We start from the raw sequence: 218,449 nt of genomic DNA, 5'->3' as shown, positions 1-218,449 counted from the left end.
TATAACAACGCTGTCACTCATTGCTGTGCTTGAACAGCAATTTATGTATTGAAAAGGCTGTTTCAGATCTGAGTTGCACAGCCTTGACTGAGGAAGAGAGAGCATACATGCATACTCCTTATCCCGAAATCCTGGATAAGCAAACAAGGAATGATGAGATTTGGTCTTTCTGCTTACTATTAATATATCTGTGTTCTTCTCTACCTTTCAGCATGCGGCTTCACAGGCTGTCTTTAGAATCCCATCTCCCAATTAAACAACTCCGCACTCTCTTAACAGAATAGATAATACAGCTACTGCTGCTATCAGACTGCCTCTCTACATGATCATGCCTCGGCTATGGGGTAGGCTTTCAATGCTCAGCGCTGCAGCGATTTAGAAAAAGTCTTCCATAGTAAGAGGAAGCTCAGTCCCCGGTTCTGTGCTGCTACTTTGCAATCAGCAGCCCAAAGTGTGGCGAGAACCTTCTGTGACCAGGCCTCTGCCTCACAGTGGAACAGTTGGAGTGCTAGGGTATTTACTAGCCTGGCTGTTGATTCATGGGCAAAAGCACAGTGTGTGTTCATGAAATTCTAATATTCCTCCTAATGGGTACAGACTGGATGGACATGGCTCTGGCATTCCTTCATGGAGATGCTCCTCTCTTGTCACACCACCCTTCATTCCTTTTGCTTAGCCGGTACTCTTCATGTCCCTCCATTCAGGACCTCAAATACTCCAGAAACTCATCTCGAACCTGCTTCTAACACTGGCCTTGCTGACTAAGTACCCTTTGGCTGCAGGGAAGCCCTAACCATCCCTACAGCATTTTTCCTGCCTTTGTCTGTCCCTTAAATCAGATCACCAACTACTGTGTGAACACTCGCTCTCTCCTTCTGCTCACCTTCATTAGCCCTGGCTCCACACACATCTGCTTTGCTGTATTTGACTATGAGAACCTCATCCATCCCTCAGATCATAAATTCAGTTTGAAGTTGTTACCTGCCTGGAAGTGAATCCTATTTCCACATTAGCATGGTCACTTTTAAGAGGTGTCACAAAAGGTACTGCTTGGATATTGGAACACTTGCCCTCCAACAAGCACTTGGGAAGTTCATGGGAATGAAGACTTGTTAAAAGATCGTTGAGTGCAGTAGCAGAAAGCTTCTTCTCTAAAATAAAATTGACAACCTTGTATAGCAGCCATATTCTACCTGTTAGTGTCTGAAATAGTTCTGACGACAAACTAGAGAATAAGCAAGCAGCTTTTAACTCTGTGGCCGTGTAATGCCCATGCACAACTGCTGCCAGCAGCTCAGGGCAACCTGAAGCTGTGGACAGCATTTGGAAGCCAGTGGCTAAGCCACAGGAACAGAGAGAGAATTAGTTTTAGGGCAGGAATATACCAAAATTGGCTTTTTGACTGCCCAAGTCAAGGAATCCATCTTCAAGGGGGAAAGGTCCCTCTGCAGGTTCACCTACATTAGACCCATTCCGTGACTGAGTTGCAAAGAGCTAAGAGTCCCCACTCACTGAGAAGCCACTGCCGAGGGGGAGGACACAACTGGGAAATTTCAGATGGGCCACACTAACAGGTCCTGGATCATGACAAGCACAGATGGTCAGTGTCTAGGACCCACCAGCAGACATACTTGTGCATCAGGAGCTCGTGTTCCTTGGTGATCACACTACAGAGCTGAAAGACTGGCTGCTTGCAAAGGCCCCTCAAAGTGATCATTGTTATGGTGTCTGCCCTGAGGGAAGAAGGCCTCCGGTCATGGAGGCAACAGAGGAAAATGGTTCTGGAGGTCCTCCGCCCCCAGCTGGGATGCAGCAAAGAGCAGTAAATGAACAACAGTTTGTCCATCAGGTTCTGCTCATAGAGCAGGAGATGTATGCATGGCTCCAGGCTACCTCTGATTGCACTTGACAGGACTGGAGTTGTAGCCAGTTTTGTAAAGAACTGATGAGATGGAAGGATGCCCTTGTGCAGATACTGCTTCCCTGCCCTCCTGGTTCACTCATCCCCTTTCACAGTGTCATTGACAGTTCCTAGAAGCAGTCACTCCCCTGATCCCAGCTGGCAAAAATCAGAGCACCTCGCTCCTGCACATTGCTGCCATTTTCCTTGCCAGGCCACTGAGGATGGCTGCACAGGCAAAAAGCCACCTTTGGGTTCAACCTGCCTTTCCCTGCACTAGACTGCAGGACACGATAGCCTTCTTAAGGTTATTCCAATAACAATGGGGAGAAGAAGAAAAATTGTTACTTAAAAAAAAGTAAAACAGATCATTCCCAGTGTCATCATGGCTCAAGACATCACAGGAGGATGGGAAGGGGCAGTATACTCAAAGGACTTGGTCTGTACTTCTGGGCTCCACTACTCCAAGGCATTTTGGGATTGTTCTGACATTTGTATAAGACATCCTATTTGTCTTTCAGCATACTGTGTCTATATTGTTCTCTGCTGGGCTTATGAACAGATTAAGCTCCTTGTTTCTAGCACTTCATTTTACTTTCGAGCTGATCTGTGGACCCTAGCACAACACTTTGCTCATTCAGCTTCTCTGTACCATACTTAAGGCTAGGATCTACACTGTCACATGGCAAATTACCAGGTAGCTACAACAATACACAGGGTTGTACACAGCACACTCTCTTGGGGCAGTCACAACACTGAAGCAAGGACCCAGCAAAACAAGGTCACAGAGGTCAGCACAGGTCACCAGAGGTGAGTAGGATGGACACCGTCTCTGGAAATGCAGTGCCCTGTTGGAGCAAATCACACACCCCAGTGAGCACTACACTGGATTATAACAAATTTTCTGGAACGCTCTCTGCACAGTGGAGAGGATGTTTGTGTCGCACACAAACACACACTTCTACAAGCATTTACATCCTATTTTCATGGCCTTTTAGGGTAACAAAAGGCAGCACTCTTGTTCAGATAGGATAGAAGTAGTCTGGCCCTTCTCTAACAGTGCTCCCACATGCACTGCTCCAGATACATTTTTATATGACGGATCGGACCCTGCCTCTTTCAGAGGTCTCTCTTCAGAGCTTTCCACAGTTGTAAGTGGATGCGGAACTGAACAAAATAAAATACAAATAATGTATCTATTAGCAATATCAGTCTGCATATGTTGCAGTTGCCTACCCTCTCTGCCTATAAAATCTTGATACAGCTGATCCTATAAGAATAGCCTCTGTTCACAAGGCCAGACAAGAGAGTCAAACTTTCTCTTATTGCCTTGTACTCCTCATGCCTTCTAGTAATAAGTTTTAGCACAGATCTATGAATTATTTATATTAGCTTTGTGTCACCAAAGACAGTCCTGTTAGATATTGGTGGTTCTGGGGCCCTTTCAGGTTTCAGTGTCATCCTTCTGGATATGGCTTGGTGTGAATCACTCTCACTTATTTTAGAGAGCTGAAGTATGTCTTCTACTCTGGCATTGATCATTTTTAGCAATTCCAGTGGATCTTCCAGGTTAATCAGATTCAGCTAGAGCTCACCGGTCTCGCCAGATGATCTTCCGTATGCTTTTATTTTCCTACCTGTTTTTTTTCCTGTCACCACCTTCCAGCTAGAATTTATCAGATTTCATGTTTCCTTGAGCAACTTGCACTGAAGGGCCATGAAGATGATTAAGGGATTGGAGCATCTGTCATATGAGGAGAGGCTGAGAGAGCTAGGACTCTTTAGCCTGGAGAAGAAAAGGCATAGAGGGGATCTTATCAATGTGTATAAACATCTGATAAGATGGTGTAAAGAAGATGGAGCCAGACTCTTCACAGTGGTATCCAGTGAACGAACAAGAGGCAACTGGCACAGATTGAAATACACGAAATTCCATTTAAACTTTTTTACAGTGAAGGTGGTTGAACACTGGAACAGATTGCCCAGAGACTTTGGAGAGTCTCCATCCTTGGAGACATTCAAAATCTAAATGGACAAGGCCCTGAGCAACCTGCTCTAGTTGACCCTGCTGTAAGCAGGGGGTTGAACTAGGTGAAAGTCACTGGCATCTGTAACTTCCGAGCCCTAGTATCTGTCCTCTTTGGCTTACCTGCAGTAGTAGCCCAAGTAATCACTTGCAGAGAACGTTTGAAAAGGGCAACAGGATACACCAACTACATTTCTCCTTTACAGACTCCTTGCTTGATTTTTTTTCCTCCACTGCATTTGTACCTTTAAGACAGCTCTGCCTCTGTAAGGATGGTCTCTTCTTACACTGCAGCACTTGAGCCACCTCACGTGCTTTTTCTAGAGTGGCTTATTGTCAGGGAGCTCATTTTGCTGGTTGCTTCCTGTTGTTTGTACCCCTGTGCTTTACAATGTCCTCTCATTCTTTCCTAAGCCTTAGCTTTGTTTGCTGTTACTTAGGTTTGCTTGGAGAGAGAACCACAGCCTTCTTCCCACACATCCAAAAGAGATTTCCTGTGGCTAGTTTATTTTCTCTCTAACCAGCTATTCCTAATGCAATAGCAAGGTGAGAGCTTGAACACTGACACTTGTAGAAAGATCCATTCTGTTTGGAGAGTAACAAAACCAAGTCAGTATACCTACTAATAATATCGCAATATCTTAAATATGTGGGCATGAAAGCAATTGCTTGGCTTTCAAGTTTAGCATCCTGCTCTTGCCAGAAATGTGTCCTATTACAAGCATGCCCTGTCTTAAGACTTTAGGTCTTTCTGACTGCTATTCAGGCAGAAAGACAGTTACCCAGTCCTATTACTCTGACAAGCGAAAAGATTCAGCCATCATTCTTCTTGGACAATTCATAGTGATTTGCTCTGTACTTACACTGCTCCTTAGTCTAAGCCTTCTCCCAAAATGTTGCCACCTTCACCTGTATAGAGACACACAGTGAAAAACATCAGAATAGTCCATAAATCCATGTTGCATTTTATCCTATTCTCCAAATAACTATATAACATTTTTTCTCTTGAATGTGTACTTTCGAGTTTGAAGAGCCAATACTAGACCAAATCATTTTTCTTTCCTTAAGTATAGGTAGTACATTCACTATTCTCCAGTCATACCCAGCTGGAGAGATTCATTAGTATAACACTCATTCGAGTAACATGTACTGTTTTGTATTCATCCCTATATATAACCCAAGGACCTAAGAGCCACTGCACAGGTTAGACCAAAAGGCTCTCTTCCCCAGTGTCATCTCTAGGAGCAGATGCCTATTCAGAAGTGTAAGGACATGAACGCTTTTCCCAGCCTCAGGCAATCTGTAGTTCGTACTGATTGATTGAGTTAATTAAGCAGTCTATTAATATTCACCATGCTGTGGCTCAGTAGGGTTCAGCTGGCAGAACAGATTCTACAGCAGGTAAGTTATGTTAAACAGAGGGTCCTGATTCATGTTGTTCCTAGAATCACAGAATAATTGAGGTTGGAAAGGGCCTCTGGAGGTCATCTGGTCAAATCCCTTTTATCAGATAGTCTTCTAGTAAGACAAACTAATTAATAAAATTTGTGTAGCAAAAACTAAACCATGTAATGCTATAAAAAAATCTAACAACAAACAAAACAAAAACAGAGAAGTCATGCCAACGACTTGCACTGGAGTTACTTGCAGATCCACACTATAAAACCTGAGGAGTTTTCTTCTCCCAGAAGCACTGTACTGGAGGATCATCTGGGTATAGGCTAAACATGCTGCAGAAGCTTGACTTAAATTTGCATTATTGGATAAAGAAGATAAATGGTAAAGTTTCCATGACGCTATTATGGAGGGTCCTTTACTGTATGTGCTTAGATTTACATACATTGCCAATTCATTTTTCAGACTTCTCACAGATTTTTATTATGTGTAATTACAATCAAAACCAATAATTTAATCATACATTTTATGACCTCATGGTTTACCCTTTCATACTGTCAATAATAATACTCTTTCATTAGGTGAAAAATTTCTGCAAAATGAGTCCACCAACCCTTCTGGTTTATGACTTAAAACATAATAGAACTATAGATTTAGGCAACTGTCAACTTTGAGTTTATCTTTATATTCATTATTAGCATCATCTTTACTGAAAATTCAGTCACAAGGGTTTGGGCCATATCCTAGATTGCAATTAATCCCTTCGCTAGTCTTCCTACATGAATGCCTGCTTCCTCGCTCTTGTTCTGTATTCATTTATACACCTAATTCCCTTTCCACAGTTCAATTCAACTTGACTGGTAATTTTCACACTAAATTTACAATCTTTGACTCCCAAGGTGAAACTGCCCTTGGAGCCCCTTTTCCATTTCTTACGTTCATGTGTTCCTACAGGTGATTACTTATTCACCTTAATCTGGAACCCTCCTGGGCATCTTCTCCCCCCTGGAACTGTGACAGGCAAAAAAGTGTCCAACAAGTAGAAGGGCTATAGAAAAGAAATGGACAACCTGGAAAGCAAGCGGACTTAAGACAGAACACTGGAGAGAACTGCTGGATGTTGCATTTGAATTTACAGCTCAATAAGACAAGCAGTTTTCTCTCTAGTCCAAACCTCAAACTCCTAGGAAAAGACAACTTGAACACCTATTGCAAACTTCTGGTAGCCAGAGCCCTGCTACCAAGGCACCAGGCCCTTCCACAGCTAGGCCAGAGGTGGAACTGAAGCTTGTGCTCCCGCTCTGACCTTGCAGCAAGAGGAAAACACAATCCTGCCAAGCTGGAACTCCATCTTATGTCTCGTTTGAATACCCATTGTTAAGCTTAGTATGGGCATGGCACATGAGCAGACAAAGAAAACACTCTTATTCCCATACCACGAGCAGATCACGAAGCTGCAGCTCTCCCTAGGGCCCTACTGCTACTCCCACAGGTGGAAGACTGACACCAGGAGATCCTGAAGGACTCCAGACCAGGATACATGAGGACAGAATGTGCATTGATTTACCAAAGTACCACACTGAGATGCAAACTAGATCGCAGCTGTGAAGAGTACATTTTCTCAATGTTCTGAAGAGTGTTATATCAAAGCCTTGCTGGAAGTGGGTTTTGATCAGATCCCCATGTTTTGTGTTAATATTCAGAGATACATTACCATCCCAGGGAGATGAATAACAGGAGCTATTTCATTTCTCTGACAATATTAAACATAAAGAATAGTCTTGCTATCATCTCACATTCTTCTCCATGAATTTTGACCACAGAGAGATCTCCTGTTGGTAATGGAAATGTCAGTTTGATTCATCTGCTCACCAATAAACCTTACCAAATAATTTCCAGCATAAAGTAAGCCATCCAAAAACAGTAAGTAATAAAGTAAGCCATCCAAAAAATTTGAAAACAAGTCAGAATCAACATTTTGACAGATAAGTTTTTACCATTGTTTAGGTTTATACCATTTTCGCAAGCTTTTCTAGTTATTTTCTTTTTAGGAATGACTCCAGCAGAGCAGGAGAGTAAATCAGATCGTATGACTTCTGCTAATCTGCAAATCTGAAATTATAGTTAGCAGACTCAATTTATTATTATACAACTGGATGACAACAGCAAAGGTGCCCTTTCTGCAGCACCAGAAGTTTTATCCTTGCTGATCTAGGCCTTTAATCAGTGCAGGAGAGAACAGATTATAATGTAGAAAGGAAAAACTCTTTCACTATTAGGAGAGTCAAGTATCGGAACAGGTTGCTCAGAGACATTGTGCAGTCTCCATCTTCGGAGGTTTTCAAGACCAGCCTAGATGAAGCCCTGAGCAACCTGGTCTGATCTCCTAGCTGCCCATGCTTTGAGCAGTGGATTGGACTAGAGACCTCCTGAGGTCCCCTCCAATCTCAGTAACCCTGATTTTGTGATTCTATCGTATGTTGTACCGACTTGAGCTTGGTTCACTTTTCCAAAAGCTCATTTTTACACCAACCCTAGCATGATGTGTAGCTTCTTATGAGTTTAAATGTTGAATGCGTTAGTGTTGATATATTTTGCATTAATTTTTCATTTGAATTCTTTATACTATCAAAAAAAAAAACTTCTCACTCTGAACTATTTTGGATAACAAAGATACTCTGTTGCTACTATGCAACAAGCTAGAAGGACTCATATTCAGCTTGATGTATATTAAATGGTTTAAAACTGAATACTTGGCAAATTTCAGAAAGTATATGTATTTGTGGCTCCCACTCAGATATGATTTTGCCTACGCTACGTAATAGTGTGATAAAAATATACAAAATAATCATCAATGAATTTATACAGATCTTGGGGGACAGGTAAATAAATAACAGAAAATAAAAAGCACTCTGGATTACACAGAAAGCTTTGCACCAGCAAACAGGGAATACCAGTACGACTACATATAAAGTAAGATTTCTAAGAGCTAAAGATGCAGAATGGCAACAAGGGACTTGGAAAGGAGCGGCTCTGAGAAATTTTTAATGATGTAACAGCAGACAGCTGGCTAAACATGAGTTCCCTGCTCAGCATTGTCTCATTTTAGCCTTTGTTGCACGAACAAGGTAACTCAGCTAAGAGGACAGAGATATACTGTATTTACACGGCAGCAGTGTCCACAACTAGATCGCGTTCAGTTCTGACATCCACAAATCAAGAATAGAAGACTCAGGGAAGAGGGATGCAAATCACCAAAGGATTGGCAAGAGCACACTACAGCTGAGTCTACACTATTGGAAAGGGATGCTTCACAGTTCCTTGGTGCTGGTCAACAAGCACTGCGGTCACACCTGGTGCAGCATCACAAGCTCAGCTTTTCTAAGAGCACACAAAGCCAAGGAAGCTTTTCTAAGAGCACACAAAACCCAGGAAGCCCAGGAACACATCAGGTGATGTGTTTTCCTCCCATCAAGCAGTAATGCTCCTAAACCAAAGGAATGAGACAACATAGTAATAACAGCATATTTCAGCATCTTCCCCTCCCCACATTGACTCAATGTTTATTAACACTTAGCATGAAACTCCCCTTTGGCACCCTAAGTATACCAAACACAATTATATGCATGTTCGCTGAAAGCCTTCTGTCTGAGACGTCAGATATACACACACACGAACTCCTACCCAGTAGCCTAACAGTAAGAACACAACAGTAGTTGCACTGGGTCACATAAAGAGTCCACCTAGCCCAGGATTCTGCCTCTAGGTGGGGACAAAAGCCACATGTTTAGAAGAAAGCACAAGAATTAGGAAACACGTGATATTTCCCACTAGGACTCATCCTTCTCTCAAATATTTTTGGCTTATGGACTACCTAAGCCAGATTTTTTACAGATTTAGTGATTTTTCAGTAGATCTCTCTTTTTGTTGGGTCTCCTCATGAAGCTGAGTAACTTTCAGCAACCCTGAACATCTTGTGGCAAATGTGCCCACTGCTCAGCTACCTGCTATTTAAATAGCCAACTCTTATGTTTTGAATCTGTTTCCCAACACCGTGGTGTTAGGTGTCCACTACTCCCCCTATTGGAAGAGAGAGCAAACCAACCAATACCTCTCCACCCTCTCCAGGCCAGTCATGAATTTATAGATTGTTCGTTATCCCCTCCTCCCCTTAAAAATAGTTTTTGCTAGACTGAAGAATGCAGACTTACTTACTCTCTTCTCACCTGGGAATAGTTTATGTTTTTGGTCATCCCTGTTTCCCTTCCTTGAACCTTCTCCAGCTCTCCTGTATCCTTTCCGAGTGAAGGAGATCAGACCAAGACATGGTGGGTAAGCAGCCAGTGAGCCACAGGTGTACAGAGGGCCACCATGGTGTTCTCTGTCGTATTCTCCTGGCCTTCCCTAATGACTCCTGATGTTGTTTACTCTTTGGCCACTCCTGAGCACTGAGTAGATGTTTTCATGGAACTGCCCAGCAATAGCTCAAAGCTGGGTAGAAACAGTCAGCTCAGAGCGCAGTGTTTCACATGCAAAGCTAGGACTGTTTTTCCCCACAAGCATCACTCTTCATTTATCTACAGTGAATTTCACTGGCCCATTTATTGCCCAGTCCCTCTGCCTCTTGTGGTCCTTCTGCAGTTCTTCACAGCTGACCCCATCCTTCAACCCTAAGCAGCTTTGTATCACCAACAAACTTTCTCACCTCCTTCTCTCACCTCGTCCCAGGGCACTCACAAACATGTTGAACAGGGCCTGTTAATGTGCTGTCCCCAAGTTCCTCCAAGTCAGCTGTTCTGAACTCAAGAGTCTGAGAACACCAATTTGCCTCTGTAGGTTTGTGCGCTGTGAGCACCATTGACAATCTACAACTTACAGGTGATGTCGGAGACAATCAGAAGGCTCATCATGGCAAAAGATAATCACCAAATGCTGTAATGATGTCAAGCTAGGGGAACTAAGTGCCTTTTGTAAGGTAAAAAAAAGGTGTGTGTTTGCAGGAGGAGGCCAGAAAAATCTTTGACGAATGGGGCATACAGCCATGAATAACAAGGACAAAGAGCATGATCAGTGTTTTACACTCGCTAAGTCATGCTTGAAAGCAAGCAGGGATGACAGTCCTCAATGTCTCCTCTCATTTCAGTGTACTGACTGTCTCATTTTCCTGCCAACCACTCTGTACGCTCCATAAGGCTGCTGTACTAGTGCTGCCTGAATCCTCATTCTCTTTGAACATGCTCCTTGCTCAAGATGAAGGTTCTTTCCCTAGCTTGTTACAGACAGAAGAGCCTATTCTGGCTGCTGCTTAATGAACATCTCTGCTGTCAGGCAGAAAAGGAGAAGTCTTAGAGACCAGAATAAAAGGGCCCAAATATTCCCAGTCCGTTGTCTTTACCACAAGGGTCGTCTCCCAGGTATTCAAGCACTCCCCTTGCAGAGCATCAGTATCCTGAGAAACCTTCACAGTCAGAGGAGCTTCTTGTCGTCCCCTACTCCTTATTTCTACCATGCTTGCTTTCTATATCAGCCTGTAATCAACTCCTGTTTCAGCTCTACCTATACTGATTGGGATACAATGTGGAGATCAGTCCAAGCCAAAGGGCTCAGCTGGGCTTACACGTTCAGGAGGCAGCAGCTGAGCACTGGGCTGCTCCTGGCCCTTACAATGGCTCCAAATTTAAAACTTGAAATGAAGAAGTCCTGTTTAGCACTTTATCTGCCTGCCTCCTCCAAGACCAGGAGACTTCAAAATAGTAACTGGCTTCTTTGCTGAGCAGACAGAGACCTGGCTATTTCTGAGTTTCTCTAACGTTCTCTGACATTCACCTCCTAAATATGCTTCCTCCAGCATGATGGACTTTTAAAAAAACACCAGGAAACTCCTTTTCCAGTAAGATACAAGCCAGCTAATGAACACAGGCAACCGAGCAGATACAGGCAACAACAGGTCAGATATGAGTAGGAGGAAACAGTTGAATACAAGTCAATTTTATGTTTGAGGTCTCACCCTAGGTTTATAGTTCACCAGAATGCCCTTCCTCTTGGCAAAACTGCACAGAATCTATGCACACTGACATTTTTGGGAGTCCAAAAAGCAATAGAGCAGTGACACACTAAGAATTTATGAGACTAATTAACTTTAGTTACACAGCATAAACGGACCTTGAAGGAGTGAGAAGCTAAGGGCAGGACCTTACTGTGCTCTTGCCATGCAAGTAGGACCTTCCAGAAAAAAACAGCATAGTTGGGGAAAGCTGCTAGCAGATCATGAGGTGGTGATTTTCCTCTCTTAGTAAGAGCCAAAGCAGTGAGCTGTAGGTGGAGGACTGTGCAGTGTTGGAAGTTATAGCCCAGGGTGGGAAGCTCCTATCTTATGGACCATTGGAATGATCAGTCCTCTCCTTCAACAGGAAGTTAAGAAAGGAAATAGCGAGATCGGACAGAAGGTCTGTAACCTTGGTTTCCCATTTTCCAGTAATTTCTAGGTCAATAACAAAGAAGTTGCAATTTTCAAATTATTCCTTTTATGCCTAGATCTCAACACTCCAGCATTTCACAGGATCCTGAGCCAGGGTGACTGGAGCTGATGCTGTTAGGAAAGGAAAATTGATCTCTTCCCAGTAAGATTTAGAGGCCAGTGAGACAGGAAATTACTCCAGCTGGGCACTCTGTCCCCATCTCTCAGCTCTTCCTGCAGCTAGGAGATTCACTCTATAATTGCTTTCTTAGTCCACATTTTATCCTCAGCTGACAGAATTCCATTAGGGTGATACAAGCTGTGTGATAAAGGGATGTTTGTGTCTCACATGGGCTGTAAGTCATTTCTCGGCAAACAAGAATCCAGCAAATAGTCACAGAAATAGGCAAAGACACCCCTGAGCCAGGAGCCCTCCTCCTCTTGCTCTGAACAGAATTAGCTTCCATTTCTGCAGCATTTTTGAATGTATGTTAATCAAATGGACAGATGTGCAGCTCTAGCGCCCCGAGGAATGAGGGCCCAATGCAAAAAGGAACCACTGTGTTGTGATCAAGGCTAAGGAGCTGGTGAACAGTGACAGCACAGGTCACACAGCAGGTGGGGTTGGTACGGGTAACAAGATGAAAAGAATCTTGTGTTTTAATACATCTATTCACATATAGCTAAAGAGCAAAACTGGCTAGTCACACCTGCAAGACAAGGGACAATGAGCCTGAACAGGACTTAGAACCATTTTAGAAGACAAGAGAAGTGGCTTTCTAAGCAGAATGATGCAGCTAAAAGAGACATGACGAAAAAAGCTAAGAAAGTTTAAAAGAAAGGCACACCAAATACAGTGGTGTGCTTATTAACAGTATGTCTAGCACTAGTGATGCCATTTCAGGGCAGTGTGTTAAGCTCTGGAGTACGTATTTTTTAAAGAATATTGGAAAGGATTCACTTCAGTGTCTCTTATCAGCAGAGCGTCTCCTACAGTCTCTTGTATCAGCAGCCAAGAACATGGAGGCCAGCCCAAGGCATCCATATACAGTGTGTCTGCTCACACCAGCACTGGCTTGGATTCAAGCCACCTGCTCTGTTCCTCAGGCCAGCACAAAGTTGCACCCAACAGTGAGGTTAGCTCTCTAGCTAAAAACACAGTTGACAGCCTAAGAGCAATGGAAAGCTACTTCCCCACCACAGCAATCATGTATCATCTCCAGGTGGAGTGGCTCCCGGTTTCAGTTTGGGCCAGAAAAAGCAGACTAGCAACATGTCTAGAAGTAGCAGTGGGAAGGAATTTTGGATAGGGACTTCTCCATTCCGGGTCTCCTTAGGTGGATGGGGTACATGTGTCTCACAATAACCTCTAAAGTTGCAGATGCTCTTGCAAGAGCTTAAGCTTCTCCTTATTCCCAGGTCCAAACTACAAGAGCAATCAACAACATAAATGGAGCAGATGTTGCTCCCACCACCCATTCCTACTCCAGGGAGAAGATCAAAGAATGAAAAATGGGAAGCTGAGCAAAACATAGGCTGTTACTAATGGCAAATCCACCTCATTTCACCACAAAATTTTTCATGGCATATAACCACTTGTCTTCTCTTTCTCAGTTGGTCTATACCCCAGAGCAGGAAGACAAATGTTTCTGGATTCCCTGAGATGCTTCTCTCTTGCAGAGGTAGAAGCAATTGTCTAAATCAAAGGGAAAGCAGATTTCCTCCCCTGCACGAGCCAGAACTGAGATATCAATACAGCACTTTACATTTGCTCCTACCTGATTTAGGCTGCGCAGTGAGCTTTTCCTGTTGCTGTAAAAGAGTTTAAAGACTCAACATTCAACCTCCCTCATCCATTACGCTCATTCTCATAGCATCACTGGCAGTGGCCACTATCTCTGGTCATTCCAGTGTAGCCAGAGCAGGTGGTGTTCAGAATGCATTGTTACCTCGTACTCCAAGACTGTGTCCGATCTCACAAGGCCCAGGCATCCGTTTGCACTGCCTGGTTCCTGCAATTGTTACAAATCTGGCATGCATCCCTGAACTGATAGGATTGAACACCACTGTGGGGAATGACTAACACCCCAGGATCCTGGCAAAAGCCCAGCAGGACTAGGAAATTTTGTAGAAAAGAGCATCAACTAAGCAGGATGCTGAAGTGCAATTTAATGTCCAAGTTCTTACAGCCTGAGCCCTGAGAACAGGTGAAAACTGAGTCAGTTTAACTTAGCCACCTTATGTAGCTCCTCAGCAAAACAGCTATCTTACGGGTTCGTCTTCAAAGAGCAGTAGGGTTCAGGCTTAGGATATTCCCTAAGGAGAAAGCAGCACAGAGGAAGTACAGAAGCATGTGACACAAGATCTAATTGACATCACAGACCTTAGAGTTCTGCATATCCTCTCTGGGCTCATTAATAGAGAAATTTCCACGTTTTTCTATGCTGCACTGTTACACTGTCTTCATCACTTTCTTTGTCCACCAAGTGGTGCTTCTCACCAGGAAGTGCTATTTAAATTCTACTGGATTAAGCCACAGAAAGGCAGAAATTGAAAACTGACACACTCTGGTCCTCAGATTCCATGTGAAGATAGATAAAAATACCTTTATAAAAATCTCTTCTTTTAAACATCAAAAGTATGCAGCATGAGATGCGGTCCTTCGCAGATTATTTCTTTATCCTCTGCCCTTCTTGCTATTGCAGCGGGATAAACAAATTCACTTCTTTTATCTTGATCTCATCCCTTTAAAGTAAGGCACTACCAGTAAAGGTGAGCAACTACGTGAAAGTTGTTGAGTGGCCCAGAAATTGAACTGGGCTAAATCTAAAATTTAATCATTTACATTAAAGGCTTAAGTAAGAACTCATATTAATCCTTCTTTTCCTTTGTCATGCTTTTGGCAATGTCAAACAACATGTGACTGCCGCCTGAGGATTTTCTTACCGAAGCAGTGCCTGACATCAACTGGATTGCACTATGGGAATTTTTCTTGATTGCGTGTTTACTTTTCCTCTATTTCCTCCTGTAAGTACTAGTCTGACATGAATGTAGGTGTGATAAAGTGAAAAATGAAATAGAACTTGATTTTTCCCCTGATTCACTAGGGAAATAAGTCTAGCATCCACAGAGTACTATGTTTGAGTATACAGGGATGAGTAGGACACTTAATTGCCTGTGGTTACATAAAGGGTATACACATTCCCTTTATCACATTTCAGATCTGATTAGGACGGCAGAAGCTGACATCTCCTACCCTGCAGAGATTAATGAAGTATTTTCCAAACATCATGCCACTCTCAGCGTATGACTGACTAGAGTCAAGGACTTCATTAGGCCTTGCCTTGGTGACATGTCATCCCAGAGCAGATTGAAGGCTGGCAAATTCTCAGAAACACTACAGGGAAGTATGTTCCACAACTTAACCATTCTTGATAGCATTTTAAAAAGACTTTCAGAGTCTCTCCACAGTATGGCAATTGTGGGGAGTCTCTTGAACGGGTAAAAGGAGCTGCTGTTCCTCTGAGCCCCAGAAGTTGTGAGAAGGTACAAGCCAGCACACTGCATGCCAGGCAGAAGGCATGAAGCTGGCTACAGTTACCAAGCAACAAGAGAAGAAACATTAGTGGCAAAGAGTCAGACAAAAAGAGAGTTGTATCCTGTGACTAACTAGATGGTGTGGTGCACATAAGGAAGTGACCAGCCACCTCCCTCCAACCGTTAGTTCAGAGCTCCTGAGTGAATTAGCCTGGGTAGTAAAAGCTGCCCTAGTCTCTACTTCTGCCAGGTCTTTCAGTCACAGTTCATGACAGCTGGACCACGAACATACCTTGACAAGGTCACCTGTTAATTCTTTCTAAAGACCATCCCCATTATCCTCTATTGAAGATAGGGCTTGATAGTGATATAGCAGAGTCAGCCAGAGGAGGAGCCTTAAAATACTTCTCATATGAAGGTCACAGCCTTGTTTAGGACCCATTTGAGAACCATCATGTATTTTGCATCAGTTTACAAAACCTGGGCATGACTCACAGCACTAGGGCTGGAAAAACATTAGGAGTCTATCCTGTAGGATGTGAGATGCTCTGGAATCAACCAGATGTAGAGAGTAGAGAAAGTCCTCTCTTCCCCTTACACCTTTTCTGGATCCATAAGGGTGCTGCTCTGCACTGGGATGGACATGATGGGTTTCCCCAGACCCATTTCTCTCCAGGTTCAATACAATTTTCTCAGAAAAACAGACAACATGGAAGACCTCTCATCTACAGATGGTGTATTCTGCAAACCTGTGATCGTGCCTTAAGTTTTAAAAGCCTTTCTATAGCCTCTCTTCTTCTAAGCACATTTATATCTGTTGTTAGCCCTTTCAATAGGAGGAGGAGCTGAATGGAAAGCTTTTCTCTTCGGAGCTGTATCTACCAGACAGTTCTAAGAACAGCAGAAGGGTTCTTTTTGCCATTGCTGTCTGGGAAGAGGCTTTAAACAGAGTAAGATATACTCACATTCACTCGGGATTTCTTGCTGGCTGTTGGGTAACCTCAGAACAAAAATTTTTTGCCTGCCTGGAATATGACAATCCTTATTTTGATTCATCCAACCTCTGCCAATGTTCTTCAGAGAAGTCTTGCACATGCGTTATTCCAATTTCACCTTATCATGATGGGTTGCACTTCCTATTCTAGAAAGCCTGGCAATGAAAGGAAATACTGCTAGTTCAAGAGGTTCCACATATTTAATAATTACTACAAATGCCCCCTATGGCCAAGAGGCATTTTCATTCAGCTAACAATTTATAGAAAACCAAGCTCTTAACCAACCTTTGTAAAAGTTTTTTTTATTTATATATTTCAGTTTAACAGAACAGCATTTATCATACTAATAACTAGAATACCAAGAATTCAATTCTGTAACTTTTATTGACATTATAAAGAAATATACATCGACATTTAGAAGTAAAAAGTGTTTTGCATTTAGTACAAAATATATTTTGCTGCTTCATCAATGCACAGGAATCTGGGAAATGCATTGCTATTTTGCTTAAAAGGCAACAGCTACAAAGTACACTTTTTAAAGCATATATACAAGATATCGCACTCCTGATGTAGTATAGAAAGAAAAGCAGTACTTTTGGCTGCTCTGTCAGGAGCTGCAATAGTGTCTCTCTTTCACATCTAAAAGCATTCACTGATTTCAGAGTTTTCACTTCTCTGAAAACTGGGGACTCTAAATGGGAAAGGAAGAATTTTTTCTAATGAAGAGATTGATAGGTTATCACTGATAAGTTTTCAGTGAGAAGTACATTTGCGTAGCTATAAATCCTGCAACCTGATTATTTGATAAGAGTTTTCAGTTATCTGTCTACACATTCAGGGTATTGTGTGCTTTCAAAATGCAGTTAACCCATCACCACCTACTAGCTAACATGCCTTTGGTGTTTCTCAAAGGGGATGATCTGTTGTTGGCAACAGATCTTGTTGATGCAGCACAGTGGTATGTCCTCGTTGTTCACATAACCAAGTGCAGGTAAAGTAGGAGAAGAGAGTATTGCTCTATAGCAGTAGGACTCTGAAGGAATCGTAGAGCGCCAGTGGATAGGACTTCAGACAAAGCACATTTTTGCTTTTTTCAGGATAGTGAAATAATGGAAGAAATCCTTATTTCACTGTAAAAAGTAACAGAAGTGACAGCTGAAACTTACTTATCAAACCTTGATAAACCCATTTCCTGGTCTCCATTTTCTAAAGGCAATTACCACACTTCTGCTGCCCAAGGGAAACTCTTCCAATGTCAGTTCATGGATAGAGCCAGGGCATGAAAAGGTAGAGTGGCAGCCCAGACAGAGATAGAGAATATTTATCCTAATAAGTGCATTTTCCAAAGAACTGTTTACAGGCTGCTTGAACAGAAACACAGCAGAAGCTTCCGTCTAGTAGGGAGCTTTGTGATCAGCCAGCTAGCATTTAAGAATTAAAGCCTGAAAGATGCTCTGTAAAACTTCTTGCTATGACCATCCTTGCTTCACCCAAATTCTTGGTCCTTGGCAGGAACAGGCATCAACTAGCAATAAGGTTTGTATTCATTTACATTCCTTCCTCCCTGGATTTTCAATCAAGAGGGGAAACAATTCAGACAGTAGATATGATGACAATAAAAATAAAAAAACAAAAAATAAAAAAACCCAGAAAACTAAGTCCATACTTCAAAATTCATTACTGAACAACATTTCCTGTAGTGAATAAAACTTCCTCTCACAAGACAAGAGGAGGCTCAGCAGTATCACGCAGGAAATATCTTCTATTCAGATGATGCATATCCTGGAGAACTAGATGGCAAATATCTAGGACTGGATATATTCAGGACTTTCCAAACGCAATCCCTTGTTATCTTTTCCTCCTCAGTAGTCCTTTATCGCATATGCAGGTTTTTGGACGTAAAGCTGTTAAGGAAAATTAAGTGCTGTTTTAAGACTGTTTCTGTATTAAACAGTGAAGTCACAAACTAAAAAGAGAAAGAAACATGCCCATTTCTCTTTCCACCTCAGAGAGAAGGAGAGAGATTACTCTTCTCAGTAATGAGTCTCAGTAAAAGTGAGTGATACCAAATTCTCCCTGACAGATGGAGGAATCCAAGAGCCAGGATATGGAACAGCATCCAGCTGAATCAGGATAAGGAGGTAATTTCATAATTTTTTATTCCATTTCTAATTGGAGGCTGAAAAGCATTTGTGGACATTACATACCAGTTTCTGTCCTGCAATGGACAGCACAGAGGCTAAGAACGGAGGCAGAAGTCAAATCAGACAGATCACACGGAAAGCAACTGTGGCAGAACAACACTGTGGTTCCCTTTTAAATCAGAGCACGCTATCACTCACTGTTTCTTGTGGACCACCTTCTCAGCAACATTTTGATTAAAAATTTGACATTAGTGATTTGCCTTCAGAGACCAGATGTGGCTAATTTATCATGGGTTTGGGATTATTTTTTAGGGAATAGGATGGATATGGAAAAAAAAATAAAATAAAGGAAGATAAAGGATGTGGCAACAGGGTAAGGAGAATCCTTTTCAAAAAAAGAGGATGATCAGACTGAGAAGAAAAATATGCAAAATCTTTTTCCCTATGAGAACAGTCTCATGGAACCTCTCCTATTGAATCCAGTCTGAATTCAATGTTGACCCTGCTCAGAGCAGGAGGTTGGACCAGAAACTTCCTGAGGTTCCCTTCAATCCAAATCATCCTATGATCCTGTATTAACCACTCTAGCAGTGGTATCAGCAAGTGCTACAGAGGAGACATTGGACAGACGAAAACAGATAATCCTCATCTGACGACTTTAAAGTGACAAATGAGGCCTGACCCACTTTTAAGTGAGGAAAAAGGTATTCTGTCTCCTTAATGCTTGGACTAGAGATGTGACAGCAATGACAACTACTCTTTACTGGATGTCTGCAGGGTATGTCTACACTGCAACTCAAGATGTCATTACAGCACGCACAGAGCTGCTTTTAGGAGAGTTTTAACAGAGCTAGTACTAATGTACCAATAACTTTGAAGCTATATTTGCACAGGCAATGGCATTTCAAATCTTTCTCCTACAGCACTGTTATTAAAAGCCATTGAATAATTTCTCTAACACTTTCTAGAGAAACTAATTGGAGAAAGTGTCACACTCAAGGAAGAAAACCAATCATGATTATACTGGCTTGGCTGAGAATTCGTAATGTAAATTACTCAGAATAGCTCCCCTAAATACTATGAATGACTGCGATTCTTCAGGCTATAAATAAAACCTAGTATTCCCCACAGTGTGGAGGGCTGGGGAAAAACACTCTCTTCTCAATTATCACTTTGTAAGGGAAAGGACCAACCAGGGATAACGTCAATGTTTTGCTTTCCCTAGTTTCGCTTACTGTGATTTTGAGTTTGCTTGAGAAGGAGCAACCAGCTAATTAGTGATGCACTGAGCCTATTAACTGGAAAGCTGTCTTTGAACCTGTACAATTTTACCAGTTTTCAGTTTCCCTTAAGTCAGTTTCTATCCCAAGGACATCTTTGTATGTGCTGACAGAAGCTACCTCTACATTCCATAGAGGTCCCACTTTCAGATTTAGATACAGGAAAAAAAGAAATTATCCATCCAATTATGATAGTCCAGGTTTGCCCTCCTACGACAGAAAAAGTACAGCTGAAAATATAAAGGAGGTTCAGTTCTCCCCATTTTTCACAGTTCAGCTCCCTAACAATGCCTGTTATCCATACTGTCTCTGCAGAAAATGAGCAAAAGAAAATTGCAAAAAACAGAACGAACCTGGATCAGCCATAACCTGCTTCTTTTTGGTGTTTGTGACAATTTGATTTTCATTCATCATTCGTACATCCTGATCCCCCACATGATTGCTGAAAAGATTGAAATCAGTTCAATGGCCAAAATTCAATATCATGAGAAGTCATGACAGTCATGGGAAAGGTTACCAAACATGTTATTTAGGTCCATGAAGCTAAACAAATTTACAAAGCACAACCACATTACACGAGACTATCTAAAAAGGTAAGGCATTCTATCCACATCTTCTTGAAGTATTTATTCACAATCTTAATTAGTGTCATAGGTACACATTCAAATATAAACATTGCATTCACTCTACAGTATTCTTGCCTGCACACACAGCTTGAGCCCCATTAACCTAAGTGAGATTTTAAATCAATGCTGTACAATGAGAGCGCAAATCCCTGTGTGGAACTTAATGCTGTTTTGTAATGTTGATATAGCATTATTTCAGAATTTTCCAAACTAAACAAAATTCATTCACCATGACTACTTTTGTTTGCAGGCTGTTGCAGAATCTTAATTTCTTTCTGGGAAGGAAGCAATAGCTTTAAAATTCAGTTAAACAAATTACAGAATAAATGTCAGCTGAACTGAAAGCTAAAGAAAACATCACTAATAGCATCTACCTTTCACACAGACAAAAACAGAGTAGCCATGCCTTCAGAAAATAACAAGTGTATTTTTCTTTCCTCTATAAATACTGCATGCGCTAGCTTTCTATTCTCGGAGAAGAATGTAGTGCATCTCAAAATGTCAAACTGAACCTGGAGAATTGATACTGAAGTAAATCAAAATTTACTCCATTGATGATAGTATCAGACTGAAGTCCAGGGGTCACTAAATATTGCATAATGACATGCTAAAGAGAATATGCCAAAATCAGAAGTAATCGTGTATGAAAAAAGCAAGAACATCCCCCAGCAAGTAGAAAGAGATTCGTCTTCTATTGCCAAATTAACTCTATACCTTAGCTGGGTACTATAGGAAGAAAAGGAGGAGAAGATTAAAATTAGGCTAACTGAGAAGACAGACCAAGAAAACTCCTGCACAGGAAGTCTGGAAGGGAAGAGACTCAGCGTATTCTTGACTGGAAAACAGATTGTGCAACATGGGTGATCCAAAAAGGATATACTTCTTACAACTAAATCCAAGAATGTGTGTCTTATAAATACATCCAAAGGAAGTTGTGATTGCTTTGCATTTATACAAAAGAGATCTACAAGATCTACAATTACAGCCGGAGCTTATCTCCTTCCAATAAAACAGCTTCAACACATATAAAGGTGTTAAAGCTGAAGAAATAAACATTTATTTCTCCTCCTCACTTTTGTCTCCCAGTGGACATTTTCTCAAAACACTGATATTTTTTTCAAGACGTTTTCATTTCAGTAACTTTTTCATTTGAAAAACTGATTACTTGCAAAATTCACCAGGACAACACAGCCATTTGTACGAAAACCATGAGTCTAACACAATACATCCAAACAATAATCATTTATTACAGCATCTGACCATACCAGGGCCAACAGCCAATGTTTTTGAAAAATAAAGGAAACACCAGAGTAGGCGGATGCGAACCTCTGTTCTGAATCAGCTTACATTCCCTCCAGGATTCTTAACTTGTTTCTAAATATTTTAATATGCTTGTGAATGAAACATATGCCCCTTTTGAATGCAAAGTTGTAATTTTTTTTTAAATGATGTATGTGCACAATGTTGTTCTTGTTAACTGTTCTCTATATGAGAAAGTATTTATTTTTATAAGTCTTCAATTTTTCACTTTTTAATCTCATTCAAAATAAATTCTTCTTTCAATTTTTATTTTCCTTCCTAGGGACTGTTTTTTTGACTCTTATCAGTCCTGATGTTCTAAATGTTTTGTGATTGTATTTTTCACCGTATTTCATCATATTTTCTATGAATGTATAAGATCGCCAACTTAGTGGTTTGAAAGGGTCATTCCACAGAACCCAACTCATTTCTTATTCAAAATGTTCATTATTTTAGAACGTTTCTAAACTAATAGAATTTTGATTCCTTTCCTTAACTAGTACCTATGCCAAATCAGAAGACTATTTTTGATGTTTGGTTCCTTTTCATTAACTTCCTAATTTTTTTATAATGTAGAATCATTGGGGTTTATTCTTTCTTCTCTAAGGAAGCTTAACTTCTTTATTTTGTATTTATTATCATAGGCTGCCATGAAAGCATATGTAAACATGCATCAAGAATCCTAATAAACAGTAAAAATAAAGCTGGTTACTTGGTCCCAATGATTAAAAATGATTGACTATTTGCCGTAAGTGAGATGGAGTATAGTTTAGAAGAGAATTTTCTATAGCAATACACATATTGCTGATTTTAGTCACAGAAAAACATTTTTTGGAAAATGAGATAGTTTATTAGAATAAAGATCCACTTCCATACCTAATAATAGTCCTCTTCTCTTGATGGCAAATCTTCTCATCATCTGTAAAGAGAATGGTATGATACGGGACCACCGGATCACAGGTGGGTAGGATGCCTGATACTACATGGTTCACCATATCCAGGATTCCATTGTACACAAGCAAGTCATCCACAAGAAGCTAAAGATATTAAACAGATTAAAAAAAAAAAAAAATCTAGGAATCAATTTGTTCAAGGAAATAAAAAATCACTAGGGAAAAAACAGTATCTGAACGAGCCAGCATTGCTTTCAGCACTCTTCTCGATCAATTAACTAGAAATCATTTTGCTCAACTTGTTTTACAAGTTCAGTCATTAGTTTAGCTTTTTTTCTTTAAAACTGCTATCTGTCTCCACTAGCCAGTCGGGTGCTTTCTCTCTTTTTCTGCAGTTTTTGTCTCCTCCCTGACTGTTTCTAATGAAGTATCCAAGTAGGGAATTAAAATATATTTCATTGTTTTACAAAAATGGCATTTTCTCGACTAGAATGAATCACTTAAATCTTGGAATGAATGAATTTCACCTTACTTCAGCTGTCTACAAGCTAGGAATGTAGTCTAAACTAGTCTTCTAGGCCTGTTCTATAGCCAATGCAGAAAGGAAAGCACTATCCTAAGACAATTTTCTAAGAAAGATCAGATAAATCATTCTCTCCTTGAACAAGAAAGGCAGCGCAGAAGGCCAGCATAAGCTAGTCATTTTAGTATTAAAACGTAGAGCTGGGCGAGATGAATCCCATTGTTAGAGATTATACAGAATCACACTTTAGTGGTCTGTGAAAATAAATATAAAACTCACAGCAAGCTCAGTCACCAAAACTGCATACAAAATTACTTACACCAAATTCCTTCACACCTCTCTGCGGTGTTTTGGCATAATTCCATAACTTGATCATTGACACAGTAGTAGGCACATCAAAAATAACATATACCCTATTCACCTGTAAAAGAAGAATTCATTTACATTTAAGAGCACAAATCCCCAAAAGAAATGAAATTCTAACATATGAGCTATCAAAAGTAGACTGTATTTAAATAGATATAGCTAGAGGACAGCTAACTGAGGCTAAGGATTTAAGTTCAGTTATTATCTGTTGATAATTCTCAGGCGTTGTTTCTAACCCGCACCTGTCCTCTCAAAAGTACGTATAGCCCATCAGAGACAGAAATCTACATCTGAGCTTGTCATCCTGGACTCCTAGTCAGTTGGGGAAAGAGATGCTTTTAATGATCATTTCATCAACCAAATACAGACAATGTGCATCAGGATGAGATAAACTGGTGCATGCATGTGTGCACGTGTGTACATGCATCTACATACATATAGATATATACATACCGGGAATCCATCTTTCTATAACCCCTGAGCTTTAAAGCTCTTAGGAGAACTTCTGCAACCTTGGTCCAAGGTACACAAATAGCAATGTAGAGACAATTCTCATGAGCCTTGCCAAACAATTATGGCTTGAGATACGGTTTCATTTTGCTTTCAGGGAAATTATCAAGAACAAATTTGAGGATATGGGAAACCAATCTTAGCTGTTACTGTGAATTCCACGATTTAATCTTTTGATTCTTCAAAGACAACACTGTATTTGTATTAAACCATGATGCATTTTCTGCACTGAGAATTGGGTGGGATTAATAAAGTGTTTATTATCTGTGATTCTCCAGAAGATGTGGGTTCAGATCTCAGTAGCAACTGTTATTAGTCTCACAGAAAACGCTGATGGAAAATACAATCAAACAAACAAACAAACAAACAGGCAATCGGAAACAGGATAACAAGGAATTCAAAACATATAACGGTCATAAATTCGCAAAAGACAGAAACACTGAGAATTGGAAATGAAAAGAAAGGTTTTTATATAAAATTTTCTTAAAGCTTTTTTAGCTTCCCAACATAGCAAATGGTAACTTTGTTTTCTAGGCCACTGGAATGTTTCAAAGCAGCGTAGTAACGAGGACTTAAGTACACACAAGATTTCCTCCAGCATCCTAACTACAGAGGATAACAGTTAATACGCTGCTTGCTTAGGCCATTTGTACTTCCTGGCTTTACAATCAAGTCATGAAAGATGGCACAGAGAAAATCATTATGTGGATCTACAAATGGTATCACTTGCTAGAGTTTAAAGCCAGAAAGGACCATTTAATCGCTTACTCTTCCCTCATGCCTATCACATTTTATCCATTCACCCTTTTAACACTAATATTTTGTGCTCATCTCTTGTGCTTTGGTGTTAGATATAATGCCACCTTCTACAAAACAGCATGCGTCTACGCAAGAACTCCAGTTACTGGGTTTTGTTTTTTTTTTTGCCAAAATGAAATAAAATATAAAATATATAAAATACAGTGATTAGCACATAGCAGATGTACAAACTCAGATGCTTGTCAGGGCAATCATTCACAACGTTACAATGGACACCTGAGCATCCTATCAAGCTGTTTACCAGCATTCAAGATGTAAGATTTAGACACTAGGAGCCTCAAGCATTACAAAAAGTATTACCTTCTGCTTCCCTAAGAAATGCATTTGGTCACTAGTCTCAAGTATGCATAAAGGCTTTATCTCATCTATATCCACTGTACTAGAGCATCTAACGGTATTTGAATTAATTTTCAAATTTGAATTACTTAGATTATCAGAAGCAAAGAACTAAGAACTGTAACTTCTGAAGTAGAGATATTCCCAACACAGTAAGTTATATTATATCACACCTTAGATTTGCATTTTGTTACCTTTGAAATCCGTCTTCTTCTAGGAAATAAATACTTGTTAATAACGTCCAACATAAGTTAGCACAAAAGTGTCTTCTCCCAGAACTTAAACTTAGATGAGTTCTGACTTTATCTACTTTTCCTTATTTGATGTCTGGTGCCCCATATTTTAAACACGCTGCTTCTAAAAAGGCCGAATTGCTTGGGGCCTTAGGATATGAAACACTGTCATCTCTCATTTATGAATTAGAATTCAAGCCAGATAATGAGATTAAAAAAAAAAAAAAAAGTTCACTGTTGGAACCTTTGTTGCTTTCTTAAAAAGCAATTCAAGAGCTCAGCCCAATCCCATTTAAACAGGCATCTATTGCACAAAACATCCATATTAAACTTCTTTGCCAGTAACTATCAAAGCAACTGAAAACACACTGACTCTATCACTAGAAATTATTCTGCTGTGGCAATATGGAGATACAAGGAGGTTATAAAGCTGGAAGTCTGAACAGCTGCTCTCTGTGCCATGGACAGAAACTGGAACAGAGAGAATCTCTGAGAGGCATTCAGCATCTTTTACTAATATCAAATTTGCCTAAAAATTATAAATGCCTTCCCTTACCTTTATATTTCTAGCTACCTCTATGCACATCACTAAAATGAAATGAAAAAGGAAAATGTAGGTAGACAAGCATACCACACCAGGAAGAATTGGTGCAAGCCACATATGTCTGCCATCAGTTGCGTCATTTACTCCGTCAATGAGTTTGTCTGGAGTTCGGATGTCTCCAGACACATCCTCTAAAATGTTGACGCTATCTGGAAAAGCAGCAATATCTGAAACAAAACCTTAAGCTCAAATAACTGCAAAGGTCATTTCAGAAATATCATATTTTAAAGTTTGTGTTTGCTCTTCTAGATTCCATGAGCAAGTATTCTCCACCTGAGTAGTACAAATGGTAAAATTCTTCACACTACTTTACTTCAGTGGTCAAGAATTTTGGGAATCCATTTCCATAAGCAGGACAATGCTGCTTATAATTGACTAAGTCACGTTTAACATATTTCTGGGCAAGATGCAATGGCACTCAATATTATTTTTAAAATGCTAAGAAATTAAGTAGATACTTACTTTAAAATAAATTAAATGTATCTATGACTTTATCAATAAAGTTCCCTTATCAAGGATGAGAACTTCCTATTATTTTTTTTTGTGACAAAAGCCCATTTTTTAGCATGAACTAGTGAAAACTCTTCCTATGAAATATATCTCAAGGAGAATATTGCTGCAGGAAATAGGCATCAGTCTGACTAGGTTTTGCTGAGTTCCTTGAGATTTGTGATATTAAAAAAAAAAAAAGTGCAATAACTGCCTAGCTACTTTTTTTGAAGGGTAGTAAGGCCTTCAATCAGTTTAGAGGGAAAGAATAAACCTTCTACTGAACAGGCTTTCTAGATAATTAGACTTTCTACTGATGAGGCACATCTTATGTTAAAAAAACATCCATGTTAAAGACACACAGAGGAATGTAGATGGATGGCAATATCTTCAGCATTATAAACCCCTAGCAACCCAGTTTGAGGGACATTAATTTCCTCTTGTCCTGCTTTCTAAAAGGCCTGAGCCTGTAGGTATTTCTAAAGAATGTAAGGGATGATGCAGCGATGCCTCAACTGTCTAAGAAAAGCTTGCTCCAGACTCAGTAGCGGAATTATCACATTTAGCATTGCATGAATACAGATGTGCTCTTTCTGGGACCCTAACATATCCAAGCAGTGTTACTGTAGATACAGAAACAGAAGATCATTCAAAATTAGCTGAGGTACCTTTACTTGGCAATTGCATTATGCTGTAAAGATATACCATTTAAGTTGAAGAACCCCTGCTCCCTAAAGACAATCTACTGCCACTTTTCAATTTCAAAATACTACTTCTCCATCACAGCTCTATTTTTTCCAAGTTCATCATGCATCAAGGAACATATAAATAAAAACAATGCTCAGACAAGAGTCTTTACCTTTTTCGTTGTAGCTTGTATACACTTTTTATTCTTTCTAGTTGGCTAAGAAACTGTTTCTTCCATGTGATCAAACTATCTAACTATATTCTTGGACATGAAGCTTTCAGCTCTTAAGAAACTTTAGCTGGTATAGAGCACTGCAGTATAACTCTTCAGTAACCCTGATTATTATGAGTCTTTCAGATACGTCCTTCATTCCCTCCATTGGTTTCCCAGGGAACCCAGAATCAAATTCAGTCTCAGCCCTTATCTTTATGACTTGGGCCAGGTGCCTAGAATAGCCTAAAGCTCCAGAACAAGAGTTATGAAAAATTCGTTTCCTGTGGTACAATGAAAGATCCCATGAAAGAGAGAAACCTCATTTCTGTTGAAAATAATGTTTCGTCAGGTGAGCCCGAGACTCCCATAGTGAGTCAAGGACCACAGATTCATCATCACCTGCTAAATGTAAGGTGAGAATTTTCTTTTTGCCTGGCATAAGACGAGTACATAGGAATACCTATTAGCACACATGAATTCCAAAATAAAAATACCTTGCTATATATACTTTCCTCTCTGGAATGAAGGAAATGCAAGAATTATTATTAGCGCTGCTTAACAATCAAATGAAAGACATCATGTAATGCCTGTATAAGAACCTAAAAATAAGAGATGGTGGAAACTCAGCAGTTTTTCTTGATTCAAATGTACTAAGAGATGTCTCTCAGTCTCACAGCTGGTTTCTTAGAGTGGATTCTCTATTACAAACTGGTAGTGTCACATTGCATTTTCTACTAAGTCCACCATGAGGTGGCGGGATGTACCTCCCTTAGCAGTATTAATCTGGTAAACTTGCTTTGGTAAAAGACTAACTTTTTGCTAATCAGTGCTGAAGAGTAATCTTGAGATAAGCCCAGTTTACTTTGTTGATAGCATGAGGACTACACAGAATAGATTAAAATGCATGAAAATAAATATCATCACTGAAATACAGAGAAATCCAAGCAAAGTAACCAGGCAGGGTTTCATTGGCAATTTTGAGTACGTAGCAAGTGATTATCATGACAGTCTGCCAGAGAGCAAACTGCATATCTGAAAGGGATCGAGGCTCCGTCTGTAGAAGGATACTGTTTTCAGTTAGCAAGATTTGGTCTCCATGTTCATTAAAAAACTCTAGTCCATTCAAGCCAATGTAGTATGGATCACCCCAACTCGTCAGAAGCTGAAACTGGAAAATAACTAACAACAAACAGCTATTAAGGAAAATGTTGATACTGATATTTTATCCTAATATAATATTTAATTTGCAGTTTCCAAAATTATTCTATAGCCTATTTTATGTATACATTGTGATTACTGGGTTTAGCTGGCTGTAAACTCACACTCTAGCACATCATACATATTTCTAAAATCTGGATTAATGGATAGAGCCTTGCTGTGTTCTTCTGATATCCCCTCCTCTCAATGTCTGATTATTTTTCTTAATGACTTAGCAACCTAAGTACACGCCTTAGGGAAAAAAGAACTTACCAAATAAACTATTTCCAATCACATAGTCTACAAGTTCATCTCCTCAGTCATTCTTTTGCTACAGTTTACACAAAGCAATCAACTATGTCACTAAAGTAGTTATTCAGAAAGACATAGCACAGACATTCTCATTTGCCATTTAGGAGAAGATTCTGACACTAGAAGGACTAGTTAGCTAAACACCTAGGGAGGCTACATATATTTTTAACAGAGATTCACAGCTTAAGAGGCCAGAGGAGTTTGAACGCGGTCACCTTGCATTGCAGAATAAAGGAGTTTAGCTGAATGGATCCAAGCTGTGGCACGCTTTTTGGCCTCAAGGTTAGAGAATGGCTGCCTGCCCATTTTCTTTACGGCTGCAGATACAGCCTGACAGATTAGTCAGATCTCCTTGACAGCCACAGAATTTTATCCAGTATTTCTTATTCAAATCCAACAATTTGTGACTAAACTGGGGAAAAAACATTTAGGGAAAAAATCCAATCAGTCTTCGTTTCCAGCAGTAGCCACTACCTAGCGCTTTCTTAAAAAGATATAAAAGAAACATTAGTAGAGCTAGATATGGTAGAGCATGTACCCATCAGGAATACTTTTAGGCCCTAAAAAAGGCAACTTAATCCCTGAAGGGGGGAAGTTTCCTTCTAATACTCGCAGTATTTAGTATTACAACTCTGAATGTTCTTAATATCCAATCAGTCTCAATCCTTCCTTGTTTGAAGTGACACCTTGTGGCAAAAAGTTCCATTATCTAATTATGCTGTGCTTGGAAAAAATAAAACGTTGTTCATGTCTGACCTTACTCTGTCTTAAAATTAATTGAATAAATTTTCTTTTGAGATGAGAACTCTGCCATTTCTATCACTGAGAATATACACACACGTCCCTTACATTCTTACCTAGCTGTGTCGACTGCATGTATGTTCTTCTGTAAGATGAAAGAATGAATGAATTTTACAGTTTTCTATCCTACCGCCTTATACAGTCCACTTACTAACATCATAGCCCCTACACTGCCTTCCTATGCTTCCTGTATACGCATTTGCCAGGTTTTGACTTCTCTGCGTGGTAGCTGGCCATCTAATATGTGTGAACTGAATGGCAGAAAACATAATGATGGAATCCGTGCTGCCGACTTTTCTCCAATGAGAGCATTCATTCACATCTCCTCTACCAAGCCAATGCTTTTCGTGAAACTGCCAGAAACCTCGCATCGCTGAGACCTCATTGTCTCCAAACTCACGGATTTAAAAGGGCTGTCAAAGAGATGGATGGCATGACAGTAAGTGCGATCAAAAAAGTTTGTGATTATTTAGGAAAACGTAAGTTTAAAAAGCCACAAGCAAAATGGCAAACATATTACACAGTTCCGGTCCACCCAACCTAAAAGATATTAAATGAGACAAATTGCAGAGAATGGCAAACCAGAAAGTTCAAAGGTATGCAAAAATACAAAGACTGCTTCTGGCTTAGACAGTCTCTGAACGGCACACTGCTGGGGACCAGCAAAGCATCCCGAGTGTTGCAACGTGGTTTTCATATTCTTGTATTCTTCTATAGTCATTAATTGCTAGGCACTGCTAGATACTACGCTAGTGGAACTCTAGCTCCTCCCTGGATGGATTATAAAAGGTAGAAAAGAAAGCTACTAGGCTATCTAAAGATAGGTCATACCTTCATATATTATATATTCCATTTATTTCTTCTTAATTGTATTAAATGATACCATCCTCATACTCGTGGTATCTTATTCACTTCCCTAAAACACCAGAAACTGTCAGATTCAAAAGGGTCAGGATTCACAACTGCAGTACATAATTCCAAGGTACTATGTATAATAAAACAAGGAAGAAAACAACAGAGAAGGATACAACCACATGGCATTAAGGGTGCTTCATAGTCCATACTAGCTTGTTCCATTCTCTTTGAACCAGTCCTGCAAAAATAACCAAGATAAAATCCAGTTTCTCGATGCACTCTTGGCTCCTTCAGAAAAGAGGAGAACAAAACCAGAGGAAAAAAACTAAACCACTCCACAACAAGCCCCCGATTACAGAAAAGGCTGTCCTCTGATCTCAGGAAGCCTTGGAAACAGCATGCAATTTAAAAATGCAATGCAACGTTTTGCTCTGAGTACTTCATGTTTTCTTCCAGGTGCTTCATATAGATGTGCTTCAGTGGAAAATACAAAAGAATACTAAATGATTCAGAGAAATTGTGTGGTTTTGATAGCAAAAGCATCCTACTTTACCTCCTATGTGCTCTAGTAATCAGCTGGGGCTGCAGGTAGTCAACAAAGAGAATTTCTTGAGCAAAATCAAAGTGGCAGTTGCCTGGTCCCTTGCGGATAAGAAAGCCCTCCGGCGGGGAGATGCTGCAACCATCCAGCGAAACGTGGACTACCTTAGCCTTATTAAAAAGAAAAAATGCAGCAGAATAAAATAGATCCAATGCAACCACATTCATTTCATAAGCTAGAAGAATTGTTTCAGTAATTTTGTTGCACTTATTTCATTCTTGTATTACACAACATCATTTGCAAAAGAATGCATAAACCAACAGATAATAATTGTAACCCACAGTGTGCAATTCAGAGCATCATAACTGACACTGACTGAAATGCTAGGATAAATGGAGACAGGAGTGGCTGGGATTGGGGTGGGAGGGAGGATTTCGAGAGCTCCTTTAATTATTGGAGCTTTACTAGATCCCCAAAAAACTGAAGCTCCCTGAGCCTGTAGAAGCACGCACATCAACAAAATGGAGGGATTCAGCTTTAAATTCAGCACGCGTCCCCAGGGTGTATTCGAGGAGATGGTTAGAGCTACTTTATCATGTACCTGAATGCATTGCTAGATCAGCTCAGATTGCTCAAGCACTTTAAGAAATCACATAACCTGGTGTTCTCTTTTGTGAGAGACGCTTTCGTGTCTTTACTGCCTTTGTAGAAAGTCTGCTATCAACCAGTTCCATTTGTCTTTGTGGCAGGTGGCACTTCGACTTTTCCAGGATCATGCAACCTCATCTACCAAGTGGCATTGGTATGTAACATAAGGGCATATGAATAAAGGAGAGGTACCCACTCCAGGCAAAAAGGATTGAGTCCATACCATAGATGCATGCATGTCTGAAGATTAAATAATTCAGGCACGCTTACTCAGAAGATGAAGGAGTCCTGACCCCTTCACCTTCCCCGATTAGCACCATCTGACGCTATATGCATGATCCCAGTCACATAACAGTCGCAATCATGCAGCAAAAGTTATCATTGCATCTTGCTCAGAAATATGTTAAATGTGACTTAGTTAATTATAAGCAGCATGTACTGCACTGGGTCCTTCAGGAACTACTGCTTAAGGGAAGAATATTACCCGTAAAATAAAACAAGATGCTATTATAATTATGATTAAAACTTGCTGATTAATGGATTGAATCAGAATAGATTCACTTAGTTAATAAAATTAACTTAGTCTTAATTTAGCCTAAAAGTAACGTGAGTCAGTTTTCTAATCTTTTGATTTTATACTGATACGTATATATGATAATTTGAGGTCAATTTAGTTTTGTACGCTAATATTTTACTTTCATCATTAATTGTTACAATTCCTATTAATAAAATATATGCAATAAGTATAGTTGAGTTAAAATTTCCATTTCAGATGTCAGTCTGGGAAGAACTCAAAAACTTCAGGGCTTTCTGTAAGGCACATATATCATCAGTTACCTGACAATCACAACAGTTTTCATATTTTTGCCATTTTAAAAATATTTTTTATTCAATTATAATTTCATTAAGTTACACAAGCAATATCCCAGAATCAAATCTAAGAGGGTGGGTTTTTTGTTTGTTTGTTTTTTAAGTATATATTTCTTGATTTGAAAAAAAGCATATACTGGAATAGAAGCAGCATCCATTCCAGTTCCATAACAGAATGAAGATTAATGAAGGGTTATTTCCCCCCAAGGAAGGGGAAATAACAATTTCTGGTTTCATCTTTAATAAGCTTGAAAGCAAGGAAAAGCAACATTTTTACACTAGAAACTGTTCTACATGCTGCTGTCCACTTGAAACAGGCTGCCAAGTTGGCACATGAAGTGCAAATCCACTGAAATGTGCTTTATTTTAGGGAACAGGTATTGAAGGGGAAGTCTAGAGACTTAAAGATGAAACCTTACCTATTATACCACAGCTGCTTACATTTGTGTGTGCCTTACAGCCCTCATTTCTAAGTAATTTTCATCAGCTGAGAAGGTGCTCAACCATCAAACATAGCATTTTACACAGCACATAACAAAGCTTTCTAAGGTAATTTTTCATATAGCTGGAAATAGCATATAAGCCTTCATTTTGACACTTCATTGCCATTACCCTCTCACACTAAACCTATAAATAGAATCCACCAATCTACAGCTGCCTAGCAAATCATTATACTATTACATCCGGGGACTGCTGCTTAGAAGAACAATACTTGAAGGAACAGCTGTCCTGACACCCTACAGTTTTCAGTCTAAGGCATCTTCGTTGTGACCCAGCAGAAATCTTGCCTTTCCCCTTTTCCAGAAAATGTATTTTATTCATGCTTTTATTGGGTTGCAGGTATGAGGCCCTCGTTTAAGCTGTACCCACTAACTGCTATGAGACTTACTGGTGTGCCTCCTGCATACTTACTTTAATTGACTCACGTCTTCTTGTTATTTGGCGAAGTACAACTGTGAAAATATACCTTTTTTCTTTTTGGTTTGGCCTCCAAAGACCAAATTCTACTTTAGATATTAGGGATGTGGTTATTTCTTTTCCTTCTCTAATAGCTGAGCCACATACAGGGAATTGATTTGCTTTGAATCGCACCAACTTTTAAAATTCATTTTCAAACTTTTCTCCCCTGCCCTGCCTCAGAGAGGCTTTGGCTCATAATGGTAGTGAAAATATTCTACATTGCCCCTCAAAAATGGTGCTTCATATTGCATTATTTTCACAGAATCACAGAGAGATTGAAATTCATATGTCAAAAACATTGGGTTAATGCAACGCATGATGAAATCTGGTGTCAAATTTGGAAGTCTATAGCTCAGTTGCAGCTTAAACGTGAGATCTCATACCCTAGCCCTCTGGGAGTCTTTGGCCAGTACTGTCACTCTGCAACACATCACGGTGACGTTAAAAGATGCCAGGGCTCAGTTTTGGAGAGGGAACACTTCCTGTTAGCATTCATATGAAAGTAATCTTGGAAGGCAAACTTACACAGAGAAGCAGTTCTACGATCTCTGCCATTATCTTGCCCAGTACTATGAAGGATCCAAGCCTCCAACTTCAGTTCTAGCGATTTTTTCAGAGCTCTACTAATTCTTTTTAGCTTGTCTTTCTCGAGCTTCATATGTATTAATATTTTTCTTCTTAACTACTGACTCAATTTGGAAGTCAAGAATGCATAGGTTATGTTTCCAACTCTTTCCCTTCGTATATGGATTCATAAGCTTTCTGTGCAGTGAACAGCAACAATTTTATCATTCTCATTACAACTGCATGTATATCTTCTGAGAAAAAAAAACAGGGAAATGGATGACGGTCAAGCTCGGAGCGCTAGCTGGATGTAGCATATGCTCTCTAACAGGCGTCAGTTGCCAGTTAACTCCAAGAATTCAGTATATGAAAAGAAAAAAAAATTTGACGCAAACAGTAAGGAAAAAGAAGGGAGGAGGTATGTTACACTGTTTTAGCCAAACAATTTTAGCTGAGTTGTTTGATGTCAACTTTTCCAGACAAACATAAGAGTTCTAGATGCTCTTTCTGCTTCTTCAAGGAGGCAGTACTGATTGACTGAGCTCAATACAATCCACATATGTCAACCAAGTATAACATTGCTAGCAGTAGCTATTTTCTGTTGAACTGGCTGGTGAGTTCATAAGTTTAAAATACCATAAACTCCATGCTGGAGCGTACTTAAAAACAGAAACTAAGTTTGAAAATTGTATGGCATGGCCATAAAAATAGAGCCTTAGATTTCATGATGCAAGTTTAGAGAAATTGCATTATACTCCTTGTTTAATAAAGATAGAGCAAATCTCTATTTAACATCTTACAGTTAACTAAACAGCTTTGCAACATTTATAGTCAGTGTCCTAAATAGGAAATTAAAGACATTATTCCTCCTTGCACAGTAAGATGAGGGTTGTAAGACTCATTTGGTCTACTTTAGGCTGAACATCTATATGAAGCAATGACCCAATATACTCGAGGCTTTCTTGAAAGGTAATGCTCACTGTCATTTTGTACAGTGACAGACTTAAGACAAGCAGGGTGCTCAGAAACAATTAAAAAGTCCCCAGGTCAAAGTTCATACACATACTGCTCTCTGTAACTTTTCTCCTGTAGAAAATGTTTAGGTATGTCCTCTGCTCGATCATGCCCTGTGCTGCAGGAAATCCTTACTGTAGGCCCAAATACTAGATACTGAAAGGATACCACTTTAGCATCATATATCTTGAAAATAATATGTGCTATTGTATGTGTCTCTTGGAAAAATCAGCTGTGAAAATTTCTTTAATCTCTGGCTCCCCACCCCGATATTTGCTGTTTGTGGAGACAGAAATGCATTACACCTGCCACAAAACTCAGAGTCAGACAATCTAGAAAGATTTATGGTGTTCCATTAAGATAGCTATATTCATTTATCACAGTACCAATTTTCCAAAGCACTGCTGTGTATTTTTGCTGGCTCCTTTTCTTTTACTTACCCCTCTGTAGGTATCCTCTGGAGATTTATTATAGTTCCAAAAGCGAAGCCCTGCAATACTTTCAATTTTATCAAAATAGATTGTGAACAGATGATCTTCTCCAAAAGAGAAGGGAATAAGCCACATATGGTCATCCTCAACCGTGATATTAGTCCCATCTATTAACCTGCAAAGAGACAAATCCATTAGCTGCAAAAAAGAAAAGATTGTTTTTCTCATGAAAAACAGGTGCTTTACTAGGTGCTAAAATTTTTCTAATTTCCACTTGCCGCCACAGGGCTTAATTATGTCTATGTGCACTCAATTAAAAAGCACAGTAAACATCAAAAGTAATATGTGATCATCTAATTAAAGATGGGGAGGGAGGAAAGAGACAGCATTTCCTTGAGTTGGATATGTTTCAGATAAAAAAAACAGAAAAATCCTCAGGTTTTGCTTACATGAACAGGGGCAGGCAGAGGAAAGCCCTGTCACATTTGCTTGACAGCTAAAGGTAAAAGGCTTAGGCTCAGAAGCCATACAACTTATCAATACAGCTCCACACCTGAGCTAACGTACCTGCCACTCTGCAGCATATTACTACACTAACACAACTATACTGATTCCAACAAGGAGCTGGATGGTAGCTGGAGAGCTCAGAGAAGAAGCAGAGTTTGCTCATATCTTTTTGCATGAGCATAGTTAGGTATATTCCTTTTTTAAAAAAAAGGGGAAACAGTATCACAATGCCTCCTTGGAAGGACACAGATTTCAGGATGACTAGAGAAATTTAATTACGTTATTTCCTCATTTTGGAATTCTGACCTCATATCTCCTACCACAAACTATTGACACGCAAACACAGGGTAAAGGAGAATATGAAGGCATTGCCTCACTGTACTTACTTTGTACGCTGCCTTATGTACTTTCACTTTTAAGTACAGTAGAAGAAAGAGTGCTAGATTTGGCAGCTCCTTAAAAAATAGATTTGATTAATGACTCTTTCACAGAGGAATTGATTAGGGAGCCCATGAGAGAACATATAATCCTTGACATGGTCCTGAATAGCATCCAGGATTTATTCAAAATGCTACAGTTAAAGAGCCCTGTAGAGTATTCAAACTTCAACACGCTTGCAGGAATAGCAAAAGCCAGAAAAGCCCCTACTGCTTCTGTTCAAAAAAGGGTCTTAGGCAAAAATAGTGATACGTGTTAAATGGAAGATACAATAAAATAAAATCCTTACACATAGCAAATAGAATATTAAGGGACATCATATTGCAAGCACAGAACAAATGTATACCGTTTACTAAGAAAGACTTTAGAAAGAGGGAGGACTTGAAAAAGAAAGAAGCCAGCCTAGCTTAGTGGCAGGATGAGGTTACTGTAGGTTATCTTTCAACAGAAGTCAACATCAAAGAAAATAAAAAGGATCACAAACTCGAAGCTAAATGCATACACAAAATAAGATAGGTCAAAAGAGAGCATGAGGGATAGCGAGCAAAAGGCATCAAAAGGAAAATTTTTCTAATAACATCAGGAGCAGAAAGGCTGTCAGAAATTCAGTCAGACCAGGCTATCTGGGTTCATTGTGGTGGAAACCGGAGAGACTCCATGAGTAGAACCTCTTCTTTGTAGGGGAACTCATGAGAAGATTTCTCGTAGATCTTTATGACTACGAAAAGAGATTTTCATACAAATTGGCAGAAGAAACAGGACTTGGTTCACCAGGATCAGCAAATATCACTTAGTTCTTTTAGAACTCCTAAGGGATGAAACAGCTGAACATTGTAATGGCAGTGCTGGGAAACCTTAAAACTGACTTCATAACAGAGGATGGGAAGGTGGCAAGCGTGATGATAATTTTTAGTAAGAATAATTTTTAATAAGATAATTTTTAATTTTCAGAAGAACTGGGGAACTACCGCCAAGTAAGTCTGACATCTGTATTAGTCAAATTAGCAGAAATTGTAATAAGGAACAGAGTTAGTGTGCATGGGGATAAACACAGTATTTTAAGGACGACTCAACAAAGAATGAAAAGAGAAGTCCTATATCACAAGCCTCGCATACAGCAGACCATAAACATGCTGGAAGACAAGATTAGAACTGAAAGTGCTCTTGCAAATAGAGATATGACCTGGAAACAACAGGATGCAACTACAATAACAATAAATGCCAAGTCTTCCCCAAAACTATATCATTCTACAATTTCTATACTGTTACCATTTAGTAACTACAAGGTAATTTGAGGAAACACACATGTCAATGAATAAAGCTTCAAAGAAAATAGCAAAAACAAAAGCTGCAGAACTGCCAAGAGTGAGAATGCCACCATGTAATTCCCTAAGAAGTTGTTGCCTTTTTCTAATTTGAAAATTTTCCTTGAAAGTTTCCAGAAATCCTGGACAAGTACCACTGCATATGCATAGACAGATGCTACAGCAGATACACATTTCTGCTTGGAAAGTCCTGAGCAGAGATACCCATCAGGCATGTTACCATCTCCTAATTCAAATATTGTCTTTTCCAAAAAAGACTGTATTTCTACAACAAGCTGCTCCTGGGTAGCTTGTGAAATCTAAGAGTGAGCAGCGATGGTATAAAAATCATGTTTGTATTAACATGTGTTAACCATAATGAAAAGTGTATATAATCTTATCACTATAAAATTTGATGTAAATTGTAAAATCTAAAATTGGTAAATTCTAAAACTCCTGGTTGATAAAAATATCTAGCAGATTGCCACTGAAACAGCAGGCACAAGGCAAAAAACAGCAGAAAATGCTTAGACATTCCAACTTTTGCTACTTACTTTTCTAATGTCCTGGAATCTCCCATACACTCTGGAAGATCATTTAAGTCTTGGGGTAAAGCAGAAATCTGTTCTGTAGTTATTTTTAATGCTTGACCATTCTTTCCTATCACTTCAAGTCCAGTCAGTCCTAGGTAATGAGAGTCTCCCCAGGTCATGGTAAAATTCAGCTGTAGGCCTATATAAAAGAATATATATACATACTGATCAGTTTAAAGTAAGGGGCCAAGACTTCAAACCTGAATAATCAGTGTGAAGCAGAAGACATTTCCATAGCTACAGAGCAGTCAAAAAACTCAAAGCCTGAACATGAAAGGTCTGAAATGTGTTAAAAATAACCTAAGATGGCAGGAAATCTGCACTCCTCAAAGACTTGAGTGCAAATGTTTTGCAAAACAGAACAGCAGTGTGAAATTGCTACTTACAAGTCCACGTACCCATCAAAATCACTTGGAATGCTGCTTCTCACATCAAAGGTCAAGAGTTCCATGTTCTCATGAATTGTTCTAAGTTGCTATTTTGCTGTTTGCTTAGTGATTACAGAAATAGGTTTGGTTTGGTTTGGTTTTTGAGAAAAAATAGCTTTGTTTGCCTTCTTCCAAGATGCAGCAGTTTCCAGAAGTCTCCCTGTTCATAGATGCTACAAACTCTTCCTCTAAAAGGAGCAGATATCTGGCTTAGACTCCTGCTTCATTCTCTTCCCTCTCTGACACAGCCAACTATCACCTTGCTCCTGGCTCACTAAATGCTTCCATCTAATCCTTTCCCACTGCCTCCAGACCTCCCTACGCACAGACGGCTCTGCCAAGCACCTGCCACTTTGCTCAGCCACTTCCATTGCCACAGGTTTGATTTTCTTCATCTCTAACAAATTCTTGCCCCCTTTCCTCTTCTTTCATACCTACTGCTCTTGCAGCCTTTGCCACTTTTCTGTGAGTTACCCGATAGTCGCACTCCTCTACCCTCATACCTAGCTTCCTGTTGCTTCCTCGTCTCCTCTGCTTTTTTCAAGAATTGTGCAGAAGTACACCCAAACAATCCCTTATACATCAAGTTGATTCTGTCCCCTTCTTCATTACGTGTATTATCTTAGGAGATTATTACGTGGTTTAATCATGCCTTTATGCTGCAACATTCTTGGTGCGACTTCTTAGCTTGCATCTCCGTCTTCTTTCTGTAGGGAGCTACTGTATCACCTACTCAATGAGGATGCTATTATCACTGCAGGATGCTCCCTTTCTCATTTGCAGAGCTAGCAAGAGCAAAGTAAGTGGGGCATGCTCCAGCCATCTGACACCGGCTTTAAAGGGAGATAGCTGCCAATTCCCTGTAATACTGCTTTAAAGAAAAGTTACAAGCTGAGAAAGGAAGAACTTTTCAGTGACAAGAACAACCCCCAACTCCAGCATAGGAAATGAAATTCTTTCCACTTCTTTGGGCATAAGACCACCTGACATTAAGTTTTTCCCTCTTTCCCTACTATATTTTGTATTAAGGTAGAATCTAGCATTCAGTTTATTTTCTTGCTGCACAGGAATTCACTACAGGGCACTTTTTTTCTATCCAGAAGTAGTCTTGTGGAAAATGCTCCTGAAGCCCTTCCACTTTCAGGCTACTATGGAGCAGAATGGTACAGTGAAGTTTTGTAAAAACAATTTTAGCAATGCATGCACTCTGCTCCCCTGCAGTCAGCAAGTGCTTAAAGACATGATCACAGAATGGTTTAGGTTGTTTGAAGGAACCTCTGGAGAATATCTAGTCCAACCTCCCTGCTCCAGCAGGGTCACGTAGAGCATATTGCCCAGGATCACATCCAGGCGGGTTTTGAATATCTCCAGGGAAGGAGACTCCACTACCCTCTCTGGGCAACCTGTTCCAGTGCTCTGTCACCCTCACAGTGAAGAAGTTTTTTCTCAGGTTCAGATGGAACTTCCTGTGGTTCAGTTTCTGCCCATTGCCTCTTGTCCTGTCGCTGGGCACCACAGAGAAGAGACTGGCCTCATTCTCTTGACACTCCCCCTTCAGATACTTGTACATGTTGATGAGATCACCTCTCAGTCTTCTCTTCTCAGGCCCAGCTCTCTCAGCCTTTCTTCAGAGGAGAGAGGCTCCAGTCCCCTCATCATCTTGGTAGCCCTCCGCTGGACTCTCTCCAGGAGTGCCATGTCTCTCTTGGACTGGGGAGCCCAGAACTGGACACAGTACTCCAGGGGAGGCCTCCCCAGGGCTGAGGAGAGGGGCAGGATCACCTCCCTCCACCTGCTGCCAACACTCTGCCTAATGCACCCCAGCATACCATTGGCCTTCTTGGCCACAAGGGCACACTGCTGCCTCATGCTTCACTTGTTGTCCACCAGCACTCCCAGGTCCTTCTCGGCAGAGCTGCCTTCCAGCAGGTCAGCCCCCAGCCTGTACTGGTGCATGGGATTATTCCTGCCTAGGTGCAGGACCCTACACTTGCCTTTGTTGAACTTCATGAGGTTCCTCTCCACCCATCTCTCCAGCCTGTCCAGGTCCCTCGGAATGGCAGCACAGTCTTCTGGTGTGTTAGCCTCTCCCCGCAGTTTAGTATCCTCAGCAAACTTGCTGAGGGTGCACTCTGTCCCTTCCTCCAGGTCACTGAGGAATACATTGAACAAGACTGGACCCAGCACTGACCCCTGGGGGACACCACTAGCCACAGGCCTCCAACTTGACTCTGCGCCATTTACCACAACCCTCTGAGCTCGGCCATCCAGCCAGTTCTCAAGCCACCTCACTGTCCACTCGTCTAGTCCACACTTCCTGAGCTTCCCTAGGAGGATGTGATGGGAGACAGTGTCCAAAGCCTGGCTGAAGTCCAGGGAGACAACATCCACTGCTCTCCCCTCAGCTACCCAGACAGTCATTCCGTCACAGAAGGCTATCAGCTTGGTCAAGCATGATTTCCCTTTGGTGAATCCATGCTGACTATTCCTGATCACCTTCTTGTCCTCCACATGCTTAGTGATGATCTCCAGGAGGAGCTGTTCCATCACCTTGCCAGGGATGGAGGTGAGGCTGACAGGCCTGTAGTTCCCTGGCTCCTCCTTCTTGCCCTTTTGGAAGACTGGCGTGACACTGGCTTTCTTCCAGTCCTCAGGCACCTCTCCTGATCTCCAGGACCTTTCCAAGACGATGGAGGGTGGCCTAGCGATAACATCCGCCAGCTCCCTCAGCACTCGTGGGTGCATCCCATAGGGGCCCATGGATTTAGGGATGTCCAGTTTGGACAAAAGATCTCTAACCTGATCCTCCTCCACCAAGGGAGAGTCTTCCTTTCTCCAGACTTCCTCTCTTGTCTCCAAGGCCTGGAATTCCTGAGGACTGGCCTTAGCAGTGAAGACTGAAGCAAAGGCAGCATTCAATAACTCTGCCTTCTCTGCATCCTTCGTTACCAAGGGACCCACCCCATTCAGCAGCGGGCCCACGTTTTCCCTAGTCTTCCTTTTGTTAATGCTGTATTTGAAGAAGCCCTTCTTGTTGTCCTTGACATCTCTGCCTTCCCTTCACAGAATCACAGAATGGTTGAGGTTGGAAGGGACCTCTGGAGAACATCTAGTCCAACCTCCCTGCTCAAGCAGGGTCTTCTAGAGCATATTGCCCAGGATCACATCCAGGCGGGTTTTGAATATCTCCAGCGAAGGAGACTCCGTTACCTTTCTGGGCAACCTGTTCCAGTGCTCAGTCACCCTGACAGGAAAGAAATATTTCCTCATGTTCAGATAGAATTTCCTGTGTTTCAGTTTCAGATATCAAATTCATTAATTTGCATATTTGTAACCAATTTGCACTAGAAATCACATTACAGCTACAGCTCTGATGTCAAGAAGAACGGCCAAAGCACAGTGAAATATCGTAGCATTTACCTGGCCTGTCACAGGAGGGTCTTCTACTGCCACTAGTGGCACTCCTGGAACTACTCACCCTACAGCCACTCCCCAGGCTTTGACCTACTAGTGCACTCCGAGTCTGACTGCTCACATCTTGACACAAATGACTGTTCCACAGTCTGTATCTGAACCCACCTCTTTCAAGGACTAGACTCTTTCCATGTTGGCCGGCCACACAGTCTCATGCTGGTTTCTTTATTTTGGATGATGTGATAGATAATATGTGCAACACCATTTTCTAGTGATCAAATATTATGCATACCTGCCAGCAGATTGATTCCAAGCCATTGATCCTTATTATACTGTACTACGTATTGTCCAACTGGTTAGAGTTTTCTATCATTCACTTTATAACCAGCTAAATAATTTTTCTGTATATAAGCATGCATGCAAGCTCCAACAATTAGCAGTATATGTATTTTGCTTAGATTCCCAGTACTTCCCAGTCTGTATGTCTACCTCCGTACAATACCATAGTATCTTCTGTAAATCTCTGTTAGACCTTTAGCGGGCTACTAACATCCTATTCATTTGTCACTATACAACTCTGGATCAAGCATATTATCAAGTGTCTCATTACTTAGCTTGTGCAATAACAGTAATTACAGAATACATTTGAGCAGTTACATGACAGATTTCAGGATTATGCAGAAACAGAGAAGACCTACTATATCTTAAGTTTAATTATTACCTTTTGCGAGCTAAGTCACTATACAGCCTCATCTAAATCCAGCCTCTCATAAATCCTAAATGATTAGATCTCTTAAAGAACACCAACTTATAGGTAAGCCAAAAAAGAAATGTGGTTTAGTAATGCATTTGACTTACTATCTTCATGTCAGAACTGGACACATGGAAGCATTTTAATGGGACAGTATTGCTTACGCTAGTGAAAAGCGGCAATGATGATTAGCCTGCATCTCCAGAAAATAAATAGGAAAGAAAAATTGTGCAGACTAAATAGTATAAGGGTATCTCTAGGTTCAGCTATTTCATGTCTTACTGAAAAAAATACAATTAACATTTACAGCGATGACAAGCAATATTCCAGACCAATCAGCTTTGATAAAAATCCATCATTGTTTCACTTCATACATTACAAAAACCCAGAAATAACCAGGTGTGAAAACCCCTAAAGAAGCACCAGTAGTCAGGCTGCACTGAAGACAAAAAAATGAAAACAAAAAAACAAAAAAACAAAAAACAAAACCCCACCCACAACATTAAATCTACTAAGCCATACAGGCCAATTACCTGTAAATACTGGTAGCAATTCATGCAAGACTAAGTGTTCATGTACACATAAATTCAGATGAATTTTAAGATCTCTTTAGCATTTACAAGGACACTAAGAAATATATAGTTCATTTAGCTGACAAGCCTGGAGCTACAGCTGCACTGATATTAGATGCTATTTCCAAGGCCATTGCTAAGTCTGCACTTGCTTACTCTGCAAATTGCAATCACGCAAGAGAGATCTTATTCAAAACCAGAGTATATTTTCAAACAGACTAAGGGAAAAGATAAGGTCAAACAGCTATCTGTGCAAGGCTTAGTGCTCATATCACCATGCCAAAGCCTTCACAGAATCACAGAATAATGTAGGGTGGAAGGGCTTTCTAGAGCACTCTACTCCAATGCCCTGCTCAGAGAGTCTCCTTTAGATTAGGTCACTCAGGAGCTTGCCCAGAACAGAATAACATCTCCAAGGATAGAAATCCCAAAAAATCTCTGGGCTCCTGTTCCAGTGTTTGAGAAATCTCATGGTGAAAAAGCTTTTTCTTGTGTCTCGTTGGAAAGTCTTGTGTTCCACCTTGTTGTGTCTATTGACTCTTGTCCTGTCCCTGCGCACCTCTGAGAGGAGTCTGGCTCCATATCCTCTCTACGTCCTCCTGTTAGGTAGCTGTAGACAGCAAGAAGATTTCTCCTTTCCTCTTCCCTTCTCCAGGATAAACTCAGCTCTCTCAAGCTCTACTCATACACCAGGTACTCCAGCTGCCTGACCATCTTGGTGACCCTCCACTGCCTTGCCCCAGTATGTCAATGTCTTTCTTGTCCCATGGCAGCCCCAAACTGGACACAGTATCCCAAATGCAGTCTCACAATAAGAGAAGGATTCCTCCCCTTGCCCTGCCCCCTTGTCCCAGGAGGCAACTAGCCTTCTTTACTGCAATGCCATACAGCTGACTCATCTTCAACTTGTGGTCCACCAGAGCCTCAAGCCCTTATCATCTGTTTATCCCATCCATCTCTCACCACTTTGGCTATAAGGAGACTATGGGAGACTGTCAAAGACCTGCTAAAGTCAAGGTAAACTGTTGGTCAGGTTGGGTTGGTCAGGCAAGAGTTCCCCTTGGCATCACGGCTGGCAGCAGAGTTAAAGATGAAAAGTACCTACAACAGGTCAAGGATACAAACCCTCAACGAATCCACACGCAATTTACCTGTGGTACAAAATCTGTGGAGGCACTGTCAACAGCAACACTCATGCGGCTCTAACACCCACAGCTGCTCAGATTGAAGATTATCATTTAGCTATCTCAGATCTTTTAGAAAAGCATCTCCACATCAGAAGTCCCACATGAAAACAGTTCTCAGTCATATTCCAAAAGAAGCAGCAGCAAGAGGACTCTCACTCCAGGTGTGTGCGCTCCTTCCCTTTCCCCCCAGCATAATAATGAGAACATCAAACAATATATGCAAGCAGGACAGGGTAAGTAGAAGTCAATGGGTGTGCCACAAAGACAAACTATAGATAATAGATAGCTTCTTGTTTTTGTGCAAGGTAATTTATAAAGGTAGTCTCTTGTAAGCAATTAATGGCATTATTGTCCTGTGTAAGAAACTAAATTGAAGTTCCTATTGTGTTTCATGAGACACGGAAAGCTTCCTCTATTTCTAGCTAGCTTCTTATACAGCTTTTTCTCAGCAAGAATCAGGACCTTGCTGTCTGGTAGAGATAATAAAGTCCAATCAGCTGATTAACAGTATCTTGTCAATACGTAAGACTGCATCTGCTAAGCTCTGAATCGTATCCTTACTTTCTTTTTCACCTACTTTTAAGAAATGGGAGAAAGGAGAAGCACCTTAGCAAGTTCATAGATATACTGAAAAAAACCACAGCATTTGTGTGTATTTTCAGCAGGCACACCACAGGTTGCTGAAGGCTTTATGCTACACCCATGAGCCCATTTTCTCCTACACTGGCATAAGGACCAAGAACTGGTACTGAAACTATTGGGCCATCCAGACCTTAACTGAAGCTTCCAATGGGGAAAGTCCTGAAAAGTAATTTGAAGGCACAGAGAGTTTTTTTGGTACAGGATATGTCCATATTAAGAGTACCTGACTGGTGTAACACTTTGGTGTACGTTTACCGGAGTGTTTCTAGTGTCAAACTAATTCGAGAAATTCAGTCTACATGAATACACAGAACATCGGATTAGGAAGGAATTACTAGGTAATGGACTACAGCTATTACAAATTCTATTCAGGGGCTAGGCAACTGACCAGTGTTAATTTTCTGAGCTTAAATGTCAACTGTTATGATATAATGTTCTGACTACCATAGTAAACAAAGCCTTTGCCTCAAAAGTTCAATTACTCTTTTTTTTTATTCCAGCCCTGACATCTGTCACTAAGTTGTACACAACTCTGACAAATCAGATACTCCTTGATAATGTCTGGGGTGGGGTGGGTTAGGGGAATCAAAGAACTTACACTTTCCAGTAAATATCCCTGGTTCCTTGGGTGTAAATTCAGAGAGAGGGTCTGACACAATTACCTGCTCTTGAACCTAAAAAGTAAACCAACAGGTGCAATGAATATGCATATCTTATATTAATATATACTTTATAGATACAAACTGTTTATAAAGGGCTATTAATATGCAGAAGGCTAAGACATGGAAAAAAAATAGTCTCCTCCTACCCTGCCACAGATTTTTCATGATTTTGTTTTGTTAGATTAAATAACAAAACAGGACTACTGCAGCAGACAAAGGCTGTCTTGGGAACAATGGAAAATAGCCTGAAAACGTAGAAGACCACATGGATCCACAGAGTCTCAAACTTTTTTTTTTTCTCTCTCCTGTTGGTGCATGTAGGAGGTTGCACTAACATCTAGGCGTGTAAGCCTTGGCTGCAGTGAGCATGAGATGGTGGAATTCCTGATCCTGAGAAGAGGGAGCAGGGCAAAAAGCAGGATCACAACCCTGGACTTTAAGAGAGTAAACTTTGGCCTCTTCAGAGATCTGCTCAAAAGAATCCCATGGAATTCGGCTCTAGAGGGAAGATGGGTCCAAGAAAGCTGGTTTATATTCAGGGATCACCTCCTCCAAGCTCAAGAATGGTCCACCCCAATGCACTCCAATGAGTGGGAAGCTGAGCAAAGGTAGTAGGATGTCTGCATGGATGAACAAGATGCTCCTGTCAAAACTCAGGCATAAAAACGAAGCACATAGCAGATAGAAGCAGGGACAGGTAACCTGGGAAGAATAGAGAGACACTGTCTGAGCACGCAAGGACAGAGCCAGGAAAGCCAAAGCCCACCTGGAGTTTAATCTGGTGAGGGACTTCAAGGACAAGAAGGGCTTCTATATCAGTAGCAAAACTAATACGAGGGAAAACGTGGGCCCTCTGCTGAATGGGGCAGGGCTGAGGTACCCAATGTCTTCTTCACCTCAGTCTTTACTGGTAAGACTGGCCTTGTGGAATCCCAAGGCCCAAAGACCAGGGAGAAAGTCTGGCGAGAGGTACACTTTCCCTTGGGGGAGGAGGAACAGGTTAGGGAATACTTGTGCAAACGGAACACAACTCCATGGGCTCTGATGGGATACACCCACAAGTGCTGAGGGAGCTGCCAATATCATTACAAGGCCACTCTCAATCATTTTTGAAAGGCCATGGCAGTCAGGAGAGGTGCTTGAGGGCTGGAAGAAAGCAAATTTCACTCCAATCTTCAAAAAGGGCAAGGAGGACCCAGGGAACTACAGGCCAGTCAGTCTCACACTGATCCCTGGAAAAGTGGTGGCACAACTAATCCTGGATACCATTTCACTCCCTAGTGTGGGCTGCCTATTCTTGAAGGGGCTCAGATTGTTAAGTCACTCTTATCTATCTGCAAACTGTCCTTAGCAAGTGATAACATGCCTGTATCAGCAACACATTGCAAATATGTTGCAGATCCAAAAAATTTGGAACCAAGGTAAGACCTCAATGTGCCACCATAAACTTTTCTCTAGATTCAAGGGCAAGCAGGGGCAGAAGAAATGAACAAATCTATGCAAGAGCTTGCACTTGTTTTTTCACAATACTAACTGATAATTAACTATGAAAATTATTAGGGCTGCCAAGGAACAACCTTTTGCCCTCATGGATGAAAAAACTGATGGTCCTCATCTTTGCCCAATTTGAAACAGTAATACTTTTGAGAAGCAGCCATAACAATGACTGACGACAGCACGGGACACAAAAATATAGCCTTCTGCCTCCAACAGCACTCCATATCTAATTCATCTCTGTTTTAATGCTTCTGAACAGAGCTGGATCCAAAATAATGCCTCAAAGATCTAGTAAAATTATCTAAATCAGTCAATACACAAGACAATAAGAGGGCTGCATTTCCAAAGACAAAGATTTCCTCAAAGCTCTTAAATAAGCTGCCATGGCATAAGAGGCAAGCTCCTTACTTGACTATATAATTGCTTAACAAATAGGAATAAACTGTTGGTTTTGACAGGTACCTGGTCTGGGGCCTATGCTATTCAACGTAACGATCCAGTAAGGGGATAAACAGACGGCAAAATTTACTGATCATACCAGGGTAATTAGAGTAGTAATGACAAAGGTCAACTGCAAAGGTTTGCCTGAGGATTTCATTTCACTGAGTGAGGGTGACAAAACAGCAAATTAAGTTCACTGAAGACAAATATAAAAATGCTGCACATGAGGAAAACAATCTTCATTTTACACATAGAGTAACAGGCAACAAACAAAGTAATAGATTAGAATGAAATCTCAGCATTATTATAGGTGGCTCTACAAAAGCATGAGCTCAATCTTCATTAGCAGTCAAAAAACCCCAAACAAATGGAAATTTAGGAATCTAGACTCATTCTCTATAGTTTTATTCATCATTAGAGGTGAACTCCCTGTGATTCAGAGCATACCAAAATGGATCTATGTCGTGCCTAAGAAATATAAAACTTATCAATACTTTTCTTTTACCACCTTATTAAAATCCCTGCAGCAGAACCACTGACATCCCCGGATCTTATGTGTTTAGTTCCCAGGCTGCAGCATACTTCATGCAGCAGAACAAACGTCCTTGTGATAATTACGTAGGTGAAACTGAACAAAAACTGTACACTGCAATAAACTCACACAGACAACACACAAAAGATGGAAAAACCCAACTGCTGTTGAGGGTACCTTTCTAACAGAACGTTGACCCCATCTTGGATCTCTCATTCTTTTTTCCTCAATCATTAATTAAAGAACAACTTCCAAAGACCAGCCTAGGAATTAAAAATTGTAACTCTAATGAATACCAAAACCCATGGATACAGCAAAGCTATTGGTTTTTATAGAGCATAGTATAATGCTCTCCCTGGCAGGCCATAAACCACCCGTGTCAAGCTACCTTATCACCTCTTTTCTCCTTCCTCTTCCTTTTTTGGCCAGTAAAAAACCTCCATTCCACTGGTACCCACTATTTTATTTCACTTTCAGAAGTGGCTTTGTTAGCAGCTGCTCCCAGTAAGAGTTACTACTTCTGCCTGCGAATATTGCCCTCTCTATGTGCTTAGATCCTTATGACTAGGACAGAATACTATCAGAGTTTAGGAGTTACTGGAAAAGAAATAAAGAGCAGAAAGTATTACTACGGCACTACCAGAGCACCTTCCATATGAGGAAGGACTAAAAAGTAGAACCGATCATTCTGGAAGAGAGAGATTTGGGGGAGATCGTAACAGAGGTGCGTAAACCTCTCGAGTGGCTTGAAGAAGGGAATAGGGAATAATTGTTCAGTCCCTTCCAACACAAAACCTGGAGGCCATTAAATGAACCCAGAGATATTAAATTCAGAACAGAAACATGTGCTTCTTCACTACCTGAGTTAAGTTAGGAAACTTACCACAGAGTACTGAAGGCCATAAAAATGCACATGGGTTGAAAATAAAAATCTATCAAGGAATATTAAACACAAAGGCTAAGTCAAAAAGTCTTGAGAGACAAAGTCCTAGTGGCTGGGAGAATCTTCCAGAGAAACACTGCTGCATGCTTGCCTTACTCTTACATTCTCCCCAGGCACTCCCTGTTGGCCACTGTCAGGGTTGGGAGAAGTGGATTAGTTATGGGCTTGGCATGGTATAGAAGTTGACACAAGAAAGATTACTGAAGACACAGGAAGGGAGATCAAAGAGAAAGGAGCAGTGATAATACTGAGAAGGATGTGAGGTGCTTCTTCAAGAGCTTTTCAAAAGTTCTGTAGTAACACACTATCTCATCCACTGAACACACTATGGGAAGAAAGGGTAAATGAACAACAGTCGAAGATTGTTCTATCCAAACCTAAGACCAGTGGTCTGAAAGACAATGAGGAAGGCAAACCATCTAGCATGTTTATGTCATTCTCATGGCATAAGCATCCACCTACAAAATCCTGATGGTACTAGCAAGTACAGAATGACAGGGAGAGCAATTGCTCAATCACAGCAACACTTTGTTATTCTGCTCCTGATATAGGAAGTTTCAGAGTTAGAAAAGGACAGACTCCCCTTTATGAATCACAGATGAACAGCAAAATAAAAGGCAGAGTCTCTGAGTAAAGACCAAACATTACAGGTCTAGGCTTCTGCAATGGATTAAGTATGGGTGAATGCTTGCAACAAACAAGTGATCAAAAATAGACAGGTGAACTTCAGTTTGTGTTCATGAGATCCTGAGCTGCACAGGGTGTCTGACCAGTCTAGGATACCGTGAGCAAAGGTAACACCAGAACTGTTGGTGCCAAAGTGTTAATTAGCACTGGAAAAATCAAAGGGTTAGAGTTATTGATTCATGATCTTAATAGGGATATCACATTTCAATGTCAGAATATTTCCCTTTGTCCTACAAGCCACCAGGAGTGGAGGATAAGACAGAACAGGCAAGCGTGGTGGCAGCACAAGGCTCATTAGGAACCATATATGACTGGGAACTCCTGAGCTGAACCACCCAGAATTTGTATTGATTCAACTTCGGATCTCCTCATAGATTTGCAAGTATGACTGCATCCCTTAGAAAAAGATGCCACCACTGAAGCAAGAGGAGCTGCTCAGTAAGATTCTGAGAAGACAAAAACTTTGATGGAGAGTGGACCAAAGACTGCCCCATATCTTTCTTGAGCAGAAAGTTTTGCAGAATCTTTGCTCTGATGCTGGACCTGCTCAACTGCTATGAGGTGACACTGCAGTGGCTAGAAATATGGCCTTCCTCTAGGTAGTAAAATACCTACTGTATGGGTAAGTAGGGAGGATTTTTATGCTGTAAAATGGACACAGACCTGTGGGAAGGCTAGTCAAAAAAGGAAAGCAAAAAAAAAAAAAAAGAGGGGCAGGGAACAGAAACGTACTACATCCCAGTGGATGTTGAGAAGCAAGATAACGCCTGATCCCTCCCTCTCACCTCAGATACTTAACTAGTGGGGGAAGGAATAAGCAAGATTATACCCTCTCTGTGGAAAACACAGAAAAACATTTGGTCTTGAGTGATAAGAGAGCACAGTTACTAGTACATGAATGGCTGTATAGTAGAAAGCAAAATTTTTGGTAAAATCACTGACAGCGGCATAAACTTTCAGGTTTATTAAAATCAAAAAGAAACCCCTCTATCTCTGTCCAATTAAGTAAAATATACATACACATACATATGTACGTGTATATATACATATACATGTGTCTGTGTGCATGCACATGCATGCGTATAAAATTCAGTGTAGTCTTCCATGTATTCTTATTAATTAACCAGAGAGAGCAAAATTTGGAAGATCATCTGAGCTTTAAAAAATTCCCTTAATTATTAATTTGATGAAAAAAAAACCTTCAAAATGGACAGATAGCTGTATCAGTTTCAGCTTTACTCCATTATGGGAATTGCCTCCTGCTTTCCTGATCTTACAGAAATACATGACAGAGATTTCTGAACACAGAAGTCCTACCTGTTGATCCTCTGTTCTTAACCCTGCTTGTGTAAAAGGTCTTTCATCTCCCTCCCCATCAGCAGTTGTTGGCCTCTTTAGCTCTTCTTCATATCTCAAGGAACAGGCATTTTCCATCTCTCCATCATATGTCTCATCATAGCAGTATATAGCTTCAAGAATATCATCATCAGTAGTGAACAATATAGTATCCCCAAAGTGCTCTGGAGCTGAAAACAACATACAAGATTAAATGTAGAAACTACATAAAGATTATATATATGTTACAGAAATCCAATCTGGTTGCTAAGACAGCGTTAACAGTAAAAATTAGCTCTTAATTTCACAATGTCATTACAGAATGCATTAGTGAATTTTGCATTACATTTTGAAATTAGAAGGATTAAAAAGCATCAGCTTGGTTTGAAGTAGAAAATGATAAAATACAAGCTAAATGTATTTGCTTATATCGTGCTGCTGCTTCCACAAAGAAAATGAGGAATGATATCATACCTCCAGACAAGGTTCCTGAAGCTTTTGCAATTTCTCCTTTAAAGATGCATTGTTCATCTAACTCCATTACAATGTCTTTCACACCTCTGAAAGAGTGTATGCGAGATTTATTATAATTCCAAATCCTAATCATAGCTACTTGACAGGGATTCACAAAGTCAATAAAGATAAAGTGACGTTTTCCAGGGGTAAATGGTGCTAGCCAGAGATGCATATCATCCTGCGTCCGATTTACCCCATCAATTAGGTTGGTTACTACTCTGGGATCTTTGCCATAAGCTGGTAAAATATTTATATCAGGCGGTTTAGCTGTTATTTTTGAAATTTGAACAGGCTCTCCTTTAGAGCTGAAAACTTCAATTCCATTAAGACCAACATAATGCCTGTCTCCCCATGTTGTTTGAATGTCTATCACTAAGTGCTGCCCATAAGGCAAAACAGGGATTTTGAAATCATTTCCATCATCCATCTCCATAGAATTTTCTTCTTCTTGCCTTTTTGGTAGTGTTTGTAGTTCGTCTTTTCTCATTAGCTGATATTCTCCAAGCCGGTTGATTTTCTGCTGATGGAGAAACTCATCAAAGATATCCCCTTGAAAATCCATGTTAGAGATTCGGCCACGATGGGAATAATTAAACTTTACCAAGGAGTTCCAGGACTCCTGAAGAGTATGCTCTTGTTCACTGTGCCATCTTGCTCTAGAGGTTGCTATGCCCTTGATAGAGAAGTCTTCATCTGAAAACATAACATAAATATTTAATGCTTAGAGAGGACTGGAAACAAACTTTCTAAAGTTATGTTTGTCACATCCACGTCCCGTAACTACTAAATTCTGTTATCACTTTTATACTGCTTCCCAATCATAACAGCTACACGTCACAATTTGCATCCCCCATTTAGACTTAAAGAAAACCATCACTTTCAAATACTGAAAAGAAGAGCACATCCCAATACAAACAATGAAACCAAATTTTAAGACTGAGAATCCTTGACTCCAGATATTCATCATTAGGGAACTTTGTAATTTAAGGTTTTGGGCAAACCTCAAAAAAATAAAAAAACAAACAAACAAAAACTAAAGCTTCTGCAGGAAAGGCTCATTGAGAACTACATCCTACCTACCTCTACTATAATCTGCATTCCACGTTTGGAAGATGACAATCTACTATTTTGCTTTTATGCCTACTTCCATCATTAGAAGTCACATGTTAAATACAGATCAAAAAAACTAAACATTGAAATTCACTTTTTCTCCACCGCTTTTACACATCCTTCCAGCTGTGGTAACTGTGGTCTTTTTTTCTTAAAATGGGTATTATCTTTTCCAGTATAAATATACAAAAACCAGCAGGGGATACAGTAAGCATTGTAATTGCGCAGACTGACAGAAGGCATAATTATTCAATAAGACAAAAGCTTATAGACAGCTTCACCTCATACTATCTCAGCAAGCAGAACTTCCATTCAACCTTTGTTGGGTGGTAGCATCTGGATGCCTAGCTTTTACTTTTTGCTAGCCATCTAATCTCTTAAAAATCTGCATTAATGAACAGATTATATTTGCATCAAGCAGTGGTCTAGCTGATCCAAAGATTTTGCCCAAACAACAACAGCTATTGGGTGGGTGTTGCATTAGACTAAACCTCCTGTTTGCATTTCTGCAGAAATCTCAAAGATCTGCATTTCTGCAGAGATCTCAAGATCTGCAGAAGATCTCAAGTTCTAATGGCTACAGAGACACAGTCAGAAAGAGCTGAACTGGCTAGGTTTCTAAAGCACTATGGAGAAAGGGTAGTCCTTCTTGTCAAAACAGGCTGAAACGAGATGATGAGAAATTCCAGTGGAAGGGGTTGGATAGGCTTGGTATAAACAGAAAGAGACAGACTTATTTGTACAGCTAGTGGACAAAGACTTAACTCCTCCGCCCAGCATATGTGGATGAAAATTGGAACGCTGTACATGCAACATTTTAAGATAAGCTCAAAATACTTTTCAAGTATCTTATGCTTGGCAGTATCAATCAGGTATTTTTTGTACAGCAGGTTAACATTTAAATTTAGAGACACTAACCATAAAATAAAATACATCTGCCTTCAAGTTAAAAAAAAAAAAAAGAAAAAAAGGAAGTTTAAGCTGTAATTAGTGTAATTAGCATTTACAGATGGAAGGAATTGACTTCTGACCCCAAGGAAGTCTTAAGATTTACATCGCAGTGTTACAAGTGCAATAGTTACCTCCCTCCAAAAACATCCTGCCAAAATGCCTCGTTACTGCATACGAACATGTAGGATACTGCTGAGTAACCTTGAAGAAACCACTTGAATGTCCAATTCCTCTTCCTACTCCGTATCTCTCCTGCCCATATCTTCAAAGCAGCTGTTGCCTTTCACCACCATCAGTGAAATAATCATGGTTGGGGCCCGGGGTTGGGGGGGAAGGGGGAGAAGGATATCTAGATAAGACTATGCAACGAATAATATCAATGAAGTAAAACAATTTTTTTTCATTGTATCTAAGAACTTTGCACTGTTTCCCTCCTCCGAATGCATGATTTCTGTGAAGTGCACTTTCTTACTTGTTTACAAAGCCCTACACACAAATATAGCACAGAAGAAGCGACAGTCTTAGTGAAAATCTGAAAATCTTCAGTTAGCTGAAGTTAAAGATTGTAACAACTTATCAGAAACTCGGATTCTTTTTCCCTTCACTGAGGTGTGGGATTTTTATGTTTGTTTGTTTGTTTACAATTTGGGTTGTCATCATGCTCCTGCACAGGATCTCTCGTTTTCATACAGGCTCCCTCAATCACAGCAGCCTAAGCCACTGCATCTGTTTTAGCAATCCTCTCAACTGCTGAGCACTACTCAACTAAAACTGGAGGTATGCAACGTAGAAGAGGAGGAGGAAGGGAAAGACATTCGTGAAAGAAAGGTAACAGCAGGAATGAAAGAGAGGTGAGATGAGGAAGAGAGAGGTGAGATGCAGGAGAGAGAGAAAGGAGGAAGAATTATTAGCTACTTTCCCTTTGCTTCTGTCACTTGCAGCAAGATGTCAACTCTGTATCCTGAATGCAGGAGTCCAGACTACCAAAATCCTAGCTTCCTGCTGATAAGCAGAGGGACTGGGGGAGGGACAGGATGATTTGGTCCGATTCTTATGAAATACATGAAATTAATTTTCACTCTATGTATACAAAATCAGTGTGCTACTCTAATCTCCTACCAATAGGTAGGACATGAATATGAGTATTAATAGATATAATTTAACAACCTAAAGATTTTGCCTCCATAATTCACGCTCCAGTATTCTGAAAGCATTGGCCTGGGACTAATCTGATTGCTCATGCTGATTTAAAAAAAAAAATCTCAAATTAGTGGAGAAGTTCCATAAAAGAGTATAATATTAGGATGATACCAAACATTGAAAAGAACTAAATAGGATAATTTTGCTGACTTCTGACACTAATCTCATACAAAAAACCCCACAGAATTGCTCAAGTAATAAGGGATATAATCATTACTAGCAAATGTAATTTTATGGGAAACAGGTCTTGTCAAATACTTTACTAGTTGTATTTCTTAGCCAAATGAGGCTTGCTGATTGTGCCATCTGTCAATCCTGATGGCTAGGCAGAAGAGAGACCTAAATCAGAACGCCTAGAGAAGGGAAGTCACAACTAGGAAGAAAATGCTAGGTGACTGCTGGACAAAGTTTGTAGATGAGGCAAAGACTGGTAGCATAAGAACAACATAAGTACTGGCCGATTCTACAGACTGGTCTGGATCATTTTGTAAACGGGCTCAGGCAAATAGGATCTGGCTCTTGCATTTCAGTGAAGCAGAAATAAAGGTTTGAAGGATACAGGCTTCCGTGGATTAATAAATCTCTCAGGGGTAATTCAGAGTAAACGAAGAATCTATAAGGATTAAGAAAAAGAATTGACAAGGAGAACTATGTCCAACATGTCAAAGCAAAGCGATAAACTGAGAATGCCCAAAGCAACTAAAAATAATTAGATAGGAAAAGGGAAAGGCTCTTAAAGAAAAGTGGTGAGAGGCCCAAATGTTTTCTCCACTTTTCAGCAAGAGTGATGATGTTCAAGGAAGATAATGGTAAAGCATCTAATGGGAACGCTGTGGGGGTAATGCCTTACAAGAGCACAGTCGGAGCAAAGTATGCTCTCCTTGTGATCACCCTGGGGAGGCTGCTTAATTTCTATCCCAAAACAATTAGGCAGCAGATGATAACTCTTCATATAAGTGAAAAAAAGTAAATGTAGTACTGAACAATTATAGACTCTTTGGCCAGATTTTACTTCCATATGATGTCCCTGAGTGGATATTAAAGCAAATGGTTATCAAGAATACAAATACCTGCCTATTGCAGTAAAATGCAAAATAATATTGTCCCAAAAGACTGCTTTACGATTAACTTTTAACATTGTTTTTGGAATCACTGGGAAAGATGCAATGCTCCTAATCTATCTACGACTAATAATCATTTAAAATGAAGGACAACTGAGACAAGAATACAAATTTTAAAGCAGATGGGCAACGACGTAAAAGAGGGATATGATTTGTACGCGTAGGCTAGAGATTAAAACCTGGCCATTCCCCACCCCCACACCCCTTCTCTGGGAACTGGGAATACAGATTGCAAAATACATGTCTATTTCAGAGAACTTCAGCCATTCATAAGTCACTTTCTTATTCAAATCATTGTCCATACGTATACTCACCGAGTATATTCACAGTACTTCCCAGATCCTCACAATTTACCTAGAGAAGGTGCTAAATAAATATTTAGCATTTTAAAATATCAAAGCTTGACAACTTGAGGATGAGCAAGTACAGGAAAGTATTTGACATCCATTGGCATTCCTTCTGTGTGTGTGTTTTGTTTTTTGGTTGTCGTTGTTGTTTTGGGGTTTTTTTTTAGTACTCCAAAAAGTACAAAGACTAGAGCTCCGAAGCACTTCAATAGGAATGATTTTCAATTGGAGGCTAACAGGTTTGTAACTTGCATAGGCTACGTTAAGGAGCGACAATAGGAAAAACAGAGCTCTGAAAGAAAAGTAGAAGGTACCTTGGCAGCAGAGGTCAACAGCAGAAGGCTGACAGATATGGCATTCCTTTCAGTGTCTAAAATTTGTTGTTTCTATTACAGCCATGTGAAGCAACAGGGATACGCCTGCAATAAACCCTGCATGCAATATAAAAACTATCCCACTTGTAGACATTACAGACACATTCCTAGCCTTCTACATGCCTGAAGGGACTGTATGAGGGATGCTATTCAGAGTCCAGAACTCATGACACCTCAGATGTGCACCCGCTGTGGGCCTAGGAGGGGTGCCTTGAATCACTAAGCTCCATGTCTTGCAAGCAACACACACTGAACGATCTCTTTTGTAGATCAGGATCATTCTAAGAACTCTCTTGTGTATCTGTTCCACTTCCTAATCAGCTCTCCTGAACATGGATGATCAGAACTGCAAACAGTTTTTCAGCTGAAGTCTCATGAGAGCCTGTGTTGAGATGTTAACATTTCCATAACTCTAGCAGAAATACCTCTGCTGATACACCCTCAAAGTGCATTGCCATATTCATGTCTGTGTGCCACTAGCATTTCATAGTCACTCTGTGATCAACTAATCAACTAAGAACCTTCTCTTCCTCAGTCATTTGCCACTGATTACTCAGCTTACAATTTCATTTTCTGTTATTAGTCCCCAAATGACCTTGCAACCAGTACTACCGAACTGCGTTCCATTTCTATTACTGCAGTCCTCAAGTACATCTTTCTGTGCAATTCTTCAGTCCTCTTAACTCATAGTATCCCAGTTTATGTTCTTTGCAAATTTTAATCAGCGTACTTCATCAGCATTTTCTTTGCACATCGAAGCAGTTATCAAAGAAAAAGCGTATGGTTTTTATAGCAACATTAACTCAAGTCAAGTAGGCACGTACACGCTATTTCTAATCTCCGTTTTTCTCGTTAGTCTTCATTTAAAGACCAAAGATGCGCTGTGAAGTTGTACGAGGGCCTGTGCAGCCTCCCCTTTGTCACATATTGCCATTAGGAAACTGCAGTTCCCTTAGCCCCATACCAATTAAAATCCACCATTCTTAGGGAAACACTTAAAACTGTTTCCCTGTTGCTAATGTTCACTCAGCTTCACTTTGGAGACAGCTTTACCCTGCACAGTACACTACAGAAAGAACAAAAAGCAGCTAGATGGCATGCTATTCTGCCAGGAACAAACATATATTGGGAGTTTTATTTTCAATTTTTCCATAAGAGTTTTAAGCACCAGATGACTAAGCCTGCTCCGAGCAAAAGTAGAGGAAGGACATCACAATTAGAACCATGATAACCCTCAGGCGATAGTTTACATTAATACTTTGAAATCATTACCATTTTAACACTGAATGGAAATCATTACAGTGAGATCTGTTCACAGTTTCCATAACACCAAAAAGTTTTTAAGCTACCAGAGGTAGCATAAAACGTGTGAAACGGCAAACATGGGTTTTGGTGAATGGATGGGTAAAGGCAAGATGGTATTTCCCCTAACTATTTAAGCAATTTTTTTGGTTCTTTGAGGTGTGATTTCTGATATACTTATAAAACGTTCTTTCCCCCCACAGAGAGGGGCAAGAGAAGGAAATTCAAATATTTTAAGCCTAGAAAGAACTATTCTCCTCACCTTTGTCCGATAACCTTATACAGCACCTGCCATAGAATTTCAACTACAAATCTACACCCAAAACTTCTGGCTGTTTTTCTGTAACCTCTTCTTCCAATTCTCTGGGCCTCGTTTTGCCTTTTTCTGCCAGACACTGTTCATTGAGACAAGTCATCCAATCCTGAAGAATTATAGGATGTCGAAGATTGCCTTAAATAGCCCCAAAAAGAGAGAGTGACGCATAGCTTGAAACTGAAAAATGGAGATTAAAAATATACTCTGATCAATGAAAATCCAAAAAAGTTTGGTTAAAGGCTAGAGAAAGTTCAATAACTCTAAATAACGCTAAAATAGAATTTGTTACCCACAAGTTGAACACAGAGCTATTACCCACACCCAGAAATTTCTTTGCCACAGATTGCTGGAGGTTGGGAGAAAGCAGCAAGTATCACCAGAACTTGCCCAGGTCTCCTGCTCTTCCCTAGGGAGACACTGTTGGACACTGCCAGAGGCAGAACACAGCTACACAAATCCAGGTCCCCCACCTCCAACAGGATTCAGCCAAACTCAAACTGGTTCGGAGAAGGACGATAATCAAAAGGGGGGAGCAGCTTCCACATGAATAATAATTACATTGTCTAGAACTCTTCATGGACATGGAGAGATGTCTGAGGGAGAGAGATGAAAAAGGTATATGAAGTCACGAATGGAAAAGGAAAAACAAGGCCAATTTTCCAATCACTGAGTAAGTATTAGGGCTATAGAATAAATCTCACAGGTGACAGGGCCACCACAAACCCAAGACAGTCTTCACACAACAGGTGGTTGAACGGGGAATTCTTTGGGTTCAAAAAATTGACTGCACTGTTTTGTGAAGGGGAAAAAAACCCCCCATCAGTCCAGGCCTATTGAATAGAAAGACCCTACCTCTGATTTAGGAAGTCCATGAGCCACATGTAGCGGTAGGCTGGGACAGTACTTTCTCCATATATTACTTGCTTGCCCTGTTCTTGTCCTGTTCCCCAGTCATTCCTTACTGACTACTTTCTGAAAAAGGATGCTGAGCTAATGGTATTTTAGCATTGGCTCATGACTGACACTGAGGGAGCTTTCCTCTCTCCCAGGAGGGCTATCCATATGAATATCATGAAATATAAAAAGAATTACATAAAATACACAGTAAAGGTAGCAAATTTAGTGTTGCTATAAGATCGCTTACTGTTTTGTTTCTAGTCCTTTATTTAATTTTAGCATGCATCAAAACAAAGGTTAAAAGAGAATATAATCCAGTAAGAGAAGCTTTACATGCCATATTGTGATTTGGTCAAATCTTCTCCTTTTCATGTAGGGAAATCACTTGCACTGCTTGTCACAGACCCTCAGTTAAATTATATTTTCTATGTGCTCTGATTACAAGTAGGTTTCAATTCCTTAACATAAGGCAAAATCTGATTAAAGGATTTATAAAATAAAATATATCCCAGAATTGGATGAATGGCATTGAAACAAAAAAATGAGAGATTTAGGTCTACCCAATATAGAGCTGTATGACATGGCTCAGGGACTGGCCTACAAACTTGCCCAAGCCACCTTTATCACAGGGAGAAGGCTGATAATAAGATAAGCTTGGTTAAAATGTTGAGATAAATGGCAAAAAATTGTGTCTTTTATTTGTTCTCTTCCATAAAGCATACATCAGAGCAAAACCGCAAACACCTGGGAAACTCTAGAGCTCTTTCTTTCACCTAGGCAGTCGAATTCTAAAAAAGAAACTAAAAAAACCACCCCACCTGTTTCTGCTTATAAAGCAAAACAAGGGATTAAAACTTCAAAAGTCAGATTTGAGAGTATACAACCTTTAACGGCTTTTATTATTCCCTCTTTTCTAGGTTTTATACCATGGAGAAAGCCACCACCACATTGCAAGAAACTTTTTGATGAAGTGAAAACGTTGCATGCTTTTGCCTTGCGTAGCTAGGGCCAGGGTAACAGACAAATCTCTCCTCAGTAGAGTTGCCTTTTTAGTCTCGTCTTTAAATATTACTAAACAAAATTCAAACCTGTGAGGTTAAGTCTCTTGCTCCTGCCAAGCTGCCTAGCCTAACATGCAGTCATTCAACACGCACCCTGTTACAGGCTTGTTTTCAAGTACAATGTGGTGTTCATCACCAGTGATATAGCAACACTCATCAGGATCATCAAGAGAGGCAGTCTTCTAAGGCAGCATTAAAAACAGGACCCACTGTGCTCAGACTCCATGAGCAAGACAATTTGAAGTAGCTTAGTCCTCAATAAAAGACAGCCAGAGAGATAAGGGCTACCCTTAGTACTTATGCTGCAACTGGTCTGCCATTAAAACACCAAAAAAACACCCAAACACATTTGCTTATTTTTAGCATAACCCTTCTCTGTTTATACCCTAAAATGTCTTTGTCCAGATTTTCTTATTCCAGGGTCCCCATAATGAAAGAGCACGTTATACTGCTTCCTGAACAAAGCTTGTACATTTGCGGCATACTAAGCCACACAATTTAAATTAAGGAATTCTTTAGCTTGGATATCTGTATCATATTTCCCTGTACTGTGCAGACAGAATTAAAGAGGGATGCACAAAAAAAGTGAAAGAAGAAAAACAAGAGTAGGAATTGCAGTAGGCAGCAAACGCTCCCATTGCAAAAGACACAAATGCACCACACAAGGAAAACGGTAAATTTACTCGCTACCTCAAGGCACGTTTTTCCTCAATGTTTTTTTGCAGATTTTCATCGATATAGCAAATGTTTTGTTGTCTACAGGATTATCACTTTATAGAATATAATTAAGAGTTAAATTCAGTCTTTAATCTTCCCCAAATAAATTTAAAACCACTCATTCAGAATGTAAATTTTTCAGGAAAAAAACAGTGCTTCACATCATGTGTAGGACACAGATAGAGACCCTGAGTATTGTAGTATAAATGAGAACCACATAATCTCACTGTCTATACTTCCGGAAATGGAAAACTTGCAAATAGTTTGCAAGCACTAAGGTTGCTATCGTGAACTCTTACCTTTGAGTGCTGAATCACATTCTCCAACATTTATAGCGCTTAACCTTTCTTCCATATTTGACGCTTTCTTCCATATTTGATATTCTTCCATATCCTTTCTTCCATATTTGACGCTTCTCCTTCCACTTGTAGGATACTCTAAGTTGTAGCAATGTTTGTTAGAAAGCTGCTCCAAAATGTCCAAGCCAACACTGCCATCTTTTCTGGTTAGCATTTGTGACCTCTCATCTCTGTTTGCTAGATTTCTACTGCCGGATCTTCCCAATTCATTTTTCTGACATTTGACATCCTCATTAGTCAGACCTGAAAAGTTTCTCGTGATTCCATCTGACTGTGTTTGAAATCTCAAGCCTAAACAATGTTCTGTAGCAAGCCACAAAGGCTTCTGCTTACTGGAAATACCTTGATTATTCTCTGTTACCTGGGACGGGGACTGTAACCAAGAAGGAAGCGCACCAGCAGATTCAGACAGTTTTCTTCCTGTTAGTTTTTCCATTTCCTCACTCAAAGGAAGTTCATCAGATTGAATATGCTGTGTAACTGTTGGTACTGTTGCATCCTCTTTGGTATCTTTCATACAAACGTGAGATGGTAACTCTTTTAGATCATCCTCTAACTCAGTCAAGTTTTCCTTCACAAAGCTGATAGAGTTCATCTTATCCTCAAGATGATTTTCCTCTGGCAGAGACTTCCAGTATAGTGAAGTATTGCTTGGCTGTAGGTGTTTTAAATATAGGTCCTCTTTATTGTCTATGAGTGCTGCTGCATTTATTTCTTCCTCTTCATTTGAAGAATGTGCAGCGACACTTTGTCCATGATGTGCAAGGTCAATTGTAGTGCTACAGTCAGTGATGAGCTCTCCAGAGCCTCTCTCTAATTCACCATCAAATATCAGGTTCTCATCAACATATAACTTCACTTTCTTTGCTCCTACATCAAGGTCCTACAGAAATAAAAGTATTAAGATTTCCATTATGCTGTTCAAACTTTATATATCACTGTTCTGAAATTCTGACATCGGAGCATTTAATTAATATAGAGATGAAAGCCATTAAAAACCCATACCAATAACATGCTTTTATCTGCTTACTAATGAAAGGTTCAAAGAAGTGGAAAATACTATGGAATATTTAAGATTTTTAAGGAAGTAAAAGAACCTCCTAGACACTAGTGCGAACCATTTTGGCAGACACCTAGAAAATAAAGGTTAAAATACTTAGGAAAGCGTGAGCAAAGAAGCCAAGCTCAAATATAATGGCATTTCATCAGAAAGTATATTCCAGAGGCATAGTTTGCTAAAGCAAAGGACCTAATGAAAATCTCTTGCACTAAAATTCTGAGCACACTGAGGAAAAAATATGAATAGATCTCAGGGACTCCAAGAATGAAGAATGTGCAGACACAAACCTCTGAGAACTCTACTTTTTCATATCATCACTCCCGGTTCCAGACTTCCAGTTGCATAACGGTAAGATGTGATGGGGAAAGGCTGACAGAATAGCCTGTCGCAGTACCTCTTCCAGCACAGGGATGTTGGAAAAATCCCCTTCTTTGTAGGGCAGCTTCTTGATGAAACTATTCTGAAAAACTGCTCCAAGAGTTCTTCCATCAACTGCTCATGAGAGCAGTTCCACCAAGAAGCTTACTCTCATGAAGTAGCTTCATCAAAAAGCCACCCTACAAACAAGCGTTCCTCCCAGAACAGCAATTAGAACGACACGATTTCTCAGAAGCAGATATATCAATGGCAGTGAACACTGAAAGATTTTGTGAAAATAATTCTACAGTTTCTCTTGGCATTCCTTCTTGGCTTGCACCTTCAGCCCTCAAAGAGGACCTGCAGGGAAAGTGCTTTCCTATCAAGTGGCAGAGACAGCATTTCTTGTCACCCAACAGTGCTATTTAGTTTTGTGAATGAGGGGCAAAGCTTGAAACCAGAGGCACTTTTCCAAGAATTACACTTGGACAGAGGACTTGAAGTTTCCTCTGCCTCACTTCTCTTCACAGGAGATGGGAAAAGGGACAGAAAAAAGGTCAAAAGATAGGAAAAAAGTTCTTATATAAACTTAACTTAGCTGGAAATATGCTAGTGTGAACAAAGCTCCAGTTTAGCCAGGAACTGATAAATTGCTCCCCTACAGACAGGGCACCGTAGTGGTAGACTAAGGCTGAAAAAAAATTCTCCAACTCTAGTGAACAAACATGAACATACACACAGGATGAACAAGCACATGAGCAATAACTTGAAGGAGGAAATTATCCGACTAGACAGAAAGCATGACATTCATGCATTGAAGTATTAATTCCATTCACAGATTTGTGAAGACATACAACAGGCACTATGTTCGACCTTATGAAAAGGGTTTTAACAGCATCAAGTAATGATGCAACTTGGATGTAGCAAGTTTGTACAGAAACCCTAACTATTCCAGACAAACTTGTAAGAATGGGTACCCAATTCTTTTCTTCTCTTGATCTGTTCTTGCACACCAAAAATGACCTCCTTTTTCGCAAACCTCATCTGAGGCAAATAAAGACAACAAGATGAAGCACTCCGTGAGACCTTCCTCGTAATGCACTGAATCAATACATCCACGATAATGAGGAGAGCTGACTTCTACAGTTCCTTTCAGACATCGTTTTTCTACTTTGAGCCTCAAGTTCTGAAACTCAAGCATTTTCAACAGTCCAGAAGTATTGGCCTGAATTCGTTTTTTTGCATGCTTTTTGCAAAAAATCCTTAAGAATTACTTGGGCACCTCTTGCTTATGTTGCTTTTGAGGGAAAGGAAGAGGTTGCAATAATTAGAAAAGTTTTTAAAAATTCTTAAAGGAACATGAGTTTGGATTTTCATTAGCAGGGAAAGATAATTATATTTTTGGTTTTTTACATTTCTCAGGTAAAACTTCCTCATGACAAATTATAGAATTAGGCAGAACTGCTTTGTACTACTTTTTCACATTAAGGATAACGAGCCATTTATTTAATCAGCGTAGACTGCTGCACTACTACTGAAATCCACAGGATTATACTCCTAATGGATTGTTACAGCTTGTCTCATAGCAGTTTGTTTAAAAAAAATAGTGCTTTAAAACATGGAAATACATTTACCTATATTTCCTACATTACATACAATATATTTGCCAACAAATCATACCATTACCTCCAAAAACATCAGTCCCTTTCACATCCTCTAATCATGATGGAACATTCTGTAGCCCACAGTTTAACAGAAAAATGTTATTCAACTTCCAGGAAATAAATGTAAATCATGTTATAGTACATTTGCTTAAGCTGTTGCTTCCATAGCCCTTTCCATATGTATGAATTAACATACGTGCTTATATGAAAACATGGCTGAGAGCAAAATCAGGAGGATAAAGCTTCTTATCTGTAATCCAGAACAGAAAATCCTCTTTGATTCAGTGCCTGGGATTTTTTTTTTTTTTTATTAAACATCACAGTGTAGAAATGAGAATAATTTCCACAGTGAAATTCAAATATACAATTGAGTGACCATCTGCCATAAGATGTCTCTCTTGTAACACTGGATTATTTGTGTTATTATGCATTTGTAATGAGTATACTTTGGAATTAAAGCAACAAAACCAGAATCGAGTGACAGTCAAGCGTGTTTATACATATTTACACATACATACATTTATATGCAAATACATATAGATATATATATATATTTATGAGAAATCAAACAAGTATTTCTTCATATTCTGATAAAACATCCCAAAGAGTCCTGAATATTAAGATGCACTTACCTTTGTATCTTAATTTCTCACCACAGTAAAGGATTAATTGACACAATATGCAAGCCTTTCGTTATCTCTTTTGAGAACGGTAATAGCTCTAAAAGAGAACACTACCTGTGCCTGTGAAAACATTAACGCACTGCTACCACTTTTAATCAATAAAAAAGCAAAAATCCATAGTAGACAAGAAATGTCTCCTTGTCTACTATGTATATTACCTCCCCTTTTATTAGAGAAATGGTACCTAATTTTATTTCATACTTCTGGAAATAAGATCAAGCTGAATTTCCCTAGACAAGGCAGAGCATACATACAAAGGAGTGGAGAATAGACTACTTACACTAAGAGCTGTTGTGTTGTAATTCCAAATCTTGATCTTGGATATACCAAAGTCACGTGACCGAGTGGGATTGCGGATAACAAAGTAAAGCTGAATGGGCGGATAGAAAGGGCACATCCAAAGGAAGCTTTCCTTCGCGGTCTAAAAACACATACAAGTAGACTCACTTAATACTCTTCCTCCTAAAGCAAAATATTTTGATTAATTTATCCTCTTCGCCCCACCAAGTAAACCAATCAGAACAGTAACCCCTTGATAAAGCCTACTGAGTTAAAAGCAAAACCTTAGCCTCGTTTTCAAACAGTAAATCCAACTCTGCTGCCTGCCTGTAAGACAGCCCACAACAGCCGGACAATTAGATAGAGGTCAGCTGCTTGCTGTCCTAGTGAGATATCTGCACGCTCACCAATGACACAGTCTGCCACGCTTTGTAACTGCAGGGTCAAAGTAAGCCCAGTTTATTTTAATCATATTAATCAGCTTTGCAGGCTCTGACGGGGATCACTAAGCACAATGGACTTTTATAAATTGAAAAATGATTATATACAAAGTGGTTACACTTCTATTTTACCCTTTACAGATATGGGTACCTGTAGAATTTTATTTCATTGCCTCTATTTTAATTAGGCTTTGCACACAACTAATTTCAATTACAGACCTATTCCTTACAGGTACATAGAAGTTCATGCTAGAAATTTTCTAAGGCATGACACAAACTCCAGAAAGGAGGTTTACAGACAGTTCACAGTCAAGACCGTTTAAAGCACAAACACGTGCCTAATTCTTGGCATTGTTCTCAAGTGCTATCTTTACATGCTCAGAAACAGAGGGAAAAGATATGTTTTCACAACCACAAACTAAAAAAAAATCTCAAATATTGAAAGAGTATCCTTCTAGCAGCTGGGAAAGAAACAACTTGTCTCAAAATTAAAAAGGAAAAGGGTGAAGGTTCTTTTGGGAAACAGGTTGAGATTTGTGCAGATATACATGCAGATAAGTGATTGAAAGGGACAAGAATAGAAGTGACAGAAAAAAGTTCCGTGAAAGAGACAGGAGTCACCTACAGTATTAATTTTCTCAAAAACCCAGAAGGTTATTCCCCAGTAATTGCAGTGCTCTGAGGTTTGAGGACCACAGTTGTGCACACAAACGCACAGCCTTTAGTCATAGGACAGACCCACGTGTATATGCATGGGCAAGAGTTGCAACATCTACAGGATGTGTGATCACAGATTACTATCCCTCATGCTTGGTGGAGCATATGGTGGGCATTCAGAGTTTCCTCTTAAATGCTGAATATTAAAATTCTTGATTTAAAATGCTACCTCAAAACAGAGATAAAGGAGGGCATAAAACTTACACGCAGATAACATCTCAAAGATTTGACATTACCAAATAAATTACCTCCCCTTTTATTGTCAAGGGCAGACAGTACGTATATTCATACAGTGGGTATATAAAGTCAATATTTTTCTACATCATTTTGCTTGGCAGTTGGTCTTTCAGTTCTTCCTGAAAACAGCAACTGCGTAACTTTCTTATCAAGTACTTTAGATGTGTGCTTGATGATAGTAAGATAGTAAGGACAGAGCTCCACCTGTCTGCTTCAGAGATACCAGGAACAGAACAACTTCTCAGCAGGTAATTTATCTAGACCAAGCTCCTGATGACTGAGGATGTCTCTGCCCTAGAGGCCTCCTAAAAAGCTCTGGGAGATGGATGTTGCTTCGACTATCAGCTTGGGGCAGGAAAGTACCCAAAGGGCTTAGTCCTTTCTACATATACATACATACATATGCATACACACACACACACACACACACACAAAGAGAGAGCACATGAGAGAGAGAGCAAGCAGCTTCTTAACATCAAAGAAGTGACAGACAGCCCTCAAATCAGTGTGAATGCAACTTCCTGCTCAAAGCAGGGTCAACTTCAAAGCTAGATCTTGTTTCTCAAGTTATGTTATGAACAAGAACATTAAAAAAAATAATTTGTCAACAGCAGAAGATCATCTACTGAGTGATCCATCTCCAGACTTATCAAGTCAGGGCCTGATGCCCTAGAAAAGAACATGGAGGTTTTTGTTTGTCTGGAATCCAATCTCTCCAGATCATCTGAGACAGAGCCAGAGGTGCCTTCACAGAAGGGCAGAGTCAGTACCAAAATGGAGTCTGCAGTTCATGCTTCTGTCCAATATCTCTGTAAAGCTGCACATCCTCTTTCAAACAACAGAAGATGTATGAGTCCCAGGCTAATTCTTGTGATGAGAACACCTATGGAAATGGTCTTGTTTTATCAGTGAAAGTAGGTGCTTGGGACTTAAGATAATCAAACTCACAGGTATTACAGTCTCTGGCACCATTCCAAAGATCTGACACCAGAAATTCAAATCACTATCTACAAGGGAGGAAGCAATCTTCTTAAGAGTCTGCAAGGATGTAAAAAAACCTGATTTTCAATGAGAGTATGTCTACACTCAAGTACAAACATACATCTAAATGATCAAAGATGTGTTTCAACAATGGCCACGTGGGTTTTCCACAAAGCAAGGTTTTATGTAAATAGTGTCCCTTTTGCTGAAAATATTATTTGCTTGGAGATTCATCTATTTGTCGTTTTATCTACCCTACCCAAAAGCTTTCCTCTATAACCTGAAATGTATATAACCTGGAAACATTGCTTTAACTTCTGAAGAGAACTGTAGTACACTTATCACATGTCCGTATTGTTGTCTGAGACCACATTCTCTGTCCAAATTACATCTTCTCTGATGCAATACCTTTCCAGCTTCAAGATAAGAGACTACATTGCAGAAGATCAAAGGAATATATTAATCAATGAAATATAAAACCTCATTACTTTAAGAATAATGGGATATATGAGAAATGCTGTGGATAACGGTTTTATAATGGATTTATAATTATATTGCTATATAATTTATAGTTATCTAGAAAGTCTGTGAATCATTACTACTTCTCAGTAAAAATGTCATCCACCAGAAAGCATTGCCTATAAATAAGAATGGGTATTTATGACACCCAAACTACAATTTCCAGGGACAGTAAGATGTTTCAAGTCAAAAATATTTGTCTGGAAATAATATTGCATACTGAGTTTTAACTAAAATCTCAAAATATTCTGTACATGCCCTCTGTTTTCACTCACCCTACAAGATGGAAAAGTATCACCAGTGCAAAGTGAGTTATAATTTATGTTTTCAAAAGACTAAGTCATTTAGTATCCTCACCTACTAAGATTATACCCATTTTTACTAGGATTCAAGCTCTGAAATATGGAGACTTAAATACTCTGCGTTACTGATTGATTGAAGGACGTGCAGTGAATCTGTGGCACAGATAAAGACCTGGATGAAATCCTGGCTGAATGAAGGGCTATAGAAATTTACTAATGTCTTCAGTAGCATCAGGATTTCATCCCAGCTCTCCTAAGTCCAGGGTTTTTAGTATACAAGCACTTTATGTTTCCTCATCTTGCTGTCTCACTGAGAAGCCACACAGTCTTTTTCTTTTGGCATGCTACATGTTTTACTTAACCCCTTGTTCAAGAATATCCACACATCCATCCATCCTTATCCTTCCACAGTCCTTCCCAAGATAAAAGGGCAACAAGGGGATAAGGGAAAAGAAACAGAGTCCCCGTCTTAACATAGTTAAATTCATATTAAACAACCAGAACAAAAAGTTAACAATGAGGCTCCCATACCTTCAGCTCACAAGAATTACTGAAGTTTAGCAGCAGGCGTACTGTAAAAAGGGAAATCCCCTGCCCTTAACATTCCACTCCACGATCCTGTTCTACAGATATATTACAATCATATTGCAAAACTTTAAAAACTGAATGTGCTTCTTCAACAAAGATCGTATCAAAATGCATATGTATATAAAGGAGGCAGAGTTAAAGCTGCCTCCTTCCAGCTGCCCAGTTACATAAATTGGACCAGTTACTGAAATTAATCTAGTTCTGCTTTAAAACAGAATTATAACTGAATATAGTCATCTTGTCCAGGAAGTTTTGTTTGTATGAATAATAAATGTTTGTAATTTTTAAATTGTCAGATAATTGTCATGCAATTCATGCTCAAAATGCAATCATTTATAAAAAAGCATAGTGATGGAGCATTAAATAAATATTCTAACGAGATGTTTTCACATCCAGGAATAAACTAGCTTACACTTAATTTCTTATTGACCAAGCAGCACAAATCCCCTGGGTAGTCAGTATTTCGAATGTCCACATCATGAGGAGAGACAAATATCTTATCGTTATATAAATCGAAGAACTCCACCTCTCTCAAGCCCACATGTACTGGATTTCCCCAGTTAGAAAGAATTTCCATGGTCACATAGATGGCATCCCGAATTTCCATGCTGGTTGTCATCTGGACCTAAATGAAATATTATGATATACATAGAAACAACAAAACAAAACCTACAATTGCAATATTGAACAATCAGAAGCAAAAAACTTGCAGACTCAAGGACATCTTGATAACATTCACTTTGAATCATTCTACACTCCACGAGTTCTGCCCCATATCAACTAGGAAGCCTATGGCAGAGTAAGAGAACTGAACTTTTCACCCTCTTAGATTCCAGTCCACTCCAAAGCCTAAAGAAAGAACAGAGAGCTGTTCTTTGTCTTATTCATTTATCATTCTGATAAACAAAGGAAGCAGAATGTTCTGCTATACAAATGATGTGTGAACTCTAATTACTAGCTGCATCATAAAACTTAAGGGTATGAGTCAAAATAAGGAGGCACAAGCAATCTAAATTCTGGCATTTTCCAGCTTTTAAGTAATTGACTTCTCAAACAATGCTTATTAAATAAACATTTTTCTTGGCAATTCATGCATTTGCTTTTCCATTACAGAGACTATAGACTTCTAAGATATACCAGCCAAACAGTTTTGACTCTTAAATTCACGTAAAAATCCAAACAACTGTGTATTTTTTTTTTTAGGTCAGCACAGCTAACTCTATTTGATGTTTTGCCTCCCATAGCATCTGAGAGCATGAAGGGCCGAGACAGCTAGTCCTTTACATCTCTTGCAAATATGCAGTCTGATAGCACCAGACTACCAGCACAGCACAGTGGGAGAAGGAATTTGAGTAGACAAGATAACTCAGAGTAACTGCTGCTGATCTGTGCTTTCCTTTCCTCTTCAGATCACCCTGCTGTCTAACAAAGGACCTTACTCTTGCGGACCAACAAGTAGTAACCCGTTTGCTTTAAGATGCAACTAGGAGGTTTTACTGAAAGCATGAATTAACCAAGAGCCCTACACCAAAACAGACTTTAGAAACAGGTATATGAGACGTTTATGGTTAATTCAACCAAAATACATTAGAGCTCAGGCAATGTGGTAAACAGCAGTATGTTCTCATTCAAAATAGAAACAAACTTCTGAGACTGCTTTCTTGGAAGAGAGAGTCGAAGCTGTTGGAAAAGAGCTCAAATGCATTTCCGAGTAGTTTTTATGCTACGAGTACAAAGTGCTTTTGTACTATAACAGATGTGCAAAAATTTAGCTTCCCTGACTGTTAAGAATGAAAGTTAGGAAATTAAAACATTTAAATAGAATACAGAATAAATAGGATACACACATTTCTGCAGTAATTGTACAGAATAAAGCCTGAAAATGACCCTCTTAAAAATATTGTGTAACTGGGCCCTTATGGATCTAAATTTTTCACGACTTTCACCATGCCCCTGGGGGGGGGGGTGAAATTCACAGAAAGCATCAAAGGAGGGAGCCATCTGACACCAAACTGCAGTCCTCAAAAGAAGGAAGTACAACCTAGATGAGACCAAAAATTGAATGAGGTCTTCAAGAGACCCCAGTACTACAGGGGAGAAAAGTATTTGTTGTTATCAAAGAGGTTGTTATGCAGATAGAGTTGACAGTAACTGTGGACTACAGAGGTCCTTTATGTTCCCTTCTACCTTGAAAAGATCCTTTTATTAAGTAGCCCAGAGAGGTCCCTATTCATAAGGGAAATGATTACTCAATGTATTTTTGTTTTGATAAAATTGAGAAGTATCAGTTATCGTGCTCATTTACACAAACCCTCTCTCTCACTGTGGAACCTGCTTCAGATTTTTCCTCAGGTAAGAATATGTCCTTATCACAGGCAGAACGGCTCTCAATATCCTGAAGAACTTTCAGAAGTTTCTTCTGTTGCCTGAAACACACACATTCTTTTAAATGTTATTTCTTCATAACTCATTTACATTTAAGAAACAGTTTCGTCAGTGTGAAAGTAAAGAGAAGACAAGACGAACCTCCTCACACCAGGCATCCCCACACAGAACGGCAACTGTCTCAGCACCCCCTCTTAGATATATGCAGTCTGCTTAAGAGATTGGGCTCCAGTTCTCTGCTACCCCTGAGGTGGTCTAAGAAGGTAATGCAAAGGCATACATAGAGGGAGATGATGGCAGTTCCCCATTTCACAGCCACTGGCACAAGGCTGGGCCTTCTCCATATTTTTGCTACCGCTTGTGTGAAGTCTCCTACATCTGAAGACAATCAGGTGTAGCGGAGGTCAATATTGAAAAACCTCCCCCACAAAAGGAAGTTTCCTTGAAAATATATACCTGCTTCCAAAAAGACTTATCCTTTCAACAGCTTTTGCAACTGCAGTCGTCCGACTTTTTTCTGAAGGTTCAGCCATGGCAGAAACAAAACCAGACGAAACAGGAAGTATCTACATAAGAAAAATGAACATTGTTCATTCAATGTTTTTCCTCTACATACACAAAATGAGTATTAGTCTGCATTTCTGGAATCAATGAGAGTTCAGGCCCAGCTCTGATATCAGTTAACCATAGCTAACCTATAACTCTGTACTGATTTAAGCACTTTTCATAAAATTTGTCTTTGTTTGTAATGAGAGCCAAGACTGGAGTTTGAATTCCTACATGTAAGAAAAGTAACATAAAAGAATTCCCAATGACTGTGAAAAGTATATATGTATGTCTGAAGTCTCATTTTCTACGTGTGGTGGGACTCTCCACTCAGTTGGCCGAAGCTTTAGCAAGGGTCTGCCTAGGCTTTCTCCTTCCCCCTAAAAAAAAAAACCACCATAAAGACCTTTAAATCCTCACTCCCTCCAAAAAGCTGTTTTATCTAATAAAAATTTAGATTTATTGACATTAAGTAGAGAGCTGGCTTAGTGACTAGGTCAGACAAAACATTAAACGTCCACTTGCTCACCACATCCTTGCTGGAGAATCCCTGCCTTCAGATTTGGTCTCAATTTTATGAGCTGCAGTAAATTGTTCACAGTCCCCTCCAGCTGTTAAAAAGGCTTACTTTCCACCCTCGGAGAAACCAAGTTCTTGTGTTGTGCCTGCTCCTCTTATTAATCTTGTGGTTCTTACAATGCTATACGCTCTTTCTTTGCCTGCACCTCACCTTATATGTACACCCTGCTCCCTTTGCTACTTTTTCTAAATGAGACAGAAAACTTAATGCAGCAAACAACAGGTCAGACAAGGAATGCCAGACCTTCTGCTCCCTACAGCGTTTCCACTTCTATAGTTCTTGAAAATTAAGAGCACTTTACAATGCTTAGAAATGAACTACTTTTTAAAAACAGTCGTTGTGCATTGTTATACTTTTAAATATCAAAGGCCAGGTTTTCAATAGGCCTTAATTGTTAGTGAACAGAATTAAATTACTTCTGGCGGATTAGTTAGGTCAATTTTATGACTAAGAGCTCACTGTGGGCTTTTGAAACTCCATCTCAAGCCTCATGGTAACAAAAGTCTCTTTTAAATATTACTTAATTACTTTTCATTTAAGCACAACAGTATTAAAGTTAGTCACAATGTTAGCAGGAAATCACATTATTTGAGAACACTGCATGGAAATCGTTCTATCTCAATCATGAAACTATGGGTATCTCAAAAGTAAGAAGAATAGAATGAAGAAGTTCATCTAGAAGACGGTTACAGCAGCATATGCAAAGTATTACCTATAGTAAATACACCTTTTATGCTTGGGCCCTAACCAAAACTCACTAGAAACTCAATATCAGCTCAGAGACAAGAGTAGATACAAATTCATTAAAGCATCATCTCCCAAACTCAGGGAACATCATCTTAGATTAAAGAAGTCAGTTACTTGAATTCTGAGAGTTTCCAAAACAAGCAACTCGAAGATTGTCCCGGCATATCCCTTTTCCTTCCTATAAAAATGAGGCTCCCAAACATCATAGCAGAAAAAGACTTTTAATCCATGAACACTACCCAAAATAGAGAATCTAAAGCAGATTAGGCCAAAGAAGCTTCTTATGCTTCAGATTATACTTGAATTTCTTTATGTCTTTTCTTTCTGCTAAAAGAACTGAATTATTGGTGATACTCATAAAGTTTAGCCAGGATTGTCAGTACAAAGCTCCTCATTATTTGGCTTAACAGGTAAGAATGGTCTGCTCTAAATCCGAAGGGAATGAGAAGGTTTTTGCTGATTCTGTTGTTTGCTGGAGGAATTCCTAATTGCTTTTAAACGTGGGTATTGGAGATAACAGATGCATACGAAGAGTTAGATGAGACAACCTACGCTAGCTCCTCCTCACTAAAAGCCAGAAGTGTACATGACAGCTCTGCTCCAGAAGCAGAACATGTATTAACAGGGAACTGTGCCCATATTAATGAGTTCAGTAGGGAGGTAGAATTTATTGGCATGGGAATCACACATCATCTTAAGAAGCTTCCAGAAAGAAAAAAGCTAAAAGCACAGATAAGATTGGGCTTGCAGCTGTGCACTTGACTGTATAGACTTATCATGTGACTGGTCTGTCAGTTGTTCACTGATCCCTGAAATCAAGACAGTGCTGTGGGATGATATCTTGAGGAAGCAGATTAAGAAAAAAAAAAAAAAAAACACCCTGTGGAAGACTAATGCAAATTCAGCTAGAGTTAAGAGACATCACCATTCATTCTTACTAATTCATGTTTAAGAAAAAAGTCTTTTTTACTGCATGATCAAATACTCCTTTTCTGTATTTTGCCATACCTTCTCATGGCTTGCGGAAACTGATCGCCTTTGCAAATCTTTCTGCAATACTTCATTTTCAATTTGCATAGCTTTAATAACGGCAGAAACAGAGAGCTCAGGATCCTTCTCACACACGTTCTTCCGAGTGGCTGAAAGTGGTCTTTCTGGTCGACTTAGTGGTCCTGCCACCAAAAGAAGCAAAGAAAATTCATTATTCCTGACAGACAAGTACAGCATGTTACAACAGCGTACATTTGAAACCTACAGCTACTAATGGAGGCCTTAGCTAATAGTCTGTAAACAGCCCAAGCAAGGCTGAACTGCTGCAATTTGTTTTTACATTAGAATTCCAGGTCACATCTGCCCTAGGCAACAGCTGAAACAGCATCGAAGGAAAAGGAAACTAGCAACTGAAAAACATGGGATTTTTATACTTTAAATTGTTTATATATTTGTTTTGCTCAGGTATTTCATGGAAATGCCTTGTAAAAAAATTGTTGAAAAGTAGTATATACAGTTTCAGCACCCTAGGTTTTTTTCAATTAAACTACAGATATTCAGCTATTTTGGAGGAATCCCAAGAACTGCAAAACCAGAGTCAGCAGTTGCTATTCATAAGGCAAAACAGATGAACTTTATCACCTAAGCAGCCATCAAAATGTCCATATACATCCCAGTCTTCCCATATACATCCCATAGAAATAGAAACATCCCAGGCTGGAAACAAATGTTTAAAAGAAAGGAAAAAAAAAATTGAACAACAGAGGATCTAAGACTAAATTTAAAGAGAAGTGCAGCTGTATTCAAGGACTTCAAGTCAAGGAAATAAGAGAGACTCGCATTGTACAGATATTAAGAGAAAACATTAAACAGGTTGATATGAAAGCACACTCATGATGCTGCAGTGAGGTCAAGTAAGAAAGAGAGTAAACTGCTAGGGGATATAAACAACAGGAAGTCAGTTCAAACTGAACTGAGATTTGAGTGCATCCAGCCTCAGCCCTATGCCATCTTCAAGCATAAACAGACACTTCCAACAAGCATTAGTCATCTTTGCAAATCCAGGGATAGAACAAAATCCTTTTTATGTTTCTGTATAAACTACTCCCTGTAAAAGAAAATTAATTTAAGGATTTAAAGTGAAAGACGGACAGAAACAATTCTAATGAGCACTGTTATAATCTGAAAAAAATGCTACATACATCTTTGGAAAGTGGTCAAAGCAAGCACTTGCTCAGACAGTGGTGAGAGTCAGTCCCAGGAGCTAGAAAGTGATTTTTTTTCCTGAAGGCAAAGAGAATTAGCTTCTTTTCCTTAATTTGGTTGAGATTTTCTTTCAGTTAAGAAGCTATTATTTTGATCTTTTGAAATCACTAACATCTTGCTTTTGCAGGACATATCTGGGTTTTATTTTCTTGAAAACCATTTGTAAATCGTCAGGGTTACCATACTCTGCTGTTATCTCAGCCCTATCATAACTGAAGTTCACCATATTTGTTCAATTAAAGGCTATGCTAAATTAAAAACTGCAATCCTGATTTCAGCCCCTAAATTAGGTTGTTTTTTTTCATTTGTTTGTTTTAACCCAGGTAAAGCCCAAACCTTAGCAGCAAGTTTCTAGAATAAGTAGCAGTGCCTTCAAAACGTGTCTCCAGTTCAGAAAAACAACAACATTTACCAGTATGGTAACAGATATTGGCATATCTGCCCAGCACTGGAGATCAATCTGCTGTGTTCAAGGTGTAATTTAAGTATAGTCCCAGCCTGAAGCCCAATCAACTTCAGTAGTGCCGTAGGCAAATACAGCAAGCAGATCACTTTTCCAACTGAAGCAAAAAGACATCCATGCCAAATTAGCCTTGAGCACAGGCAATCTTGTGGGAAACAGCTGAGCACAAAGAATTGGACAGTTCAGCAGAGACACAGCATAGTACGCCACCCCTACTTCAGTATATATAAAAGATGACTCTAGCATCTAGCACCGTTTACTGCTCTGACCTAATGTGCTTCACAGTGTCTGTCTTTGCACTCATCTGTCATCCATCTCCTTAGAGTAGAAACAGAGGTAGTTTTTCTGTGCTGTGGAAAAATTGTATTCCTTTCTTGCTATAAATGTTTTGTGTTAAAATCTTCCACTTAAGTGGCAATTGTTGATTTTGAGAAGATAGACCTCTGTTAGTACCAACGAGAATAGGTCTCTCACAGGGAAGCAGAAAACAGAGCAAGCGTAAGACTGAAAGGGAGAAAAAAAGTCTTCTGCTGTGAATGCAAAAAGAGAAGGAAGATTAAGAGGTAGGAAGATTAAAACCTACAGGCTCTGGACTTTTGCACAGTGCTACCGAGCCAGAACTCTTGAGGTAGTACAGAAAAAAAGTGGACAACAAATCAGAAAAATCTCTTGATGACAAATGCATGCAGAAATTACACCTAAGCCAGAGGAGGGGGGGAAAAAAAAGAAAGAAAGAAAAAAGAAAACTCTCCTTATTGACATTACATATTCCTATTTCTTACTCAAGCAAGTTTTTTCCTGTCTTTCCTGCTGCAAAGACTCAGCAGAGAGCGGCCGAGGTATTTCATTTTTCACCACGACTGGTCTGACGGGAACGTATGTTTCAGCATTATCTTTTCTTTTTGCAGAGCAAACTCGTACCGGTTTCACATCTGCAAGGTAAGAAAGGAACAGAAATAATCAAATGCAGAAATATGTAGGAGCAGCCAGCTAGAGAAAACCTATTGGACCTTAAACACTAAAGTCTTCCTGCTTTAATTATACTGGCATAGTTAAAATGACAACCTCCACCTTCTTTTCCTTTTATTGGCACTTCTATTAATGTAGAATTACACATGCATGGCTTGCACTGACTTAGCAAAACAAAACATATCATTATAAAATACTTTACACCAATACATCTCTGTCTGCAGCACACATTTACCTGCATTACTGTCAATAAACATAGAAACAGAACAAGGAGCCCCGAGTCACTCATTAACATAGCTGAGCCCAAATAAATTCTTAAAACATGGACTAAAATTTAGTCTTACTTAAAGACGTCAAAGGATAGAGAGTTGTCTAGTGGAGTTTGCAATAGAGTACTCTTATTTGAGAATATTAATGCCTCCATTGCTTGCATCATAAGCTTTGAAACTTCCCTCTGGAGAAAAATCACTGTCTAAAGATCTTGGCCTATACTGCTGAAGTGATAGCAGACAATGCACTGGGAACATCTGAGAACTGCCAGAATAGACATGGGCACTGAATGAGAGCTTGCCACGTGGGATTCTCCCAATATCCTCCTCTTCACCATTGTCTGGTTCTGTGGCTCTTATCCTGTTACATGGATAGAAGCCCTCCAGCACTGAAGGTGACACAGAAAGGCTGAGCCAAACTTCACTCAAACCAGCTTGGACTGAGCACAGAGTCCAAGCAGACTGATACCCTTCTCAGTACAGTGACAGAAGGGGAACGAAATCAAACTTCTCTAACATCTCCCAGGACTAAGGATCTCCTCCCATTCTACACCAACAGATTTCAGCTGCTAGTTTATCTATACCAAAGTGAAGATATGCCCCTCCCTCTCCCAAGGGCATAAAACACCCTGGGGCAGGCTCAAGACTCACTACTACTAAGGACTCACTGGCAGGGCAACAGGATGTGGCCGCAACAGAACTGTGAATCGAGTTATGATGAGAAAAGCTCCCTCTGCTCTCCCCTTCTGCTGTCCTCAGCTGACATGGGGTATGCTCACTGCTGCTCCATCCCTTGTTTCTATCCCTGCTTCTGCCACCCCTCCACATTCGCACCCCACCTCTCCAAGGTTATGAGAACACTCCTCCACTCAGTTCATTCAGAGACCATTTCCTCTTAAGTTGAGCTATTAACTACGGATAGAGGGAGGAAAAAAAAAAAAATATATATATATATATGTATATATGCACACACACCTAAAAGGAGATAGGGAGGGAATTTTAAGAAACACTCAACATGGGTCAAGCCTCAGATCTGTCCTCTGATTGAGCTCTCTTATCTTTAATGAGCTAAACACCTTTGAGAACCAATGACTGATTCAGGGCCTAGACACTGAGGTCTCCAAAGGAGAATGCAGGCCCTAACAAAAAGTCTGGCTCATATAGCCCGATAGATATGCTTTCTCAAATTAGCATATCCTCAAACAAGGATGAATAGCACATGTCATGATAACAGGCAATCAGCATCCAGGATGTGAAATGGAGGAAGTTGAGACTGGGATGGTTCAGCTTCCTGGATTATTAATAAATAAATACAAATAATCTAAAAACACATATTAAGAACACTGTTGAAAAAAATCTCACAGACAGTCTGAAAAGATCCTGGTTCAAGAGTATCTAAGCCTGGTGATGCAAGCAGGTTAAATAAGGCTGTAAATGGTCTTACTTTTCAAAAAAAATCCTTAAAATACTGCTGAAAGGACATTAATTAGTCTCTCAAATCAGCAAATCAGAACAACAGATTTGCTGAAGAGTACGAAAACCTCAAGAGAGTATGAAGCAAACCATCATAAACAGTGAACTCCCTAGGCTATCTTCAGGAAAACATAAGACAAAGCGGTTGACACAAGGGGACAAAGTAGTCAATGAATGATACTTGATATATTTTTCTTTGCATCTCCCACACAGGCCAGAGCCAGCAGAGAGACTCTATTAGAGGATGGGCAAGACTGCACCAAACACCCCACAGCTACGAGGCAGTAAAGCAATGGCAAGACATAAGGAGGTCAGATCAAAAGATGAGCCCAAAATCCTGTCTCTGACAACAGCTAGAGGAGGATGCACGGAAAGCATACAGGAACAGAGTAACACTCCCCTTCACAAACACTGCCTAGCAGTGCTTTAGGGACTTCTTCAGCAGACAGACAGATGCAGGGAAGCAACTGTAATAGATAACAGCAGCCCTGTCTTCCATGAAGTTGTATAAAGCCTTTCTGAATGCATTGACAATTTAGCTTTCATTTCACTAGCATTAGGAACAACTTAATTATACATTACATAGAAAAGTATTACCTTTTGTGTGCTTTAGACCTGCTGCTGGAAAACATCACTGGTGTCCTTAGGTCTTGCCGTACAAGTGATTTAAAGTCTAGCGCCAAATGCTATTTTATAGAGCTTTATCTAATCCCCTCTATACTTTCACTCTCAAACATCTCTTTTCACACTAAAGTAGTCCTCGCCTACTTTGTCACTTTTTTCCTCTGTAGTTCAGATTACCATCATCATCCTTCACTGAACCTTCTACACTTAGAAAAATCCTGACTCTTATCAAGTCAGCATCCAAGTGGACTTGATTAATTGCAGATCTGGCATTTTCCTTACTGCTGCTGCTCAGTAAAGCAGAACACAGAGCTCGTTGGAAGAGTTACAACCCAGGGCCATCGCAACAGTGAACTGGATCTTTAGACTGGAAGCGTAGCCTATGCACTTCTCCATTAGGAAGGAAAAAAACCGACCAAGATATTTTTGGAGGCGTCATACTTCAGTACCTTAGAGAGGTACTCATCTGAAACTTGAGTCTTGTCTTGAGCCTATACAAGCACACAAACAGAACAGATTTTAAAAGGCCAGCAGTTTTTGTAACCCCATCTTGACGCAAAACATCTGGAAAACCTAGAAGCTTGTTTTGAAATGGATCCAAGACAATCCAAAAGTATTTCAGAAGGAAAATCGATCTGAGAAAAGGATAACAAATGAAGAGATACTGAAAAGAAAAATAGGTGAGACTGGAGGAACTGAAATGTCAGCAGAAGTTTTAGCTGTCATTGCCAGTGTGCTATTTTGTCTGTTGCAGCAGAAAGACATTTGTGCTAACAAAAAGAAAAAAGACTCTAAGAGAAACAAGGGAAGCTAATGAGGATGCTATAGAAGAGAAGACAAAAAAAGATTTTCTTAGTGGAAAGCCATGACTCTGAAGCACTGCAAAAAGCAGTTGAGGAGAACTGAGATACATATAGTGTGTGTGCACTCACTCTTACATAGTCCTGCAAGTAGTACACAAGGAGACAAAGCAGGAGCTGGACATATAGGTTCTACTAAAGTAAGAATTCTCTTATTCCACAAGGACATGCTCGTTTCATTGCATGTGCTACTAACACTTGAAAAAGAGCAGAAGTTCTCCTAAAGATATCCACAATTCATGGATGTGCCATGTCTTGTGTTGTACAAGGTAGCCAGTTCAGACTGGGTGATACAGCTATTCCTTCTGGCTTAGGTCACTGTATGGGAGCTAGAGATAAAGCCTGGGTGCCAGGAAGGTAGTCCACTCTAACGTTTCTCTGCCTTCTGTACTCACAGGCAGTGTTTATTTATCAAAACACCAAAGTACTTTCCTGTGTGTTACTTTCAATGCTATCATAATACTGATACCAGTTTCAACCCCCTCGAAAGGCCCTGGGAACGCAGGTTTCATGTCCAAGCCGGAAAGAAGCATGAACCTGGTGTTAGTGTAACCTTGAAACAAAGGCTGGTCTTCCTAGCCCTAACCGAAAAGCTGAAGTAACCGTCAGCACTGAGAAGCCATATATCCCTACAGCCTCAGTGGTCTTTCCTTTAGCAAACAGCATAGCAAAACCCAGAGTGCAGCTCTCACAAGGCAAAAGGGCATCCCTACCAGATCGGGCCAAATAATCATCTATGGCAAGTTTTCAGCTCTGAAAGCAGCCAGCAGTGGATGCACAGGGAGGAATATGGCATGTATGGTGCAACTCTTTGCCAGGTATAATCAGATTATGGCAGTCAGTAGTTAAGGAACATTTGAGCTAAGGTATGTATTTAGCCCATAATGTAAAATGAACCTGCTTCCTATTAATTTGTTTAATCTGTTAGTGAGCCCAGTAATACACTGACCTCCAGAATATTTCTCAACAGTGATTTTTACATTTATTTACACATTAAAAGACAAATTATATGATGTCTATACATATATGTACACACTGAAAGCAGTACCTGTGATTATAACTGCATACAGGCCTGACATAGGCCCTGAGACTATGAGAGGCAGGCTGATCCTACATAGTAACTTATAAATATACTTCAAAAAGAACTATTTCAGTAAGGACACACAATAAAATAACTCCTCCACGCACCCAAAAGCCTAGCCCAAGATATAACATGAACTCTGCCGGTTCTCTACACTATCTGGGAAGGAATGGAGGCAACCAGAGGCACGTACCCCTAAAAAAGAAGCAAGAGTATTACCCCTGTGGGAGATCTTTCCCACATCAGATTATGGATATCGCTTTTAAAGGAACTGCTACAGGTCTGTACCTTAATTCAAAACACTAGTGTTCTCAAAGAATTATTACAATACTGTAGAAAAAACTGCCTGATACATAGGGACTTACTACTTTGATCCTGCTTGAACTCCAACACAATAAGAGCACCAGAATCAAGGCTAGAGCGTCTCCCAGCCTCCTGATGTTCAGAAGTTTCTTTCTGCAATGATTTATTGCTATGCAACTGAAGGCCTCCAAAGCTTGCAATTGTTTCCTCAGTAGGAGATGATTCTGAAAACACATCCTCTTCAACAGAGTCATAATCATCACTAAAAGATTTCTCCTCCATCCTTTTCTCTTCTATACTGATCTGCAAGCTTCTTCTCAGATCCTGGTACAATTCAAACAGATTTGTCAGGAAAGCTCAAACATGCCTTTAAAATACAACAACACAGTTGCCTCTTCCTCCCCCAGGAGGAACAAGTATCTTCTCATAAACTTAGAGCCATAATCCAGCTAAAAATATTTATATTCCTTTGCCACGTCTTCAGCCCTCTGGTGAGGAGTTGTAAAAGAAAGTTATCCTGCATCTCCTTTGTTCCTTCTCAGAATCCTTGCAGAAAAAAAAATGTAGGTCAAGAAATTTGCATGTGCAAAACCAATTTTAGAAATAAGTTACAAATAGGAGGTAAGTAATGGAGATAGCGAGGATAGATATCTATCTTCCACCTTTACACAGTTAGCAAGCCAAAGGATTTGGTAGTCTATTTGAAGATTAATTGCAATCCAGATTTTCTAAACACCTTCCTCAGACAATAATGCTGATATATCGCAGCTTCTTAACAAGTAATTGAATAGATGCTCATACTTCTGTCTTGCACACATCCGCACCCGAAAAAGCAGTACAAGAGACTTGTGGTCTAATGGACTACCAGTTTCCACAAATTGGATACATTGTAACAGGTTTTTATGCGAAAGTTAATCTACTTTGAACTTTTGAAAAAACTGCCTTGCCTCTCTAAGCATATGCCAAAAACTGCATAAATGATGCTGGAGAGCCTTTTGGTTTTACGAATATAAAAGGAAAAGACCTTAGGTGGCTTATGGACCTTCTTTTGAACTTAAGTTTGCCTACTCTTTGTAATATGTTTCTGTCAATGAGGCTTTCCTAATCAGTGTAATCTGTACCAGGAGAGTAGTTTTAAGCTTTCATTGTGACCTGAACACACGCTGTCACAGTTAGTTTGTACCTAAGATAGCTTCAAGCTTTCATCTTACTCATAGAGTTTGCTTACCCTAATGCCAGTAAAGGTAAGAAAAAAAAATGCATTTAAGAAGCATAAGTCTTTATATTGAGCATGTCTTCCCATCAAGCAACACTAGTATTTCTGATTATTTGACACAGAATTGGACTTTCTCTTGCCTTGTCTTCCTTTACTTTGAAACCTGATGACATCTGTGCTGTAACAAGACATTCAAGAAAATACCTTATAGCTTCAGGAAAACTTAAAGTCTTTATCTGGGATACAAAGAAAAGTTTTGGTGGTTTAAAATTATTAGCTTACTACTTACACATAACTATAAATATCACTCAGTGTAAACAAGTTACTGTTTTGTAAAGGAAAAAAATCATAAGCTCAAAAGCAACATAGGAAAGGTAGAAAGAAGAAGCAAGAATGGACCGAGTCCGCTTTTTTTTTTACATCCCAGCTGAAAACAGAAAAGACATGTAGCATACATACACTCCAGCAATGCACTGAAATTGTATGCACCTGTGTAATTGGAAAATACAGATGTAAAGATACTGAGAAAAACCTTAAGTCACGTTTACCAAGAGATTCAAAAGCTTTCATAATGTGACTTCTTTACTCAAATCTTCTGTTACAGGAGATTTGAAGCCAAAATTCATATCAACTCTCATATCTTAACACTGTGTTACATTATCTCCTGCTGTGAACATAGTCAGCCTAGTAATATCTGTACTGAAAAAAGGCTGAAAACAGGGGAAGCACACAAAAGAGAGCCACAGTCATCATAGGTCTACTTGGTTGCCGTTTTAGGCAACAGTTAGTAGATAATACAAACATCTTTTAGATGTACCACCTCAAAAACATTCCTTCAGGCTCACACAACCCTGGAGGACTGGTGAAAACTGTTTCAAGATTTAAAGTGTCAATCCCCCTCAAACAGCTGGGTGGATGTTCCAAAAAAATAACAAAATAAAAATTATATAAAGATACATGCAAACAGAGACATTGAAGTCATGGTACTCAACTACAGGACAGGCTGTAGGAGAAATTAGCCAAATCTATAGTTAACCATGCTTATAAAAGCTTCATTTTCTCAGAAAGCCTGACAATTTGATGTTTTGTTTCAAATCACCATGCCAAGCTTCTACAAAGTTTGAGCAACAAATCACGTAGTAGGAAAAAAAAAAAAAAAAAAAAAGAATCCCCCCCACCCACACACAAACCAAAACACTGTCCCATACCTTTATGTCCTCAATACTTAATAATATTTTTTCCTTTTTACCGTCACTGCAAAGTTGTGTAATGGAGTTCAGGGTTGAGTCTTTAAAGTTACTGGATGGACTGCTACTGGAAGACATGAAATTCTGGAACAAAAACAATTAAGACGTTTACTGTAATTTTAATTGCAGATGATTTCCCAAGATCACCAACTGTAGAACTGAAAGGAGAAAAATAAAAAACAATAAAAAATTTACTTTTACACCTTCTAAAATACTATGTGGGTTTTACTTCAAAGAGAGAAAACACATCTAAAGTGATCAGAGAAAATTTCAGTTAAATACGAGACACTACAAAACAGAGTTTAAAAGGAAGCCAAATTTCAGATTATTTTCAGGTTATATATTCTACAAACAAGTGATTTTGTTTAGTGCCTTAAGAGTCTTCAAATCCCCATTTTGTTCTCTAACAAAGCAAGTACATACATACACGTATGTAGTGTACACACACTAGAATATATGAGGGGTAGTGATTATTCCACACCCAATAGTTGCTGTTATCCACCACACATAAGGTCCAGCTAAAGCTAGAAACATGCAGCATTCTTTATTATCCAAGAAATGATTCTATCTCATTAAGTCTTGGAAGTTTGTGTTTTCTACGGAAATAAGACTTGTATAGTCATGTTGGCTGTCCCTCTGTAAACCCATCCCTTCATCATAGCCTTCAAAATTGTAGGGCAGTTTCAGTCATATCTGACAGAGGGTAAAATCTGCAAAATTAAGAACACAAATAGCTCAAAATCATGCACATCTATCCCTTGGATTATGGCTGATGATGAATCTCTGAGGTTTTATTAGCTTTACAGAAGTGCAAACTAGGAAAATACGCTTGGCAGGTTTGCCTGACATAAGTGGTATCAGCCAGCTGTGGACAGTTTCATATATAGATAGAAAGGCTTTTTTGATGGCATTCATTCATTACACAGAAAAACAGCCAGAGGTTTTTTTTAATTATTCATTTTTTAAGGACAGGACATTTGCGAAGTATGCTAGAACCAACCGCAATTAGTAACCAAATGGAAGGCTAAATTGCCAAACAGTACAGTCATAACAATACAATAATAACCTTTGATGGAAAGCAACTACATTGCTTATAGTATTTAAAACTTTATTCTAACTTCTGTTAGGTAAAACCATGACATGCAGCAATTTCAGCCTAATCATTCAAAAAAAAAAAACAAAACCTAAGAATGGTAACCAGTGTTACTTAAGCTTTATCTAACCTGAGAGTCAACAGTGAAGTCCATGGGGACCATCGCTAAATGAACTGAAAAGACCCTCCCTTCAAGAGATAGCTTGGTTCTGTCCGAGAAAATATGCTCCTGCTATAAGCTAAAACTTTTGATGTTTTAGCGTTGCTGACTGAGATTAGATTTTTTTAAACCTCTACTTTCTTTTCATTTTGCTCCTTCTTTATGACATCTCATCAATGCCAAATCCTCTAGTGAAAGAACTATTATATATGGGGTTTGCATGCACTAGCCAAGACTGATAACTGAGCCCATTCAACGTTTCCATTGCCATTACTGTGAACAAGAGAAGGCAAGAGTGAGCTGTACCTGGGAGTAGCAGAGAGCATCATCATCATCATCATCTGTCTCCATGTTCACGCTTTCATAAGGTTCAAAATCCTCAGAGTACTCAGGAGGAGGTTTAATGCAGAGTTTAGATCCACTTTCTGTTTTAATCTCCACAGTTTTCTGTAAAAAGAAACATTTAAACAAGTTAGGCTTTGTTCTGTTAACAGTTTGATTATGTTTTACAGAACAATGCCTGTGTACTATAAAGGAACCAAAAAAACTACTTAAAGCAATTGCAATTTTTGGAAGATGTGTTAGTCTTGTGTAATGTATTGGGGGCACAGAGAAACGTTGTGCCACAAACATTCAAACTCAAAGATTTATTTTCCCTTGAGAATATCATAGACATGGCTATGAAGGTGGTTCAAATTACTGTTTTGCTTCATAACCAGGATGCAGGCAAAGCGTATGCACCACCAGTTACTGAAGCCTGGCTAATGAGGGATAACTCATGCACATCTGAGAAATCTCACCTTTCTATGCCACACTATTTCAGCAGTCAAAAAGAGAAACAGAAAGCAGGAAGTCCATATGCGTCTCCCAGGGAACAAACTTATCTGCAAGTAACCATTTTGCGAATTTTGAATTCCCGTACAAAGATATATATTCCATTCTAGGTAAGCCCTCTATAGGGATCACTTACAGGAAAACCTCAGAGCTGAATGATGGGAATACAGTTTTATGAAAAACAACTTATGATCTGGAAATTTCCACAATGACATCAAACTTAATTGGCTGTTCATATGCTCCTCTACCATTTTGTATCTGTCAGAGATGTCTCACAGAAGAGATGCTAAGGCAACTTGGTAGTAGAACGTGTTCTGTCAATAAGTCTACCTTCTGGCCTTGTAGCATACCTTAGCACAGCCTGAAATTAAGTTAGACAGTTTCAAAAATAATTTGCTGGGTCCTTTGGCTATCCAAAAAAAGCCACTGAGAAATTCCTGGGAAAGTTTTGTTTGTTACAGGGATCAATCAAGTCAAATGGATATAAGAACAGGGCTCTCCTCATTTCAAATGCATATAGCAGTACCTTTCATTTCAAGAGAGAGGAAAATCAGAACAGAACACAACAAGACAGCAGGGAGTCAATCTGGTGGTCAAGACAAATTCCATGGCAAACTCAAGCGGCAGTTTGGGGGTGAATTTACAAGGTGACCATGTACAGGTAAAGGCTCTCACGGGGGCACCACTATCGAGTTCTGGATCCCTTCTACCCTTGCTAGAACACCAGGAAGGCTCTGCTAATGAGTAGACAGCTCAAGCTATTACCTTAAATAACACACCTATGAAGGCAGTGAACACTAAGATCAAGTTCTAGCAAGAGGCAAGATCTCTCACTGAAAAGCCATCAGTATTGCTGGACAGAAATAGAAGGACCTTCCATAGGATGATGTTGAATATTAAATTACAACTGGATGTACCTCACTTGGACATTAAGGTTTACCATTAATCCAAACAGTTAAAGTTAGCTTTCTCTGTATTATCTCCAGTGGCAGTCCAGAATAGTTAGAATAGAAGCCTCATAGGAGCAGTAACACGTTGCAGAACACCACAGTCTATTTAGGTGGTAAATTTAGGCAGCCGAATTTCTCCAGTTGTGGATGAAAAACCTCCTGACAGGGAACTAGTAAATTCAGTTTGCTATCAAGAACTATTCTGAATCTATTGTGTGAAATGAAGGATTTGATGATCTGGATGGGAGAAAACATCCAGAAACAGCAAAGCATTCTATAGCACTCTGAGAAAAACGTGGATCTTACACCATGCTGAATATTTCTTGCACCCACAGTAGAATTAGCAAATACTGCATGGAAGCTACATAAAAACAAAACAAAAAACCCACTACAAACCATATACACAAACAAGAAAAATACAACTTGCTGTCTGGCACCACCTGCAGCTTACTCAGTGATTACACATTTTCTTAGCTAAATAATTCCAGCTGTACATCAGCTACTATAGCTCCACTCCCATCCAATTGGATTCAAGACTTAAAATATCACTCGAAGCTAGTTTCAAGTAGTACAGGTACTTATAGCTGGCTAACTTTCTAGTGCAGTCAGAGGAGAAACCTTCTTCTTTGCTTGGTTCTTGTGATTAGAATGACATAGCTTATGACTAGCCATAAATTTATCAAATTTAGCAAACGACATCTGATGGGCCAACATGTAAGCAGAAATCTACTGAGAGAAATGACAGCCTGAAAAATGAATCCAACTAAGCAGTAAAGGTTATTTATAAAGTAACACAGCCTAAAACCTTGAATTTCCAGTATTTGCTGAAATAAAAGAAAATCTGCGTGACCTTGATCTTCAGTCATCCAGGTACAGACTGGACATCCAGCCAAGACAATTGCTAATCAAGTAGGGTAATCGTTTCGGTGACAGATGTCTCAGTTGTTTAAAATACACACTACTTATTCTGTTAAATGAATCCTCTTCCCTGACTTGTTAGATCAGATCCTTCTTTAATTCAAAAGAAAAGATCACAGATTTATCCACTGATTCAAGAATTATGAAGCTAACGGCCTCAAATTTCCTGTAGACAGGAAATTTTGTACTACTTGTATGCATTTTCCTCTATTCTGATATACAATAATTTCTCACCAATTACAATTCAAGTTATGCAAATCACACCTATGTGTCTCTTCAATAATATGGCAGGGCAGAGAACTGCAGTGACAAGCAAGGATGGATCTCCAAGATGAGGTTTTCCATCCTTGCACTAGAGAGGTTAAGCATGCCAGCAGCTATGTCAAGCAGCAGCTTATTCTGCTTGAGAATAGCGAGCCAATCAGTTACTTCAAGGCTACAGAAGTTTCTGTAATGGATGCTATTGAATCCGGACCTTTACAAGGAGATTTTCTGCCTCTTTGCGCTTCAAAATAGATAAAAAACTGGTTGCGGTATTTATTCATGTTGCTACTTAGTACCCAAGACCAGATCAACACCAGGACTCCATGAGAAATCAGCCCAAGGCCTATGAACTGCCTGTTATGTACCACTTACAACCATTTCCCCCCAAATTATTTCCAACCTAAGGTTATTAGTTAAAGGATGCATACCTTCAAACAGTTTCTTACCTGAAGCCATCCTTTGCGCTTTGTTTTGCTTGGTGCAGTCTGTGTGCTCCGTTCTCGCAAGTCCCTCTCTTCTAGCTGGGCTGCTGTTCCAGAATTTCAAGACAAGAATTAGAAGACAGAAAACAGAAATAGAATATTTGACAATATACACCCTACTTACAGTTTTGTATACGTATACACTTTTAAATGATCCTCAGGTCCCCAGCTGAGGGGAGGAATGTCCACCATTCACATCTGAACAGCATTAACAAGTGAAAAGGCTCTCTGCTTCAATCACCAGCTAGTCCTGCGTTAGTAGCAGGATTTCTGAACCTCTTTGGGAATAGTCACCACCATGAGGGTTCATGAAAATAAACAGCTTAAAGCTACATTTGCATGAACAACATAGGAAGGCCCACATTCATTGATAGGAAAATACAGAAAGATGTTCTAGAACAGGCATGTACATCATTCTAATTCCTAGATGGGTAGAATTTAAGCTGTCTTAGAAAAACTGTTAAGAGTCCAGAATCCATACTACTGAAGGCAAACTGATAAAGCGAGCCCAAGATCATCCTATTGAACAACAGATGTTATGCTAGGTTTACAAAGGATTTGTGCATACTTACTCTTGAATTAGGAAAACATACTAGAGAAATAGCAGATTAAACAGAACGTATTTAGATGTTTAACATACTGTGCAGAGAAGTGTTCTTCGTGAAAAGTCATAAATGAAGAACAAGGAGTCATTTTCCTCCTTTTTAAGTCAAGGAACAGTTGGTGGCAGAAATGTGAAAATTCTCTCCGTGTTGATAAGCAGAACAGATGGCTCTTGTGCTGGCAATGGTCCCAACTTACAGTGGAGCAATGGATTTCCGAGATAATGCTTTGATTGAGAAACAGGCAAGTATCCTACAGGTCACAGGGCATGTACCATTTTTTCCCCCAGTGGAGCAAAGACTCCATCAGCAAAACTTTCAATATCATCCTAAATAAAGGTATGATTTCCTGCATCCAAGATAGATTTACAGCTTCCTTTTCAGTGGAGAAAAACAGCTGATGCAAAACCTTTTTTCTTTAAACCATAATTTAATGGTTACATTAAGCCGGTAGAAACTGGCACTGCCAATAAGAACGGCAGTCTTCCTACCAAGGTCATAAAATCACAGAAAGATTTAACCTGGAAGGGACCTCTGGAGGTCACATAGTCCAACAGCCCATTCAAAGCAGAGCTTACTTCAAAATTAGATCAGGCTGCTCATTCGAGCTCCTAGTACCACATTTTCTTTTTTTTTTGTTTTGGACAAGACTTGCACCCGTACAGTGAACTGTTCAGGGAATTGATATAGGCAAATTTTTACTGAGGGAAAAATAAAAAGAAAGATTACTTTTAATCCCAGTCAGATGTCCAACCTGGTTCACCATGTGAATGCACAAATGCTGGTACAAGCACTTGGGAGAGAGCAGGCAAAGGGTAGGATCATTGCTTACAGCAACAGTGCTAGCTTAATACCACTTTAGAGTTATGCTAAAACTACTGAGCGGATGAACAACTGCTTGTTCTATACCTTCAGCACAAAGTATCTTCCTCTTGCCCAAAGAGGTCTAAAACAGGACACAGAGAAGAGGGGAAGAGGGGACTGTGCCAGGGAAGAAAACGTCTGGTATCTTGCTTGATAAAACATACTCCTCCAAGTACAGCTGCTACTGCTCCATAGCCTACTCCTAATTAACTCCAAAATTGCAGTCATCAGCATTGGTGCCGAATGCTATGGGGCTCTTCTGGCACTGAGGGTGAGCTCTCCTGAAAATTACAGTGCTGTTGAAGCACAGTCTGATTCAGTTGGTGCTTTGGGGCAGAACTGGAAGCGTCTTTAAATTTCACTTCCTAAACAATCCCTCTCTTTAAACAACTGCCCAGAAGACCACTCATGGATGGTGTGAAGATAAGCAGAAAGGGACAGGGCAGGACTCAAATACTGTTGAGCATTTGGTTCTCAGAATTCTTTGAATATTTTGTTATGGATTCATGAGATCCTGTCACTCTAAGCTGCTCAGGACAGTAGTTTAAGCAAAGCAGATGCGACTGAGCTAATCATCTGTGCTGTAAACCTTACTTCAGAACAACAACATCCTTTCCATGGGATGGAAGGGCTGCGAATATCAGCCATGTCCTGTTTTGCTGCACAAACTAGGTCAACTGATGCTATTCCCTTCCAAACTTTAAAAGGTTTGAGCTGACAGCATCCATTCCCTTACCGAAGAACTAAGTCATCAAAATATTTGTCAAAATCAAGGAGACCCCATGCTACCCTTAAGCCACACCTTTGCAACCACACAAACATTCACTGGGAGTGCACAGTTGTTTGTGAAATTATTTCTTTGGGTGCATAAGCCAGACATCACAATATACCCACAGATCAGTAGCATCGCTTTACGTGTTATAAATCCATCATTTAATGTAATTCGTTTGTTAGGTCTAAGCATATTATAACTATCGTGGATTATTCCAAGAAGTTTGTCCATCATTTCATTTCATCTCACGTGAATTACTCCAATAACACATCTGATAGGGAATACAGACAAAATAGTATGGAAAAGATATTTATGATAATACTTTCAGGAACCACAAAGAGGGATTTGCACCCATGCTGCTTTATGAAGGTGGGCACACATTTCTAATTTTTTTTTTTAGACTAATCCTATAGATAGATGCTTTAGAAGTAATAAAATGATGTAATAACTCTCATAGGAGATAGAGAGGGAAGAAAATTCAGTGCTGTATCTCAGCTAGAAATCATTTCTGTAAGTAAAATCATTTTCTATCATTGAGAGAAAACGCCTAGAAATAAAATGGACTACAAAACTGCTAAAGTACTACATCCAGGCAAGCCATTTATCCAGATCACCAGTGACTCCCACTCTAGACTCCAGCAATAAAATAAAATGAAAGAAACAAAATAACACAATGAAGATTTGGTTGGTATCTTTCACTGCAGCTATACATACTTATAGACAGCTAAGATGCACCAAAACACTGGGTTCCCCTCCCCTGGAAATAATGCTACTGTCTAACTCCATGGAAGTAAGGAACGGATCACAGACTCCCACTGAAGTCATTAAAGGAACAGTAGCTCAGGTCTCAAACAGAAACTAAGTATTCTACCTGAACTGAATCAAGTAACAACAAGTGACCATAAAAACCTGGTCAAGCTTAGAGCTGGCAGCTGCATAGCAAAACTCGGAGAGGAAGTTACTCTTGACACCTCCTGCCACAATAGTCTTCCAAACTGTTTGGATCACAAAAGTCAAAAGTGTTGTTTTACACCCTCTTTAGCTACCTGAAGGTCTAGCATCCCAGTATGACAGAGGCACACAATTTCGTTCTTTTTCAATATTCAAGAATACCATCTTTTCTGCATCATGACACAAAAAGGATGTTTGCTGTGTTGCAATGGCTGGAAGCATGTGGAGGACTGGAGAGAAACTAAAAGAGATGGAAAAAGTAAGATCAATTTCAGAGTGCCCAATAGAACATGGCTAAGCCTGAACACGCTTAAACTTGAAAACAAGTAGCATGTGTCTAATGCAACATGGGGCGGGAAGGTTGCAGTTATGGTCCCAACATTGGCTGAAAGAAATTAGTACTGCTAAAATTGACTTACAGATTGTTGAGATTAATACGCTTTCAATCATATTAAACACTCATCTTATTTTTAAGATGTTTAACTCTTTGTCTTCATTTTTAAGTGAAGATAAAGCTCAAGTAGGTACTGTTCCCATGTAGATAGGGTCTGCTGAGAGGTTATAGCAAGTGTGCAGCAAGGTTGGTAACCTGCTTTACACAGATTCAACAAAATCAACTTTTCAATAAGCTAAATGATTAGAACGTCATTAAGATTACATTTTATAACTTCACAGAAGCAAAAATATTCCTGATACTACACTGCTCTCTATTGTGAGAGACAGACTTAAACTAGAAATAAGATACACATTTTAAATAAACTCAGCTAATCACCAGAAAAACATACAAGAGAAAAAGGTAGATTTTCCCTACTTCAAATATTTAAATACAGATTATGTGTCTTTTTAGGAGGACTAATATAGTTTAAACAAAACTTATGAGCCTAACGAAAGAGCCATTATTGAATATAATTTGGTCATAGTCTATGCCGTACGGGAGACCAGACTAGGTAACACTGTAGTCCTCCAGATCTTAAAAATCTATCAGCAGTGTTATGTCCCAAACAAAGCTGTCTCTCTGTTGAGAAAAATGTTTAAAACAGTTCTACACTACAATCTCTGTAAAACTCTGACGAAACTCACCACTTGTCCTGGCGGTCCTTGCTTCAGTTTTAGGGTAGCCTTGTGAGTTGAATTTTTTGGAATAATTTCTTGGCTCTGAATTAGCTCCATTCATATACAGACAAAATCCTTGTTCTAACCGCTCCAGTTTGATTTGTATAGGGTCTTTTCTTTTTAATTGTCTCAGTATCCTAGCATAAAAAGGATAACAACTCATCCATATGCATTGCTTATACAGATGGTCATATTAGCAATTATTACACAAACGCAGGGTCACAAAGCAGAAAAATATATTCATAGTTTGAATAATAAAAATGTTTCAGAACATAGCTTCCAGGACCTGTTCTTCATTTTAGAAGCTTTCGTAACATGTCAGTACTTAAATTTGACCAAGGCTTTCCCATCTATAAAGACTGTTTCTATGTTGCTTCTAAGTTGATATTATTTTTTCCATTTGAAATTTAGTACACAAACATTCTGCCTGAGAACTACTAATCTTTTTTTTTTAATTTTAAACAAAACTCTCAAAAATGGTTGAGCTTCTTTCAAGAATAAAGTGAAAAAGAAAAATATTGCTATTTGCCTTTTGAAATTTATGGGGAAAAACTCCCAATCAATAGTAGTATTAGAAATAAAAGTCCAGTAAAAAATAAAATGAACAAAGTTTTTTTTTTTTTTGAATAGTGCAGTAGAGATCAATCAATATTAAGCCAAGTTAAATACCTTTAAAATATTGTGATAGAAACTCATAAAAATCTGAACATAACACAAGTTACAGATATTCTCAACTATGCACGAACTTACGCTGCCACCGAGCAGTTTTTGGTTTTTCCAATAATTTTTTGGCACCAGAAAGACATTACATTTCACCGAACTACCAATTCTTAAAATAATTCAATTCTTGATTCTGTGTTATAGAGTAGATACTGCAATTAGTAAGCCAGCAATACCCCTAAGATTTACTGAATCCTCTAAAATTGGCTTGTTCCAGAGGCTGTGGTTGGATTTTTCCTTGTTTTCATTTTTGGTGAAAGAGATAAGTAACTACAAGACTGTAACATACAACTCTGGTTTAAAAGAAAAACAGGTAAAAAGGTCAGAAAATTCTGTGGAAAACACATGGGATTGGAATTTCATCTCTCTGCATTTTCTGATTAATGCTGCTCCAGCAGAGGAGGAAGCAACAGAACCGTACAATTCATCAGCTTTAGCTCATCTGAACGGACAGGCAGTTTCCACCAAAGATTCTTACTACTCCTTTGGATAAATGCACAGGCATTATCAGCAGAGCATCATATGTGGGCCAGGAACATGTTTTCTTCTGTTACCATTCATTATAAGCTGCAGTTATTTTCTCTCTGTGCATCGCTTTACCTTATTGTCAGTCATCGAATATTCCAAGGCCAGACCTGCCCATGAAGGTACTTAGGTAGAGGAATCAGCTGAGAGAATAGGCTTTTTCAGGTTTTCTCTCAGAGAAACAAGGCTGAAGCTCCTGCAACAACACTCTTTACCCAAGGCCTAACACACTATCCTAACCAGGAAAATGTTAACTGAAGTCTCCTAACTCATATTAGTAGTTCTTGGCCATTTATCGTTCTTATTCAAAATAATCTCAAATCCCAACAAACATTTACAAATGCTGAAAATAAAACCTAGCTTCCAGGTATGGAAGAGCCGCTTTTTCTCCTATATTACGTTGTCACAGGAAATGAGGTTACAGTGATCAACATTAGCAGAGTCTGAACTTTCATCTATTACAAACTCCACCCCTTGCCCCAGTGGACTCCATTACCAGAGTTAACATTGGATCAGTCTCAACATGTAATCACAACATTATAGTACAATCACACACCTCTGAGAACCAGACTATATTATCTGTGTTACATTTTAACAGTCTCAACCTATACTTACTACAACCTGCGCATGGTGTTCCTGCAAAACATAACCAAGAGGGTCACCACAGTTTTAAAATATATCACAAACTTCACCTTTGCTTCTGTGGACTAGATTATTTGGGTTATCATCGTCATAATCTGACTGCTTATTACAAACTTCAGGCATTGCCCTTACAAAACAAAATCAGCAATACAGTCGTCTGAATATATATCCTTTACAAATTCTGTCTCTCCAGGAAGGTACCTCATTTGTAGGGATAGGGTCGATCCACTGCTTAACAGATCCCTCCATCAGCTATCTGCATACCCACCTCTGTCACAGTGACTAGTGCTCACAAGTGGCACAGGCCTCGAGCTCCCTGGACAAACAAAGCTCCTAGGACAAGAGGATCCTCCATCCTGCTTGCGCGGGGACTGTAGGAGTTCTGTGTTTCTTTAATTTCCCTGAGCAAAGGGCCACCGAGCACTCACACGCTGGGGAGCAGTGCTCACCATCTTTGCAGGTCAGCTTAATTAGCTTAACTCATGCTGCACAGAAGGAGTTTTTGGCTCACCAGAGTCCACAGTTTTCCTGCTCCAGGCATCGAGATCCCACTCCGGAGCAGTCACTTTAAGCTCACCCACTACTTTGGCAGCCTCTGGGCTGGCTCGGCACACAGGCTTCAATTTGGATAGTTCAGCACCACCAGCTACTCATTTCCGACCAGAGCCTCCCTTTCAGGCCGAGCACTCCTTAACACCTCTGCTCTCAGCCCATCGCTCTGACAAAAATCGCCAGCTCGGCTCTCCAGCTCCGTTAAGCAGGCTGGTAATCCTGGAGCAACACCGGCAGCACAGGGTGAGCCCCTGCACAGCCCACCGCACAGCAGCACCTGCTCCCAGGCTACTGTTCTTGGATCCTGCACGTGAAGACGGCCCAAGCTCCAGGCCACCGGCGCAGGGGCTTGAAGCAGGTACCATCCCCTCTCTTCTCCGTTGCCTTCCCACCTGACAAGAGCTCTCTCGGGTCCCCTCAGCCTCTCCATTTCCCACTTTTTCACGCCTTGTTTGCAGTGCAAGTGGCGTGCCTATTGTATGGGGGAATGGGGTCAGTGCAACAACACAAATTCCCACATTGCCAATACCAGAATCACCAAGGCTTCTTCCAGAGTCTCAAATACATTCCAATTACTGCAGTCCCAGGCCACGCCAGATCCAAGTGCAGCTGCATTTTCTGCCAATTACTATCACTGACAAAATAATGCCAACTTTTTTTTTTTTTGATAAACTCAATTTAAATGTACTGCCCATTAACACCAACTTCTGATCACTGATTTGAGTACTGGGAAACACAATCCAATGCATAAGTAAACACCTTTCCTTCCCCAGGCTCAGCTTCAGCCCAACACCTACCCTCCCCGTTCCAAGTCTCAGCTTCCCTTGTTTTCACGACAGGTGACACTCACTCCGTCCCAATTTCTTTGGTGAGATGACGGGCAGCCCAAGAGGTTAGAGTTGCGTGGGTAACGATTTCTGTCTGCTTCTTCTCGGTTCTCCTCCGCTGTTCTGTGCTTCTCCTGGTTTCCCTCTGCTCCACTGTGGGTCACCAGTGGGGCCACAGTATCTTCAGGGCTGCACCTGCCCCAACATGGGTCACCCATGGGCCGCAAAGCTCCAGTGAACCACCTTTCCCCTAGCACGTGTCCAGCCGTGTCCTCAGCAGTCCCCTGGACTGCAAGTGCCCCCGAGGTCACCTCCTGCCCTTGGCAGCAGCCGCTCTTTCTGAACTCCCTCAGCTGAACACTGAGGGGAAGGGGGCCTCCTCTGATGCCCACTGCATGCCAAAATGCCAGCCGGTTTCAGCCAGTTCTGGAGCTGGTTGGAATAGGCTGTGACCGGCTCAGGGCAGTTGCCAGCCTGCTCCCACACAGGCATCTCCACACCGTGCTGCCCACGCTTGCTGTTTCTGCCCCAAACACAGATGCAGCCTGCCTCTTCTGAAAGGCACTTAGGTTCACAGAAATTGCCTGCTCTTTTAGCACAACCACGGCTGTTGTAGCATTATGGCTTGTGGTACAGGAGGGAACACAGACAGGAAGTTCTACAGAGCTTTCTGAATTAATCTATGAAATCTCACCTATCTAGGATACAATAGTTCTCACTTCCTCAAGCAGGAAAGTTGGTAGAAACATATAAAGAAGTCAGAGTAAAAGCTGACTCACAGGTTTGCAAGTGCAACCTAGGTGTCATTATCTCTCATCTTAGTAGAGCTTGACTTTGGAAATTTAATAGCTTTTGGATACAGTTTTCTGTATTTCTGAAAGCAAAAAAAACTTGCCTCACAGCAATATGCCCACGCACTGTGAGGTGCCAGTTACTTCTGACCTCAGAACCTCGTGCTCTGTAAACAAATGCCTTTTGAGTAATGGGAATAAGTAATTTTATTTCATTTTTTATGGTATACTGAAGAAATACTGTGCTCTTCTTTAAAAATAAAGACTTTGATAGTACCTTGGCAAATACAAGGAAGAAAAAAAAAATCAAGTCAAGTCAAACCAGACTTTGCATTACAACCAAGCTTTTAAACTAATAATTCACAACAGCTGATATTAGACACTATATTGCATAGCGTACAACAAATATTATACACTCAATGATGGCAGCAGTTCTGCATCTTACCGGTTTCTCTGCTGAAGGGATATTAAATACTCATCATGTTTTTCATCAAAATCAGTCACCATGTCCTTAATGTAAACCTGAAACAAGAGAATGTAATTGGCACACTGAAGTTCAGAAATGACTTACTAGAGTATATTAGCGAGTTTCCACCCAAGTAAGGAAGAATGCCATAGAACTGAAGAGAGTAACTCCTTCAACTAAGTGTAAAAAGGTCAGTGTAATGAAGAGTTTTCTTGAAAAATAGCGGCAGTGTTACTTACTTTTCAGAACCCTTCACAACACAACAAACAGCCTCAAAACAATAGAAAGGAAAGGCACACACTACGAGGAATTTATAAACCAAGGACTAACAAGAAATTTAGTTCTAGGGCACAACCCAAAAGGCTCAGTTAGGTGCTAAAGCATTAACATACTCCCTAAGAACATAATTTCAGATTACAGGCTGTGCCCAAAGCCCAGCTACAGGATGATTTTCCTGCACTACGACTGCCTACCCAGTCAGTTGAACGTAGCACTTTTTCACCTCAGAGCCTACGTACAATTAAAGCATTTCGTTAAAGAATTTACCTTGCTTGCCTTTCAGGAAACGTGTGCTCTTCCCAGCAATTCCCACCAAGCGCTCCCAAGTCGTTGCTGCAAGCTGTGGTTAACTAGGTCCCGTTTTATACCCTGGGGAGTTTAAACTAGTCCCAAAACATTTCTTCTAGTTCTGTAGCAACAGAAAAACAAAGAAAGAAAAAAGAAAAAAAGTATTTCGTCTACTACCAGTTGCAGAGCATCTCTACTGAAACGCTCCCTTCTCCCCCCTCTCTTCTCCTGCTTCGTGTTGGTCCCTCACCGAGGCAGCGCGGGGGGGGGACTCGCAGGTCCCCCCGCACGGCGGAGACCCGAGCGCCGCCGCGCTCTGCCCCGCTCCCCCGGCCGACACCGGGCTCAGCAGAAACTCCCGCAGGAGCCCTCGCCGCGGGCCCCGCGGGCGGGGACCCCCACGGCAACCCGGCGGGGGACCGCAGCGGCAGCAGGCCAGGCCAGGCCAGGCCGCGCCCCCGAAACCCACCGCCTGACCCGGCCCAGCCCCTCCCCCCCCCCAACCGCGGCCGCCCTGTTTGTGCGTTTCCTTGGTTACTGTCGCAGCTGCGGCGTCACTTCCGGCGCGCCGGGGCTCTGCCGGGAAGCGGCGGCCGGGATGGAGGCTCTCTGGGCGCTGCTGGACGAGGTGGCCCTGGAGGGCTTGGACGGCGTCACGCCGGGCGCGCTGTGGCAGCGCCTGGGCGCCCGCGCGCCGCCCTTCCCGCTGCCGCTGGAGCCCGCCACGCGGCAGCTCCTGTGGGCCGCGCTCAGCGCCCAGCCCGGCCTCAGCTTCTACCTGCTGCCGCGGGCCCGCCCGCCGCTCCGCCTGCACGACCGGTGAGGGCTGCGGCCGGGCCCCGCGCCGCCCCCCCCCCCCACCCCGGAGCGGCTGGCGCTCCTTCGCGTCGGGCCGGGCCGGGCAGCCCGCCCCGCCGCTCCCGCAGGAGGCTCGCCCCCTGGGAGCCGGGGTAGTCCAAGCCCGGGCCCCTGGGGAGCTCCTCCTCCTGGGGAGCTATTCAGGCTTCGCTGAAGGAACGCTTAAGTGGTCCCTGGGTGACAGGAGGCGAGACTGAGGGTAGTTTTCTGGTGTTGCTTGGGAGATCTGGGTGAGAGCCGCGCTTAGGTTGCTGCTCCAAAGACTGTGCTTTTGCCGCTCGGGTGCAAGCAGAATGTAGATGTCCAAATTTGCCAGAACAGACGTGCCTGTTGTTTTCCTTTTCCTAAGCTGGTATTTGTGTATGGTTTTCCTCAGCCACTTCAATATCCTTGAAGTTTAGAAGAGCAAATAATGTGCTTTCTCCTTCCTCCCCACCTCGTATGCTCTGCGTGCTGATAAGGTTCAATCTTGTTTGAAGGGTGTAACTCCAACTTCATGGTTTGCCAGTTTTGAGGTTTCAAAAGACTTTGATTTAGTTTTCTCCCAGATGCTTGATGGTGGCACCAGAATCATTTGTGACAAATTTCCGTTCCAAATTTTTGTTGCTTGGTTAAATGTTGCCTCTTTTTATTTCAGATATGAAGAAATAGACCTTGAAACAGGAATACTGGAAACAAAAAGAGATCCTGCTCCTTTAGATGATATTTATCCAGTCTACATGGTTTTGGATAATAAAGATGGCATCCAAGGTTCCTGCCAGTATTTTAAAGAGAGAGTAAATATTACTGATCAAATAAGGACGAAGGATTTGCAGCCTTGTTATACTTACGCAGAAGCTGTTGAAAAGTGAGTAAAATTTTGATAGACATTTAATGCCCTTCAATTAAATTTTTAAAATTCAGTCCTTTCACTGTTTTCAAATAACTGTCTTAGGGTCATCCTTCAGTCGTCTTTTAAATTACTGTAAACTTTTAAAAATATTTTGTCAGAAGACTGCAGATACTTAATGTTTCTCGTTGTTATGATGCTGCTAAAATGTAACTGCGGTCACATTTCACAGTTACATGAACTATTGGATGTTTACTTCAGAAGGGAGAAGATTTTCAGTAATAAAATTACATATTGGCAGAAAAACAAAATAAACAGGTTAAGGCTGTTGAGGTTAAACGTTCGCACACCTCTGTTGCTGGAAGTAGACACGTGATTTTTGACAAAGAAATAACTGCAGGGATCTGAAAGATGCTTGATGGTCTCTGAATACATTAATTCAATTGGTGAAGATGCCAGTTATGGAAAACCCTTAAGAACTTGAACTGCTGGTTGTTTAAATAGCCTGTGTTTGCATTAAACCAACTGCTTGGAGTAAAACAAATACTTAGTCTGACCTAGCATCTTTGCGGCTGTTTTTCATTTTAACAACTGAAAGCTCTAACTGGTATATATATTTTTAAATTTCAGCATTTCTCAAATCATTTTGAAGCTTAGATGCTACTCGTTTTCTTTCAGATTGTGTGTTGCCTTGATCCTGTCTGTACAATAATCTATGTGCTCGTGCAATGTATGCATTAATAAATAGGTTATTTGGAGTAGAATACTATTAAACAAGCTGCTTGAGAAACCTATCAACGCTTTCTACAAATGTGTCGCTTTTACAGCGTTTAGGGAGTTTGTAGGCTGAATTCTATGCAGTAGCTAAATGTATTCCTTTGCTCCCAGTTTTGTGTCACAAAGCAGCTTATTTATTTATTTTTTACTCAGTCCACTCAACCTTTTAAAGCAAAGGGTTGGTGCTGATGGAGAGAAATGGAATGAGAAATCGAAGCAGCTTTCACAGTACAAATCGTAAACCTTTAATCCTTAGTAGCAACTGATGTTTCCCATTTATTGATACTTCATTAAGATATGGTTGAAAACAGGAAGAAATCAGGAAAATTTTAGTTAGAGGTGAGTAGGCAATTTAACAAGTAATATCTTGTTTGAGTTCAGCATTAATAATCTATTTGCCTAGGTTGCGGTTAAACATTTGGGGTATTGGTGAATGCTGTGGGTAGTCGCTGAAAGAGAGCAGTTCTGACCTTTAGTTCAGTTTGTGCCGATTAAATCAAGAGTGGCTGGGGGGGAGCGAAAGAGGTTAATATCCCTGTGTTTGTGGATTTAACTGTATTTTCTTACTTTTCTTTGCGTTTCATAGATGGGGAGAGAAACTAGTCATCGTTGCTTCCCAAGACCAGCGTTACAGAGCTTTAATAGGCTGGGAGGGCGATCCTGACTTAAAACTCCCTGACTTTTCCTACTGCATATTGGAGCGTTTAGGTCGTGCTAGGTGGCAAGGAGAGCTTCAGAGGGACCTTCACAGCGGAGCTTTCAAGTAAGTTCAGGTTTTACTATGTAAACTAAAACTGGAGCTAAAAAGTTTCCATTGGTTACCTATAAAGTTCTGTCCAGTTAGGAATTCCCGTGTATTGAGAGAAACTCATGTCTGCATCAGGATTGTCTCATCCTTGCTGAAAGGAGCACTTTGGTTCTTGGAGCCTGTGTTACAGGAGGTATCGGTCTCTTCCCTGAGATCATAAAATTCCCCGATATTTTCTCATGAAACCACAGGTGGTGTATCAGGTCAATACACAGGTTTCTAATTTGGGGAAGTTCTTCTCTCTAAATCAGCGTCTTTAAATTTCAGCTGAAAGAGGGATTTTCATTTCCTTTTCTAAACTGCTGAGTAAGCATGTTATCCTGCCCAGGTTATGAAGAGATGCCTAGCTTTTGTCCCCTGTGTTCAGTTGTAGGCCAAAGGTATTCTGGCTAACAGTTGCCCTGTGGGACACTTTTCCCTGCATCACCTGCAGGAGAGCGTGGGTTACCAGCTCCAAAACTAGACATTGTATTTTGCTGTGGAGGGGGAACACACAGCCTCTTGGGGAACTTTTAGTTTCATATGGCAATGCTGGAGCGTATCAGCATCACTGTTAAGGATTCACTGCTTCTGCAGATGAAATATATGTGGCTTTTAAACTACACTGGCGTTATTATTGGCTATGGCTCAGCGTTTCTGGCCAAGGAGCTCAGCCACCGGAACCACTAAGAAGCACTCCTAGCCAAGTTCTTCTGGACCCCCACGCTGGCCCCAGCATGCCTATTCTAGCTGCACACCAACCACACCTCTGCGCTTCCTCTACCCAAATGGACACCCTTGGAAGGTTCTTAGCTAACTAAGTTGACAGGGAAAAAAAGTTTTTTGTGGATATTTTTCTGCCAATTCAGTGGCCTGATTTAGCTCACCAAGGAGTGAGATGAATATCTGAGCTGACACAAGGGGGACGGTGATTGTAGTGTAGCCAGGAGCTAGGAAGAGAGGAGGGTGAAGGAGGGCATGGAGGGACGATATTGGTTCAGTTGTCTCCTCAAACCATGTCATTAGGCTGTGGTTTTGCGTGGAGAGCATAGGTTAAGATCAGAGGCATATATCTCTGTTTATCTGGATTAAACAAATCTGAAAATGACAATTAGGACATAACCTCTGAGGATTCTGAGGAAGAACCTAGACCAGATAACACACTACAGTTCTCTTATCAGTCAGGAGCCATGGAGGGTATGTGGCATAGGAACTGAGAGCAAACCAGCAATATTTTCCTCTTACTAGAATCCAGATTATGTGGAGACAGAGGAGAAACTAGCTCATCTGGAAAACAAAAGAGCGAAAGAATGGGGGAAGTTAAAAACAGAAGACTCTAATCATCAGTGTTCTTCAGAATAGGAGTTTAATCCAAGATCTCTAAGTCCCAGCGTTCATATATATCAACTAGTCTCTTGAAACTGGGTATTAGCTGCCTCTCAGCACCAGTTCCAAGGAGATAACTGGTTTCTACTGTTGTTCACTGAAGTGGTAAAGACTTCTCTGTTCACCTACAAGTTCTTATCCTACTAATAAAATATGCTAGACTGTTTATTTTGCTTGCTCTTCTCCCTCTTTAGTTTTCAAATACGGGATTTGAATATAAGAATAGAAACACATGTATAAAAAGCAAGCAACAAGAAAACTGCAGAAGTTAGAAAACGTCAGAACAAATGTCACCCGTGCAACTATATTTTATCCCCCTTTAGCTGTGTATTTTTATATATTACTTAATAACACAATCACTTTAATTTTCTACAGGATCCCTGCTATATTCATAGAATCATAGAATCTTTGAGGTTGGAAGGAACTGCTGGAGACTGTCTAGTCCAACCTTCCCGCTCAGAGCAGCGTTGACTAGAGGAGGTAGCTCAGGACCTTGTCCGGTCGTGGTTTTAGTATCTCCAAGGATGGAGATTCCAGAACCACTCTGCACAACCTATTCCAGTGTTCATTCACCTTCATAGTAAAAAAGTTTTCTTTAAAAAAGTGGAATTTCCTGTATTTCAATTTATGTGCATCACCTCTCTTCTTTTCACTAAATAGCATGCAGAAGAGTTTGCCTCTGTCCTCTTTACGCTCTCCCATCAGGTGTTTATTCATGTTGATAAGATCCCCTCTGAGCCTTCTCTTCTCCAGGCTAAGCAATCCATCTCTCAGCTTCTCGTTGTATGTCAGATGCTCCCATCCCTTAATCATCTTAGGGGCCCTTTGCTGGACATTCAGTACACATACAAAGTGCTCACCAAATGGACAGTTATTCAACACAACTTGTTCTCATCATTGCTTATGTGGTTTGGGGTTTATTAGCTGCTACCAAAACACTTCACTTGTTCGCTTATTTTTATAGAAGTCAATTTGTTAAGAAGAGTCCTCTGTTTTATTTTTTTCATAGAGCTTAATGTAAAAAGTTACTGGTTCTGGCTGACTTTCTGAATACAATGCCATGCTCCTCTCTAAGAGGGGATCTTATATTCAACTACCTAATGGGAGGATGTAGAAGGGACAGAGCCAGACATTTCTCAGAGGTGCATAGGGACAGAATGAGAGGCAACAGACAGAATCTGGAACACAAGAAACTCTTAAATAGATAAAATGATTTTTTTTTCCCCCATGATGGTGGTCAGTTATTGGAACAGGGGCCCAGAGAGGTTGTGACATCCCCATCCTTGGGGATATTCAGACCTTAGCTGAACAAGACCCTGATCTTGCTCTACCTGGACCTGCTTTGAGCGGGGGGTTGGACTAGAGACCCCTGGAGATTCATTTTAACCAATGTGATTCTGTGATTCTAAGTCCAAGTGCTTTATAGAAGGCTAGAGGCTTTAGAGGATTTTAGGTCTCAGACAACTGAATACAATGAGGAGAACAGAAGGAATTAATCTACTACTTGTGCTCAATGTTGCTTGAATCGGAGGGGATTTACTATGCAAGTGATGCCCAGGTCATCACAGCCAGTGTTCTGAGTTTTCTATTTCAAAGGACAAGCGGCAAAATATCCAGATCATGCTGTTAATTCTCTGTAGAAATAGGCACTTCCTTAATGCTATGGGAAAATCGGAAATTGAGAGGCACTCGCTTCTCTGTCTTGAGTGACAAAGCAGTGATTGAATAAGCAGTGATTAAAATCACTGCCAAATCTCCTGTGTTGCGAAAGGAACAAATTTTTTCATACGTTGTATCCTAAAGCTTGTTTTCCAGCACATAGTCCAGAGGAAAGCTATAAAATTGTCTTTCTCTAGCGTTTTCCAGAGCACTGTATTGGGATCTATGTTGTTTGCAATCTTATCAATATTGTATGTACAGAGGTAAGTCACTTCCCTACTGTTGCTATGGCAGAAAACTGGGTCATGATGCCTTAAATTATGTGCCTTACAACAGAGTTCCTACTTAATAGCTGCTCTGAAAAGCTTGTTTTTAAGTGGCTTCTTTATCGTCGTATAAAAACTTATTTTGAAAGAAAGAATAGCTTTGAGTTTACAAGGCTGCGCCCAACTCTCTTGACTAGAAGACCTTTTACTGTTGTTCTGTAATTCTCATCCTCCATTCTGAAACAAATGAAGCTAAATTCATGAATGAATGAATTTGCTCTCTCTCTATAAAGGCATTTGTCTTGTTCAATGAGCAGGAAATAAATGAAAGTAATAGAAGAGGCTTTGAAGAGTGAATAAAGTTCACAGGCTGTCTCAGTTTTGGCACTCCCTAATTTTGAGAAAGTCATCTTGAAAGTTAAAAGAGCATGAGTCACTTAGACCATAGAGCATTTAGATAAAGGCTGTTTGAATACTAGGTATGTAAAATATTTTTGCAAAATCTCCCATTACTGTAGATATCTTGCCATCTTTTCTTTAGAGTGGATGCTGGAAAAATTCATTATCACAGAAGAGTATTGGACAGAAATGGTCTCATATCAATGCAATCCCATGTCATAAGGCTACCAAGTGGAGCACAGCAACACTCCATTCTTTTACTTCTGACTCGCTTTCACGTTGATAGGTATGTGCCGCTCAGATGTTTGTAATACCTCCAGCGTAGACTTGTGACCTTTTAGTATGATGAAAGTTTGCCCTCATTACCACAGAACCATTAAAATTCCCTGCTATTGACTCTTCTTGATTTCTGTATTAACTCCTCTTCCAGGTGCTGGATAATAAAAGCTTCCCTTTCTTTCAGCTGTGAATAATAGGGTATCCCAGTGCCTGTCACATGACTACATAAGCCTTACTCTGCTCATTGTAGCTTTAGTCGTTCTGTTACGTTTGAGTGTTCTTACTTCAAGCACATTTCTAATGCATTTTGCTTTCCTTTCTTGTGCGTGATTAGAACTTGTGCTCCTATGGCTTGCCGATGAAGTAACAGCCTGGATACTGTTCCCTCAGTCTGGTTCTCTTAGTGACAAATTCTCCTATCTGCTTTTGCACTCATTCTTAGATCATGTTTGAAGCCTATTCACAGCAAGAAAAAAATAAGTATAATTCCTAAAACAGTTTAAGAACACTTCTCAGTTTACATCTTCTAGTGACTATTATTTTATGAAGGTATACAACTCATGCTTATAAAGTTATCCCCATGCTTGTATGTCACATAATTTTATTTTCTTGGTTAGGAGGAGTAAATATGATATTCTGATGGAGAAGCTCTCAAGTATGCTGAGTGCTCGTTCAAACCACATGGAAACGTTAGGAAACTTGAGGGAAGAATTGGTAAGGCTCATGACTCTTTCAAATTCTCACTCATATTTTTATGCAATCTAGATAATTGCTATCAAAGGCAGTCATTCGTACTGCCTGTTTCTAACCTTGCACAATACTTTGGGGTAGAGTATCTTAAGATCCTGCTAGTCTACTGAATCTTTTTTAAAAATCTCTTTTGGGAAGACTGGTCTGTTGCTCTAGATCAAGTTATTCTCCCTGTCTGTCATAAGGAAGGCTTTCTATTCAGTTCACAGCTTCAGAGAAAAGCTTCCCCCCATGTCCAGGCAACAGATATCCGTGTATTTGATTGCTGCTGCTCCCTTGGAGTGCAGAGCTAGGAAGACTCAGATCACCCTGCAGAAGCACCTCTACCTCTGTCTGGTATCTGCACTAGCAGACTTTTAAGATCCACCTCTTGGTACACTGTCCCAAAATATTGTATTTGAAAACTGGCAGTATAAATGTCTCTGATATCAATCACATAAAGAATAGAGACTTGTTGTAGAAAAAGATCATGGAGTTAGAGAGCTCCTTGGTCCTGTGATATTTCTATTTGTTTCTTTGTGAAGATAAAAGTATAGTTCTGTGGATTTCTTGAAATACAGAGTTTTAGGCTACAGTAGTGACTTTTGTCGTTGCTCTTTGCATTAGGGTCTTTGTGAAAGAACTTTCAAACGCCTCTATCAATATATGATGAATGCAGGCCTAGCCAAGGTAATATCTGTCCCATTACAAGATATACACCCTGATGGAGGACCCTACAAGACAAAGAAAGGTAACTAGGACCGTATTTCTGCTTTTTGTGTAATTCTATTTATTCCATTTGATGTATAAACTTCAGATCTTGAATTATAACATGTTTGAGTGAAAGCCTGTCTTTGCAGTTATTTAGAGAACTGTATTAATAAACTAATAAACTTGTAACGCTGCAGACCACTTGAATTAAGTGCATGTTCCACGTTTTTGAGAAACTAGTACTTTACACGTGTTGGATACAGGCAGGTTTGTTGTATCTTAATGTAAGATGTTTCAGTAGATTGTGAGTCCTGGTAAGACTACTGAAGCCAATTCTGAGATTAGGGACAAGGAGCAGTCCGCTGACCTTTCAGGTGGGAAGCTGAAGGATAAATCAAAAAACTATTCTTACAAAAGATTATATAAATAAAAGAAGACCACCATCAGTAAACACCAAACTAAAGAAACAGGCCATTTTAGCAGTAACTGACTGTTGCTGAAAGTCATCAGAGTTTCCCTGGAAATTTCCGTGTCAGACTATGAATGTAAGCTTTGGCAATATTAGCATAATGGCTGTAGCAACAAAAGCCACAACTGGTACCTCTGAATTCTGTAAAGTAGCCAAGAGAGCCAAGAACTGCTATTCAAAGAGCCATGATCCCCTTACGAATGCAAGAAATTCTTTGCTGAGATAGAGGGGGAGACATTAGCTATGACCTTAAGTAATCGGATAACCAACAGGCAATGGAATTTGGTTACAATTGTTAGCAGTTTGAAACTGCAGTGAACAAGGAGTATGAGCCATGAGAGCATCCCCCTTCTTGGAGGTTTGGCTACCTGGGCTCTGGGCCCTTACACAAGTTCAAACGCTTTAGGATTTCGATTGATCACAAGAGGACAATGTCTGTGCATAACTTCTTTTGCATTCAAAGTTATAGGTTTATAGAAACTGTTGATAATTTACAGGCATGTAATGGAAAGATGAAGAGTAGAACTGCATTGAAGAGAGAGAATGAATGAAAGCAACTGCTTTTCAAAGAAGATGCAGATGAAACTTGTATGGGAAAAACTGCAGGAAGCAATTAAAGAAAGAATGAGGAGGACAGTATCACCAAAAGAGTTAATAAAATTGCTGAAACAAATCTGAATCACATTTTACTTAATCTCAGGAAACCCTAAATTGGCAGATTTGCCAGGATAAAAAAGAAAATAGTTCTAAAAGATGAACAAGGTGTTTTTCAGAAATGCAGTGAACTGTTTGTGTGAAAAATTATTAGTTCTCATCACAAATGAGATGGTCCCTACCAGTAAAATGATCATAAAGGAAGATTATTTGCATCATAAAGGAAGAAGTGAAAGAGCCAACAAAATGTGGGGATTTTGAAAAGAAAAAAGTGAATGTTATTACAGGGAGGATAGATTAAGGCCCTTGGTAAGACAATTCCTTCAAATCTCTTAAGCATAGGCGAAGAAAATGTCTCAGCAGGGAAGTTGTATTGTGAACAAAGAAAGCAATGACATAAAGTAGCTACAACATCTAGCAATGTGCTGTACTGAATATGTAAAGAAGTAGCTGAAGGAGTTCTATTAGGAGCAACTTTTGACTGGGAAGATCGTTTGTCATAAAATATATACCTCCGTCCCTTAAGAATATCAGAGGGAGATATACAGAGCAAAATTCAGTTAAGAAGTTCAGTTTCAAGAAGGCATTGCAGATCCTCAAAGATATTCCAGAATGGATCAGGATATGATAAGATCATCATCAAACTGTTGGAAAATGTGTGTTGTGTGTTAGTTATGTGTTATGTGTTTCTGGTTTCAGCAAGTTTCTCAACATACAGTGGCTTGTCATACCTTTAGCCACTTACACTGTTTATCATTGTCATTGATGAAAATCTAGATCCTCTGTTGCATTGTCCTTGAGTCGTATTGTACCAGGTTATGTTTGTTTATACTTCTTCTTACTGAAATCAATGTCAGAGCTGCTCTAATGAGCTCAAGACATTTGCAGGTAAAACCCAGAAGACTAGGCTGTATTGTAAAAAGATAGGGTTTATAATCAGTAATAAAAACAAATCTAACTTCCAGTTTAAGTGTCTACTTAGAAGACAAGGAAATGCAAGAAGTCTGTTTATAAACGTGGTGGCAACACGCAAGGCGCTAGATGCTTTAGTCGTTGGCACAATGGCAGCTGCATTTGCTGCTTAAAATTTTGCCATAAAAATACAAACTGATGAATCTTTAATTTGAATGATGATTCCATCTGAACTTATGGACGTAAAAGCTGAAAATCCACCAGATGCCTTAAAAACTCTAGGTATTAAACTAGGATGAATTAATAACGGCTGAGTTTCATCAGAGTTCAAGATTCTTTAATCTTTGGAGTTATGCAGGAAAGCAGATAGAAATATATGGGACCCACGGAGGATGAAGCCAGAGCATCTGCCATGGAAAGCACGTTACTGGAGCTAAAGTAAAAAGAAATGCTTTTTCAAATACTGCTTGAAGTGAAAACTAATGGGCTGTAGAAACACAGAGGACCTTGTAACAGTGCCTACAGCCCCTGCCAGAGTGTCAGAGCTTTATTACTACTCTAAACAGTGTCTGGCAGCAAAAGGATTCAAACTGGGGAAACAATAATAGGAGCATCTGGCCTGGAGTTTAGTCACATGATTAAGTTACTATGGATTAACTTCATGTCAGCTAGGCTTCAGTAACTGATCCTATACAGACATAGGATAAAATTCATTAACTGAGACCTTAATGAAAAAGATTTTCAACTAAAGTGTTTCTCCTGGCATTTATCACAGAGAACTCTGCCAGAGGAACAGAGATAGCTCTAGAGGTTCAGACCCACTGCTGCAGGATGAATTGGCTGCTCCTGCAGTAGCTGCTGAATTGCTGGACTGTACAAGCTGGCAATGTGCAGTAGCCTAGCATTAGTGTACCTTAAACACTGTGGCCTCTAAATTCTTCAGCAGCTGCTGAATGGCACTGATGATACCGACTCATTCTTGTATCAGGGAGGAGGATCACCGCAGCTATCCCAAGTCATCTGTCCCCACTCTTCTGTAAGATCCCAGAAGGACGAAGCAGGTGGGAGAGCACAGCTAGTGCATGGTAACTGGTTAAGATGTATAACTGAATCATGTTTATGAGTCTTGCGGCTCCCGAGCAGCACGGTTGTAATAACTGAATCATGTTTATGAGTCTTGCGGCTCACGAGCAGCACTGTTGTCTGTCTGTCTTTGTATGCAACAGCCTTAGATTTCTGAGTAGAAAGCTTTCTCTGTTTTCATTGCGTATAGTTATAGTACCTCATGTGTCAACAAACTTAGCCATTCCCTAGGTGCAGAAAGTAATTTGGGATTTGGAGCAAGAAATCTGTAAGTTTAGGTTCTCATACGTTTTTGCACAGAGAACTTCATTAATATAGCTGATCCCATGTGTTATGGAGTCTGCAGACAAAGGCTAAAACAAACCTGTTCTCCTGGTGATGTTGAAACTGTTCAAATAACTGTACGTTTCAGTTGTGCTGCCAGAGCCTACTGGGTGGGGTAGGACTGTTCTATTTGCTCCTTTTTTCAGGAGGCAGGGAATAGCTAGTTGCTCAGTGCATGCTTTCTTCTATATTTGCATACGTGTTGGAGAAGGCGCTAGGATATAAGATAAACTGAGAGTTCCCTTAGGACCCAGGACTTCTAAATGTTGGTAACTGTGGGCAGCACCCAACAGGGCCCACCAGCTGGTGTCTGCTTTAATCAGCTGCTGAGAAAAGGCAATCCTGCATTAAGGAACAAACTTCTGTTACTACCTTTATATCTTCAGAAGCGTGACTGCATTTCATTATGTGATTAGTGTTTGTTGAAAACCAAAAAGGCTTTGAATCTGCAGAATAAAAGGAGGTCTTATACCCTATACATGAGTGATCTCACAGTCAGATCGGTGTTCTGAAGATGTAACTCTGTGGCCCAGCCCTTGCTCATTTCATTGATTTATTTTTACTATTGAGATTTCTCTTCTTACAGCAGCATTTTCCATTCCACTCATAGATCTCTGTATTGGCCATTCTGAATATAGATACAGACATAAAGGTTTAGAGCATCTCAAAAATTCTACTAATTGATATTTTGACGGACTCTTCTAAAGGGAAAAACTGTTGCAATCCTTTCCTAGAAATCGTCAGTTGTCTTTCGTTCCCTACTGCGCTAGTTCTTTTTAGTGTGCTGCTTTTCAGTCCTGCTGAAAGAAATGAAATGGTTTGGAGTTCCTCCTCTCCTTCCCCTTCCCCCCGGTCCCCCCCTCCATTTTATTCAGAACTGTTGCTAATGTTAGTGTTCATATTTACAGGGACCGATGTCATGGTCCGTTGCCTTAAACTAATAAAGGAATTTCGAAAGAAAATGGAAGAGTATCATGATGATGATGAAGAGGAGATAATCACAAAAGCTGTTCAGCCTGTGGATATTGTTTGTGAAAGGGACATGCTCACCCAGGCTTATGAACTAAGTAGGTGATGCAGTAAGACTCTATCTGTGTGTGTGTGTGTTTATGTATAGGATGGTGTTTTTTTCAGCAAAAAGGTGAGTTTTATGTTCAGATTATACTGGGACTATTGGCTTCTGTAGGTGGTTGAGGCAGTCATTTAATCACTTTGTACCTTCGTTCTCTATGTGCAAGAAAGGGAAAATACTTTTCTCCTACCTTTTGGGGCAACCGTTTGGATAGTCAGAGTCTTTGAGGTATAGCATGCCAGTGTTGATCAGAGCTGGGCCTCCCTTGTCGCTGTTTTGGCTTGACGCCATGGCTGCGCTATGAAAGAGCTCAGTCGTGGTTATTAGGCTTTCCAGCATCTCCTCCGAGAAGAACATGATGCTAAATCTTTAACAAGATTTCCTTGATTCTAAACGTCAGTTAGTTATTGGAATTAAGAAAACAGGCAAATGTTAAAAACTTTTAGCATGAAGTATTTCCCCTACTAGTTCATCCTTTCATGTCTTGCTCCTTTATATGCGGGAAAGAACTAATACTTTTTAAATGCTTTGCAAGCTCATTTGTCTTTTAAGGGAGTTAAACACAGTTCACGCTGCTGGCGTTTTTTGTTTGTTTTTTTGATTCAGGCGAATGTATTTTTCATTGGGGCTTTTTTCATAGTTTAAACAAGAACTCAGAATCTGTTTTTCCATAATTGTGTATAGGGGAGGACTTCAGGCTTTTTCCCCTGTTCTGGGACAGTGGTGGTTGCTGACTTGTGACTGGACTTCCTTTCCAGTGCTGCCACTTGTTACCCCTCCCTGAATAATGGCTTACCAATTATTCAGAATCCCCAAAGAAAGGCATCATGGTTGAGAGAGGTAGAAACAGAAAGACCTTGTGCTGGGGATGAGAAAAGGAGAGGAAGGAAATAGTGTTTCCTCTTGTTTTCCCACCCTTTTTTCCTTTCACAATGGAAAAACAAGTATCTGACAGTAGAAAGTTGTCAGGGGAAAGTCCACTCCAGCCTTTAATCTTAAACTCTCACCTTTGAACCTTGTTCTGTCGGGACATTGTTTTGACTGCCCCTCATGTTCCACCAAAACAGCAAAGGCTCTTAAATTAGCATCTACCAGGTTTTAAATACAATGTAATAGACCTTTTTTCTTTCCCAGCGAAATAATCCTAAAGAGGTTCTCTGTGGCAGTATTTGATTGTATATTCTGCGTGCCTATGAAAATGTCTTTATTTGCCTTTTTGTAGTGGTGAATGTTAAGGTTCATATTCTGGCATATGTTTCCAAATTACATAGATTTTAAGACAAGTTTAACTTAATGACAGATATTCAGAGTAAAGTGAATGTATATACAAATGTATGCATCTGCATACATTTCTCTGCATATTATTTCTCTGAGATGTTATCTGATTTTCTTTTCTGAAATAGTTGAAAGCAGAGGAACCAAAGGTATTTCTCAGGCAGAAATTCGATTGGCTATGAATGTGGGGAAGCTAGAAGCACGAATGCTCTGTCGTCTTCTGGAGAGATACAAAGTTGTCAAGGTAATGTCAAAATAAAATAATTCAGGTACTTTTTTAAACTGGAGTTACAATTGTGATTACTGTGGTAATATGTTAAAACGTTGCTAGCCACATAAAGCAGAAATGGAAGGGATTTGACAATTGACGGTGAAAGAGTTTTGGTGAGATAGAAAAGATTTTGACTTCCATTGAGGAAAAGGGATGCAAGGGAAGTGTTCAGAAAGTATTCAGTTAAAATATGCAGAATTTTAACCTGCTATAACTAGCCTGAGGACTAAGCCTAGTTGGCAGAATCTAACATATCTGGTCTCCTAGCACGTTTTTGTTCTGGTTAGATGACCTGACGTTTAATAGTTCAATGACCTAGATGTACAAGCGTTTTTCATTTGGTTTTTCTTGCTATCTGTGATTGGGTGCTTAAGTAATTAAGATTGGGGAAAAAATGCACATTGTCTTATATCTGCTGACTGTATAGAATAAATATTCTGGTGATCCAGCCCAGCTAGTGGGATTCTACTAGGCACAGCTTCACCGCGTTCCATAGTAACGTTGTCCTCAGCACTATGAAGCAGGTTCACCCTCCAAAACAAGCCAGGGCAGAGAAATAGGCCTCAACACTGCCTCAGGTGGCCTCAACCACTTCCCACTGATAGCAGTAACTGATTTAGGTAACCTGAGTGAGGTAGGAAGTCTGCACCTCCTGTGGGCTGGTTCTTTATGCAGATGAGCTTAAGCGTGTCTCAACTCAAAATATCCGTTTTGGTTCATCTTTGACTATAAGACAACTTTTATTTTGCAACACTAATTACTCTCCTTAACGTCTCTACTGAAGGAGGCCTCTCTGTAGGTCTAGTTTTATGGCTCTACTTGCCCTTTGAAAGCGTCAATACGTTCTGAAAAATCAGATACTTTTATAGAGGTTATGGTAGTTAAGCTCTTTATTTCCGGGTATCTGATTATTTATTTCATTTTCACTCCAACAAGTTTGACCTACAGATAAACATACTTTAGCTGTCCTTTCTAACACATACCTCCTCCCCTCCCACAGAGATTCAGTAACTGCCATCTTCCTTCAGTAGAGCATTGTTTTAATAAGATTTTGTCATTTGGTAAAAAGTTTTGTAGAGCTAAAAAAAATGCATAAATCATTTGAGTATTTAAATATACTTTTATCTAAGTCAAATGCGAAGAAGAAACGTTTCTTCACTGATAGGCTAAGTGTTCAGGTTTCCAGATGCTTAAAAGCACCAGATGTAGTAGACAGGATAACAGCAGCGTCACCCAAGTCTGATTCAATTTGATAACCTTTATGTTGCAGTTATTTTGTAGAAAAGTTTTCTGAAAAAAAAAAAAAATTGATTTCCAGTCTCAATACTTATGGTTTGTTCTTGCTTAGGTGTTTCTACGTCCCACATACTGTGGTCATTTCATTTTAATATGCAGGGAATACCAATGTATTTGTTTTTCAGCTAGAATATTCTTTTGTTTTTCATATGCTGAGTTTGGTTAACGTTTTTGTTATTAAAAAAAAAAAAAAGGACAATAATATTTTGATATGAGCGGAGAACAGCTGGAAAATTTTCCCACTGCTGACACTGGAGGACAGACAGCGAGGATGGAGAAGTAAGGTAGTAAAATAATGTTCATACTATTTTTTAGGGTTTTATGGAGGATGAAGGTCGTCAGAGGACAACAAAGTATATTTCATACATTTTTGCAGAAGAGAGCGATTTAAACCGTCAGTTTGAGAGAGAGAAGGCTCGGAGTGAGCAGTTAGCTACAGTTACTTTGGGTCTAGTGCCGGAAGATTCCCCGCCTGTGGAAGATATGTCTCTTGGAGAAGAAGACACCTTTCTCTCAGAGTCTGACAATGAAGAGGAAGTGAAATACAGCAAGAAGAAAGGAAAAGGTCAGAAGGCCAACTCAAGTTCTCTGTTGAAATTAAGTTTCCAAGGTGGTCCCCATCAGTCAACACCAGTTAAAGGTAGATCATGGAGATTTGGAGAGAATCCTGCATTTTTCTGATGGCTCTTTTTATAAATTTCATATGCTATTAGCTTCGTTAAGTTTTAGTTTGATCTTAAATTTATTTTTACGTCTATTCCAGTATTTCCTTGCTTTTTTGATGTTTTCTTTTCCCAAATCTTGCTTTGTTTTGGAATACTGTAGATGTGATAAACTCTGGGGATTCTCAGGGCTGAAGTGTGTTCCAATGTCTCTGTGTGCCAGAGCAACCTTCTGGTTATCGCTCATCACTAGGAAAACACATCTGCCTCTCCTTAACCATAAGCCAGTTCTCCCCTTTGCCGCATGCAAATGAAATGGGCTCACACACCTTGCTTGCTCTTTGTATTTGCAGAATTTTTTCAGGTGGCTTGAAGAGCTGAGATGATTCAGCAGAGGGTCAGATGAATTTTCAAAACTCTTGCAAGGAAGCAGGCAGGACCATGTGGCTAGGAACAATCACAATGGGGAAATCATGACAGCTAGCAGCCAGTTTGGCGTAAGCTACTGGCAGGAGCCATAGCCTTGGATAAATTTATCTCCCTTAGTTGTTCTAGGAGGCACTGACAAGGTGTCTGTCATGGGCCCTGTTTTTCAAAATAACTTACAGCTCAGGTTATTTCCATTAGAGAGCACCCTCTTATGTTATGTCCACTAGAGAGCACTAGCTTTTAAAGTCCTCAAAGACTGCAGAAAGGGTCTGGACAGACTTTATAGTTCTTGAAACATGTTTTATTTCTCCTTCAATAAGGAGGTAGGTAAGCTGTGCCTCTCATTAAAATGCATTGTTTTATTCCATGCAAATATCTTAGATGCAGGAGATAACACAGGAGCTGACAAGACCAGCTAATTAACATTTTTTCAAATCAAAACAGATCTAAAATTGTTACCTCTTCAGCCGTATTTTTTCAGTTGGATGTGTATGGTATTGAGCCTTCTATTCTGCATCTGTACGTAGGCAAGTGTATTTGTCACAAAACTTTAAGTAGAATGAATGCGTGTAGCCCTATACTGTCTCCGTGACTTGAGACCAGGTAAGATGGCAACTAACGACCTGAGCAGTAGGCTTGGGATGACTGACCCTCAACCTCATTCACTTAAGCATATTGTAACACAATATGTCTCAAGAAGCAGATTGCTTCATCTTTCTCTTGAGAGATTTAGAGCCTCTTTAGGCAAAAGCTGTCTACTTCTTGAGGACAGAGTTTGGAGGGGATGGTGGTTTATTGTAACCCTTTGAACGTTCCTACCACTCCTCGAATGAACTCCAGGGAAGAGAGGAGAGCAGATCTCCATATCTGATGGAGTAATACCAAATCCTTGTTCTCATTCTGCTTTTAGTAAGAGTCCTTCCTATCAGGTTTCTGGCAGAACCTGAGAATCTGAGAGACAGAAACTCCCCTTTCTTCAGACAGCAGTTCCTGGATAAGCTAATCTGGCCCCTCATGGCCATAGAACAGTCTGCCTCTGGAAGAGGCTTCTGCCTGGAGAAGAGCGTAATTTGTAGAATGCACATTCAGAACTCACTCTTTTTTTTTTTTTTTTTTTTTTTTTTAAACTTTTAGAGACCAAGTGCAATCATTTTTGAGCAAATCCTTGCTTCCAGCAGGGAAGAAAGATATGTGAAAAATGGAGCGGTATGCTTTCAAGTACACTACCCTGTGTGGTCAATGGAAGACCTTTAATGTAGAGAGAGAAGCTGAACATTTGCAGGAATTTGTAAGAGCAGAACAGTTACAAGGCCCCCTTTCTGGCTTTTTACTCTTAAACCAGGCTCAAAGCCAGCAGCTGTGAAGTCTGTAGGGAAGAAGCTGCCTTCCCCTCGTATTCCTGAAGAGTATGAGGCACCAGACAACTTATCAGGGGAGAATTCTACTTTGGAAGCTCTGAAGCAGGAGGCCAGTCTTTCCACCTACGCTCATTCCACTGATGAAGATGGGGATGTGGCTGTGGTTGAGGAGGTCAGACTTGAAGACCCCAGGGTAAGATCACACATTTTGATATTTAACATGTTATTGTTGGTATTGCTCTCTGAGCTAACAGTTACGTACACCTACAGCAAGTTTTCAAGCTATTGTTTTTGTGCTCATTTATGGGATTGATTTTTTTTTTTAATTTCATTTTTTTCATCTTTCCATATTTCTGTGCACTCATGTGGTTCTATGCGTATTCATTGTTAGAATCTGTAATGATTCCGTTTTTCTTTTAGGCATGGAGATTTTTTTCCAATGCATGCAGTTTGTTAAAAATGGCTTTTTCTGCTAAAAATCCCGAACATGCCACGTTGGGTCTTGTGCTGCCTCAACTGTATTGTTAGTGGTGCTGCAGCTATATAAAGTTAAATTAGGAATTTCTTAAGGAAACCACATCCATAGTTTGGGTGCAGTGTAATTATAACCTAAAATCTAAAATATTTGAGTGGTTGGGAAGGTAGGTATCCAAACTGCAGTGCTGGGTTTAGTTCCTTCACACTCTACATATTCCTTATGTTGACTTAACGCATGTCATAGTTTTATGTTTGACTGTGCACACAAGTGCTGCCTTTCATCTGATCTGCCTTCTCTAAACTAGGTGGTGCAAATGGTCTTGGACATGTAAGCTGTGCAGCCTCGCTACCACTCACAGGACTGAGCCTGAGATAAGAAGCCTTTCTGAGGGGCAGGCTATGTTGACTTGGACTCAGTGCTATGTTAATGCAGTTAGCTTTCTTTGCCAAAACTCTCAAGTTCAACTGGCTAGGAACATGGGCAGACAGAATGCATAAACCTCTGCCTAAGACTAAGGCCGATGGCTAGGGTTTGTTACAAATAAATACATCAAAACACTGAATTGCTAAGGCAGTTGTGTGAGGAGCTAACATTAGGCTACTGACATTGGATAATTTGTGTAACATTTTTATTTTCTCCGTATTGTGTATGAAAAGACCTGTGGCCAAAAGAAGAAGGAAAAGCGATCCAGAGCAACAGTAGTGGAGCGATCTCATGAAACATACAGGCTGCTGAAGCGTCGAAATCTCATTGTGGAAGCTGTCCGAAACCTCCGGCTAATTGAAAGCTTGTTCACGTGAGTCTGTCTGAAAATCATGTAATAGGGGCTTTATGCATTGTGGTGGTATAATCACTGCTTTAGCAGTAATGATGTGTGTTTAGTCCATTGTTAGCTTTTCTTGTCCCTTATAGCAGTATTTTACATTCTATAAAGATGAAAAGGATAGCAGATGGGAGGGAGAAGGGCTGTAGTGTAGTTATACTGAAGCTTAAAAATGAATCAGCTGTTTGGAAGCAACAATAGTTTCTCTGCAGATGATTGTGCAAGTTGATTTTTATACATCATATGTCCTGTCAATAAAGATCAGAGAACTTTTTTTTCCCCTCACAGTATGCCAGTGCCTGGGGTTACATAGTAAGATGCAGCACTTCCCTGCATTCATCTGCATATGTTTTATTTGATTTCTGCTTTGTTTCAAATTTTATCTTTTGTTATTCTGTCATTGATGGTAGAGACTCTTATCTTCATGTCAATCAGTCATCACTGGCTTCCTGGATTCTAGTGGTGGCCCAAAAGATTACATTTTTTTTCCATTTTATGTGGGATGGTTATATGTCTTCTCATGGCTTGTCTTGTCTGGGCTAGAGAGATTTCCCTGAGTGTTATAACGTCTTTCAGCCTCTTAAGATGCCATTCAAAGAGAAATGAAAATTCTGGTGCTCTCCTGGAGTCCCAGCTTCCAGACTGACCAGACACTTTTGTGGCAGATCCGATTGTACCATCCCATCTTTCATGTCAGCATGTAAGATCCTGGCACATAAATACACACAGGGTTGCTTTCCAAAGGAATTTAGTAAGAAATCATGGCCTTATTCTCATCCAGTTTGATAATTTTGAGACTTTTGTCATCTAGCCCGCTTGCAAAGTGTTGTGAAACTGTAGTCTGGTGTATATGGCACGTGGCATCATCACAGGTCATCTAGCCAAAACCAGGAACAGGTTTAGAAGCTATTTCAAATTTTTGCTGTCTCCTTCAGTGCTGCCAACAGGTTCAGAACTGTTTTTCCAAGATTAAAAGAGTCAGAAACAGGGCCTGGGACACTTGTGCAAAAGTATATGAAAACAAGCATTAGAGATAGGCTGTAAGCATGTTTCTGCAGACTACTACAAGGGAAGAACTACTTGGAGTTTGGAGCATTGCTGGGCTTAAAATACAGGGTGCTTTTTTCATCTTCTAGGCTTCAAAAAATGGTCATGGATCAAGAGAAGCAAGAAGGCGTCTCTACCAAATGCTGCAAAAAGTCTATCATCCGATTGGTGCAGAAGCTTGCACGAGAAGGGCTCCTCAGACTCTATCGTACTACAGTCATTCAAGATGGCATTAGTAAAAAGGTGACTGCTCCAACTCTGGCAACAGAAGCAGCTTTTCTCCTAGTCTTTAGCAAAGCTCTAGCAAAGTGTTTTGAGCCTTTTTTCTGAAATATTTGGAGGACTTTACTTTTTGTAGGAGAGCTCACAGTTGAGCTGCCCACAAGCTACATGTCCTAAACCAAGCTACATGAAAACCAGATCAGTACTTTCAATTATCGTGCTCCAGATAGTTCCCAGACCCAGAAATGGTCTAGAGATAAAAATCTCTAAATCTCCCTTTTAAGAGGTTCAGCTGTTTGTCAAACACACAATTCATGGTTATCTCCCTGTGCTGTTCAAGCTGCAACACAATTTGTGTTTAATCCACTTCTGAAATCTAGGGGTATATGAGAAATCATTAGTTAACTTCTGAGTTGAAATTTATAGCATGTGATCTATTTTTTATATATATATATTTTTTTTTAAACAAAATCCATTATTTGCGTTTTATGGAAGCTTTATGGAAGCAAAATGTATGTAGTTTAATTTTGTTTTATAAAACAGACAGTTGTCATGTAACTTATTAGTGTGATATGTTCATAAGCAGGGATAGAAACAATCTATTGAAAATTACCTGCTGCACAATTACTGTAAAGCACATATGAAAACTTACTTACCTGAACCGTGTGTGTGTACACTTTCAGCAATAATGAATCAGTTTCATGTTATGAAGCATGGGATTTCATTCATATTTTTCAGCCTAATACTTGCAAGTTCAAATTTTTCTTCCCAAAATATTTCAGATAAAAAAGAAAAGGAAGCTTGAACATATGAGATGGCTGTTTATTCGTACAGAGACCATGCAACCCAGCCTCTTCATAGATAAACAATGGGATTTTTGCTCCAACAGCATTAGCATTCTGTGAACTATGAAAACTTTACAGGATGCATAGGACATCCATTGTGGCTACCCTTAACTAACTGGCTGTTAACCTTTGATAAATTATGCAGCTGATTAAGAGCCAATATCACCATAACTAGCTTTTGTTTTCTGCTACTCTAAACAGGTAGAGTTTGTTGTTCATCCTTCTGTGAGTCCTAGTGATCCCCTTGTAAAAAGTGCCATTGAGCAGGTGCGTTTCCGAATCTCCAATTCAAGCACAGCAAACAGGCAAGTTGCAACGATCTGTATGATTTGTGTGGAACTTGGCTTATTATGTCTAATACATGCAAAAACATATGGAGGAAATAAATACAACGTAAGCAAAAGAAAAATTAGCCTTATCTTTAGCAATAGAGAAATCAAAGTGCGAGGATAAAGCAACATCCTGAATGTCTCCCAAAATCGTGAGAGGAGAGCAACTGAATTCTGATCCCTTGAACTTTAAGCCTCAACTTCAAGGTTTAGTTTTCCCCATGCTCCTTTTGCTGTATGCATTTCAGAGAGGCTATCTTCTCTTGGTGTGTCACTAGCCCAGCTAGTCTGGAACAGCCCTATTTAAAAAGTCTTACCCATGCACAGAGAATGAGGCTTATCTATGGGCCAAACTAAGCTGCTTAATTTTTGGTCCTTTGGTTAGTAGTGGACTTATAGCCTGGGTTAGTCCAATAATCCTGGTGTGGTGTTCGGACAAAGTGTGCGATTCACTGTAGGTGCAGACAGAAATAGGAGAATGCTATGGTTGAATAAGGAATAAATTCCAGCTGTGTTTCTTTTGAGACTTAGGCATTTGCTTGCCTATGTGAAATGTGGGCAGATAAACAAATCCTCACAGAGAGACTACTAATTCCAGTATAGACATTAACTTACTAATTTGCTAAAGATTTAAACTTCAATTTTTGGCTCATTTGCAAGCCTTAGGTGCCTTTTGGAGAAAACTGGTTCACTCTTTTCCTTTAAAACATCCACCAAAGGAAGATGAGCTGGAGCTGATATCTGGTAGTTTGAGCACTTTCTTATGAGGAGGAGGATCTGAGGGGATTCCAGTTTGCATCTTCTACTTCTCAGCATGTTAGTCCTAAGTGTAGGCTGAGATCATTGTCCAAGCACCAGTCCCCTGGGCAGCAGAGTGTGTAAGATCCATGAGTTTGGAGACAAAGCATAATCAAGGAACGTGATTGTGTAGCCTCATAAGGCCACTTCCCTAAGAGGAGGTTTTGATCACTTCTTCAGGGACTATTTATGCATTCTCAAATGAAAATCACAAGCTTCTAGTTGTCCTCTATTAATCTTTCTAGACATAAGGCACAAGGAGTCTCCTATCAAGCTGTTTGTCTTTGAGAACAGAGTTGTGCATGATAAATTCCATTGCCTGGTTTATCTTTCCAAATAAACCCATAAAAGGACCTCTTCAGTCCTCGGAATCAATGCTACTCTTATTCAATATCATTTCATGGAAGCAAGTTCAAAGCCATCCTCCTTTTGCAAAGAGGAGATTTGCATTTCTTTTAGTCATCAGCCCCAGTGATGCCATCTCTGTTCGATTTAGATAAGACTTGAGTGTCTGCTTGAGTTCTACCAAAGTGCTGTGTGGTTTTAATACAGGATTAAAGTTCCCCAGACACCGACATCCCAGGAGCATGCTGAGGAAGAAAATCTGGGGCAAGAGGCTGTTCCTGATTCCGGAGAAACGGAGGAAAGCTCTTGTAAAGCTGAAAATAATAATCGGGCAAGGAAAAGTGATGAAAAAATGGGCATAACACAGTTAAAAAATTACCACCCTGTTACAGGTACGTTTAACTTTGTTCTTCTGACATCTTTCGCTTCCCCTTCTATTATTAATGACCACTCTCAGATGTGTTGTAAGATGTGTGTATTTTTTGTTTTTGTTCTTCTTTTGTAGAGATGTCTTATATTAGAGGCAGCCTCAGCTAGGGAGCACTGTCCAATGTCCTTTGACTTTTCTTTAGAATTGTGAAATGCAGCATTTTCATTTATTACTACTTCACTGCCATTCATAACTTAAATTTATCTTCATTTGCCCACCTTTCCTTCCAGTTTTCTTCACATCAGTTATGCAGAGTTAGCTATTTTACCTGTGTTAATCCATTTTTAATTTCTGTTTGGCACTTAATCTTTTCTCCCAGTTCCAGGGCTTGGGCGTTCTCTTGGCTTTCTTCCCAAAATGCCCCGTTTAAGAATGGTCCACATGTTCCTCTGGTACTTAATTTATGGTCACCCTTTAAATGGAACGCGACAAAAATTAGGTGCTGATGGTGAGAAAAAAGGCAACAAGCAAGGGCTGGATGTGAATGCTGCTGCACTTCAAGCCCGACCAGAGGAAACAGATGGGACTGTACAAAGTATGACAACTGTGGTGAATCCCGAAATCACTGCACAAGAGACTGAAGTAGAATTGTCTAATGAAACAGGTGAGAGGTGGCACATCCTAGCTTTACCACAAATTTTGCTCTGCTTCAGTATCATATTTCCGTAACTGAGAATATGATTTCAGTGAAAATGCTTTAAGGTAGGAACACAAAGGCTTGATGCTAGGAAAAAAGTATTCAGAGATTATTAATGGCTTGTTCTCAGGTTGAATGTCATATAGGGTCTTTGTTCTGGTTCCAATCCTAATTAATATTTTTCCTAATTACTTGGATAATGCAATAAAGTAGGTTCAAATTGTGGATGATAACAAGCTGGAGGTTTGCTAGTAATTTGGAGAGCAGGATTTGAATTCAGAATGATCTTAAATTAATTGGAGAGATGGTCTAGAGTGAAATTGAGTTTCAGTAGGGATAGGTCCACACTGAAACCATAGTTCCATAAGTACTATTAAGTTCATCTAAAAAATGTTGCCACCTTCTATTTCTTATACAAAAAGATGTAGTAAGGAGGAGAGGATACATGTCTGTCAAGGTGAAAAAGGATGTTAGAAGTAGTTGATAAATTGTTCTCCATGCTGTTGGGTGTAGAAAAAGAAATAATGGCATTGGGTATCCAGGAGATTTTTTCATATTGTAAGGATAGGTGAGCCATGGAACAGATTGTCTTGGGGGAAAAATAAGTTTTATGGGGGCGGTGTAGGTATCCTTTTCATATTTCAAAGCATGAGAATGCATTACATTGGTGGTTTTCAGCCATGCGCTAAAATATCTGTGTAAGCTAAGAAAGAAAAGCAAACTTATTGTCAGTAGGCTTAAACGTGCTTTTCAAGAGACTTCACGAACACTGAAAAAAACTGCAAAAGTCCTCTGCAAAAAAAGATTGAAAATCTGTGAGTTAGATGATTTTTAGGTCATTTTAGATTTTCAGATTTCTACTCTATGAACTGCCAAATGTGTTCTGCTTGAACATTCACAGTAAAATTCATTAAAAGGTAGACCTTGTTTTAGCCTTCTGTGTTTCCTTGTGTCCGATGTCCAAATGAAGTTTGCCATGGTTTGCCCTGTCTGAATCTAAGCCGGTCTTCTTGTTCTTAGTGTACGTGGATGATGCGTCATGGATGCGCTATGTCCCTCCTCTCCCAGTTCATAGAGAGTTTGGATTTGGATGGGCTCTTGTTAGTGACATTCTTCTCTGCTTGCCTCTCTCCATCTTTGTTCAGATAGTGCAAGTCAGCTACAAGGTATAGTGCTTTTTCTTTGTTTCACGTTTGGTTCAATGTAAAATCTAATAGTAGCTGCTGTACCTGTAAACAGTAACAGATATCCTATTAGTCTGTTTTAACAAAATTCACCAGTAGCGAGTAGAGACTTTAATTATTGATAGTTTCTTTTAAATAAAAATTAGTTGCTTTTATAGCCACACTGTAAAAGATGTATAGCCCTGTAATGCAGGAAATTCTTCAGGTAATATTTTGCAAAGAGCTTTTTGTAACCTGCCTAGTTGATTAACATGAGAATCACAGAATAACAGAACAGTTGAAGTTGGAAGGGACCTTTAGAGATCATCTAGTCCAAGCCCCCTGCTGAAGCAGGGTTACCTACAGCAGGTTGCCTAGGGCTCTGTCCAAACGACTCTTGAATATCTCCAAAGATGGAGACTCCACAACCTCTGTAGGCAACCTGTTCCAGTGCTCAGTCACCCTCACAGTAACAAAGTTTTTCCTTATGTTCAGAAGGGACTTCCTGTGTTTCGGTATGTGCCCGTTGCTTCTTGTCCTGTCACTGGGCACTACTGAAAAAAGTCTGGCTCTATCCTCTTTACACCCTCCCTTCAGATATTTATATGCATTTATAAGATCCCCCCTCAGTGTTCTCCCAGCCTTTCCTCATTTGAGATACACTCTAGTCCCTTAATCATCTTTAATCATCCCTTTAATCAGCCTTTTGCTGGCCTTGAATAATGTTTAACCATTTTACAAAAGCAGTAATACTTGCTCAAAAATACTTCTGTAGGCAGTTCTGATAAGAAAGCTTGATACTTTAAAGGATAATTATCTTTCCCTTTTTGATTAACTTATAAAATAATTTTAGGTGGATGGCCTTGAGGATTTTTTACATGATCCACAGAAAAAGCACACACTGATCAGATTTCTTCCAAGGTCAGTCCGACAACAGCTTCTCTATAAAAGGTAAGCAGATGAGTCAAAGTAAATGGCTGTAGGGAGGGAACAGCAGTGGTTGACTGTTTTCTCAGTTATTTCTATTTGTGTTAAAGAGAACTTTAATCTAAAACAAGGGTCATCAGTCTTCGAAGGATAGTCTGCAAAATTGTATTTTCCTCTCTCAAATAGAAGGTAATAAGAAATTAATGAACAATATTCATGCATGCTGACAGGCAGTCTTTGAGAGCTGGGAGACTCTGTCCTTCACAACTCACCAACAGGATGAACAGCTTCTGTTCAAAACACACTCCTGCTGCTAAATTCAGAATTTAATAGAGTCTAAATGTTGCTGTCCTTCATAAATCTCTCAGAAGATGCCACGTTTCCCAGTGCCAGCCTCTCATACATACCATTTAGATTCTACCCGCGTGCTCTCAGTGGCATGTCCGCCATTGTTTACCATTCCTCATCTAGAAGATTTAGAAACTGAGATTGGACTGAGGAAAAGGAAGGAAAGCAACATTAAAGCAAAGTGACTTGAATACGTGGAACTAGCAGCACTATTGTGAGCTCCATTACTGTTTGTAGTAATGCTGTTAGTTCCCCCAGGAAGTCATTGCCACAGGTATGGATTTGGTTGGTTGGAGGCTTTTACGACATTCTGCAAATCTGCAAACATGTCTTTGGCAAGAGAGCAGTGCTAGACAGTGTCAGCTGCGAAGACTTGTGGTCAGGTTAGTCTCTCTTATGGCACTGGTTTCTCTTCAGAAAAATCTGATCTAGTTGTCTCAGGTTTCCAGTTCCTAATGTATTACTTCCTAAATCTTAGTAACAAGCAACCTGGATTTCTGAAATTTTCTGAAACTGGCAAACTCCATCTGATAGCTGTGTGCAAATCAGTGTGATACATAGTCAAATTGCCTCTTTGCCCCTCCATTCATCAAAACTTCTGACTTTACCAAATTGGGTCGTTATTTGTGGGACTGCCAAATGATCTTTCTGAACCTTACAGAACATTCCTGCCAAAATACAAGTCCTATTTAACAGTATAGACAAACTTAGAGCTTAGTGAAGTTAAATGTGGACAAAATTGGATTTTTCCTAAACTCTGTCTCAGAAACTAGATCTTGCAAAAGCTTCCCAAAACTTCTAGAATTTTACAGTTTTCCTTTTAAAAAAAAAAAAAAAAGTAACAATAGGTAGATACACAGTGTGGAAAATGTGACATTTTTTGCTTTGCTGAAGCTTATAAGCAACTGAAAGCAGTGTCTTAGAGCAGGTAGTTCTAAACAACCTTAACTACAAATCTCAAAGGATTGTTGCCCGTTTCTTTGTATGGATATATGTGAAGTTCTGTCAGCCCATATTTACCATCATTTCCTCTCACTTGTTCTCACTTCTTTTCATAATACAAAATTGTCTACAGTTCTGCTTGTGTTCTGACCTTCTTTAACTCATTGGTACATTCAGTATCTCTGGCAAATTTTGTTCTTTGAAAACAAAATTTTGCCATTAATCAGCTAAAATAGTAGTGTTTCTGATTTGAGGAAAGGAAATTTGGGCTTTGGGGTTTCATATGTTTTCCACAGGCTGATGATTCAAAGAAAATATCACTCTAGAAATTCTGAAACCCAGTATTTTTCAAAAAGCAGCAAGTTTCCTGAAACTTGAGGCAGCTCCATAATAACGTTTGCTGGTATCGTTGTAATCACTGTACTCACGAGTACTAATTGTAATGCTTCTGCAGGAGGTACATCTTTTCAGTGGTAGAAAATCTTCAGAGATTGTGTTATATGGGACTAGTACAGTTTGGTCCAACAGAGAAGTTTCAAGACAAAGATCAGGTAATTTTTTGAGATCTTAATCGTTACTCTGCATGGTATTTGCTCAGTGAGACAAATGAGTTTTGGGGCTTGGGCTTGCCTTAAATAATTAAGTAAAAAGTTGATGTTTCAGATGTATATGCAAACCTCAAATTCCTGGTGACATACTGCAAGTTATGCAGATAACTTTAGCCTCTTTTTCTGGAAAGATGTCTCAAACCCATAATGCTGAAAGCACATAGCAATGACTTGGAAATTTCCAGTGTGGTAGCCTGCTATGAAGAATGTGTGTGTCGCATTCTCTTCCATCCCACTGAACTGGGATGCCATTTGAATCCTTGGGTGAAGAAAGCCCTGAAAGGGCCTCCAGGGACCCTACTATGAAATATGACCTTTGCGTTTAAACATATGTGCTACATTCTCCTACGTCCTTCCTTTATAAAGGAACTGAGGGTAATAGTTTTATTTTAGACTTTACTTCGGCTATGTAATGGCAGCATGAGGAACCTACTTGTAGGGATACCACAGACAAGTTAAATTCTCATTTAATTCAAGGAAACTAATGGTGTGTACTAGCTGAGGACAGGTGAGAACGATCTTTAAAATGGTGTTAGGCCTTGGGTGGCTAACACAGAGTAAAATGGGTGACATTGTTGCAGATCTTTTTGCAAATATGGAGCACATGCAAGAGAGAACACCATGCATATGCAGATATATATATATATATACACACCATATATATATGCTTTATAAGAATAAGAAAGCTAATTAGGCCCCAAATCAGATCAAATTCTGAATGAAAGCTTGTAGAAAATAATCATTCTCTCTGGAAACTTGGAATAGTCCTGGTGCGCAAGGAGAAAAAGAAACTGTCATTCTCAATCCAGAAATGAAATTTCTGGATTGTTGGCAAAGTAAGTTTAGGAATGCATTGCAGTGTGAGTGTATCTATCTATGTGTCTGTCTGTCTGTCTCTTATCAGAGTATTGGCTCAAAATAGCGAAGACTTAGCAAGTTTTAACTACTCCTGAACTAGTTTAAATTGCTTGTCCTGCCAACTATGCAATTCCAGTGATTTTTACCTACCATACTGTAGGTAAAACATACCGTACCTAACATACTGTATTTGACAGGTATTTGTGTATATGAAGAGAAATGCAGTGATTGTTGATACCACTATCTGCGACCCTCACTATAACCTGGCTCAAAGTAGCCGCCCATTTGAGAGACGCTTATATGTTCTGAGTACCATGCAAGACGTGGAAAACTTCTGGTTTGATTTGCAGTGTGTCTGCCTTAATACACCATTGGGTATGGTAAAACTGTACATCCTTACCACCTTTACCTTTTATTCCATTCATACCACAATTCCTCTTCCTCTCCCACAACATAAGGCAGGTTCTTTTTGGCACTTCCGCTGTCGTGCTCTCTTGACTGGTCTCCTTAGGGACCGAAAAAAGCTAGAACGTGGAGTTCTGCCCATGTAATTCTATGAAGCTGAGATCCAAGAATCAGAATTATACATTTCATATCCTCAGAGCAGCATTAAAGGGAAAACATTGCTATCCTGTCAGAAGTATTAAATTTGATCATGGCCATGTTAAAATTCAATCTAACCATGAAAAAGCTTTTTCAAAAATAGTTACCAGTAGTAACTATTTTCCAGTATTTTTTGCCATAGTTATCTTTATCGGTTGATATGGAGGTTCCTTTTTCTTAGAATTATGTTGCTGAACCTTCTAATAAATAGCCTGAAGTAGAAGTTAAGGGAGTTTATGAAACCCAGTATTTGGGAGTTTGTGTTTGGTCCTTTACTTTTTTAAATAGGGTATGCAGCCACAACATGTATACATTGATTTGAAAAGGCGGGGGGGGGGGGGGGGGGGGGGAGGAAGAAGCACCTGAAATGCCAGACAACACTTTTCTGTATTTCTGTAACGTAGTCACCCAAGGGAAAGAATCTATTCATAATTTTATTTTACTTTTGCATCAGAGCAGTTTTCTGCAAAAGCTCTTTACACATTTGTCATATTGTAGCATATTTTGTGATTGTTGCAGCTCTCGCAAGCTGATCAGACCTTGAATACTTTTGGCATCCAAAATGTGGGAATGATATTGTTTCACCAGCTCACTTATTTATAGAAGCTTTGTTGTGTTTCAGTAAAGTATTTTCTGTGAACCTTCTAGTGTCTCCTGTGCTATATCCCAAATATATCTCCAACATGAAGTGCTTACATCTCATTTTAAGGGCTCGCATCTTAAGGGTTGTGATCTATGTCTAGAATGTCACTGAACTGCTGCAATTTTCTACTTATAAACAGTACCAGCCCCCCTACTCTTCTGTCCTGAATACAGTTTGGGCAAGTTAGCACATTGTACAGGAGATTAACTGGAAGGCCATTAGCGTCTGTAAGGCAGTAGCGTCTTTTATAGAGAGGTGCTAAAAATATTAGCATCCTTCCCTAAGGAGAGGGTGCAGTGGTTTTCCGTAGTGGTGTGGATGGATTAAAATCTCGCTTCTCATCCTGATAGTCAAAACCATGTGTATGCCTAGGAGTTGTCCGCTATCCTCGCTCAAAGAGAAGTAATCTTCAAGGAGAGGAGACTGGCACTGCGCTAGATGTAGAAATGGAACAGGAGTCAGCAGTGGATAAGCACAATCTGGAACGAAAGTGTGCGATGTTGGAATACACCACGTATGTCTTTTTCCTGTTTATTTTGTTGCTTAAATAGAGTGGGTAAAAATAACCATTCTAGTTTTGAGAATGTTACTTAACAGCAAATGTGGTTGAGATGCTAGCATTTCAGTTGGTGTTTTTTTGCAATACAGAGGCTATCTAATTGAAAGGATGGGTAGTTATGTATCATGTTTACAGGTAAGTTATCTACCAAGCAGGTTTTTATGCTAGCTGAGTGGGAAAACCAGATTGAGATTTCCTTCCAAAGTAGCACAGACATGGGTTGCAAGAGTCTTCTGGGAAAGCAAAGTGGAGAGAAAAAGAATGGTAAGTATAGTTAATGCAAGGTAAAATTTTAAAGATTATCTGTTCCAATGCCTTACGGGTCCCAAGGAACACGTAGCTTCAGAAGCTCCCTAGAATCACATCCTAAAGTCTGCTTTGCAATTTGCTGCATATTGTTTACAGATTAATTCCTATTATGGTATTAGTGTAAACTGATGATATCTGGAAGTAGCCTCTGGAATGCTTCATCTTCTGCCTAATCACAGCCAGAAACTTGAGAAGACTGCAGCTTTGTGACCTATGTTGACCGTGCAGTTACACTTTTTATGTTGAGTGTTGTGTGGTGTGATTTGGTCTTGTTGTCAATACTCTATTCTGTTTTAATAAGCTATAAACAGTCTGTTTAAAAGTATTTTCAATTAGTTCAGTGTTACAGGCAGATATATCAAGTTAACCTTAAAAAAAAATTGAGGGGCCCTAATTCCACTGGTCCATGCTTGTAGATCAAATTCTGTTCAGTCCACTTGTCAACTTTTTCATATGGTCTCCATTATGAGCTACAAAGTCTTTTTAAATGGTTATGACTTGCATAATGGAGATGACTGCAACTTCTCTAAGATCAAGAAACAGTTTTTTAATGGAATTGGTGATGTAATGTTTCTATCAAAGAATTGTTAACTGAAAGCTTGGCTGAAATCCTTCTTTCATGGTAGCTCTCAACAAATCTTTCCTAAGGCGAAACAGGATTTCCAAAATATTTTTTTTGTGTTCGTACTAAACTGGCAGACCTATGCTACCTACTAGGCACGTAAAGGTCATTCACAGTTCCAGTTATTTGACAAAGCAGGTGTTGTCTCCATGATTTTTTTTTCTTTATAAATAGGACACTTAGCACTTATTTTTTTTGGTCCTGCACTATAACACCACCTTAACTGAGCCGCTTCCAGTCATGCAGGAAGGGCTCTGGTTCATCTGTTACATGCCATTCATTCTCAGTTTCATTATCTTTCCGGGGAATTAGATATACATTGTGGGTTTGGGTTTTTTATTTTTTTTTTGCTTATATGTGCATTTAAACAAAACTTTAATGTATTTGTTAGAAAACTGGAGAAAACTGTGCTTAACAGTATGTTTGAATGATCCATGGCATGTGATAACCTACAGTTTTCCTGTGAAAATTTTCCCCGCAGTTACCCTGAGAAAGTATTTCATCTGGGCAGGTATTTTCTCTAGTTCTGTGGCAGGAATAGTAACGAGAGCAGTGTTTAACATGGCAGTTGGAATTTAGTTAACAATAACGAAGTTGCTTTGTTTGTAATTTCAGAACTGAAAACTCAGTAATTACATACTGTCTATAAAAACATAATGGAAAAATCTGGTTGCCACACTATTTCTGGAGCAGAGTTAAGGGAGCGAGGATCTCTTTTTCCTGCTGTTATTTTCCAACCCTATCTAAATTGTGAGGGCAGGGGGGAGAGTTCTGCACGTTGCACACAGCTTTCAGGAAGTGTCTTCTCAGCTGCTCTTGCAAAATAACTTTTTTCTTAATATGTTTTGTTACTTTTTCCGTTAGAGGCAGTCGAGAGGTGGTCGATGATGGAACTATCCCTGGGGATGGGTTAGGAGCTGCAGGTCTGGATTCCAGCTTTTATGGGCATTTAAAACGCAATTGGATTTGGACAAGCTACATCATCAATAAGACTAGGAAGGTGAGTATTTTTAAATGAATTCATTGTGTAGTGCCTTTCTATATTTTAATATTCCTAAGAACTAATATAGCAAAATCTTGTTACTTGCGTGTCTTCTCATAAACACGCACCTCTGTAAGGCTTTGTATCATTGGAAAGACGTGAACGGCAAGCGTGGTAAATCTTGGCGCTGAAGTGAATGAAAAAATTTGAACGTAACCGAAGAAGAAAATATTTCATGAATAAGAAATTAAGATTGTTTACTGGTGTCTCTTGCCTTCCCAGAATGTAGAAGTTGTCGGATGAAAACTGAAATACGCAGAACAGGACACACAGTAAAAAACGCTAGGAAGTCTAACATAAGTAAATAGGAACGTCCATCCCAGGTCAGACCAATGTCTGGTGGTGGCCAATAAAAGATTTGCAGGAAAGGCTGTAAAAGCAAAGGAGATATATCGTGATGTGTTCACCTCGTGTATAGGAAGATGTATAGTGATGTTTTCCTCAAAACGTTCTTCCAGATATCTGCAGTTTTGGCTCAAGTTCTTTCTAAACCTGGATGGTAGTGATGTTTCATAGTTATCAATAGATTGTTGTTCTTTCATTAGTTTGTCTAATTGCTTTTTGGATACCTGAAAACCTTTGGTCTCCAAACTTCTTGTAACAAGGAGTTTCAAAGCCCTGCTACATGTTATCACTTCCTTTTGATAGTTTTAAGCTTGGCACCTCTGGTGTTTGTGATGCCCTCAATAGTTGTACTAAGGGAAACGGTGAAAAATACCCTTTTCCATTACTCTTTGTGCATCGCTTGTGCTTTTGTAAACCTTTCTCATGTTTGCTATTAGCATCTCTTTTTTTCCAGCCTGGGAAGTACTGGATTACTTACCTATTTGCAGCATGGAACCTTCCTGCCTTTGATTATTCTTGTTGCCTTTCTTTTAACCTGTTCTAGTTCTGCTATATCCTTTTTAAGATGGAAACAGAATCACATATTGTATTCGGGCTGTGGCCAGCCATGGATTTTTATAGCTGCATAGTGATGCTCTCCTTCCCTAAGAATTCTTAGCATTTGCTTTGCTTATTGACCATTACTGTGCATTGAACACATACTTTCACAGAACTGGCTATAACGCTAAGATCCCATTCCTGACGGTAATGGTCAAATTAGAGCCTATGCATGTATATGTAAATTTAAAATTGCATATTTTCCACTCAGGCAGTATCATTTCACTTTGAACCTGATTTACTATTTTGTCACACAGTTATTCAGCGCTAACAGGACCTCCTGCGCTTCTTTATTCTTGGCCTGCCTCTTTATTCCTTTGATCAACTTCTATCAGCAGTGAACTCCACGCAAGGGAGGTTTTTGCTGTGAATGGCAAAAGTTTTAATATCTTGCAATCAGTCTAGGCTCAGAGTTATGCTAGATAGAATATGGTATAAGAGGCATTTACTGAGGTCTGCGTTTGCATTTTGGTTGTGTGGTTTTTGAAGTTTATGTGGAGTGTAGACTGCTTTGGAAAAAAAAATAGCGTTCTACTCAGACTCCTTAACAAGAAAGGAAGTCAAATGTTTCTTTTCCAGTTATATTTTTTTAACTTGAATGGATTTGCTGAAATTCTAACCTTTGTAGTTGAGTGATGATTTTAGTAAGATTTAGGAAACACTCTAGAACCTTTGAAATATGTAGCAGTGATAAGAAAAATAAATGAATCCTCCATCATAGCCAGCAATCTTTCTAACATTTATGCTAAAAACATCCTTCTAAATTGATCATAACACTACCTAAAAGATAATCGTTTATAGTAATGTTAAAATCTGTGCACTCTTGGGCTTTTTGCATATCACCTCAGTGAAAGTTCTGTTGTTTTAGGAAAGTACGGTTTCTGAAAATGGACTGACAGTGAGACTCCAAACCTTCTTAACAAAACATCCCCTTCCACTCAGTACTGGAGGTAAGGTGATGATACTTGTTGTCTGTAACTGCGTTATCGGTGTTATCGTCTTTGTCAAACTCAGCAGTGATGACTTGGGTTATTCCTGTCTCCTTACAATAATCTAGGATACTTCTGGGGCAATAAAATAAATGAAAACTTCCTTTCCTATTTCTAGGTATATGGAACAATAATTTTATCCTTGGTTCTTTCTGATGCGCACTTTGCAGAAGTGCCAATATTATCTATTAATGGCATGTTATGTGCCATATCTTTCTGATAAGGCCTTAATCATATCAGAGATCTGGTTTGTACCCATGTAGTGTAGAACACTAACCTTATTTTCTAAAGCAATTTGTGAATGGGGTTTTTTTCTGCCGTCTTTTGGGTGGTTTGCCACTGGCTTAATTGGATCAGAATTTCACCCTCCAAAAGTGAAAAACTTTTAACTACTTTGGTTTTGGAACTTTCCTCAGTAACTTGGCGATGAGAAAAGAAAAATCTCTCATGTAAGAGAGTTCTAACACTTCAGACAGTGCTACATTTAAATGAACTGAAATTTGGCCTGTGCATACTTCTGCACCAAGATATCTGTTTTCAAAACAGCTGTAACACCTTTTAACTGAAGTTAAGAGTGTTCGTACTCTTGTACTCATTGCACGTTACGCTCTGGTTGCCCTACAGACAAGTTGTTGGGTGTGTGTTATATGTAGGTATGGCTAGACAAAGGCATCTGTTTTGAAACCGGTTTATTGCACTTTAAAACCTCTGATTTTCTTAATCCCTAGCTTGTTTTGTAGTGTCTGGTTGAAGTTACGATCAAAGGCCTTGTTGTACCTTGTCGTGGTTTTATAAACGCCATTTGACAAATTAAAAGGATTAAAGGATTAAATTAACAACCTTTTACTTAAATATTAACTTGAGAAGACTGTGCAACATAAACACTCATAACTCTGAAACTGCTAAACCATTTTTGTCAAGTCTGCCTTGGTTTATATTTCCAGTAAGTTTTAAAAAGTTCATTGTAATGAATATTCATTAAGGCACTGCTAAAATTGCATAGCCTAACATCTAAGCTAAGACGGAGGAAAAGCTTCTAGTTGAATAGTAAAACCTCAACTCAGCTCCCTTGGGTTAGTGTACTTTACTCCAGACTTAGTAATTACCTGACCATTCTTCATTTATGTGAGATGTTATTCTGTATAAGCTGCTGAGAAGTGACATGAAATTACGTCGTTAACAAAGGGCAGCTTTGAAAAGGCATCTTTTAATATACTGAAGCTTTGGCATTCACTCTTGATATTGTGCAGTGTAATTGCTATAGAATTGCACTAATGTAAACACATGTCATCTTAGGTAACAAAATTAACATTCTGGCAGAAGCAAAGGTAGGATCTGAGTCACTTCTCCAGAAAGAAGAATGTATTGAAATGAGCAAAGAAGCAACTCAGGATCGAACCAAACGAGTGAGAGGTGGAAAAAACCAAAAGAGGAAGAGGCTTAAGAAAGACATTGGGAAGAAGATGAGGAAGAAGAAGAAAGGTAAGTAACTAGCATGCATGTTATGAAAAGAAGCGTTCTTTTCAATGCATATGCCTGCTGTATGTTGCTTCAGAAAAGCTATGGGGACTGACGCACGGCATGGGAATTGGGACTGGCCATCTCTTTGGGTTGCCCTTCAAGTGAAAAGGGCTCAAATGTCACAGGGCTCTATACTAGCTCTAAAGAAAAACAGGAGCATGCTGTAACTATTATCTATGTTTGAGTCATGGTTGTACTAATGTACTGTGCAAACCAAAGAAGTCCCAGCTGTGTCTGGGCCAGATCAGCTCATTACAATGTCACGGTCATTTTCTGTTTGCTGGCTCAAAGCATCCTCCCATAGAGGATATTTTGTAGTCAGTTTGCTTGCTATAATGTGCTTGTTTCCTTATTCCTGGGCAAGGCATTAATGCATTTTACTTTCTCAGCTACCATTGCCTACTTCCTTCTTTGCTTTTCTTCTTTCATTCTTACAAACTCAACTTTGAGTACTGCTCCCAGCCCTGTACTCCTCTTCCTCCTGCTTTTAGTGATTCACATCCAGACATATAAGCTTTCTTTGATCCACTGCATGTCTGTGCATATCTGGACTTCTCCTCTTCGTGTCCGTGTTGTCTTACAGAATCAGCTATTTACATTTGAATGACATAACCAAGGGTGGAAAAGCAGCACAAAAGAGAAGAAAAAAAAAAAAGAAGATTGTAGTTAACAAACTTTCTTCCCGGCAGACTTTATCTCTTACTATAGTCTTTATGATATTGAGGTGATAAATCATACAGGAACAATAGAAAGGGGACTGTTATATTCTGAATTGGCTGGGAAGTTAGTGGTGGGAACTAAAACCCTAGTCCCCTCATCTCCCTAATTGCTTGTTCTTCCACTCTTGCGCTAGTCAAGGTGAACATCTTTCCCTTTTGTAATCTGAAATGTTTTGTTGCTTTGTGCTTTGATTCGCAAGAAACATCACTTTGACTTTCTTGTGTGCAAAATACAGTTGTGATGATTCAAGCTTGCCCTTCAGCTCTCTTTTGAAGGCAAGCTATTCCCTTTCCTGTTCTGATGCAGCACCTAGCCCTAAGGACAATTCAGTGTAAATTAAAGCATAAAAGGATTTGGGGAAAGAAGATAGTGATTTGAAAGCACTTGCTAATGTGTTACAGTATTCTCCAAATCATAAATCATAAGCCTTCATAGTGCATGCACCTTGTTGAATGCATAGTCCCTAGCAAGTTTTCAGTTTTTCCTACAGTTCAAGTATAACATCATTAAAATACATTTGACATATCTGGTATTTCAGTGTTTTTTTCATTGCACCTCCCTTATTGTGTGTCATAGTGAATAGTCTGACTCTATTACATCTTACAGAAACATAACACTGGAAAGGACTTGGGTTTTGCCCAGTCACCCTCTGCTTGTGGATTCCTTTAACCCGCTTCTTCTCTATTTAAGCCATGTTTTCCAAAGCTAGGACTGTGTATTTAGCCCAGTAAGTCTCCAGTTCTAGCTTTTGCTCCTCGGAGTTGCCTTAGCACAATTAGCACTGTTCATACCTGTGATAGGAGTTGGTATTCATCAGAATATATACTGCTGAGATTAACTGTCTTCTTCTGGATTTGTTAGAAGACAACACTGTAGAAAAAAGCAAAAGGCTCCGCTACCATGATGAAGCTGACCAAAGTGCCCTGCAGAGAATGACACGTCTGCGTGTCACTTGGACAGTGCAAGAAGACAGCTTGCTCATGCTGTGCCGAATTGCTAGTCATGTACTAAATGCAAAGGTATTTGAAAAGACCTCTATTTAATGGGTTTACATATTCAACACACTTTACATGGTCCTAGGAATTCATCCTGGTTCTAACCATCATTTGCGTACATAAAAGCTGAAGTTTAATTCAGAACATTTTTGTTCTTCACACAGGTAAAAGGGCCCTTTGTTCCATGGCAAGTAGTTCGAGATATCATGCACGCCAGCTTTGAAGAGTCCCTAGATAAAACTTCTCATTCTGTTGGACGAAGAGCTCGTTACATTGTCAGAAATCCCCAGACCTATCTTAATTATAAGTAAGAAGATTTCTGTCTATGTTCTAGGTATAAGCTAAATTCTTCTGAAATTAAATTAAGGGATTTACATTTCCCAGGTTTTTGTCGTCTTTCATGTGAATATAAATTTCTACTTCTCTGCTTCCGTAGTGCTACCAAATCTATCTTCCCATAGAAAAGGCAGGATCAGCAACAATGCCAGAGTCTAAGGTTGGGATGCTGAAGTCTGCCATCTTTCATCAGCTTTGGTACTTACACTGATGTAAGCAGCTCCTTTTATTGGCCTTGGCTGATGTTCTAGCATTTTACTCTGTTGTGCTGGCATAGCTGTTCTCGTGACTGTGCAATGAACAAGGCCAAGAGAGTGTTCTAACTTAAAAAGAGTTTTCATCCTCCCCACCCTCCAAATACATTGTTTCATCCCTATAAATTATCTAGTAACTTTCTGAACCCATGTAAACTTTGGTATCTGGAGCATCCTGTGGCAGTAGGAATGGGTGATGGCAGTAGGAATGGGTGACTATCAAAATAGCTTACAAAATACTCTCAAGTCAGTGAAGATCCAGCTGACAAATGTATTTAGAATCCCCAAAGGTTTTAGGCAAGTCCCTCGTGTAAGGCTTAGGCAACTCAAGCTGCCATAGAATAAAATGGAAGTGCCTCTTGTACCTGAAATAACTGGATTAAAGGTGAGAAACAAATAACAGGAGTAAATAATCAACTGAGGGAAGTCACTAGTGGACTCATACAGGCATTATGGGTAAGACACATGCCATTCAACATACTAATTGGTCTGGCAAAAGAGATGAATGCTAGGTGACGGCCTTTCTGTGATATTAAGTTAGGTCAGTGAAGATGAAGGCTGATTATAGGCAGTGCAGAAAGACCTCGTGATGTTACTGTGTGACTAAACAATAAAATGGCAGATGAAATTTTGTATAAAATGATTGAACTGAAAGGGGAACAACCGTAATTTTACATATACAATGGCTGATTTTGACAGATACAGTCTTGGGGCTCTACTATGCCATGAAAATGGCAAAAAAAAAAAAAAAAAAAAGTTTTTAAAAAAAGGAAACAATGTGGAGAATTACTATTAAAGGAATAAAGAGCAACACAAAAAATATGCCAGAATATAAATTCATGTTACAGCTACATCTTAAAGGCAGTGTAGTGTCCTCGCTGGTCCTAGCTGGTCTTCTGTCTACATATTCCCTCCCCTTCATAAAAAGATGCAGTACATTTTGTAAAGGTACAGAGATTATTGGCAAGGATAATCAGAGGTGTAAGGGAATACAAGGAATGGTTAAATAGACTTGCACTCTGCTGCCTCAGAAACAGAACTGAGAGGAGAGGTTAGAGAACTGTAAAATCATTCATCGTATTCATACTATTAAGAAGGAACAATTAGTCGTCGTCTCTACCAACACAAGAAGTAGGGACGTCGCATGAAGATCAAAGCTGTCCGTTTCAAAACGAACAGCAGTGGTTCTTCATACAGCACGCTCTAGAGCTGTAGAATTCCTTACCACAGGATGCTCCAGATACCAAAGTTTACATGGGTTCAGAAAGTTACTAGATAAATTAATGGAAGAAAAATCCATTGAGGGCTGTTGAATATTAAGACATTATCTTTGAGATGCAGGAATTTCCTGACAACTCCCTGAAGCAGGGAGATTACACCAAGAAAGTATCACTGTACGCACGGCCTCTTCTTAAGTCTTTCCGATCCATATCCTTTTGGCATCCGTCATAAGAGGATACTGATTGAAACTGAACTTTGGTCTGGTCCGTTATGATTATTCTTTTGCTCTTAAAATAAATGTTCTGCAAAACCGTGAGGGGAAAGATCAGATCATCAGTTATATAAGTCGTCTTAGATCATTAGTTATAAATGCCTATAATTGCCTCTTTTTCAAACCAGGAAACAAGTATTAACGTACTTAAAAGTTGCTGGCACTACTTCTTTATCTCTTCTTCAGCTAGAAAGAGGAGATAAACATACAGATGAACTAATCCAAGTTGAGCTATTAATGACAGAATTTAATGTTCAAATGGTTCTTAAAAGCCTAGAGATACAGGGATGTGCAAGAAGTACAGGCATCAGAACTTGATCCCTACTGTCCCAATGTTCCGACTAAAACAAGGACACATCAACAGGAAAACACCAGTGACTGGTAACTCCCTTACAAACTCTTTCTTGGCAACCTGTGTTTCAGAAGAAGCAAAATGCCCGTCTCCACATTTTTTTCAACTCCTCTCCCCTCCCTTCCAGAACACATCTGCTTCCTTTCCCCACCCACTTTCTCTCTTTCCTTATGAAATTTTGAGACCCTATTATGCTGACTGGCTTACATGGTGACTCCTCTTGCAATGTGTTTGCGCTGTGGAGCAACAGTTTTTCCAAAAGGAAAAAGCTTTATCATTTATTATCATGCATTTTCTTAGGAACAAATACAATACCAGGAGGATTTACATTTGGTTCTCAGTTTTGTCACAGTTCATATGAAGCGAGGAGATGGTGATGAGTTGGCTTGGTTGCATTGAAAATGTTGGTATGGGCATGATAACTTAGGCAGAATTTTTCCTCGAACCATGTTTTATAAATGCTGTGCTTTGGAAGGTACAGAAATGATGTTTCAACTGAAATAAGTGCATTAACTTATCTGAGCAGCGTTGAACTGAGAAAACTTCAGCTAGTTACAACACCTTCAATTCTATCTGTTGCAGAGTTTGCCTTGCTGAGGTTTACCAAGATAAAGCCCTCACTGAGGATTTCATGAACAGAGAAAATAACTATGAAGATCCACAGGTAGGAAGAGAAATACTCTAAAAGGTCATAGAGTACTTACAGTGTTTGGATTAGTGAATACTTACTCTGTTTGGATTACTGTGATTTCATTCCTTATCTCTTCCTTGTATTCTTAGCTATGTTAAAAATAGCATCGTTATAAAAATGCTACATCATTGCTATTTTGGGCACAAGATAAGAATAGGCAGCCTTCCAAAGGCACATAAACAGCTCTGCTGTGCAGCAAAAATTTGTTTTGTCAATGTATTTCTAAACAGCCATGACTGAGCATGCGTATGCACTGGGGTTTTTTTTCCCCAATCCTGTCAGCCTCCTTGTTATCTGAGCAAGAAAACAATTCTGCTCTGTCATTTCTCATTTTTTATTCCAGTTTCATATTTGAAATATTGCCTCAAATTTAGAGGGTGAGGGAGGGAATGTAAGCAAATCACCTGAGAGACACCCTCATTTGGTCAGTCAAAAGATTTAATTTGAGCTTTTTGTTACTTAAATTAGGCACAAGTTTTCAAAGTGAAAAGTTTGTTTGCCCTGCAAATGTAAACCTTCCATTTTGAATTTCAAAACTTTTTCAGAATTAGGACCTTGTCATGGCAAGGTTGTCTTTGTTTTTATCCAGGAACAACTACATTCATGTTAGAAAATCCCAGCCAGTTCTGTTGTTAGATTCACGTTTGCTGAAATAAAGAATAGTTGCTCCCTGGTGAGACATTACTGGAACAATTGTGTGTGTCTCTGCATTACCTTACAACTGATATTTCTGATGCCTTTTGCCTTTCTTCACGTTAATTTTCCTAAAGCACTGCATCTATAGTGATTTGCAGCTACAATTTTCATTCTCTGACCAGGAGGAATTTTGTGAAAACTGATCGCGGGAATCCCTACAAGACTGGCTGAGGTAGCAGTAACTGCTGTTCCTCAGTGCTTTCTCATGCTTGAATTTGAGATACTGAATGTATATGAAGCACAGGCAGTATAGTCTTTGGGATGTTTTGGACTGTCTTCACCAAAAGGCCTGACTTGTTAGTTGGAATATGGCCATAAACAGCACCCGAAGGACTGACTTTGGTCTTGCTGGACTGCTGCTGGGAATAAGCTGCATGCATTGTGCAATATACATGCTGCAGAGAACACTGGATGTTTTCCGCTTGGGTCTTCTGCCACACTTTCTTACTTTATAAGGAATTCAGAAAAAATACTAGAGGCATCTTCTCTCCTTGTTCACCTACTCTGCCCCAAGAGCTAAGGAAAGGAGGTCAGAATGGGATCTTACACTTCTGAGAAGAGGGCCTGAATGGAAAGAAGTGGCAAATAAAGGAGCTCTTACACAATTTTTATGTATCTCTTCTCCGGTTAGTTTTACAGTATAGGGGAGAATTTTTTCATTTGGTTTATCTTATCTCACTTTGTTAGTCTTTTCCTCCCTCATTTGTCCCCATCCCCAAAGTCTGTCTTTGGAGGCAAGCAAAAACGTATTTGCAGAGAGATACAGGACCCTTATTCTCGTGTTACAGGTCTCTTCCAAGTAGTGCTTGTACAGACAGACTTAAGAAAGAATATGATGCAGACTATGAAGAGTATGAGAGGGGGAAGAAAGACTTAAGCAGAAGCTTAAACAGAGCTTTTGCAAGAGACTTTATATGGTTAATCTAGTGTCATTGTTTTTTTAAAATATATATTCCTGGTTGGTTAACCAATTTGTAACTATCAGACAGCCTAATAACAAACAGATCTAGTAACCGTTAAGCAAATCAGCAAATACGACACTTACAGAGCTTTTTTGACGCATTCTTCTGATTTGTCTGTTGGGCTGTTTCTCCAGTTGGATCATTCACAACGTAGCCACGTCTAGTGGAATTTTTTTGAACACTTTGCAAGTACAGTTCTTCCACTCTAAGAAATTAAGCTTGATAACTTTCCTATCTCTTGTTTTCAAAGGTTTGTTCAAAAGAGTTTAAAGAGTTTGTGGAAAGACTGAAAGAGAAATTCAGTTCAACCCTGGGGAATCCCAAACTTGAGATTCCTGATACTTTGCAGGAACTATATTCCAGGTATTCTAGTTATGATGGTTTTTGAGTCTGTATGGGGGCTGGGACAGAGTGGGAGGAAGGCAGTTCAGATTTGATCTGTTCTCTGCTTTGCGTGACTTACACCTTCTGTTACCTGTTCTCCTGGTATCAAAATAAGTTTCTGTAAATACAACAGGCAACATTTCTTTCAAATCTATACTTCCTAAATGCATATAACTAATTACATATTATAACATATTTACATAAGCTTGCTTATTTTGATCCATTTTCATTTTACTAAATAATATTTTTTTAAAACCCAAAATTTACAGTATCAAATTTTCATACATGGTAAATTCCTCAGCTTTGCTATCAGAGATGTGGATACTCAGATGTAACACTTTAATGTAATAGAAGACTTCCCTTTACCATTTCCCAAATTATCTGGCCTCATTTTGTATCATAATTTGTAGCTGGTTACTCAGATAAATCATCTCAATACTGCATCTAAATCTGTTGATACAGAAAAGTGCTTAGCTTTGTATAAGCATTCTGCAGCCATAGATTGTCGAGCTCTTCAGCGATGAATAACTCTTGGAGATATGTGTGGAAACTTGGGCCTCAGTCATTCTCTGATAACAATTTAGCACCTTTGAAAATTTTCTTTCTTTGGGAAGAGCATTATAACAGTGCATTATAACAGAAGTGCTGGAGTTGGTAACTGGAAGCCCGAAAGCTCAATAAAATAGAAAATCCTTTCTGTCATGGAAAAAGGGAAGGAGAATTATGAGTTTCCTTGCCTGAATCCTGCTGTCAAAGGTGGTCTTACCCTATGCTTATGCTGATTCTGTACTGTCTTCTGTCTGGCGTGTCTCCCCTTGTGGACAGATATTTTAGTAGAATGAGGTAGATTGATCCAGACAGTTCATCTAATTTTTGACACTTCTGCTGAGGGCTGGCCTGGCGCTATTTTAACAGATGCCTTATTAGCAGCGGCATTTGTCAGCCTTTGGGTTTCACAGTTGATATAAAATCAAGCTCTCTGTACAGCACAGATTTAGTATAAGGCATGTTACTTTTGTTTCAATGTTTTCTTATCTCTTCCCCTAACTAGATTTCGAGTTTTGGCAATTGGAGATGACACAAATCAAAACACGAAAGAGGATAGTCTTACCAGGTGAGAAGTAATAATATCTTTTTTTTTTTTCCATTAGGACTCCCCAAGATCATATCAACCCTTGCATCAGTGAAAGTCATATGTATAGTCGTCTGATTTAGTATATTTCAGTATATTTAGTGTATTTTTCATCTTTTTGTTGAATGTGTAAAGTTGTTAATAGAAAAATACTCTCTCAAGCTGTAGGGACCTGTGACATCTATTATGGATTTGATGAATAAAATGAAAGCAGCAATGATCTGCTCAATATTTCCTCATCAAGAAAATTGTTTTTTCAGCATTTATGTAATTTTAACTCCTGTTTTTTGAATCAAAAGAAGTTTATTCCACTTGCTCTCTTCACCAGAACTTAGGAATTAATAAGATCATTCCTGAAATCCTTTGTAGTATTCTACAAATATCGGGCCTCTTTCTCCTTGTGAAGAGAAGCAAAAGAGGTGTCTGAGAATTGCAGAACATGAGAAAAGTGCTTTTGAGCTGAGATAAATATTTTTGTTTTCTCTCCAGGATCAGGCACAGATTGTCCATTAAACAACAGCATCTGCTCTTACATAGCAGTATTAGTCTTCCTCCCTCAGCTTCTCTCCAAAGAGTGAAATAGTTAGACCTGACTACAACAGTGGGAATTTGATATCTAAGAGACTTCCTCTATTTGAGCACTGTGATTCTCTGACCAGTGAGGTGGTTACTACTTGCATTGGCAAGAAAAAGGGAGTCCTCAAACTGAACTTCATCGATCAGAGAATTGTGTGACTTCTTGGAAGCTTATCATAAGATATGAGTAGAAGCTGCTAGATAAAATAGTCATAGGAGAAAAAAAATGTAATCACAGGTAGCTCTCACTGGCAACCAGTGGATCCTCTGCAGTTGGGACCCTGTTAGGTTGGGTACTTTACTTAGACAACACTGAAGTCCCAAGGTACTTTACTTCATAACTGCTTAAATAACTTCAGTATTGATTAAGACTCTGTTAGGGAAGCCTAAGTTGCTCTAGGAAAACTGGTTCCATCAGGGGTCATGTGCACACAGAGAGAGAGAGAGAGAGAGAGATTGGAATGTGGTCTTTGGCAGAAGGCTTCTGCACTTGGGAAGCACCTCCTCTGTGCTGTTAGACTATAACTGTCATGGGGAGTCTCAGGCTCTGGACAGGTAGAGATTAAAGTGGAAGTTTCACCTGCCAGTGAGGTGTTCTCCAAAACCTGTAATAAGAACTGGCTTTCCTATTTGAGTATTCTTAACTAAAATTAGGCAATAATCACTCATTCCAGTGATCTCTTATCGTTATGACAACGGCGTATGTTTCCCGTATGGGTACTTAAGAGGAGGAGATGTTATCAAAGAGAATGTAGTTTTATGTCTGGACTAATCCAAAAGTTCAGGGTGGAGAGACAAGAAAAAAGTAACAAGTTCCTTTATATCAACAGTTCTCAGCTGTAGTGATCTTATATCTTTATACATCTATTATAGAAGCAGTTGATTGAATTAGAAAATTTTTATGCCAGGTTATTAGCTAGGTATCTCATGCTCAAAAATCATCATGAATAACCCTCTCCCCGCCTTTTTTTTCTTTCAGCATCTATGATATTCATTTTCTAGTGCTACAGAATCTGATTCAGAGCACTTTGGCGCTCTCAGATAATCAGATGAAATCTTGCCAGTCATTTCAGGTACAGTGTCTAGACCAAACTTTACTGGACATACAACCCTGAAGAGCTTCTCCCTCCTACTTTGACATATGGGAGATAAATGGGAGATAAAAAACTCAGAAGCTTAGATCTGTGTCCATTCTGTGGGGACTGTTTCCTTCTGCTTGAAGGAAATTACATGTTCCAGGCTGACTTTCAATATGTTACTTTTCCCTGTGAGGATAAGATTGCAAGATGGGAGGTTGGAGCAATTCCTGAAAATCATATGAAATGAACTCCACATCCATTCTAATGGAGCAAACTATATCACGATTCAGTGCCTACTCAAGCAGTTGGAATTATGCTCTGGAAGAGATATCCCAAAGATAGTCCTAGGGTCCAGCTGACCCTGATGTTAAAGTTAGCCTCTCCTTCAACATTGGGGACCACAAAAAATATATAATCTATCAGTGTCAAGTACTTTTTTAAAAAGAAAAAACAAAAGTCAGAAGTTCAAAGGAATATTAACATCTTATCACACAAGCTCATGGAAGCAGACGTTCCTGGTAAAAGGATGGGAAGAGTTCATCCAGACATGGTGCAGAGGAGTGGTTTTTTTTTACATATATAATTCTAGCAGGAGCCTGATCCCATTTTGAATAGCAAGTGTTCTCTAATATTTAATTAATTGAAATGGCATTTGCTATGGAAAATCTGGAAGCCTATAAAAGCAATAGAATAGTGTAATTAAGTAAATTTATGTGTATCATTTAAGTTCTGGCTTGTAGTTCTATATTCATTTAGTCAAAGGAAATTTCAAGTAGGCAGGTCTAAAAGTGGATTTGGATCTAACGCTTCTTTGTGGGATTAAGGGTCTAGTTGGAGTTATAATGTCAACTACCAGCTAAGTGTTTACACTGAGTGGGGATTTTTTTTTGGCAGACTTTTCGTTTGTACCGGGAGTACCGGGATGACATTCTCGTGAAGGCTTTCGTAGAGTGTCAGAAGAGAAGCTTGGTTAATCGCCGTCGAGTAAACCACACGCTGGGTCCAAAGAAAAGCCGAGCTTTGCCCTTCGTGCCCATGTCATATCAGCTGTCTCAGAGTTACTACAGGTGGGTGTCAGAAAGTTCACTGTTTATGTGTGAGCCAGTGAAGGAAGGTAGCAAGGTATGCTTGGCTTGGAGGAGAGAATATGCGTGAAGTACCTAGAGCAAAGAACCTAACCATCACAGCTGAATTTGAAGAGGTGAAGGTAACATCTGTGTATGCTAGCCCTTTATTCAGTTAGCAATTAGGGCTGCACAGGGTGTAGAGCCAAGTTCACTGAGCAAGCCTTTACAAAGGCATACAGAGAGGGGAAGTAGCACCGAAGTTCTTGACACGATGGAAAGATTTCTTTAGTGCTCTTGTCGTTCTGATGGTTGCTTGCTTTTCCTCTACAGTTATTTTGTGCTGTTTTGTGCTGCACTGTACCTGGATGTTTGGCAGGGGGAGGGCATTAACTGTAAATGTATTTAATGCCAAAGCAGCAGAGGAGATCTTTGTTTTACATTTGCCATATAGCTATTTGGGCACCGCATAGCTGTGCAAGTAGGTGTAGAAAGTGCATAGTCACCAGCTTTAGCTTGGAACTTAAACTGTTGCATTCTTTTTGTGCTACCACTGGACTGAAATTCATAAACAGTAAGAACAGAATATGAACGTTGTATGCTTGTTTGAATTTGTTCTTTTGTGCAGAGTTTTTACCTGGCGGTTTCCCAGTACAATTTGTACAGAGTCCTTTCAATTTCTCGAGAAGCTGAAGGATGCTGAAAAATCAGATCAGCCAGATAACTTCTCATTTAAAGATCAAGAAATTAAAACATCAGAAGGCATGGTTGCATTTCCTATGGATGGACCTGGGGGCCACTGTGTGGCGATGCTTTCCCTATTTGCCTTGGGGCTTGTGTCTGTGAATGTGAGAATCCCGGAGCAGATAGTTGTAGTAGACAGCACTATGGTTGAGAATGAAGTGATCAAAAGGTAAGCACTGTTATTTCTGTTAGTAAATAAGATGTGAAGGTTGAATGAAATCTGTCGTGGCATGTTTTGCTGTGACGGTCTTTAGGTTTTTATTTTTCAGGGAGCATTCTGAAGATTTAATGGCACTTTATTAGTGTCTGTCATTATAGCCTTGGACTACATTTGTCATCACGTATGTGCCATTGAAATTGACAGGCACTTCACTGTCACCAGAGCTCATGTGATAAGGAGAATAGTGTGTGCTATATGAGCATTTTCATCACTATCTCGTTTCAAGGACTAACAAGGATTAATAACAAGGTTTCAGCTTTCAGTGAAACCTGCCTCCTCAGTATTTGTTCTGTGCGTTGTCTATTCTTTGCTGATTTTTTTTTAAGCTTCCAATAATTGAAATTCCACTCTCTCCCCAGGTAGTCCAATGCTATGAATAGCTATCCTTACAATCATTATGTTTTCCTAGTGAGCAGCTAAAATCTCTTGCTGCAGTTTAACCTGTTGCTTCCTGCTCTATTGCTGGTATAGATGGAAAACAGTACAATCTCTTCCTCTGTAGAGCAGCTTATTACATATTTGAAGATTGTTATCATAATCTTTCTTCCTTAGTCGGTTGTTCTTTAAAACAGGCAATCTCCACTGCTTTAGCTGTTTTGGTTTGGTTTGGTTTTTTGTATGTTATCCAGATCTCTGTCTTTCTCATTACTCTCCTCTGCACTGAACTGTGATGTCAAAAACCCAATGCTGTGTTCTTGCTGGCTGATATATACCAGTTACATCACGTGTTATATACATATGTCTGCTCATACATCCCAAAATGATGAGTGGCCACACTGTTAGGGAGGGGAAAAAAAAAAAAAAAGTGTGGTGATTGATGTTCAGCTTGTGATTCACTATAGTAAGATTCTCTTCTTTTACTTAGCCACTTGTTTCCCCTCCAGTATGGGCACAGGTGCGTAGTATGCATTTGTCCCTATTAAATTGTTTCCTGTTCTTTTCCAGGCCATTTCTCCCATTTTCTGGAAATGTTCTGAAATTAAATCCTGTCCTTCCACATACTTGCAGCCTCTCCAGTTTGGTATCCCCTCCAAACTTAATAAGCAAAGTCCCTCTTTTATCATGCAGGTCATTAGCAAAAATACACTCAAGGCTGAACGCTAGAAAAGTCCCAGTTTGGACTCAGGCATCTGAGTCCAGTTTTCCAACTGATTGTGCACTTGCACTAGTTTTTCCAAATTGTTTTTTCTTTTGGTTATAAAGAAGTTAGAAGAGAAGGTACTTAAGGTCTAAATAATCTTAGAAAAGGTTGGCAGGGACCTCTGGTTGTCTCTGGCCTAATCTTCTTAAAGCGGAGGCAACTTCAGAGTTAGATCAAGTTTCTCGGAGCCTTATCTGCCTCACCTTTATCCATTAGGGCTCATGTCCTGTCCTGAAAGGAAAGAGCGTTGATTTGATTAAAACTGTTCCTGGGAAATCCATCCAGGCTGCTACTACTATCCCCATGTTCCTTTGAGGTCTACAAACAGTTCGTTTCATTTTTTAAGCAACTGAAGTGCGAGGTCTGTAATTCTTACCTTTTTTCTCCCACCTTAAAAATAGTCTGCCCTACGCTGCAATATCCTTTATGGTCTCAGCCTTTGTGCTCTGACAGGTGTGCCCTCATGATGAAGTGCCTACTGAACCAGAGTCTCAGCAGTGTGAGCTGAAACATTTTGGGTTCCTTTCAAAATCCTCACAAAAAAGAGAGTTTCCTTTTCCAGGGACCTTCACTGCGTTATCCTTTCTTGTAGCTGCTTGTTCTCAGCACTTTAAATCAGCCTGCTGTTGACTTATCCACAGCTGTTTATGACTAAATTCTGGAACGCAGAAAAGCATGTGTTCTTGCTCCGCTCCGTGTAATAAGTCACTTAAGATCTTATTGGGAGGCTGGTGGGGGGAGAAAAACAAACAAACAAAACACTTCTGTTTGCTGTAGTTTGGGAAAAGAAGGACTCGAGGAGGATGACGATGACGACGAGGACTTAGACGACAGTTCTGGAGGCAAACGGAGAATAGAAGTAAAAGCTCGTCAAGCATCTCATACCAATTACTTACTGATGAGAGGCTACTACGCGCCTGGAATTGTCAGCACACGCAACCTGAGTCCCAGTGACAATATTGTGGTCAATTCCTGCCAAGTGAAGGTTAAGCTGCGATGTACACCAGTTCCAGGAAGACTCAGCTCTCCAGGTTGGTTTCTGTTTGGCCTAACTTGCACAGAATTAGGTTAGAATAGGCAAGATAGAAAACTGATGAGCTGAGGAACTGATTTGAACAAAGCCTCCTAATAGGAACATTCTTCTTCATACTCATTAGAACATGTGGTTTGCCTTGTAATGCTTTCTCTCCTGATTTAGCACTAACAGGTGGTTGGCTTACAGAGGGCCATTTTGTTGGTAATAAGTCCTTGGCTGCATTTCATGTTTTGTGAAACCATTAATCCAAAGAGGAAATTAGTCCTCTACTTTGTTATCCCTTTAGCAGGAAGTTTTTCCAGTCCCTCTTACAGCTTAAAACCCCCCATTATGTCATATTAAGACCTTCCCTTCCGTAAAGAGAAAAGAAAATCTTTTCCAAGCTCCTTTGACAGAAATTCACATTTACTTTGTCTCCTAGAAGTGTCTGGAATAGTGGTGTTTAATCTGTGGCATTGTAGGTACAGTAATTTAAACATTTTGATGATATTTACAGCTTGCATATTTGCAATTCTTTGTCAGCACTCTCCCTTCTTGAAGAGTGTCTTCCTTTCTGCTGTAATGCAAATGTATCCAGGACAGCTTTTAGTTGTAATGGAAGGGCTAGTGCTGTCCCTGCCCATTCCCATTGCTGTTGCGATAGAGGTAAAATAGGATTTCTTTCTCAGATCTCTGCTACCACACGTGCCCTCCAGGTCTGCTGAGCTGACAGCTCATTACAGTTGTTCTCATCTTTGTTGTGACTGTCAAAGCAGTGCAGCTGTCACGAGTGTCCCAAAAGGCACAGTGTAAAGGCAGCCTGCAGATAAAAGGGTGGGGAGCAAATAAGAACACTGCCAAAACTACTCTGTAATCATCCAAGACTGCAAAAAGATATTATATTGCTTCAACTTCATATAGTTGGGTAAATTTTGGTGCAGTGATAGACCTGTCCCCAAACACACTATGCTCAGACGCTCTGTTATATTGATGGTACTAAGACATTGGAAACTCGTGGGTTTTACCATATTTGGCCAACAGCGTTCTACCCTGCATCAGCTTCTTGAGATATTTTGATTAATGGCGTCCTCCGTAGCCTTTTCATGCCTTAGGCTCTTCACTTGACCTTCTTCAAGAAAAAAGATGATTTCCTCCTCAACTTAGAGTTTAGCTGAGTGTTAGAGACGATATCAGTAAGTCCACACTATCTTTCACTGATACTTCACTTTGATATGAGGGTAGGCCTGTGTAAACTGGCTTGCTCTTCTTCTGCAGGTCTTTTCAGAGACAGATATGTAAGGCAGAATGAGAAACTACAGTAATGAACATGAAAAACTGAGCTGTATTTTTAAATGAAATAGTCTAGAACACCTCTAATCTGTCTGTTTCAGATTTTTTTTTCTTTACATATTGTATAGCATAGTAACAGCTGCTTCACAGCATTTTTTTTTTAATTTACTTTGCAGTTTCTTCTGTGCTTGATAAGATGGTTGTGGGAGTCTCTTGCCTCCCTAAAACTTTCACCAGACTGATAAAAGTCCAAGAAGAAAATTATGAAGTTGATCGGTTTCTTCGTCAGTGTACAGAATGTTATGGTTATAATCCCAGAGATGTAGCTGCTGTTTTGGAGATCCGTAATGCAATAGAAGCAACTTCCCACTTTGGGATTGGCAAAGCTGAGCTGGGCAGACAGTTCTGCAACTATGAAGAAATGGAACCTGCACGCACCAGGAATTTGCAGCAGTACATTCAGGTGGTTTTATAGCCAGCTGCTTTCCATACATACATATGTTCATGTTTAGTATTTCCCTTGAACAGAACAATCTTCCAGGCTTTATGAAGCAAATATAAACTGAAAAAAGGTAGAGAGAGATGACATACCAATAGCCTGATGGCAATCTTGCCTCATAGTTAGGCGGACCAAAAAATAAAGTAATACTTTTTCAAAGCTAGGAATGAACTGTTTCAGAAACCTAGAGGTACCAGATGTTCACCTTTGGAAGCACAGGACTTTCTCAGTTACTTTTTTCTTTAATTTAAGCTCAAAAAAAGGTCTTCTGCTGTAATTTCAGAAAAGTGTAAGGGGCAGAACATCTTACCAACTTCAACACAAAAGGACGGAAAACTGAATGCCCCGCTAAGCTCTTCCTCTTTTTTTTCTTGCTGCCAGTTAAGGATAGGAATTCCATGATATTGGGGTATACTGATATTTTCCAGTGTAAGCTAATGAAACTTCTTTTTTTTAATAGGACTTGATTGAAATGCAACAGGTTTTAGAAGTAGGAGGCCATACCGTAAGACTGGTTGCAATAGTATTTGCCAAGCCATGGCTATTACATTCGGTATGTCTGAAGAATAAACCAGACGATTCTGGTCAGCAAGGCACAGATACCACTCTCTCAGATGTGCAACAGGATTGCCTGCAGTCAGAACCAAAGAAGGGGGAGGAATGCTCAAGAGAGGAGGAACAGCCAGTAAAAGACTTAGAATCTGTCAGTGATGAAGAACCCCCAAGAAAGAGATTTAAGACTCAAAACGATGAGCTTCAAGATGGCAGCCAACTCTGCCAGGGTCCACAGAGTGGTTTGAAAAGTGCAAGTGAAAATAACTCTGATGCAGATGTTACTGATCCTGTTAAAACGAAGGAAGCTTTAGCCACCGATGAAGAAGCAGGCCCCTCGGGAGGGCCAACAGAACACCTAGCTGGAGACTCAGCACATGCTTCAGATGCTGTGAATGTGGACACTTACGAGGAACAAGATAAATCTTGTTCTGAGGACAAAGAGCTTCAAGCAGAGAATGATGATCTCGCCGCTGAGCAGGACAAGCAGATCCCTAGCGTTGAACACTCGGCCAAGGAGCAGCATGATGAGGTTACCCATTTACAGGAGAACCCGGAAGTCCCTACAGGTATGTAGGAGTTCTACACATTAAGGAGTAGAGACTAGCTTACCATCAGCTGATCCCAAACAGATAGCTACATTTTATAGGTAAATATCAGATCCTTTGTGAAGACATATACCACTGAGAGGGGTTTTAATTTCTCACAAAGTGGCATTGTACTAGTTGATCTGGAAGGTTATGGAGGCTTCAAATACATCAGAGATTCCTTCCCCAATCTATTGCTGGAATGTTCATGACTAGTTCAGAAATATGCTTTTTTTAGAAACATGTTTTCATGTCTTAATCTTCTCCAAAAACATATCTGGATTTTGAGGTTCTCTTCCCTGGATTCAGTCTAGAGGCTAGACATCTTTAAAGGTAGAAAATCCAGTGCTACTGGTGTACATTTGACTAGAATGCCAATGACTGAAAGCTGCAAAGTCTTAAACCGTTCACCAGCAAGTGGCATGTGCCATTGAGAAGAATAATAGCCCCTTTTATGACCCAGTTTGACTTCATTTTTATTACATTTTTACTGCTAGTGTTCTTTTTTAATAGCCTATAGTCCATGCCAAGCGTTACCTTAAATTTGATGGGGGGAGGGTATTTTGTTTTTCTTTCTATTGGCTCTGATTTCAGATGGAATCATAAGCTGGCTGCTTGCATAGTCTTTTGCTGATATCTGCCGTTACTCTACATTGACAGTTGCAGGCCGTCATATGAATCAGTGCAGACCAATCCATAGAGCTTAGTATTGTTTAATGGAGCCTTCCTGCAGGGTACGGACTCAGGGCTGTCTAAGCAGCATAGATTTCAGCAGCTCTTAACATGAAACTACTAATGTATTCTTGATTTAATTTCCTCTTTATTTTTAGGAGGAGGAAAAAAATCCTAGTTAGTTGTCATACCAAGCTTACAGTTCTTACCAGGCTTATTTATGAAGTCCAGCTGACACTTACCAAGAGATATGTGCTTGTGTAACACTTCTGTGGTTTTAAAACATTATCTCATGTTCTAAATAAGCAATTGTCAAGTGGTACGTCCTGTGTACGGAATTAAAGTAGGAAACATGCGGTATGGTTACAGTTACACAATTGGAACTCCTAGTTTTTAGCTCACTCATGATGTGCCTGCCAAAAGGCAAAGTTTGCATCCATGTTGAATCTTAGTTCCCAAGTTCCCAGTTTTTTAAATGAGGTTTCAGGTGCATCTGACCAGCATTTGTAGTTCTCTGTTTCCATTTGCCTTGAAATGGAGTGTAAGTGCTCAAGCTGTCAACTGTGGTAAAGAAAACCTTTTGGAAAGCTCCTGTTAGGGCTGTTCTAGTCTGTTGTACTCACACATACTTGTCATGAGTTGGACTTGGACTTGGTCTTGCCACAGGAGCTTTGTCTCTTCCCTTTGTTCAGCTGCTTTACTCGGAAGGGTTTAGGTAGGAAGGCAAGATGTGCTTATGCCAAAGCTGTTAGCCTCTGGGTGTGGTAGAAATACCCAAAGTTAAGTAATTGTGTAATTAAAGCCCGTGGCGTAACGCACTGTGGAAGTTGCAGAGTGCCTTCTCATCAAAACTGAACCCTGCTGAAATCTTGAGTTTGCATTCTCAAGTCCCAGTCTACAACTACTCAGACTTCTGCTCAACTTCAGTATGACTGCCAGTAGCAGGAAAGTTAAACCTACAGGAGTGCCTGCAAGCAGAGACCCTGCATTGCTCTTTGTGTGAAACTTGGTTCTTTTTCAATCCACATAATTATCCATCGTTCAGCCATGTAGCAAGACTTATAAAACATCTTGCTCTGATTTGGGAATGGACCACAGAAAGTGTGGTTGGAGTAGACAGATGTGATTAAGAGAATAGCTACAGGAAGAGAGAAGATCTCGCAGACAGATCAAACGCAGTCAGAGTGGAAGCTCAAAACACCCCATGCAACTGACAACAACACGCAGCTCAACTTTCTTTTTTTCTTTTCTAACATAAGCCATTGCCTTTTAAAGCTTAGCCGCCTTTTATCTTCCTGGCACTGGCTATAGAGTTTAGGCTACTTAACATAAAATGTACATGTCCTTTTCTTTCCAGGAAGTTCCGTGACAGATCTATCTCAGGCAGCCCGGGACAGGTGAGTAGTAGAGATGTTTGCAGAATAACTGAACAGTTAGCATTACCAAAATAACTTCTGAAAGCAAATGCTTTGGTGACCTTAGTTTTATTTTCTGACGGGCAGAGTACTGAAGATGGAGAACCCCCATATTTTCTCCATTGTCCTTGTTAATGTTACTCGTGTCTTGGTATGCATTCTGAGAAGATCCCTCTGGTACATGTTTGTTCTCAAAAATGAGTAAGTTCCAAATATCAAAGGAGCAAAAATAATCTTATTCCACAAATAAGTCTGGTGCCACTAGGTCTCTGCTTACAATTCCCCAGGAAAGGCCTGGAGAAACTGCAATATGGGAAGGTATGGATTTCCCTGCAGGGTCTTTCCTTGGATCTCAAAACGCTAAAAATAAGGAATTCAGTTTCCTGTCTGAGCACTGTTACTGCATGTTGTAGATTGAAGCATGTCTTGGGTGGGCCTTTGGAGGATATTAGAGCCTAGTGCAAAGAAAGCTTTTCCTGGTCAGTAAGACACAAGGTGGTTGTTGGGTGGTATAATGGTGCTAAGAGTGCTTCTCAGACGGTGAACAGCTGGTATGAAATGCTTCAGGTCTGTAGACCTGTTCAGTAGATTAGCACCAGTTTCTGCCCATTCTCAGAGTAGCTGCAGAATTTTTTTACCTAGTATGTGAGCGAACACTGGAAATGGATGCAGTAAGACTCTCTAGTAAGCAGTGACGCTGATGATGGGAAATCTAGCTTGAAGAATCATTCCTATCAGGAAAACCCAGTAAAGACTAAGGACAGGGTAAGTATATTTGCATAAAATCACAAGACAAGGATATGCCTGCGAGTGTGTTTTTTCTTGACTGCTAGTACAGGGAGTTGGAAGAGTCTCAATGCAGCCAGCAGTTTGCGTTTCTCACTATCAAAGTAGCAACTGATCGAGCTGAACTTAAACCTCCTTTTGCAGAGCCTGCGAGAATGTCTGCTTCATTGGGAGACCATGGAGGATTGTGGATGGGAATCTGAATAAACCTGTGTGCAAGGGAATGATGGAAGCTGTGCTCTATCACATCATGACAAAACCAGGCATAACGGAAAGCATGCTGTTGCAGCATTATATGGGAGTACTGCAGCCCGTCGCTGTCTTAGAGATACTGCAGGTATGTGAGCCATCAGATGTTTGATCTGTAATCTGGTTCAGCTTCCACACTTAGTCTGTACTTAGCAGTCAGTAAACCCTTTGCTGGGAGTCCCAGAACAATGGGTGATAATTGTCAATGGACCATGAAAAACAACCTTCTCCCTTTGGAACAAATTCATCAAAGCCAGAGTAAGGTACTATTAGCAGTGAGGATGGAGGCCTGCTTTACCACTGTCTGTTGAATTACTGTACTATTGATTCAAAAAATTGAGTTTTCTTCTGAAATGGATATAAATGCAGCTGGAATTCTAGTTGGTTACTAAAGAGTGGCTTGTCACCATGAAATATTAACTTAGGTGGTTTAATGCAGTGTTAATCACTATGGAGTTTATCTTAAATTTTCCTTACATATATATATTTCAGATTGGTAGTCTTTTGACATGAGCAGCAGACTGAAATGTCTGTGCTAGACAACACTGTAAATAGTACCTTCTGGTTTTACAAACCTGCTTAAAGGCATACATCCTTAATTGTAGAACAATACATGGTTAGAAAACTTGAGTTTCTGTCTTTTTTGCATCTGGAAGTGTATGCCTGCCACCATAGCTTTCTTTGCAAGTGAAATCTGCTTGATTCCTTTTCTACAAGGATTCAAAATCTTAAGGGTAGGAGTAGCACCACAGTCCTTCCCATAACCGACTTCCCCTTTTAACAATGGAAATTAATATTCCAATATATATGCCACACTTCTCATACATTTTGGTATTAATGCCAGTTGTGTACACTACCAACCATGTGCTGACTCATTATTCCTACTTCCTAGGTGTTCCAGCACAGCATGCCCGTATGTCCTATTCCACAGGAAGACCACCAAGAGGCTAGTTAGGGTCAGGAGAAGGGCAAAGCAGCAGGATCAGTAGACAGGTTTAAGACTATAATACATAGTGTCTAGCAGTCAGATGTATATATAGGAGAGAAATACAGATTCCTAGGCAGCTTAAATTAATTCAAATCCACAAGATCAAGGAATTACCGGTACTCTCCAAGATTAGAGAACTTGAATCTAACTTCTTCCCTGCCAATAAATACAGTAACTGGTTGTGAAAGCGTATACACAGCTTCTATCTGCAAAATACCAAGTATTAATACATCTAGGTGCCTATCTAGGTAAGATCACGAAATATACACTAGATATTTACGGCACATACATTGTCTTGCTGGGTGTGGTTGTGAGAAGGAACGCCGGCCTTCAGCAAGAAGCAAGCCAGAAGTCTACACTTTCCATATAGAGCGGCACTAAAATGGTTTGTAACTGGTCCTAAACTTTGGAGATCTGTTGTTGAACACATTCTGTATTAGTATCCAGATGTCAATCACTATGCTGGAAGGTTTTATCTTCAATAGATACAGTAATTGACAAGCAAAGTGATAAATGAGTACGTGCCCAGCTATGTGAACTTACTTTGTTCTGCTGTAATCTCTGCCATATAAATTTGGTGTACAGTTTCTGACAACACTATGGGTAGAATAGTGTTTAACACGTGTTTTTGTGCAACTGTTGTAGCTAAACATCTGAATTTTTCTACAGGGTCTGGAAGCTCTTGGTTGCATCAAACGGTTCTACATGAAAAAGCCATCAGTAGTGTCTCTCTTTTCTCATCCAGTTATGGAAGAACAGCTGAACAATCCCAAACTGAGTGAAACCCCAACAATATACTATGAGCCTACCATAGACTGTACTCTCAGGCTGGGAAGAGTGTTTCCCTGTGAAGTTAACTGGAATAAATGGGTGCAGATGATCCATGTATAAAAGATGTAAAGTTGAGTCATGTTAACTGGGTTTAGCCTGTTGGAGTGACTGTTAATGCATTTGTGCTCCTTCTTTTTTTATTAAGTAAGAAAAGTTATTTATCCTTTTTACTTTGGAATGTATTTAAGCTGAGAGTAAAATCTAACATTAAGATACAGGTCATATTTAATCATATTTTAATACATGCTCATATAATTCACAGTTTCTGCCCTTATCTTTTGTGGTTTTATGCAAACTCAACTATGCTCTTCATGCAGACTGCTGAGCTTTACCTGGCTACTCCAGAGACCTCTCACCGCCTGTCCAGATGAAATTCTCGGTCTGATGAGTCTTTACAATTACCTGCTTTTTAAGCTTCTTTCTCGGTCTTCCTCTTGGAATAATACCATGTTATCTTGATCATCATTCAGAGCTGTGACCTGAGTTTTGTCTTTGACTCAGACCTCTGTAGCTCTTCACGTCCATGCTATGGTAAAATCTTGAAGGACCTATCTGGGCTCATCTTAGTAACTGCAAGATACTGTCAGAGGCGATATGCCCTTTCAATCACATCCATCTAGAACTTTGCTGCATGCCTGTTTCCCTAGTTCATCACCTCTCTCTGCATTCTGCCGGCTTCTATATTACTTGCTTAGGCTTTTACATCCTACCTGTTTGTTTTAATTCACTGATATGTCTGTTCCTGCTTCCAGTCGGTTCACGATGCCCAGAGAGAAATGAGAGAACCCATCTGATTTGACTGCAAAGGACAAAAGTTGATGAGAAACGACCTGTGTAGGTCAAACCATACTTGTCAGCGATATTTAGGCATGCATCCCCAACTGGACTGCCCAGAGGAGTGTATGCTGTCAAATTCCCTCATGCAAGAATACAAAGTGCAGAAATCATATCCGTGCTAGTGCTACCCCCATCTTCCTTGCCATGTAGAGACACTGGCAAAGAACGGTAGCGTTTTGTGGTTCTAAATTGGTTCTTCAGCAGGCATTCTTGTAGATTCTTTAATGTTGTAGTATTGTAATAGTACTGACTTCGAGACAGTGTGTTACACCTGTTGTTAATGGACAAATTAAAGAGTATGTTGGCTAGGAGTGAACCATGTAATTAAGGTGGGTATAAAAAGCCAGACTTTTTTTTCTCCCCCCCCCCCAAGATGCTCGTGTTGTTTTTGCTGGAGCTGAGGATGAAGTAGTGAGTCTGACTCTGCCTCTTCAAAAGAAATTCCTGTAACGCTAAGGCACTACTCTAGCTGCCCAAAGCTTTACGCGTATTTTCAGCTTTTCAGCTTTCCAGCTTTTGCAAGATTTTAAACAGAATATGTGACTGTGTTTGCCTATGTACAACTTCTTGCTCATTGATGCTGGTTTCTGGCTGTGGCACAGCCAAGCGACCTCCTTCACCTTTGCTATGGCCTCTGTTCTATCACCCACCAGACAGACCCAGGCTGCTGTTTGATGACTATTACTTGTAAGAAAGATCCCTGCTTTTAACCTTTACCTAGACTTCTCCGTTAAGTATTTTAAGCAATGCTTTAAATATGTGTTGCATGGTAAGCACAACCCAGGCAGAGCATTCATTTCAGTGAGTGCGTTTATAGCAGAACCACGGTGATTTGGAGCAAGGAGGGCCTCATGGGCCCGTCCTGTCCCAACCCCCCTGCCCACCCCACCACCCACCCACAGAGAACGTCACGTCGGGGCCTCTGAAGGTCCTTTTCCGAGACGCGCGGCACTGGTGGCCCAGGGCCGAACGACAGCTTTTCGACCACCACCACACGACGACCACGCTGTTCCCATCCACGGGCAGCTTTATTGCAGGAGAGCGCGGCCGCCCCGCGCAGGCCTCGGCGCGGCCGGCCTGGTGTTCCCGCCGCGGGGCCGCGGGCGCCGGCCTGGGCCCGGGGCCCGGGGGGGGGCCCGGGGCCGGGGCCGGGGCCGGGGGGGGCCCGGCTCAGTCCCGCCAGCGGTGGCCGCACTGCGCGTTGCAGCACTTGTAGAAGGTGGTCATGGGCTCGTCGGCCGAGCGCGTCTGGATCTGCATGAAGTAGGCGCGGGGGTGCTCGCACTTGGGGCACGGCTCTGCGGGGCCAGGCGGGCGCCAGGTGAGTCCGAGCGGGCCCCTCGCCGCCGCCGCCGCCCTCCCAGCCCCGCGGCCCGGCCCTACCGGCGGTGGAGTCCACGTTCTCCCAGGCCGCCGCGCCGCCCAGCACGTCGTCCACCTCCTTCAGCTGCGGGTACTTCCTGCTCGTCACCTGCGGGCGCGGCCGGTCAGCGGGGCCCCGGCCTCCCGCCCCCCCGCCCCCCCCCGCCGCCCGGCCCGCCCCCCCGCGGCACCTTGCGCGTTACGTTGCGCACGTAGGGGCAGGTGGTGCAGGCGAAGCGGTGGCACCGCGGCCCCTCCTCGGCCACCAGGACGTTGCCGCAGGCCGGGCAGAAGAGCAGCATCGCCGCTTCCGTGGCGCCGCCCGCCCCTTCCGGCGCGGCGATGGCGGCGGCGGAGCCCGAGGAGGAGCTGGCGCACGCCGAGGTGCTGGAGCTCTTCCAGGCGGCGCTGGCGCGGCTGGTGCAGGACCCGCTGCTCTGCGACCTGCCGCCTCAGGTGGGGCCCGCGGCGGCCGGGGCGGGGCCCGGGCGGGGGGGGCGGCGCGGCCCACGGGGCGCGTCGCTCCCGTGTCGCGGCGGTGCCGCCCGCAGGTGACGCCGGAGGAGATCGGCTCGCAGGTGGCGCTCGAGTACGGGCAGGCCATGACCGTGCGCGTCTGCAAGGCGGACGGCGAAACCATGCGTGCGTACCGGGGGGGGGGCCGGGCCGGGGGGCCGGGGGGGGTTGGGGGGGGCCGGGCCGGGGGCGAGGCCGAGGGAGGTTGGGGGGCGGGGTGGGGGTTGGGGGGGTTGGGGGGGCCGGGGGAGGTTGGGGGGGCCGGGCCGGGGGGCCGGGGGAGGTTGGGGGGGGCTGGGCCGGGGCCGGGGCGGGGGGAGGTTGGGGGCCGGGGTGGGGGGGGTTGGGGGGGCCGGGGCGGGGCGGGGGGAGGTTGGGGGCCGGGGTGGGGGGGGTTGGGGGGGTTGGGGGGGCCGGGGGAGGTTGGGGGGGCCGGGGGAGCGGGGTGGGGGGGGCCGGGCCGGGGCCGGGGCGGGGGGAGCGGACAGGCCCCGCTGAGCCGCCCCCGGTCCCCCCCGGCCCCCGCAGCCGTGGTGGTGGTGCAGAACGCCTCGGTGCTGGAGCTGAAGAAGGCGCTGCGGCGGCACGTGCAGCTGCGGCAGGCGCGGCAGGGCGGCGCCCAGCACCTCAGCTGGTGAGCGGGGCGCGGGCCGGAGGACCCCCCCCCCCCAAAACCCCACCTCGGTGGCCTTTCCAAGGCGGGCAGTTCCTCCTGCCGCCCGCCCTGAGCGTTTTCCCTCCCCAGGAAGTACATATGGAGGACATACCACTTAACCTACGCTGGAGAAAAGCTGGCAGACGACAGGAAGAAGCTGAGAGAGTGAGCGGGCGTCTGCGGTTTGCTGGGGAGGGATGGGGACGAGCTGGAGTCAAGCTGTCCGGGTAGCCCGCAAAGCAGCTGCACAGGCAGGGATCAGTCTGGGCTGCTCTGCTCTGGCTCACTTAGGTTCTGCACCACCCCCCCCCCAAAATAAAAAAAAAAAATCACTGCGAGGCAGGGCTGGCATTTCAGGCGATGCAACCGCTCCGCCGCTGACCGACTGGCCGAGAGGCCGCCTGGGCTCGTTCCCCAGCCACAGCTTGTCCTGCGCTGAGAGCATCCCGTTCGCACCACATCTGGCCCCCCCCGTATCACCCTTTGGTGTCCATGCCAAAACTAAGGCAGAATAGGTCATGTTTGCTCAGTTCTCACCTTAGGTACCCTGCAGAGACAACACGAAAAAAGTATGGCTGAGAGGTAAGGCAAGTAGCAGGCGGAGAAGGCAAAGAAAGGCTGGTGTCACGCGCCTGATGCACATTAGTTCAGAGGACCACATCCATTCGTGTCTGGGGAACTGGTGTGTGTGTGTTAATGGAAGCGCACGGAGAGCAGCTACCAAAGGGAGGATGGGGACAGGTCACATCACATCACGTGGGGGAGGGCATCCAAGGTGGTCTGAAGGAGGCAATCAATCAGGTGGAGTGTTTGGAGTCGTGGAATCACAGCATGTGTTGATGTGGAGTGATCTAGTCCAACACCCCTTTTGGGGGTGGTGGTGAGGAGCAGGAGCTGTCTCAAGTAATATAAACAAATTTAGCAAGCAGGAAAAAGCCCTAGAAAGACAGCCGTAGGTAAGGAAAGCTGTCCCTGAAAGATCGATCTGTGGGTGATAGCTGTTACGCTTGGGCTGTGTTGCAGTTTAAAAGGTAGATGATCACATCTTGGAGTCCTGGCAGGATGTTCTACTCACGCAGGTGAGAATTCGACTTTGTCCTGCATTAAAGCACAGCACCTGAAAGTATGAGTCCATCTCCCCAGGGGAAAGAGGAGGCTAATAGGATGTCCGTCAAAGGTGGTGGTTCCTGGGGAATTAGCATGTAACAGCATCACTCTCTGTTCAGGTATGGCATTAGAAACCGCGATGAGGTCAGCTTCATAAAGAAACTTCGAAAGTAACTTGTCAGGTAAGTCCTGAAAAATCCATTAAGAGCTACCAGAGCATCCTCCTTTTCCCAGGGCTAGTGCTAATGCTTGTAGCAGCTGATATTGCTGCTCTCCACTGCTTAGCAGAGCATTCCTAAATGCCCATATCTGCATTAGGCACACAGCCTGGCTCTAGTCCATTTCCACATTTTGGTTTTGTAGCCTGTGCCATGGATGCTAACGCAGTGTCTTTATAGCATTGCTGCTGCTCCTGAAATGGTGTATCTTAGTGCTGACAATGGCTTATCTCTAACCTTGTCTTGCATTTGGATTCTGAATCTGCTCCCACAACATCCTGGGACTCATTAAATGCAGTGCTCCTTTGCCCTTACGACTGCTTCTAGGATGCTGCTTTCTTTTAGGCTTCATCATTTCTGGAGCTCACTGTCAGGAATGCGGCAGGCTGCTAACTAATCCCTAGGAGAAAGAAGGGCTCTCTGTGCCTACAGGTGATTGCCATCACCCAGCTCATTTGATCCTTCTTTGTGTCTCAGACTATCTCCAGACAGAGCAGAGCAACTTTCTCCCGCTCTGCTCCTAGCTCCTTCCTGTACCATGCAGAGCACCTGCAGTTAACAGAAACGTCCATTGGGTGTACATAAGTAAATGCAACAGCAAACATAGCATGTTCTCCACTGTTCCACAGAGGATGTATTTTGAGCCCTTTTCCTGCAAGCTAGAGAAAAGAGAGACGTCAGCTCATGTCCTGTGTTTACGTTCTCAGTTTCTCCATTTTCTAGTTTACAGAGACTTGAATTCAGCTGATTCATTGTCCTGCGAAGCCGGGCATGCTGCTAGAAAACTTTCGTTCATGGTATTTTTGTGCAACTGATGCATTTAAAAATGCTTCCAACACAGGAAACATTATACATGTATATTTATCTCCTTGTAACCCATGTGGACCTCATGATTCCAGTATGAGGCTGCCATTTTTTAAAAAAAAAGTTATGTACACATAAATGCATGGTGTGGCCAAGATTCTCAAGCTTAGTAAGTTTAAACTTGTGTCAGCTTCCCTATTCCCCCCATCTAAAAACACATCTAAAACTCTGAAAAGCAGTGGTATCATCAGCTTTTCCAAATGCCTGTTTGTTCATTTTGTTTTGTAACTCTTAACTGGCTGGGTTAGAAAATGTTATTTTGCCACCACAGTGGCTTTTTTTTTCCCCCCTCTTTCAATGCTGCCATCCTCACGGTATCCACCATAAGAAAACGTGTGCCCTGACAGAGGAGCTCTATCTATCTGCCTCGAGGTGCCTACGACCACTGGTGGGTCACCTGTGGCAGTAGCTGATCCCCATGGACAGCCTAGGCCAGGTATTGCATGCTGGACTCTTGTATTACCACAGTAACTATTGTCCCTGTCACACCTTTTCTTTGTTTAACAGATAAAAGCAGATAATCCAGCTGTACCAAGACCATTCTGTGGATTCAGCACCTTCCTAGAGGAAAAGGTTGTAGCATTTCAAATGGAAACAGACTCAGAGTCGAATGGAAACTCTCAGATGCCACAGCTTCTGCAGTTGCTGTTTGAAACATCTGCCTCGGAGCTGTATGCTGTGTCCCTTTTCAGGGATTAAAGAGACGATGTGGTTTTCTGAAGCCTTTATGGCCCTTATTTCATTTCCACCTGCAAACCCATGTCTGGCTATGGTTGGAGTGCTAGAAAAGGACTTACCTACCCTACAGGGGCAGGAAACAGCATAGAGGAGAAAGTAACAAATGTAGCCACAGACTACGCAGAACAATTAACAGTAGCTAAAACGCTACCTTTCCATTTAATCACCACCTTAGCAGTAGTAAACAACTCTAGTTAAAAATGTAGTATTGAAACTAGTGTAATAAAAATAATGGCAGCAGAAAAGGTTCAATACAATTGAACAAGGCACAAACATTCTGTTTTCAGAGTCTTCTGAGATAAGGCAAAACATGCCTGCCAAGTGCTAAGGAGACAGTTTAAATTAACCACGGGCAGGGTTAGAAGTGTCATTTGGATTAGAGGCTCTGTCCATACGGAACCAACACAGCAAATGCAAAGACAGTCCATCTCCAGTGCCTGCTCGAGAAACAAGTCTTTGCCTTTCAGTGGAGCTGTGCATCCAGGTCGTATTTCTCACAGAATTTGTCTGTGAATGGTATACACGTAAGGAACTCACACCACTCACACTTGATGGGGTAGAAATAGAACAGAATCACAAGTCCTGAGAAGAGTGCAATGAAGATGAGCTGGAAAATTATAATTTGGCATCGCTTCCTATACAAGTCAAACTTCCCAAAGCTAATGTAGGGCAGGAAGGCAAAGGAGAGGAAGAAGCCACTGATAAATCCTGAAATGTGAGCAAAATTATCAATCCAAGGCAGGAGGCCAAAGGCAAAAAGAAAAAGCACCACTGCCAGCAGCTTGAAGAAGGCCCTCCATGGGCGTGCCAGGATTTGCCAACTCTGGAAGAGCTCCACAAAGAGACAGGCCAGAATCCCAAACTGGGATCCTGCAGGGCCAACCTGCAGAAGAAGAGCATTATGAGTAACATCAGCCACATGCCACCTGCCTGGCTTCTGCAGCCAGCTCCAGGCATTACAGTTACCTGGCAGCTCCTTGTTCAGGAATACTTGGGAAGGAGATGCTGCAGCCCAAGCCTTTGTCCTTATAATGGAGTTTAAGGAGTAAAGGGCCTAGTCCGATCTTGGGATCGAGGCAGCCTGGATGAGGCCAGCTATTGCCAGAACTGATTTTATGTTTAAGGAAGGCAGATCTGGTCTGAGTCACCAGGGTGAAGACTCAAGCTCCCTTCTCCTCCCTCCCACCACCTACTTTTCCTCAATGAAGGACAAGGACAGTCCTGGACAGTGTGTGTGAGTAAGGCAAGCTCTGCCCTTTTCCCTCACCCTCAGCTGCCTGCCACTCATGTGGAAGGTCTCTGGCACTAGCTACAGATCTCGGTTCCCAGACCTGCAAGGAGCCTCTTGTGCTCTGGCTGGACAAAAAGCAGTAGCCCATTCATTGCAAGAGGCAGCCTTCTTACTGCAGCCCAAATAGGCCAGTCCCATGGAAGGCCCAAGGTATTCTGGCAGATTCTACTGCTTAGCAATTAGATGAGGGTGTGGTGCTGCCTTTCTAGCTACAAATCTGCACAAGCCATGTGCTGCAGAGATGAGCCCAGCTCTGGTTTCTCTGCCTCTGCCAGCCAGCCCACCACAGGCATACAGAGAAGGCCTGTGTTCATTGTAGCAGTCAGGACAAGTTGGTGGGACCCTAGCCTGTAGGAGACCCACCTCTGCTCTGTAGGGTAGGAATATTGCACTGGCAAGGTTCCCAGTAATGCCACTGAGCAGGTAGATGATAGAAATGCGATGCCATCCTGCCAGCTTCTCCAGGTCCCGCAGGATCGTCATTTGGAAACAGACTGAAACCAGACAGTGCAGGATCCTGCCAAGTTCAGAGTACAGGAGCTGAAGCAGCAGCCTCTGAAGACATCCCCTGTCCTCGCTTGTTTCTTGCCCAGCCTCATGGAGAGCTGCAGGTCTCGCCCAGCCTGGCCCACCTCTCTACCAGCAAACTCTACCTACAGAATCTCAGCCAGGACAACAGCTCAGCCCCCCTCCCCAGTCTCCCAGGGACGGGCCTGCCGGACAGCCCTCAACAATCCCAGCGCCAGGGTCCAGGGCTCCCTCAGCCACTGGAAGCTTTACACTTACCCAGCATGGAGGAAAAGTGAGAGCCAGAGGCGGTAGAACTGGTCAGGGACTTCTGGATTTAGGAAAGGCAGGAGTCCACAGACGTCATCCATGCAGTGCACCTAGGGCAACAAAAGCAGAGTCATGAAGTGTGCCACCCAGCTTGGCTATTTACCAAGGCCAGCGCACAGAGACTGCACCTAGTTCTGAGGAGGCAGCTCTCCACCCTCTTCTCCACTGCATCAAGTCCTAATGTTGTCTCCGAAACACAATCACGTGTGTCCCCAGTCATATCCTAATGCAGCTTTACTCCGTTATTCTTTGCTCCAACGCACTTACAAGGGAGCCATCGCCACTGGCTCACCCACGGAGCAAGCCAGGTGCATTCCTAGTGCTCATACAGCGGCCTGGTGTTGGGCTCTTGTGGTTGCCAGCCTCAAGTCCCGAACCAGTCTCCCCAGAGGGCCATCTCTCTACCGCTTCTGTCTGGGTCAGCGACCTCCCCAGGGTTCAAGGTGGGACTCAGCAGTGGGGCTCGGCCTGGAAGCAGGATGCAGGACTCCCACCCACACTGCCTCACAACGTCCTCCAGATCTTGCCACGCTGCTAAGGGGAGCAAGAGGGAGGAGTGCAGCCATCCAAACCCCTGGCTCAGCAGTTACCTGAGAGCAGAGTGTTGCCTCCTCATGGAAATAGCCCCGCATGAATTCACAATACTCCCGGGAGGTTATTTCACACCTACAGAAGGCAGAAATAATTAAAATGAGAAATAGCATGTCACGCAGGGATGGCACAAAGGACTATCCAGTGCCCTCCCAGGCCACTTGATCCCACTGCCCCTCATCCCAGGTTCAGGCATAAGAGCTGTCTCCAGCATGCTGCAACGTCTCTGCAATGCATACACTAAAACATTCCCATTTGATTTGGGTACCGCTCTCCAATACTCCCCTCCTGCTTCCCTCCCAAACAGGAGCCCAAATCACCATACACACTAATGCCATGCCTGCAGGGACTGCAAAACAAACGCTGAGGTGAACTATTTGCAGCTGAGAAAGAAAGAACGCAGCTTGGGGGATCTGGGTCGCTGAGGGAGTCCTCTGGCTCGGCAGCTGGCAAAGCACAAAGTAGGGGCTAGGCCAAGGGTGTCCTGTCATGACCTTCAGGGACAGAGCTGCTTTCAGGGCAGCACTGACTTTCCTCCCTAGCAGGAAAAAACAGGCCTAAGTAAATACGGGGTAACTACTCAAGCTGAGGAACAACACGAAGACGACTGCGGGAAGACTGTCTCCCTTCTCAGCAAACCTAGAGCAGGTTGTCTCCTGATATTTCCTCGAATGTTCAAAGACACCATGCCGGAGCCAACCCAGCATGTCAGGAACGAGCTGGCCCTTCCTAAGGAAAAGTGCTGAACTCCCCAGGACAAGTATTTAATCCCCAGGGATACGTGTCCTTCCGGACTGTGCAGGAACAGTTGAGCGAGCGAGATATCCTGACCCACACCAAGGACTCATTATCCCATGCTCGCCCCAGAGCCCTACTCCATCTAGGAGACCTGTCATGACTCCTCGTCCCAGCTCCGGGCTCTGCGCAGGAAGGAAGAGGACGAGCAGCTGCGCACATGACCTGAAAAGGCCCTGCACCTCACGCCAATGCTCAGCTCTTCTCCACACAGGTAAAACTCGTTACCTTCCTTTGGTCCCAATGCAGCAGGGCCGGCCTGTGATCACGCAGTCCATGTGAAGGTGGTTGGTGTAATTCCCAGCGCTGTTTTTTGTGCAGATCTGGAAGATGACAACAGGCTGCAGTCAGACAGCTGTGGCTTTGCTTGCTGCCTGAATGACGTTAAAACAGCCCCTTGGGAAGAAGCCAGTCCCGCAACAGACACAGACCTCCCAGAGGCTTCCTTCCTCTGACACCCCCATTTACCTGGGCCTCCAGGACCTGAATCACCACCACCACCTGACTGCTGAGTGATGAAAACAGCCCCTTGACTGAGTCATTCTCCTGGCAGGGCCCACGAGAGGCCTTGGAAGGCTTCAAGCCTTCCCTAGATAAAGCCAAGGCCGCTCTGATCTGGTGTTTGCAACAGCCCTGCTGCAAGTGGGAGGCTGCACCAGAGAGCCTGGGGCCCCTTCCACCAACACTGCTGTGGCTCTCCACAGCAGGATGCCCAGGGCTGCAAACGCCATCACAGCCGCCAGCACAGGTCCCGTGCTGCCGGCAACGCTCACCGGCCATTTGGTGATGTCGTCCGGCCACTCGTGTGGCTCTGTCGAGGCTGGCTGCTCACACACCCTGCAGCAACAGAAAGCCGAGATCACCCAGAGAAACAACTTTCCCCAGCACCAGCAGCAGGTGGGATTACCCTGAGAGTCACCGCACTGCCCTGACCCCAGGCTGCTGTCCCACAGGTCTCCTCTGTCCCTGGGACAGGGCTGGCAACACGCTACACTGGATCAGCCAAAGATCTGCTGATCAAAGCCACTAGTAAGGGGGTCACAGTCTCCTTCAAGCGAGTAGACATCACAGTGTCGGCACAAGGTAGCCATCAGAGAGCACAGAACTGCCCAACAACTCGCTGGAGCTGGCGAGTTGGCACAACTCATCCAAGTGGGCACAACCCCAATGGTGGGGATTCAGCTGGTCCCAACCATGGTGACCAAGGGCACAGGCGTCCTCCCCAGAAGTCATCGGAGCAGACTGACCCTACAGAGCCCTGTGGGTGGCAGGGCTTCTGGGCATGGCTGTGCTGGGAACATGCCTGCTGACCACCAAGCAGGGCCAGCCTGTGCCGTCAGCATCTGGGCAGTGCCACACAGCATCCAAGCTCTGCCTCAAACTCCCCTGCACCCCCAGCAAGCCTCAGCACCTGCCCTTTGTTGGGTACCCTGATCTCTATCAGTGCAGGTAAGAACATCACCACCCGCATGTCCTTTGGTCCTCAGAGCAGCTGTTGCCTGCCTAGCAATGAACCGGCCTGGTCCACCATGCCTCTCTGACTCCTCTGCCACAGCAACACTGGTGTCCCCAGGATGGCAGCTGGGAGAGGCAGGACCTACCTGGGGTCCTGGTGACAAACAGACCCAAACTGCCTCTTGCTTCCCGCCAGCATTGGTGTGCTGGGGTGGTGGGGCCACTTCACCCACACGGCCAGGGTGGACTGCAGGAGAGGGGAGAGGAGAGGCATCACTGTGAAGCCCAGGGCAGGAGAGACATCAACAGAAGCAGCCCTGAGCCCACAGGAACAGTGGGGAAAGGGGCCTCTGCACTCACCGAACACTCCTCCTCCGAGGTCTGCACACAGCCCGATTTGTCATTGCGCACACAGCAAGCTGAGTGTTTCTCCTTCTCCCGCTTGGCGCTGATGAAGCTGTGCACTTGCTGGTCCTGCCTCATGCACGGTGAGAACTTGGCCCCCAGGTGGATCAGGGCCTCCTGGAAGAGAGATGGAAACACTCAGCTCAGCTGAGGGGCAGACAAGAGCTGACCAGGGCAGAGCAGGCTGGGGGACGCTGTGAGGGGCACCCCTGCCAGGGCCCAAGGGACCAGGGACGAGTCCTGCACAAGAGAGCCCTACACACAGACATATTCTCAACATTTGCCCTGAAGAAGCAATCCCAAAACAGAGTCCAGGGATTTACTTGACCGTGGCCTCAGCAACGCCAGGACTATGGATGGGAAAGGAGGCTTTGGGACGTTACAGCTTTTACCAGTGGGGACCAGCATCAGAAAAGCTGCCACAGGACTCACATATTTTCTCTTGGCCCCATGCCTCGCTTTGTAGAGACAGGGTGCAAAGCAGGAGTGCCACGCTCCATCCCAGCCTCCCACTAACCCATTCGGCAGGGCTGCTGGGGCAGGGTGCACGGCTGCACCTTCGCAGGAACAGCAGGGCCTCATGGAAAGTCCTGGCACCAGACCCCAAGTGGCAGAGGGCTCCAGCCCACAGGGTGGCCCAGCTGAGGCATGCAGCCCCCTCAACCCACCAAGGGTCCCAGCTGATGGTGCTCACCGAGCTGGGGCCAATCCAGAAGTTTTCTTGCTGGACGTATTTGACGTTTTCGTAAACCCCGCGGTTCCGTAAGACCTGAGAGGAGGGAAAGCGAGAGCGCTGTGAGCTGCTGCCCGCAGAGGTGGCAGGGCAAGCAGAGGGGACTGGTGAAAGCAGCACCCATGCGAGAAGCAGAAATCCCCACAGCAGGTGACTGGACACACAGTTCTGTCAAACTGGCCTTTCCAAGAAAGCAGGCAAAACCCCAGCAAGGCAAACTGCTCCGCCTCGGCACATCAATCCTAAGTTTTCATTTCAAATGCCTATCTCTGGCTATTTCAACTGTCAGGAAACCCCAAGGCCTGGAGGTCTGCGTGTGGTTGAAAGCTTGCAGAGAGCTTCACACAGATCAGAGGTGGGCACAGCATCTTTCGTGTCAGTGGTGCAGGCACAGACACCAGGAGACAGTGCTCTGAAAGCTCTCAGATGCATAGGTGGAGAGAGACCACAGAGCACCCACCACATGGAGCAGGGACACAGCTGCAGGCACGCATACCTTACAGAAATCTTTGACAACACATGGGGAGGCTACAAATAGCTTTGAGATCAGCTCTTAAAGCCACACAAGTCAGTTTTGCTCTCTGCAGGAGCAAATTCCTGCAGCTGCTGCAGAAAGTTAACTCAGATTTGAAACATTTCCCTGCTGTGAACCTCCTCCTAGTCTCCACCAGGAGGTGAAGAAGCTGCTCCAAGGTCTCCCAGCAAGGACGCAACCAGAGCCTGTAAAGAGCCCACCATGCTGTGCCAAGGGCTGAAGGGCCTGCACAAACCCCCTTTCAATCCACCTGCCAGGAATCTGGGTTCCCATCTCCACTGCCCTGCAAACAGCTGAAAGAAATTCCAGCGCTGCTGGCAAGTCTTCTTTCTACCCCCCTGGGATCTCCTCTCCTCCAGCTAGAGATAACTGCTAAAAGCCATAACTCCCAGGAACGTGCCCAAGCCCACCCAGCACCCAGTCCAGCTGGCACGGGATCTGTGGGTGCAAGCAATGGCAAGAGCAGTATGGCTGCAGGAGGGAGAGTGGACAGTACACAGGCTGAGACTGATTCACAGAGATGCTGCAGGCAGCCCCCCAAGGCTGGAGTCTGGTGTCCGGCTATCAAGGCTTTGGGCAAGTAGCCGATATGCTAGGGATTACGACGTGGAGCCAATGGCTGGTGGCTGAGAGGCAACCACAGCTCAGGCAGATCATGGGGATTTACTTACCGAATCGACAGTCTCATGTTGTGAGAACCCCACAGGGGCGATTCCGTAGATGCACACCGCAAGGATGGTGATGAGCGAATGCACGAAGGTGACCCAGTACGTGAAGAAAGGCCTGAATAGAGGGGAGAGAAAAGGGAGAGAAATCAAAGGTTGAAAACCAGGCACATTACATCTGTTCATGGAGCACAGGAGAAAACCTGCTGTTTTTCCCCAGGGGCCTGGCAGACTCTGGGGAACAGGGCTAAGATCGCCCAGGATGCACAAGACTGGAGGCAATGACCTAAGATCTTGCTGGCAGACAACCCTCTGTCTACTCTGACCCCCAAAGCACAGGGCAAGCCACCCTCTGCCAAGAAAAACAACTATGAACATATAAGCTTGACACCAGCATGTGCTGCATGTCTGAAATAACGACTTTAGCGGAACGATCAGAGACAGGGAAACCTGCACCCTCCTGTTCATCATCTCTCCCAGGACAGCACTGGCATGGCAGAGACCCACCATCCCTCACCAGCAGCAGAGATACTGGCACCCAAAGCAACACAAGGAGTCGGGCAAGTTCCCAGTGCCTGGTGATGCTAACGTGCTGCTCTCTGCTGCAGTTTAATGATGCTGTGCTTCAGGGATATGGTCTCGAGCAGCAGGTTTCACCCAGCCACCCTCAGGAAGTGCCTGAGTCCTCAAGGGGCAATGGCATTCAATCACTTGCTAGTTTTGTTGGGACACCCTCCTGTGACTGCAGCTCTTACCTGTGATCGTCCATATCCTCGATCTGCCGCTTGACATAGCTGTCTATGCGCTTGCGGTAGGTGCGATTTGTCAGCTTCCCCACCATTCCCAGCCCATATGGTCTCTTCTCCTTGGCGAAGAGCTTCCTGACGGGAACAGCAATGCGCTGGCCACGCTTCTGCGGGCTCACGCTCACCACCTCCTGCCGCAAGCGGACTTTGGGCTGTGCCAGGGCCCCGTCCTTTTGCTTCCTCCAGCCTCGCTCCAGTGGGCTGAAACACGAAGTGGGACAGAAATGATTTCCTTCCTCATGGCACAGCAGGAGGGACCAATCCCTCTCCAGCAAAACAAGCCCTTCTGTTCATTCTTCCCCCACAGCACATCCTCATGTCTTGATTTTGTCCAGGCGTGTTAGGTACAAGCATGTCTCCTGCACAGGCTTCCAGTCACACAGAAGATCCCTGGCGCTGCCTGCTTGTTTCCAGCATCCATCGAGTGTTCTCCGTGGCTTGTTCTGTGCCCACCCAGCAAGGATGGGCCACAGCTGACAGCAGACAAGGGGCCCTGAAGTGGCAGCTGCATTTCCAAAGTCAGGCAGCTCTACGTGATGACAGTGCAGGACCACGTGCAGAAGGTGGCACAAGGAAGCTGTGCCAAACTAAGCCCCACCAACAAGGAGCTCTCAAAGCTTTTCAGAGTTGTCTCAGCAACAGGTTACAATGCAAAGGCCATGGCCAAGCATCATGGGGCATTTTCATTTTGGGGACATGCAATTTCCACCCTCCCAGTATGGATTCTGCAACAGGGAGCAGCAGCAGCACCGTATGACCACTGTAACCAGTTTCCTCTCTCTCAGCTCTAGCCTTGACTGAGAGGTCTCTCCTGATTCAAAAAAGATGGAGAAGAATAGACATGTGACATATCCGTGGCTGTGTCCTCACCACCTCCAGGGCCAACAGCCCAAAGACTCTGTTCCAACCCTCATGTACATCTATTTCCTCCTCTACTTCATTCCTCTTACTTCTCTGCTATGAAATGGAAAGTGCAGTTTTGCCCTGCAGGGAAAATCCACCCTTGAAGTATTTTACTGTAATCAGAACGGTAAGTTAAACCCAGCACCCATCAAACCGGACAAAGGAGAAGAGCAGAAATCCAAGCACCTTCCCAGCCCGAGACAGTGACACTGTCACATGCTGCAAGCTGTGCCAGTTACCTCTCAGGACCCATCTTCCACTATACCCTTTATTTGTCCTGATGCATGCAATTCTCAGGAAAAAACAAAACCAAACCAAGCCAGGCTTCAACAGCATAATAACAATCCCAAGCAGCTCTGTCTACATAAAGGCTTTTTCCCAAAGAGCATGCAAGGGCAGAACATTGCACAGCTGCTGGTGAATAGCCCCTGCTTTACAAGTCTGCATCATCTTCAGCCGTTTTTTTGTATTCTTTTTTCTTAAACAGCTGTTTGGAGGTCAGGAGCATGCCGTCCACAGAATCCAGACCTTGACAAAAAAATACTGCTACTACTTCGCCCTTGGTGACTGGCCAGCTTTTGGTAGGCATGTTCCTTGATACAAGTTCTAGTCTCTGGCTTACAGATACCTCCTCTGGCTTCCTAAATAAGCCCTCTGCACAAAAATAATCATTATCAGAACTCGTTAGAGAAACTAGCGTTCCACCTTTTTTCTGAAAGCTCACCAGAGCGTCTCAGAGACGTCAAAACAGCTTTGGAGCATGAACAAGCAACACAATGAGGGAGAAATTGATACCTGATTAGCCAAAAACATGGCTATGGAACTTCATCTCTTTGCAATACTGCACCTAGCAGAAGACACGTTTTACAAAGCTGAAAGCCCCAACTGGGATAACCCTTCCATGACATCTCTTTTGGGAAGCCTTTCTCCAATAGAAGGTGCAGAGTCCACTACAGCTTGCTCTTGCCCTGAAAGTTCAAGTTGCTTCTGTGCTAGGGACGTGCTGTTTCCCAGTATCTCCTGTGCTAGTCTCCGCAGTCAGCCTCTGCCAAGATAAACCCTCGCTGCCTGAAGAGACACCTGACTGGCACAGTATTTCTCTCAAGCGAGAAAGAAGTGTATTTTGCTCAATAAATAAAAACCATTCAAGGAGATGCACATAGACGCAAGAAGACTGAGACTGTCTGAGAGGAGAGATACCAAACTCCCACCAAGTGCTACTTCCACCTACGTTAAGACTGAGTCAACATCTTGGAAACACCTGAGGAGAAAGCACCAGCAAGATGGGCTATGAGTGGCAGAACCACAACAAGGACATTCTCCCTGTCTGCTCCATGTTCACACCTAGCAAAGCTCTCTGCTGGGGCGAGCTGCCAGCCAGCCAGAGCCAACTCAGGAATGACACAGAGCAGTTACTCAGTATCAGTTACTCAGGTGGAAAAAATCTAGGCACACAGCACAGTACCACCCACATATTTGTAGGGCTCTCAGCATCAGCGCCACACCTTTCTCTGGTTTCAAGTGAGGAATGCAGCTTGGCTTGACACTCAGCAATGCTCCTTGGAGCAAGACAACAGTTCCTGGTGACTGTGGCAACGGAAACAGCCTTCTCACCTCTGCTGTATTCTTATAGCTGAAAGCTGGGCCCCAAGCGTCCCTACAGCTGATTTAAAGTGACTGTTGTTTCCTCAAGGCATGATACAGCCTCTGAAACACATCATGTGAAGGTGAAAGTTGCTGCAGAGACTGCAGAGGTGCCCTCAGAGTCACCTTCCACACGCATAGGTAGCTGGAGCAGGAGGTCTCTCTCCCAAAGCATCAAGAGAAGCAAAGCTGAAATTCAGAGAACCAGTCGCTGCCCTGGTCACACACCAGATCCACTCTGAGTGCCCACGGCGCTTGAACCCTGCCATACCCCATGCAGGAGCGATGGTCTCACTCCACCAGCTGCATAGCACAGGAGGTCCTACTCTCACCAGGTTGGGGACCCCACAATAGGCATAGGCAGCTCTGAGGAAGATACTCACAGCAGCAAGTGGCTTCTCTCAAGCTCATTTTTGTCCAAGGCACCTCCTGTGAGATCCGTCTGATCCAGAGGTTTCACCTCAGCGTCTTTGATTGCAGCTTCCGATGGTGACTCAAACACTTCATCAGGGTAAGTAGAGAGCTCCTCATGGAGGACTCCTTCCTGGGCAAAGAAACAGAAGTTCCATCAGAAGGAGCTATAATCACATTTGAGACATGAGCAATGGGAGAGCCCTGCGCTGCCTCTGGCACCCAGTACCATGCCAGCGCCCTGCCCCTCACCCGAGCAAAGAAAGAAGTGTCAAGCTCATCTGGAAAATCCACCGTGTCCTCCTCCAGGAAACTTGCCGGGGTAAAGCTGCGTCGCTGAGCCCTCCTTAGGGTGCTGTCCTTCACGGAGCGACCCTGCAGCAGGAGAGAGCGCCATCAAGTCACTGCGAGAAACCTGACCCCCAGGCACAGGCCACGGCACCCTGCCCGTGCTGAACCAGCTCACGTTTGCCTGTGGAGCACAGCAGTCCTGCTGGTATGCGACACCTTCCTTGCGAGACTCTCAAATCCTATCCCACTTCTTGATCTGCAGCACCCATCTGCCATAGGGGCTGACAGGTAAGGCCTGCAACATGCTCCTCTATCGCATGTTGTACAATCACGTCTCTGACCAAACAGCAGTGATATCTGGCATCAGACACAGCAAAAGGGGCACTGGGCCCCCTCAGGGCTGTGGCACAGCCCCGTGCTCCAGGAGCTACGCAAGAAAAGAGAACTGAACCCAGCACAGCAAGAGGCTCAGGTACTTCTGCTCTGCCATAACGGTTGACCAGGTGCAGAAAGACTACTCAGAAGTCCAGGCTGGGTGAACTGGATCTGCTAGGACCCTCTGAGGCTGCTGGCTACGGGAAACAAGGCCCCCAGGCTGATAAAGAGCAAGCAAGGCATACACTGAAGCCCAGCCAGCTCCCCTTCTCATAAATCCTCCCTCCTAGACAAGTGGCAGAGACAGGACAGCAGGATGACCTGGTTTCTTGCCCTCCACCACTGCTCTTCCCATGATCAACCCCCCACCACCACCACCACCACCACCACCCACACACACATAGGTAGCTCCTTCCCTCTCACCCCTCTCCCAGAGCAGAGCTATGTCCTGCTGCCAGACTGGTCCCTGCCCTCCCACAGACGGTACCTTCACCAAAGCTGCAGCTGCTCGGAAACTCATTTTGGCAACAGACTCCCGTTTCCGCCGTCTTGGGAGGCGATTGAACCCCGAGCGCGAACTGGTGAAGGAGCAGAGCGATGTGGCACCTGGCGTGATCGGTGTGTGCGGGATGCTGCAGCCATCGTTGTCATCAGCCATGCGGAAAGCTCGGCCACGGGCCAATGGGTCTATGATCTGCCCAGAGAGGAATCCCATCAGTCCGTGCACCCTCAACCCTTGCCCAAGCCCTCCTCCCTCCAAGCAAACATCTCGAGACCACAACAGTGGCTGGGCTCCTGAGATGGACCAGGAACCAGGCTTGAAGGGACTGAAATTCTGCAGTAGGGAGATGACAGATAACATGTCCGAAGCTCAACCTTGGCTCCAAGTCACAAACGCAAGTCCTCAAATCTCTCCCCCTTTTTTTTGGTTAGCATTGACTATTTTAACCCAGAATGTTCCTTATGTTCACAAAAGACTCCAAGCCTTCTTCAGTCCTTCTTACGCTCTTGCTTTCATTCACCTTCTGTGCCAGTGAGCCAGGATGTGCTGCACGAACAGGAGTTCGACAAATCCGGAGCATCTCCATGCTCTTTCTCTGGCTAGTTTCCTATCTGAGTCTGAACAGCCCAGGACTTAAACAGTAGCCAAGTGAAGGTCAACTCTAGATTTTTATCTGTTTCTATTAATTTCATTGTAACAGCTGGAAAAAGTAGACAAGTTCCCAGGAGCTGCAAGCCTCTCTTTGGGGCGCTACCCACGGAAGCTTCCGCTTTTTCCAAATATACTAACCAATCTATTGAAAATATTGCCTTCAGCTTCAAACCTTGCCTCTGTCCTCACATCATCATAGCTGTGGTTTCCATATGACTTCTATACTTTATCTTAATGTGTTATGATTTTTTTTACCCATAGTTGCACATTCACCAGGAAGCTTTATGGGGTTACACCTACTGACACCATGTCCTGATTTAACGCTGTTCATGTAGAGCCCTACAGTACACCTGAGTCTTCTGTGACCAAAGACTAAGTGCAAGACACTTCAGCTGGTGAGAAAATAGGAAAGAGCACAACAAGGTGACACCCACATCAAAAGATGCATAATATTCTCCTCTGTTTCAATGATGCAGCCAGGTTTCAAGTCACAGTCTAACTTGCTTTGGTGGGAATTCATTTTCCATTTGCCCAGCTTGCAGTGATTCTCGCTGATGTCCTAATACCACATCCATTAAGACCACTGAACAGAGCAAAGGAAAGAGCTAGTATATTGTAGATTAGCTCTTAAGTGCTGGTAACTGAATGTGGGGGTCCCGATGGGGTCCTGTCCCCTGGGGTCAGCGTTGAAGGCAGGGAGAAGGGGGGTGCTGGATATGCTTTGCAGGCACCCAAAAGCATTTCTAAGGACCCGTGAGCAGAGCCGTAACGCAGCTGATGCCAGAGACACTTTGTGAAGTTCTACAACATAACCCGATTTCTAGGAGGTCAATAGTTGTGCCACTGCCCGCGTTCAGCTCAGGGCAAGGATTCAACAGGCAAGTGTCTTGACTGACAACAGGCTCCCAACTGTACACTGGGGTCCAGGATACAGTCCATTCTGTGAAGGACTGCTTTTTATCCTTGCAAAATGGCAGCAAAAAGCCTGAGTTGAGAGCCCTCTGGCCATGCTGCCCATATGTCTAATCACCTTCCATGGCACCAGTGTCATGATGTGACAGACACAGCTCTGAGCCTATCACCAAAAGAGCCTTAGGATCTCAGCCAACTAGACTGCAGAGAGGATGCTGAAGAAGGAAGTATGCCAAAATGTATCGGAGGTTTCGTAAGTGTCTGAGCATGCAGACCAGAAGTATCCAGGCAGAATTAAGTATCCAGGTGGGACAGAGCTTCCAGGGAAGTAGAAAGCTCGCGGCCTTGACTCTGTCCTAGGTGTCACTCACCTTTTGCATGCCCAGCTGGCAAGGCCCAACATAGAGTGGAGGGGGGGTCTCTGTGCTCGTTAGAGAAATATTGTCCTGGCTGGGCAAGTCCATTTCCCGGATGACCTGAGGTTTCAGCTTCCCATACCGCAGGCTGCAGTGGCGGAGGCTCTTTCTCTGCCATTTCTGAGTAGCGTCACTGTCTTTGCTCACCCCAAACCAGTCTGCTGTACCTCTGAAAGATTGCAACACACAAGTGCACAGGAGCTTTATGTTTGCTTGGACTAGGCAAGTTGATAAAAGCCCTGGTGGTCGTTTCCAGTCCACTCAGTCCAAAGACAGGCAGAATTCTTCCCCATGAGCATCTCACAGCCTGTTCTCAGCCTATTTTTTATATTTTGACAGATGTTGGCCAGAAACTTTCACCCACCAATGACATTCTCTCATTTAACACACGCACAAACAAACAAAAGACAGAAAAATTCACTGTGTGTAAAGGACAGTTAGTTCTGAGGCTTTCTAGAAGGAAAGAAAAAGAGATGGAATAGAAATTAAAAAAAAAAAAAAGGTGAAAGGGCTTTTTCTTTAAAAACCATCCATGGAAAATACTTACCATCTTCTGGCCCACCCAGGTTCAGGCCCACCATGGTGGGACTGTGCTGTTTCATGGCTCTGTAGCTTCTTCCAAGAGCCATCAGAATTCACTGTTGTTTCCCAGCCCTCCCCCACACTACCAAGATATCCCTAACTTCTCCATGCATTGCTGCAAGATTTCCATCCCGCTCAAAGGTAGCTATAATGGCAGAGATTTGCTTGGTCCTGAGCTCTGCTATGATGGGCACACACCACTCTGAGCTGCTGGTGGCAGAAGTAGGAGCCCAAGGCTTCAGCCATGGGGAAGGTGTGTTGGGAACACACCAGCCTGCATGGCCAAGTGGCTGCTGTCACAGAAGAGTGCTGGATCAGAAGCAAAACCCCTAGGAAAGCAGGGTGTAAATCACACTAACATCAAATACTGAAGGACAGCTGGTACTGTAAACCTACAAAGACCATCTCAGGCCTGCCAAGCCTTCCCCACTGTGGTTAATCCTGCTTTAGAAGATGACAAGCTGTATCAGCCCACAGTTGTCTGGCGCAAGTGCCAAAACCTGAAAGTCCTTCCAAGCCAAACCCAAAATCCTGGCCTCAAGCTCCCTGCTCTGAGTAGGATTTACAGCTGCTGAGGAGGCAGCAAAATCTCACAGATCATAAAGGGAGCATTAAAACATACGTTGGAGTAGGTGGTTGGTTAAACCTAGAGTTAGGTCACACAAGTGAACCAAGCCGGTGCACGTGGATCCTGCCATCCATTTGAGATGGAGAACTAGCCCTGGGTCAAGCTTATTTTGCTCTATAGAAGAACAAAAATGGCACCAACGAAAAGGTCAGGATGTCCCGCCATTATGTAAAAACATGTACATTCAAAACCCACAGCCTTTCCCTCCAGCACCTCCACCTCCAGCTGCAAATCACCACACACTGCCCTCAGCCTGTCCCCATTCTCCCAGCAACCCACAATAAATGCTTTCAACAGGCACTAAGGTCAAGCGGGCTGTTGCTAAATCTTACCTGTTCTCGCTGACCCAAATTTTTCCTAATGCCTCCAGCATGTCAAATACGGGCCAGAGCTCCAGAGAAGGGGCTACACATCTCAGAGCACTGCTCTGCTCCCACAGACCGACACCTTGTCAGAGCAATGTTCATCTCTGACCTGGAAAGGCTAGGGCCAGCATCCAGCCTAACACTCCCAAACCAAGTCCATAGCACAGAGGAAACGCTCTGTCCATGTGAACTTCAGGACAGAAACAAGGACGCTGTCCCTCCCTATGCAGGCATAAGACAAACACAAATAACCCTCACAACAGAACCCAGAAGGCTTGTCATAGACTTCTGTAGCCAGTATTTCAACACCAAGGCAACTCTGGACAACAAGCCAGTATGTGGGGTCACTCCTGAAAGGGAGAGGACAGAGTTGTTTGTGTCCATATGAGCCTGCTGATGAATGGCCACTGTGCAAACAGCAGCATCCCAGAGGTCTCTAAAACTGTATCCCCACTATCTGGAAGCACAAGCACTACCGCAGGTGCTTTGCACAGTGAGTGTAAATCCTAAACTGCCAAAGATCACCGCTGGTCCAGGCCCAGGGTAAAGATCTGTTCTACTCCCTGACCATAGCTGAGATGGTCCAGGAGAGCTACCTATGGTGTTCAGAGTATCCAGAGTGCCTCAGGAAGGTATTGAACACCCCCTCCAGCTGGGAAACCCCATCACCTCCTACTGAGACTCCCTGAAGCACTGCAACCAGCAATGAACCAACATCAGGGGCTGGCTCTCACTCAGGCTCTTCTATTGGCTTGAGTCAACCAGCCTTGAGAGCCTGAGCCCAAGCAGTTGCCAGAGGCAGATGTGGTGCCAGTGTGGGATTTGGCCAGGGGTAGCAGTGAGGAAGGCCAGGATGGAAAGGGACTCCTGGGCGTCGGGTCCAGTTCCTGCCAGACACGCAGTCACATTGTCCATTTCATAAGTTCACTGCGCTTCAGTTGGGGAGGGGAAGGGGGTCGTGGATGGCCCGTCGTGCTGGGTGTGCCCCGGACTCCAGGAATGGTTGATCTCCTTGATGCTAAGACCACCTCCACCTCAAAAAGAAGACAGTCAATTGGATTAGCATATGCTATGATCCTATGATGTCAAGAGGGAAGGGTCAGATTCCTCAGCTTCTCAGCCCTGTCTGGACCAATATAACTAGAATCCATTCAGTGCAACTTCCTCTCTCTCCCCTTCAGCCCCAAGGAGGCTTTGGGGGCTGACATATGTGTACGCTATGTGCGGCGTGGATGCTAGCAAAGGCAGGCTGCACAACAGCTGCCCTGGGGAGATGCTCCAGCTACAGCAAACACCAGGAGGAGGACAGCTCGTTAGGAAAGGCAGGAGGGAGGGAGGGAGGCTGGCGGGTGGACAGCTTGTTAGTCAGTTCCATGCTAATTATTGACAGCTGCCTACATACTTAGTAGGAGTGACCATCATTTTGTGTTAGATGCACGCACAAACTTGCTCACTCTCGGCCCCTTTGTGGGCCTCCTGGCCAGCCCTGGGAAGGCAATCTGGTCCCAGCAACAGCCACAATCTGTGCAGTTCACAGCAGCCCTTGCACACGCATGCAGGGGTGGGTTTCACACTCAGTGCTACCAGTACCTGAAAAACGATCGGGGCAAGGACTGCCGCTTTCTCAGGGACCTCCTGCCCACCTGGTGCCCATGAATGGGCATGGTCTGACTCCTTTGAAAGCGTACCCGTCTGCTGCAAAGAAAAGAGAGCTGAAGGGAAGGAGCCCGCGGGGCTGGGGAGAGGGGCAGTGACCTGCATCCAACACCTCCCCCTCTCCTCATTTAGTCCCATCTGCAGCAGCTGCGCCATACTGTTCCTGGCTCTGGCCAACAGCACGACCTAAGGGAAAGAACCAAATTCGAGCCACACGCACCACCGTCTTCAAACCCAGTAGGCTGCTGATTGCCTTTAGTGCATCCCTGACTTATGTCTCCCACCACTCTCAAGACACCAGGGATGCTGCATTCCCCCTCCCTGCCTAGGCCTTTCCGTTCTGCCCATTTCTGCCCAGAAATGCAGCTACAGATCCCACTGGCTGACTTTGGGTGCTGAAGTGTGAAACCACAGAGGTAGCTGCAGGCTGAGGCATGTTCTGCTCAGACACAGGTGTCTGATGCCACTGGAAATGTTCTCTGGCAGGATCTCACCTGGGGCATGAGTTTATCTATCCGTGTCACATCTGCTACCCCAACAGGGTACTGGACATCTCAGACACCCTGGGAGTCTGGAAATCGTGTTAATGCCTACACTCAGGTGCCTGAACCACTCCAATGCCATGTTCTGGACCATGCAGGCTTGACCTCGGGCTCACACCTGATCTGTGTCCTCCAAGCCCCAGGCAAAGGGCTGGTGAGGAGTCCTGCTGCCAGAAGAGTTTCACATTCTGGGCATCACAGGGGCCAGGGGCTGCGTTAAGCAGAAAACCTGGAAGTTAGCCTCCCTGGACACATAAAACAAATCCTAAAGACACTATTATGGATGCATGGTCTGCAACTCTCCATCACATCCCTAGCTCTGCTGCACGGAACACAGGATTTTAGGCCATTCCTCCGTACTTCTCTCTTCCCTGTTGCTGTTTCTGACCCAGTTATTTCATGCTCTTATTGCTAGTTTCAGTGTCTCATGTGCATCTCCTGCAGTTCAGCCCCTTGGACAGCCCTTGCCACCACTGCCTGCCACACACACCCGCCCTCCCACCCATATCCCGCAGGACTCTGGAAAGCAAGCTGTGAGTCCTCAGCATCTATGAGGACGGCAACTCCAGGAGGAGAGCGCCTTGGCCACCCCTGTGTTGCACACAGCCTGCGTGTAACCTGCCACACTGCAAAACACCACTGGAACAGAAGACTCCCAGCACTTCCAAAAACATCTGTTCACCTCTGAGCAGCTCCCTGTAGGGCTGCATAAACTTCCAAAGGTCAAAAATTACTACATGTGTCTCTAAACATAGGAGGGGACATGTCTGCCAACCTAGATCCTAGATCACAGCCCGTGCAGGCAGCTGCAGGACACGTCGCAGGGTCTGTCAGTACAACAGCCACATGCCCACGGCCCTGATGCTAGGCAGGACATTAGCAACCTCCCTCAGCATGCAGGAGCTTCACCACCACCACCCAGGGCTCCTTCCTTGCTCATTGTAGCTTCTTTTGTTCTGTCTCTCTCCTGCAGAGATTTGTCCTCCCCCAGCGCCAGTGCTTTGTGCTTCCCCCACCTCCGGAGCCTACACACAAGTTGCACATTGTGAGGATTTCTGAGGATAAGGCTGCCCTCGCCTTTCCACACAGTGCCTCTGGCCAAGGCCTTGGCAACACCCTCCTAGCTTATCCCCTCATTCTTGAGATGCTCTTGCCTAATTCTGACATGGATGCCCATAGAGGCTTGGCCTGCTGCAAGGAGCAGGATGAGAGCCCAGTGGTGAGGCAACAAGCAATCCAGGCATGCAAGGTCAGCCTCAGGCAGGCCCAGAAGCAGCCTGAGCGGCCACCGTCCCACAGTTCAGCTCCCAACCCCATTAGGAGCAGGACCACAGAGAGACGTTGTGGGAGGACTTCACCACCAAGGCAGCTGGGGTTCATCTGAGGCAAAGGAAAACATGTTGAGCATGAGACTTCAGTCTCTCCCTGGAAGAGAGATCCTCCTCTCTCAGCTGGAAAGCTGCTCCACAGAGTGAGTGGGTGAAGGCTGGCTGGAAGGAAGTGCCCCAGACCTGTGAAGCCCCAGGGACGCTCCCAGGATCCCGGCAGGCCTGGCGCACTGCCAGGAATACAAGCCAGGCATCGCAGGAGAGCAGCTGCGGGAGCCACTCCCTTTGGACAAACTGGGATAAGCCTTAGCGACAGGGAGAGAAGGAGCATCGAGCTACATAGCTGTATCTCAGAGACCTCTGGGACATGGTGAGGAGCGATAACCCTCTGCGCAGGCACGGGGGACAGGACAGGAACAGCCTCTCCCCACTCTCCATTGCTCCCCTAGCCGTCTCAAAGACCTGCCAAACGAGCCAGCAGAAGGACTCGAGCTGCTGCGAGCCCCAGGACTGCTCAGCACCACGTGGCAGGCTTCTGCTTTCCCCAGCAATCACGTGCTCTCAGATACTGCACCAAAGCAAGCCCAGCACACCACACCGTACAGTCCGAGCTACACATCAGCTCTCTGGGGCCCAGGCTCTGACTGGGCAAGGATCATTCATCAAACTGATCTCCACAATTTTCCTCCCAGGACTTGGCTCCTTGCTTACTGAAGAGATGTCTAGAGCACCACTGGGCACATGTATTGGGGATCAACCCACACCCACCCTCTGCCTCAACCTCGTTATAGATAACGAGGGAAAGGCCTCAATCCTGCTGTGACAGAGTGCCACGTAAGTGACAGACAGTGGGACAAGCAGAAGACCATGAATAAAGGAGGGCAATGGATGGCAGAATCCACTAAAGCAGGCTCCACGTGCCCAGCATCTCACCTCCTGATGGTCTGGGTGATTGAGGTCTGTCGTTGTAGCACCGGTCTCCTCACTTCGTTAGGCAGGGAGGGCACGCGGGTGTTGTCAGCAGGCATACTCACGCTTCGCAGAAAGGCCTGACGTCTCGTGGGCTGCAAAGCAAAGCAGGAGTGGAGTTAGTGTTCTCAGAGCGATGTTTTACAGGACCAGCCAGGATGTGAAATGTGAAGTCAGCAGTTTGACGGCTCCCCTGACCACCCACTGGGTGCATGCAGCTGGGCAGCAAAGTCAGGCTAACAAGGACTGCGTCCACATTAGCCTATCATGAACCAACAGGAGATCTGCAGAACAGAGCAGCCAGTGCCAAGGGCTCGACACTTGCACGTGGCAGTGGACCGCAGTTCAGACTGGCCCACGGACTGATGTCCAGTTGCAGAGGGGTGCGTTACATGAGCTCCTGCAATGGATCCTCCTGGTTTGTCTCAGCTAGAAGCAATCCAGCTCACATGCTCCAAGACTGCTCCGCAAGGTGAAGCTAAGTGCAATGAGTGGGGACAAGTGAGATTTGCTTCCTAAGCGACTCCAGATCTGCAGCAGGTCAGCACAGATTCACCCAACGCTCACAGCAGCTGCTGCCCAGCACAAGCGAAGCAAGCTAGTAAAGCCGCACGAGCTTTGTTCACAACCTAACTCCCTGGATACAGTCAGGTCCCAGCATCTCCTGGCTGAATATCATCTACCAAATATGACACAACCACCAGGCAGTTTTCAGCTCATACAACTGCCTCCTCCAAGGCTGCTCTGAATGAATTTTTCATCAGTTTGGCAGAGATGCCATCTTCCACCTGTAAAACACAGGCAGAGCAGACCACCCCTCTACTTCACTTGCCAGTGAAACTCTGAGCAACTGTTTCTCTGGTCAGACACAGTCTCTGTGCCTCGAGGCTGCTTGCCACCCCAGCCCCATCTAGCCAGAGAACTACTAATTTACTCTGATCTTAACTTTTCTTTGTTATTTTATGTGAAAACAATGCATAGATTGCATAGACACTCACCATAAGCCAAAGGAGCCCACTGTGCACTCTCAGCCTGACAGCCTACTACGCACATCAGACTTCCAGAGAAAAGTCCCTACATCAGCTTCTGTCGTATATGGAGAGCATCTCTCCAAAAGATGCCCAGCTGGATTTAGAGATTTCAAGAGAATCTCCTTCAAGGCCTTAACTAAATGATTTGGATAGTTTCAACCTGCACTGTTCAAACCCTGCATTCCACGTCTAATTCCTGCAGGTCAAACCTCAATTTCTTTCCTTCCAAGGCAAAATCAGCGCAGAGATCCATCTGCCAGAAGCTGTGACATAACTGAAGTGCATTTTTCTGCTTGGACCAAGGTACCATGAAGAGGCCAGTCCTTGCTATTGCAAGTGCCACCTCACAAAAAGCTCCCACACAAGCTCCCTGTTAAGGGAAGCTTGCACTCAACTCCCTTCCAGGGAAGCTGTACAACCCTCCACTTCTCTGATGGCTAAACTGTTCTACCTACGTAGGTGAACAAATATGTACTTATCTGGGCTCTGCCTTTGTTGCAGGTAGTCATCATTCCTGCAGCAAGGTCACACAAGCAGCCAACAGTCATCCTACCCAGCTCTCACCCCCATGTAAGAGTTTCTGCCAGCTTGTAGCAGAAATTCCTGTTATTCTCCCTATTCCCAGCACAAACATGGATGTTTTGCTCTCATACTTTGTACAGTTCCTATCAACCTATCACTCCTTCTCAGTGTTATTTATTTCTCTTCCTGTGTGATTTTCTTACGCTCCTCATGCTGGTAACAGCTTTGGGTCACCAGTAACTGCTCCTTCTCCACTGTTACTGATGAAGGCCTAGAATTATCCTGGCTATTCTTAAGTCAGATTCACCTCCTGCTCGCAGAGGACTCAATTTCCCCAGCACTTGCGCATCTCTCTAGGAGCCCTTCACTCCCCCAGTCCCTTTGGGAAATGTTTGTTTGGATACCTCAATCCCGTATCCCCTTAGCTAGGGCTCTTTTCACCATCCCCACAGGTCTCACTGAGTTCCCAGCAGTCACACCCAGGGATCCGAACACGTCAGCAACCCACCCTCACCCTCTGATTCGGACCCTTCTCCCAAATCGCCACTGCTTCTGCCACATGGCCTCGTGATCTGCCATCACATGCTGCCTTTCTCATGGCCAGGGCTGCCTGAGACCACAGGTGACCGCAGCACAGTGGGGTCTGCGCATCCTCTCCGCAGCCGGCAGACCTTCCTGCCTGCCCCCAGCCTCCGTACCTGCACCGGTGCGGGCTCTTCTGGTGCCGACACAGGCGCTGGCACCGGGATGTCCAGTTTTAACCATGGCGGCTTCTTCCGCTGTAAACTGCTCGTGCTGTCGTGCCGCACCTCCGACATCGTCCCGCGTCTGTCCTCAGGCCTAGGAGAGGGGAGAAATCGCAGTTGGAAGGGAGCCAGACTCATCTCCGACACGTGGCGTATGGGGGGCCTGGCAGTATGTCCTTCTCCGGGCGGTGATTCATGGGACCCAACTACCACGCTGGACAACTCGCCGAGAGCCTCCTAAGCATTCAGAAATCGCAGTTTGTGTTGGTGCTGGTCAGCCGGGACTGGCCACACCGAGCACATAGCGTGTTTCTAAGGTCCAGAGGACCTTGAGCCAGTGACTGCAGTCACAGGTTTTAGAGTCACTTCCGTTAATATTTTCTGAGACTACTGTAAAATCCAGATTCCATAAGAAGCAGTCACGGCTTAATTCTTAATTAGATCTGGATCCAGTCCAACCAGCTAAGCAACCCCAGCAATAAAAGCCACTGACTTCCCTCTGGAAACCGACTGTGATTCACAGGGCTACGTTGCCCAAAGCCGAGCACTCCACTTTCCCACTCAACAACTACCATTTAGCAATTAGCAAGTGGCCGTTTCTCATCGCTGTTTTTAATCTCCTTTAAATGTAATCGTTTTCCAGAGACATGACATAGTACACAGAATAGTATAAGCACAGCAGGAACATTAGAAAACTTACATCAATCCTGAACTAAGAGTGGTTTTCGTACAGTAATAGTAATGATATGGTATTTAAATAAAAACCACCGTGTTACAGAAATACCAAGGTAACCACAGTGACTCATTGCCATCTTGCCCACTCCACTGCCTTGCAGCTTTCTCCTGCCCTTTAGGCTGCATGCACTGCGACAGGGACTATGCGACTCTCATGCTGGGAGAGCACCTCATTTTTTGTGCATGCCAAGAGAAACAGTCAGGAATAATCAGAGCTCTCCTACAGGCATTTTCCAGAGAGAGTGAAAAAACTACTTCTACAAACTGGAACGAGGGCCTAGATAGGCTGCAGAATCTCTTTCCCTGGAGACAGTCAAACCTTGACAGGTCAAACCTTTGAGCAACCTGACTTAAGCTGGCACTGCTCGGAGCACAAGGATCAGATCAGAGATCTCCAGTGGTCCCTTCTAGCCTAAGCTGTTCTACAAACCTAAATTTCCTCCTTTTTTAGCACACGTGCAATCACAAGCTAGCAGCAGAGTACGTGTGCTGCATGGGACAACAGATCCAATTCTTTTCCAGCACCCTCCTTGTGTTCTCCTAGGCCTCAGATCCCATAGGAGACACACACACACACACAAAAAAAAAAAAAAAACCAACATAGAGCCCCAGTCTCTTCCCCTCTTCATGGTGGACAGATGGAACAAGCATCCGGTTAACGTTGCAAGCCCAAACGATTTGAACGGGAGCAGAAGAAAAGTTCTCCGTTCAAACTCTTAAAAACTCAGTGTGCTCACAATGTTAACACGATCAATTTATTTTGAAAGCACAACACAGTCAACGGTTTGAGTTGGAGGCTAAGATGCAAGGAAATATTTTTTCCTTGGGAGTGGTCACGCCCTGGGATGGGACCAGAGAGGTGGTGGGACCTCCATCCTCGGAGACATTCAGAATTCAACGAAATAAGGTCCTGAGCAGCATGAATTAGCCTGAATTAGCCCTGCTCTGAGCAAGGGGCTGGACCAGACAACCTGTGAAGGTGCTGTGAAGGTCCTACATAAGTGTCTAGTTCTCTGAAACAAACAGTGCCTTTCACTGCATTTTTATTGTATTCTCATGGCTTGCTGCAGCTGTTCCTAGAAAGGGAGCCATACAAACAGCGAGGAGTGTCATTACAGAAGAGATGCAGGGGGGGAAGTAGGTCAACAAAACGGATTGGGGGTGGGGGGGGTGACCTGGATTGGGTTAGGAGAAGTGACTCTCATCTAAGAGGAGGCGAAGACCAGCTGCTAGTTCAATCGGATATGCTGGGCCAGCTGCCAAAAGCATTGCGCTCAGCTGAGCTGGAATGACAGAAAGGGAGGACTCAGCTGTAGGTGGATGAAGGTTGAGTTTCAGCAAATACCGCAGGCCCCCAAAAGTCTGGGAATTCATAATCTAGCCTGTACAGGCACGCCCTTTGTACATGCACCGCGCTCTTGCGTCCACAGATGCCTCTCTCTTGCCGCGCATAAAAAGGGGCATGATTGCTTATTTCTGTGTGCCGGTACCTTCAAGGGTGACTAAAAGCACCTGTTCCGACTTCCTACAAGATGCGAGTAGAGAGGGCATTAGGTGGGCTCCACCGTTCTATTTTATTTGCAAAGGGGCTTTTCCGGGTGCTCACACAGCCCTCTCGCCCAGGCACATTGCAACCTGTCACATGAGACAAAGAAAGCAAATTCCTCAACGTCAGGCAACAAATGAGACTTGAAGCTCTGCTGAACCCCCTCTGGATCACTCATCTCAGCGCTAAGCATCATATAAAACAGTCACAGTTTAAGGAGAAGCCTTAGTACAGAGAGATACAGTAACAGCTTCTCTTTGGTCGGGAGTCCAGGAGAAGGAACGGTTGCACACAAGCAGTTTGTACACTGCCTGCAGCCACATCAGTTCCCCAAAGGTGCTCCACACCGTGCACAAATTCACAGCAACGGGGAGGGCAGGGAAGGCACATGAGAGGGCTGACCCTTCACATGACCGAAATGTCAGCCAGAGATGCTTGAAAGTCCTCTGCTGCAAGACGCTGCATGGTCTAAAGGGCAAATCCACTACAGGACAGCTTTCAGTCTTGCATCCAAAACAGGTAAACTCACCTTCAGCAGGAGAACAGGGAACAAAGCAGATTGCTCCCACCTGAAAAACTCCCACAGTGCATCTCTGAGAGCTCCAGAGTCAGGTACACCAGGGCCCCCCAGGGTGCTCTAAGGAGAGAGCGGCCAAGAGGGACAGAGCTGCCTCTCCGGGGTGACCCGAACACAACCCATTTCACAAACCACACAGGACCCAGAGCCGCCTTTCTGCACCTTCAAGGACAAACTCAGTGCCTCTAAACTAGCAGCTCTTTATTCGCCAGTGTCTTTCAAGAATGGACATCATGCAACGTTCCTCCTGTCCACCCGTGGAGCTGCCTTTGAGAGCAGGTGCTTTTGACACAGCGCGCACAAACACATGTTAAGATCTAATAAAAAGCCATCTGCAACTTTATCGACCTGTGATGCCAAGCAGGAAAGGCAGCGCAAGAATCGCTCTCGTGTTGTGTAAGAGCTGCCACAATGATGCCAAGCTCCATGGAGACCCTTGGGCGCAGGCCAGCCCCCATGCATGGAGGCTGTGCAACGCTCCCGGACCCTTCTGGGCTCTCAGACACATGCCTGCACTCTGTGACCTTCCAGTTACACATGGACAGATTGAGGCTCTGGGAAGGTTACCACGCAAATGCTATGGAGAAACAGGGGAGTGAGTCACAGGTCATATCCACCTGGATTTCTGCAGAGCATGCCCAGCAGTTCACAGGCTGACCATGGGTATCGGCATGGGGACACAGCTCAGACGGTGTCCACCCCATCCTGGACACGGCATAGACAGGGCACTGCCAAGCAACTCCCACACAACAGGTACACTGGTTTGAGTCACACACCGTGACTTTCTGACAAAAATCTGGTTTTAGTTTCCCTTCCCATTTGGGGGGGAAATTTGGGATTTGTCCCAAATCGCCACAGACAAGGATATCAGCAAGCGCCTGGGCTGGCACACCGAAGTTAACTGTGCCCTGTACCCGTCACACCAGCTGCATAGTGACCCCACAGAGCATTAGGATCTACAGCACAACGCACACCCACACCATCTGTGGAGAAAAGGGCAGAAGATGCACACACATGGGGTCCAGCAAGGAGAACACCTGGGTCTACATAAGACCATAGCAGTTCCTCCTGTGCAAAGCCGGAGGAAGCAGAGCCCGCTTATATTCACACACACAAGAAGCTTCAAAGCTAAAGGAAAAGTCAAGGAGACAAAGTGGTCCCAAGAGCAACCAAGCAAATGCTCTGCACACAGCTATGTGGACTCAAAGCGCATGTATGCAAGGGTTCCCCAGGCCAGCCGTGACCAGCTGCAGGAGGCAGCAGCTCCAAGCAGCAAGGAGACCTGCACGTGGACCCACTGCGCAACCAGCTGAGCCTGCCTGGCTGCACTGTTCACGCAAATCCTCTCTAATGCTCTTAAACCGACTGGAAATAGCCTAACTTAGCACAAGCTGATAACTAGCTGAAGGTGCATTTAAGAGCTCCTGCACAAGGGCTCTGCATTTCCTTAAGAAAACTGCTGCAAATCCAGGCAGTGATCTCGGTATTGGGGAAATGAACACTTCAGTTGCTTTCCAAACAAATCAGCTCACATCGGAGGACTTGCAGCTGTACACCAGATCCCCCACCTGGGAATGATTCACAGCAGAGATGAGGGACATTTTGAGGAAAAGGAAAGCCAGTAATCCTGCCTGGAGTGCAGGAGCAGTTATCTTACCCTGGCATGATGTTAAACCATAAGTGAAATGGGCATTTACCATATAAGTTAAGCCTCCTTTGTTCTTGGAAAAATAGGAAAATGTGGATCAAAACGTATAGGTAGCAATTGTGTGTGTGTGTGCACGTACACGCGGCATTTAAAAAACAGGCAAGTCTGATATCTGCTTGCATACAGAGAACTTGAACTCAGGAGCAAATTCTTTTAGCAGTTTGACCCATTTTACATACCAAAATATCAAATCAACTTCCCAACAAAAGAGTGCAGTATAGGCAGAGCTGCTCAACATTCCCAACTCTGTGCGCGCATTTGGAGTGGCCAGGTATCAACTTTTCAAACACGAGATGAGATTTGCAGTCCTTGCCCTAGCAGGGCTGGACCATCTACACACTGCAAACAGGCAGCCACAGCACATGTCAGCCAGTGGCCTCCAAAATACAGGGTCACATAGCAGGGTTCAGACCTGGGTATGGATGCAGCAAGCAGGTCCACAGGACATTAAAGGCAAGACTGAATGCAGATCCAGCTGTATAAGTAGTACTGCTGGATGGCTGAATGTTGTCCTTGCAAGGCAAAATGTCCCTTTTTACACCTGATCTTCATTCAAGTGCTATAGTCACCAAATTTGTGTCTCAGCATTGTGCTAAGAGCACATGCCAAGTTTCACTCTAACCCCTTGATTATTTCTAGAGGTTAGTGTTTCAGGGTGCAGAGCCCATGCATTTGTTCAGGCCAACTTGCTTTGTTTCAAAGGCGACTGCATTGATATGTGTTTCATTTGGATCCTCACACAATCCCAATTTCTCAGTGCTGTCCTGACCAGCGTTTTCAAGAAGCCACTCTGACAGCAGCAGGATAGGAAGGTACACAGAACAGCCACGTGAGCTCAGGCCAAAGGTCCATCTAAATCCAGTATCTCATTTCCAACAGAGGATGTCTGGCGAATGGTATAACATACAGGATCAGTCAAGTCATATTCCCCAGCCTATGGTCAAGGCATGTGCTATGGATAACTCAGGAGCTTCTCCTACCAGAGATGATGTCTTTGCATTTAATGGCTCTTGTAGTTTTTTTTCTTCCAGAATTTATCCAAAACCCTCTTGAATTCATGCCGACTTTTAATATCCATAACTGCCTGTGGCAGAGCACTCCACAGCTGACTCACGTGTTGTGTAGAGAGCTATCTCCTTTGGTTTCTTTTTAAACCTGCCACTTGCCAGGCACTCAGTGTCCCATGGCTCTTATGCCAGAGGAGCGAACAGCTTTCTCTATCCCTATTTTCTCTATCTTCACCACACCACTCCTGCTTCTGCAGATCTCTTCCATGTTCTTTCTACCATCTCTTCTTCCCACAGTGGAATCACCACCCAGCCGCCTGTTCCTTGGACAGGAGCTGTTCCAGACCTCTTGCCTGTGCTTGTGGCTTGCAGCTCTCCCAAAGCCTAGGAAATGTTCTAACGATCCCAACAGCAGCTGCAGGTTTTTAAAATAATGCTAAATACATTCGACCTGAGTAGCTGAAAACACTCATTCAACTCAATCTTCCTAAGCTTGCAGGATATTGATTCCAACAAGTAGCGTAGAAAGAAGTCTCCATTTATTACTAAAAATGTGTAAGAGCCACCAGAGATGGAGGGTAAGGAGAGAACCCAGGGGCTGTGTGAATAACCTGGGAAGAGGTGGAAGGGCTCAATTCCTCCCTGAAATCCTCCTCCCAGCAATGGCATGGTCTCATCACTGGTGCTACCATCTGTGTTGCCCATCCACCAGGCTGTTCTCTCAGTGTTGAAAAGCTGAGGAACTGAGGAACTGGGAAGTACCAACCCTATTCTCCAGGGCACAGGAGGTTGGACACACAGCACTTGCAGCTGCTCAGTTAGAACATGTAAATCTAGCATCTACAACAACAGCAGCAGCACAAAAAACACGAACAAAGGCCATTTCAGTTAAAAAAAAAAAAAAAAAAACTGTATGGCACAGATGCTCTGGGAAAGCTGCCTTCAAAAACTCCATGCCAAAGTAAGGTTGCCACAGTACCAGAATGAAATCCAAATCCTCTGTGCTGTAGCCCAAACCAACAAAGAGGGAGAGAGAGTTAAATTGCCAAGCTGGCACATGATCAAGAAAAGCTGCTTAGTGAAATCCACAGATCCAAAGAGAGAACAAAAAGCCTCATACAGAGTGTTTGAGTATGCCCCTAAAATTAAGGGGCATCTCAAGTACATTGAGATATCTGCACAACTATTTCAAACAAAGACCATCTCTTTTTAAGTAGACAACTCAAGCTAGTCCCACAGAAATCTGTTGATTTTTTTCTTCCAAACTTTCCATTTTTTTCCTAGCATTTTCATTTAAAATAAACCTGTTTTTTCCCCCTAAAAAAACATTCTGACTGAAAAAAACTTGATCCTACCTTACCGCATGCACATACACTGCACACTTTTCCCCAACACACTGTGTTCCTCTCCAGCACAGTGCACGCATGTTCTTCCGGATAGCCCCCAGGAGGTAATAGACACCAGAGCTATTCCACTGCAATGCAATCACCATGTCCCATGTTCAGCAGCTGATAAGCTTCCAACTGTTTTCCTGCATTTTTCAAACCCCCGTCACTGCAACAGCTGAATTTGCAGTGGCTGGTGCACACAGCCCCAGGCGAGACCGGCAGGTCTTGCTCCAAGTCATGCGCACCTGAAGGGCTTTGCCCCTGCGGGTATTCTGGTTGAGGCATGCTGGCAGGTTTCCAAGTAGAGAGACAGCAAAGAAATCAGGATCCTAAATGTCTTCTCCAGACAGGCTGAGCCAGAGGAGACAGCATGCTGCTGGCCACAGCTCTGTCTCCAGGAGGATTTCTGCTGGCACGGCTAGCAGGGAAAGGCGGGAAGTCCAAGAAAAGGAGCAAAGGGGTTTCAGTCTCATGACTGCCAAAGAAACCATCTAGCAAGGATCAGACTCAGCAAGTTACAAATAATATTCCAAATATTAGTCATAAGCCAGACCCTTAAAACAAGCCAGATGGAGGGGCTGAGGCACGCAGGGACAAGGAAGGTGGAGCAGTCCTATGACCCCATGTTCTTGGGGAAAGCGCTCCAGGGCGCAGCAACATCCAGGCCTCAGCAGAGGCCACCACCACATCCCACCCCAAGAAACCACCTCAGCAACAGAACAAGGACATCAGTACTGGCCAAGCAGCAGGCCTTTGCAGTGCTCTCTCCCCTGCCTTCCCATTACAAGCAAACCAATCTGACAGTCCAAAGAGCAGCCTTGCCTTCCTCACTGAGCCACTTCAAGGGGTTTTACCAGCACAAAACTAACCCTACCCAAAAGTAAATTGTTTCCTGCTGATCTGGCATCCTGAAGAGGCTCAGCCAATTTCAGATAAGCGCTGCACAACCCGAGAGGAAGGGTAGGACTGGCCTATTCAGTGATAGCTCACCATGACATCAGCTCAGCTGAAACATCAAAGTGCAGTCTGAGCCTCTGTCCCCTGCCAAAGCGAAACATCTCACTGCCATCCCTCGCCTAGCAGAGCGGTGCTCAGGAAACTGCATCTCCTCCTGCCAATGCACGCAGCACGTTGAACCCTTAGAGCCTCCTCTGGAGATAGACCAGACGAGGACTGAGGAGCAACCAACCGAAGTACGAAGACGTACTCTTCCCACAGCCCAGTGTGGCACATGGGAAAGGCCTGCCCATACCCAAACTTTGACTTTAGAACAGAAGAAATGGATTTGAGGGACTGGAAGCCTCTGCGCAGGCCTCAATGGAACAACCTAAAGGGATGTATTTCCCTTGTAGAAAGGACATTAAAAGACACACCATCTCTCCTGTGGGAGTGTACAACATCCCTAGAAATCAGCACTGTGGTAGGGCTGAAAAAGGCCCATTGGAGGGTTGGAAATCCACTCCAAGTTATCCTGACATATTGTTGGAATCAGTTAACAAAATAACCTGAGAAGCATCCCAGAGACCTGGTAGCAGCTGTAATCATGAAAAAAAAAAGGAGTAAGGGAGGATTTATGTTGATGTTAAACCTAAAGAGGCAGGAAAGGAGTAGCTGCCAGCAGGGAAGACAAGCTGCCCTGTCCAACTCCTATGCTCAGGAGACTATTTGGATGCAACGGCGGGGGGAAGCTTTCTTTTCAACCAGTGCTCCGGAAAGAGCTAGAACAGAAGCTACACACTTGAGCAGGAGGCTGTAAAACCAGTATTCAAGTAGATCGTGGAAAAGCAGCACATGAGCACTACCACCGAGTCGCTGCAGCAGGAATCAGGTCAAGCTGGGGTGAACGCAGAAGCTATGGAGAAGGTCTTGAACTTCTGTGGCTACCCAAGCAACCAAGGCAGCGTTGAGGGATCGTACCTTGAATGACTTAATTTAATTAGCTGAGAAATACCGGTAGGAACTTTCTGCCTTAGAAGAGGCCAGGCAGACCTCTAGGCCAGAAAAGGGAAGTTATATTAGAAAAAATAAGACTTTGGATTTCACACAAAGCCCTGTAGCATTATAATGGTATGCAAGATGCACACAAAGAGTGCAAGGCCTCAAGAGAGACCCACTGATCTTGGAGGAGGTTCAGTTACATAAAGAGCCAGAGGGTTTTAAATACCAGTAATAAAAATATCTGAAAGTGAGGTCTGAACCTCTGTGAGCCAACTGCAGATCAGGAAAGTAGATATGAGATTCCTCTGAGCCATCGATTTCCATGATTTTCAGAAAAGGATGCAGTATAGAAACCAACTAAAAACGAGCTCCTACTGGAACACTAGCGCTATGAGCTTTCAAAGCAGCTCCACACAGGAGCTGAGAGGTGTCCAGGTCTGGTACCCTCCTGTCAAAGAGGCAGGAAAAAACAGGGAGCTCGAAAAATTCTTGAGTCCTGTTAGTTCTTGGAGAAGTTCAACTATAGATACAAGAACAGGTTAAAAGATGCCCCCAATTGCAATCTGCAAACACTCACACAGGCAATAGGCCTGTGTGACCCAACTTCCAGGTCCTTTTGTTCCAGCAGACAAAGGTAGAGCCAGAACCAACACACAGAAGCTGTTAAAATTCAAGCAATAAAGATGTCGCAGCCACTCAAAAAAGATGCAAGCCAACACAAGAAGCAGTGCCCTCACCCCTCTGTGCCACCCTCCTCTTTGTGCTGGCACAAGCACTCCCACAGCTGTGATCTGCACTGGGAACTGACCCACATTAACTCAGCAAAGAAAACTGTTTGTTCCAGCCCGAGCTCCTTTCCCAATCCACATAGCTCCAAAAACACTTGGGCCGGCACAAGGAAGGGGGACAAAGCAGGAACAAAAACAGCAGCTGGAGCCAGAAGACAGAACTGCTTCTCAAGTCAGGACAGTTTAAATCAATTGTGAAACTGGCCAAAGACACCCATTTGCAGCACAGAGGGAAGCTAACAATTATCACATAGGAGGTGGTAGGTTCTCCATCTCTCAAGGCTTAAATAATCTTCCAAAAACTGCTCTCAGTGCAGGTGTTGAGTGGAGCAGAGCAAAACACTACTTCATCACCAGAGGCAGAGTGAATTTTTGCTGGTGTCTTCAGATGGGAAACAGAATCCCCAGATTTCTCCAGCTGGCGGCCAAGTCTCACCTGCAGAAAAGATCTTTAGAAGGTTCCAAGGACAAGGGGTGAGCCAGGAGCGCTCAGGCCTTCAGCACCCACAAAGCAACTAGAGGGAAAGGAGCCAAGTACAGAAGATCGGGCAGAGGGGCTCCCTTTTCTATCTCCTAAGCATATGTGACCCACAGAAGTACGTTCACAGCACTAGCTAGCAATCTGCACCCCAGAGTCCAGACAGGGCCCAGAAAACAAGCAATCAGCATCCACCTCCATCTTCTAGAGTAAGCCTGATACAGAGCCATCTACGACCTACCTAGAAACCAACAAGGGGAACAGTCCAAGCATAAAACATAACCAACAAAGTGGGGGAGCAGCGGGAAACTTTCTGGACTGCTATGATGTCTTCATCATGCTTCTCAGTGAACACACACCCTGCAGCTTTGCAGAGAGAACGCCAGCCCTGCACCACATGCAAGAGCCACATTTCCACCAGCCATATCCTAATGCCCCGTTCATAGCATTCTTCCCATTGCAGCAGGGGTATCAGTCCTATGCTACACCACTTACAGGATACATCTGGGCACAGACTGCTGCTGACACCTGCTAAAGGCTGCAGTGATAGCACGGCAAGCAGAGAGAGAGAAGTCAGCACTGACCAGCGCTCCCATTCCTAAGGGACGCTGGTAGAGTCAACACTGCTTGATCCCCAAAAGGGGCTGATTTCCAGCTAAATCCATTACCAGCTACCAGATGGCTGATGCATCTCAGCATGTCTGTGCAGGAAGCTAAGATACTACTGCTGATCAGGTACCAAAGTGAACACAGCCAGAACAGATAACAGGTATAATCACGTTAACAACTCAAACATTAACAGTCCCAATTGTAAACAACTGACTGCCAGCAGTGGAAGCGCATCCAGGAGAAGGATCATCCATACAAGCCTTGTTCTTACTCTTTTCACAGGTAATCACAACTGTCTCCTGGGTTAAAAAGCATGGGCTGAGCCAGCAGAGCCTTTCACTCCAGGGTCCCCAGCAGCCTCAAAGCAATCACTAGTCACGTACTCTCCTTTTGTCTACATTCTTGCCAGCTTCCTCGTTAACAAAGATGCAGGAAAGGGTAATCACAGAAATTATTTTAGTACACATTTAACTTACTGCAACAACTTGCCAGGGCTCTGAAAGACATTGTACTAACTTCTTTTCATTACTGGCACTATAGATATACTGTAAAGCGCTGGTTGGTCTACCAAGCACTGCGGACACAGCCATTACCTACATCATACAGTAAGGCGAGATTCACAGAAACCCTTGCATCAGAGCATCCACGATCCTCCCTTAAAAAACAAAATACAGCAACATGATCCCAGACCTGTGCTTTAACAGAGGTATCATTTTTCACAGAAAAAAAGAAAAGAATTCAAATGCAGAACTTCAGATCAGCTCTGGTATTTAGCATGAGCACTGTAAGGATTCAGGACACAAGAAAAGTTAAGAACGTGGCACTAGTATGACTCTCAAGACAGACATGAATTCTGGCTCCGGGAGTTTTTGGAATAGCTGCTGGCCACGTATCCACCTTAAAAGCAAATCTCTTGGTAGATTAATGCCACTAAGCGTTTATAACATATGTGCAATTTAGAAAACATAACACCAATAAACAATTGATGAAAAGCAACTGCCAAACCTAGATCACAATACCCCAACCCAAAAATTAGGTTAGACGGAAACCACCACGTATCTACCGCAAAGACTTGCGATATTAAAAGCAGCTAAGAAGCACTGTTTATTGCACTAACTAAAAATGTCTGACAAATGAGATCAAAACTGCCACAACATGACAACATTTCCTATGGAAAGTTACATAAAACCAGGCTGAATAGCAATCTAAAAAAAATCTTAAAGGAAATAGCAATAACAAACGCTGAAGCCATCAGGAGATGGCAACTCTATATTCAGGACGGACGGAAGCCGCGGCGTTTGAGCCAGTCGGGCTAAGTTTCTCTGCATGTTCCTTTGAAATTCAGAGCATCCTCACTCACTCTCACACAGCTGCTTTCTCCGACACGGCCAGAGTTACGTTCACCTGGATACAAAGGAGAGAACAGCTCTGCAGAACTGTGCCTATGCACAGAGCAACGAGACCCTCCAAAGAACGGTTAAATAGCCAACGACTTGGAGCAGGACTGGTTCAAGTGGAGGTGCCCTTACACACTAGCTGATTTAGCCAGGGCCAGATGTGAGGACAGTCTTTGACACAGGAGAACTAGGCTGCCGCTGCGACGCTCCAATTTCTGCTCTCGCTGGTGCTCAGCAGCCGGCCACACCGCCTTCTCCTACTTCGTCTAATTGGGAAGCAGTTGCACGAAGAGCATGTTTGGCTCCGCAGGTGTGTGCGCACACGCATGCGCATTCACGCGCGCCCAGTGCACCAACTCACTGATAACGCAAACGGAAATAAGCATAATTCTAACTTTGTTTTAGTAAAAAAAAAAAAATCTCGGGAGTGAACCCTATTTTTTAAATCCAATGCATCATCTGACAACTAAGCAAATGGCAGATGCTCTCTCACTGTCCTCCCAGAAGTTACAGTCCCACAGCAGTCAGAGAAAGGGAAGGTGCTCTCCCACCTTTGCCAAAACGATTCATAGCCTGGTGTCTTCCGAGGTTCACTTTAAAGCACTGGGCTTTGAATTCAAGCAACGGAGAAACCCGCCTCCTGTCTGCTGATTGCTATGGGGCAATCATACCTGAAACACAAAGTCTGAGCCCTCAAGATTTTAAAATTCAAGCTGCCATACCCTTCACTAAGCCAAAGCGAAGTGCCGGACCTGTGGAACAGCAAAAGCAGCATCCCGTGCAGCTTCAGGATAATCCTGTACAGTTTATTCCTTTTTAAAAAAAAAAGGAATTCCTTTTTAAACAAACCAACAAACCTCAAAGCAGGGAATGCTGCTGACCAGCAGAGCAAGGGGCTGTCTTTCGGCAAAGTGGAAACAGGAAGGGGAGGAGGTGGCAAAGGTAGACTTTCCAGAAAAGGCAAGACCGGGCATGTCTTGATATCTCTCCTCTCCCCGGAGAGGCTACACTGTGCTACGGAAGTCTTTTGCAACGGTACTTAGATAAAAATTCTTATGTCACCTCTTAATTCACTGGGAAGAAATTCCATTTCCTTTAGCAGTGACTGTACTTTAGAGAGACCATTAAAGCAAGGTGCATTTGTTGCTGAAGGCCCCAGCATTTCTTTGAAAACCTATCTGTTGCTCAGGTCTATCTTGCGATAGGTCTAGCATTTCTATGGTATGCACAGAGTAGTTTAAACGATGTTTGAAACAAACAGTGTATCTGCATAGTCGAAGAGCGAGCCCAAAGCAAATTTCAGAAAGCATAAGCTTTATGTCAATCTGACATTTGCTGTCCCTGCACGAGGGAACACGGTTCATAAAACTTGCACCGTGTAGCTCATAGGACACTTAACTATTAAGGTTAACATGGAGAATAAACTCGGTGCCTTCAACAAGCAGCAAACAGCCACTGTTTGTTGTAGAGAAGGATTTTACCAGAGCTTGGATGATTTCTTCAAAAATTCAGCTACTAATTTGCTCCTTGTAGCATCATCACAACACTCATAAAAAAAAACCCACTTCCTCATTCCTACAGCAGCATGGACCAAAATGACAAGTTTCAGAGATGTGAGCGCTGCTTTTACGTGGGATTTAACCAGTGGTGGACAGCAGCTAAACAAGGAGGACAAAAACAAACAAACAAACAAACAAACAGAGCCAGCACTCAGGAAGCCCTAAGCAGGTCAGCTAACAAGGACCCAACGAGAGGCTCTCAACACAGTTTCCACCGCGCTGTCAGCACCACAGGCTGCAGCCTCACTCCATGGGGGCCGAGCCCAGTCCTTCGCAATGGCACAGGCAAGCCTGCCAGCAAAGAGCAGAGGTTTTCGGGCAAGCCTTGTCCTCCCAGCACCGTGCTAGTGAGGCTCTGAACGCAGAGGCAGGGCGCTCTGCCGCAGGGCAAGCAGGCCTGGGCAGCCAGAGCTCACACCGTACGCAGCCCAACGCTGAATCAGTCTGGGGTTCTTCGAGGACACACAAGCAAGGCTGCTAGCATGACCAACAGTTGCCCAATAAACCTGTCTCCTCCCAATGTTAAATCTTGCCTGTTGCAAGTATTTTTCTACTATTTGCGTGGTGGGAGCTGATGTTGGAAGCGAGTTGCTGGACACTAACAGAGTAAGCAACAGGTCTTGATGCCCGTTCAGTTCAACCGATTCATGTGCTAGTTCTGAACGAGGTCAAACTGACTGGGAAGATGACCAGCGTGACACTGGACACCAGGGCTTCTCCTCCTGTGAAGAAAGAGACCGTCTTCGTTCTACTTCGCAGGAGCATCGGGACGTTTTACCCATGACCAGGACATGCTGCGTCCCAATAAATTCACATCGCAGGTCCCACCATGCAAGTTGTAGCTATAGAGATGCTGTTATAATCTCAGCAGAGAGGATGCAAGACAAAGCCACACGAGCTTGCAGGCAACGCACGCTTTCCACGGGTGGTTACTTAAAACTGCCACAGGTACGTACCCAGTAGCAAGGGGGCAACCCTACAATAAGAGTGCCAGATCCACACATTGCTTGTCTGTTTTATTCCAGCTAGATGATGATAAAGTTAGATTTAGGCCAAGCATCTCTCCAGCTGAAAAGAAAGCTCCACACTCAGGGAGAAAGTGCAGGAAGAAATCCATCCTCGAGTTGTAAGTACTTCTACTGAAATGGTTCATACACTGGTACCAGGCGGGTGGCTGCAGAACAGGAATTAACAGAAGTGTTGTGCGGGGTCACAGTTAACGGTGGACCCTGCAAGAAGGGCACACGGTCTCCATGGGATGCCACAGCCTCCAGAGATGACTAAGGAAGAAAGGCAGCAACCTCAAGGGGAGAATCTTATTGAAGGCTGTCCTGCCAGATAAAAACTCTAGAGATACAGAGAAATGCCAGGACCTTCAACTCTCGGCCAACCCCACTCAGCAGGCAGCATCCCTGGCAGCATGCAGGGTACTTTGCCTACCTCTTTGCTGGACACTCTCAATGAAAAAGAAAACAAACTGGGACTCCTCGTCATGTTGCCTGTCTCAGACCTCAGCACTAACTAGGCTGTGTTCATATTACAGAGAGATCTGACACACTGAATGGAATCAAATCTTTACTAATTATATCTGAGCATGTGGGCTCTGTGCCCAGAATAAACTGTCCTATCATGCTACACTCAGCAGACCCTGCCTCTTTTGGGGGAACATGCTGCGACTTGCTGGCTACTCTCTGAGGCTGAATTCCAGAGGAACAGGACCCCAAAAGGAATTTCTATTCTTGCCTCGCCATCTCGCTCAACCGCAGCATCGTTACAGTCCCCGAAACAAAAGTGAAATGAGCCATCTGCCAAGTCCAGTGGCAAGACACCAGCCTTCTCCAAGGGGTGTGACTTCTGACCAAGGCAACGCGTCAGGGCCAGGCGCTCTCAAGGGCCACGCCACGGGAAGGACATGGGTGCCAGAGAACGGGCACCTGCTCTGCAGCCGAGCGGTGCTCTGCGCCTAGCGCTCATCACCCCAGCTGCGGCCTACCTAGCACAGAGCAAGACATTCCTGAGACCTGGGCTGGCCCAGAGCTTTCCCCAAAACCTGAAAAGCCAGTTTGTAGGCAGATCTCTTGCAAGTATATTGCTTAAAAAAAAAAAAAAAAAAAAAAGAGAGAGAGAGACCTGTCATGGGAAGTCCCAGAGCAGAACTAGTTTTGTGGGAGCTGCTTTGCCACTGCGCAGCGTCAACCTCCTTTCATGGGAACCCACAGAAGCAGGCACGCCGCTGACACATGGCCGCATGCGACAGTCGCTGCCTTCTGCCGGGCTCGGCAGCAGAGGGAAAAAAACAAAGCTCAGTTCCCTCTTCCAAGCCCAAAACACCTCTTCAGAGGCTGGAAGGGTCCCAGCTCAGGGACGGCACGGGCGCCCTGCACACCCCCTTTAGCTGACCGGGGCACGCAGACCTGGGCTGCCCACTAGTATCGTTGCAGTAGCCACAATTTAAGGGTACAAGAGGGATGCAGGGAGGAGGGAGAGATGACAGCTGTTATTAGACCAACACATTGGGGAGGGGGTGAAAGCAGATGAGCTTTCAGGCACACAAGGCCTTTGTTAATGTCCTACTAACAATCAAAACTTGGAGGGAGGAAGTACCTGAAAGCTCATCTGTTTTTTCTAAATGTATCAACTGATCTAACAAGCTTTATCACCTCCTCTTGCAAACCCTGCACACTGAGACAGGGGAGCTGGAGAGCAGCATGCTTCCACACACGGGAGCGGAGACCCAGTGCTCCTGCCAAGGGTCTGCACCTTGGCTAGTCCCAGATGGGGCCTTTTTTCCTGGTGTTCCTGGCTCAAGGGGTGCTATTTTTTTTGGCTGCTCAACGTTTCTGGAGTTAATACATTGTGTTCCTTCCTTGTCCCGTGCTTCATTCAGAAACACCTTCAGTTCTCTGCCATCAGCTTCGCTCCCTTCTCCCTACCCATTACGCAGGATTATTTTTTCCTTTACTGCAGAATGCATAGCTTTCTTCCCGGAGGAAATCAGCAGCCATGGGGACAAAAACAGGAAGAAAGGAAACAACTTCCTGCTTGTTCTGGGACCAGGCCTGCAGTCATCTCTGATCGGTGCTGCGCACCCTGCCACCAGCCAACCCGCAAGGAAATCGGCGGCCCGGACCCAGACTTGCTCCAGCACCGTCCAAAGCTCAGTCGTGCAGCAGCTCACCTACCTGAAGTTACACGAAAGAAAAGCACGCGTCAAGAGAAAGACGCACGAGGGCCCCTTCAGCACAGCAGAGCCAGAGATGAGCACGTGGGGAAGCAGGGTGGGAAGGTCACGTTTGGGGAAGCAAGGGGAATCGGCACTGAAGGCGCAGTCCCACAAAAGCTTCCGGCAGCCTCGCTTACAGCTGCTGCGATCCCTCCTTCCAGCAAGACACGTCCGGGCCCCCTCTCTGCCAGCAGCGCGCGGCTTCACAAGTCGGTTCAGGGATTAGACCCAGGAGAAAACTAACCTTCACATACAAAAAAGTGATTCGCTTTCCACCAGATCAGATCCCTGATCAGCTCACGCTGGGGCTGCCAAAACAGTAGTGACAGCGTGCGGGGAGCAGTGGGCGGGAGCACAAGGCAAGAGACGGGCAGGAAGCTCCGGCGCAGCCTCCGACCAGCCGAACCAAGGCACCTTCACCCACGCTGAAAAGGCGCCAGGGTCGCTCAAAGGCCCCAGCGTCACCAATCCGGCGCAGAGCTGCGCCCGGCGGCCCAGCCTCGGCGCCGGCCCCGCGCTGCCTGCTTGGCCTGTCGCTGGCCTCGGGCAGGCTGACAGGAGCGGCCGCTCCCCGCCCCGCGTCGCCGGCCGCCTCCGGCTGGGAGGGAGCCGGCGCGCCCCTGCCGGGCCGGGCCGGGCCCCGCTGCCGGCCCCGGCTCCGCGGCCCGCAGCCGCGGGGGCAGGACGAGGGCTCCACGCGCACCCGGCCATAATCGCGCCGCCCGCCGCGGCCCGGAGCCCCTCGGAGGCCCCGTGCCGGGCCCCGGCGAGGCCCTCGGGCTGTGGCTCGGCGCCCCGAGCGCCGCGGGGAGCCCCGGCCCGGCCCGGCCCGGCTCCTCCCCCGCCGGGGCAGAGAGACCGCTCGGCCGCCGGGGCGGGCGCCGCCGCCGCCGCTCGCCCGGGCACGTCCCGCGGCCAGCGGCCCGCCCGGGCGCGGGGTCGGGGTCGAGGTCGGGCCCGGCACCTGCGCCCAGGCCGCCGGCGCCGCCTCAAGGCGCCGGGACCCCCCGGCCGGCGAGGCGCCGGGACCTGCCCCGCTCCGCCGGGCCGGGCCGGGCCGGGCCGGGCGGCGCCGCCACCAGGGGGCTGCCGAGCCGCGGGACGGGACGGGACGGGACGGAGCCCGCAACTCACGTGCGCGCCGAGCCCCGGGGCAGCCCCCGCCCGGCGGCCCCGCACGGCGCTGCCCGCCCGCCTCCCCGCGGGCCCCCGCGCCGCGGCCCCAACTCACCGGGAAGGCGCAGGAAGCGCGGGCGCAGCGGCCGGGCGCGCAGCAGCGAGCCGCCGCTCGGGCCGCCCCAGTGCGGCTAAGGGGCCGCCGCCGCCGAGCTCGGCCCGCGCAGGGCGCGGAGACTCCTCCCCCGTGCCAGGGGCCGGCCGGCCGGGCACGCCATTCACAGCCGCGGCATGCAAATGGGCGCCGGGCGCCGCGCCGGGCTCGGCGGCGTGCGCCCCGCCGGGGGGCTGCGAGCGCCCGGGGCCGCGGGGCCCATCCCGCCGCGCCGCCGCCGCTTGACTCACGGCGCGGGAGCGCGCCGCGCCGGGCGGAAGCGGCCGGTCCCGGCGGCGCCCCCCGCCCGCTGCCCCCGCGAGCGGCCCTCGGCTCCGCGCCGCCCCCGCCCCCGCCCCGCCGCGGCTGCCCCGCGGGGCCGGAGCGCCGAGCCGCCAGCGTTGCTCCGGGCGGGCATCAGCCCTCCAACGCGCCCTGGCGGCCCCGCGACGCTCCAAACGGGCTGCAGCGACGCCGGTTGGTCCGAAAGGACGGTCACGCCGGCGCCAGGCCCTCGGGGTGCTCCGGCGGCCGCTGAAAGCCTTCTGAACCGCTTCCCTGGAGCGGCCAGGCCCGGCAGCAGCCGTGCCTGGCGGGAGCAGCCCCCAACAGGCCTCGGAGGGCCCCGAGGTTGGCAGCGCTCGTTGGTCCCGGCATCGCCAGCAGCCTGGATTGCTGGGTGGAGAGGACGGACGTGGCCGAGCCACGGCAGCCCCCAGCCAGGCCCTCTCCAGGCCCGGTCGCCACAGGCAGGGAGCCCTCGCGGCTGTAGTCTGCAACAGGGACGGTGCGAGCTGCCCTCACAGAGAGCTGCCCTCACTTGTCTGGGTCACCTGGTCACCACTCTCATTCTTGCTCCTCCACTGCCCTTTGCCTGGGCCCTGCCTCATTCACATCGTTTTCCCATTTTCTTGGGCCCCTCAGAATTCCTGTGTTTCCCACCAAGCTCTTCACGCCTCCTGCTCTGGCCGTGTGGTTACTGTATCCTCCGTTCCCTAAGCTGTTTCCTTCCTCCTCCCAGTCTAAACTGTCCCCCTTTCGGGATGGCACCGACCCATCTCGATTGCTCAGCGGTTCTCGCATTTGTCCTAAGATTGTCGCTGAAGGTTTTTCCACCTGGCCTCTCTGGAGCATTGGTCAGGACGTGATGCTCACATGGAGGCTTGCTAGAGCACCAACTGATGGTCCAGCAAGACCTGCAGTGAGCACATCTGTCTTCTTCAGCTGGTCTTGAACCCACAGCTGCAGATCCTATGTTAGTAACAACTGGGGGAGGAGAACTATTTCTTTGCCGTCTTATTGCTTCTTGCTTTTCACCCTGCCGACCTGTGAGTGAGAGCGGTCGAGACGAGCAGGAGATCTGCCGTCACGGGGGCTGCTGCTCGTCGTGAAGGCTGAGCTCATCGGCACCACACCCACCGCGCGTGGGCCCCCGCACGCACCGCACGTCGAAGGCAGCCCTCCAGAGAGCTGTGCTAACTACATTTTGTCTCGTTAGCTAATGAAGAACTACAGATAAGCCCCAGCTAGTCCTTGATGAGGTGGAGACCAAATTGCACGCAGAACACTGACCGTCTGCAGAGCTCTGTGAAGCTTAACGGACAAATTGTTTTCAGATGTTTCTTCCACATAAACAAGGAACAGAAATGTCAAGTAACAGAGAAAGATGAACATGCAGGCCCTTCAGCATCTCCCGGAAGGAACGATCTGGAGTCAGAGTGCGACTCTGGCCCACCCCTGCTCTTTCTTTGCCTCCTGCCAACAGTACATGGGTTTTGCAAGAAAAACAAAGTTCTGAAACATGATTTTTTTTCTCCCATGTAAGTCTATTGTAGACAGAGCTCCTAACCCCATCCCACAAGCTTGGAAAGTCTCGCTGCTCCAGTACTCTCCACATGTCCCCTCAGAGGAGGGGGCCACAGGGTGGGATCCCCTTACACAACCTCAAGCATCTGAACATAGCCTGATAAAATCTTGGTCAAGCTCTGATCGCCAACCAGGGTGTTTCTCTGGTAGTGCACTGAGTCGTATCAGCTTAAAATACGTTGGATAAGATGACATAAGGCCAGCTTCAGAAAAAAATGACCACCTTGTGATCGTGATCATGATGTGGGCCAGATCATAGCAAGAAACAGGAACCCTGAGGAGGGGTTAGCGGTAGTAGGGAGGGCTCACAAGGCAGGTGACATGGCTCAAAGCCTGTATTCTCCAGAAGCTCTCAATTGGTTCATCCCGTAGGAGAGTAGACAGCAACTCCTTCAGGTGCCAGCTATCAACTGACGTCCCTGCATTTGTTGCTGCCATCTGTCCGCAAGATGACCAAACACGAGTCACCGGGCAGCTCATCAGCCAGGCCGGACAAAATCTCAGGCCGGACAAGGTGCTCAGCAGGCATCAGCTGACTTCCTAGCGCACTGCAGCATCTGTGGGTTGTGAAGGGGGAAGTAAAGCCCAGCGTCACCTGCCAATCCCAGGCACGAGCCAGTCATCCAGCCTGACGGCTCGAGGAACACATTGGGAAGGCTGAGAAAGAGCAGTAGTCTTGGTGGGACACCCAGAGGAGGACTTGAGAGGTAAAGCTGATGTCTTCCTCGCTACTCACTGAATGTAAACCGTTTCCTCAAATTCCTTTCAGGGTCTGACATGTCTCTCAGTTGGGTCAGGGCTATCTTATGGGCAACAGCGTCTTAGGGTGCAGAGGAATTGCAAGAGGGGAAGGGGTGCCTGTCCTCCATCCCTCTCGAGCAGGTGACCATCCAGAAGCTATTAGTTGAGTTTCCTGTCCTAGCCTGTGTTTAGACTGTGTTAGGTCTTAGATATCAGATGTTTGACTCAACCTAGGTCCTCTGCAAGATTGTGCAGCGGTGTTTTGCATGGGCATCACTGATAAAAGCCAATATGGGCCTAAGGCAGGTCACACCCACCCTGAGCAGAAGAGCTTCCCAGATGCGTACAGACTTCTCAATAGGATGACAAACATTTGCAGTGTTTCATATTTGGGTCTAACGAAGGTGCCCAGTTCCCAGGACTGATAAATGCACCAGCTGGGATGAAGTGGGAGGTTTTCTTAGCACCCACGCAAGAGGTGCTCACCCAGAGGGAAACTTGTCCGAAGAGGCAAAGCGAGATGCTGCCAGCTGGGACTGCCAGGCTGCAGGTGGTGGAACAGCCACCCGAGTGCTGGAAACGGCAAAGAGGAGAGAAAAAGAGATTTCCTGAAAAGAAAGAGGAGCTTTTGGTCTTTTCCTGGCCAAGGAAATGCCCAGCCCAGGTCTCAGCTAGGGAAGGAGGAAAGCTGGAGATTATTTGCCTAACTCCTCCAAAAAGGCTGTTAAAAAGAAAACTCGGCCTTGTTTGTTTTCTCCCTCATGAATGCTTACGGGAGAGAGTACTTCTGCGTGAAATGTGGCCTCTGAGGACCAGCTGAAGGAGAGCTCTTCTGGTGTTTGTTATGTTTCACATGAGCATGCAATTACATGAATTTGCTTCATTTTTTCTCTGCTGGAAACTGGAATTTCCTTCCTTCTCCTGGAAACCCATGAGAAACTGTGATCCCGCCACAAGACACGGTTGAGACACACTGAAATAGATATCCATCAGTGTGTGAAGTGCAGTGCTCTCGCTCAGCCGGCTCCTTCAAAGCCGGACGAGCCGCATGCCTGCCCGCTTACAAGAGGAAGCCAGGCGCTAGTGGGGCTCGACGGACCAGAAGTGTGGGCAGCACAAAAAGGCCCGTGGCTAGTTAACATGCTTATTCATTACCTCTTCTTCATCAGCACCCCGCATGTTTCTCCCTTCTGCATGCACGTTTGTATGCAATACTCCTCGGAGCACTTATCCTCTGCAGCCAAGTAATAAATCTGTCCACATCAAGGCAGTTTTAACAGCCTTCACCGTCCAGGGCCAGCTTTTAGAGCATGAACAAACACTACCGCCTGTCTTGAGAGTGCGAAACGCCAATGCTGGGTTTTCCTTCAACGCTATGCCAACAAGGGTGGTCCTTCCTTCTCTGCCTCCCAACGCTGCTCCCATGGTCCTGACTAGTCCCATGTGTGCACACCAGTAAGTAGCACCGAGCGCCTGGGTGCTGCCTCTTAGCAGCTTCCTCATTCAACTGTCAAAGAATCGCTATTTTTATTTGGTTCGGGGTTTGTTTCAGCTAGCTGGTCTGACTCACCACATAACCGCACTTTCTCTAGTTCCAACACAAAATAACGTCCCTTCTTTTGGTTGGCAACACAGTGGAACTGTACCCAACGCGTAGGCTGGATTGCCTTTTCTGAGGGTTTTTTTTTGTTTTTTTGTTTTTTGGTTTTTTTGCTTCTAACTTTTCCAGACTTTGCACCTAATCCTGACAGAGCCATTGCCTGGAGCTTTGATAAAAAGAAAAAAAGCTGGGAATGCAACCTGCCCAGAGGAACACCCACCCCAGGGATGCACCTACACAAGCTGGGAGGTGTGTCGTGCCCATCCAGGGGCACTTGGCATGGGCACTTCTGTTGCTGGCTTTGGAAAAGCAGTTTCTAGGAGGCACAACTGAGTGCCCCTTCCCAATGACTCACTCACAGCTTTCCCTACATGATCTGGAGCTGGACCCAGTAGTAGGTCCGTATGATCAGGGAGGTATTTGACATTATTTGGCAAAAACATAATTGCGTTAACTCCACGACAGCCCAATCGACTTCCAGCCTGACCCAAAAACTTGGTGACAGCTTGGCAATAACTTTGCCATCTGTCTATGTCCTGAGCTGTTGTGTTTCTCAGTAATGGGAACGGTTTCCCGTGCCCTTGAGTACGCTGTTGATCCATGAACAAAATCGCAGTGAGAAATCTCTGTCTCTGCCCCCAGGCAGTGAGCTATTGGACACAGCATAGCAGAACGCTAACCGTATTTTTCAGCCAGAGCAATGCAGTTATTCATAACAGATTATTCCGATGGTGTCTTTGGGATTTAAATACTGATTATACATGCAAGTAGGCCAATGGTCCTATTCCCTCGGCATCTGCTTATGGCCCCTGCTGGGCAACGGGCTCTGGGGAGCCGAGCATTGCTCTGAGCCCTTTTCCCTTACTTTCCTACGGCTTGTGTGCGCTGCCTAATGGTTACGTGAGGACAAGTGGGACACAGCACGAGCACAGAGGTCTATTTTTATCTAGATAGCTGGTTATCTAAACAGCTGGTTTGATTTTGACCTGCTCTGTTCAGGACTTAAGCCAGAGGAGTATCCTAGTATCCGAGAACCACAGCGGAGAGCATCAGATTGCAGCATTCATGGGGAGAAGCAGCGCTTCTCTTGCCTGCTGGAAACACGCTGGCTTTGCAGTGCCTCCTGCGCTGACATGAAGCAGCAGCATGGCCCTGGCAGCAATCCTACAGAATGGGGAAGAGGTCCAGAAAGGCCTGGGATTTCTCCGGGGGAGGATTAATGAACAGAAACCCAAGCAGAGTCCCAGGGAGTTTCAAGTGCAGGTGGCCTGGCCAGGAGCCAGAGAGGGAACTGCCAGGACAGCGAGGACAGAGAGCCTGAGCCTGGGATTCCCCTTGGGGAACACATTTCCATGCTGGCTCAGAGATCACCTGCATCCCCTCGTCAGGGAGCAAGCCAGGACGCCTGGGTTGGGTTTTCATCCTGAGCCAGGAGCAACGTTAGGTCCTTGTGCCCAGTGTGCTGGGATGGATCCCGTGGAGAGGAGAACTGGGGTTGTTATTGCAGGATCTGGTCACCAGAGCTGCTACCGAAATTGCCTCCCGTTCTTCCTTGCTACACCGTAGCTGCTGCATCTACAGTTTGCGTCGCTGCCTTCTGCCACAGCATCACACTCAGCCTTTCATTCACCCTAACACAGCCCAAAGTTTTACCAGGTGGCTCGGCCTCAGATAAGAGCTTTTATAAAGTCTCTCTTCCTTCATTAGCCAAAGCCTCACTTCTGATACCTGTGGGCTGGAACGGCACAGGACAGCTCTAATTCTAGGACCGGCGGCTCCCCATCCTTCATGCAGGCCTCAAGCTGCACGCCTGCCTGAGCAGCCTCACGTTCGCAGAAGCGCTGGGTTTGGGGCTGGGTGCCAAGGGAAGGCTCACCTCATGCAAGCCCAAACCAGGCCTGCTGCACACCAAGAAGGGCCAGCAGACAGGCTGGCATCTGGAAAGCGTTCCCGACAGGATGGTCATCACAGCGTGATACCCCATGGTGAACGAGAGCAGCTCCTCAAGGAAGAGCTAAGGGCTGGCACGTGTCTGGTAAGAGCAGCCGGGAGGGCAACGCTGCTCCGAGCATCCAGCCCCAGCCGGGCCCTTTCTGCAGCGCTGTGGCCGCTAACGCCCCACAGAGCTGGAGCATCACACAAAATGGTTGGGTATGGACACCTCCTCTCCAGGTCGGATGCCAAGCAAAGAGTAGTCCTGCTGACCTGCAAATTTAAGCTCCGGCCATTACCATGGCCCGATAGCCAGGGCATGTTTGGCACCAAAAAGTGAAGGAGGTGAAAGCGGCACAAACAGGTGACAGCAGCCTGAGCTGCGCACAGCACCTCTCTGCCCTGGTAGAGGTGGATACACGTCAGGAGGGCTTTCAAAGGGGAAGAAAAATATTGACATTGAGTTTGGAGTGCAAGTGAAATAATTTTTTCTTTCAAAGGAGGGGAAAAAAGTCTCTGCTGGCAAGGATCTGTGTTGCAACCTGAGTTTCTTATAATCTATTTAACTTGCATTAAATTCAAAACCTTAACACTGAGCTGCAAGTCTTTTGAAGCCTCTGCCACCCTCAGGCACAAGCAGACATCACACAAATCATTTTGTCGGGTGCCACTGTGGCAACGGGGGGCACACTGGTGACCCCAGCCTGGCAATTTCACGCCCCTTGCGAGGCACTGGCTGCGCTCGGGGCTGAGTCCCTGAGTCATAGCCACCACCAGTCCTGCGGGGCTGTGTGCAGAGCCGTGGATGGACGTTAAACTTGGTCACCGAGATGGACTAGCAGGAGATGAGGTCCAGGGAGGAGGTCCAAAAATAAAGCCAAGCCCCACTGCCCTGTGGCTTATTCAGCCCAAAGCAGGGTGGGTAATCCAGGTCACAGACGCGTTCGGTGAGTGCACATGGGGCAGGGGTGGAGGACTGGGGACGAAAACAAGAGTTCACCCTAGAGGCAAAGCAGGAGAGGAGCCAAAAGGCTGATGGTCTGGGAAGGTGGTGGTGCACCACCAGCCTGCCTGCAACTGCGGGAGCTGCTGCCCGGCAGGAACACAAGGAAATCACAGCAGAACTCCACCTATTCATTTCCTGCCCAAATTAATGGCAACTGATTGCTTTGAGCTCTGACTGTGGGGAATGTGTGTGTTTTGGGGGGCAGAAGGAGGGGGGCGGGGAGTGAAAATGGCATAAAACTAGGATTTCATGGCCAGCCTTTACAGAAATGTTTATTTTAAATCTTACTTCACCCAGAAAAACACTTCTGATCAAAACAGCAATTTTGATTTTTGTCAGCCCATTGGGGGGACTTAAAAGAAAAGAAAAGAAAAGAAAAGAAAAGAGGAAAAAAGCACACATAAAGAAGGTTCTTATTTCCAAAATATTTAGGAAATGTCACTTTACAGAATAGCTTTCTTCTCTCCAGTTTACTCCACCCCAAAAAAAAAAGCTGGTAACATATATGTGTGTGTGTGTGTGTGTGTGTGTGTGTGTGTGTGTGTGTGTGTTATATGTTTTATACAAATTGATAAAATATATGTGTATGTATATGTATGTTAAGGATGAAAGGAATAAAAATATCATGCAAGTAGTAAGATGAAACCCCCAAAATAGCTGCTTTGTAGCATGAAAGAGTATTAGCATTTCCCAAACCACCACTGGCAAGAGATGAAATAATATTGCTTCAGAATTTCAGAACTAGGATTTATTTCCAAGAGGCACACATGGACCCTTATAAAACTGTCACGGACCATAGCAGCTGAGCATGTGATTAAACCCTGTTGCCAGCATGCAGGCATATCAGAGGCTGAACCAAATTGCACAAATTACCTTGTAGTTGGTGATTTATAAGTCTGGAGCACCCACATTTTGAGCAGCACCTGCCTTTTAATTGCACAGCTTCCACTAAAGCAAAATGGGTGTTGCACGCTAAAGCAGAAAGATGATCCTCAAGGAAAGGTGGGAGCTCGGTGGCTGTTTAGGTGAGCACCACGCTGGTGTTTTGGGGTTCCTGCGTGGTCCCGTGCTGGGGGTGGTTAGCCGCCGGTTGTGGCGCGCTGGCTGCCACTGCTCAGCATCGCTTGCGCTGCTGAAGAAGGTACGTGCGAGAGGGCAGGAATGCAGCGTGTCAGCAGCTCGTGGCCAAAAATGTCCAGAGCACAGTGAGCACCGAGGTCAGGTGGAGAAGCAAGGGTTGGTAGCCTGCAGCCAGTAAGTGCGTGCCTCCAGACTAGCCCAGGTGGCTCCTAACCTGCCGCTGGAGACAAGCCTCAATGGGAAATGTTCAAAGTTGGTAATGAGGGGTGATTTATTCCAGTTCAGAAAGCAGAGCGTCGCCAAACTCCGCATTAGCTGCGTCGCTCTGTTCCGACTGCCACAATGAAGTTCAGCACCTCATAGCCTTCCAAATAAACCAAAGGGGAATTTAATGAAAAAAAAGAAAGAAGAAGAAGAGGAGAGATTATTCCGGTTCAGTTGCTCATAAATGAACTGAAATAGTTTATAAAAGAGTAGAGGAATTTTGTTTGGTCTATTGGAAATTATCTACATTTTTGAAGAAAGAGCAGAGATATGCTATCTTGATGTAAAAATATGAAGGCAGTAATGGCCATCTTTTAAAGATTTTGCTCAGCTAAAATAACAGGGCTTTGTGTAAATCCACTAAATCTTTAAACAAATCTTTAAGAATAATTTTGGCATAGGCAAGTTAGAGACTAAGAGGCTGCAATTTCAAAGTAAAGTCCGCTCTCTCCCTGTTTCAATACCATAGCTTAGATCCAGTCTCCCGCAACAAATAATTTAACCAGGTCAGTGTTTAGCAAGAAATACTGTAGTTAGCTAGTCTTAAGGAACAATAATATTTAACAGAAAAATAAATACAAATAATCTCGTTTCATAAGTTCTGGTCTAAACTGTGAGTCTCCTGTGCTGCCCGGTTGGTGGGAAATGGTGCAGCTGGAAAGACGGCTCCCCTTCCTGGTCTGTCACTCCTTTCTTGGCTTGGTTCTTCTGCACTATGCCTACTTGTAAGAATGATTTTCCAGGTTGAGATAGGAGACAAGGAAAAGGAGGTGTTTACCAGCTTCCAAAGCTTTTTGAGCCCTCTCTCTAGCATATCAAGAGTGTGGCCTTGCCCAGCTGAGTTTTGACAGTCTCCAAGGATGGAGGTCCTACCACCTCTCCAAACTTTGTCCCTGGGCTGCATCGCTCCCCCTGAGAAGAGTCCTTTCTTTACGTCCCTCTCTGTGTCTCCCCCGTATTGTAGAGTCCAAAACTAGATGCAGTGTTACATGTACACTGAAATGCCACCACTGTGCAAACAGGAACTATTAGTAATTAAACCCCACCAACAGTGAGCCTACAAACATCTATCAAATTGTGCTGATAGCACAGATAGCCCCCATTTTCCAGTTTACTTTTTGGTGCAGGAAATAAAGAAGGTGCTGCTGACCTTAAATGAGGAAGAGCTAGCGGATCTGTCTGTGTTTTTCCAGACCTTCAGCAGAACTTGGTACAAAGAGGAGAATGCCACCAAAGTCTTTAATCGATATTCTGCTTCTCATAAGATGCCAAACAAGTGGAAGGCAAGAGAAGAATGATAATTCTTAAACCCAAGAAGAGAGCGACAGAGCTGAGCATTAACACTGATTCCTACCCATGATCAATAAATGCTCAGCATTTGTTACAAGACGTCTGAATTTAGGGCAAATAATCCCAGTGGGGTTGTTCTGTGTTGCTCATTCTTCCTTTTTAAAATACTGGCTCAGAAAGCATTTTGAAATCATCTGAAGCTTTCCTGTTGCTCCAGGACTTCCTAAGTCCCAGAATCAGTCATTCAGAAAACTCCTAAGTCACTGTTTGGAAAACTTTCTGTTAGGCATGACCAAGCTGTCAGACTGTCTGCCCCAGAGGTCTGTTCTCTCTTTCACTGGACATGAAAATTGCACCAGTAATTAAGGTCAAAGCTTCAAATGGACAGAAAACAGAAGGCCAGCCTCCTGAAGGATTTGAAAAAAAACAGAACATGTCTTCATTCTGGATTGCTGTAAAGCCCCTGGATTTCAAGTTGTCCACAAAGGAAAGGTCTGTACAAAATATTTAAGTCTTTCCAAAAAGAAAAACCCACAAATGTTTGGACACAGTCCATTTTTAATGTAACATACAGAAACATTTCAAAAACTGGGTGGGGAAATCGTTTCAGAACAGGAAAAATCCATCCAAACTGCTTGGTTCCAAAATCTTTCTGAGCCCCACGGATGAGACGGACGGATGTTTCGCTGGAGTCCCACTGAAATCCCTGCAGGGCGAACGTGGTCATCTGGGAAAGGGCAGATCTGGAGCCTCTCCGCCCCCATCAGTCCAATCCCTCCTGGAGCGGAAGGGCAGCAGCGAGAGGGACCCGCTGGACAGGCTCATCACCGGGCTGTGCAGCATCCCTGTAATATGCTCTTTCCTGCACTCTGACATACACTATTTGGATCATAGCCCTTAGTGCCAGCAAGAGAAGAAGGCTGCTCACTGTCTCGTTCCTATTCTCTCCTGAATAAAGCCTCGCAGGAAAGGGAAGGGATCATTTCTTGTCTTAAAGGGCAGCTGATTCCCCTCTAAATGACCACATTCTTGTCCCGCTCACAGAGCCCTGCCGGTGCCAGACTTGGTTACAAAGGCGTATTCACGGCTTTTTCCTTCCTACACATTTCAGGAGTTGAAAGCCAGTTGGGTACAAACTCTCCAAAATGACTTATTCAGCAGCTGCTTGCCAGCTTCCTGTTCACGGAGGAGAAGGGCTGGGGCACAAGCTCATGCACCGCACACACTGCCGAGGGGCAACGCTGCTCTTCGCGTGCTCTCCCGAGCCCGGGAGAGCATCGGCTGTAACCGATACGGCCCCATTTGGGCAAAGTCCCCACCAGCAGGCTGGCCTTTTCACCTCTGCTTTTGATTTCATAACCAATTTTGTTCTTACCCAAGGTTCCTGCTCCCTGGGACATATTCCAGCTGTAATGAGGATCTTTTCCCCAGTAAATAATTCCTGCTCTCTCTGAGGGAATAGAGCAAATACTCAGTTTCAAGCTACTGAGCATTCAGGGCAGCCAGCTCTTACCCTTGCCAACAGCTATGGAAGCTATTATCCTCCATGGGCTCAAGATACTGAATGTCTTGTCCAAAACTCTACAGGAGGATACCGGGGGAACAGGGACAAAGCTATCCTTCTGCTCTTAGTTCATTTATAGCAACAGGGAAACGAGGCAAAGCAGACAAGCTCTGTACAACATCCCTGCTCACCACAATACTGCCTTCATACTGGCTCCACCAGCTTCTTCCAGGCGCACTCTCAGCTCCATCACACTCTGGGGTAGCCGAAGGAAACACCAGGGTGTAGGATTGCCCAGGTGCTTTCCAGCAGAGGAGTTGAGCTCCCAGGAGCCATTTAGGATGACAGACTGTCCCTGCTGGGTGTCTGGCATCATAGTTTTACCAAGCAGAAGAAACCTTTGGGCCTGTGCAGGGGGAGAGAACAGCTCAGGGGAAAAAACACTGTCTGCTGTGAGCTGGTCAGTGATGGTCCCTGGTTGCAGAGGGAGGTGGTCAGGATGTTTTCTCAAGGGCTTCCTTTGGTTATGTGGTTTCTTCACCATCTGTGGCTTCAGCATGACTGCCAGGAGCAGTATTGTTTCTCCTCTCTTCCTATTACATGGTCTTTTCCCAGAGAACACCTGCCTGGAATCTGCAATCCCTGCAGCCAAGCTTTCTTCTCAGGTTCAGAGGCAGGGAGAAACCAACAGCGGCCTCATACCCACTGACATCTCTGGTAAAACGACTCACCGCATACAAGAGAAAGCTTTCCCAGGAGCATGCCACAGTAGAAGGACCCTCATGCTGCCAGATAAAGGTGTATTTCTTCTACAGGGTCACTGTTACTTCAAGTCATGTGTCTTATAACTCAGCAAGCTGACTCTTTGTGGCCTTTCTGACCAGGTGTGTGGTAGGAGATGCCAGGATTTTTTTTCCTGTGGCCCCACGCTCTTTCACAGTTGCACGTTCCACACTGGCAGGCTCAGATGGTCCTCAGATGTAATTATTTAATTAGCAACACACCCATATGCTGTCCACTAAAGCTGGTCTAATGATTGCACAGATGATCATTGGTTGCCGTTCAGTGGTAATTGAGCTCATGTGCGGTTTCCTGGCAGCAAGTGGACCCTTTCTGTTCATTAAGGGCTTGTTCTTTCAGCTGTGGTTGTTTGTATGTGCACAGAAGTGTTCACACCTGACCTTGGCCATGGGCCCACTGCTTCGTTCCCCCCAGGAAATGCAGTGTGGAGACCTCTCAGTGTCAAGCATTTGCTAGAGATTTTGGAGGTGGAGGATCAAGTTTGACACCTTTCAGCATTTAGGATAAAGATCTGGGAGATTTCCCCTCGGACTTAGGTTTCACAGTGACCACAGTACCATAAAAATGAGCATGGACCTGTTGTATCGACAGACATGTGATATGGGCTGGTTTATGGGCAGGGCAGACTGACAGGAGGGAGATTCCCCTGAACACCAGGCCAGAAGCCTGGCAGTAACGTGGGCAAAAGTACCTGGGCACCACAAATGGTAGTGTGAAAGTCTCCTTCACCAACTAGCTGTTGCAAGGAGAAGGGGGCTGCACCCTTCATGATGAAGGCTGAGGGACCCCAGTTTGTCAGAAGTTGTGAGCTATATTCCTGTGTGTACTCACTTGTGCATGTGTTAATGGTGACGTGGAGGAATACAGAGCTTCTTGAATACCGTAGGGAGATCCCAGGGCATCAGGTCATCAGTCAAGCGAAAGTATGTAATTAATAGGTGCATATATGCAGTCACTTAGGGTGAGAGGGTCAGCAGAGCCATGAACAGAAAACTCAGTCCTAGATTTAAAAGTTGGAGAGATCATAAGGACTTCACAACTTAAGTCAAAGGGATCAGTCAAACGTTCTTTTCTGGATTTAAAATCTATGACTGTATTACAGAGCCTCTAGGCCAGCGCTTGGTTGTGCAGAACTGGCGAGGAGTTATGTTTAAAGAGGAGGATGTGGGGAAACTGCTCCGTAAAACATGAAGAAGGAGGACCCTTGCAGGGGATTTTTGCACAGTTAGGGAGAACAGTACTCATCATCGCCCTGAGGCTCACACCTTGCTCACACCCCACTCACACATTTCCTTCCAGAGCTCCCATCCTGGGAACTTACCCCACGGGCAGCCCTGTGCCCCAGGGAGCTGTTCACACAGGCTTCATGCAGCAGGGATGGTGACGGAGGAGCCCAGGGCCACCCCAACTGTGCAGATCCGTCACACTCTGCCAGCTAGCACTCCTGAGACAAGGGTCAGAAATGTCCCTGGCAGGAGTAGCCGTTGCTGCGGAGGGTGGATTAAGGCAGGAATGTGGAAGGATTTGAGAGCTCAGATGCCAGGGTGAAGGAGACGGGCGCTGTAGGCAGGGCTCAGAGGAATGTTGATCCTCATCTCTCGGGGCCAGCTGAGCACGCAAGCAGCTCTGGCGAGACTTGTGCTCCTCCATGCCAGCCCACATAGTCTGCCTCCATGGCCCATCTTCCTTTCTTCTGCCTGAGTGTCACCATTTACACCAGCTTCTTGGGAGCAAGCGTCTTTCCAGGCCCATCTCTGAGAGAGAGCAGAGAAGAGAAAAGGTGGATTTCCCATGGCTGAACTACTTGTGCTCTCTCTTCTGCTCAGCTCCCTCTTGCCAACCAGGAAACCCTCTGAACCACCTAGGCCCGGGCATCCCTTGGACCAGGCTTCCTGCACTGCGACGTGGGAGCCATCCTAACCTTGTTAGGCTGGCAAATGTGTCTCTCTCCTTTCTGGAAATGGGTCTTTGGTACAGGAGTCCCCACCATAATCCTGTGGTTGCTGTGGAGAACACAGCACAAGTGTTCCTTTGCTGTCAGTGTCTCCAAGTTTGGATCTAGCTGTAACTGGAAGTGTTGATTTATCTAGCAAAAACCTATGTGATTTGACATCTTGCTTAGTTGATCTGTAGATCAACTAGATCTAGAGTAGCCCTCTGAATCCCAGGTCTGCAGACATCTTATGGGCTTATTGGATCCATGTCTGTCCTGGCCGGGTGGCATCCAAATGGTAGCATTGCTGGGACATACAGGAGGGATCCTAGGCTAGTGGGACAGAGCTCCTTGGCTGGACACATCTCCAGCCTGAGCTAGCTCTTCAGGATGTGTGCTGAGCTGAGATTTACCTCCAG

At 43.2% G+C, this 218,449-nt stretch overlaps 5 protein-coding genes across 14 annotated transcripts; 2 read left to right on the top strand and 3 right to left on the bottom strand.

Annotated features, from left to right (window-relative positions):
• Positions 1 to 16,596: 16,596 nt before the first annotated feature.
• Positions 16,597 to 99,154, bottom strand: KATNIP (katanin interacting protein). Of its 5 annotated transcripts, XM_068908404.1 has the most exons (29): positions 98,920 to 99,136; positions 98,649 to 98,790; positions 98,082 to 98,158; positions 93,547 to 93,716; positions 92,562 to 92,707; positions 89,242 to 89,324; positions 86,136 to 86,276; positions 84,538 to 84,660; positions 82,176 to 82,437; positions 77,317 to 77,466; positions 74,824 to 74,987; positions 72,399 to 72,508; positions 71,869 to 71,983; positions 69,970 to 70,182; positions 65,775 to 65,915; positions 61,671 to 62,613; positions 51,934 to 52,668; positions 51,442 to 51,650; positions 45,961 to 46,036; positions 38,330 to 38,507; positions 35,536 to 35,701; positions 31,052 to 31,209; positions 30,672 to 30,736; positions 28,402 to 28,512; positions 25,971 to 26,110; positions 23,395 to 23,496; positions 22,536 to 22,696; positions 20,088 to 20,176; positions 16,597 to 18,214 (listed from the first exon to the last, which is right to left on the bottom strand). In XM_068908404.1, the coding sequence occupies exons 5-29, from the start codon at positions 92,686 to 92,688 to the stop codon at positions 18,159 to 18,161; spliced, it is 4,818 nt and encodes a 1,605-aa protein (XP_068764505.1). In that variant the 5' UTR covers positions 92,689 to 92,707; positions 93,547 to 93,716; positions 98,082 to 98,158; positions 98,649 to 98,790; positions 98,920 to 99,136; the 3' UTR covers positions 16,597 to 18,158. The 5 variants fall into 5 exon arrangements, with proteins under 5 accessions (XP_068764505.1, XP_009672946.2, XP_009672947.2 ...); XM_009674651.2 differs by lacking the exon at positions 92,562 to 92,707 and having other exon boundaries at positions 98,920 to 99,148; XM_009674652.2 differs by lacking the exon at positions 92,562 to 92,707 and having other exon boundaries at positions 89,242 to 89,321; positions 98,920 to 99,148.
• Positions 99,155 to 99,204: 50 nt separating this feature from the next.
• GTF3C1 (general transcription factor IIIC subunit 1) lies at positions 99,205 to 158,067 on the top strand. 2 transcript variants are annotated; one of them, XM_068909118.1, is made up of 37 exons: positions 99,205 to 99,488; positions 100,165 to 100,374; positions 101,720 to 101,896; positions 105,773 to 105,916; positions 106,527 to 106,623; positions 107,266 to 107,389; positions 111,700 to 111,858; positions 113,267 to 113,382; positions 115,021 to 115,270; positions 117,139 to 117,347; positions 118,289 to 118,428; positions 119,592 to 119,745; positions 120,771 to 120,874; positions 122,249 to 122,433; positions 122,791 to 123,075; positions 124,129 to 124,274; positions 125,125 to 125,222; positions 126,943 to 127,039; positions 128,152 to 128,329; positions 129,573 to 129,714; positions 131,555 to 131,690; positions 133,543 to 133,624; positions 134,960 to 135,145; positions 136,766 to 136,923; positions 137,064 to 137,206; positions 139,916 to 139,997; positions 141,933 to 142,045; positions 143,118 to 143,180; positions 144,754 to 144,847; positions 145,748 to 145,920; positions 146,546 to 146,830; positions 148,800 to 149,053; positions 150,504 to 150,790; positions 151,287 to 151,947; positions 153,995 to 154,034; positions 154,983 to 155,175; positions 156,745 to 158,067. In XM_068909118.1, the coding sequence occupies exons 1-37, from the start codon at positions 99,268 to 99,270 to the stop codon at positions 156,964 to 156,966; spliced, it is 6,408 nt and encodes a 2,135-aa protein (XP_068765219.1). In that variant the 5' UTR covers positions 99,205 to 99,267; the 3' UTR covers positions 156,967 to 158,067. The 2 variants fall into 2 exon arrangements, with proteins under 2 accessions (XP_068765219.1, XP_068765218.1); XM_068909117.1 differs by having other exon boundaries at positions 115,021 to 115,345.
• A 794-nt stretch (positions 158,068 to 158,861) lies between these two features.
• Positions 158,862 to 159,428, bottom strand: POLR3K (RNA polymerase III subunit K). Its single transcript, XM_068909123.1, has 3 exons — positions 159,297 to 159,428; positions 159,127 to 159,214; positions 158,862 to 159,041 (listed from the first exon to the last, which is right to left on the bottom strand). Exons 1-3 carry the CDS (start codon positions 159,405 to 159,407, stop codon positions 158,914 to 158,916), a joined length of 327 nt encoding a protein of 108 aa, XP_068765224.1. The 5' UTR covers positions 159,408 to 159,428; the 3' UTR covers positions 158,862 to 158,913.
• Positions 159,429 to 163,186, top strand: SNRNP25 (small nuclear ribonucleoprotein U11/U12 subunit 25). 2 transcript variants are annotated; one of them, XM_068909120.1, is made up of 6 exons: positions 159,429 to 159,561; positions 159,657 to 159,747; positions 160,150 to 160,255; positions 160,367 to 160,441; positions 161,503 to 161,565; positions 162,973 to 163,186. In XM_068909120.1, exons 1-5 carry the CDS (start codon positions 159,448 to 159,450, stop codon positions 161,555 to 161,557), a joined length of 441 nt encoding a protein of 146 aa, XP_068765221.1. In that variant the 5' UTR covers positions 159,429 to 159,447; the 3' UTR covers positions 161,558 to 161,565; positions 162,973 to 163,186. The 2 variants fall into 2 exon arrangements, with proteins under 2 accessions (XP_068765221.1, XP_068765223.1); XM_068909122.1 differs by lacking the exon at positions 162,973 to 163,186 and adding an exon at positions 161,947 to 162,033.
• Positions 163,187 to 163,327: 141 nt separating this feature from the next.
• On the bottom strand, positions 163,328 to 204,156 carry RHBDF1 (rhomboid 5 homolog 1). Of its 4 annotated transcripts, none has more exons than XM_068909119.1 (18): positions 203,975 to 204,156; positions 185,743 to 185,884; positions 183,456 to 183,586; positions 177,377 to 177,590; positions 175,428 to 175,634; positions 174,527 to 174,649; positions 174,247 to 174,407; positions 171,266 to 171,517; positions 170,517 to 170,628; positions 169,272 to 169,346; positions 168,533 to 168,694; positions 168,319 to 168,419; positions 167,491 to 167,554; positions 166,946 to 167,040; positions 165,922 to 165,997; positions 165,281 to 165,381; positions 164,858 to 165,011; positions 163,328 to 164,086 (listed from the first exon to the last, which is right to left on the bottom strand). In XM_068909119.1, the coding sequence occupies exons 2-18, from the start codon at positions 185,860 to 185,862 to the stop codon at positions 163,667 to 163,669; spliced, it is 2,568 nt and encodes an 855-aa protein (XP_068765220.1). In that variant the 5' UTR covers positions 185,863 to 185,884; positions 203,975 to 204,156; the 3' UTR covers positions 163,328 to 163,666. The 4 variants fall into 4 exon arrangements, with proteins under 4 accessions (XP_068765220.1, XP_009672942.2, XP_009672943.2 ...); XM_009674647.2 differs by lacking the exon at positions 203,975 to 204,156 and adding an exon at positions 202,988 to 203,275; XM_009674648.2 differs by lacking the exon at positions 203,975 to 204,156 and adding an exon at positions 202,703 to 202,920.
• Between the last annotated feature and the right edge of the window lie 14,293 nt (positions 204,157 to 218,449).

This window comes from Struthio camelus, chromosome 15 (assembly GCF_040807025.1).
Source record: "Struthio camelus isolate bStrCam1 chromosome 15, bStrCam1.hap1, whole genome shotgun sequence".
In the NCBI taxonomy this organism is placed as follows: domain Eukaryota; kingdom Metazoa; phylum Chordata; class Aves; order Struthioniformes; family Struthionidae; genus Struthio; species Struthio camelus.
Note: the sequence above shows the minus strand (reverse complement) of the source record. Positions and strands in the feature narration are given on the sequence as shown.

Coding starts and splice junctions, on each gene's coding strand:
- KATNIP (XM_009674651.2), bottom strand. CDS start 98,143: ATGGTGACTGATTTTGATGAAAAACATGATGAGTATTTAATATCCCTT. Junction 93,717..98,081: donor TCCCTTCAGCAGAGAAACCG/GTAAGATGCAGA, acceptor TTTTTATGCTAG/GATACTGAGACAATTAAAAA. Junction 46,037..51,441: donor TAAGAACAGAGGATCAACAG/GTAGGACTTCTG, acceptor TTTACTTTTTAG/GTTCAAGAGCAGGTAATTGT.
- GTF3C1 (XM_068909117.1), top strand. CDS start 99,268: ATGGAGGCTCTCTGGGCGCTGCTGGACGAGGTGGCCCTGGAGGGCTTG. Junction 111,859..113,266: donor CACCCAGGCTTATGAACTAA/GTAGGTGATGCA, acceptor TTTCTGAAATAG/TTGAAAGCAGAGGAACCAAA. Junction 139,998..141,932: donor ATAACTATGAAGATCCACAG/GTAGGAAGAGAA, acceptor TTGTTTTCAAAG/GTTTGTTCAAAAGAGTTTAA.
- POLR3K (XM_068909123.1), bottom strand. CDS start 159,407: ATGCTGCTCTTCTGCCCGGCCTGCGGCAACGTCCTGGTGGCCGAGGAG. Junction 159,215..159,296: donor TGCGCAACGTAACGCGCAAG/GTGCCGCGGGGG, acceptor CCGCGCCCGCAG/GTGACGAGCAGGAAGTACCC. Junction 159,042..159,126: donor GAACGTGGACTCCACCGCCG/GTAGGGCCGGGC, acceptor CTGGCCCCGCAG/AGCCGTGCCCCAAGTGCGAG.
- SNRNP25 (XM_068909120.1), top strand. CDS start 159,448: ATGGCGGCGGCGGAGCCCGAGGAGGAGCTGGCGCACGCCGAGGTGCTG. Junction 159,562..159,656: donor TCTGCGACCTGCCGCCTCAG/GTGGGGCCCGCG, acceptor TGCCGCCCGCAG/GTGACGCCGGAGGAGATCGG. Junction 160,256..160,366: donor GGCGCCCAGCACCTCAGCTG/GTGAGCGGGGCG, acceptor TTCCCTCCCCAG/GAAGTACATATGGAGGACAT.
- RHBDF1 (XM_009674646.2), bottom strand. CDS start 192,855: ATGGTGATTGCATTGCAGTGGAATAGCTCTGGTGTCTATTACCTCCTG. Junction 174,408..174,526: donor ACACTTCTTTCTTTGCTCGG/GTGAGGGGCAGG, acceptor TTCTTTGCCCAG/GAAGGAGTCCTCCATGAGGA. Junction 170,629..171,265: donor GAGGATATGGACGATCACAG/GTAAGAGCTGCA, acceptor CCCTCTATTCAG/GCCTTTCTTCACGTACTGGG.